General features: G+C 35.4%; 7 protein-coding genes and 1 long non-coding RNA gene across 36 annotated transcripts; 5 read left to right on the forward strand and 3 right to left on the reverse strand.

Annotated features, from left to right (window-relative positions):
• The first annotated feature begins 96,224 nt into the window (after positions 1 to 96,224).
• Positions 96,225 to 100,696, forward strand: LOC123560586 (uncharacterized). Of its 2 annotated transcripts, none has more exons than XR_008367395.1 (4): positions 96,225 to 96,650; positions 98,524 to 98,698; positions 98,864 to 99,049; positions 100,190 to 100,696. It is a non-coding gene; the product is annotated as an uncharacterized LOC123560586 (long non-coding RNA). The 2 variants fall into 2 exon arrangements; XR_008367396.1 differs by lacking the exon at positions 96,225 to 96,650 and adding an exon at positions 97,709 to 97,835 and having other exon boundaries at positions 100,190 to 100,687.
• A 6,923-nt stretch (positions 100,697 to 107,619) lies between these two features.
• On the reverse strand, positions 107,620 to 125,834 carry LOC123549016 (kelch-like protein diablo). Its single transcript, XM_045336778.2, has 9 exons — positions 125,696 to 125,834; positions 123,192 to 123,706; positions 122,413 to 122,571; positions 121,316 to 121,526; positions 120,489 to 120,672; positions 120,084 to 120,227; positions 117,649 to 117,782; positions 116,729 to 116,937; positions 107,620 to 113,298 (listed from the first exon to the last, which is right to left on the reverse strand). Exons 1-9 carry the CDS (start codon positions 125,712 to 125,714, stop codon positions 113,107 to 113,109), a joined length of 1,767 nt encoding a protein of 588 aa, XP_045192713.1. The 5' UTR covers positions 125,715 to 125,834; the 3' UTR covers positions 107,620 to 113,106.
• A 96-nt stretch (positions 125,835 to 125,930) lies between these two features.
• Positions 125,931 to 140,722, forward strand: LOC123549022 (ankyrin repeat domain-containing protein 45-like). Of its 2 annotated transcripts, XM_045336789.1 has the most exons (6): positions 125,931 to 126,287; positions 128,524 to 128,691; positions 129,510 to 129,604; positions 130,230 to 130,368; positions 131,991 to 132,001; positions 140,548 to 140,722. In XM_045336789.1, the coding sequence occupies exons 1-6, from the start codon at positions 125,999 to 126,001 to the stop codon at positions 140,575 to 140,577; spliced, it is 732 nt and encodes a 243-aa protein (XP_045192724.1). In that variant the 5' UTR covers positions 125,931 to 125,998; the 3' UTR covers positions 140,578 to 140,722. The 2 variants fall into 2 exon arrangements, with proteins under 2 accessions (XP_045192724.1, XP_045192732.1); XM_045336797.1 differs by lacking the exon at positions 131,991 to 132,001.
• A 6,019-nt stretch (positions 140,723 to 146,741) lies between these two features.
• LOC123549036 (uncharacterized) lies at positions 146,742 to 181,935 on the reverse strand. 20 transcript variants are annotated; one of them, XM_053524795.1, is made up of 19 exons: positions 181,799 to 181,935; positions 178,265 to 178,401; positions 176,560 to 176,711; positions 175,276 to 175,420; positions 174,880 to 174,964; positions 174,225 to 174,358; positions 173,623 to 173,722; positions 171,117 to 171,140; positions 168,285 to 168,323; positions 166,737 to 166,834; positions 164,829 to 164,912; positions 159,475 to 159,540; positions 159,154 to 159,287; positions 158,441 to 158,629; positions 156,417 to 156,560; positions 155,751 to 155,795; positions 151,422 to 151,570; positions 150,481 to 150,730; positions 146,742 to 150,093 (listed from the first exon to the last, which is right to left on the reverse strand). In XM_053524795.1, exons 3-19 carry the CDS (start codon positions 176,699 to 176,701, stop codon positions 148,772 to 148,774), a joined length of 3,150 nt encoding a protein of 1,049 aa, XP_053380770.1. In that variant the 5' UTR covers positions 176,702 to 176,711; positions 178,265 to 178,401; positions 181,799 to 181,935; the 3' UTR covers positions 146,742 to 148,771. The 20 variants fall into 20 exon arrangements, with proteins under 20 accessions (XP_053380770.1, XP_045192753.2, XP_053380772.1 ...); XM_045336818.2 differs by having other exon boundaries at positions 176,560 to 176,715; XM_053524797.1 differs by lacking the exons at positions 164,829 to 164,912; positions 178,265 to 178,401 and adding an exon at positions 162,283 to 162,345 and having other exon boundaries at positions 176,560 to 176,715.
• Positions 181,936 to 182,071: 136 nt separating this feature from the next.
• LOC123549118 (endophilin-B1-like) lies at positions 182,072 to 239,355 on the forward strand. 4 transcript variants are annotated; one of them, XM_053524799.1, is made up of 12 exons: positions 182,072 to 182,217; positions 190,131 to 190,272; positions 197,624 to 197,752; positions 212,985 to 213,118; positions 213,531 to 213,623; positions 214,894 to 214,935; positions 226,653 to 226,670; positions 231,887 to 231,976; positions 232,806 to 232,906; positions 233,939 to 234,007; positions 236,976 to 237,180; positions 238,564 to 239,355. In XM_053524799.1, exons 1-12 carry the CDS (start codon positions 182,140 to 182,142, stop codon positions 238,669 to 238,671), a joined length of 1,209 nt encoding a protein of 402 aa, XP_053380774.1. In that variant the 5' UTR covers positions 182,072 to 182,139; the 3' UTR covers positions 238,672 to 239,355. The 4 variants fall into 4 exon arrangements, with proteins under 4 accessions (XP_053380774.1, XP_053380775.1, XP_045192891.2 ...); XM_053524800.1 differs by lacking the exon at positions 233,939 to 234,007; XM_045336956.2 differs by lacking the exon at positions 214,894 to 214,935.
• LOC123529559 (uncharacterized) lies at positions 220,919 to 226,006 on the forward strand. The gene is made up of 3 exons (XM_053524801.1): positions 220,919 to 221,034; positions 222,726 to 222,974; positions 224,960 to 226,006. Exons 1-3 carry the CDS (start codon positions 220,946 to 220,948, stop codon positions 225,417 to 225,419), a joined length of 798 nt encoding a protein of 265 aa, XP_053380776.1. The 5' UTR covers positions 220,919 to 220,945; the 3' UTR covers positions 225,420 to 226,006.
• A 7,301-nt stretch (positions 239,356 to 246,656) lies between the features above and the next one.
• LOC123549135 (pseudouridylate synthase TRUB2, mitochondrial-like) lies at positions 246,657 to 266,170 on the reverse strand. Of its 3 annotated transcripts, none has more exons than XM_053524803.1 (9): positions 266,094 to 266,170; positions 262,980 to 263,159; positions 262,441 to 262,590; positions 260,779 to 260,859; positions 255,416 to 255,480; positions 254,934 to 255,015; positions 252,693 to 252,765; positions 250,216 to 250,355; positions 246,657 to 247,267 (listed from the first exon to the last, which is right to left on the reverse strand). In XM_053524803.1, the coding sequence occupies exons 2-9, from the start codon at positions 263,125 to 263,127 to the stop codon at positions 246,807 to 246,809; spliced, it is 1,200 nt and encodes a 399-aa protein (XP_053380778.1). In that variant the 5' UTR covers positions 263,128 to 263,159; positions 266,094 to 266,170; the 3' UTR covers positions 246,657 to 246,806. The 3 variants fall into 3 exon arrangements, with proteins under 3 accessions (XP_053380778.1, XP_053380779.1, XP_053380777.1); XM_053524804.1 differs by having other exon boundaries at positions 266,084 to 266,167; XM_053524802.1 differs by lacking the exon at positions 266,094 to 266,170 and adding an exon at positions 265,909 to 266,019.
• On the forward strand, positions 266,156 to 275,618 carry LOC123549151 (uncharacterized protein C1orf131 homolog). 3 transcript variants are annotated; one of them, XM_045337009.2, is made up of 8 exons: positions 266,156 to 266,285; positions 269,338 to 269,400; positions 270,040 to 270,264; positions 271,477 to 271,637; positions 271,962 to 272,120; positions 272,708 to 272,794; positions 273,887 to 273,936; positions 275,446 to 275,618. In XM_045337009.2, the coding sequence occupies exons 2-8, from the start codon at positions 269,352 to 269,354 to the stop codon at positions 275,561 to 275,563; spliced, it is 849 nt and encodes a 282-aa protein (XP_045192944.2). In that variant the 5' UTR covers positions 266,156 to 266,285; positions 269,338 to 269,351; the 3' UTR covers positions 275,564 to 275,618. The 3 variants fall into 3 exon arrangements, with proteins under 3 accessions (XP_045192944.2, XP_053380781.1, XP_053380782.1); XM_053524806.1 differs by having other exon boundaries at positions 266,163 to 266,201; positions 269,335 to 269,400; XM_053524807.1 differs by lacking the exon at positions 266,156 to 266,285 and adding an exon at positions 266,650 to 266,670.
• Positions 275,619 to 278,633: the final 3,015 nt, after the last annotated feature.

Here is a 278,633-nt window from a genome sequence, read left to right on the forward strand (position 1 = left end):
TTACTCAGGTGAGCGTTCCAGGGTCATTATGACCCTCTTGTTTTCTTTTGTTCATACTAGAATATACAATGCACCAAAAAATTCTTGAATTGTTTTGTGCGAAAACGACTTTGTCTTATCAAGTTGTTTTTTTGTTCAATGAGTCATTCTGCACTGCCATGATGATAGGAATTCATTAGCCTTGTTGTTCCAACAAATCATTTAATCATCCCAGTATTCTTCTTGTCTATAAATAAATGGAATTTTTCGGATGAACCAGTTCTCATTTTTGTGTCACCGGTTGTAAGAAAACGTTGTTAATATAATTGTTTACCCAACAATCCGATGTCATTGGGCAACCACTTCTCCGTATCGCCTTCTTGTCCAGTTCTTCTTGTTCTTATTTTTTTACCCAGGTACATGCATTCTTTGTAGATCATTTCAAAATTTATCATATTTTGATTATCTGCAAACATTGTTCTTTTTGCTCACCTAAGCACAAAATGCTCATGGTGAGCTATTGAGATCATGCTGTGTCCGGCGTCCGCCGTGTGTCCATCCATCAAGTCATCCGTCCGTCGTCAACAATTGTGTTTAAATGACGTCTCCTCCGAAATCACTGAATGGATTTTGATGAAACTTGGCCTGTATGTTACTTGGATGGTCCTCTACCAAAGGTGTTAAATTGGTTTTGCTTGGTTGCAAATAGGGGCTACCAGAGCTATAAATAAAAATTGTCCTTATGTCACCCTCTAGCAAGATTGTTCAAATTTTACTGATTCGTCAAAATACATGGCCGCCATTGGGCGTGGTCACTTTTACACAAGTGAGCGCTTTAGGGTCAATGTCTCTCTTGTTTTTAGCTCACCTGTCACAAAGTGACAAGGTCAGCTTTGTGATCACGTTGCGTCCGTCTTCCGTGCGTCCGTAAACATTTGCTTGTGACCACTATAGAGGTCAAATTTTTCATGGGATCTTTATGAAAGTTGGTCAGAATGTTCATCTTGATGATATCTAGGCCAAGTACGAAACTGGATTACGTGCGGTCCAAAACTAGGTCAGTAGGTCTAAAAATAGAAAAACCTTGTGACCTCGCTAGAGGCCATACTTTTCAATGGATCTTCATGAAAATTGGTCAGATTGTTCACCTTGACGATATCTAGGTCAAGTTCGAAACTATGTCACTTGCCAACAAAAACTAGGTCAGTAGGTCAAATAATAAAAAAAACCTTGTGACCTCTCTAGAGGCCATATTTTTCATGGGATCTGTATGAAAATTGGTCTGATTGTTCACCTTGATTATAACTAGGTCAGGTTCGAAACTGGGTCGACTGCGTTCAAAATTTAGGTCAGTAGGTCTAAAAATAGAAAAAACCTTGTGACCTCTCTAGAGGCCATTCTTTTGAATGAATCTTCATGAAAATTGGTCAGAATGTTCACCTTGATGATATCTAGGTCAGGTTGGAAACTGGGTTTCGTGCCGCCAAAAACTAGGTCAGTAGGTCAGATAGTAAAAAAACATTGTGACCTCTCTAGAGGCCATATTTTTCATGGGATCTGTATGAAAGTTGGTCAGAATGTTCATCTTGATGATTTCTAGGTCAGGTTCAAAACTAAGTCAACTGCGGTAAAAAAACGGGGTCCGTAGGTCTGAAAATAGAAAAACCTTTTGACCTCTCTAGAGGCCATATTTTTCAATGGATCTTCATGAAAATTGGTCTGAATGTTCACCTTATGATATCTAGTTAAAAATTAGAAACTGGGTCACATGAGCTCAAAAACTAAGTCACTATGTCACTGGGTCATGTGGGGACAGGTGAGCGATTTAGGACCATCATGGTCGTCTTGTTCTTTTGTTTACAGTAGAATTTACAATGCATCAAAAAAATCCTGCACTGTTTTGTGGAAACGACTTTTTCTGATCAGTTTTTTTGGGGGGTGGGGCGGGGGGCTCAATATGTCATCCGCCACTGTCATGATGATAGGATTTCAATTGCCTCACTGTTCCGACAAATCATTTAATCATCCCAGTAGTCTTCTTGTCTATAAATAAATAGAATTTTCGGATGAACCAGTTATTGTTTTTGTGTAACCGGTTGTAAGAAAACGTTGTTAATATAATTGTTTACCCAACACTCCAGTATCATTAGGCAACCACTTCTTCATATCACCATTCTGCCCATTTCTTCTTGGTCTTTTTTTACCCAGGTACAGGCATTCTTTATAGATAATTGCAAAATATATCTGCTTTTGATTATCTGCAAACATTGTCTTTTATGCCCACCTGAGCTAAAGGGTCAATGTGAACTTTTGTGACCGCTCCATGTCTGTCGTGCGTCGTGTGTCTTGCGTCCGTCAACACTTTGTAAAAAAATCTTCTTGAAAATCACTGGTGGTCCCCTTTCAAAATTGTTCAAAGAATTTAATTCCATGCAGAATTCTGGTTGCCATGGCAACCGAAAGGAAAAACTTTAAAAATTTTCTTGTCCAAAAGCGCATGGCGTAGAGCCTTGATATTTGGCATGTGGCATCATCTTATGGTCCCCTATCAAGATTGTTCAAATTTTGCCCCTGGGGCAAAAAAGAGGCCCCGCCCCGAGGGTCACAAGTTTTACATAGACGTAAATAGGAAAAAACTTTAAAAATCTTCTTGTCTAAAACCACAAGACCTAGGCCTTTGATATTTTGTATGTAGAATTGCCTTGTGGTCCTCTAACAAGTTTGTTCAAATTATGCCCCTTATGTGAAAAGAGGCCCCGCCCTGGGGGTCACTTGTTATAATTATGAGTTATATAGGAAAAATACTCAAAAATTATCAGATCATATTCCCTAGACTATTAAATTATAATTACCTGATGACCCCAAGCGGTTAGTGATCACTTGACTGTGACCTCTACCAAAAGTGTTCAAATTATGCCCCTTCGTCTACAAAATTTCTGATAAGGGTTTCCCGGTTTATAAAATAACCGGAATTCCCGTCAGCAAACATCACATGATTTTCAAAAGAGCGCACACGTATAGGTATTGCACACTATTGTGACTTTTTTAAATAAAACAATAACATAAAATGAAGTCAGTCCACTTTATACGTTAACGATGCAGCCAGTGATTTCTCGCAGACCTAGTGCGGTTACTGTATTCGTATTATACTTTTTCGTCGCCAGTTGGATTTTGTCTTCTTTTTTTTTTCTTAACTGCAATTCAGTGATTCAGAAGACAAAACGAGTAAGTAAATCAAGTTCTAACATATTCACTAAAATTATATGTCACGACATTGTGTCTGAAATCATTAGTCCTCCACCTCTGATTCATGTGGGGAAGTTGGCAGTTATTTGCGGAGAACAGGTTTGTACTGGTACAGAATCAAGGAACACTGGTTAGGTTAACTGCTCGCCGTTACATGACTGAAATACTGTTGAAAAACGGCGTTAAACCAAAAACAAACAAACACAACTGACACGTAATTATGTCTAAATACACTCCGTCTTTAATATGATCAAACGATGACGGTCAGGCTCCGCTCAGGGCACAACAAGCTCAATGCTCACATGTACAAGAAATACAGACTGGCATCATCGCCAACTTGTCTATGTGATGAAGAAGATCAGACTGCGGAGCATATACTTCAGAGATGTAAAAGGCATGACCAGGAGCGAGCTGCGAGAAATCACTGAATAAATCGTGTTTTGAATTGTTTTGTTTTCACTTCTAAACGCCATAATACTGTGCGCTACCTATAGTTCGGTTTTGTTGGCGAGCGATCTGTGTGTACTTTTAATAATGGAAACAGTCCGTTATTTAGGTAGTGTTATTTTGGGACGATTTAGTGGTTATCACCTAATAAGGCAAAGTAAATCATGCTGACTTCCTTAATCGGTAGACGAGTATATGAATTGACCAATCAAACTACATGCGCACTTTTGATTTGCTGCCCACGTGATGATAGCCTCTAAATATACTGTTGCGTCTCGTTCTATATTTATCAATCTTTACAAAATGAAGCGTTGTAACGGTTTATAAATTTTAAAGTACGTGAAAACAACTACAAAAAGTCGAATGTTCCCGTAATTCTGGAAACTATAAATTTGTCAACCATTACGTTTCATGTAAACATATGAAACAGTAGCGGTATTTTGCCTTTCGGTGATAAATTATTTTAAAAATTAGAATTCACAATGTGTGGGTTTGTGGCTTTAAGATACAGCCTTGAAATGTGGATGACATATACAGTTTTGCACACCTATCTTAAAACCGACTTTCAGTTACCACGAATGTGACCTTCTGACCTACCTTCTTGATATTTTAGCATCAGTTTGCCATTTTAAACATGTGGCCCATATTACTCAGGTGAGCGATCCATGGTCATCATGACCCTCTTGTTTCTTTTATTGACACTAAAATATACAATACACCAAAAAATTCGTGCACTGTTTTGTGCGAAAACGATGTTGTCTGATCAATTTTTTTTTTTTTTGTTCAATGTGTCATCCACCACTGTCATGGTGATAGGAATTCATTTTATTCGCCGTTCCAACAAATCCTTTAATCATCCCAGTATTCTTGTCTGTAAATAAATGGAATTTTCGGATGAACTAGTTCTCGCTTTTGTGTAACCGATTGTAAGAAAGCGTTGTTAATATAATTGTTATCCCCCGCCGATGAAATCGGGAGGGGGGTATTGAAATGGCGTTGTCCGTCCGTTACGTCCGTGCATGCGTGCGTCCGTCCGCAGCCATGTCTCAGTTACTAGCAGGTAGAATTTCATAAAACTTGAAATAAACATGAACCAACATACTGCGATGATGCCCGTCACGTTTTTTTTTTTGGATTGGTCAATTTCCCTTAGAGTTATTGCCCTTGATTTAATGAAAAATCCACGTCTGCAGCCATTTCTTAGTAACAAGCTGGTAGAATTTCATGAAACTTAAAATAAATATGAATCAACATACTTTGATGATTTCTGTCATTTTTTGTTTTCAATTGGTCAATTTTCCTTAGAGTTATTGCCCTTTAATTGTTTGAAAATCTACAGATTTGTACATAACAAACCAACCAATTGGTAGAATTTCATAAAACTTCTTTCATTCTTTTCCATGAACATTTATTATAAACATGTGAAGATGTGAAGTTGTGTATCCACACCTGGTCACCACCTTGCCGTTGTCACACCCCCTGCTCCCACCCCCCCCCCCCCCCCCAAAACAAAAAAAAAACAAAAAAAACCTTTCCTTTTTATTTTTTTTTCAAGCCTTCCATGAATATCTATCAACATGCAAAGCTGTACTGTTCCCCCTCCTGACCCCTCCACCCAGTCATCACCACCCCCCCCCCCCCCCCCCCCCCCTTTTTCATTTTTTATTTTCCATCCATATTTCAATATTTATAATCATCATCGATGATCAATGATAATAATCGATGTTTTGTACCCTCACCCAGTCACCCCCGCTACCTCCACCTCCCCCAACCAAAAAATAGCATTCATTTTCTGTTAAATTGATTTTGACAAATGAAATTATTTGCTTCTTATATATATATATAGTAACATCCTTAACTTTTTGCCGGATATATTTTTTTTGCCATTCCTGACTACAAACCCTTTCGGCGGGGATACCAATCCATCGAATTTGCTTGTTTACCCAGCAATCCAGTTTCATTGGGCAACCACAACTCCGTATCACCTTGTACAGTTCTTCTTGTTCTTTCTTCTTATCCGTGTACAGGCATCCTTTGTATATTATCACAAATTTATCTTCTTTTGATTATTTGCGGGCATTGTTTTTTAGCTCGACTATTCAAAGAATAAGTAGAGCTATCCTACTCACCACGGCGTCGGTGTCGGCGTCGGCGTCACACCCTGGTTAAGTTTTTCGTACCAGTCCACATTTTGACAAAGTCTTTTGAGATAAAGCTTTGAAACTTTCAACACTTGTTAACCATCACCATGTCCAGTTATAGGCCAGAGTACATAACTCTGTCAAGCATTTTGACTGAATTATGGCCCCTTTTGACTTAGAAATCTTGGTTAAGTTTTTCGTACCAGTTCATATTTTGACAAAGTCTTTTGAGATAAAGCTTTGAAACTTTCAACACTTGTTTACCATCACCATGTCCAGTTGTAGGCAAGAGTACATAACTCCATCAAGCATTTTGGTCGAATTATTGCCATTTTTGACTTAAAAATCTTGGTTAAGTTTTTCGTACCAGTCTACATTTTGACAAAGTCTGTTTAGATAAAGCTTTGAAATTTTCACCACTTGTTTACCAGCACCATGTCCACTTGTAGGCAAGAGTACATAACTCCATCAAGCATTTTGGCTGAATTATGGCCCCTTCTGACTTAGAAATCCTGGTTAAGTTTTTGGTACCAGTTTATATTTTGTGTAAAGTGTTTGACAAATGGCTTTGAAACTTTTATATCTTGTTCAGTATTGTAGTCCCTATCAATAGGCAAGAGTACATAACCCTGTCATTTTTTGGCTGAGTTATAGCCCTTTTTGAACTTGGAAATTGGTTCTGTTTTCGTATATGTCCATGTTTTGTTAAGACTATTTGACAGATGGCTTTTAAACTTTAAACACTTGTTTATCATTATGATTTCCAACTGTAGGCAAGAGTACATAACTCTGACGACTATTTTGGCTGAATTATGGCCCTTTTTGGACTTTGAAATTTTTGTCAAAACTATTTGAACTGTGGCTTTGAAACTTTTAACACTAGTATATCAACATGATTTCCATCTGTAGGCAAGTGTACATAACTCTGTCAACTATTTTGACTGAATTATGACTCTTTTTGGACTTGGAAATTAGTTAAATTTTTCATACAAGTCCATATTTTGCCTAACATATAACTTAATAACATATTTGCCATCATGGTCACACATTGCCATTTAGTGCAAGACTAATCGAAATCCACAGATCCAGGAACATTTTTTGCTTAATCCATTTTTAGCTCACCTGTCACTTTTGTGATCGCCGTCCGTGCGTCCGTAAACTTTTCCTTGTGACATCTCTAGAGGTCACATTTTTCATGGGATCTTTATGAAAATTGGTCAGAATGTTCATCTTGGTAAATTCTAGGTCAAGTTCGAAACTGGGTCACGTGCCATCAAAAACTAGGTCAGTAGGTCTAAAAATAGAAAAACCTTGTGACCTCTCTAGAGGCCATAATTTTCAATGGATCTTCATGAAAATTGGTCAGAATGTTCACCTTGATGATATCTAGGTCAAGTTCGAAACTGGGTCACGTGCCATCAAAACTAGGTCAGTAGGTATTAAAATAGAAAAACCTTGTGACCTCTCTAGAGGCCATATATTTCACAAAATCTTCATGAAAATTTGTCAGAATGTTCACCTTGATGATATCTAGGTAAAGTTCGAAACTGGGTCATGTGCCGTCAAAAACTAGGTCAGGAGGTCTAAAAACAGAAAAACCTTGTGACCTCTCTAGAGGCCATATATTTCACAAGATCTTCATGAAAATTAGTCAGAATTTCACCTTGATGATATCTAGGTCAAGTTTGAAACTGGGTCAACTGCGGTCAAAAACTAGGTCAGTAGGTCTAAAAACCTTGTGACCTTTCTAGAGGCCATACATTTCACAAGATCTTCATAAAAATTGGCCAGGACGTTCACCTTGATGATATCTAGGTCAAGTTCGAAACCTGGTCACGTGCCATCAAAAACTAGGTCAGTAGGTCAAATAATAGAAAAACCTTGTGACCTCTCTAAAGGCCATATTTTTCATGGGATCAGTATGAATATTGGTCTGAATGTTCATCTTGATGATATCTAGGTCAAGTTCGAAACTGGGCCACGTGCGGTCAAAAACTAGGTCAGTAGGTCTAAAAGTAGAAAAACCTTGTGACCTCTCTAGAGGCCATATATTTCACAAGATCTTCATGAAAATTGGCCAGAACGTTCACCTTGATGATATCTAGGTCAGGTTCGAAACTGCGTCACGTGCCATCAAAAACTAGGTCAGTAGGTCAAATAATAGAAAAACCTTGTAACCTCTCTAGAGGCCATATTTTCCATGGGATCTATATGAAAGTTGGTCTGAACGTTCATCTTGATGGTATCTAGGTCAAGGTCGAAAGTGGGTCACGTGCCGTCAAAAAGTAGGTTAGTAGGTCAAATAATAGAAAAACCTTGTGACCTCTCTAAGGCCATATTTTTCAATGGATCTCCATGAAAGTTGGTCTGAATGTTCATCTTGATGATATCTAGATCAAGATCTAAACAGGGTCATGTGCGGTCAAAAACAAGGTCAGTAGGTCTAAAAATTGAAAAACATTATGACCTCTCTAGAGGCCATACTTGTGAATGGATCTCCATAAAAATTGGGCAGAATGTTCATCTTGATGATATCTAGGTCAAGTTCGAAAGTGGGTCACGTGCCATCAAAAAGTAGGTCAGTAGGTCAAATAATGAAAAAACGTTGTGACCTCTCTAGAGGCCATATTTTTCATGGGATCTGTATGAAAGTTGGTCTGAATGTTTATCTTGATGATATCTAGGTCAAATTTGAAACTGGGTCAACTGCGATCAAAAACTAGGTCAGTAGGTCTTGAAATAGAACAACCTTGTGACCTCTCTAGAGGCCATACCCTTGAATGGATCTTCATGAAAATTGGTCAGAATGTTCACCTTGATGATATCTAGGTCAAGTTCAAAACTGGGTCACATGAGCTCAAAAACTAGGTCACTATGTCAAATAATAGAAAAAACGACGTCATACTCAAAACTGGATCATGTGGGAAGAGGTGAGCGATTCAGGACCATCATGGTCCTCTTGTTGACAATTTGTGACGTTGCAAAAACACATGAAGGTAACTTTCGTCAGAGAAAAGTGACTATCTGAACTTAATTGATCATAAAAAGATAGGTTTTTTAAAAAAAAAAACTTGGTTTAAAATGTCCCAGATGTGACCTGTATTTTCCTTGCCTGTCAACAAACTTGAAAAGACGGACTTGGTTTTAAAGCTTTACAATTGACCATATTGCTTGATATAATTAGCTCACCTGTCACAAAGTGACAAGGTGAGCTTTTGTGATCGCGCGGTGTCCGTCATCCATCCGTCCGTGCGTCCGTAAACTTTTGCTTGTGACCACTCTAGAGGTCACATTTTTCATGGGATCTTTATGAAAATTGGTCAGAATGTTCATCTTGATGATATCTAGGTCAAGTTCGAAACTGGGTCACGTGCCTTCAAAAACTACGTCAGTAGGTCTAAAAAATAGAAAAACCTTGTGACCTCTCTAGAGGCCACATATTTCAAAAGATCTTCATGGAAATTGGTCAGAATGTTCACCTTGATGATATCTAGGTCAAGTTCAAAACTGGGTCACTTGCCAGCAAAAACTAGGTCAGTAGGTCTAAAAATAGAAAAACCTTGTGACCTCTCTAGAGGCCATATTTTTCACAAGATCTTCATGAAAATTGGTCAGAACGTTCACCTTGATGATATCTAGGTCAGGTTCGAAACTGGGTTACGTGCCATTAAAAACTAGGTCAGTAGGTCAAATAACAGAAAAACCTTGTGACCTCTCTAGAGGCCACATTTTTCATGGGATCTGTATGAAAGTTGGTCTGAATGTTCATCTTGATGAAATCTAGGTCAAGTTCGAAACTGGGTCACGTGCGGTCAAAAACTAGGTCAGTAGGTCTAAAAATAGAAAAACCTTGTGACCTCTCTAAAGGCCATATTTTTCATGGGATCTGTATGAAAGTTGGTCTGAATGTTCATCTTGATGATATCTAGATCAAGTTTGAAACAGGGTCATGTGCGGTCAAAAACTAGGTCAGTAGGTCTAAAAATAGAAAAACCTTGTTACCTCTCTAGAGGCCATACTTATGAATGGATCTCCATAAAAATTGGTCGGAGAGTTCACTTTGATGATATCTAGGTCATATTTGAAACTGGGTCACGTGCCTTAAAAAACTAGGTCAGTAGGTCAAATAATAAAAAAACCTTGTGACCTCTCTAGAGGCCATACTTTTCATGGGATCTGTATGAAAGTTGGTCTGAATGTTCATCTTGGTGATATCTAGGTCAAATTTGAAACTGGATCAACTGCGGTCAAAAACTAGGTCAGTAGGTCTAAAATTATTAAAATCTTTTGACCTCTCTAGAGGCCATATTTTTCAATGGATCTTCATGAAAATTGATCTGAATGTTCACCTTGATGATATCTAGATCAGTTTCGAAACTGGGTCACGTATGGTCAAAAACTAGGCCAATAGGTATAAAAATAGAAAAACCTTGTGACCTCTCTAGAGGCCATATTTTTCATGAGATCTTCATGAAAATTAGTGAGAATGTTCACCTTGATGATATCTAGATAAAATTCAAAGCAGGGTCACGTACCTTCGAAAACTAGGTCAATAGATCAAATAATAGAAAAACCTTGTGACCTCTCAAAAGACCATATTTTTCATGGATCTTCTTGAAAATTGGTCAGAATTCTTATTTTGATAATATCTAGGTCAAGTTCAAAACTGGGTCACATGAGCTCAAAAACTACGTCACTATGTCAAATAATAGAAAAAACGACGTCATACTCAAAACTGGGTCATGTGGGAAGAGGTGAGCGATTCAGGACCATCATGGTCCTCTTGTATTATTATTTAATAGGTCTGCAGAATTGTACAAAAACAAGTGTAACGTGTTTGTATGATGTATGTCATAAAAGAGAAAAAATAAATTATAAAAAAAAAACTTAATTGTACATCGGAAAATCTTCAAAAACTTTCTAAAAATAAACCAGAAGGCCTAGAGCTTAGATATTTGACCTGTAGCATTAACTAGAGGACCTCTACAAAATTTGTTCAGACCATGACCCCCGGTGTCAAATTGGCCCCGTCCCAGGGGTTACTTGATTGTACATAGGAAAATCTTGCAAGAATGTCTAGAAATAAACTAGAAGGCCTAGAGCTTAAATATTTGGTGTGTAGCATTGCCTAGTGGATCTCTACCAAGTTTGTTCAAATCATGACCCCGGGGTCAGGCTTAAATGCAAATCTTCATAGCAACCATTTAACCAGGTGAGCGATATAGGGCCATCATGGCCCTCTTGTTTTTACCAAGAGACATATATTTCTTAAGAATAGATAAACTCCTGGGCCTCATACTTATTATTGCAGTTATAGTATTATCTCAGAATGTCCGTTCTTTTTAGCTCACCTGTCACAAAGTGACAAGGTGAGCTTTTGTGATCGCGTCGCGTCCGTGCGTCCGTCCGTCCGTAAACTTTTGCTTGTGACCACTCTAGAGGTCACATATTTCATGGGATCTTTATGAAAGTTGGTCAGAATATTCATCTTCATGATATCTAGGTCAAGTTCGAAACTGGGTCACGTGCGGTCCAAAACTAGGTCAGTAGGTCTAAAAATAGAAAAACCTTGTGACCTCTCTAGAGGCCATACCTTTCAATGGATCTTCATGAAAATCGGTCAGAATGTTTACCTTGATGATATCTAGGTCAAGTTTGAAAGTGGGTCACGTGCCATTAAAACCTAGGTCAGTAGGTCAGATAATAGAAAAACCTTGTGACCTCTCTAGAGGCCATATTTTTTATGGGATCTGTATGAAAGTTGGTTTGAATGTTCATCTTAATGATATCTAGGTCAAGATTGAAACTGGGTCAACTGCGGTCAAAAACTATGTCAGTAGGTCTAAAAATAGAAAAACCTTGTGACCTCTCTAGAGGCCGTACTTTTCAATGGTCTTCATGAGAATTGGTCAGAATGTTCACCTTGGTGATAGCTAGGTCAAGTTAAAAAAATGGGTCAAATGCCATCAAAAACTAGGTCAGTAGGTCAAATAATAGGAAAACCTTGTGACCTCTATAGAGGCCATATTTTTCATGAGATCTGTATGAAAGTTGGTCTGAGTGTTCATCTTGATGATATCTAGGTCAAGTTTTAAACTGGGTCAACTGCGGTCAAAAACTAGGTCAGTAGGTCTAAAAATAGAAAAAACCTTGTGGCCTCTCTTGAGACCATACTTTTCAATGGATCTTCATGAAAATTGGTCAGAATGTTCATCTTGATCATATCTAGGTCAAGTTCGAAAGTGGGTCACTTGCCGTCAAAAACTAGGTCAGTAGGTCAAATAATAGAAAAACCTTGTGACCTCTCTAGAGGCCATATTTTTCATGGGATCTGTATGAAAGTTGGTCAGAATGTTCATCTTGATGATATCTGATATCTAGGTCAGGTTCGAAACTAGGTCAACTGCGGTATAAAAACGGGGTCCGTAGGTCTGAAAATAGAAAAACCTTTTGACCTCCCTAGAGGCCATATTTTTCAATGGATCTTCGTGAAAATTGGTCTGAATGTTCACCTTATGATATCTAGTTAAAAATTAGAAACTGGGTCACATGAGCTCAAAAACTAAGTCACTATATCACTCGGTCATGTGGGGACAGGTGAGCGATTCAGGACCATCATGGTCGTCTTGTTCTTTTGTTGACAGACGAATTTACAATGCATCAAAAAAATCCTGCACTGTTTTGTGGAAACGACTTTTTCTGATAGGTTTTTTTTTGGGTGGGGGGCGGGGGGTTCAATATGTCATCCGCCACTGTCATGATGATAGGATTTCATTTGCCTCACTGTTCCAACAAATCATTTAATCATCCCAGTAGTCTTCTTGTCTATAAATAAATAGAATTTTCGGATGAACCAGTTCTTGTTTTTGTGTAACCGGTTGTAAGAAAACGTTGTTAATATAATTGTTTACCCAACACTCCAGTATTATTAGGCAACCACTTCTTCATATCACCATTCTGCCCATTTCTTCTTGGTCTTTTTTTAACCAGGTACAGGCATTCTTTATAGATAATTGCAAAATATATCTGCTTTTGATTATCTGCAAACATTGTCTTTTTTGCCCACCTGAACTAAAGGGTCAATGTGAACTTTTGTGACCGCTCCATGTCTGTCGTGCGTAGTGTGTCTTGCGTCCGTCAACACTCTTGAAAATCACTGGTGGTCCCCTTTCAAAATTGTTCAAAGAATTTAATTCCATGCAGAATTCTGGTTGCCATGGCAACCGAAAGGAAAAACTTTAAAAATCTTCTTGTCCAAAAGCGCATGGCGTAGAGCCTTGATATTTGGCATGTGGCATCATCTTATGGTCCTCTATCAAGATTGTTCAAATTTTGCCCCTGTGGCAAAAAAGAGGCCCCGCCACGAGGGTCACAAGTTTTACATAGACGTAAATAGGAAAAAACTTTAAAAATCTTCTTGTCTAAAACCACAAGACCTAGGCCTTTGATATTTTGTATGTAGAATTGCCTTGTGGTCCGCTGACAAGTTTGTTCAAATTATGCCCCTTATGTGAAAAGAGGCCCCGCCCTGGGGGTCACTTGTTATAATTATGAGTTATATAGGAAAAATACTCAAACATTATGAGATCATATTCCCTAGACTGTTAAATTATAATTACCTGATGACCCCAAGCGATTAGTGATCACTTGACTGTGACCTCTACCAAAAGTGTTCAAATTATGCCCCTTCGTCTACAAAATTTCTGATAAGGGTTTTCCGGTTTATAAAATAACCGGAATTCCCGTCAGCAAACATCACATGATTTTCAAAAGAGCGCACACGTATAGGTATCGCACACTATTGTGACTTTTTTTAAATAAAACAATAACATAAAATGAAGTCAGTCCACTTTATACGTTAACGATGCAGCCAGTGATTTCTCGCAGGCCTAGTGCGGTTACTGTATTCGTATGATACTTTATCGTAGCCAGTTGGATTTTGTCTTCTTTCTTTTTTTCTTAACTACAATTCAATGATTCAGGAGACAAAACGAGTAAGTAAATCTAGTTCTAACATATTCACTAAAATTATATGTCACGACATTGTGTCTGAAATCATTAGTCCTCCACCTCTGATTCATGTGGGGAAGTTGGCAGTTATTTGCGGAGAACAGATTTGTACTGGTACAGAATCAAGGAACACTGGTTAGGTTAACTGCCCGCCGTTACATGACTGAAATACTGTTGAAAAACGGTGTTAAACCAAAAACAAACACAACTGACACGTAATTATGTCTAAATACACTCCGTCTTTAATATGATCAAATGATGATGGTCAGGCTCCGCTCAGGGCACAACAAGCTCAATGCTCACATGTACAAGAAATACAGACTGGCATCATCGCCAACTTGTCTATGTGATGAAGAAGATCAGACTGCGGAGCATATACTTCAGAGATGTAAAAGGCATGACCAGGAGCGAGCTGCGAGAAATCACTGAATAAATCGTGTTTTGAATTGTTTTGTTTTCACTTCTAAACGCCATAATACTGTGCGCTACCTATAGTTCGGTTTTGTGGCGAGCGATCTGTGTGTACTTTTAATAATGGAACAGTCCGTTATTTAGGTAGTGTTATTTGGTACGATTTAGTGGTTCTCACCTAAATAAGGCAAAGTAAATCATGCTGACTTCCTTAATCGGTAGACGAGTATATGAATTGACCAATCAAACTACATGCGCACTTTTGATTTGCTGCCCACGTGATGATAGCCTCTAAATATACTGTTGCGTCTCGTTCTATATTTATCAATCTTTACAAAATGAAGCGTTGTAACGGTTTATAAATTTTAAAGTACGTGAAAACAACTACAAAAAGTCGAATGTTCCCGTAATTCTGCAAACTATAAACTTGTCAACCATTACGTTTCATGTAAACATATGAAACAGAAGCGGTATTTTGCCTTTCGGTGATAAATTATTTTAAAAATTAGAATTAACAGTGTGTGGGTTTGTGGCTTTAAGATACAGCCTTGAAATGTGGATGACATATACAGTTTTGCACACCTATCTTAAAACCGACTTTCAGTTACCACGAATGTGACCTTTTGACCTACCTTCTTGATATTTTAGCATCAGTTTGCCATTTTAAACATGTGGCCCATATTACTCAGGTGAGCGATCCATGGTCATCATGACCCTCTTGTTTCTTTTATTGACACTAAAATATACAATACACCAAAAAATTCGTGCACTGTTTTGTGCGAAAACGATGTTGTCTGATCAAGTTTTTTTTTTTTGTTCAATGTGTCATCCACCACTGTCATGGTGATAGGAATTCATTTGATTCGCCGTTCCAACAAATCCTTTAATCATCCCAGTATTCTTCTTGTCTGTAAATAAATGGAATTTTCGGATGAACTAGTTCTCGCTTTTGTGTAAGCGATTGTAAGAAAACGTTGTTAATATAATTGTTATCCCCCGCCGATGAAATCGGGAGGGGGTATTGGAATTGCGTTGTCCGTCCGTTACGTCCGTGCATCCGTGCGTGCGTGCGTCCGTCCGCAGTCATTTCTCAGTAACTAGCAGGTAGAATTTCATGAAACTTGAAATAAACATGAACCAACATACTGCGATGATGCCCGTCAAGTTTTTTTTTTGGATTGGTCAATTTCCCTTAGAGTTACTGCCCTTGATTTAATGAAAAATGCCCAAAAATGTCCGTCCGCAGCCATTTCTCAGCAACTAGCAGGTAGAATTTCATGAAACTTGAAATAAATATAACCAACATACTGCAATGATGCCCATGATATTTTTTTGGATTGGTCAATTTCCCTTAGAGTTATTGCCCTTGATTTAATGAAAAATCCACGTCTGCAGCCATTTCTCAGTAACAAGCTGGTAGAATTTCATGAAACTTAAAATAAATCTGAATCAGCATACTTTGATGATTTCTGTCATTTTTTGTTTTCAATTGGTCAATTTTCCTTAGAGTTATTGCCCTTTAATTGTTTGAAAATCTACAGATTTGTACATAACAAACCAACCAATTGGTAGAATTTCATTAAATCCATTTTTTTCATCATTTTTAATTTTCCATCAATATTTATAATCAACATGTGAAATGTTGTACCCTTACCTGGTGATCCACGCTGACCCCCCCCCCCCCCCCCCCCCCCCCCCCAAAAAAAAAAAAAAAAAAAAAAAAAACATTCATATTCTGTTAAAATGATTTTGACTAATGAAATTATTTGCTTCTTATTAACATCCTTAACTTCTTGCCGGATATATTTTTTGGCCATTCCTCACCACAAGCCCTTTCGGCGGGGGATACCAATTAATCGAATTTGCTTGTTTCTAATGTAATATACAGATAGATTCTTTTCTCTTTAGCAGTTCAATGGGTTCTTATATAGGCTTACATGAGAAGTACCAGTATTGTAGGAATCAGTAACAAATCAATCATATTTTTTCTTAAGTGAAAAACACTTATATAATTATTCACGAGTGCTTTTGCCCGCCCACCAATTACTTGTAGCAAAAAAAAAGAAAAACAATTGGCGAACTACTTGTATTACTTATGCAACAAAAACTACGTTTTAAAATATGAAGATTTCCCAATGATATATCCGGTTATACACTGCGCATATGCGTTGGAAGATTCCATTTTTACGGGTAATTTGTATCGTTTAAAGTGCGGCGGATCGTCATAAATATACGTACGTCCAGGAAGGAATGCTGGGTATACATGCTCGACCTCCGGCTTTATTCCAATAATGCCCTTCATCCTGCTCTAATGATTGGATGGGGGACATTTCTTTAGAACATTTTATCACCTTTTTTCTTATTTTGTTGACTCTAGAATATAAGAATACACAATGCACCAAAACATTTCTGTACTGTTTTGTGCGAAAACGACTTTGATCAAGTTTTTTAAGCTCGACTTTTCGAAGAAAAAGTAGAGCTATTGCACTCGCCTCGGCGTCAAAGCTATTGACTTGAAACTTAAAATAGTTATTTACTATCAAAGTCTACACCAGGAGAAACAATCCCCATAACTCTGATTTGAATTTTGACAGAATTATGCCCCTTTTTAACTTAGAATTTTTGGTTAAAGTATTTGATGAAGTCAGATATCTCTGTTACTATCAAAGCTTTTGACTTGAAACTTAAAATACTTATTTACCATCAAAGTCTACACCAGAAGAAACAATATCCATAACTCTGTTTGAATTTTACTATCAAAGCTTTTGACTTGAAACTCAAAATAGTTATTATACACCAGGAGACACAATTCCCATAACTCTTATTTGAATTTTGACAGAGTTATGTCCCTTTTTAACTTAGATTTTTTTTACTGGCAAAGCTCTAATTCAGAGGCAAGCACTGAGAAAAGTCGAGCGCGCTGTCTTATGGACAGCTCTTGTTATGGTTCAGTGTGATCCACCACTGTCATGATGATAGGAATTCATTTGTTTCAGTGTTCCAACAAATCCTTTAATCATCCCAGTATTCTTCTTGTCTATAAATAAATGGAATTTTCGGATGAACCAGTTCTCATTTTTAGCTCACCTGTCACAAAGTGACAAGGTGAGCTTTTGTGATCGCGCAGCGTCCGTCGTCCGTGCGTAAACTTTTGCTTGTGACATCTCTAGAGGTCACATTTTTCACGGGATCTTTATGAAAGTTGGTCAGAATGTTCATCTTGATGATATCTAGGTCAAGTTCGAAACTGGGTCACGTGCCATCAAAAACTAGGTCAGTAGGTCTAAAAATAGAAAACCTTGTGACCTCTCTAGAGGCCATATATTTCACAAGATCTTCATGAAAATTGGTCAGAATGTTCACCTTGATGATATCTAGGTCAAGTTCGAAACTGGGTCACGTGCCTTCAAAAACTAGGTCAGTAGGTCTAAAAATAGAAAAACCTTGTGACCTCTCTAGATGCCATATATTTCACAAGATCTTCATGAAAATTGGTCAGAACGTTCACCTTGATGATATCTAGGTCAGGTTCGAAACTGGGTCACGTGCCATCAAAAACTAGGTCAGTAGGTCTAAAAATAGAAAAAAAACCTTGTGACCTCTCTAGAGGCCATATATTTAATAAGATCTTCATGAAAACTGGTCAGAACGTTCACCTTGATGATATCTTGGTCAAGTTCAAAACTTGGTCACGTGCCATCAAAAACTAGGTCAGTAGGTCAAATAATAGAAAAACCTTGTGACCTCTCTAGAGGCCGGATTTTTCATGGGATCTGTATGAAAGTTGGTCTGAATGTTCATCTTGATGATATCTAGGTCAAGCTCGAAACTGGGTCACGTGCGGTCAAAAACTAGGTCAGTAGGTCTAAAAATTGAAAAACCTTGTGACCTCTCTAGAGGCTATATATTTCATGAGATCTTCATGAACATTGGTCAGAACGTTCACCTTGATGATATCTAGGTCAGGTTCGAAAGTGGGTCACGTGCCCTCAAAATCTAGGTCGGTAGGTCAAATAATAGAAAAACCTTGTGACCTCTCTAAAGGCCATATTTTTCATGGGATCTGTATGAAAATTGGTCTGAATGGTCATCTTGATGATATCTAGGTGAAGTTCGAAACAGGGTCACGTGCGGTCAAAAACTAGGTCAGTAGGTTTAAAAGTAGAAAAACCTTGTGACCTCTCTAGAGGCCATACTTGTGTATGGATCTCCATAAAAATTGGTCAGAATGTTCACCTTGATGATATCTAGGTCACGTTTGAAAGTGGGTCACGTGCCTTAAAAAACTAGGTCAATAGGTCAAATAATAGAAAAACCTTGTGTCCTCTCTAGAGACCATATTTTTCAATGGATCTTCATGAAAATTGGTCAGAATTTTTATCTTGATAATATCTAGGTCAAGTTCAAAACTGGGTCACATGAGTTCAAAAACTAGGTCACTATGTCAGATAATAGAAAAAACGACGTCATACTCAAAACTGGGTCATGTGGGAAGAGGTGAGCGATTCAGGACCATCATGGTCCTCTTGTTGTGTAACCGGTTGTAAGAAATTGGGCAACCACTTCTCCGTATCACCTTCTTGTCGAGTTCTTCTTAATATTACTTTTTACCTGGGTATGGGCATTCTTTATAGATAATTGCAAACTTTATCTTCTTCTGATTATCTGCAAACATTGGGGTTTTTTTCTAATATAATGTAAAGATAGATTCTAATTTCTTTAGCTGCTTAACTCATTAATACCTGCAGCCATATCGCCGCTTAATAACTGGTATCAATTTTCCGATACATTCCTGAGCCACTTATCAATTTATCTGCTTTGTATGCCTGTAGATTTTCACTGATAATCAATAATCGATAAGATCTAGGCATCCTTTGATCAAAATTAGGGACAAACATCTGTTTATAAAAGATGAATAAAACTGAAATTTTCACAACTGAAACTACAACTTATGATCTAATCAATAATTTAAAATTTACTATTATTTTGATTTGCAAAATTGTTTTACAGGCCAACTGAAGTAACATAAATATAGAAAACTGCAATATTCAAGAAAGACTGGACATAGAAAAACAGCCATTATTTATTTTATATTTATTCAAATATCATCTATTGCTATACTTTAAAGCAAATTACATAATGAAAGAACAAAATTACACTTTATTTAAAGATCCAATACTAAGGAAAGTGAACATTTTAATTTCTTTTAAAAAGCACAGAAACTATTTCATTTTATTGGAAAATGAAAGTTGGTATGTAGCAATTCGAAATAAATCGCAGTATATGTACAATTATTTTTCTATGAAGTATGAAGAAAGTTAAAAAGACCTGGGGGTCATTCTGTCGATTCATTGAAATTTCAACATAATACACACACATTTCTTTGAGTTCCAAAGACCTTCTGTAAATTTTGACCTGCCAATCTTCATTATTTAGTGTCTTGCAGAAGTCTATGCACTGGCTATGAAAAAAATTTCCAGCTCACTTTCCCTTAGTAATGGACCTTTAATAAAATTAAAAATACTGAATAAATGAGAAAGATTCTGCGGTATAATGGAATGAGAAGATAAAACAGGCAATACTTAGAAATAACTTTCTTATTCCGATATTTAGTGATGAGTATATTAAATAAAACATGCTTAAATAATAAATATTTTGATTGTTTCGATCGCTTCTGGGTTTTACAAATCTTTAGAGTAAAATATTTGCATTGGTTGACTTTGACAGCAGTCCATTCGTTGGTACTCTTGCAAACGTAAAATCACGTCACGCGGCATACAGTACTATCAGGCGGATAGCGCATTTATGCGATCCTCGGCATACACGCCTGTTATCTCTTGAAGGATAAATACGACCTGCAGTACTCGATTAGAGTTGAAATGAACGCATAAATGCGATCTGCATCCTTAATGAGTTAACGGGTCCTTATATAGTCTTCCATGAGGAGTACCAGTATTGTGGGAATCAGTAGTAAATAATTTTAAATTTTTTCTTTAGTAAGACACTTTCATAATTATTTAAGAGTGCTTTATGCTGCCAGCAAAGAAAAACAAAACAAAACAATAGAATTGGCCGACCACTTGTATTACTACGCGAGTTTATAATAAACATAAGATGAGAGATATAATATTTACAAGGACAATACTTGAGAAGACTTTGTATCCTGTTATGTAGACATAGTGCATTTCAGTAGAACAATTTATCCCCTTTTTAGGTCACCTGGCCCCAATTTCACGAAAAAAACTTAAGTAATTACTTAGTTAAGTCTGTTATTTTAAAATTGTGTTATTACTTAAGTAATTGTTATGTCTCCCACCACACAGTGGTGTAGGAGACATATTGATTTACTCCAGTCTCTGTGTGTGTCTGTTACAAAGCTTGTCCGCACTCTGTCGAACATTTCTCATCCGATTTTCACAAAACTTGAACAAAAAGTGTTTGACTATGAGACCTCGGACAGGTTCGATAACTAGCCAAATCGGTCCAGGCGTCTTGGAGTTATGGCCCTTGATTACCAAAAATCGGTCTTTTTACTCTTGTCCGCACTCTAATTCGAATATTTCTCATCCAATCTTCACCAAACTTGAACAAAATGTGTTTGACCATGAGACTTCGGCCAAGTTCGATAACTAGCCAAATCGGTCCAGGCATTTTGGAGTTACGGCCCTTGAATTATCGAAAAATTGGCCTTTTTACTCATGTCCGCACTCTTAATCAAACATTTCTCATCCGATCTTCACCAAACTTGAACAAAATGTGTTTGACCATGAGACCTCGGCCAAGTTTGATAACTAGCCAAATCGGTCCAGGCATTTTGGAGTTACGGCCCTTGAATTATCGAAAAATTGGCCTTTTTACTCATGTCCGCACTCTTAATCAAACATTTCTCATCCGATCTTCACCAAACTTGAACAAAATGTGTTTGACCATGAGACCTCGGCCAAGTTTGATAACTAGCCAAATCGGTCCAGGCATTTTAGAGTTACGGCCCTTGAATTACCAAAAAAAATCCGTCTGTTTTCTCTTGTCCGCTCTCTAAGTCGAACATTTCTCATCCGATCTTCACCAAACTTGAACAAAATGTGTTTGGCCATAAGACCTTACCAAGTTCGATAACTAACCAAATCCGCCCAGGCACTTCTGATTTATGGCCCTTGAATTACTGATTCGATCCACTCATCCAGACCATCTAATTGGATCCACTCGTCTAAAACATCTAGAGAAACTAACATTTTTCATAGGGGCAGTTGTGGGAGACATGCGCTTTTCTCAAAAGCATCTCTAGTTTAAAATTGATTTTTATGCTCCCGAAGGGAGGCATTTAGTTTTTGAACCGTCTGTCGGTCTGTCAGTCTGTCAGTCTGTCCGCAATTTTTGTGTCCGGTCCATATCTTTGTCATCGATGGATGTATTTTCAAATAACTTGGCATGAATGTGTACCACAGTAAGATGACGTGTCGCGCGCAAGACCCAGGTTCGTAGCTCAAAGGTCAAGGTCACAGTTAGACGTTAAAGGTCATTTTTCATGATAGTGCATTCGTGTCCGGTCCATATCTTTGTCATCACTGGATGGATTTTCAAATAACTTGGCATGAATGTGTACCACAGTAAGACGACGTGTCGCGCGCAAGACCCAGGTCCGTAGCTCAAAGGCCAAGGTCACACTTAGACGTTAAAGGTCATTTTTCATGATAGTGCATTCGTGTCCGGTCCATATCTTTGTCATCGATGGATGGATTTTCAAATAACTTGGCATTAATGTGTACCACAGGAGGACGACGTGTCGCGCGCAAGACCCAGGTCCGTAGCGCAAAGGTCAAGGTCACACTTAGACGTTAAATGTCATATTTCATGATAGTGCATTGATGGGCGTGTCCGGTCCATATCTTTGTCATTCATGCATGGATTTTAAAATTATTTGGCATGAATGTGTACCACAGTAAGACGACATGTCGCGCGCAAGACCCAGGTCCGTAGGTCAAAGGTCCTAAACACTAACATCGGCCATAACTATTCATTCAAAGTGCCATCGGGGGTATGTGTAATCCTATGGAGACAGCTCTTGTTTTCTATAACAATGTATTTATACCTAAAATACACTATGGATAGTAGAATTCAGGGTTTCAACGGTCAGGGAAAAGTCAGGGAAAAAAGTCTTTTTTTCAAGGTCAGCGAAAAGTCAGGGAATTTTGTAATTGGTCAGGGAAATTTGGAAATTTAGCAAAAGTCAGGGAAATTTGGAACCAGAAGTCAAAAGCAAGAGAATAAAGTTTTCAGAAAGTAGAAAGAATGAAAATAAAAGGCAAAGGCAGTTTCTTTTCTTTTGGCTAAACCAAACATTTTTTAAAAATACAGTCTGTTAAACAAAATTATTTTTAACTTTTAACAGAATTAAGACTGTATGAATGCTATGAACTGTGTTGTCCTGCATAGTTGCAAATTTATTTCATCATTTTACCATATAATAAAACTTTTCTGTTTTTTATGTTTGTATGGAAAACTTATTACATACCATTTTACATGTTTACCATTTTTTATTCATCTACTCTGCTGATGATGTGAAAACTTGCTATTTGATGCATTAAACATTTGCACTATTCTTTGTGTTTTTATTTTAATTTTAAAAACAAAGTCTTCTTGTCAAAAACTAAAGATTCTTTAACTATATAGAACTTAAAACTAAGATCAAAGTAGAAAAACAATCAATTGAAAAGCGGTAAATATATAAACAAAAAAGGAAATACAAAAGCACATACAAAGGGTGTAAGTTAAGTTTGCTACAGCTGGAAAGGTAAATCAGCATGATAAAAATGTGTAAAGTAAGATTTGCTAAGTCGTTTAATACTGATATGTTGAGGCATTAAGCTGAATACTATTTATTGTATTGAATTTTCAATTTTTTGAATATCAACAGGTATTTCTGCTTTTAATGATTTTATGTCAGTCTTTAATCATTATTCATAGAATGCAAACTCGAATACTGTAATGTAAAAAGAAACAAACAACTTCTAAATATATTGCAACATACATATGCTATTAAGTCTACAAGTAGACTACCCCTGTTAATTATGTGAAAAATGCAATTTTCTACAAAAAAAATGAATAAAGGCAAATTTTCATAGAATGTTGTACATTTGTCTGAACAAACACAGTAGAAAAATCCAAAACTTGATCAAAGGTAGTCTTTTATTGAAAGGTATGGACATTTCTTGTTGACTGCCAAAGGCTCACGGTGAGCTATTCTGATCACTTACCGTCCGGCGTCCGTAAACTTTTACTTTAAACAACATCTCCTCATAAACCGCTAGGCCAATTTCATCCAAACTTCACAGGAATGTTCCTTGGGTGAAGCTCTACAAATATTGTTCAAAGAATTGAATTCCATGCAGAACTCTGGTTGCCATGGCAACCGAAAGGAAAAACTTAAAAAATCTTCTTCTCAAAAACCAGAAGCCCTAGAGCTTAGATATTTGGTGTGTAGCATTGCCTAGTGGACCTCTACAAATTTGTTCAAATCATGACCCGGGTCAAAATTGACCCCGCCCCAGGGTCACTTGATTTTACACTATAGAAAATCTTAAAAAAACTAACTTTCAAACCAGAAGCCTAGAGCTTAGATATTTGACATGTAGCATTGCCTATGACCTCTACTAAAATTGTTCAAATCATGACCCCGGGTCAAATTGACCCACCCCAGAGGTCACTTGATTTTACATAGATTCTATAGAAAATCTTTAAAAAAAAATAAAAATAAACCAGATGGCATAGAGCTTAGATATTTGACATGTAGCATTGCCTAGTGGACCTCTACAAAATTTGTTCAAATCTTGATCCCCCAGGGTCAAATTGACCCAGGCCCAGGGGTTACTTGATTGTACATAGGGAAATCTTCATAAATTTGCTAAAAATAAACCAGAAGGCCTAGATCTTAGATATTTGATATGTTACATTGCCTAGTAGACTTCTACAAACTTTGTTCAAATCATGACCCCCGGGGTAAAATTGGCCCCGCTTCGTGTTACTTGATTATACATCGGAAAATCTTCCAAAAAAAATCTAAAAATCGTCAGTTTGACATTTGAAACATGTAGCTCATATTACTCAGGTGAGCGACCCATGGTCATCATGACCCTCTTGTCTGTAAAATTCTGAATTATTGTGTTTTGATATATGAAATAGACATCAACGGTTCTGTTATAGCTGAAAAAGTCAACATTGAAGACGCGTAAAAGACAAAAACAAGCATTTGAAATAACAGACTTAGCTAAGCAATTACTTAAGTTTTTTCGTGAAAATGGGGCCTGAGCAATGCAAACTGTGTCCCTCATCAATCGTACGTCCGTTCGTCCATCCATCATCAACAGTTGTGTTTAAAAGACATCTCCATAACTACTGAATGGATTTTGATGAAACTTGGCATGGATATTCTTTGCATGGTCCTCTACCAAAGTTGTTCAAACAGTTTGGCTTTGTTACACATAGGGGCCGCCAGAGCTAAAAATAGAAAAATCTTTAAACAACTTTTCCTAAACCAATGTTCCGATTTTGAAATAATTTCACACAAATGGTCCTTATGTCAACCTCTACTAAGATTGTTCAAACTATACAGATTCGTCAAAAAACATGGCCACCAGGGGGCGTCACGTCACTTTTTCCTATATGTATATAGTGGGAACTTTAAAAATCTTCTTGTGTGAAATTGCTTGCTCGATTTTAAAATAATTTTACACAAATGGGCCTTGTGTGATCCTCTGCCAAGAATGTTCAAATTATTATCTGTGCAAATACATGGCCGCCAGAGGGTGTGGTGACTATTCCCTATATGTGTAGTGTGGAAACTTTAAGAATCTTCTTTAGCCGCCGGATTTTGAAATAATTTTACACAAATGGTTTTTGTGTGACCTTCTACAAATATTGTTCAAATCTTTCTGATTCGTCAAAAGACATTGTCGCCAGAGGGCGTCATCACTTTTCACAATTTCTTTAAACAATATCTCCTCGAAAATCACATAATGGATTTTGATGAAACTTTACAAAAATGATCTCTTGGTAGCCCTCTTTTAAAGTTGTTCAAATGGTTCCGGTTCATTGAACATATGGGTCTTTTTGGTTAAAAATAGGTTTTTAGCTATCAGGCTTTAAAAATCTTTTTCTCTAGAGCTTTGATATTTGGCAATTTATATAAGGCTTTGACTCTCTATCATACCTGTCCAAATTATTACCCTATGGTTAAAAAATGGCCACACCCCTGTGTCTGACATGTACTTACTATAGGCTTTTATATAAGAAATTTTAAAAATCTTCTCTGAATCCAGCATGGCTAGGGTCTTTATATTTGGCATGTGGTATCAGATTTATAATTTCTACCGTAATTATTTAAATTATTGCCCTAGGTTCAAAAACGTGTGTGAAATGTATATAATATAAGCTAACAACTCTGAATTAATGCAAACACACTTGAAGCCTACGCACAGCTGAGCGCTTCAGGGTCAATTACCCTCTTGTTTTTTCTTTTGTTGACACTAGAATTTACATTGCACCAAAAAAATCCTGTACTGTTTTGTGGAAATGACTTTGTCTGATAAGATTTTGTGGGGGGGGGGATTAAATATGTCATCCGCCACTGTCATGATGATAGGAATTGATTTGCCGCATTGTTCCAACAAATCATTTAATCATCCCAGTATTCTTTTTGTCTATAAATAAACGGAATTTTTTGGATGAACCAGTTCTCGTTTTTGTGTAACCGGTTGTAAGAAAGCGTTGTTAATATAATTGTTTACCTAACAATTCAAAATCATTAGGCAACCACTACTTCATATGCCCCATGTGGTTCTGGGACGATCTGTGTATGAAAAGAATTGGAACCACTGTCTTACCCTTGCATGATCGTAAGAGGCGACTAATAGGGTCTTAATACTTGGTTTTGCTGTAACTCTGTGATTCCAGCAGGTATAAAGATTTTGATTCCATACCTCATGTTTTTATTTCGATGAAAATGAGATGTGAAACCACAATTTGTAGTCCTGTGTGGCGCCATATAACCTATAACTGTGTTGGTGCGCCGTAAAACCCAAATAAATAAATAAACACTACTTCATATCACCTTTTTGCCCGTTTCTCCTTGGTCTTCCTTTTTAACCAGGTACAGGCATTCTTTATAGATCATTGCAAAATTTATCTGCTTTTGATTATCTACAAACATTGTCTTTTTTGCTCACCTGAGCCAAAGGCTCAAGGTGAGCTATTGTGACCGCTCAATGTCAGTCGTGCGTCGTGTGTCTTGAGTCTGTCAACATTTTGTAAAAAAATCTTCTTCTTGAAAATCACTGATGGTCCCCTTTCAAAATTGTTCAACGAATTTAATTCCATGCAGAACTCTGTTTGCCATGGCAACCGAAAGGAAAAACTTTAAAAATCTTCTTGTCCAAAACCGCAAGGCGTTGAGCCTTGATATTTGACATGTGACATCATCTTATGGTCCTCTATGAAGATTGTTCAAATTTTGCCCCTGGGGTAAAAAAGAGGCCCCGCATCGGGGGTCACAAGTTTTACATAGAGTTATATAGGAAAAAACTTTAAAAATCTTCATGTCTAAAACCACAAGACCTAGGCCTTTGATATTTTGTATGTAGAATTGCCTTGTGGTTCTCTAACAAGTTTGTTTAAATTATGCCCCTTAGGTGAAAAAAGGCCCCGCCCTGGGGATCACTTGTTAAAATTATGGGTTATATAGGAAAAAATACCTCAAAAATTATCAGATGATATTTCCTAGGCTGTTAAAGCGATTAGAGATCACTTGACTGTGACCTTGACCTACTGACTTATTTTCTTGTTTTTTTAAGCGACTAAACCACACATCGTGGTGATTAAAAAAAATAATCAAACTTTTGCTTCATTCACCTATATGCTGCATATTCGAGGTTCTTACAATGTATTTTTCATTTAATTCTGTTGAAAATCTTTGTTTTCCTATACATTTGAAATAAAAACATTCGTCTACAAAATTTCTGATAAGGGTTTCCCGGTTTATAAAAAAAAAAACGGAATTCCCGTCAGCAAACATCATGTGATTTTCAAAAGAGCGCACACGTATAGGTATCGCACACTATTGTGACTTTTTGAAATGAAACAATAACATAAAATGAAGTCAGTCCACTTCATACGTTAACGATGCAGTCAGTGATTTCTGTATTCGTATTATACGTTTTCGTCGTCAGTTGGATTCCCAGTTAAATTTTGTCTTTATTTTTTTTCTTCACTAAAATTCAATGATTCAGAAGACAAGACGAGTAAGTAAATCTAGTTCTAACATATTCGCTAAAATTATATGTCACAACTGACACGTAATTTTGTCTAAATACACGCCGTCTTTAATATGATCTAATAAATTTGTTTTAGCTCACCTGAGCCAAAGGCTCATTGTGAGCTTTTGTGACCGCTCAATGTCAGTCGTGCGTCGTGCGTCATGTGTCTGTCAACATTTTCTAAAAAAATCTTCTTCTTGAAAACCACAGGGCAGAATAACACCAAACTTCACAGGAATGATCCTTGGGTGGTCCCCTTTCAAAATTGTTCAAAAAAAATTATTACATGCAGAACTCTGGTTGCCATGGCAACCGAAAGGAAAAATCTTCTTGTCCAAAACCGCAAGACATAGAGCCTTGATAATTGGCATGTTACATCATCTTATGGTCCTCTATCAAGATTGTTCAAATTGTACCCCTGGGATGTAATGAGGCCTCGCCCCGGGGGTCACAAGCTTTACATAGACTTGTAAAGGAAAAAACTTTAAAACTCTTCCTCTTCTTGTCTAAAACCTTAGGACCTAGACCTTTGATATTTGGTATGTAGCATTGCCTTGTGGTCCTCTACCAAAATTATTTAAATTATTACCCTGGGGTGAAAAGAGGCTTCACTTGTATAGGAAAAAACTTAAAAAATCTTCTTGTCTGAAACTACAAGACCTAGGCCTTTGATATTTTGTATGTGTCATTGCCTTGTGGTCCTCTTTAAGATTGTTCGGATTGTGCCCCAGGGGTGAAAAGAGGCCCCGCATAGGGGATCCCAAGTTTTACATAGACTTATATAGGGAAAAACTTTGAAAAATCTTCTTGTCAGAAACTGCAAAGCCTAGACTTTTGATATTTAGTGTGTTGCAATGCTTAGTGGTCCTCTACCAAAATTGTTCAAATTATTACCCTGGGGTGAAAAGAGGCCCTGTCCCCGGGGGCTCCCAAGTTTAACATAGACTTAAATAGGGGAAAAAATCCTTTTGTCTGAAAGTTCAAGGCCTAGGCCTTTGATATTTGGTATGTATCATTGCCTAGTGGACCTCTATCAAGATTATTCAAATTATGCCCCTGGGGTGAAAAGAGGCCCCACCTTGTTGGTCATTTGTTATATGATTTATATAGGAAAAAATACTTCAAAAGTTATCAGATATTTCCTAGACTGTTTAATTATATTTACCTGATGTACCCATGTGATTACATGTCACCTTACTGTGACCTTGACCTACTGACCTACTTTCTTGTTTTTTTTTAGATACAGCCTTGAAATTGGGATGACATGTACAGTTTTGCGTACCGATCTTAAAACTGACTTTCATTTACCATGAATGTGACCTACTGACCTACTTTCTGATATTTCAGCATCAGTTTGTCATTTGAAACATGTGGCTCATATTACTCAGGTGAGCGATTTAGGGTCATCATGACCCTCTAGTTAAGATTTTCTGTGATATTTTTAGACCTCTACCTGTAGTTTTATAACAATCTTACACTTCACTTTAATACAAGCATTGCCCGGCCATAATTTTAGGATTGATTGATTTATAGATACAGTTTTACACTAAAATAAGAAACACAACAACAGATTAGAAACCAGAGAAAAACAAAACTTACACCGAGTGTTATGCAAACTGAAAACAAAAATTGGGAATCCAACTCCCGACGAAATGTATAAAAGAAATGCTGTAACCCCTTGGCCAATGAGAAATCACTGACTAAATCGTGTTTTGAATTGTTTTGTTTCCACTTCTAAACGCCATAATACTGTGCGCTACCTATAGTTCGGTTTTGTGGCGAGCGATCTTTGTGTACTTTTAATAATGGAACAGTCCGTATTTAGGTAGTGTTATTTGGTACGATTTAGTGGTTCTTACCTAAATAAGACAAAGTAAATCATACTGACTTCCCTAATCGGTAGACGAGTATATAAGTTGACCCATCAAACTACATGCGCACTTTTGATTTGCTGCCCACGTGATGATAGCGTCTAAATATACTGTCGCGTCTCGTTCTATATTTATCAATGTTTACTAAATAAACCGTTGTTACGCTTTATAAATTTTAAAGTACATGACAAAAACCTGCAAAAATTCGAATGTTCCCGTAATTCTGGAAACTATAAACTTGTCAACCATTATGTTTCATGTAAACATATGAAACAGTGGCGGTATTTTGCTTTTCGGTGATAAATTATTTTAAAAATTACAATTCACAATGTGTGGGTTTGTCGCTTTAAGATACAGCCTTGAAATTTGGATGACATGTACAGTTTTGCACACCATTCTTAAAACCGACTTTCAGTTACCACGAATGTGACCCTCTGACCTACATTCTTAATATTTTAGCATCAGTTGAAACATGTGGCTCATTTTACTCAGGTGAGCAATCCCTCTTGTTTTAATACAATGTACAGATATATTCTGATCTCTTTAGCTGCTCAAAGGGTAGTTATATATAGGCTTACATGAGGAGTACCAGTTTTGTGCGAATCAGAAGCAAATTATATCATAATTTTTCTTAAGTAAAACACTTTTTAGCTCACCTGTCACAAAGTGACAAGGTGAGCTTTTGTGATCGTGTGGCGTCCGTCGTCTGTGCGTCCGTCCGTAAACTTTTGCTTCTGACCACTAGAGGTCACATTTTTCATGGGATCTTTATGAAAGTTGGTCAGAATGTTCATCTTGATGATATCTAGGTCAAGTTCGAAACTGGGTCAAGTGCGGTCCAAAACTAGGTCAGTAGGTCTAAAAATAGAAAATCATTGGGACCTCCCTAGAGGCCATATTTTTCAATGGATCTTCATGAAAATTGGTCAGAATGTTCACCTTAATGATATCTAGGTCAAGTTCGAAACTGGGTCACATGCGGCCAAAAACTAGGTCAGTAGGTCTAAAAATAGAAAAACCTTGTGACCTTTCTAGAGGCCATATTTTTCAATGGATCTTTATGAAAGTTGGTCAGAATGTTCACCTTGATGATATCTAGGTCAGGTTCGAAAGTGGGTCACTTGCGGTCAAAAACTAGGTCAGTACGTCTAAAAATAGAAAAACCTTGTGACCTCTCTAGAGGCCAAACTGTTCAGGAGATCTTCATGAAAATTAGTGAGAATATTAACCTTGATGATATCTAGGTCAGTTTCGAAACTGGGTCACGTGCGGTCAAAAACTAGGTCATTAGGTCAAAAAATAGAAAAACCTTGTGCCCTCCCTAGAGGCCATATTTTTCAATGGATCTTCATGAAAATTGGTCAGAATGTTCACCTTGACGATATCTAGGTCAAGTTCGAAACTGGGTCACGTGCGGTCAAAAACTAGGTCATTAGATCTAAAAATAGAAAATCCTTGTGACCTCCCTAGAGGCCATATTTTTCAATGGATCTTCGTGAAAATTGGTCAGAATGTTCACCTTAATGGTATCTAGGTCATTAGATCTAAAAATAGAAAATCCTTGTGACCTCCCTAGAGGCCATATTTTTCAATGGATCTTCATGAAAATTGGTCAGAATGTTCACCTTAATGATATCTAGGTCAAGTTCGAAACTGGGTCACGTGGAGCCAAAAACTAGGTCAGTAGGTCTAAAAATAGATAAACGTTGTGACCTGTCTAGAGGCCATATTTTTCAATGGATCTTCATGGAAGTTGGTCAGAATGTTAACGTTGATGATATCTAGGTCAAGTTCGAAAGTGGGTCATGTGCGATCAAAAACTTTGTCAGTAAGTCTAAAAATAGAAAAACCTTGTGACCTCTCTAGAGGCCATACTGTTCAGGAGATCTTCATGAAAATTGGTGAGAATGTTCACCTTGATGATATCTAGGTCAAGTTCGAACCTGGGTCACGTGCGGTCAAAATCAAGGTCATTAAGTCAAATAATAGAATAACCTTGTGACTGCTCTAGAGGCCTTACTTTTCATGAGATCTTCATGAAAATTGGTGAGAATTTTCACCTTGCTGATATCTAGGTCAAGTTCGAAACTGGGTCACGTGCCTTCAAAAACTAGGTCATTAGGTCAAATAATAGAGAAACCTGGTGACCTCCCTAGAGGCCATACTTTTCAATGGATCTTCATGAAAATTGGTCAGAATTTTTATCTCGATGTCTAGGTCAAGTTCAAAACTGGGTCACATGAGCTGTAAAACTAGGTCACTATGTCAAATAATAGTAAAAACGACGTCATACTCAGTTCAAAACTGGGTCATGTGGGGACAGGTGAGCAATTCAGGACCATCATGGTCCTCTTGTATAATTATTCACCAGTGCTTTTTTCTGCCAACCAATTACTTGTAGCAAAAGAAAACAACAATTGGCCGACCATTTGTATTACTACGCGCTCTTTAATATAGTAAAAATAAGATGAGAGATATAATATTTACAAGGACAAATTCTAGAGAAGTATCCTGTTATGTAGACACAGTGCATTTCTTTAGAACATTTTAATCACCTTTTTTTTTCTCTTTTATTGGCACTAAAATATACAATACATCAAAAAATTCTTGGACTGTTTTGTGCGAAAACGAAATTGTCTGATCAAGTTTTTTTTTTTTTTTTTTTTTTTTTTTTTTTTTTTTTTGTTCAGTGTGTTTTCCACCGCTGTCATGGTGATAGGAATTCATACGCCTCGCCGTTCCAACAAATCCTTTAATCATCCCAGTATTCTTCTTGTCTATAAATAAATGGAATTTTCGGAAGAACCAATTCTCGTTTTTGTGTAGCCGGTTGTAAGAAAACGTTGTTAATATAATTGTTTACCCAACAATCCAATATCATTGGGCAACCACTACTCCGTATCACCTTCTTGCACAGTTCTTCTTGTTCTTACTTTTTACCCGGGTATAGGCAGTCTTTATAGATCATTGAAAAAATTATCTTCTTTTGATTATATGCAAACATTTTTTATATAATGTACAGATAGATTCTGATCTCTTCAGCTGCTCAGCGGGTCCTTATATAGGCTTACATAAGGAGTACCAGTATTGTGGGAATCAGTAGCAAATAATTTTATATTTTTTCTAAAGTAAGACACTTCCAGATTTATTCAAGAGTGCTTTATGCTGCCAGCAAAAACAAAAACAAAACAAAAACAGAATTGGCCGACCACTTGTATTCCTACGTGATTTTATAGTAAACCTAAGATGAGAGATATAATATTTACAAGGACAAATACTTGAGAAGTATCCTGTTATGTAGACACAGTGTATTTCTGTAAAACATTTTATCACCTTTTTAGCTCACCTGAGTAATGCTTAGGGTGAGATTTTGTGATCACGCTGTGTCCGTCATGGATCCGTTCGTCTGCCAGTCGTCAACAATTGTGTTTAAAAGACATCTTCTCCAAAACCACTGAATGGATTTTGATCAAACTTGGCATGGGTGTTCCTTGCATGGTCCTCTACGAAAGCTGTTCAAACGGTTTGGCTTTGTTGCACATAGGGGCCACCAGAGCTAAAAATAGAAAAATCTTCAAACGACATCTACTCCTAAACCAATGTCCGATTTTGAAATAATTTCACACAAATGGTCCTTATGTCACCCTCTACCAAGATTGTTGAAATTATACCAATTCATCAAAAAACATGGCCACCAGGTGGGGGCGTGGTCACGTTTGCCAATATGTATATAGTGGAAATTTAAGGAGTGTTCTTGCGTGAAACTGCTTGGCCAATTTAAAAATTATTTTACACAAATGGTCCTTGTGTGACCCACTACAAAGATTGTTCAAATTATTATGATTCGTCAAAAACATGGCCGATAGAGTGCATGGTCTCTTTTCCCTATATGTATAGTGTGGAAACTTTAAGAATCTCTTCTGTAAAACTGCTAGCCCGATTTTGGAACAATTTTACACAAATGGTTCTTGTGTGACCTTCTACGAATGTTGTTCATTTTTTTCCGTCGTCGTCAACAATTTGACTGTTAACACTCTAGAGGTCACAATTTTGACCCAATCTTAATGAAACTTGGTCAGAATGTTACCCTCAATAAAATCTTGGACGAGTTTGATATTGGGTCATCCGGGATCAAGAACTAGGTCACGAGGTCAAATCAAAGGAAAAGCTTGTTAACACTTTAGAGGTCACAATTTTGGTCCAATCTTAATGAACTTGGTCAGAATGTACCCCTCAATAAAATCTTGGACGAGTTCGATATTCGGTCATCTGTGGTCAAAAACTAGGTCACCAGGTCAAATCAAAGGAAAAGCTTGTTAACACTGTAGAGGCCACATTTATAACAATATCTTAATGACACTTGGTCAGAATGTTAATCTTGATGATATATAGGTCAAGTTCAAATCTTTGTCAAATAGGGTCAAGAACGAGGTCACTAGGTCAAGTCAAAGGAAAAGCTTGTTAAAACTCTAGAGGCCACATTTATGACTGTGTCTTAATGAAACTTGGTCAGAATGTTAATCTTGATGATTTCAAGGTCCAGTTTGAATCGGGGTCATTTAGGGTCAAAAACTAGGTCACCAGGTCAAATCAGAGGAAAAGCTAGTTAACGCACTAGAGGCCACATTTATGCCCATATCTTAATGAAACTTGGTAAGAATGCTAATCTTGATGATATATAGTTTAAGTTCAAATCTTGGTCAGATGGGGTCAAAAACTAGGTCACAAGGTTAAATCAAAGGAAAAGCTTGTTAGCACTGTAGAGGCCACATTTATGACTGTATCTTCGTGAAATTTGGTCAGAATGTTAATCTTGATGATATATAGGTCAAGTTCAAATCTTTGTCAAATAGGGTCAAAAACTAGGTCACTAGGTCAAATCAAAGGAAAAGCGTGTTAACACTGTAGAGGCCACATTTATGACTATATCTTCATGAAATTTGGTCAGAATGTTAATCTTGATGATTTCAAGGTCCAGTTTGAATCTGTGTCATAAAGGGTCAAAAACAAGGTCACCAGGTCAAATCAAAGAAAAAGCTAGTTAACACTCCAGAGGCCACATGTATGACCATATCTTAATGTTATTTGGTTAGAATGTTAATCTTGATGATTCCTAGGTCAGGTGAGCTTGTTTCTTCTTTTGTTGACTCTAGAATATAAGAATACACAATGCACCAAAACATTCGTGCACTGTTTTGTGCGGAAACGACTTTGTCTGATCAAGTTTTTTATGCCCTTCATCCTGCTCTAATGATTGGATGGGGAACATTTCTTTAGAACATTTAATCACCTTTTTTCTTCTTTTGTTGACTCTAGAATATAAGAATACACAATGCACCAAAACATTCGTGCACTGTTTTGTGCGGAAACGACTTTTTTATGCCCTTCATCCTGCTCTAATGATTGGATGGGGAACATTTCTTTAGAACATTTAATCACCTTTTTTCTTCTTTTGTTGACTCTAGAATATAAGAATACACAATGCACCAAAACATTCATGGATGGTTTTGTGCGAAAACGAAATTGTCTGATCAAGTTTCTTTTATGGTTCAATGTGTCATCCACCACTGTCATGATGATAGTAATTCATTTGCCTCGTTGTTCCAACAAATCCTTTAATCATCCCAGTATTCTTTTTGTCTATAAATAAATAGAATTTTCGGATGAACCAGTTCTCATTTTTAACCGGTTGTAAGAAAACGTCAAAAATGCACATTGGCATTCTTCTTGAGAATCTTAGCGCTTATTTCAGAGTTATGGCCCTTGAAATAGCCAAAATAGTGGATATTTTGTGTTTGATGCTAATAGCTCAAAAAGTATATGGCTTAGAATAATTAATCCTTTTCATAAAATGTTTGTTTAGGCTATACTCCATTAAGACTGCAAACATTTGAATTATGTCCCCTTATTTGTGACAAATGTACCAGTGGGGGCACACCCTGTGTCCTACAGACACAATCTAGTTTGTTAAAAATTTTGATAAAGTCAAATATCTGTTACTATTGAAGCTTTTGACCTGAAACTTAAAATAATTATTTACTATCAAAGTCCACACTAGTAGAAACAGTTCCCATTGCTCTGATTTGAATTTTGACAAGAGTTATGTCCCTTTTTAATTTGGATTTTTTTACTGGCAAAACTCTAATTCAGAGTCAAGCCCTGAGAAGAGTCGAGCGCGCTGTCTACGAACACTTTATTGTTGTGACATGATAGTCACAATGCACAAAACCTGATGTTCTCTGTGAAAGACTTGTCCTGATTAGTTTTTTTCGGGGGGGGGGGTTAAATATGTCAAGTTTTTTGGGGAGGGAGGTTAATATGTCATCACACTGTCATGTGATAGGTTTCATTTGCCTCAGTTCAAAAATCATTAATCATCCAGTATTTTTTTGTCTTAAAAATAGAGAATTCATGAACCAGTTCTCGTTTTGTGTACCGGTTGTAAGAAAACGTTGTTAATAATTGTGTTAACCTACATCCAATGTCATTGAGCAACACTCTCGTATCCCTTGTTAGTTCTCTTGTCTTATTTTACCAGGTACATGCATTCTTTAAACATCAAAATATTTTTTTTGTTCATCTGCAAACATTGTTCTTTTGTACCTACTCAAATGCTCATGGTGAGCTATTGAGTCATGCGTGTCGCGTCGCCGTGTGTCACAAAGTTCCGTCGTCGTATCATGTTTAATGCTTGATCGAATCTGAGACAAGTGATGATGAAACTTGGCGTGTACTTGAGGCCTACAAAGTTTCAATAGGTTCGCTTGGTTGCAATAGAGCTACAAGCTATAATAGAAAATTCTTCAAGGACTCTCCCCTAAACCATTGGTCGATTTGGAGTTACTTACATAAATGGTCCTGTGTGTCCCTGTACCAGACTGTTCAATTTTTGATCATCAGAAAACTGGCCGTCAAGGAGCATGTAACTTTTACTATATGTATAGTGAACTTTAAAATATCTTTATGAAACTGTTGCCGATTTGAATATTTTCACAAATGGTTCTTGTGTGACTTGCTACAGACGCCCAAATTACTCGATTTTTAAAAAAGCATGGCTGCCTGGGGGCGTGGTCACTTTTCTTCTCTGAATCAATAATAGTTAGAGCCTTGATATTTGGCTTGTGCTATCAGGTTTTTTATAATGTCTACCATAATTTTTCATATTATTGTCCAAGGTTTTAAAGTGTGTGACATGTATATAATATAGGTTAACATAGAAGAAACCTAACTCTGTACTTAAACAAACACTCTTGAAGCCTTGTACACAGGTGAGCGCTATAGGGTCAATGACCCTTTTGTTTTCTCTTGTTAACTCTAGAATACACAATGCACCAAAATAATCCTGCACTGTTTTGTGCGAAAATAAATTGTCTGATCAAGTTTTTCTTTCTTTTTTTTTGTTCAATGTGTCTTCCACCTCTGTCATGATGATAGTAATTCATTTGTTTCACTGTTCTAACAAATCTTTTAATCATCTGAGTATTCTTTAAATAAATGGTATTTTCGGATGAACTACTTGTAAGAAAATGTTGTTAATATAATTGTTTACCCAACAATCCAGTATCATTAGAGGACCACTACTCTGTATCACCTTCTTGCCTGGTTCATCTTGTTCTTTCTTTTTGCCCGGGTATGAGCAATCTTTATTGATCATCGCAAAATTCATCTTCTTTTGATTATCTACTGACATTGTTATTTTTTTTTTCTAAAATAATGTACGGATAGATTCTGATCTCTTTAGCTGCTCAACAGGTCCTTATCTAGTCTTCCATGAGGAATACCAGTATTGTGGGGGGGAATCAGTAGCAAATTATTTCATAATTTTTATTTAGTAAGACACTTTCATAATATTTCATTAGTGCATTATGCCCCCACCAATTACTTGTAGTAAAAAAAAAACTCAAAAAAAACAACAACAATTGGCCAACCACTTTAATTTATAACTTTGCGATCTTATAGTAAACGTAAGATGAAAGATATAATATTTACAAGTACACATAATTGAGAAGTATCCTGTTATGTAGGCATAGTACTAGAGATCAGTCAATGACACAAATATTAATCCTTACCTGTTCGCCCGCATGACACAAGTAAATAGGGGCATAACGAAGTAAATGTATGGTTAACTCATTCATTTGCCCCAGATTGAGCATTAAACAAACTGGGAGCAAATCATTTTCCGCTTGAGTCAGATTGAGTCAGGCTTGAAAAAAATCTATGCCGCGAACGGAAACAGTTTCAAATATTTAGATAGTATATTTCTCGCCGATGTTTCTGTGAGTTTTGAAGCGGCAATCTCGACAATACAATGTATATTTTCCACCTTATTGTTTGTTTTAGATCCGCAATTACTGCAGGTCATCGACATGAAGTATTAATCCAGAATGATGGCTTCTCACTCCGGGACCAAAATAATATGAAACCGATTTTATGCAGAAATCACTCTTGTGAATTATCCCCCTTTTTGCTTAGAATTATACTTATGCTCTTTATCTCTCTTAAAACATAATACTTTTGACACAGGCTCGAGCTATTGTCCCATATCTTTATTCTTATTGGAGTCATTAAACATTCTAGTGACAGCTGCAGCTTCCTCAGATGTGCCCAGTTTCACTTTTACCATTTTATAAGGAAGATGGTATTGAAGACAATGCAATGCACAATACCAAAAAGTTAGAAACTTAGACTCTAGGTGTGAAACCCAAGGTTTAGTCAGGATTGGAGTAGAGTTTGAACAATTTCTAAACAATAGTGGGACATCAAAGACCATATCCTGAGTGTCGCTGGCATCTCCACGACAAGATGTGTCTAATCAGTGTGTAGAATCTGTTATGTCATGGAGCAGTGATGTTTGTACAACGAAAGTAGCCTCCATTAGTGTCAGCTAGCCTCTCACCAGAAGTGTCTAGTAGGGCATCAACAAACATATGCGATGTGTTGCTGGCATCTAGAAGTGTCAGTCTGTAGAGTCTTATATGTCATGGAGCACTGATGTTTGTACGACGAAAGTAGCCTTGTTTGGTGGTGATTTTGTTGACATGGTTGACAGGTGAATGGCAATTTCTGTTTCACGTGCCCTTACGGTACTCTTGTAGTGATATGACTACAGAGAACAACCTTATTATACAATAAGTCTATAAAGCTACAATTATTTTTAAGGCCCATGGGATATATGTGGGTTAGATAAAATAATAATATGTAACACTGTATATAGGTTATGGGGGGCAATAAAATGTAACAGTGTGCTCTGTCCAGATAGATATTTTATTCAGTTAATAATATTAGAATATAAACTGAAATAATAATCATGATAATGACTACAGAATAGAATAACTGTATCAAAGTACATTTTTGTTAGCTCACCTGTCACATAGTGACAAGGTGAGCTTTTGTGATCACCCTTCGTCCGTCGTCAGTCCGTCCGTGCGTCCGTCAACAATTTCTTGTCTGCACGATAGCGGTTTCATTTATGATTTTATTTTAACCAAACTAGCACACAACTTGTATCACCATAAGGTCACGGTTCCTTTCTTTAACTGGCCATATCTCCTTATGGGTTCAAGAGTTATGGCCCCTGAAAGGGCCAGAATTAGCTATTTTGACCTTGTCTGCCCAATAGAAACTTCATTTATGATTTGATTTTTACCAAACTGGCACACAACTTGTATCACCATAAGATCTCGATTCCTTTCTTGAACTGGCCAGATTCCATTATGGGTTCCAGAGTTATTGCCCCTGAAAAGGCCAGAATTAGCTATTTTGACCTTGTCTGCATAATAGCAGCTTCATTTATGATTTGGTTTTAACCAAACATGCCACAACTTGTATCACCATAAGATCTCGATTCCTTTTTATACGTCCGAAGAGACGTATTATGTTATCACCTTTGTGTCCATCTGTCTGTCTGTCTGTTGGTTAGCAATTTCCCTTCCGCTCTGTAACTGTTGAACCTCTTGAATGGTTGCAAAGAAACATGACACAAATGTTCACCTCATCGAAACGACATGCAGAGCGCATGTTTCGGATGGCTCAATTCAAGGTCAAGGTCACACTTAGGGGTAAAAGGTCATATGACTTTGTTTTGTGTGTATATTGCGCTGCATTTGCATTGCATTGCAGTGCTCTTGTTACCTCGACTATTCGAAGAATAATCTAGCTATTCTACTCACCCTGGCGTCGACGTCGGCGTCACACCTTGGTTAAGTTTTTGCATGCAAGTACATACAGCTATCATTTAAAGGCATATATCTTTGGAACTTATTTTTTCTTTTTCTAGGTCAATTCCCAACCTCACTGGGTCAAGTTCCATAACTCAGACATGTATTTTGAGTAAATTATTCCCCCTTTTGAACTTAGAAAATTCTGGTTAAAGTTTTACATGTAAGTTACTATCTCCAAAACTAATGCAGATATTGAATTGAAACTTCACGTGTCTTCGGGGTTATAAAACTAGTTGATAGCACCAAGTCCACAACTCTGACCTTCATTTTGGCCAAATTATGCTCCCTTTTGGACTTAGAAAATTCTGGTTAAAGTTTCACGTGCAAGTACATACAGCTATTACTAAAAGGCATATAGATTTGATACTTATTTTTTATTTTTTTGCCCCCGAAGGGAGGCATATTAGTTTTCAACTGTTCGTCCGTTAGTTCGTCACAACGTTAACTTTTTGCATGAAGGCACTTTACTCGCGAACTACTGCACCCAGGACCTTCAAACGTCACATGCTGATAGTACTTATTGAGTACACGACCCCTACTGACTTTGGGGTCACCAGGTCAAAGGTCATAATCAGCAGGTCAAAGGTTAAGGCGCTGCGGGGGCATTTGTCAACATTAGTGACAGCTCTTGTTCTAGATCAATTACCAACCTCACTGGGTCAGGTCCCATAACTCTGGCATGTAGTTTGGGCTAATTATGCCCCCTTTTGGACTTATTGCCCAAGGTTTTAAAGTGTGTGTGACATGTATATAATATAGGCTAACATAGAAGAAACCTAACTCTGTACTTAAACAAACACACTTGAAGCCTTGTATACAGGTGAGCGCTATAGGGTCAATGACCCGTTTGTTTTGTCTTGTTAACTCTAGAATACACAATGCACAAAAACATTCCTGTACAGTTTTGTGCGAAAACGAAATTGTCTGATCAAGTTTTTCTTTCTTTTGTTTTGTTCAATGTGTCATCCACCACTGTCACAATGATGATAGTAATTCATTTGTTTCACTGTTCTAACAAATCTTTTAATCATCTGAGTATTCTTCTTGTCTATAAATAAATTGTATTTTCAGATGAGCCAGTTGTAAGAAAACGTTGTTAATATAATTGTTTACCCAACAATCCAGTATCATTAGAGGACCACTACTCTGTATCACCTTCTTGCCTGGTTCATCTTGTTCATTCTTTTTACCCGGGTATGATCATTCTTTATTGATCATTGCAAAATTCATCTTCTTTTGATTATCTGCTGACATTGTTATTTTTTTTTCTAAAATAATGTACGGATAGATTCTGATCTCTTTAGCTTCTCAACAGGTCCTTATCTAGTTTTCCATGAGGAGTACCAGTATTGTGAGGGGTATCAGTAGCAAATTATTACATAATTTTTATTTAGTAAGACACTTTCATAATATTTCATTAGTGCATTATGCCCCCACCAATTACTTGAAGCAAAAAAAAACAACAACAATTGGCCAACCACTTTAATTTATAACTTTGCGATCTTATAGTAAACGTAAGATGAAAGATATAATATTTACAAGGACACATACGTAAGAAGTATCCTGTTATGTAGGCATAGTACTAGAGATCAGTCAATGACACAACTATTAATCCTTACCTGTTCGCCCGCATGACACAAGTAAATATGGGCATAACGAAGTAAATGTATGGTTAACTCATTCTGCCCGATGACATTATTTGCCCCAGATTGAGCATTAAACAAACTAGGAGCAAATAATTTTCCGCATTGAGTCAGATTGAGTCAGGCTTGAAAAAACATCTATGCCGCGAACGGAAACAGTTTCAAATATTTAGATAGTATATTTCTCGCCTATGTTTCTGTGAGTTTTGAAGCGGCAATCTCGACAATAAAATGTATATTTTCCACCTAATTGTTTGTTTTTAGATCCGCAATTACCGCAGGTCATCGACATGAAGTATTCATCCTGAATGATGGCTTCTCAATCTGGGACCAAAATAACATAAAACCGATTTGATGCAAAAATCACTTGTGAATTATCCCCCTTTTTGCTTAGAATTATACTTATTTAATGTTCTTTATCTCTTAAAACATAATACTTTTGACACAGACTCGAGCTATTGTCCCATAACTTTACTCTTATTGGAGTCATTAAACATTCTAGTGACAGCTCCAGCTTCCTCAGATGTGCCCAGTTTCACTTTTACCATTTTATTAGGAAGATAGTATTTAAGACAATGCAATGCACAATACCAAAAAGTAAGAACTTTAGGCTCCAGATGTGAAACCCAAGGTTTAGTCAGGATTGGAGTGGAGTTTGAACAAGTTCTAAACAATAGTGGGGCATCAAAGATCATATCCTGAGTGTCGGTGGCATCATCCACGTACAATGATAGTGTCTAGTCCTAGTCTGTTAGAAAACCTGGTTAATGTCTCATGGAGCTTAGCATGCGATGTTTGTACAACGAAAGTAGCCTCCATTAGTGTCAGCTAGCCTCTCAGCAGTAGTGTTTAGTGGGGCATCAACAAACATATTCGAAATGTTGCTGGCATCTAGAAGTGTCTAGTCAGTCTGTAGAGTCTTATATGTCATGGAGCAGTGATGTCTGTACGATGAAAGTAGCCCCGTTTGGTAGTGGTTGTTGACATAGTTGACAGGTGAATAGCAAGTTTTTTTTTCCGCGTGCCCTTACGGTACCTTGTAGTGATATGTCTACAGAGAACAACCTTATTTTACAATTATTAAGTCTATAAATCTACAATTAATTTTAAAGGCCCATGGGATATCTATGGATTAGGTAATATAATAATATGTAACACTTCATATAGATTATGGGGGCAATAAAAAGTAAAAGTGTGTTCTGTCTAGATAGAGATATTATTCAGTTAATAATATTAGAATATAAACTGAAATAATAATCATGACAATGACTACAGAATAGAATAACTTTATCCAAGTACATTTTTGTTTCTCTTTTTTCATCCTTGAAAGTGCTAATGAGTAAAAACCTGTTATTCCTCATGAAATAGAAATTTCAAAAACTGAGAAAGTTTTTTTTTCTACTTTCATATATACAATGTCTGCAGTGTTTCTAATACACAGACCTCTCACGGCCCTCGGCCAAGATATAGGCATTTTATTTTTATTTATTTATTTGTTTTGTTTTGTTATTTTATGATAATATTAATTCCAAAGTATGTGCCTTCGTAAGCACAAGAAGCAAATCACTAGATAAGACAGACAAAAAGTAACAGTTCAACTCAGAAAGGTTGTATTCATAAATTACTTAACCTTTAGCCTGCTGGTGGCAAGTAATTGTGTCTTTGCGACCAGTGCAGACCAAGATCAGCGTGCAGGCTGATTATGGTCTGCACTGTTCGCTGTTCAGTCAGTAATTTTCAGTGAATACCCCTTCAAATAATAAATTGTACTGCCCAAGTTGAATAATGGACTAGTCCATTTTAGAAATTTAGCAGGGTTAAAGTTAAGTGAACCATAGGTCTAGTTAGCAACTAGTGGTAGGTGATGTTCAGACTTCGCGTTTTTCCAAAGTAAGATCTTGCGTTTCACCTGTCTATTCTTGGGTCGGGTACTCTGGCAGATGCTTGCAGAAAGACAATGTTATGATCACTGATTCCAGGTAATAGTTCGATCTTTTCTGTGAGGGATGGTCTGCTTGTTGTAAAGACATCGAGGCCACCTTGTGTTGGGAAATCAACAACTTGTTCAGACCCAATGTCGCACAGAGTGTCCAAAAAGAGCTGATTTATAGTATCCATACATAGCAACTCTTATAACTCTGACATAATACATTAAACATAGCTTAAAATATTTGACATAGCATAAAATCTACACTAAATTGGTATTAAATACCATACACTAAAAGTAACATTAAAGATCATGTATAGCAAAACATCTGGACACTCTTTTTACACACACAACTATTTTGGCTGTATTTCACATTATTTTTATATATCTGTCCTCTACCACTTTAGCTAAGATTTCAGTCTGATTCTTATTTTCCTCCGTATCCAGTTTTACTCTCTTTGGCTCTGGTTCTCCCTTACTGCCAGGTGATTTGTGCTGCTGTAGGTTGAGGCCCTTTGTTAACATGACGATTGTACTGTTGGTTCCTTGTTAGGCTGCTCATTCGTAGGACTGTCAAGCCAGTCATCGTCAAAGTTGAATTTTGACCCAAAGTCATACATGTCTCCCAAAATATTAGGCATAAGGTTTTCTGTTGTGTTGCTCATTCGTGGAGTGCTCACTGTAGATTTCGACAGCCGTTGTTCTGTATTAGGACTTCTGGGGTGTATCTGGGCACGTTGGGTAAGTGATGGTTCAGACAAATTTGCAATCTGTGGTCTGGAGAACTGCATGTGGTTGACCAAATGACATGACAGTGGGATTCAATGATCAATTACTCGTAACAGATGAAGATACAAATGGCCATGATTTTAGCAGTGGTGGTGTCCTCGGTACAATGGGTGTTGGTGTGTAGGATGGCAACCACAACAGGGCTGTACAATGGAACTTCAGTTGACTTAGTAACATACGTCTCAGTACTTACTACCTGCTTCAATGATGAGTGGCACACATTGATTTGCAAGGGCTGATTCTTCAGAAAATGAAAAGCATCCCTGGTGTCAGCTGTACATTGATCATCCCGGATGCACTTTTGTTCACCTCTGGCAAAGAACTGACTACTGCACTGAGCTGACTGCTGGCACTGGCTCCTGGCAGAACTCTCCTTCCTGGTCAGACATGTGCTCTATGCTCTCCTGCATTGTTACGGAACAATTCGGAAGCTTCCATTGGAGATATCTCTCGATAGTCCCTACCATAAATGAACTCAACAGCCCAAGGATTCTCCAAAAGGTAATGTCTGTCATTGAATTCGTGGCTCCGGCTCCCAATTTCGCAGCAGCCAAACGATGCCTTCATTATTTCGTGACATGATTGCTCAGAGCAGACTTGGTTGTGCACCTCGTAAGACACAATGTACAATAGTATGGCGCCTTGTACAATGCTAGGTGATGCTTGTACACATGTACAATTTCCAAGGCAGTATTTCACACATTCTACCACTAATCAAATTGTTATTTAAATTCCTTCAGGGGTCTGGTAGTTGGCATGGATGTTTTCTGGGACTTTGTAAAGTCTCCCGGTGAATTTTCTACAATCTCTCGCCACTCCTTAAAGTAATTCAAAAAGCCACCTGTTAAATAGTTCAAGCTTCCATCATCCTGCGTTTGGTATGGTGCTAAATTTTGGTTTCTCTTCGACTGCAACTCCTTGACCGTTTCTAGTGTTCGTCAAATCAAAGAAGTTTTTCATATGCCGTATGAAAAGTAATTGTTTCTTTGACCTGATCCCCATACAGCATTTCCAACGCGTTTGCCACAGTAGAACTTAGTACTTTTGCAACCGGGTTTACTTTCATTTAGATGAATGCTGTTAAATCTGTGACTTTTTGTCAGTTTATTACAATATCTATAAAGTCCTGCATTATGGTATCTATACAAAATCAACTATGTTTAACTATGATATATCCCAATCATTTTTCCATAACTTTTTGTTTTCTTATGTGTATATGAGTTTGAGAAGTTATTACGTGTTATATTAATAAGATGAGGTGCATCTGAAATAAAATAAATGTATCTGAATTCATCAGCAAACTCATTTACTGCCCTGAAGACTAAGTTGTCACCTGCTAATTCTACATTACCATGCAACTTTATAAAGCAACAATCTGGGGAAGCGCTGTCATTATAAACAATACTGTAAGACCAACTTCAATCCCATAAACTTCGACTCATCCAAGGGAATTGTAAATAACTGATCCGAAATTACACCGTTTATAGCGAAAGGTGCAAGTGGAAAGTCTTGAAGATACCCCACGAACTATTACAACAAAAACATACTTAGCAAGTGGTTTTGTTTCATTCCTTAGGTAATCTTGAATATTTTGCAAATCATTACCAACACCGCTTATGTCCATAAAACCTGTTAACTCAACAGAGTATTTGTCATAAACAAGATCACTTCTGATCTTGACTTCATCTTGGAGGAATCCAATTATACGTTGATGTGGTTCCCTAAACTGACTGACTTCTACCTGTAGCTGTTGAACCACATCTTCATGAATACCAACTCCCTTTAAGAAAACATGAGAATAATCATGGAGCATTCTCTCTCTTGGTAAACTGATGAATCCATTTTTATGCAAGAAATCATAAGTCAATGTTGATCTGTTCTTAAGTAAAATGCACCATTTTATTATCATTGGGGCCAGCGCATACACTTTTTATTCATCAGCTTGTTGTATCGAGCCTGCTAGTCCAAAAAAATCTCTGTAATACTATACTGGTGCTGTCTGGATATGATTTTTTCATTTCAGAATGTGCATCCTGCATTAATTGTTCCATATCATAACTTTCCCATTCATTTAAAGCTAAGCCGTCTTTGAGTATGATGTTCTTCAGATGCCTTTGTAGTTTATCAACTTCATTTTCCAATGAGCTTGCATATCGTCTGAGTTACCTGATTTTTTCAACCTGCTGAGTTTCTGGCAGCCGGAAAGAAATTGGCACTCTTGACTTCAATATGTTCTTTTTGGGTGTCACCAAAACCTTACATGCAGTTGAGTGTATGGTAGGGATGCCAGTTGTATTGTCTTTGTAGCTTGCTTGATTCTGCTCACGTGCAACATCATCGTTTAGTACACCATTGTTTTCAAACTCTACACCTATAGCCCAATAATTATTATCAAAAGACCAAGTCTGGACATCCTCATCCGGTGGGGTAACGCCCAACACCTGACATAAATTGATAATGTCCTTATACGATAAATTGTCAAGATCAACAAAGTTACCTTTTTTAATATCCCCTCTATCATTGTTATTACTGTCACCGGAAACGCCACCGGAAGCGCCTACTGCGCATGACGATTTATTGCGAACCGGCACATCGGGTTTCCCCGATTTATTTTTAGGTTTACTTGGAATCTTTTTCAGAGGAACTTTTTGTTTTTGTATGGAGGATTTTTTCTTTTTAAACGACTTGAAAGCTGTTCCTTTCCCTTTATGAGGAATTTCCTCTGACGAAGAACCCGAGAAAGAGTTTTCTTCGTCTGAATAATCACCTAGTGAAAGGACATCGTCCTTTCGATGCCCGTCAACATTTTCCGACTCCGACTCAGACTGAGACAGTCAAAGAAAATATATGGTAAAAGTACGCAGACAAAAACCAAAAAGAAGCAATGAACCTGCGTGAAACAAGGCACAAGTAGAAACTAAAATAAAAAATAAATGAAAGAATATATTCTACATTTGGGTACAAGCTCTAACAGCTTTAGAACAAAAAACTGAAAATAGTAAAGTTCAAACAAATTCAAAAAACAGATTCAAAATATGAACACGTGGTTTCTTACCAAAAACGCCAGGTATTTGAAGTGTAGCTATCTCGACACGTCGCTAGAATAACTATGAATTGTGCATGGTATTTATACGAGTTGGTCACATGACTTATCTGGCTATTTTTAGCCTTTAAAGGTAGCGAATCTTGATACGGTTGATGAAATAACATGCTAACTATATATATTAGAGGCAAAGACCTAGTGAAAATAATGTTTCACAGAATTTCTGTTCTATTTAGCTGTTCAGGTGTAATTCTATTCTGAAGTAAAATAAAAATTCCTTCCACCAAACAGCAATAGTGTTGCAAATACTGATCTGGCAATATACCTTGCAAAATAACAACCATGCTCTCAAATCAGAAGCTTTCCAATATGATTCTGTGTATTAGGTATGTGTGTTTTATGGATTTCAGATGTTTGTTAACTTCTTTAACTAGGTGGCCTATAAATTATTCCTCTTGAAAATTGTTTCTCTCAAACCACTGACACATTAGTTTCTTGACCAAACCTTGAAATATTCCATGCATATAATCAATGCCTACATTAACGAAATACCAAAATTTGGTAAAAATGAAATAACACTTTGGCCAAAAAATCAAAGAACTGATGATTTAGTAGCAAGAGCTGACTCTGTATTTATGGCAACACTTTGAACTATTCTAAGAGAAGCTTGTGGTATAATCCAGAGGTATGTCCAACAACTTCCTTTTTCCACTTTTAACAAAATTTCCTCTTTGTTCACAAAACAAACAGCCAAAAGCACCATTATGTTGAGTCAAATTAAACAAATATGCTCTTGCGTGTAGATCATATAACTTGTGGGGTAGGGAGGGGGCGCATACAAACTTACAGGAATATGTAAAAATCAAGAATTGTGTCTTACCTACTTTCCCACCATGTTTTGCATCGCTTCGCCGGTGATTCTCAAACGGCACATTCGATGTGGCCCGGATTTAGCCGGCAGCTGAAACTTGACTTAATCAAGCAACTCGCCGGTACCGTAAGTTTAAATTGGTGTACACCAGCATACGCCACTTTGGCAAATAAACTTCTAGCAGTATAGTAAAGAACAACTTTTTAACAGAGCTTTACTTCAAAATCTTGTTGATAATCTATCTATTTGTCTTTATTTGAAGCTGGCTCATTTTAGATTTGTATTTAACTTGATTGAATATATAAATAGATTGTGATGAAGAGTTTAATTCATAATCTAATCTGCTGTAACAGATATTTATTTAAAAAAAAAAACACTTCCAGTCTTTTAGTGATAGTACAGTTTTACTGCGTTTAGCTACACAAGTATCAATGTGTACCAATTTAAACCTACGGTAATGTATATAATACTGTCAATACTTGTTAATTTTATGTTTACTTATATATTATGTAGTAATTTAATTCATATTTTCAAATGTTAAATTTGGGTCTAGTATACCTTTAATATAATTGCATTTAATTTCTATGATAGTTAAACTCTGTTCAACATGATTACAGTGATTGTTTTCTAGTTGAGGAACTTTTTATTCAAAGTTTTATGTACTTTGAAGCATTTTGTGCAACATTTTGGCGATTGACTAACACATTTCAGGATTGTATGCCAGATTTAATGTAACCATCTGTAATCCGAGAGAATAAAAAAAATAGCTGATGAATCTTGGTGCTTAAAAGCTTATTTTTCTTTACCTTTATTTGTCATTTTCTGAATATAACAGAATATGTATTTCATTTCACACATGTTAATTACAAAGAGGTATTGCATGTATGTCTTATTTTCATTTAAGTTTGTGAAATAGATTAGAGGTGTTTTGCTGTTTGCTGTATTATGTCTGATTGAACCATTTGTAAAGCAGCTCAGAGTATTATTTCAATGAACTGTTTATTAGAAGATAATTATATGGTGATAGTGAACATACTATGAAAAGTCAATTGATTTATATTGATAAAAAGCATATTAAAATTTTCCATAAGAATTGTGTGTTTGTTTTTGTAGTTGTTGATTATTTGTTTGATGGAGTTGATACTAGAGAAATATGCTCATAGGCCCTTCATTGCTGAGTGGGTAAGGCCTCCAACTTCAAATCACTTGACCCACACCAATATGGGTTTGAAACCTTTCATAGGGTGTAGAATTCTTCTTATGAAGAAGCTATCTAGCTGGCTTACAGAAGGTTAATGGTTCCACACAGGTGCTTGTCCATGACTTAACAATGCCTGGAGAGGCAGCTGGCGTATTCCTCCGCTACAGAAAGGTAGAAAACTCTCCATATGACATACATTGTGCCGATGTGACTCCGAGGACTGTTTACCCTGCTTTACATGTGGTTTAGTATAAAACATAGAATGTCTGCCTCTATGAAATCTAAATAATATGACATCTATATATAAATGTTCCTTTGATGACCCCGTATCAAGATTGTTCAGATTATTCCAGTATGTCGAAAACATAGCCACCAAAAGGGGCTGTCACTTTTTCACAGAAAATAATTTTTAAAAAATACTTCCAGATATTTTTCTTGCATGACTACTGAAATTGTTCAAGCAGTTTGTGAAATTCGTGAGCAGTCTATGGCGGCTATTTATACTTTGCGGACAGAAACGGAACGGAACAACCATTAGGGCACCACACAGGGCATACAATTTTATTTCATGCAGCTTGTTTAATACATGATTTATGTTGCTTAGTTTTTCCTTTTCGGAAATCTAACCACCATAGAATTTTATTTTTCAAGTGCATACGTACATATTCCAATAACTTCGCAAAATCGATATTTCTACACTATTCCGTTCCATTTCTCAAAGAATAACTATCCAACACGGTAATTATACTTTGAAAAACGAAATGGAACAAGAAAACAATAGTTAACTTTATTTATATTTAATTCAATAAAATTCAAAAATATGATTAACTGTTCGGGTTTCACCATTCGTTTAAATTAAACATGGAAGGATAATTTTCACATACGTTTCAATAAGAAAGGTTTGTAATAACAATCCGTATCTATTATACCAGCATTCGCACTTACGGCTTGTGAGTTTGATACGTTTACTTCATATCTTAGTGTAAATATCGTCAACCGACTATTTAGTAAAATGCATACACTATAATAAAATCATGATGGTTTAAGAAACATACGTGTACAGACATACTTCTCAAGAATGTAAAATGTTGTTTCTTTTCTTTCCGCAACGTATTGATCAATGGAAACACCCGTTTATAAACAAATTAAATTTGAGAAAATATGCCATTTACGCTTCAGTAAGTAAGAACAAATTGTCTATTATAACCGCTTTTACTACATTGAGTTTGATGCGCTTATTTTAATGTGAATATTGTTGCATACAGTACATAATGGTTTAAATATCGGTATTATAGTACACAAACTTTTACAGATCAAATATTCGAGATTAAAGAAAATTGTTCTCTGTTACGATATGCAAAGTATCAATATCCTCTAGGATAATGATACTTTGCGGAACGGAACGGAACAAGACTTTTTTCTTGTCAATGTGATTTCTTTTATCTTAATATATGGAAATATTATGGTAATAACGGCACGTTTTAAAACTACAAACTTGAGTAAATCTGTGTACTTAAATCAATTTTAGATATGGAGGTATGTCAATCCCAAGCGTTGCAGTACTGTAATATTCTAATTGTTAGTTTCATTTAATAACTGCACCTCCCCGGCATAAAAATATCCAGTATTCGAGCAACAACTGATTGTCCGTATTTGAAAAAATCATCAGTAATGCGTGAATTATTGTTAATATAGTAACCACGCCTGACTGTATAATGAATAATTCTGCGACAAGCTATGCAGAAGTAGTTATCTCGGAATACTTACTAGCTCTCGAAAAACTGCATTTCCTAACCGGGCATTAAAATTGTTCAATAAGAAGGAGAGGGTTTTACAAACTGCCTCACAGGTTCACATAGAAAAAAAATGTTTTACACAAAAAGTGCGTTTAATTTTAGTAGTTCCTTTGTCATCCATTAGATTATTTGGTAATTGGGTAGGAAGAGTAAAGAAATCATATAGTAAACCTTGTAATTGTTGGATTCTATTTTTTCTAGGATTTTGCAAGATTTTATACTGACTACAAATGTTTTTACCAGAGTTTGCATAAATTTTGTCGCAACATCTTTTCACGTGGGGTAAAATAGCAGTTCGACATGAAGTTATACGATTAAATAAATTAGTAATGGTACATTTATTACATTTATAAGAGGTTAAATTATCTATGCAACGAGCTTCATCAATCCTAATCATGTGTCACAATTGGTATGTTGCATTGCCTAGTGGTCCTCTACCAGGATAGTTCAAATTATGTCCCCGGGTTGAAAAGAGGTCCCAAGTTTTACATAGGAAAAAAACTTTAAAAATCTTGCCTAAAACTGCAAGGCCTAGTCTTTTGGTATTTGGTATGTAGCCTTGCTTTTTGGTCCTATACCAAAATTGTTCAAATGATGCCCCTGAGGTGAAAAGAGGCGCTGTCCTAGGGGTCCCAAGTTAAATTACATAGAAAAATCTTTACAAATCTTCTTGTTTGAAACTTCAAGACCTTTTATATTTGGTATGTAGCATTCTGTACTGGACTTCTAACAATAATGTTCAAATTATACCCCTGGGGTGAAAAGAGACCCCACCCCGGGGGTCAGTTGTTATATGAGTTATATAGGGAAAAATACTGAAAAGATTATCAGATCATAGTTAATTATAATTACCTGATGACCCCAAGTGATTAGGGGTCACCTAACTGTGATCTTGACCTACTGACCTTTCTTGTTTTTTAAGATACAACCTTGAAATTTGGATGTACAGTTTTGCACATTTATCTTAAAACTGACTCAGTGACCCACTTTCTTAATATTTTAGCATCAGTTTGACATTTGAAATATGTTCACACAACTGGGAAAATATTTCAGTGCTTACTTAAATTTGACTTTCTTACCTGATCTCTTACACTTGTCAGTGTAGCTCACATTACTCAGGTGAGCGATCCAGTATCATCATGACCCTCTTGTATTACGTTAACAGTCCATCAATGCCAACACAATTGTTTATGACTCGAAGCTGATATTGTCGGTGTGTAGAGCAATTGATGAAACACTGTTACTTTTTCAAGTTGTACACCATCATTAGTTTAATTTGCCTGACTTCACACGACACTACTGTATGAGAATTCCTTGGAATATTACTATTTTCATATTCAAAATGAAATATAATGATAATAATAATAATAATATATTTTTGAAAAATAAAGTTTATTATATAGTAAAATATAGTTCTGCAATAAACAACAATTTTTTTTGGAACTACCTTTTGTGCCAATTGATTAATACACATTATTGTATAATATGAAATAAGGCACTGTCTCAATCGGGAATCGTTACAGTCTATCATCTTGTCCAGAAATATGCGTTTGTATCAACTTAAAGGCAGATTTTAGAATAAAAGAACAATACTGCCCATATTTGTACGGATGTGCAAGGCGTTGCGGTTCAGACAAGTTATGTGGACGCTTATTACGCACAAGGAAAAAGCGTATTCTTCCAAAAAAAAATCCGAAGTAAGACGCTCTGTGCACGTGCCGGAAGGACACATTTTTGGTGGCTGCTAGCTGCCACCAGTGTCAAAAAGAATACTCCGTTTGAAAAATCTTGTCAGTTCTTAAGACCATCCTAACAACACAACCAAAAATAGTTCCAAGCTTTCTAAGTAAACAATTATATACACAACGTGCATAATTTGAAAAGCTACAATATATGCCTTAATACCATTTTTAATGTAAATTCGGCGACTAAAATCAATACAAACTGAGGTCAACGTTTTAATTAAAACAACAACGTGTATGAATACAAATATGCAAATTTATTGTCACGTGAATAAACGATGACCTCATGTCACCTGAACTGGAGCGATGATATTGATTAGCTATTGCATAGTACTGCCCCAGAGGTCACGTAGCTTATAACGTTGAAAAAGGTAGCTTATGTATATAGAAACCTAGCCTGGGAATCCAGACTGGCAATTCAAAAATGTTTCCTAACCGCAGTGTCACATGTATAACTTCCGAAATTTAAGGCTTTATTTGATAAAGAACAATGACTTCTGATAGCAATAATCCGCGGCTAAAAATAGAAACGGAATTTCAACGGAAAAGTTTCCAAACATTTCCGGTCCATAGACAATACCAGTTTGTACTGCCGATAGCTTTTCCAGCAAGTTGTAATACTTGTCAGAACAAACTTAAAATTCGTCATAGCTATCAAATTGTAAGATATTATATTAATGCAACCCTAGAGATCTAAGAATGTTACTGAATATTCGACTGCATTATCTCGTTTTCGTTTCAACTGGAACAACTGATACGTATTAGACCTTCCTGGTTTCAAGCACACAAAAATATGACCGCATGTTGATTAGGCTATTTATAGAAAATCGATAATCAGCAGTGATATGGATTTCCTCAGGCGTTGATACTGCCAATTAACACTAATTAGCGCAAATTTAGTGAGATGATTTCAGTTTATTGGCAAATCGGCAAATACATTTGCCTTTGGCCATCTAACAAATATCAAAGTGAATATGGCAGAGACATATATAACATATATAACACAATCGTAAATCATAAATGCGACAACTCAAAATATATACAAATACATATTAAGAAACAGTCAAATCTCTTAGGGTATCAGAACGCTTAACAAAAGCTTCTTTCAGATATTTAGAAACTCTCAACAAAGGACCTTTCTTATGTGTAGACATTAAATTAACAAATTTTTGCATATATGGCCAGGACACTGGCCCAAGATACATACGACGCAAGTCGGAATACAATGTACAGCACATGAGAAAATGATACTCTGATCCGATATTATTTTGATTGCAACATTTACATAATCGATTTTCTCTACTGATATTATTATATCTACCAGATTCAATTTCAGGTGTATGAGAACTTAACCTAAAGCATGTAAATTGTTTACGTAATGTATCATTTTTAAAACATCTAGATAAGTTTCGTAACAAAATTCAGTTTTGTATTTCACATAATAGTCAAGTTTTGGCTTACTAATTACAGATACATGCCAGTTTTATATGTACTGATCTCGTAAACGTCTTTTTAGACTATTAAAGTAATTAATATTTTCATCAAAATCAGCTAAAAGGTATGAATATCCTAAATTTTCTAACAAAGAGTTCATACAATATCCCCAACTTCTTCTATCCGTGTTGTTACATTGTTCAATGTACATAGTGTTAATAATTGTACCAGCATTCTTTTTTACTTTTAACCAGAATTTAATTGCTCTTTCCTTAGCTAAAACCGACAGTGGAAATCTACCAAGTTCACCGTAAACTGCTTCGTTTGGTGTTTGTTTTCGTACTCCTAATATTTGCTTACAGAATCTAATATGTAATTTATCTACTTCCTTATAACTGTATGGCCCCCAAACTTCTGCTCCGTATAATATAATTGGTACAACCATGCAGTCAAATAGGTACAATTTTGTTTTAATATCTAAAGGAACTCTATCGAACAACGCCAAAAGATTATGATACGCTTTTAAAGCTTGGTCTGACAATGCTGTTACAGTACTAGCCATGTTACCAGTATATGTAAATTTTACTCCCAAATATGTAAAGCTATCAACTTGTTCAATTTTTTCACCGTTTATACATATATCAATATTGCTTACCTGCTTTCGTTTCTCGAATACACAAAGTTTAGTCTTACTGATATTTATTTTCAGTCCCCATTTAACAGAATATTGATACAAATTATCTAACTGTTCTTGTAAACTAGAAGGATCCGTAGTAAATAGAACAATATCATCAGCATAAAGGATTACATACATAGAAAGTAGCCGGAGGTCATTCTCATTTAATGTGTCAAAATTAATGTGTTTTACAATATCATTGATGAAAAGGATAAATAACAAGGGAGATAACGGTTCTCCCTGTTTTACACCAAGAGTTACGTCAAAAAATTGTGACATAGACATATCTGCACCTATTTTTACACAAGATTTAACATTGCTATATATACTATATATGAACAGAACAGTACTTTATTGATATAACCTGAACATGTACAGTCCATCGTTATATCAAGAACAAAATATACTAAAACATGCTTACAATACGAGAGTGAACAAAAATAAAAGAACATTCAGTTAAAATTCATTCGATATTGTTTGCAATGTGACCTGCCGTGAGAATCAAAGACATGTATGTTTTCTAAATAATATTCCCTCACGGATAATCTTCCTTCAGCAAATGTACAATATAAGATACTATATGTATGCATAGATACACATGTATTCGGTATAATTTCGTCTGACAAAACACGAATTATCAACGTGGAAACCCACAGGTCGCCCAAGCTGAGAAGTGTTTCAAGCTCGCTTTGACTAAGTGGTGCTACTGTATCACGATTTCATCAACTTGTAAACCCGTGAAAGTGGGCGCAGCGATGATACTAATACTCGCCTTTTTGAAAAGGCAATCTGTCAGACTGCAAGTCGTCGGATAACAGATTTGATCAACTTAAAAATTGAATTGTTTCAAGACAGATTCTGCTCACTTCAGCTAAATTCATTCGAGTCGCACCATGAGAAAAACAACATAGTGCATTTGTGACCAGCATGGGCCCAAATCAAACTGCGGATCCATACACCACTCTGGTCAGGATCCTTGCTGTTAGCTAACGCACTATGCTGGTTTTCTCATGGTGCGTCTCAATATATCTGGATGAAATATATCTATAAAAAGTAAAACGGTTTCGTTTCGCCAGTTACATATTTTCGACATCTTCTCGGTCTGACTAAAGTTGTAAGTTTGTCTGACTTAATGTCCAGCATTTTTGCCAAGGAGTGATAATTAATGCACCTCTAAAATACACTAGCTGCAGAACTGACATTCTGAGGTGCATGTGTGGTGCATGTTTGTGTTGTTTTCTTTCACAAAAGTCTCATGAAAACCACACTATCTGATACGGACTAAATCAGTGTGTATAATAATTCATGATAGACACTGCCCAAAAGCTTTAAAAAGAAATCTTAAAAGCTGAATGATTTGGAGAAAAAGCTTATATTATTTATTCATAGTAAAACATTTTCGATGTAATTTATGTTGTCGTTTTCCTCACAAATAATCAAAACTATTCGTTAAAGACTGAATCAGTGTGTATGTAAACAATGACTGGCAGTGAAAAAGGATTAATTTTGAAACCAAAGCCGAATATTAAAAAAAATGCAAAAAAAGTTCTTATAGTTTAATATATTAACAATTCCTCAGTTGTCACTTTCTTTGTAATATTTTAAACATTGATTAGCAGCCACCATCAGCGCTTTGAGCACTTTGATTTAATTAGATAGTAGGGGAGACCGGGGATAGTTGTTACACGGGGTAAGTTGTTACAATGCAATTAGTGAAGTGATGACGCATCATATGAAGTCACAGATTATGTGTGCTTATTAGTTTTCAATGTCGCCATCTTTTACGGACGTATTGTTTACTTGAAAACAGTATTTGGAAAATAGACCAAAAAGCGTGATTTTCTGCCACAGGTGAATTTTTGAGATTTCCGTACATATTCGGTTCATGTGCACACTTTAGATATATATAAGAGTTTATAAAAATTGTTTGACTAAACAATGATTTGTGCTTAAAACCGTAAAATCTATAAACGTAACATGTTTTCCTTGAGTTGTCTATCTTAGATGTTGTCACGTGTGGTAGGGTCGGGGCATGTTGTTACATTGAGCACGGGGTACATCGATGCGGTGTAACAACTTGCCCCGTTTGCTTGTTTCACAAGTTCACGAAAGAAAATCGGCAGGTAATAATTTATTTACCAGGTATTTAATTTGTAAAAGTTAACACACTTTTGTTTCCGATGTCTCAACCCTATTCAGTAAAGTGTGACATTAAATACTGACCCAAATGAAAATAGACCCCATGGGTCCTTTCTCAACGTTGAAAATTAACCCCGTCACCATTATAACATTAATGTTTGATCAAAAAGTCCTTTTTCAACGTTGAAAATTGACCCAGTCAACATTTCAACATTAAATTTTGATCAATGGGGTCAATTTTCAACGGGGTCAATATTTAATGTTACACCGGCCCTACTTATTATGAATTTGGAAGCAAAATATAAATAAACCTAGTTAATATTTTGTAAAAAATATATATGTTTCAATTTTGAAAGATAATGGCATTGTGTTTTTTTTTATCATTTCACAACCTCTTTCGAACATATTGAATTAAATGTAGAAGCATAAGTTTCTGCCTGACCTTACCTAGAACCCCGTCCGAAAAAAATGAAAAAAATACAAAGAGTTGCAGGACGGACTATCAGATCTGTTGCTAAAGGCGTTAACAATAATCTAGACATTTGCAGATAATGTCAAACAGGCTATTTAGGTGACGAGAACCAATGACTTTAATATTGGATATAGATCATCCTTTCAAGTCTTTACGGCAGACCGTTTTGTAGAAATTACTACCAGTTCACCAAAGAGAGAAAACTCACAAGAATACAATCCTTACTGAGATGACATAATCAGCACACTGCTCTTACCATAGTAAATGCCAAATTGAACCGGGAGGTGTCAGATATTCTTGGGGATGGACATTGTCGGTCTTTTAAATGGCCGAAATGTAACTCGCGATGCTGAGCGCTATTTTAGATTACACTGACACTTCATAGCTTATTTTTTCAGCTCTACCATTATATACCATCCAAGTTTTTCTGGCGATACAAACGTCATTGCAATTTAAGTAGGGAGACCATTTTCAGAGAATTATTTTCCTTGTTCCGATTGGTGCGAATGGAAATGAACATTTCAGTGGCGTCAAGAAAATCATTTTGTTTGGTGTTAATCGCTGAAAGCAGACATGTATCCAGTGTCACTTGTGCGTCACTTGTGCAAAGAATGGCACGGATGTCCCAACAAACACTACTATATTTGTCTTAAATGTGAATCTAAAAGAAAAATTGAGATATTTTGACTATGTACTATTAGATTAAGTAAATAATATAGGATTATTATTACCCACCGAAGGTTTAGGGTGTGTAGATTTGTATTTGTCCGGCTGGCTATGTTAATATATATTAACTATAATCGCCAAACCCTAATTATTTATTAATTAGCACATCACCTTTTTTCAGATATAGTATTATCTCCCTTGTTCACGAAAAAAGCAGAGTCCACCCCCACCCTCCCACCTTAGATTTGGAAATAATTAGGGATTTTGACTATCTAGTAACTTATTGATAGATTGTAATGAAACTATCACTAAAAGGCAATGGTATATCGAGGGCTCAGAGCAAAACTAGTCTATCTGCTTCTATTTCTATATACACTTAGACTAGTTTCGCTCTGAGCCCTCGATATGCACTATCATTTTTGACAGGATCATTTCGTTAACTTGAGAATTATTGCCTTTTAATTGTTTTACAATCCCTAATTTTCCACATAGCAAAGTAATCCATTAATTGATCCTCATGAAATTTAATAGAAAAATATAGATCACTTCAAGGCGGTTGTGTTTAGTCATGATCACTCCTGTTGCTTCAGACTTATTGCCTTTTAATTGTTTTAAAATTCATAAAGTCCCCATTACTGTTAACAAAGTAACCCACTGATGGATATCGATTAAATTTAATACAAATATGACACAGCAGGGCAGTCGTACATATGCAACTTTTGTTAGGATATTCTTAAACAACTTTAGAGTTATTGCCTTATTTTCTATTACCTAAAGCAAAAAAAAAAAAAGAGAGAGAGAGAGAGAGGGATAATGATAATGATCCCAGTCAATAAACCGCAATGGCACAGTACAAATCTTCATATCTTGTGTTTACTAGTATCTGTAGTATTTGGAAGTTAAATGTCTTTCAAAGAGATCCAGTCCCCTCATTCATAAACGATATAAATTCACTAAATTTGTATGTTCAAGCAAGGTTTTGTTCTACTATAAACTCGGTGAAAAAATTCATTTATGTATTGAAAATGTGTGAGTTATACATGTTATAAACAATTTGAAAAGCATTTTATGTTTTATTGTTAACTGATATGTTGTAAAACTGTAAAAGTCCAAATAGTTTGTAAAACTGTAAATATGAATATTGTAACAATTTGCCTCAAACTCTGTAACAATTTACCCCAACGGTGGAGTAAGTTGTTACATTTCACCAACATGATAATGCTACCTTTATCGCATAGAAATATCATTTATTTCAGATTTAACTGTACGCGTACGAAAAGTGCAATGCTTGAGCTTTACAAAGATAATGAACTTTTCAAAATCGGCTACTTGATTCATCCGCTACACCATAAAATATGAAAAAATGTAACAACTATCCCCGATATCTCATTCGGTGTATTACGCATTTTACTGTAAAGGGATCAATCCCAATTTTCGTAGCTTCGCGATGAACATCGGTAGAATCAATTCCCAATAACATATGCCACTTTAGAATCGGGTGCTTTATTGATAAGTTTGAGCTTCATATAAAGTGTAAGAACAATCAGTTATTTCAAAAAGTATATATATATATATAAACAGATTGAAATGTTTGCCTTTAGGTAACATTGCTTGCTTCCATAGGATCTTTTAGATTTTATTATTGTCATGTTAGAATTTGCAGTTAGCTTTGTGAAATGTTTTGTTGGTTTTTGTTTTGTTTTGTTTTTTTTTTTTGTTTTTTTGGTGTTTTTTTTTTTTGGAACAAGTGAAAGTATATGGAGTCGGATGATACAAAACAACTAAAGCTGCTGTAGTGTCTCTGTTCTATTCAAATGTCTGTGATAAGCTTCTAAGAATAAAATATTTTAAATATTTACTGTTACTTTTTACCCAACCACCTCAGTTAGCCTAGTGGCAGAGCGCCTGCTTCGAGTGCAAGAGGTCATGGGTTTGCACCTTGGCTATGTCATACCAAAGACGTGAAAAATGGTACTAGTGACCGGTGCGAGTATGATGTGACTGAATGGGGTATCATATCAGGTGTCAACAGTATGATATTCTATTGAGGTAGCACAATAAAGTTGGGCATTCTGCTACAAGTTATGAAGTAGACACTTGCTTATGTGATGGGAAAATTGTTGAAAAAGACAGTAAGCACACACACACACTTGTTTTTTACCCATTTTTATCCAGGCTTCTGGTCCAGTTAAATATTTGTATAATCATATGCCTTTATTTATTTGAACTATTGTTGATATAAAACATCACATATCAATAAAATGTTGTATTAAATTATGCTAATTACTGGTTATTAAAAATGGTCCTTGGCATTGATTAATTGATATTTGGACAGAATCTCGCTCCACTTCCTTGCAATATTAAAACAAAGACGAATCTGATAAGGAATATTATATACGCTACCATTTGTATAGAAAAAACAACATCACAATATTATCAAAGAAGATGGTATTTCTATAAAACTGACAAAGACAGCGTTGGAAACTAATTGAGATCTGCCCAATCCTGTGCTCACAGACACTATGTATTAGTTTAGCAGTTCTGGTTCAGACTAAATCTCCCCCACCTTTCTCTTCTACTTTTTGTGACTGCTAGCCTACACTTAGTTTTAGCTTCACTATTCAAAAAATCAGGCGGTCTAGCTGACTCCCCAGCTGTCTTTGTTACACCTTGGCTGAAGTTTTGCCCGCAAGGTCATGTTTCTGTAACCATTGAATTTGTTGGACTGAAGTGTAACACACGGCATACTACTCATCAAACTTATTAAATTAACAAGAGTTAGATAAATCTTGGTTGAATTCAGTGAAAGTTTCGGCCCCTTTTCAGATGATTAATTTGAATAATGTTTTGTGTGCAATTAAATATCTAGCTATAGCTCAATAACACTTACATAATATTATTATGGACTGAAACTTCACGTAATGCTTCCTTGTATTCAGACTTCACACATAACCAAATACGGTGACTTGATTGACTGGCCTTAAAATTTTCGGTTAAGGTTATGAATGCAATTTACTGTCTAGCCAAATCTCAGCAACAACTGAACAAAGCAATGGACTGGAATTTCTGCAAGGCATCCTTCTTATCAATCATACTTACATAACCAAGGTAGAGAACTCTTGATTGAAAATATTTTAAACTTATTTTAAACTATGGCCCTTCTTGGATTTAGAAAATTTGGTTGAGAATTTGCACGCAAGTTGTTATCATTATCAAAATGAAATTTTTAATTGTAATGAAATAACTTGTTTACATAGGACTTGCCTGTCTATAGTGCACGGCTACTAAACGCTAGCGCCACCACCAAATTGTTGTGATAAGGAAAAGAGCTATTGACATTTCCGTGGTGCAGCTATCGCCCGTTTCTACTTGTAAACTTGCGAGTAAAATTTATATTATATTTTATATTTTTATTGATAAAACTTTTTTCGAAAATCGGAGAATGTAGTTCCGTGTAACAATACTTTTACTAGAGGTTGTCTGTAATTTCATTAAAATATTATGCAAATTGTGGTGCCAGGAGCTTTCACCCGAATTTGACAGTGGCATATTTTCATATCGGCTAGTATTCGAACACCATTCCGATGATAAGACACACTGTAAAAACATACCTGCGCATGCAAATCGTGTAGAACTGAATAACACGTATTCCCATACACCAAAGAATTACGAAAAACACAGTAAAAAGTTACAACACGACTATTTTTGAAAATGGTGGCGCTATCACCCAAGTGGCGCTATACAGTAGTGGTGGCGCTGTTGTATATGATTAGTGGCTGATATATTCAATTTTAAAATATGAAAATGTCTGACTGACTGCAAGCCACGGAAATTTCTACAATAATTGATGTTATCAACCTATCCGACACTACACCCAAATTACGTTACTCAACAAAATACATGTAGCAACCTGTACATGATCGCAAAATAATCTACATGTATATGGATTCAGATTGTGCATCTAAGCTGTATTGATTAATCATATTTAATCGATTGGAATTGAAAATGTACTGTACTTTTCAGAAAGAATTGTGAAAGTAGGGTCTTTTGTTTACAAAGCATGCAAACGACGTAAAAATACAAAGGCTAGTAACTTTCAGAAGCTTTATATAACAAATAAATTCTACACAAATCTGTTTGAAATAAAAGTATTGCTACTATTTTTCATGACCTGAATTTAAAGTACACTTACATTTGTATTTAGGTAGAATATTTAAAGGTTAGAAATAATTCTTCATTAACATTTTAAACAAAGGAAATTTACTTTGACTACAAGAGTCCCAAGGGTCTGTGAGTATTTTGTTCTTTTTTGTTCTTGGATAGAGAATGTTTCATAAAGGTAAATAAACTATGATCGTGTTTTTCTTTCTTTAATAACATGATTCCTTGCAGGAATATTATCAGTTAGAGAATGTTGGTGTTTGTTTTGTTCCGGATGCGTCAGCAGTTCGTATTACTGAATGCCGTAACAGCGCCACCACTACTGTATAGAGCCATCACTAGAGTTATAGCGCCACCACTTTTAAAAATCCTGGAATATTTCTTCTAACCCGAGATTCTATTATTCATGGTGTGTGCCTATATAGTTATTTATCATTTCTACACCATTTGCATGCGCAGGTATGTTCTTACAGTGTGTCCATTATTTGGAATGGTGTTCGAATACTGGCCGATATGAAAATGTGCCACTGTCAGATTCGGGAGAAAAGCTCCTGACACCACAATTTGCATATTATTTTAATGAAATCACAGCCAACCGCTAGTTAAAGTGTTGTTACACGGAACTACATTCTCCGATTTTTGAAAAAAGTTCTATCAATAAAAATATTAGATAAAATATAAATTTTACTCACGTGTTTACATTTTCAAACTGGCGATAGCTGCACCACGGAAATGTCGATAGCTCTTTTCCTTATCACCACAATTTGGTGGTGGCGCTAGCGTTTAGTAGCCGTGTAGTGAAGACTGCGGCTCTTATTTGACACAGTCAAGTCTTATGGGAAGCTGTTGTCGATGCCGCCAGAGCTAATAATAGAAAGACCTTGAAACATATACTTCTCATGAACTGCTTTTTGAATCTCCACTGAACTTGGTCTGTATCATCTTTTGATGTATTTCAACTTTGTTAATCCCCTGCCACGAGTATTAGGGGGTTATAGGAATGGTCTCCGTCCGTCCGTCCTTCTGTCCGTACGTCACGTTTTGTTTCGGCTCTGTAGGAATGGTCTCCGTCCTTCTGTAATGTCCACTCTGTATCCCCTAAACCCCTTAAAGGATTTTTATGAAACTTGAGTCAAATGATCATCTCATCAAAACGATGTGCAGAATTCATGAGTCAGCCATATCGGCTCAAGGTCAAGGTCAAAACTCAAGGTCAAAGGTGTTAGCCTTCCATTTCGTGTCCGCTCTGTATCTCCTAAACCCCTTGAAGGATTTTCATGAAACTTTGGTCAAATGATCACCTCATCAAGACAATATACAGAACTCATGAGTCTGCCATGTCGGCTCAGGGTCAAGGTCACAACTCAAGGTCAAAGATTTGGCCTTCCATTTTGTGTCGCTCCTATCTCTTAAATCCCCTAAGGATTGTCATGAAAACTTGGTCAAATATTCAACTTATTATCCCACAGAGAATGGGATTTAGGATGGTTCCGTCCGTCCATCCTTCTGTAACATTTAGTGTCCGCTCCGTATCTCCTAAAACCTTTGAAGGATTTTCATGAAACTTGAGTCAAATGATCATCTCACCAAGACGATTTGCAGAACTCATGAGTCAGCCATGTTGTCTGTGCTCAAGGTCAAGGTCAGAACTCAGGTCAAAGGTTTAGCCTTCCATTTTGTTCCGCTTTGTATCTTCCTAAACCCCTTAAGGATTTTTATGAACATTAGGTTGTCAATGATCATACTTTCAAGACGTATGTGTAGAACGCATAGTCAGTCATTCGTCAAGGTCAAGATTCACAACATCAAGATCATATGTTATTAGCCTTCCTTTTGTGTTGCTTTCAAGGGTTTTCATGAACACATTGAGTCAAATGTCATCTCTCAGACAATGTGCAGAAACTCATAGTCAGGCATCTTCGGCTCAAGGTAAAAGGGTCAGAACTAAAGGATCAAAAGGTTCAGCCTTCCATTTTGTGTTCGCTCTCCATTTTGGTCCCGCCCGTGATAAAATAATGCAAAGAGCACCTGGGGAAAAAACTAAATGAAATGTTGTAAATAGGACCAGCTTTTATCAATACAATTGTTTCTTTGTAAACAATATATGATTTAGAACGAAGTAAAATATCAAAGGTGTTACCATTGCCCGCTCCTGGGCGGTGCCAACAGTGTTCTTTTTGTCATCGCTGTCAGTTTGTATGCGTGTTTGTATGTGTGCGTCTGCGTTTCTATTTAAGGCGGGCCTATTTGGTGATGTGCGACTCTGGCTGTATTTGCTGTGCCTTATGCTTGCAAGGAATCTACCCTTGCCTTTTCCAAGATAATTACAGGAACAAATAATTTTATTTCAAAAACTAATTTGATAAACCTCATGCAGATGATATTGTTAACGGAAGAACTTGAAATAGCCGCCCAACTCCCTTTAGGTTTTATATTTTATTGCATTTTTTCACACTTTAAGCTTTTTCATTTTCCCGGTGTCGAATTTAATTGTACGCACAGGCGTATCGCCCCTGATTGCTTTGCTTAAGGAAGTAGCCCTTTGAAACGTGTCCTTTCCCCCGACATACTGTACTGTCCAGAGTGCTTGGACACCGGGATAACTTAACACACATTCCACGAAAAAGGTCTATCATTTTCATTCAGTATGGTAAAAATATGGTATAATATAATTTTTTTAATGCCTTTCAATCATACTAGCCATGTATTTCCACTCTTTCTGCGTAGAATTCACCGCGCAAAAACGTTTAAACCACCTGTGGTCAGTGTGGTTTGGGATCTCTGGCGACTATAAGAAAGACTTAAACACTACATATAGTGGGTATGACGTAATATGTCCGGCTTGCGAAAATACATGTACACTGTCGAATTTTACTTAGCACTAGTAGCAAATTTTAAACAGAGGCGATCGCTGAAGACAACCAGAGCACGTCACATAGTAAGTTTAATTTACATCATAAAATATAATTCTAATGAGCCACGTACGTAAAAATTGAGTAAGTATTTCTTAATTAGGACATATAGCTACTAATAAGGATTTAGTAACTACTAATTAGGACGTTAGTATTTTGAGTCTCCTAATTATACCCCCACAATCGAAATTTGAGGGGGTATCTATATAGAAGTGAGCTTGTCGGTCAGTCTGTCTGTCGGTCCGTTGGATTTTATGGTTTCCGGACAATAACTCGTGAAAGGCTTAAAGATTTAAATATGTTTTGGTACACAGGTGTATGATCATAAAATACAGGTCAAGTTCGACTTCGAAGTCAGTAGGTCAAAGGTCATGGTCACATTGATCCAGAACAGTTAAACGGTTTCCGAATAATAACTTGAGAACGCTTGGGCCAAGGATCATAAATTTTGGTACACAGCATTAGGCCCAAATTTTTCAGGTCAGTCTAGCAAAAAATCAAGCACACGACGCTGAAATTTTTAAGTATATTCTGAAGTTTCGAAAAAGAGTTTTATCAAATTATATACATTGCAGAAAAAAATCCATTCGAACGTGCAGAGCTACCTTAAATTAAACGGTGACGTCTTCGTGTATACCGGCAACAAGACCACCGACAACAACAATATTAATGAACACGATACGAACTTTAAATAATGACCTAAAAGCTCGACGAAATACCAACGACCGCAGCACCAGCAGCACCAGCAGCAGCGATGTTATAGGCGATTCGACTGAATATGTGTATAAAATGATGACGAATAAAAGGAACCAACGAGTCACCAAGATCAGAAGTTACTCAGTCCTAGTTAGGAGTTACTATGTCCTTGTTAGGAGTTACTAAGTCCTAGTTATGAGACACCTTTGCGTCGAAATGTTTACTTTGGAGAAGGCACTTCGAGTCAATCATATTAGAACAGAAATAGTTATTTGAGTTGTTTTCCAAATTATGAATTTCATTTGTCTTAATTAGGAGATACTTACTCCATTTTAGTTTAACCACGTGACACTAGGACGCTTCAATGGATTCCAGGCAAATTTTGGCTTCTTGTATCGAGTCGAGAATTCTGAATAAGCCCAATGTAGCAATATTATCAATAGAAAGACCAAAGTCGTACTTCTTTCTATGTTAAAAAGCTGAAACGATATACGCAAGTTGTGATCAAGGAGTTCATTCAATGTTCGTTTATACGAGGAGGGGAGCATTTTTATAACCTTTCAGGAACCGAGACTCGTCCAAACCGAGTCTGATATTACTTTGTTTGTACGCGTTCTATGCTTCTGTAACAGGGCTAACAAATTAGCAATAGCGGCGTAGGTTCGTTACTCTCTTTATTTTTCCGTAATTATAAAAGCCTAAAACGTAATAACAAAGAAATTAGCAATCATGATAAAATAAAAATAAGATAATACAAAATTGTACAAAACAATAATTCACGCAATGTGTAAAGAAATAAAAAATACAATATTTACGATATTTCTAAATATTCCTTAACACAGTGTCTGGCGAATTAATTGAAGTAAATGATTTGAATTGTTTTTCTCTGTCATACTTGTAAGAGTACAAAGACCATTCTGAGGGCCGAAGGAATTTGGCGGTGAAAAGTGCAAAGAGTTTAAAAAGACCAGACCAATGTATTTTTTTTCTCTCATTCTATCTCTCATTCATACATGTAAGACAAACAAGACGATTGGACATACATGACAAGTATTCACAAAGACTGCACGGACAAACACACGGATGAATTGCCTCAGGAACCTTCGTTAATATCCGTGAGAAAACGTACATTACCGAGGATCCCCGATTCAATTAAACAGCAGACGATACAAATGACGGACACTATCGGAAATTTGGCGCATGCGCGAGGGTTAAGTATTAATTTCCCGCTCTGGAAAAGACTTAATGCAAGTCTATAAAAATAACGACCCATGACACTTCCAAGGATCTTAATTCCGGACGATGCTCGAACCATGATTTTGGTGAGCTTTTATGAGAAAGCGTGTGCGACAGGAGAGGCGAATTACGATAGAAGAATCACGATAAAGATTCCGGTCTCAGAATGCAACATTGCTATTCGTACATTCAAACAATCAATCAGGATCTAAATGCACAGTTTCAAAATTGATCAATTTCATACGAAAGCATTTTGAGACTGGTCTCCAAATTCCCATTGAAAAATCTTGGACCGAGGTAACCAGGTCATTTACTATATATATTGTTATATTTCTATCCCGCCTCAAAAACAACAACAACAGCAAACAAAAAAAAACAACAATAAACAAACAAAAAAAAAACTTATCAGAAACTTCGTTAAAGTGAGTGTTAGATATCTTTTGAAATTATTTAATATCTTGATGTAAATACCACGATAATCGTTTTAATGTTGCTTTTTTTTGTGTTGACGTGAATGCACACTTTATTATGACCTTGATTACAAAATAACCAAAAAAGCCCAGAGGCAAAAATACATCCATTGAATGGTTCCCTTTTCTGCTTTTGTGATCACGCACGAGCTTTACGCGAGTCTTCGCTCACAAGTCAAGAAGTCGAACATTAGTTTGGCGGGTGGAAAACTAGCTGTATGACTGAAAACAATGCTAAAAATATTAGAAAACGATGCAGAAGAAATGCCGACGACAGCCTTGTAGCAGCATGTTTCATGAAAGCAGGTACGTTATAGCTTGATTACTTTAAAACTAGGTAAAGACTAGTTGTGATTCTAATATGTAGTCTTGTCGAACTGAATGACTGTGCAGGCTGAGCTTGAAATGCTTCTACAGACAAAGTTCGAACCCTCGGTTTCTGATTAGGAGAATATAGCGTTCAGTCAATAACTGTCTGTGCATGCAGTATTAAATATCATATTGCGTAGGGCGTCTTTACCCATGTATCATAAATATAAACAATAACATTTTGGATACATTATATATAACTTGTACCTAGCCATTCCCTTATTTAATAATATGTGCTTTTGTGACAACCCCTTGGGTAAATTTTCATTTTGGAAATTATACCTGACAGACCTGTAATATTTATAGCATATAAATTGGCCAAAGGAATTGTTAAAAAGAAGTAGTAAATACTTTCTACAATGATCGCCTTGTTCGGTAATATGTATTTTGTCTTACAACACATGTACTTCAACTGTTCACATTCTATTTTGTAGAAGATATCAAACTTCTTTTTCAAACATATTTTTTTCTCTAAATTTGTTTTTGTTGTGTGTCTATCATACTTATCTGGGTACTCCGGGAAAGGAAAAATAGTTAACGTTTATATTTTTTTAAACATTGCAGGTTTTTTTTTGTCATTTTGACAGCTCTACTTTCACTTTCATTTTGCACTTTTTGCATTTTATTGAAATATACATGGTTGATAACACTTTCAATTCCCGGAGTACCTGGAGAAATATGTTAGACACACAATAATCATAAAAGTAATGATAAAATACTTTTGAAAAAGCTGTTTGATATCTTCTACAAAATAGAACGTGAACAGTCAAAGTACATATGATGTAGGATAAAATGTGTTGTTCAATAGAAAATAACCTGTCTTGAAAGTATGAACAGCTTAGTGTATTCTTTATGATGAACCAAGGCTTATGTGGTATAAAAAAAAAATCAACAAAAATTCACCCAAGGGGAGGTTTCAAAAGGCTTTACAAAATCCTTAACCAGTCTACGCTTCAACCTACAGTCAAAGCCTTCAAACCTCCAGGGGAAAATGCTTTCAGAGGTCATCTGATTCTTTGAAAAAAAAATGATGAGTTACTGCCATCACTTGATCGGCGTCGGCGTCGGCGTTGCCTTGTTAAGTTTTATGTTTAGGTCAGCTTTTCTCCTAAACTATCAAAACTATTGCTTTGAAACTTGCAACATTTGTTCACCATCAATAGCTGACTCTGTACAGCAAGAAGCATAACTCCATCCTGCTTTTTGCAAGAATCATATCCCTTTTGGACTTAGAAAATCAGATTTCTTGGATAAGTTTTGTGTTTAGGTGAGCTCTTTTCCTAAACTGTGAAAGCTATTGCTTTAAAACTTGCAACTGTTGTTCACCATCTAAGGCTGACTCTGTATGTACAGCAAGAAACATAACTCCATCCTACTTTTTGCCAGAATTATAGCCTCTTTTGGACATAGAAAATCAGATTTCTTGGTTAAGATTTGTGTTTAGGTGGGCTTTTTTCCTGAACTGTCAAAGCTATTGCTTTAAAACTTGCAACTCTTGTTCACCATCAAAAGCTGACTCTGTATGTACAGCAAGAAACATAACTCCATCCTACTTTTTGTAAGAGTTATGGCCCATTTTGGACTTAGAAAATATCAGATTTCTCGGTTAACTTTTGCGTTTAGGTCAACTTTTCTCCTCAATGGTCAAAGCTATTGCTTTAAAACTTGGAGCAGTTATTCGCCATAAAAAGTTGACTCTGCATAGCAAGACCCGTAACACAACATTGCTTTTTGCAAGAATTATGGCCCCTTTGGACTTAGAAAATCATAGGTAAAATCATAGGTAGGACAATATTTCTGTTATACAGAGACAAAAAAAAACAGATGGGCGTCTGCACCCGCAAGGCAGTGCTCTTGTTTTTTTTTATAAATCATAGGTCCATAGTTTATGCTTTATGACCGGTTAATGTTCAGCACAATATCTTGTTGGGCTACATTCAAAATTTGAAAACTTTTGAATGTTAAGTTATCGAAATTCATTTCCTATGTCTTTTATCGACCATAGGGCAATAGATTTTACTATTGACCGGCAAGGCATTCCTATATTTGTATACTATGGTTCGTTGATTTATATAAAAGGTCATGTTATTTATGTAGACTAATTTGAACCTTTGACTTTCAGATGGCGTCACCAGTTTTAACCAGTATCGAGTAAGTGACAGATCGGGGAAGGAAAGGACTAGCAACGCGTACCAGTTCTGACTGAGTGGTGCAAGTACAACATGCGTTTAGAATGGCGGAGGTAAGTTAGGTTTAAACAGAATTTTACGACATAGCAATACCAAACACTACTCTTTGGCTACTTTAAAAATTCGCACTGAAATATGAATTATCGTGGTCGTAGTCAACTCCTGCCCGTGGCAAAATCCGGTCTCTAACCTCACGTTCCTAACCCAACACTGCATGTTAGAATATTACACGAAAATTGTTGTAAACATAAAATAAGAAATGTCTATAATTTATGAATCTTTGTTTCTGTTACCCTGGCTTTAGCTCGACTGTTCGAAAAATAATGAGTGCTATTCTACTCTTTGGTGCCACACCTTAGTTAAAGTTTTACGTGTAAGATCATTACCTGTATTCACAGTCATCGTGTATATTGTAATTATTATGTAAACTCACTCGGGCCTGAATTTAAAACCCTCTTTTGACTTAAAAGTATTTGATTAAAGTTTTGCGTGCAAATAACTATATTTAAAGCAGTACCTCAATGACAACTATATGCCATTGACTGATACTTCCTAGTATATTTGATGATCCCTGGTTGATTTTAATGTAAAAACAGTCTTTTTCAACTTAAAAGAACTGATTAAAGTTATGTGTGTAAATAAAAATCAACAATCACACATGTCATCAATTATTGTTTCCTCAGCTGTGTAAGCTCAAATCCCTGTTCATTTAACAATACTCATTCATTAATCAATATTTCTAAGTGAGAAAATGTATCTTTCATAGAGGTATTATTGTTGTTTCAGATCCTCTGATTTTTAAACAATATCTAGGTCTTGTCATTTGATCGTCGGCGTCGGTTAAGTTTTTTGCTTTATGCGCTTTATACTCTATTGGTCAACTATCAAATTAGATTGTAAAAGTAATTAATAATTTAGATTTTTTAAAGTTCTGTTTCACCAATTGAGGCACTTTCTTTTGTTATGAGCCGCGTCATGAGAAAATCAACATAGTCCGTGGGTTTGCGACCAGCATGGATCCAGACCAGCCTGCGCATCCGCGCAGTCTGGTCAGGATCCATGCTGTTTGCTTTTAAAGCTTATTGGAATAGAAGAAACTGTTAGCGAACAGCATGGATCCTGACCAGACTGCGCGGATGCGCAGGCTGGTCTGGATCCATGCTGGTCGCAAACCCACTATGTTGGTTTTCCCATGACACGGCTCTTATATTTTGCACATCAAAACATACATATTATGCAAAAAGTACTTTGTAATCTTTATGTTGAAACTCATTACATTACAACATGTAAATCTGCAAAGCTGTTTTTGTCCAGTTCTGTCTTTGATTAGAACTATTAACTGGAAACATTTTGTACTAAACTTCGATGAAAAAATTAAATGCAAACACAAGCAGTGCTCTGGATAGTTTGGTAACAGTTGCCTAAATTTTTAACAAATAGTCGTACGTAGGTGAGAGGTTGATTGATATTGCCGCTGTCAAATCAAGCCCCTTACAAAGTTCAAACCCTGGACCTTCGGGTTAGGAGTACAATTTACACTCTCCTAATGGACCTACAATAGAGTGGGTCTTAGTTTTGCGGAAGGGACATAATTAGAAGGGCGTAAGTTGAAAATTATAGTTTTCGGCAAAACAAAAAAAACTGTCTATTTCAGATACGCCCTTCTAATTCTATAGAAATAACAGAAGGGCGTAAGTGGACCTTTCTTGTACAACATTTAAGTGCAAATACGCCCTTTTATTACTATGATTCTGAGAAACTTTTTACTTACGCCTTTTTATTATTGGTGAATTTGGTCAACACAGCAGTTTGTAACAAAATCATTTTTAATAGGATTATGCCCCTTGGTATGTACTTTCAAAAAATGTATAATTCATAAAAGGGCGTAACTAACACTTACGCCCTTCTTATTCTGGGGCGATTATTTCTTATGGAATTCGAAAAGTAAATAAAAGTGGAAAATGTGCGAAGAACAATGATGATGATTATCGTAGAAGTATGTTATTTAATATTGCGGATCAGTTTGCAACGTTTGTCTTGTGTTATTGCAGACTGGCCCAACCAAAGTACCAGTCTACGCCTTCAAACATTGATAAAATCTGGTTGATAGATGAAAGTTCTAGTGAGGAAATGCCGATAAGATACTCGCATGTGCCGATGAGAGCATGTAACTGGAAATAGATTAAAGGCTCATAATGTTTTTGTTTATAATGAGGCTGTCACATTTTTGTACCCCGCGACAACAAAGTTGTAAGGAGGTATACTGGTTTCAGGATATCTGTCTGTCTGTCCGTCCGTCCGTTCGTCCGTCTGTCTGTCCGTGCCCGCGAAATGTTGGTTAAGTGACTGCATAACGGTACTTTCTCTTTGATGTCATTCATTCCGTTCTGTTTATGTGACCCTTTTCTTTTTATGTGACTGTTAGAACAATAGAGAGAACAATGGGGGTGTCACATAAGTACCGTTTCGTTAGAACGTCCGTCTGTCCGTCCGTAGACACAATCTTGTGCGCACCATCTCTCCTCATCCCCTTGACACAATTTAATGAAACTTCACACAAGTAATCAGTAACAACAGTAGTTGTGCATGGGGAATGTTAGGTTCTTTTAGGAAAAAAAATTGCAGAGTTACGGGACTTTGCTTTTTATTACTATACTATATACATAGACACAATCTTGTGCGCACCATCTCTCCTCATCCCCTTGACACAGTTTAATGAAACTTCACACAAGTGATCACTAAGAACAGTAGTTGTGCATGGGACATGTAAGGTTCTTTCAGAAAAAAATTTGCAAAGTTACGGGACTTTGTTTTTTGTTACGTAATAGTTATAGTATGTGTGAGAGTGTGTTACCAGGATATATCAGAGCTAGGGGTACATCGAGGGTATTTTTCTCTGCACATATCGTCGAGGCCGGTAGGCCGAGACAGATATGTGAAGAGAAAAATAACGAGATGTACCCCTAGCTCCGATATATCCTGGTAACACACGAGCACTACATATTATAACTGTTTTATCGCATAGTTTATCATTAAAATTTATATATCATTTTCATTTAAATTTGTTTATTATTATTTTTACTATTTTGATTCCCTTTCTGCGCCTCGCTGACTGAAACACTAAAACTTCTGTTTTAGAAAATGTGTTCCCCAGATAAAAGTACCCAACAAATTTCTGCATTGGTTTTAAATCTTTGCATTTCATTGGCCAGACATATTGTAAAACTTGTTGTTTTGTTTGTAAAAAAAAATCAAAGAAAAAGAAACATTTGAGAAATCTCAGAATTTCATATATTTCATGTATTTCTGAATTTGGCAATAACTATCAAGTTTTTGAAATATTCTAGTTTATTTATTCTTTTACTTTATAAATGTAGGTGTTTGTGACAATTCTTTCTCTGTGAACTGTAAATTGGAGCTAAAATCATCTTTTCTTTGAAAGGAAAAACTTATACTCCCTTGATAGGGCCTCAATAGAGAAAAAGTGTTCCGATATATATCGGAACAGTTTTACTGTGCTGATATATATCGGAACACTTTTTTTCTTATGAAACTCCATAGAGATTTCCGTGTTGATATATATCGCAACAGTTTTGTAAGATATCAGCACAGTTTTGTAGTAATAATGTGTGTTACTATGTATAACATGCTGCAAAGATCAAAGGGAAATTGCCGCACTATGCGATAATAGTCTATATACATACAGTCCAGATAATTATACAATCTTGTGTGCGTCAAATTGCAATGTACTGTGTCAGTGCATGCGGGGTGGGGGGGTACATTCATCACCTTTAGTGATAGCTCCAGTTGATTATGACCATAAAATATGTCTATTCCTTTTTAGGTCCGCTATTCGGAGAATAGAGGTGCTATTCTACTCGCCCCGGCGTCGGCGTCGGAGTGAGCTTTCTTGGTTAAAGTTTTTCGGCAACCTTTGTTTTTCTTTGTTACTATTGCTTGTAAATATCTAACTGTAACTTCACATTAACATTGTTCAGCATACAAACAAAGTATGTGCAGGGGCTGAGCTCATTATAACCAAGGTCAAGGTCACCAAAGTGTTATACTTAGGTTATTTTTAAAGGTTAAAGTTTTTTGGCAACCTTTGTTTTTCTGTCACTGCTTATATCTTAACGCAAGACTTGTAAGTTCACATAAGATAATAGGTAAGGGTAGATTTCTCGGAAGCACAGAGCACCAAAATCACAGTCCCAGAGCCACGCATTTGCCAACAACAAAAAGAAGCTGTATTGGAAAAATATTTCAGACGGGTAGCTTCAAACATCCAACAAGTACATATTAATTCATGCTAAATATTGATGGCGGGGAAGGAAATAGTAAAGGGCGAAATGGAAGGGCGGGGGGGTGGGGGGGAGGGAAGAACCCGAAGGGGAAAGTTGAACAAGGATGAATATACAAGGAAATGCCATGTTCTTAAGAAACAGTCGCACTACAACGTAAACCACAATTGCGCAGACACTCATGTACCAAAGATAAACATACAACTACGATCAACTTAATAACAGAAAAACAAACAAGCAACACATAAGAAAACAGTAGGGCACCGTTATAGACTCACAAGCATACAAACGCACCCACACAAGTAGGGAAAAAAACCAATCAAGTAACGTCTTAGGATTCGGCTGCCAAAACAAAGGGAAGCCACGAAAACTTACTAAAAGTAAAGGGGGAGGGGATGCAAAAAGTAGCGTAAATGCAAGGGAAAGGAGCGGACAATAAGGGTAGTGAGGCGGAGGAAAAACGCCTACAACAAACAAGAAAACGTGCGCAACAGGACAATACAAGACAGACAAAACAACCAGTTGCAAATAGGGGTACCGCCTTGGAACGGTCAGTAACCTATATAAAGGAAACTGGGGGTTTAAACGCATTTAGGGTATGCTAACCTCATAAACATTGTCCAGCATACAAAGTATGTGCAGGGGCTGGGCCTATTATACCCAAGGTCAAGGTCACCAAGGTGTTATACTTCAAAGAATAGTATAGCTATTGGACTCGCCCCTGCGTCGGCGTCCGCGTCTGCTTCCGCGTCGGCGTCGGCGTCCCGATTTGGTTAAGTTTGTGTATGTAAGCTGGTACCTCAGTAACCACTTGTGGGAATGGATTGAAACGTCACACACTTATTCACTGTGATAAACTGACTTACACTGCACAGGTTCCATAACTCTATTTTGCTTTTTTACAAAATTATGCCCCTTTTTCGACTTAGAAATTTTGGTTAAGGTTTTGTATGTAAGCTGGTATCTCAGTACTCACTAATGGGAATGGACTGAAACTTCACACACTTGTTCACTGTCATGGTCTGACATGACTAAGCAGGTCCAATAACTCTACTTATTTTTTTCTTCAAAATTATGCCCCTTTTTCCACTTAGCATTTTTTGGTTAAGTTTTTGTATGTAAGCTGGTATCTCAGTATCCTCTAATGGGAATGGATTGAAACTTCACATACTTGTTCACTGTCATGATCTGACATGTAATGCACAGATCCCATAACTCTACTTTGCAGTTTTACAAAATTATGCCCCTTTTTCGACTTAGAAATTTTTGGTTAAGGTTTTGTATGTAAGCTGGTATCTCAGTACTCACTAATGGGAATGGACTGAAACTTCACACACTTGTCCACTGCCATAAGCTGATGTGCACTGTGCAGGTTCCATAACCATGTTTTGCATTTTTACATTATTCCTCTTTTTCGACTTTTGTCTTCATTCAATTGTCAAGGCTGTTGAATAGTCGAGCGTTGCTGTCCTCCGATAGCTCTTGTTAAGTTTAAAGTTTTTCGGAAACCTTTGTTTTTCTGTCAGATCTTTGTTACTATTGCTTATATCTTATTGTTACCTTGCATAAACATTGTCAAGCATACAAACAAAGACACATACAGAGGCTTGGCCCATTATACCCAAGGTCAAGGTCATCAAGGTGTTGTACTTAGGTTATTTTTAAGGTTAAATTTGTTCGGCATCCTTTGCTTTTCTATCATATCTTTGTTACTATTGCACTTCACATAAACATTGTCCAGCATACAAACAAAGTATGTGCAGGGGCTGAGCCCATTATACCCAAGGTCAAGGTCACTAAGTTGTTATACTTCGAATGATTTTCATTTTAATTTTTTTCGAAAGCTTCGTTTATAGACATATCTTTGGTACTTTAAAAGATAATGACATAAATTCATTTTACTGTCAAATCGCCGAATAGTGAAGCCTTGGTAAATCTTATTTTTGATATTTGTTTTTATATATATATATATATAGATCTAGTATTGTGGAAAATATTAGTGAATCCATTGTTTATGATTACCTCCCTTTATTGCTTTAACTGAATAAGTTTATGTACTCTTGAAAGTAGTGATTTCCTATTCTGGTAAATATGCATTTCATCTACATGGACAGTTGCTTTATCTGTTTTTGAAATAAGATTAATTAAAAGTATTATGGAACTTTAAATACTAGGCTTTATCAAATGTTTGACGTTGCGGGAGTGAGGTAAAGCCATTACATAATTTTGGTGGTATACGTTGGTCGAATCGGCTTGATCTATAATAGGTAAAGAAAGAAGAAATTTTGATGTTTCAGCAGGAAAAGCTAACATGTGATAAAAAGGAAATGTATTTTTGCTTTCCATATTGAATCTGTTCGTCGAATGAAATTGATAAAATTCTCAACAGAGCCCAGCGTTATATCTTTTCTTCAACTTGTTTTTTATAATAAGTTCAGTATCAAAAGACACTCATGAAACTTTATATCAGCTCAGTGTGATTTACAAAGAATCCATAACATTTTACCATGTGCCATAAAATACAGGCCCTTGCATTATGGCAAACGGTCAAGAAAGTAGTTCTATGCGGAAATATCAGTCACCGTACGATTCATAACTAAACTTTACATCAAATCAAAACGTCTTTTGTTGCCATTGTCGTTTTGCAACAACATGCGTTTTGGACACTAGTGTGCAAAAATGAATTAAAAAATATATCAACCACTTAGTAATTTATATTGATACATAAAAAGCTAAGTGTTTTCTTTCTTCTTCTTTTCATATACATGTATAAAAATGTTGTGATAATAAAATAGATTTAGTGACATTTTAAGAATGGCTATGCAAAAAAAGAAAGAACGAAATCATAGAATATTATACACTTGCTAAGACGTAAAAAATGGTACTAGCAGCTTCCTCGCTTGGCGCTCAGCATTAAGACGATAGTGCTAGGACTGGATAGCCCGGTGTCAGTATCATGCCACGTGTATACAGCGTGATATTCCAGTGAGGCAGCACTATAAAGTTGAGCATTGTGCTCACTGCTACAAGTACACACCGTCGGTTATATTATGACTGAAAGACTGTTGAAAATGACGTAAAACCCGAACACACACATTATACACTTGCTGAGTGGTTTGACAGTCAATAGTCAAAACTGTTGTCCTATGTCCTTCTTTCTGACCTCGGGCAATATTTTTGACAATTGACCAGCAAGCCATTAATTAAGCTTTTTATTGCGTGATATCAGTAATCGGTTTTTATTTTTTTTAGCTCATTTGATTTTTTGAAAAAAAAATGATGAGTTATTGTCATCACTTGATCGGCGTCGGCGCCGGCGTTGGCGTTGCCAGGTTAAGTTTTATGTTTAGGTCAGCTTTTCTCATAAACTATCAAAGCTATTGCTTTGAAACTTGCAACACGTGTTCACCATCATAAGTGTCAGCTTTTCTCCTAAACTATCAAAGATATTGCTTTCAAACTTCCAACACTTGTTTACCATCAAAAGCTGACTTTGTACAGCAAGAAACATAACTCCATCCTGCTTTTTGTGGCACCGTTTAGACTTAGAAAGTATCAGATTTTTTGGTTAAGTTTTGCGTTTAGGTCATCTTTTCTTCTCATTGGTCAAAGCTATTGATTTAAAGCTTGGAGCAGTTATTTGCCATTCAAAGCTGACTCTGCACAGCAAGTACCGTAACTCTACATTGCTTTTTGCAAGAATTATGGCCCCTTTTGGACTTAGAAGATCATGGGTAGGACAATATTTCTATTACAGAGACAAAAATATCAGATGAGCGTCTGCACGCATGGCGGTGCCCTTGTTTCTCCAAGTTTTAACTTTAGCCCTGTAAAATTTAATGTTGAACAATAGACCCGTAAATAGTAGGCCTACAAACTATGGATCGGAGATTTATTTAAGGAGTCTTGTACTAATAACACTAGTTGATAAGGTAAGAGCACATGTGTTGGAAGCTCTATCAATGAAATATATGCGCAGGTTAGATCTCTTGAAGAGATCATACATCTCTGAAAGAGATCCACGTTGACAACTTCGCTTTTGTACGTACTTATATGTCTAGGACTCATTTCATGTATAGAATACACATTTTGCATATAAAGTACATAACATTTCTGGTATTCGGCCATTCCGTATCCAACTTCCGGTCAGTCGGAGAGAATGTATCGCTTAGCAACAAATTAATAATCTTTGCATCCCACAATATGTACGATCAAAAACAAGCAATTGTTCAAATCGTAAAAAATGGACACAGCGTCAACTCATGTACACTTAAGAAATAATTTATAGCAAAAGTGTTTTAACACTATTTATGCATGAATGGTGGTTATACGTCGGGCGTAATAATTTCACGAAGGCACGTCATTCTAGCGTTAAGTAGTGTTTTAACAGAGAATGGTTAGGACAAGGGGGGTGGCAGTGGGGGAGGGAGGGGGGGCAGGGGCCATCCCCCCCCCCAAGCTAGGAGAAACTATAGTTTGCCCCCTCCCCCCAATATTTTGGAAAAGAGATATAACTTGCAGTCTAATATAACATTTACTTTGCATCATATAATTCTTTTCAACCTGATTTCTGATTTGCATTTGGCCTTCCCTTATATTCTGACTTGTCTCTTTCCGTAGTGTGAGTACTGAAATCTGTACGCGCCACGCCAAGGATTGTTTGATTACATTTTATAAAAATAATAGATATATATCATTGAGCGCAGTCACTACAGTTCCGGTTTGAACGTCTGCAAAATATATGTACGAATAACTATTAAGCCTGTTTACGCATGAAAACGTTATGTATCTTTTGTTTTTCATTGTCCATTCAAGGGAAATGATATTTCCACAACTTTATATCACAATTAGACAAATGCAGCGCTAATTGATTGTATGTCCAGGGCTTCAACAGAAGAATGTAAAAGAAATGGCACACTTAATTAGAACAATGACTGATTGCTAAAACATAGAGGGGTGAGGGGTCCTATCATGGTCCATTTGGCCCCTGTACAAGGCTTTGAGGCTTTGTCATAAATAATGCACTGAGGATACCTTGCCGCTTTCACCCCCCCCCCCCCCCCCCCCCTTGAATGTCCGATTGCCGAAGTTAACACGAATGTGTTTTTTTACGAAATCGCCAATAACATAGTTATTTCCTAAGTCCATTTATCATATTTTATCGCAACTGTCAATGTCATTATAAACATGGCTGCAACTATTTCCATGTACTATGTATGTGACGTCAATTGTTAACTACGTCAGTAATGAAATGAAACCATTGAGGCCTGTCAAGTGTTTATTATTCAGTTTCGTGTATCCCATGAAAAAAAGTGATGTTCTGGAAGTTATCGTTACACAGACTGCTGGAATGCATGGAACTGAATCACTTCTTGGATAAGTTGAATTAATAAGAAATTAGTAAAAACATAATAATGCATTTTGTCGTAGCCTATATTTGAAGTAAAAGCATTGTTAAACATATTTATATCTTGAATAATGTTCATTCAAAATGTATAATTTTGCTAGACCTACACGCGCCTGTGAAATATGCACCAGATCTGCAATTTGCGACTTTTTTTTTTTTGTTATAGATTTATTTTCATTACATACAATACCATGCTTTTCACAGAAGGTGCACACTTTGCCCCTTTTTATGCACAGATTTCTTGCACTAATATGATCGAGCATATATACATGTACACTATAACAAAGAGCGAATCTTTTACCCTTTTGCTATGCAAACTGATCGATCACTTCAACAAAGTCGGTGGTCTTATTTTTAAATACATTTGTTGATAAAATAATGAAAACATTTGTCATAACTTCTAAAATTTAAACATCAAAGAGAAATCGAGGGGTTATATCGAAAATTTACTACTTAATAAACCGTATCATACCTCTTTCTAAAGGACTCTGATGTGGATGCTAATACATCGAATAGAATAGAATATAGTTTATTAAAGTGAATATAGTTCATTAAAGTGACATTGTGTTTTGCATATTCAAAATACATTGAATCATAATACATAGTTTAACACCCGACCCAATGGGCCTATAAGTCACCTATTGTGAACAACTATTATCATCACGTGATTTAATGTGCTGGTGATATCCGATAAATCTAAATCGTTGCGGTTGATTGATTCGCTTGGTCTACCCAACAATGTTATACATAAATATTTCAAAAGTATTTTAAATATATACTGTTCTGTAGTAGTTAGCTTTAGGGTGTGTGTAAATACGGGGATTACCGACCAAATTGATGAATCGAGTCAGAATTGTCGGATATCTACCTAACATGCATAGATACAAATAAAACGAAATGAATGGCCTTAGTATGAAAATTATAGAACTATAGTTCATGAATACATAGCGTTCCTTCTTATTGTCCAAGCTTTTACAAGGAACTTTGCACATTTACGAGGATAACTGGTTAACAGATGTTTAAATTTGATATCGTCACTCATTGAAATGTATTCTTGGTTTCTTAGTATCTCGCTAAAGCTTTCCAATCGCACATTATTAAACAAAGAACAATTTAAAACCATATGTCTTTCGTCTACTATCTGTTGAGAATTACAAAATTTACAAAGTCTTTTGTTCTGGCGTTTCTCCAACATGGCGTCCAGTCTCGATGCGAAGAGGCAATATACCGCATTTAAGTTGCGCTATTAGGGATCGTACATTTCTGTTAAGATTCAGTTTTACATATTGCTCTGTATTGAATGAATAATACTTTTAGAAAAGTAATCTGTTACCAATGATTTTGCCATATTAATGTCAACAATTTCTTTATTATTGAAATAATCAGTTAGTTGTAGTTTGGTCATAATATCTCTGACTTCACTCGACCAGTTATTAAGACACTGATTGTAGTCCCGTTCAAATACTGCGCGCGTTAACCCATTCGCATCTAACTGCAAAAGTCTATTCCAATAGCATAGCATACATATCCATCGTCTGTAGACGCTTGGTATCCATCCGATATCACCCGTAATAGCTAACACTGGGGTAAACCTATGGACGCCCAGAAAATAACGTATAGCTCGGTGCTGCACATTGTCAATACTGTTATACTGCTTGTAACCCCATATGCCCGCTCTGTAATCCATTACCGGGAGAACGCAAGTTTGGTACAGCTTATCATAAGTTTTAAAACTAAATTCTTTCAAACCATGTAACTTTGAAATAATTTGTCCTAAAGCTCGACCGGCTGATTTTGCAAGAATTTCACAGTTTACAGTAAAGTCACCTTTACAGTGAAAAGTGACATCCACATATTTATAACACTACAGTTTCAAGATAATTATTTCTAATTTTGAAGACATGTTGACTTTGGGGTATTCTATGCTTTCTAAAATGAATACATCTGGATTTATTGGTGTTAATCAAAACTCGCCATTTCTTACACCACTCATGCATTTTGTCAAGCATGCGCTGCAGGTTTTCTTCATTTTTTGCTACCAGTACTTCAGCGTGCCTATTTCAATCCCAATCAAGGGAGTTAACTTCATCAAGGACGGATTACACCAAACCGGAAGTGACTACTCAGTGTTACGTGTGAATTAGTCCAAAAAGTAGTTCCATGCTATGGATGAAATCTGGTATAATGAGAGACATGAGTAGGTGACAGTTAAATTTTTGGCTTATTTTTATTGCTTATTGTATTGAGAAAAGATCTAGACCATTTTCATTGTGAATTTCCTGGAATAAGTTTTATTCTTTGCAAAAAATGTCTACCTACGCGTAACCTATAAGTTGTGCAGGGGTAAAAATTGAAACTTGTTTAGATGTGGCTGTAAATAGGCTAGTTTGGCCAGATTAAGATAGAAAATGACAATTTCAGTGCAATTTAGCAGAGAAAAAGAAGAAAAACTAAAAATATTTCAATATCACTATTTTGGGTGTATTTCTTTTCCAAAAATGCATATTTATTGACTAAATATTGTTAAATTTTAGGTGTCAGGGGTGAGTTTGGGTATATTTTACAGTAACAGTGTGTGATTTGAGTGCAGTTTATGGTAAAACTTGATAAAATATGGCAAAAATAAGCCCAAGCAAGGAAAAGTGGTCATAAATGATGTCGCGACAGCTATTTTCAAGGAAATTTGGCGCGCTAGCATACGTTACTGAAAAAGCCATAAAACCTTGAAAATTGATTGTATCAAACTGAAACTGGTATTTTTTCCATGCATTTAGGTTACTGGTAGAATTTAATTGAAAATAACACATTTTGATTATGGAAAATTTTCCTTTAACCAAATCGTTAAGGTTACTGCAGTAATTCAGTCAAAAATCTGCTTCCGTGGTGTATCGAAAGAAGTCCCTAATAAATAGATCCTAATTTTTCCATTTTTCGCGCATTTGCGCATAATTCGGGGACCAAATGGGCATTATTTCACTCGTGGAATGAATTTTATATAAAATAGGACACTTTTCATGCTAATATTCGCATCTTTTTCGAGTTGTTTACTTGAAAACGAAAGTAGGGTGTTTATTTTGCGGACCGCTTTCTGAAATGCGGCAATATGAGGGTACTTGACTTCAGTTGACTTGCATTTCACTGCATACTATTCAACACCCCTTTTTCTTTTCAAGCAAGTGTATGGATATCTTGTGGAAAATAGGTCTCCGACGGAGTGAAAATCTAGAAACTGTAACAAAATTGTTCTGAAGTAGCTGAATTTTATATGAAACAAAGAACAATTTCTTTTATTGGTATATAGCCTTAACGAAGACGGAGAAAATTGTCGGCGACAAGTTATCCCCCGGCTTCATGCCGCTGCGACAATTGAACCACTCTGTATATCTGTTATTTAAGCGTACGCACGAGACTGTGCTATGTAAATGCTTTTGACCGAATTATAAAACTTGCCATCAACTTTATTTAGTAGCAATTTATAAAGCATTATGTCCCTGTCAATAAAATCAAAGCATTTACGAAGATCTATAAATGCTGCAAAAACGTTCTGCCTATTTTTGATGATACTATTGAGTGAGAATATATGTTCCTCGCATGAGCGGTTAGATCTAAATCCATTCTGTTCATCTGCTAAGATATTGTTTTGCTCCAAGTATTTGTCAATCGCTTATTTAATAGTAAACTATATAGTTTACTAACGCAGGACAATAGGCTAAGACCTCAATAGTTCATTGGTATTCGGGGATCAGTATTACAGTCTTTCAAAATAGGACAAATAACGGCTTTTCTCCATGTTGTAGGGATGATACTTGTTTCAAATATGAGCTGAAATAAATTTTGCAGCACTGCCATAACTTGCATGTATGATTGTTTCCCAGCCCTCTTTTTATGGGAATAGATGACTAGTAGACGCTATGAACACTTACCTGTACATATTTTGAGCTTCAAAGGTACTTGGTCACAGAAATCCAGTATATTCAATCTAATTTTATGAGTTTTATCTTATATTTTTTCAAGATCATACTTCCACCTTCGAGAATCTTTTGAAAGATGTACGTTTTGATTAAGGCCAATGTTTTCGCAAAGTATAGCACGAACTTTGAATCTCGGTAACGATATAAGATATTTAAACAATAGGTGTGGTTTGGAAATGGTACTTTTTCGCAATTTCCTAACTATTGGTTGGGGCATAGGGTGACTGAAACCAACCAATATAATTTCTTTCGTTTGAGCAGACGAATTAGAAAGAAATTATTTTCCTTTCAATCGTATGTAGTCTCCGCCAGGTGGCGTTCTATTGCACGAAGTTTTCGTGCGTAACGGTAATTAATGTAGTTGTCAGTTCAGCTTTGGGACACTGACCATTCTACACGTTAAATTTTTTGTAAAATGGAAAATGACGACGTGGATTCGGAACAAGTAAATACACATGGCGGTTTATCTCAGCGTGACGCCAGACAAGGGGCTAGCCAGACTTCTATAGTCGAGAGTCAGCTACAGCGGGTTTTGGAAGAATTACGTTCCCAGCGGGAAGAAGTTCAGTCGTTGAAACAGGAAATCCAGGGTAACTCGCTCAACGTCACTTGTGAAGTAAAAAAGTTGAGGAGGGAAAAAAGAAGTTGTCTGGAAATTCCAAGGTAACCGAATTCAATTTCAATTCAATACAGAACTTGAAGAGATAGCCAAGCAAATTTTTTGGGCTCACGAACATTCGAAATTTGAATACTCAAAAGAACTTTTAGCTGAGTTGATAGAAAAGCTGAGGAAACGCAACAAATTAATTCGAATTGCCGACGGCAGTCCCGGCGGCTGGGATACAGTCAAATCTTACGGGACAAACCCTATAGCAAGCGACTCGGATGATGAAGCAAAAATCAACAAGGCGGAGAATCGTGCGCTTAAACGGAACGTCGAGCTCAGGGGCGGCAAAGGACGCAAATCGTACGAACTTCTTGTTCTGGTATATTTTATTGATAAAGCCATGGTAATACCTTCAGACGGACAAAATTGTCGCGAGCAGTTATTCCCGAGCGTCATACCGCGCGACAAAACACTTCTGTATCAATTTACACGCACCGCTGCTATGAATGCTTTCTGACCGTGTTGAAAACTTCCCATCACTTGTACGTGATTGATCAAAGCATTTTGCCCGGTCAATAAACATCAAGAACGACAGACAAATGATTCAAAAACCCGTCTGCTTTTTGAGAACAGATGAGTATATTCTCGCATAGGTAGATCTAATATTTTTCATCTGCTGATATTTTGAGTACAACATAGTCAAAAGCATTAATAGTTAAGTTTTAACGCGACAATACAGACCTCAATTCTGGCGTTGTATTGGGATCGATATCGCTTCATATATTTTCTCATGTGTAGGATGTTTGTTTAAAAATGAGCTATAAATTTCCATTTATTCTTTGATTTCCCAGCTCTTTTTATGAATAAGACTAGAACCTATGAACTTTCAGTTTGTTATTTTGAGCTTCAAGATTTACGAACCGTATTTATCTAATTAAAGTTTGCTTATTTCAGATCACTTCCCATGTTGAATCTTTAACAGTCGCAATTAAATTTTCGCAAGATACAAGCGATTTGAAGACTGTAAATATTAAAAAATATTGGTTGGAACAGTACTTTTCATTTCCTAAATTTGGGGGAGGGACTAAAAACCATTATGTTCCTTTCTGAAAGAAAGATATTTCCTCATGATATCGAATTTCATATTGCACAGTGGCGTAACAAATTTATGTAGTTTCATCGCACACATACTATTATTTTTTTTGTAATGAAAATGGTGGATTGAAAAGAAAACACATGTCGTTATTTGCCCCAAGGCTCCTTCTATGTCGAGTCCCCGGTTTGAAGAAAGCCGCGGAGACATCTTATAACAAAAGGTACTAGCCACGTGCTTAAAAAAAGTTGGGCGAAAGAGGAAAGTTCATTGACTTAATTTCCTCGATGATGGTTTTTGGGTGCTCAAATTTACTCAAAAAACTTTAGCGAGTTGAAGCACCAAACAAGAAAGCAATTAAATCATTTGTCGACGGGTCGGCTTCATCAATCGTTGGGAAAACCTATAGAAGGATCGATGATGAAGCAAAAATCAACAAGGCGGAGAATCGTCGCTTAAAGGAACGCCTGACTCCAGAGGCGAAAAGAACGCAAACGTAGAATCCTTTCTTTCTGTTTCTTCATTTGTTAAAATGGGATCCTCCCTTTCAGTCATGCAGTTACATTTCTCGGAGGTGCGTCACTACGCGTGGTAAAACATTTCGGTTCAAATTCCGCACGCCGGATGCTCTCGTGTAATACAGTGAGGGCCAAACTAGGCAATAATGACAGCGATCGACGATCAAATGTTAAATGAGACATTTTGAATGTATAATCGATTCAATTATGTGAATTTGTAGTACGAACAAGGTCACAGGATATGTAAGGGTTTAGACAAAATATTCAATCTTGCGTTTATTGGAACGAATCCATAATATTTTGGATGTGTAGAAATGTTATGAATTCATCATTTTTTTTCTCCAGAACTTTTGAACATAACAGTCTGCACTTCCGATTTTCAGTTTGGTTCTAGAGGCAATTCAAGATTTATTAGACCGGTTATTCATTGAAAAGTAGCAGATCCACTTACATTGTTAATCCTTTAAACAAGTCTGCAAATAATTCAACAGCAAGAAAAGGCTTTTTTAAGACTGTAAATATCTATTTGAAGCAATAAATAATCATATTTGGAACATCCGTCAATCCTTAGGACTTAAGAAAGCATTGTCTTATCTGAGAAAGTTTTACATGAAAATTCGATATACTAGTGGTATAATTTCAATAAGATTTAATCCCCACATACTGATATTTGGGTTTTTGTGGAGGATAAGAAAACATGTTGTCATTTAACACAGTCCTATCTCCATTTGTATTTAGATCTGGTGCTCATTTTCAAAGGTATACTTAGCACTGGTTAAAAAATGGCGCGTCAAGATGATATGTTCTCGTGATGGTTGTTGTGTGCCTCACGTTTCAATAACTTTTGCAGTTAGGCACTAAATCAGAAAGATTTACTTTTGTCGGTGTTTCATTCGAACTGGAAAGTCCCTATTTGGGTTCCTGTTCGATCCTCAATTTTTGGAGCTTATTCTAAATTCCCTGAAGGAACCTGTCATTCCCAGAAGGAATAAAAAAACTTTTGACTATTTCTACACATTTTAAAAGGCATAGAAAAGTCGTTTTGGTAATACAGACCTGAAATTCCGAATGTTGGCTTTGAAACTAAATTTTCAATGCAAGGGAGACTAGTCAATTTAGTAACAAACTTAAATAAAATGGATTTACCTCCCTTGAGCACAAAGTTATATTATGTGTTTTTTAAATTATTCATTTTTATATTACTAATGGTTAGATTTATGAGAGATGTACAGGCTAGTTTAACCTTAGAATGATTTAATGCAAAGTTGTAAGGTATATGTTTGCTTAAGAGCCGGTTGGATGTAAATTTGCTTCAGCAGTATTGCTTACGATATTTATAATAAGGTAGATGGCGTGCGAGACGTCATCGTGGCTCCTTTGCCATGGATGGTGTTGAAGGCAACCTTGCCATGAAATGTTATGAAGGCAGTTTTGCCATGAAATGTTATGAAGACAGCATTGTCATGAAATTTTATGAAGGCAGCTTTGCCATGATATGTTATGAAGGCAGTTTTGCCATGAAATGTTATGAAGGCAGCTTTGCCACGAAGTTTTATGAAGGCAGATTTGCCATGAAAAGTGTCATGAACAGTACTGAAGGCAGCTTTGCCATGATATGTTATGAAGGCAGTTTTGCCATGAAATGTTATGAAGGCAGCTTTGCCACGAAGTTTTATGAAGGCAGATTTGCCATGAAAAGTGTCATGAACAGTATTGAAGGCAGCTTTGCTATGAAATGTTTTGAAGGCAGATTTGCCATGAAAAGAATCATGATAAGTTTTGAAGGCAGTTATCAGGGCAGCTTTGTCTCAGAAGTTCAGAAATGATAGAAAATAGTCAGTATAATTCTGTCGTGTAAATGCGATACTATTCTGCCAGGTGTCTGTTTCACCTCCTAATAACATGTATGTGACCTGTAAGATTTGTTTCCGTTTTCGCTGTTGATTATTGACATGATAATTTAAATTTTATTTTTGCAGTGTCATAAAAAGGAAATTGAAGAGCTTCCGGAAGTGTTGGCGGACAAGGTGGACCTACTCCCTGGCGTTTTACGTAGATCAAGAGCAGATAATACGTGTAAAAAGTATGAGAACGCATTCTTTCGTTGGAAAAAGTGGGCTTTGTGTAGGGGGCTTGGGAGTGGGGACATCTTGCCCGCCAAGGCTTTGCCTGTGGCCATATATCTTACATCTTTAATTCAAACTGCGAACACACCAAGTCCGATAATTACAGCTTTTTATGCATTAAAGTGGTATCATGACATTTGTGATTTTAAGTCTCCAACAGATTCAAAGACAGTTACCAATGTTCTCGAAGCAACCAAGAGAATTTTGGCAAAACCTACGAATAAAAAGCTACCTATGACCGTTGATTTATTATTAGCTATGTACAATAGATTGTTCGAAGCTGGTAACTTAAAAAGCCAAAGAATTATTTGTGCATCATTGTTAGCTTTTGCAGGTTTTATGCGCAGTTCTGAATTACTGAATATAAGGTTATCAGATTTAATTTTTGAAAATACATATTTAGCTATTTTTGTTGAGGGAAGTAAAACAGATAAATATAGAGATGGTTCATGGATAATGATTGCCAAGACTGGCACTTGTTTATGTCCTGTGTACAACACAAAGTTATATATTCAATGGGCAGGATTAATCGATGATGATTTTCTTTTTTGTAATATAACTGGTACCGATAAAGGTTACAAAGTCAGGAAAAAACATAAAGTTATGTCTTATACAACCTTACGTGATCAGTTTAAAGCGGCTTTCTTACCACATGTCAGTGATATTTCACAATATTGTTTGCATTCATTTAGATCTGGTGGGGCGTCTGCAGCTGCAAATAACGGGGTAAAAGATAGGATGTTCAAGCGCCATGGGCGTTGGGTTAGTGAAAGTGCCAAGGATGGCTATATCAAAGATAATCTAGAAGAAAGATTGTCTGTTTCTAGTGCTTTAGGTTTGTGAAGGTTTTTATTGATTAGGAGTTTGCTGCTTTTGTTTATCTTATTTTAGAGCAACCGCCATGTTTGTTTCGCCAATTTATTTATTTAGGCATTTGATTATCTGCCGTTTCCCGTTCTTTTAATTTTTCAGTATGCGACCCAAGTGCTTTCCGCAATTTCAATATGAATTTTTGAAATGATAGTGAGTTTTGTTGTTCTTTTCTCAGTATTCCAAGGAGACGGTATAAGGTTTAAGGGAAATATAATTTCTTTCGTTTGAGCAGACGAATTAGAAAGAAATTATTTTCCTTTCAATCGTATGTAGTCTCCGCCAGGTGGCGTTCTATCGCACGAAGTTTTCGTGCGTAACGGTAATTAATGTAGTTGTCAGTTCAGCTTTGGGACACTGACCATTCTACGCGTTAAATTTTTGTATATATATATTTTTTTTAGAATTAAAAGAACTAAAATTGGCGAAACAAATCTTGTGACAAGTAATGTTTATGGTATACATCATTATCGTCATAGCGTATGATTATTTTTACGAATATGATAATTTCACTATGAACATGTGTTTAAGGTATATTAGTTATAGCATGCTTTGTTGCTCTGATTTCTATATGATAGATTAAGCTATAACTCCAGAATGTAGTGTGTGTATTTTAAAGATATACGGAAACACAATAATTTGTGTAGACTGTAATTTGTGTTTTAGTGAAATGTGATTCCTTAAATGAGTTATAGGAAATGTGAATTAAATCTTTCAAGTTCATGAGCAAGATATTGTGAAAACTGAAGTGTTTATGAACATTATGATAAACATAAATGGAAGTGTTTATGAACATTAAGATAAACACAAATGGAAGTGTTTATGAACATTATGATAAACACAAATGGAAGTGTTCATGAACATTATGATAAACATAAATGGAAGTGTTTATGAACATTATGATAAACACAAACGGAAATGTTTATGAACATTAAGATAAACATGGTACTTAAGTTTACTGAGTTTATGATGTTGATGCTGTATTTATGATTTGATGATGATATGTTATATATATATACATGTAGTTTGGTCAGTATGCGACCCAAGTGCTTTACGCAATTTCAATATGAATTTTTGAAATGATAGTGAGTTTTGTTGTTCTTTTCTCAGTATTCCAAGGAGACGGTATAAGGTTTAAGGGAAATAACATTCAATGTTAATCTATACCGTTTAGACAAACATTTTCGTTAGACGTATATGTTGATAAGATTTACATATAATTAAACCAACAAAGTATGACTTGTATTGAAAATTTAGAGATCAAACATTAAGCATTGTAATTTACTAAATACACTCTTACATTTAATATAACAGCAATGAATACGGCAAAATTGAAACTGATACAGAGATCTACTAAAATGCTAGGTTTCCGTCGTCGCTCATCTCGATAAAATCACAGGTGCCCGTCCAGTCTTGGTGCCCATATGGGTGCCGCCCCCTCGAAAAAAAAGTTAAAAACCACTGTTTTAATCCTAAAATGAAAAAAAAAAACAAATTGAAAAGTTTTTTTTCTTATATAAAACACTTAGATGGAAAAGGTGCTTGTTCAAAGACGCCAAGAACGGCATATGTTTTCTACTTTCGATTTGCAACAAAATGGCCGATCGTCACTGTTATTTTGCAAGTGTCTAGACAAGTTGGCTTGTTTGGATTTAAATGTAAGTTATTATCCCCCGCCAATGAAATCGGGAGTGGGTATTGAAATGGCATTGTCCGTCCGTCACGTCCGTGCGTCAATGCATCCGTGCGTCCGTCCGCAGCCTTATCTCAGTAACTAGCAGGTAGAATTTCATGAAACTTGAAATAAACATGAACCAACATACTGCGATGATGCCCGTCAAGCTTTTTTTGATTGGTCAATTTTCCTTAAGAGTTTTTGCCCTTGATTTAATCAAAAATGCACAAAAATGTCCGTCCGCAACCATTTCTCAGTAACTATCATGTAGAATGTCATAAAACTTGATTTTTTTTTTTGATTGGACAATTTCCCTTAGAGTTGTTGCCCTTGATTTAATGAAAAATCTACATCTGCAGCAATTTCTCAGTAACAAGCTGGTAGAATTTCATGAAACTTTAAGTAAATATGAACCATCATACTTCGATGATGCCTGTCATTTTTGTTTTAATTGGTTAATTTTTCTTAGTGTTATTGCCCTTTAATTGTTTAAAAATCTACAGATTTGTACATAACAAACCCACCAATTGGTAGAATGTCATTAAACGTCTTTCATTCTTTTCTATGAACATTTATTATAAACACGTGAAGTTGTGTACCCACACCTAGTCACCATCTTGCCTTGGTCACACCCCCCCCCCCCCCCCCCCCCCCCCCCCCACCCAAAAAAGGGGTAATTTTTCATGCCGTTATATTTTTTTTCAAACCTTCCATGAATATTTATCAACATGCAAAGTTGCACCATTCCCCGACCTCACTCCTCCACCCAGTCATGCCCCCTCCCCCACACCCCCGCCACCCCATTTGTTTCTCATTTTTAATTAAGGGCGGTCGTGGCCAAGCGGTTAGGGAAGCTGACTTTGAATTACTGTTAACATTATCACCTGGCTTTGATTTAGAATTTATTTGAGGAAGTCAACTGTCGATATGCTGGAGTTACTTTAAACATCTGTAATCAAATATGCAAAGCTTTTCATGATAGCGGAGTAACATGGATAGCTTTTTTGTAATATTCGGGCAGGAAAATATCAACATAGGGCTGTTTTCATTCCCTCCTTTTCTTAATATTTTTCCTATCACTTATTTTCAACTTCATCGTTATATCAAATATTCCTCATTATCAGTTATCTGAATGTTACAAATAAAAGTTATATAATTTTCATTTTAGGCCTAATATAATCTCAGCTGCGAAGGGCCAACCATCTATTGTTGTTAAAACTTGCAGCCCGATCCTACAAGTTGCTTTTGGATATAATTTTTTACCCATGCATTTATGAACTTGTAAGATTTTGTTCACCTTTGCATTTACGTCTTATGAGTTGTTTTGTCATTTGGAGAAAGAAATAAAATGTGATTAAAGTGAAAAAGCCATCCATCTTGCTAGTTGATAGTCGGCGGCTCTATGCGGGTTTTATCGCTCGTGCCTGAAATAAAGATCAGAGGGGCATCTGGCCATGAACTAGAAATTTAACATGAGCATGCGTGACGGCAAAACCGACAAAAAATCGTTCAGTGTGTTGAGCTGACATGGAATGCACATATTCCATAGCAAATATACTATGACAGCGCGTTCCGCTGCATTCATAAGATACCACGTGACGATGAGAAATTCACATGACACTGTAGAATGGCGGAGACGCCAAAAAAACAAATTCCGGCAGCCTATTACATTTATCAAACGTCCAGTAGATATTTTTTTACAAAAATCACTTAAATTTGTTATTTGAACAATTATGTGCGCGAATATTACCATCTAGATGCGAATTATGCAATTTAAAAAATCTGGTTAAACAACTCATGATTGCAGTGATGAAATGTGCCGTAAGGGGAAGTAATCGCTGCGGGGAGTTTTGTAGACTCTTCCACGCGTTAGATACTACATATTACAGATCAGTGTAACAGACTAGGAGTTTTGATCCCTTTTTAGTTTCATGTTTCGTATTTGGCCCGGGTACGTGTTCGAGATAAAGCAGATAGATGTATTTTAAAGTCGTTTATATTCAATTGGTTATTTATGATGCTTTTTAAACTAAAGATATTCACGAATGAGTAATTGTTGCATAAAATAAATAAATGCTCGAATTGAATCTTCTAGCTCCTTGGAGACGGTTGTGTCTAAAACTTACCTGAGGTATCGGAAGTGAGTTAAAAACAGAAACGGTCATGCATCTGTCTAGACTCACCTCAAATTTGAGAAAAACTAAATTGTTATGAGACACGTATGCTGCCACTATAATATACAATATGTTTTAGGTCATTACGGCAGAGGTTTCACTAGGCGTGCAATTAAGCATTTTTCGCCACATAATTTTGTGTCCTGAAACCAATATTTTACTTGAAGATGACATTGGTAAAAATTGAAATCTGGCCAGATGATGGTGAAAATGGGCTACTTTTATTAGAATTTGATAGGAAATGACAAATTTATTGCTGTTTTGTTGAAAATGAGGATAAAACCCCAAAATATCACATTTTCACTGTTTTGAGTGTAGTTTTTTCAAAAACTGCGTATTTATAGCTCATTGCTTATTTATGGCCATCAGAGGTGAAAGGGAACATATTTAACAGTTTAAATGTGTAATTTGTATGCAGATCAGAAAATGTCAAAACAGGGCAAAACAAGGCTGCATTTAGGGTAACTGCTTCAATATTATGTCACGACAGCTATGTTTGACAAAATCTGACGCTTGACATCTGGTACTGAAAATGCCATAAAACCTTAGAAACTGTTGATATCATTTAAAATGGGTCCTGATGTGTGCTGCGGCCATTGGAAATAGGTCAGTTTTATATAGAATAAAGAACAACAACTATTTAGTGTGTTATAACCTGAAACGACCTATTGGCAGGCTGAGAATGCCATATGATGAAGGTCTAAGTATATGAAGTACATTCGCTTTGCACTCCAATAACATTTCTCAAAATTGTATTTGTATGAGCTTTTTCACTCGTATCAACACATTTTTTTCAAAATCTGCTATCCCTTGCCCGGTAAAAAAGCTTTTTCTTAATATGTAATGCACTTGTTTACTGTTGTAATCTGACACATAATGTACATTTCCATAGCTCTGTCAATGCTTGCATTGTTTTACGAAGTTATGCTGTTGTTTTGGCCTTTGGTATTCATTTCTTAAGCTGTAATACACTAGTGGCAGTGCTTTTGACTAGTCGAGCTTTACTGTCCTCTTGTTACATATAGATTGTTTCTTGATTGGTCAATTTTTAAAACGTTTTCGTTAAAGTACTACTTCAAGTTCAAAGTATTTAAAATTTTCATATTTCGTGTGTTGCCCCATACAAATCCATATTGAAACAAAACTGACTGACTTTTTTGTTTTTTGTTTCCTTCATTTAAGTAGTACAACAAACTTCAGTATCATGAATCTGATATCTATTTCAGGAGAAACAACCAGTATCCCTCTCCTGAGCAAGCTCCACCCACCAGCTGTAAGTCAACCAGTCACAACACTTCCTCCAGCATGGCTCCTCCAACATCCTGGGGATCAACCAATCACAGCACAGCAGTGGACAACAGTGTACATGTGTCATATGAAATTACAAGACAAACTACTCAAAGTGCGAATAGATCTGACCATAAGTGCTGATGGGCTTTCAGTCGAGAACGACACGTCACACAGAAATTGAATGTACTGTGCAGGAGTTGGAAAGGCTTACCGGGTACGCGTGCGCGTTGTTTTCGAACTTATTCATTTATTCTTGTTTGTTTCCCCTATACAATACTTATATGTTTTCCAATGTGTGTTGCCCCATACCATACTTAAAATTTTTCATTTTTATGTGCGTTATCCCATAAAAAACTTAAAATTTTTCATTTTTGTGTGTGTTGTCCCATATAAAACATAAAATTTTTCATTTTTATGTTTGTTGTCTCATATAAAACTTAAATTTTTCATTTTTTTATGTGTTCTGTCCCTTATAAAACTTAAACAGTTTCATCCTACGTGTGCGCGTTGTTTTCAAACTTCCTCATTTATTCTTGTGTGTTTCCCCTGTACAATACTTATGAGTTTTCCAATGTGTGTTGCCCCATACAATAAAGTTTTTCATTTTTATGTGTATTGTCCCATAAAAAGCTTAAATTTTTTCATTTTTATGTGTGTTATCCCATATAAAACTTAAAGTTTTTCATTTTTATGTGAGTTGTTCCATATAAAACATAAAAATTTTCATTTTCATGTGTGTTGTCCCATATAAAACTAAAACTTTTTCATTTTTAGCACCAAACAATAAGATTAAGTATGAACTCAAACATCTCAAATAAGGTGGAGGCAGGGGTTGGAAAGGAGGGTACGCGCGCAGCGCATTTTTTTTTCAAACCTTTTCATTTTTTCGTGTGATGCCCCATTCAATACTTAAAGTTTTTCATTTTTGTGTGTTCTCCCATATAAAACTTAAATTTTTTCATTTTTATGAGTTGACCCATTCAATACTTAAAATTTTTTCATTGTTTTATGTGTTGTCCCATATAAAACTTAAAATTGTTCATTTTTATGTGTGTTGACCCATATAAAACATAAAAATTTTCATTTTTGTGTGTGTTGTCCCATATAAAACATAAAATTTTTCATTTTTATGTTTGTTGTCTCATATAAAACTAAAACTTTTTTCATTTTTATGTGTATTGTCCCATATAAAATTTTAATTTTTTCATTTTTATGTGTGTTCTCCCATATAAAACTTAAAATTTTTCATTTTTTATGTGAGTTGACCCATATAAAACATAATTTTTTTCATTTTTATGTGTGTTGTCCCATATAAAACTTAAGGTTTTGATTTTTATGTGAGTTGTCCCATATAAAACATACAATTTTTCATTTTCATGTTTGTTGTCCCATATAAAACTAAAACTTTTTCATTTTTAGCACCAAACTATAAGATTAAGTATGAACTCAAACATCTCAAATAAGGTGGAGGCAGGGGTTGGAAAGGAGGGTACGCGCGCAGCGCATTTTTTTTCAAACCTTTTCATTTTTTCGTGTGATGCCCCATTCAAAACTTAAATTTTTTCATTTTTATGAGTTGACCCATTCAATACTTAAAATTTTTTCATTGTTTTATATGTGTTGTCCCATATAAAACTTAAAATTGTTCATTTTTATGTGTGTTGACCCATATAAAACATAAAAATTTTCATTTTTATGTGTGTTGTCTCATATAAAAGTAAAACTTTTTCATTTTTATGTGTATTGTCCCATATAAAATTTAAAATTTTTCATTTTTATGTGTGTTGTCCCATATATAAAACTTAAAATTTTTCATTTTTATGTGAGTTGACCCATATAAAACATAAAATTTTTCATATTTAAGTGTGTTCTCCCATATAAAACTTAAAATCTTTCATTTTTATGTGTGTTCTCCCATATAAAACATAAAAATTTTCATATTTAAGTGTGTTCTCCCATATAAAACTTAAAATCTTTCATTTTTATCTGTGTTCTCCCATATAATACTTAAGACAGGCCGCGAAGTCTGGTGTGGATCCACGCTGGTCGCAAACCCGCTGTGTTGGTTTTCTCACGGCGGGGCTCATCTCTTTATGTTGGTTGTCTCGTGGCACGGCTCATTCCTTAAGCCATTTTAAGAAATGAGCCGTGCCACGAGAAAACCAGCATAAGGAAATGAGCCCCGCCATGAGAAAACCAACATAGTGGGTTTGCGACCAGCGTGGATCCAGACCAGCCTGCGCATCCTGCTCAAGTTCTTTATGTAGACTAATTTGAACCTTTCAGATGCTGTCAGCGAATAGGACTTGCATCGCCGTAAAATGGACTGGCTGGCCTGCTGACCGAGGGAGAAGACGGACTGGCTGGCCTGCTGACCGAGGGAGAAGACGGACTGGCTGGCCTGCTGACCGAGGGAGAAGACGGACTGGCTGGCCTGCTGACCGAGGGAGAAGACGGACTGGCTGGCCTGCTGACCGAGGGAGAAGACGGACTGGCTGGCCTGCTGACCGACTGGTGGAGGAGATAATAATAGCACCCTGCTGGCACACTGATGGTAAGAACAACAATAATAATATCCTGCTCATTTCTTAAGTAATTCTCTTAAATTGATAGTCATAACATTAGTCGCGTTTTCATTAAATATTGTTATCAGAGACAGGCCGCGAAGTCTGGTGTGCATCCGCGCTGGTCGCAAACCCACTGTGTTGGTTTTCTCACGGCGGGGCTCATCTCTTTATGTTGGTTTTCTCGTGAACCCACTATGTTGGTTTTCTCATGGCGGGGCTCATCTCTTTATGTTGGTTTTCTCGTGGCACGGCTCATTTCTTAAGCCATTTTAAGAAATGAGCTTGCCACGAGAAAACCAGCATAAGAAATGAGCCCGCCTTGAGAAAACCAAGTAGTGGGTTGCGACCAGCGGGATCCAGACCAGCCTGCGCATCCTGCCCGTTTCTGAAATATTTCTCTTAAGTTAATAGTCATCACATTAGTAGAGTTTTCATTAAATATTGTTATTAGAGACCGGCCGCGAAGTCTGGTGTGGATCCACGCTGGTCGCAAACCCACTATGTTGGTTTTCGCATGGCGGGGCTCATTCCTTTATGTTGGTTTTCTCGTGGCAAGGCTCATTTCTTAAGCCATTTTAAGAAATGAGCCGTGCCATGAGAAAACCAGCATAAAGAGATGAGCCCCGCCATGAGAAAACCAACGTAGTGGGTTTGCGACCAGCGTGGATCCAGACCAGCCTGCGCATCCTGCACGTTTCTGAAATAATTCTCTTAAGTTAATAGTCATAACATTAGTAGAGTTTTCATTAAATATTGTTATTAGAGACCGGCTGCGAAGTCTGGTGTGGATCCACGCTGGTCGCAAACCCACTATGTTGGTTTTCCCTATGTGCCGTAGCACGGCTCATTCTTCATTTTTAGAATATGGCCTCCAAGCAATATAAGAAATGAGCCGATGCCACGGTGAACCAGCGTGGTCCACCGCCTCGACCTGGCTCAAGTACACTTTATCTGTTGACTTTTGAAACTTTAATATCAAAGGGGAGATGGACGTTTCAACCACTGTAGGACCTTAGCCATCCGTTTAAAAGGGACAAAATTAGGAACTTCAACCGAGGGAAAGGACCGACTGGCTGACGGACTGGTGGAGCTGACGGACTGAGCTGGACTGGTGGAGCTGACAGACTGGTGGAGGAGATAATAATAACATGACACCTGCTGACCCACTGATGGTAAGAACAATAATGATAATATCCTGCTCATTTCTGAAATAATTCTCTTAAATTAATAGTCATAACGTAAGTAGAGTTTTCATTGAATATTGTTATTAGAGACAGGCCGCGAAGTCTGGTGTGCATCCACGCTGGTCGCAAACCCACTATGTTGGTTTTCTCATGGCGGGGTTCATCTCTTTATGTTGGTTTTCTCGTGGCACGGCTCATTTCTTAAGCCATTTTAAGAAATGAGCCGTGCCGCGAGAAAACCAGCGTAAAGAAATGAGCCCCCGCCATGAGAAAACCAACATAGTGGGTTTGCGACCAGCGTGGATCCAGACCAGCCTTCGCATCCTGCTCGTTTCTGAAATAATTCTCTTAAGTTAATAGTCATAACATTAGTAGAGTTTTCATTAAATATTGTTATTAGAGACCGGCTGCGAAGTCTGGTGTGGATCTACGCTGGTTGCAAACCCACTGTGTTGGTTTTCTCATGGCGGGGCTCATCTCTTTATGTTGGTTTTCTCGTGGCAAGGCTCATTTCTTAAGCCATTTTAAGAAATGAGCCGTGCCACGAGAAAACCAGCATAAAGAAATGAGCCCCGCCATGAGAAAACCAACATAGTGGGTTTGCAACCAGCGTGGATCTAGACCAGCCCGCGCATCCTGCTCAAGTCCTTTATGTAGACTAATTTGAAACTTTTAGATGGCGTCAGCGAGTAGGACTTTCATCGCCGTAAAAAGGACTTAGGACTTCAACCGAGGGAAAGGACCGACTGGCTGACGGACTGGTGGAGAGACTGGTGGAGCTGACGGACTGGTGGAGCTGACAGACTGGTGGAGGAGATAATAATAACATGACACCTGCTGACCCACTGATGGTAAGAACAATAATGATAATATCCTGCTCATTTCTGAAATAATTCTCTTAAATTAATAGTCATAACATAAGTAATGTTTTCATTAAATATTGTTATTAGAGACAGGCCGCGAAGTCTTATAAGTACCAAAAAAAATCAATATCATGAATCTGCTATCTATTTCAGGACAAACAACAAGTATCCCTGCTCCCATCAGATCACTTCCTCCAGATGCCTCCTCCAACATCCTGGGAATCAACCAATCACAGCACAGCAAGCAGTGGGCAACAAGTGTACATGTGTCATATGAAATATTACAAGATAAACTACACAAAGTGCGAATAGATCGGGCCATAAGTGAAGGTGTACCGGGTACGCGTGCGTGTTGTTTTCGAACTAATTCATTTATTGTTGTTTGTTTCCCCTATACAATACTTATTTGTTTTCCAATGTGTGTTGCCCCATACCATACTTAAAGTTTTTCATTTTTATGTGCGTTATCCCATAAAAAACTTAAAATTTTTCATTTTTATGTGTATTGTCCCATATAAAACTTAAACATTTTCATCGTACACATGCGCGTTGTTTTCAAACTTTTTCATTTATTCTTGTGTGTTTCCCCTATACAATACTTAGTTGTTTTCCAATGTGTGTTGCCCCATACAATAAAGTTTTTCATTTTTATGTGAGTTGTCCCATATAAAACATAAAAATTTTCATTTTCATGTGTGTTATCCCATATAAAACTAAAACTTTTTCATTTTTAGCACCAAACTATAAGATTAAGTATGAACTCAAACATCTCAAACTAGGTGGCGGCAGGGGTTGGAAAGGAGGGTACACGCGCGGCGCATTTTTTTTCAAACCTTTTCATTTTTTCGTGTGATGCCCCATTCAATACTTAAAATTTTTCATTTTTGTGTGTGTTTTCCCATATAAAACTTAAATTTTTTCATTTTTATGAGTTGACCCATTCAATACTTAAAATTTTTCATTTTTTATGTGTGTTCTCCCATGTATAAAACTTAAAATTTTTTATTTCTATGCGAGTTGACCCATATAAAACATAAAAATTTTCATATTTAAGTGTGTTCTCCCATATAAAACATAAAATTTTTCATATTTAAGTGTGTTCTCCCATATAAAACTTAAAATCTTTCATTTTTATGTGTGTTCTCCCATATAATACTTAAAAATTTTCATTTTTATGTGAGTTGACCCAAATAAAACATAAAATTTTTCATTTTTATGTGTATTGTCCCATATAGAACTTAAACATTTTCATCGTACACATGCGCGTTGTTTTCAAACATTTTCTTTCTTTGTGTGTTTCCCCTAAACAATACTTATGAGTTTTCCAGTGTTTGTAGTCCCATTCAATACTTAGAAGTTTTCATTTTTGTGTGTTACCCCATACAAATCCATATTGAAACAAAACTGACTGACTTTTTTGTTTCCTTCATTTAAGTAGTACAAAAAAAATCAATATCATGAATCTGCTATCTATTTCAGGACAAACAACAAGTATCCCTGCTCCCATCAGAACACTTCCTCCAGATGCCTCCTCCAACATCCTGGGGATCAACCAATCACAGCACAGCAAGCAGTGGGCAACAAGTGTACATGTGTCATATGAAATATTACAAGATAAACTACACAAAGTGTGGATAGATCGGGCCAGAAGTGAAGGTGTACCGGGTACGCGTGCGCATTGTTTTCGAACTTATTCATTTATTTGAAATTACTTGAAATAAAAATAAACACACATTGCCTCCTCTATATGTTTAATAATTACCTTGCAAACAATTCTATCATAACAACAAATGTAACAAAATAAAGTGATCATAAGTTAAATAATTAATAACTTTTTATGTCAAAAATAAGTAACCTCCTCAACGGGACCGGGTACGCCTGAGACTCCTGCCCAGCTGATGAAGGTTAATGAACTTAACTGCCTTGCCAACAATTCTGAACATACCCAACAACAAAAATTAAATATGACAAAAATAAAGTTATCCGTTAAGTAATTAAAACCTAATTCAATCTTAAATACGCAGTAACATTTTCAACGAGACAGGGTAGGCGCAGAAGCTCCTGTCAAGTTGGTTTGAAGGTTCAATTCCATTTACATATTATTATAACAAGATGGGATAATATTATAATAAGATGGGTTGTAACTGCCGCTCTAATTAAACTTGATAGGGTAAGCGCGAGGGCTCCGACCAAGTTGATGAAAAATTCACTAGACGGGAAGGAGACCAAGCGTGACATGCCAGTCAGTCCGAATAATCAAAAATCATACCTTAACGGAAAATATGTAACTGCAACGCAATGCAACAACTTAAACAAACTAAGGTTAAATACCAATTGCGGTTCACGTTTGCGTCTATTATGACAACGCGCGAGCTAGATCAATCGGGCTTACAATAATGTTAAGTCAAGAAACGTTTAAACTGATACCGATTAACGAATCTAACGCCCGGTCACCTTCCAGTCGATAGAATTTTCCCGCCACAATAAATTTTCAGAAATTTATCCCCCAAAATTCTTATCGATTCGAAGCCATGTTCTTAGAAATATAATCTTTTAAACACAGTTGCCAAATGCGATAGCCCAGCCCTGCAGCAAAGATTGTATTTACCTTATGATGTCTTTTAGCACACACAATCTTTCTTTCTTTATTTTTATTTATTTATTTACTTACTAATTCATTTATTAATAGATTCTATATTTATTTTAATTATTTTTGTTTTGTTTTCTAATAATATAAGATGTTATTTTCTGTTCAAAGTTCCAAGCCAGAATGCTGTCTTCTAATGTTGTAGTTGTTTATTAGCAAAATTATCCACAAAGACCCGCGGTTCTCTTCATGACTTACAAAACATCTAAGTGGCAACTGTTGTGGCAATGAACTGTCAATACGCTACTTTTAGGATGATAACAGTAAATCTAATGTTTATTTTAAAACGACATATTTATTCTGTACGTACACGGCCGATATATAGGTCACGCACACACCTACACGCCTCGTTGAATATGCCATGTTGATAAAGTAGAATGCTTGACATGTAACCGTTTACTCTATGGTTTTAAATTGCTGCCACTTATTCATCATTAAATATTTTTCTTTACTGTTTTTTTGTGTTTTCCGGCCAAAAGTTTGAATTATGTGCATAAAGTGTTTTACATGTATTTACTATAAAAACTAAGTAGTTATTTATGATCGCGCCATATAAAATTTCACATGTAATCCTGTATAAAATCAGCTGTTTTTATGTAATTTTGTTGAACTTTCTGTCAATGATTTATCAAAAATGCTATAGAATTCCAGCTATATTTATTCTCTAGCGGTGCTGTAAGTTTGAGGCCATAATATTAAATAATGAATTTTACACGCATGGTTTTTATGTACGTGACGCCCAAATTTCGCGTGAGCCGTTTAAATAACTAATTACTAGTTTCTTTACTGTTTATTTACTTATACATCTTCACTACTACATTTTTCTAATATTCACTGCTAAATTTTCCCATGATGACTACCTCTTTCATACCCAGTTGTCCCGGACCGTGCACCAACCAGTATGTACTTTTGCCGTCCGATAGTAAACCCGTTCATCCTAGATTTTGAACTAACCTTACCATAAAACTAGGTCAATGTAATGATTCAGTTTCTACGGGACGATACTAATAGGCGATACAAATGGGCCCGCAACCCTTCCTGCTTCATCTTCCTTATTTCTTTCTGTATTATACAAGAATTCAGTGCAACCGAGCAAAGATTTTTTGAATTCGAAGCAATCGAGAATAGGAAACTCCTGGTTAAAACCACCCATCTACTTTACCATTATCACGTGCATATCGTTTCAAAGCGTTTATATTAGCTGGTGATTTGGCTGAGTTAATTATCCGAACTGAAAAACTCATCTTTTTGACCGCGATGTTTGAAGGAATTTACTTGCAAAAAGAGGATTTTTATACCATTATGCCGCCACACCCACTTTCAGAATTATTATTAGCACATGGAATATTGCTACTTATACAGTTATTAGAAAGAACTACATCAGAATTTGAAAGAATTTGTTCAAAGTCAATAACAATTGACCCACCAGAATAATCCTGTAGTAGTCTGTTTCCTCTATCGTCAATGTCACCAGTGTTGACTGTTCGACCTTCAGGTGCCACAAGTTCGCCAGCAGGCCTGCTTTCAAGGTTACACTCGTCGGCTTTTCATTTACGACGGACCTCTCGTATTACGCCTGTTCTCTTCATTGTCGGTTGTTGTCAGACCAGCCCGCTTCTCTTATTACAACCTCTCGGCAAGCGTAGAGAATTAAATTCTTTATAAAATTGTCAACTCAAAATTGTCAACTTTACATGTACTCGCTCAGCCAACGTACAAAAACAGACAGAGAGCTGCACGAGAATTCTCAGCTTTTTATGCAAGTTTGACAGACTGTTTACCGATATCAAATTTAACTAGCTACAGGCTTGTATAAACTCGGGTACCAATTTATAACGATAAGAGCGAGGGCGTATCGGTTCCATAGCAACGGACGTGACATTTGATTTCTCTAAAAATAAATCAAATTATTTCAAAAGAAAAATAATTTTTATTATTCTTGTTTGTTTCCCCTATACAATACTTATATGTTTTCCAATGTGTGTTGCCCCATACCATACTTAAAAGTTTTTCATTTTTATGTGCGTTATCCCATAAAAAACTTAAAAATTTTCATTTTTATGTGTATTGTCTCATATAAAACTTAAACATTTTCATCGTACGTATGCGCGTTGTTTTCAAACTTTTTCATTTATTGTGTGTTTCCCCTATACAATACGTAGGAGTTTTCCAATGTGTTGCCCCATACAATAAAGTTTTTCATTTAGTGTGCTCCTAATTAACTTTTTTCATTTTTGTTGTTTCAACAACACAGTTTCTTTTTAGTACTTCGCAATAGAGAATTAAATTTCTTTTAATGTGTTGTCATAAACTAAAATTTTTCATTTAGCACCAACTTTACATGATTAAGTAGCAACTCAAAATCAGACTAGGGCGGCAGTGAAGAAGTCTCGCGCGATTTTTTGCAACTTTACATGTTTTACGTGTATCACATTCAATAGCTTACAAGTTTATAAATGGGTTCTCCATTTAAAAACGTTTAAATGTTCGATGGGGTTCGTTCCATATAACACTTACATTTATCATTTTAATAATAAATCAAATATTAAAAGAATTTATTTTTTATATTTGTTTGTTCCCTATACAATTTAAAATTTTTTCATGTGTGTTGCCCCATACCAAACTTAAATTTTTTCATTTTTGATGTGGTTTCCCATAAAAAACTTAAAATTTTTCATTTTTATGGATTGCTCATTAAAACTTAAAACTCATTTTCTATGTAGTATGCCCATTGTTTTAAATTTTTTCATTTTTGTGTGTTCCCCTATACAAAACTTAAATGTTTCATTTATGTGTTTTGCCCTCATACAATAAGTTTTTCATTTTTATGTGTGTTGTCCCATAAAAACTGAAAATGTTTCATTTTTATGTGTTGACCCATATAAACATTTTTTTTTTAATTTTGATGTGTGTTGTCTCATACAAAACTTAAACATTTTTCATTTTTATGTGTATTGTCCCATATAAAATAAAATTTTCATTTTTAGCATCAACTATAGATAGATGACTACAACTCTCAAACTAGGTGGCGGCAGGGCGTCGGGAACGGAGTTATCACGCGACGTCGCTATTTTTTACTTTGAAACTTTTCATTTTTTCGTGGTCCATTCCAATACTTCAAGTTATACTTACATTTTTTGAGGATTTCCCCATTTAACTTAAAATTTGTTAAAGTTTTCATGCATAGTTCTATCTCCAAATATAATATTAATAAAACTTCATTCATTCGTTATAAACTAGTTGAGCACCATTCCAACTGACCTTTAAATATGCCTTTTTTTGGACTAAATGGTAAGTTTGCTCCCATATACTAAAGAATAATTGAAACATTTTTCTTTTTAGTCATTACTACTCACCATCATAAGATGTATTGCAAATTATCCTTTTGACTTAAATTTGGTAAGTTTGGTGAACATCCATTCTAAACTATAGATAACTTTTTTTTTTTTTCTGATTTACCTCCATTTAAGATAATTTAAATTTTCTTATCTTTTGACTTGTTTGTTCTTTGCGCATAAAAAACTAAAAGATGTTTCATTTTTTGTTTCTGATTTATACCCGTTCAATAACTTTAAAGTATTTTACAATTTATGCCTTTGACCTTACAAACTGTAAAGTTTCATGTTTTAATATGCGTATGACATAAATAACATTTTTTGGTTATATTTGATAGTGTCTGTTGTCCCATGAAAACTTAAACATTTTTATTTTAATTTGGGTATTGTCCACTATTAAATTTTAAATAATTTCTATGTTTGTATGTGTGTTGTCCCATATAAAACTTAATTTTTTTTCATTTTTATGTGTGTTCTCCCATATAAAACTTAATTTTTTTTATTTTTATGTGAGTTGACCCATATAAAACATAAAAATTTTCATGTCATGATAAAGTTTTGAATATAATTTTAAATTTATACATTAATTAAAAGGGCAGAAAAAAGGTTTTATGTGCCATCAAAAGATGCTTTATAGACACTAAACCAATGCCATTGTTTGATAAAAAGTAAAAAATAGCCTATATATACCAAACGTGTTTTCTTTATAACTATAACTTAGAAGTAAGTGGAACGTGGACATCATATTATAAATATTGCGACAACTGTATTCTTATTGCAACTGATGCTGTATTTTCGCACTTACTTATACATTTTATCTGCCAGTATTATTATTTCACAATGTGGCAGTACAGTGGATTTGTTTGTTTTGTTTGTTTTGGGTTTAACGCCGTTTTTCAACAGTATTTCAGTTATGTAACGGCAGGCAGTTAACCTAACCAGTGTTCCTGGATTCTGTACCAGTACAGACCTGTTCTCCGCAAGTAACTGCCAACTTCCCCACATGAATATCAGAGGTGGAGGACGAATGATTTCAGACACAATGTCTTTTATCAAATCGTCACGGAGAACATATGCCCCGCCCGGGAATCGAACTCGCGACCCCGTGATCCGTAGACCAACGCTCTCCCTACTGAGCTAAGCGGGCGGGCTGGCAGTACAGTGGAATCCCTCTTAAACGAACACTTTAAATTAGATTGATCACATTTTAACATTTCTATAACTCTTCAGTGTAGGGATTCAAATATTAGCATAGGAATATTCCACGACAAGATGATGTGTCGCAGTCAAATGCAGAACATAATTTCAAGGTCAGTTTCACAACTGGAGGTCAATGGTCTATAACACTACCATCCATCAATGGATTGTAATATTACATGACACAAGTGTTCCCCATACAATACTAGTAGTTGTTATGTCGATATATGCGTTCATAACGTCTTATCTTGTCCACTCCATAGCTGTGATATCTGTGAAAGGATTTTGATATCAATTGGCACGCTTTCCCCCATAACGAGACATAGAAGAAGACTTTCCACAATAATGAGACTTAGATTTTCGAGAAAAACTTAAGACAAGAGCTCTAAAAACAATGACATCTTTAGAGATAAAATATTCAAAGTAATATACATGTATTATGTTTCTTGTCTATAACTTGCCACCAGCCGAGAGACATAAATATTACTTGAAACATTTTTTTCTAAAAAAAATATATATTTGAGACATGTTGCAGGAAAAATTCAAGGTCAGTAACTCTAATGTCAAGGTCGAACGTTGGGGGCAAATGTTTTCAGAGTCTCCTTCGTAATATTCTTTTGTTATCCCCCGCCAAAGGCGGAGGTATATAGTTTTGGCGTTGTCCGTCCGTCTGGAGTCATATCTAGGAAGTGGTTGGGAATATTTAAATGACACTTCATATACATGTTCATCACAGTAGGGAAATATGGCCTGTCAAGTTTCAGTCAGATTGCCCAAGTAACACCAGAGTTATGGCCGTTAGAAGTTTCTAGCGTTAACTACATAGGGTACTATAAATACGGCAATTTCTGACAAACATCCTGACTAATTCTCATTAGTTTCAAACTTAAATTGTGGTCTCTAGTGTTAACAAGATTCTCCTGATATGGTCTAATGACCTAGTTTTTGACCCCACATGACCCAGTTTCTAACTTGACCTAGAGATCATCAAGCCAAACATTCTGACCAAGATTCATAGAGATTAAATCACAATTGTGGCCTCTACAGTGTTCGCAAGATTTTACTTTGATTTGACCTTGTGACCTAGTTTTTGACCACATATGACCCGGTTTTTAACTTGACCCTGACCTAAAGATCATCAAGACAAACATTTTGACAAAGTTTCATAAAGATTAAGTCACAACTGTGGCCGCTAAAGGCTTTCTTCTCTGCTCTTTGATTTCTTTCCTGTCTTATGAAACTAATTCAGTTTTTAAAAATTAATTGCCATTTTGCGAAAGTATACATTATCTTGAGCTTTCAAAAGCAGAGTGTACTATATACAGAGAAAAATGGGCATTTCCAAATACAATAATCTCTGTAGAAAGTCTCCAGTGTCGTTATATTTTCTAGTCCTTTGTGATCATGTGAATCCATTAAACATATGTGTAATAGAGTTCAGCTTTAGCCGGTGCTAGTGGGGCATGAGAGGTATTACACATTTAAATACCTCTCATGAACAGCCTCAATCAAACCGAGTCTGCTATTATTCTTCTTGGTTGCATTCTTTGCTCCCAAAGGATCTTTTTATGGATTTTATTCACCAAATTATTCTCCATGAAAGTTTTACAAAAGGTGAAAAATTTCATTAAAATCTCTTGAACTGTTTCATAAGTTACAGCCAAGACTTGTCAAGACTACTATGATATACTTGGATTCCTTTCGGGATGATGAAAAATCCCAAAGCAGTATAAGGTTAGAAATATTTTAATCTGAAAAATGCATACATATTTATATGCACATATATTTTTCTAAACATACAGGACACAGAAATATCACAAAAATGTCAGAGCCTTTTAATACAAATGTTGATGGTTTGTTCGACAAGTACTTTTAACACTACAATCAAAACACTGGATTCAAAGTCTATGTACTGTACTGGTACCGATGACAAACCCCAAGAGAAAATTAGGTTTTTTACCTGTAACTTTTTTATTTGAACAAATTGTTATAAATAAAGCTTAACATTTGCTGAATAAAGCAGTCTGAAAGACAGCAATATCCACTGCTGCTGTTATTGACAGTGGCTCAAACCTTTGACCTTGAGTTGTGACCTTGACCTCAAGCCGACATGACTGACTCATGGGTTCTGCACATCGTCTTGATGAGGTGATCACTTGACCAAAGTTTCATGATTATCCTTCAAGGGGTTTAGGAGATACAGAGCAGACATGAAATGGAAGACTCAAACCTCTGACCTCGAGTTGTGACCTTGACCTTGAGCCGACATGACTGACTCATTGGTTCTGAACATCATCCTGATGAGGTGATCATTTGACCCAAGTTTCATGAAAATCCTTCACGGGGATTAGGAGATACAGAGCAGACACAAAATGTTACAGACAAACGGAAGGACGGACGGAGACCATGCCTATAACTCCCCATCACTTGTGGCAGGGGAATAAAAATTGACATAATTTAAATTTACTAAGCAAAGTCACACAAACTGAGGCCCTGAAAGGGGTATGTAAAATGGGGACTGTACAAACGTTGACTGATGATAAATTCAGCCACTGTCATTTACAAAATTTTCTCCATAGTGTTATATTGAAACTTTCCCAAAAATGCTGCAACAGTAATTCCGGATCAAGTAATGAAAAGTGATCCAATGTCAGGCCTTCATGTGTTGACAGTGAGCATGTGCAAAAAACATTCTCTTCCCATAAATATTTTTCTAAACAGATAAATGTAAGTCATTTATTTATACAGAATATTTACCAATTTTGTTTTTGTTTACACCAGTTGGAGTTGTAAGTGGTTGCTATTAGACGGCGTGTTCAATTATATAAATAACCCAATTGAATAGTTTGAAGGTGGTCGACTTTATCGTCAGTACCAGTACAGGCTATATGGCACAAAAACATTTGGTTCTACATCTCATTTACATTGAAATAAAAATACATCAAAGATATTAAAATCTAGTGAAATAATACAAATTTCACCACAAATAAGAACGGAGTAGCTTTGAAAAAAAAAGGTGTAAACATTTATAACCGTAATCTTACACCATAATTCTAGACAAAGTACATTCAACCAAATGTTTCAAGGAAATAAAAATCACACATACACAAGAAAAACATTTTAAATGGTGAAACTATTGCACATTAATAAACATCATGAAAGGAAGCAAGGCATTTATATACATGGAATATACAGGTCAGAGACATATGGCAGTAAACAATACATCAATATGACTTTTTAGACCAGTTGCACAACTCAAGCATCTAATTGGTTGATTCTAAGCACAAATTTGAAATTGACCAATGGCAAGGCTGCATTCCGAGTCTTCAAACTTTGGTTTCATAACCTTGACCTATACCAGACCAATATTCCACAGTCCGTATTAAGTAGTGTTCCAAGCAGTTAACATTTGGACATAACAACTCTAGAATATTAAATAATACAGTCAAACCGTGGGGAAATGGGTGGGGCATCTTGGTGAAACACCTAATTTTCACTTTCCATAAGCCAGCTGGATAGCTTCCTTATCTTCTACGCCACAAACAAGGCTCAAACTCAAATTGGTGAGGGTGAGGGACAAGTTATTTGAAGTCGGCAACCTTAACCACTTGGCCATGGGGCCTCTAGATTAAGATACACTTCAAATGGAAACTAGCAGCCTTTCAGGAGTCCTCTGAGTACAGAACCTAGTGGTTTTTAGCAAAGGTATGGCTGTAAAGTGATTAATCCAAATGCTGAAGCTTCCCATAAATCTCTTAACTTTCAACTTTCAGAAGCAAAGAAATTGTGTTTTGGAAAGTTAAAACTAATCAAAATATTTATGGGCCAATATTCATCAACGTCTAAAGTCTGAAATCTAGACTTGGACTTTAAGTCTCTAAAAAAATACAAATCCCTGTTTCTTTCACCAACATGGAAATAAACTACTGACATTTTGCAAGGGTATATTTTGCTGTATTTGCGTAAAATTTCATTAAAGTCCGTAAAAATGAGCCAAAAGTAATTGTAGCAATTTAAAGTTCCATACTTTAAAGTCTGATGAATAAAGGCCCAGGGGTCTTTAGTTTCAAACTTGGCCCTGAGTTTCTCAATAGCACTACAAAAATTCCAAGTATTTAACAACTTCCTATAACTTAAAATTAAACGTTAAAAACAAATAAACCCTTGCCTACTTTTAATACATTTTAAACTATATCAAGTTAAGGACACAAAGATACCTAAGGCTGTATGAAAACTGATTCAATTTTTAAGCATGAGATAAGCCAATAACTCATAAGAATTTCGTTCTTTTTCTGGAATTACAAAATGAAATTAAACTATACACCCCCTTATAAAAAGAAAATTCTTGCTTTTCATCCCCAACATAAAAAAAATGTTTAAATGCAGGATGAATTCAAGTGATTGTTTAAATGTTTGCTCTTTAAATGTCTTGCCTGCATGTATATAGGTACATGTGGTGAATAATTAAAACTGGCAAACTGTTACAACTGTCATAAGGACCCCAATATATTTTCTATGTATGTGTATAAAAAAAGACCAAACAGGAAGTACATACACAGAAATTGTATGATCAATTTTAGGCCCATTTAATTTAAATCGGAAAATATTTAATTTTAGAAGCAGAATTAACCTGTGAAATAAGATTTAAAGAAGATCTATGTAGAGGTTCATGAAAAAAGCGCTTTAAATATTTTTATTTAGCTCTGGCTGCCCCTAATTGCATATATTTCCTATGTAAATGGGGAAAAAATAGTATACTGTAGAGTTCTGCTTGGGTCTAGACTGAAACTTTTTACCCAAAGATCAAACATGGAATATGATGAACTACTGGCCAAAAGGCAAACTTTAAAGACAAGAGGACCATGATGGTCCTGAATCACTCACCTCTTCCCACATGACCCAGTTTTGAGTATGACGTCATTTTTTCTATTATTTGACATAGTGACCTAGTTTTTGAGCTCATGTGACCCAGTTTTGAACTTGACCTAGATATTATCAAGATAAAAATTCTGACCAATATTCATGAAGATCCATTGAAAAATATGGTCTCTAGAGAGGTCACAAGGTTTTTTCTATTATTTGACCTACTGACCTAGTTTTTGAAGGTATGTGACCCTGTTTTGAACTTTACCTAGATATCATCAAGGTGATCATTCTCACGAATTTTCATGAAGATCTCATGAAAAATATGGCCTCTAGAGAGGTCACAAGGTTTTTCTATTTTTATACCTACTGGCCTAGTTTTTGACCGCACATGACCCAGTTTTGAAACTGACCTAGATATCATCAAGGTGAACATTCAGATCAATTTTCATGAAGATTCATTGAAAAATATGGCCTCTAGAGAGGTCAAAAGATTTTAATAATTTTAGACCTATGACCTAGTTTTTGATGGCAGTTGACCCAGTTTCGAACTTGACCTAGATATCATCAAGATGAACATTCAGACCAACTTTCATACAGATCCTATGAAAAGTATGGCATCTAGAGAGGTCACAAGGTTTTTTTATTATTTGACCTACTGACCTAGTTTTTTAAGGCACGTGACCCAGTTTCAAACTTGACCTAGATATCATAAAGGTGAACATTCTGACCAATTTTTATGGAGATCCATTCACAAGTATGGCCTCTAGAGAGGTCACAAGGTTTGTCTATTTTTAGACCTACTGACCTAGTTTTTGACCGCACATGACCCTGTTTCGAACTTGACCTAGATATCATCAACATGAACATTCAGACCATGTTTCATACAGATCCCATGAAAAATATGGCCTCTAGAGAGGTCACAAGGTTTTTCTATTATTTGACCTACTGACCTAGTTTTTGACCGCACATGACCCACTTTCGAACTTGACCTAGATATCATCAAGTTGAACATTCAGACAAATTTTCATGAAGATCTCATGAAATATATGGCCTCTAGAGAGGTTAGAAGGTTTTTCTATTTTTAGACCTACTGACCTAGTTTTTGACCGCACGTGACCCAGTTTCGAACTTGACCTAGATATCATCAAGATGAACATTCAGACCAACTTTCATACAGATCCAATGAAAAATATGGCCTTTAGAGAGGTCACAAGGTTTTTCTATTATTTGACCTACTGACCTAGTTTTTGACGGCACGTGACCCAGTTTCAAACTTGACCTAGATATCATCAAGGTGAACATTCTGACTAATTTTCATGAAGATCTTGTAAAATATATGGCCTCTAGAGAGGTCACAAGGTTTTCTATTTTTAGACCTACTGACCTAGTTTTTGAAGGCAGGTGACCCAGTTTCGAACTTGACCTAGATATCATCAAGATGAACATTCTGACCAACTTTCATAAAGATCCCATGAAAAATGTGACCTCTAGAGTGGTCACAAGCAAAAGTTTACGGACGCACGCATGCACGGACGGACGACGGACACCGCGCGATCACAAAAGCTCACCTTGTCACTTTGTGACAGGTGAGCTAAAAAAACAACAAAAAAAACAAAAACAACACATTACTAGATACCTCCTTACTGTTGTAGCATACTGTTGGTTTTAGGAAGAGTCTTGAGTATTATCTTCTGTATATATAACACAAAGATAAATCGAAACGAAAGTCAAAACTTTCATGTATGCATGGACCTAAAGAAGCAGAAAACACTAAGTACATGTATTCTATAGATTTATCATACTTCTACTTCTTTTACTACCTAATACCATATCTGATACTGTCAGCCTTAAATTTGAATTCAACATAACGCTTAACCCTTTGCATGCTGGACACAATTGATTCTGCCTTTGCTACCAGTGTAGATCATGATCAGCCTGCACATCTGTGCAGTCTGATCATGATCTGCACTGTTCGCTATTCAGTCAGTATCTATTTGATAAGTACCCCTTTTAACAGTTAATGCAGACCAAAACACCTGTTCAGTTTGAAGGATGTTCCTTTTTTTCACGGTTTCAAGTTAACACTGGGTCAGCTGTAGTTATAAAACGCTTAAGATTCATTAAAAAAATTCTTCGACTGTAAACGATTTCCAGCTGTATCGTCAAATGCTTCCATGGCAAGAAAATGAGTACGCTTTATATTTTGACATGAATATTTGATATTCTAATCCAAAATACATATATCACTGCTTCTACTTCTGCTAACAAAGACCCACAATTCCACATCTATCTCTCCTATAACGAGAAACAGATTTCGCCTGGCAAATAGAATATCACAAGTGTATCATTTTTCACCAAAGATGAGTTTCATGCTGAGGCATCCGTACCACCCCAACTCCACCACCGAGACGTCTATAGTTCATTCCACCACACAATTTCCAGCAATTATTTTCTGGATCATACTGTTCTATTGTTTTAAGGTAAGTGGTGCCATCAAAGCCACCTATTGCCATTAATTGTCCATTTACTACAGCTAATCCAACCTGAAAATAAATTGTTCATAAAACATAAGTATATACATACAGAATTTCACTGCAATTTCAGAACTTTTTAAAGTGCATAAAATATTGAGAATAAATTCTTAATAGTTTTATAAGCAATATACATTGTATATGCAAATAAATATATATCCAAAGCAAATTTCTTAAAATACAATTAAAGTGGCTGCTTAATGGAGGTGGTTCATAAAAGTGGTCAATTGAAGGGATTGTCAATGTATGTACACCCACAAGTGTGCATGTAATTTAAGCAAACAAATGAATTAAGAAGGAATTAACAGTATATACAGAGACAAAAAAATCCACATACCCCCACCAGCAGGAGGGGGACATTGCCTCCCGCACCTACTCCCATACTGCTATAGGTATGTCCCTGAATTTTTTATAAGTATCGGGAACCCCACCCAACCCCTGGAAAAAATTCCTGGATCCGCCACTGCATACCATTCTGTCAAGAGTTATAGCAGTTTGAAAAAGATTAACCAATGTTTAAAAGTGTTGACAGACAAACGGATATTGACAAACCATAAGCCTAGATTTTTACAATCTGGCTAAAAATAAGCAAAAGTGAATAAAATTATTAAAATATTCAATTCATATAGACACGGAGAAAGAAATAAAATTAGAAAATTTATTTTATGGTAAGAGAGTTTGTAAAATACATAATCAAATGATAAAAACGTACACCAATCAGTCGATACTCGGATAGCAAGCACAGATTAAACAAGAATCCTGTAAACGTTCTCTGCCAAAGAACAGATTTTCAATGCCTCGCAATGAATTCTTTAGATCATACACCGATTCTTTTATGCCGTATACAATCAATAATACAAGGTAATTATTGCTTACTCACTACAAACCTGTTTACAAACTTTTCACACAAGAGTCTCAGTCTGTTGATATTGATTTTTTCTGATGCAGGGAATGACGTATTTTGATTAGGTGATGAGAAGAATGGGCAGAGCTTACTTTACAGCTAATTGAGAAACCCACATGGAGGTTATCATAGTGCGAACTGGACGATTAATCTTGTGAAAACAAACAAATTATAGATGTAGATTATACGGCCACTCTGTGTGACCGCCTAACAGGACAAAGGATTAACGACTAATTGGGACGTAAATTACTGGCCACTGGATGCGGAAGTCAGGTGATCGCTTATTAAAGACTTATTAAGAATGAAAATTCATGGGAGGACTTGAAAGTGACCATTTAACTAAGGTGACTGCTGATAAGAGGTCACCGTTTGTACAGTTTAGACTGTACATCATTCTGGCACTACTTAAACAAGAGGACCATGATGGTCCTGAATCGCTCACCTTCTCCACGTGACCCAATTTTCATGAAGATCCATTGAAAAATATGGCTTCTAGGGAAGTCACAAGGTTTTTCTATTATTTGACCTAATGACCTGGTTTTTGAAGGCATATGACCCAGTTTTGAACCTGACCTAGATATTATCAAGGTGAACATTCTCACCAATTTTCATGAAGATCTCATGAAGAGTATGGCCTCTAGAGAGGTCACAAGGTTTTTCTATTTTTATACCAACTGACCTAGTTTTGACCACGCGTGACCCAGTTTCAAATTTTATCTAGATATCATCAAGGTGAACATTCAGACAAATTTTCATGAAGATCCATTGAAAAATATGGCCTCTAAAGTGGTCACAAGGTTTTTCTATTTTTAGACCTACTGACCTAGTTTTTGACCGCAGTTGACCCAGTTTCGAACTTGACCTACATATCATCAAGATGAATATTCAGACCAACTTTCATACAGATCCCATGAAAAATATGGCCTCTAGAGAGGTCACAAGGTTTTTTCATTATTTGACCTACTGACCTAGTTTTTGATTACACATGACCCAGTTTCGAACTTGACCTAGATATCATCAAGGTGAACGTTCTGACCAATTTTCATGAAGATCCATTGAAAAATATGGCCTCTAGAGAGGTCACAAGGTTTTTCTATTTTTAGACCTGCTGACCTAGTTTTTGACTGCAGTTGACCCAGTTTCGAACTTGACCTAGATATCATCAAGGTGAACATTCTGACCAATTTTCATGAAGATCTTGTGAAATATATGGCCTCTAGAGAGGTCACAAGGTTTTTTTATTTTTAGACCTACTGACCTAGTTTTTGAAGGCACGTGACCCAGTTTCGAACTTGACCTAGATATCATCAAGGTGAACATTCTGACCAATTTCCATGAACATCCATTGAAAAGTACGGCCTCTAGAGAGGTCACAAGGTTTTTCTATTTTTAGACCTACTGACCTAGTTTTTGACCGCAGTTGACCCAGTTTCGAACTTGACCTAGAAATCATCAAGATGAACATTCAAACCAACTTTCATACAGATCCCATGAAAAATATGGCCTCTAGAGAGGTCACAAGGTTTTTCTTTTATTTGACCTACTGACCTAGTTTTTGACGGCACGTGACCCAGTTTCAAACTTGACCTAGATATCATCAAGGTGAACATTCTGACCAATTTTCATGAATATTCATTGAAAAGTATAGCCTCTAGAGAGGTCACAAGGTTTGTCTATTTTTAGACCTACTGACCTAGTTTTTGACCGCACATGACCCTGTTTCGAACTTGACCTAGATATCATCAAGATGAACATTCAGACCAACTTTCATACAGATCCCATGAAAAATATGGCCTCCAGAGAGGTCACAAGGTTTTTCTATTATTTGACCTACTGACCTATTTTTGAACGGCACTTGACCCAGTTTCAAACTTGACCTAGATATCATCAAGGTGAACATTCTGACTAATTTTTATGAAGATCCATTGAAAAGTACGGCCTCTAGAGAGGTCACAAGGTTTTTCTATTTTTAGACCTACTGACCTAGTTTTTGACAGCACGTGACCCACTTTCGAACTTGACCTAGATATCATCAAGATGAACGTTCTTACCAATTTTCATGAAGATCTTGTGAAATATATGGCCTCTGGAGAGGTCACAAGGTTTTTCTATTTTTAGACCTACTGACCTATTTTTTGACGGCACGTGACCCAGTTTCGAACTTGACTTAGATATCATCAAGGTGAACATTCTGACAAATTTTCATGAAGATCTTGTGAAATATATGGCCTCTAGGGAGGTCACAAGGTTTTTCTATCTTTAGACCTACTGACCTAGTTTTTGGCCGCACGTGACCCAGTTTCGAACTTGACCTAGATATCATCAAGGTGAACATTCTGACCAACTTTCATAAAGATCCCATGAAAACTGTGACCTCTAGAGATGTCACAAGGAAAAGTTTACGGACGCACGGACGGACGACGGACGCTGCGCGATCACAAAAGCTCACCTTGTCACTTCATGACAGGTGAGCTAAAAACTTAACTTAGACAAAACAAATTGCAACTATCATCTGTAATGTGTAATTGTTAAGCTTACCCCGCTTCTCCTGGAAGTCATCGCTACAACAGGCTGCCAGCTGTTGGTTTGAGGATTGTATCTTTCAGCACTGCTTAATTCCGTTGTATCATCTCTACCTCCTACTGCATAAATCATATTGTTGTATACTGCAACACCTAGGTGTTTTCTACGTGTACCCATTGGAGAAACTGGCGTCCATCTGTTGGTTCTTGGATCATATCTTTCAACTGAGAAAAAAAAAGAAAGATGTGTACAACATTTTACGTCTGTCAAGTCACATTGATACAATGTAGATTATGTGATGATAGTAAAGCTTCTATGGTGAACGTAGACAACTGGTGAACTTTAACCTTTAGCCTGCTGGTGGCAAGTGAATTTGCTTTTGCGACCAGTCAGTGCAGACCAAGATCAGCCTGCACTACATGCAGGCTGATCATGGTCTGCACTGTTTGCTAATCAGTCAGTAAATTTTCAGAGAACATCCCTTCAAATAAGAAATGATACTGCCCAAATTGAATGACAAACCAATCCATTTCGGAAATATAGCAGGGTGAGGGTTGAGACATTATGCTGAAGGAAGATCATAGGAACACCTCCAGACATCATAGTAAAGGAGGACCCCAGGTGCACCCTATGATAATATGGTGAAGGAAGACCACGTTAAATTTGTGCATACTTTATTTCACCATTTTGCTATCATTTGTCCCATTTTTCATTTATTTGTGAAATATTGAGGTTGCAACATTTTGAAAAGTTAAACAGGAAATGTATTCAGATATACAACATATCAATTTAAAGAATGCTGTACCAATACAAACAAAATTGTTTTCGCAAACAATTTGTTATTTAAATTTGTGGGGGGAAAACATCCAAATGTAAGTGAAAATAAAATTTGAACAAATTTATAGTGTTATACAGTAAGCTGTTACAAGTCTTACCAGTATTGAGAGGTGAGGTACCATCACTGCCCCCTACAGCATACAGGTATCCTCCAAGTACAGCCACACCCACTCCTAGTCTACGTGTACTCATTGATGCTACTTTTGTCCATTTATTCAGCTGTGGGTCATATCTAACAGAACAGAAAAATACTCATTACTAATATGCTATTATGGCAAAGGTGTAAACATAAAGTGTTAAGACTTGTGACATAAAGCACACATGCACGTTTGTTTAGTTTTATGTTACATCATCACAAAAAAAAATATTTAGGTAATTTGGAAACTTGCCAGCTTTATTGATGGAGGAAGACCCTAGGTGCCCTTCCTTATATTACTTCATACACAGGCAGGCAGCAGAGGCCTGGATGAACCAACAACCATCTGGAAGTCAGCTGGATGGCATCCACACATTACAATTTAAGTAGGGCAAACAATCACTTATAACATAGATGTGAAAGCAAGTGACTATAAATCGACAACCTTGGCCACCCAGGCCCCATATATGTACATCGTGAATAACATGTATTTTAGGCAGTTCAACAAATCTCTATATTAAAACAAGCAAATTCGATGAATTGGTATCCCCCGCCGAAAGGGTTTGTGGTGAGGAATGGCAAAAAAATATATCCGGCAAAAAGTTAAGGATGTTACTGAGATGCAAATAATTTCATTAGTCAAAATAAATTTAACAGAACATGAATGCTATTTTTTGGTGGTGGTGGGGGGGGGGGGGCAGCGGGGGTGACCGGGTGAGGGTACAAAACATCACATGTTGATTAAAAATATTGATGGAAAATTAAAAAAAAAAAAAAAAATGGGTGGTGGTGGTGGTGTGTGTGTGTGTGGTGGGGGGTGCATGATGGGGTGGTGGGCATGACTGGGTGGAGGAGTGAGGTGGAGGGAACGGTACAACTTTGCATGTTGATAAATATTCATGGAAGGTTTGAAAAAAAAATAATAAAAAGGAATGAAAAATTATTTTTTTTTGTGTGTGTGTGTGGGGGGGGGAGGGGGGTGATGATGGGGTGGTGGGCATGACTGGGTGGAGGAGTGAGGTGGGGGGAACAGTACAACTTTGCATGTTGATAAATATTCATGGAAGGTTTGAAAAAAAATAAATAAAAAGGAATGAAAAATTAAAATTTTTTTTTGGGGGGGAGGGGGTTAGGGGGGTGACCAAGGCAAGGTGGTGACCAGGTGTGGGTACACAACTTCACATGTTTATAATAAATGTTCATGGAAAAGAATGAAAGAAGTTTAATGAAATTCTACCAATTGGTTGGTTTGTTATGTACAAATCTGTAGATTTTTAAACAATTAAAGGGCAATAACTCTAAGGAAAATTTACCAATTAAAAAAAAATGACAGGCATCATCGAAGTATGTTGGTTCATATTTATTTCAAGTTTAATGAAATTCTACCAGCTTGTTACTGAGAAATGGCTGCAGACGCGGATTTTTCATTAAATCAAGGGCAATAACTCTAAGGAAAATTGACCAATCAACAAAAAAAAACTTGACGCGCATCATCGCAGTATGTTGGTGTATGTTTATTTCAAGTTTTATGAAATTCTACCTGCTAGTTACTGAGAAATGGCTGCGGACGGACATTTTTGGGCAATTTTCATTAAATCAAGGGCAATAACTCTAAGGGAAATTGACCAATCCAAAAAAAACTTGACAGGCATCATCGCAGTATGTTTGGTTCATGTTTATTTCAAGTTTCATGAAATTTTACCTGTTAGTTACTGAGAAATGGCTGTGGACGGACATTTTTGGGCAATTTTCATAAAATCAAGGGCAATAACTCCAAGGGAAATTGACTAATCCAAAAAAAACTTGACAGGCATCCTCGCAGTATGTTGGTTCATGTTTATTTCAAGTTTCATGAAATTCTACCTGTTAGTTACTGAGAAATGGCTGTGGACGGACATTTTTCATTAAATCAAGGGCAATAACTCTAAGGGAAATTGACCAATCCAAAAAAAAACTTGACGGGCAACATCGCAGTATGTTGGTTTATGTTTATTTCAAGTTTCATGAAATTCTACCAGCTAGTTACTGAGAAAGGCAGGGGATAACAAGGTGCCTATAAGCCTATGGTTTATGTAAAATTTAATAAAATATATTTCAAAACATCTGCTAGGTAAATTCAAAGACTGAATGGTAATTTGGTAAATGACAATGTTGGTAGATGCATGATGATTAAACCAAATAAATATTGTCAAATTGTCACAAATATTATCAGAAGAGTATATATTCACAATTCAAGGTCCTTCATTCATCAGACAGCTAGGTTAAACTCATTTTACTGAATCAAATGATCAACAAACACTATCACAGGACCAAATAACCCCCTAAAATTCAAGGTCTTTTTTCACTAGACAGCCAGACTGAGCTCATTATGTTAAACCAGTAATTCTATCACCATACCTTTCTACAAAATTTAAACAAGAGACACCATCTTGACCTCCGACTGCATACATGTAGTTGTCAAGTACTGCTACCCCAACACTGGTACGACAAGAACTTGTTGGGGCAACATCACTACTCCACTGATTTGTCTGGGGATCAAACCTGCATAACAATTATAATTTTGTGAGAAAAAAAACAACAAGATATTGAGTTTAAAATTTTGAAAGTAGGTATTCAATGTTTAATTTCTGACCAAAAAGACCAAAGCAGCATCACGCAAATCATGAATTGTGAAACACTCATTCATTTTCTAAGATATGAACAAAAAGTTTACAAATGTTCTTTTCTTTTTGTCAATAGCTTAACATCATTCTATTACAAAATTTTGGCTGAGCCAGAAAGAAATAAAAGCAACACTCTAACCTTTCTATGCTGTTGAGATATGATTGTCCATCATGGCCACCCACTGCATACAAGAGGTCATTGAGTACTGCGACACCAACACCACAGCGCCGCTTACACATCGGTGCAACCATACGCCACTCGCCTGTCTGAGGATCATACCGTTCTACACTAGATATTGCATCACCACTACACCATCCACCAACTGCAGGTAAAATGTTACAAAGCTTAAAATATTTTGCACATGTATTAGAAGATCGCTAGAAGGGTCAGAAGAGCGGCATAAAATCACCTCAGCACCAAATGCAGATAAGCACTTTGACATAAAGAAGTACTTAGTAGTAATACCCACTTTTTGGGCCAGATATATGTAACATATCTTAAACCAGCTTTCTTTTGCATTTTGGGTAGATGACCACAGTGTTAGACGTATAAATTTTTCTGATCAAGTCAGGCCTAATGATAACTTGTCAAATAGCCCTGGAAAGTGTTATAAAACTGATTTTAATATTTTTTTTAAATGCCTATGGGAGGTGCTTAGATCCTGTCAGGTGCAGGCAAAGTTGAGAGAGAGTTTCAGATACAAGAAGACTGGCAGCGATAACCTAGCCCTTTGCAAATAAACCCACTGGTTCTTAAATATTCTCAGAGAAAAGCTATTACATACATGTATATATGCAAAGCCCTCATTCCTAGGTAATACTGGTACTGACCTCTTAGCTGGATAGAAAACACCAAAATTTCCAGAAATCAGATCATCATTTTGTAGAATAGTTAAAATTTTCACAGGTCTGGTTTCCATATTATATATCTGCTTCAAACATTGAAGAGTTTGTGTCCAAACTCACCTGCAAACAGCACTTCACCACATCTTATTGGTTTTCTGGCCCTAGTTCTAGGCCCCTGCATCAGGGGTCTTTCTTGTGGTAAGAGGAGGTAGTTTTTGGCCTCATCAACAAGGTCCCTGCAAGCATCATCACTCTTGATCAACAAGTCTGAGCCTACAGTACCCACCAGAAACTTCGGACTCATCAATGGAAGACGAACATGCTGTAAAACCTGTAAAAAAAATTAGAAATAAAAATCTTTCTGAAGTTTGATTGTTACTAAGCTGAATTTGACCACAACACCCATGACTAAGTGGTGTTGTTTTCATAATTCTGTATAATCTTAATCAATTTCACATGCTTGTAATTAAAAACAGCAACTCCGTCATTGGTATGTATATACAACACTAAATGTTGACGCCTCATAATCATAATTTGTTGACAACAAAAATCTGTTAACGATCATGTACTATTTATTTATGATTCACTGATGCCATGATATATTGGCATATCCCTACTAAACTTACTGATGATAAATCAGCATCATATCCCTTATAAACTTACTGATGATAAATCAGCATCATAGCCCAACTTAACTTACTGATGATAAATCAGCACCACTGCCCTACTAAACTTACTGATGTTAAATCAGCATCACTGCCCAACTAAACTTACTGATGATAAATCAGCATCGTACTATGCCCAACTAAACTTACTGATGATAAATCAGCATCATATCCCTTATAAACTTACTGATGATAAATCAGCATCACTGCCCTACTAAACTTACTGATGATAAATCAGCATCCCTTATAAACTTACTGATGATAAATCAGCATCACTGCCCTACTAAACTTACTGATGATAAATCAGCATCACTGCCCTACTAAACTTACTGATGATAAATCAGCATCACTGCCCAACTAAATTTACTGATGATAAATCAGCATCACTGCCCAACTAAATTTACTGATGATAAATCAGCATCATAGCCCAACTAAACTTACTGATGATAAATCAACATCACTGCCCAACTAAACTTACTGATGAAAAATCAGCATCGTAGCCAAACTAAACTTACTGATGATAAAGCAGCATCGTAGCCCAACTAAACTTACTGATGATAAATGATCCCTTCTTTCCTGTATGTTATATTTTACCCAGCCCATCACTGCATTAAATACTTGTTCTTCTGTCCGTACATTCAGCTCATCACTGGAGATAATGTCTACGAGTTGGTTGATAGGTAATAACATAAACTCTTCACTTTCCATCACCTAGAAATATATCAACTTGACTGTGTGATATGGGTTTAACATAGATCTTCAATGTTCCATGTTTCAATTAAAATGAAATCGTTATATTTCATGGGCATGGAATTTTGTGGTTCTAGCAAAAACTTCTTTTTTTGTGTAGATGTTCCGATAATGAAATAAATCAGAATTTTATTTTTTTGTTTAAACTTAAGTTTTCTGAAGTGACGCCAACATCAAAATCGATGAAAATTAGGCCCCCATGAATATAAATGTTTTCACAAGACAGTCAAATCAGAAATATTTTTTGTGGATTTAACCCCAAAATAAAAGACTTTATGAACAAATGAATTACCATAAATTACCATGAATGTGAGTTTTATCTTTCAAATATGAAGTCTATAAATTTGTGCCCCAAGGCACAAACCACAAAATTTAATGTCAATGAAATTTAATGATTTCAAGGTATATTATGTCAAAGCAAAATTGTATAATACATGTAGTCTCAAGAAGTTAAGACTTAAGTATAGTCAGACAGACTAACAGTTAAAAATTTAGTAACATATCTCTTGCTAATATGTTTCTGTCTAATATTATCAAAGGTGCTGTCAAATGACAGAGAATATTTTATCATTACGCCTTACCTCTTGGAAATTGTGTTGTGTAAACTTGTCTGCAATTCGTAACAAATCCCTACATGCATGTGTATCTGCAAATGCCCGTATTCCTAGACAATTTGATGGATCTAACTGTCTTTTAAGAAATTCGCAACAAACGTCTTGTATTTCAGCTAACTGCAGCAAACATGCAGCCGGCAATAATGTCTGAACATTGCTCTCCTCTACTGTGATATTTGACATGTAACAAAAATCTATTAATAGTTCCATAGCATTTTCATCAATGTCTCTAATTGTGACTTCAGTCTGTCGGCTCTCTGCAAGTTCTCCAGTAAACATAGCATGGAAATATGGACTGCATGCTGACAAGATCACCCTGTGAGCAAAGATTTTTCGTTGTCCGACAATCAACACTACGTCACATAATTCTCTGTGTTTTCTAAGTACATTAATAGCTTCAAGTGTGTGCTTTGGGTGTTTATCTGATGTGTAAGCCAGCCTTGCAGGGGACGATGGCCTTTCAACACCAGTCTGAGTGAGATCTGAAATTAAACAATAAGTTAGACAGACAGAATAGTAGTATTTGAAAACATTAAACATAATTGTGTATGCCTTTAGAATCTTTGTCATCTGACACTTGATATGAAGAAACAGTAACTTTGGTTGGTAATATCTTCTGAACCAATGGATGTCAGAAAAATCCTGACAAACTGGGTTTTGAACTCACTACCTTTGAATAGGTTTAAGACCTTTCACAATAATGATATTCTTCCTCCTTATAACTTCAATGAAATAAGAGCAGCAATTTGAGCCACACTTTGGTGAATATGCAATCCTAGCCTAATAATATAGCCTGTGACAGGAGAAAATGTGAATAGTAAATGTGAAGCTAGATTTCAAGTCACAAGTGAAGTACTCAAGAATACAAATTAAAATTGGTGATCTTATCTAAAACCAAACTTCTACTATTCAACTAACTCTGAATACTTATTAATAAGGTAACATGTCACAGATATAATCTGAGGTAGCTGTTGTAAATGTTTAGGTATAGCAAGACTTACAGTGACATTGTGGTGCTGTGCTAAGTTCAAAGTTAAAATTCATACATGCCTGAGCTAAGTGACACAACATCACAAATATTTATTTTTTTGTGTACTTGCCTGCTATCCAGACAAAACAGAAAAAAATATAATGTACCCAGCAACCAGACACTATGGCTACATTCTACTTGCCTGGAATCCAGTAATTAAGAAAAATATATGGATTTACATATTATTTAAACTTACTGTTGGTGTCATTTCTTGAAAATGAAAACTGGAGTGAACTAAGACTGACAAAATCTTTAAATAATGCAGAATTTTTAATTCTTTGTAAGTAAAACTATGCATCTGATTATGACATTACAGGGTTCAAGTAAAAGCCTGCATTCTTTGAAAAGCATGTGAAAAACTCAAATTGCAAGACGAGATTTTATGTTAACCGGCATTCTTCAGTGCATAAAAGTTGCTGGCCAAATGATCAGCAAGTTTTACATGCAAGCTCTATCAATGTTCCTTCTTTGGCAAATCATTGTCTTCTCCTTAAATTTTGTTAGTTTTGGAATGCAGGATGTCAATATTTATAGGAAGCTAAGACAGGTTCATGTCTCCAGTGCCTGTTCAATGGCTGACAAGTACCAGAAACAAAATCAATGATGTTCTAGGATTCTGGTAATTTATAATTATAAACTATTTAAATGACTTAAAGCAAATTAATTATTATTAATACAAGTCCCTTGAGTCTTTCTCACTGCATGCATCATTTTAAGGGTGTCTTAGAATTGCTAAATTACACATTGCAGATCGAAAATGCAATTTTTTTTCTTTCTATGACTGAGTAAGACTGAGTGAGTAGAAAAAATACTTAATTTGCAAAACAGGCAAGGTGGAAAATCAGGCAAAATTCAAACAAAGTAGGCTTTAAATATGTATCATTGAACAAAAACAGTTACAATACATTAAACTGCTGTACTCTCCAAGACTGCTATATAGGCAACCACCTTATCTTTATTGTAAACCTGAAGAAGAAAATACCAGAGTCCCTATAGGGGTTTTAACCAGAGTCTTGTGACCTATAAGCGGATACTTTAACCATGTTGCTACAGGAAAACCCAACATTCTAACCAAATTTATTTTTCTAAAAAACATAGAAGACTGTTACTGTGCTATTATGCAACAAAATCATTGTTGTATGTCATAAATATTGCGTTATAGCTTCAAACATCATAATGGCACGCTGGAAAGGAAAACCGCACAACACAGGCAATTATTTTGTGGATGACTTCAAAGATACAGATAATAGTCCTTAACAAGAGCATACATAGCATACATTTACAGCGTCATTTCTCATCTAAAAAGACCCACACCTAATTTCCATGGCATGACATTTTCAAAGTACCCCACCCACATTTTTAAACAGAGCAACTCATGTTTGCCCCAGATTGATGAGCAGTTTACATATCAAATATCAATATTCTTTGCAATATATCTTACCAACGGCTCCTTTAAGCATTTTACTTCAGGATTAGATATATCAAATATTGAAAAACTTATAGAAATGATGCTAAAATTCCATTTTTGGGGAAATATTAGAAAAATATTTTGACAGGGCACTTGCTGTCTTCCATTAAGAATTTTATAAGTTATGGTTTGATTGGTTAATAATCTGGGAAATGCCAAGAAATTGACCAATGACAATTCGTTTAACATTTCCATAATTTCCGGTAAAATGACGTCATTTGTTTTGGAGTAACGGGAATTCCGTGTTTTTACAGTTTTTAACAAAAACTATCAAAAATGACTTTGCAGGAAGGAGAAAACCGAGAGGACAGCCAGGAAGAAATTGAAATTTTGCTTCCAAATACGACCATAGTTACACATTGCATTTTGAAAGATGATATTCCACGATTGACAAAATCATTTGAAGATGACAGTGATCCATTCAAAGAAACAATTGCAGAGTTATTAAATCAGAGAGACAGTGACGGCAAGTCCCCGTTAGATATTGCTTCAACTCTTGGAAGGACTGACATGGTCAGAGAATTGTTGCAAAGGGGAGCAGATGTTAATTTAGTCACTTCTAAAGGTCTATATTGTGTTATATTTATTATGGGAAGTGGATATTAGTATGGTCCCACTATTCGTAGGGCTGTTCTGTTCAAATAGTGAAATAACCTACAGGTGGATATTTGTACAGCAATTTTGTATTACAATGTACTGAAGACATTCAACTGAAATATTTTCAACCGATTTCTTTTTTTTTTCAGTCGCACGGGAGAGCTGTATTCATTATTAATATTTCAGATTTGTACAAAAAGATGCATTATGCAAAAAAAAGAAGAAAAAATGAAAAAGTGGAAAAAAAATCAGTAACTTATGTATTATCTTACTTCATTATTCATACGGAGACAGCGACAGTCAAAAGTTATCATGCTGTCCAGAAACGTCTCTTTATTTGGACTTCATACGGGAAAGCTGTATTCAGTATTAATATTTCATTACGGTATATCTGGATATTTTGTATCTTATGTATTATCTTACTTTTACACAGGCTTTACATGACCTTGTTCCTATGATCTTCCTTCAGCATAATGTCTCTACCCTCACCCTGCTATATTTCCGAAATGGATTGGTTTGTCAGAGTTGAGTACTGTTACTCAACTATAATGGAACGGTTAAAAATATATCAGTTGAATGCCTTCAGTACAATGTAATACAAAACTGCTGTATGAATAGCTACCAGTGGGTTATTTCACTATTCGTACGGGACTATACGCATAGCCACTTCCTATTTATTAATAGATCAGAATTATCCTGAAATATTTAGCTACAATGGTGAAAAGTCTAAATTATGAAGATGAAAAGTAAAAAACAACAAAAAAGCAATGTTGAAAATTTAAAATGATGAACCAATGTTGGTGAAAACTCAAAAGTACAATGATGGTGGTACAAAATAATTTTGACTTTTCACCATTGTAGTTTCGTTGTTTCTCTTTTTCTCTCTTAAATTCTCTCTCTTCTCTTTGCATTGTCGAGCTGTGCCCATAGTAGGGTATTGAGGCACCAGGTAAAATTGAGCAAGATTGTTGTGAAAGTTGAACCAAAACATGCAGATTTATACCAGACAATAATGTGTTTGAGCATCAAGTTTCTGGTGGACTAAAAACTAGCCTTGAAAGTTTCCAAGGTCTGGGCAGTAATTTGACTGTTGTGCAGCTGTTTTCAATTTTTCAGCATCATGTTTGTGTGTTTACATCATCACAGTTTTGACTTTTCACCACTGAGGTGTTGATTTTTCAACAACATAGTATCATACATTAGCTGTTTCAAACTCACAATTATCAATATATAAGGCAATGGCCCTAAGGGACCACCATCATATTAGGCTGTGTAACTGACAGGTTTTGCGTAATGATCAGTAACTGATGTTTCATAGTACTATTTGAATGTTTGGCATTTTGATTTGTTTCTTGTTGATTACACAAAAATTATTTATCAATGGGCATTATCACACAATAATATGATAATGGACAAAACAGCTAGCCTGTCATTTGCTGTTTTACTAGAAGTACCTTCTTAAAATATTACATTTAGAGTAGCATATTGTTAATACCAATTATTTTGTAAAAATATTGACTCCCACAAATATAAAATTTCATTTTACAACCACGCCCCATTTTAAAAGGTCACAAAAATTCACATAAAAGTTTTATTTTTAGGAAACAAGTGAATACCATCTTATCAAATGACAGAGATGTACTAAGATTTTGGTTTTCTTGGTCAAATATCATACAAGTATTCATTGCTATTTTAAGGCTGCATTTTGTCATGACATTGTCATTTTCTTCCTTCATAACATTTTTGGCTAGTTTGATAATTCTAGACAATTTTAGTGTATTTTTGTGACCTTTCGTAAATGCACATTGAAGCCATTAAATTACTAAATTTATATGATAGCATGTTTCGATTTTGTTGAAATTTTAAAGCTTTATCAACTGTGAGTATAGTGTCCTGAGCATGCTCTAATTTTTTTTTTAAAAAGTACCATCATTAAATTGATATTAACGAATCATGAATGTCATATTTAATAATTAACTGTTTTGTTCAGTATACATAATGTGTGTATTATTCATATCAGTGAATGTATGGATAAATTATTATCAGCTGTCTTTGTTATTGACTGTTTATTTGAGTTCAAATGTGTCCTGTGAAAGGTTTTATAAAACCGGATCTGTTACAACTGACATGGAATTTGTTAACAAATGTTGCAGTATTTAGTAATTCCTCCATTGTGTCACTTATTTTCATCAGTTTTATTGCAGGATTCTGTGCATTACATCATGCTGCAGCCTGGGGTAAACTAGACGTCATCAAAGTTCTTGTAGAATTTCATTGTAACCTTCAGCAGAGAAATGTGCATGGTGAACGAGCACGTGAGACAGCTGTAAGATATACCCATACTGAATGTGTTGATTATCTCGACTGGGCTGGTATGATATTTCCTAAGCTAGAAATTATTAAAATGCAGAATAAATATATGAGCCGTGCCATGAGAAAACCAACATAGTGGCTTTGCGACCAGCATGGATCCAGACCAGCCTGCGCATCCGCACAGTCTGGTCAGGATCCATGCTGTTCGCTTTCAAAGTCTATTTGAATTAGAGAAACTGTTAGTGAACAGCGGATGCACAGGCTGGTCTGGATCCATGCTGGTCGCAAAGCCACTATGTTGGTTTTCTCATGGTGCGGCTCATATTGGTAAAGTACCCTTTTTTGTTACTTGAGAGGTAATATTTAAATTTCTTTGATGTTTTGAGCTTAAGTGTTACTTGTGAATTTGGCTAAGATTTTCCATTTTCATCAAAGAATAATGTGCTCAATGATAGCTACCAGGAAGATTTTAACAGGGGGCAATTAAATATAAGTCTTTCGCTCATAATGTTTGAAAAATTTATTTCTGCTAATATTTGCAAATTTCATCCCTCAAGAAATCCAAAAATTTCAGAGAATGACAAATTTGTATTTTGGTATACATTCAGTCATGTAACATACGGGTATATCACAATACATCTTCATAACCTCACAGTATATTACTGTTTATCATTTATTATTGATTTGTCAACCTGTTTATCATAAAAAATACTTTTGTACATGACAGAGTTCTTTTTAGGCAGTGTTAAACAAGCAAATCAGAATATTTCATGAGATATAAATGTAAACTGTACATTGCTGTTAAGCAATTGAATTTATACAAAAAGCTTACACATTTTATAACAGAATACATCTGTCATCTTTACGGCCATTTCAGAAGCCAAAGTTGCTCTGTTGGATTTAGCAAAGCAGACACAAGAAACAGTACAAGATCCTGAGAAGGTCCAGGGCAGACTTACTAAAGAAGACAAGGTATTAGTGGTAATACCAAGAGTTACCATATAATCCAATCTCATTATTCTTTACCCAGCTTAATTTCTAAAATGAACTGATCCATCACTCAATTTGGGCAGTAACATTCATTATTGAATATTTGAAGGGATGTTCACTGAAAATTTACTGACTGAATAGCAAACAGTGCAGACCAAGATCAGCCTGCACAGACATCTTGGTCTGCACTGGTCGCAAAGGCTGAATCACTTGCCTGCAGACTAAAGGCTAATATTCACTAGGCCTCGACATTTGGATGGGTTTTTAGGGGGCATCAATTCACAAAATTAAATCATGACAAAAGACAACATTGTTTTAATTTTATCTTTAAAATTTTAAATTCACAAAACTTAAGTTCCTGTGTGTGCTTTTTGTTGAATCCCAAATGTTTCCTGCCTACAAAATTAAAGCATTTTCTCTTTGTTTCATTTTTTATTTCCTTATTTTATTCTTTACTTGAAAAGTGTACTAAATTTGATGTAAAGTTTAACTACTTTCTACAACATAGAAAATAATATGAAAACCTTTTGCTATAGATCTGTAAGTGTAGACGAGTTACTGCATACGGAATTATGGAATTCTAAACATGATTTTGTTATATTTGCAGACCATTTCTTTGAGTAGTTGTAAAGAGAAAGTAGAATGGGTTGAGAGCAATCCAGGGGCCACAACTCAAGAGTTTATTGAACAAAAAGAACTGCTTGAGGAAATCCTTGGACCAATCATGTTGAAACTTAGTGAGCCTCGTAAGTACCTGCCATCTTTTTCAGTTTCTTTCCTTTTTATACATTTTTAAATGCTTCATTTATATAGAAAAAAACCCATATATTTTTATCATCATATTAAAATGGATGGACTTACAGTCTGGCCTATAGTTGAGCAAGATCAGCTAAAGTTACATAGTCATGTAAAGCTTTCATACATTCTTCTAATATTTTGCCATATTTTTACTTTTGAATACAGGCAGAATATACAAGAGAAAAATTACATACATGTACATATACTTTCTTGAAAATAAAATGTTTTGCTCTGTACTGCAAAACCTGAAATAAAAAAGAGAATTTATCTTCTGGACCTTTATATTCAGCAGGGCCATAATAGTTATTTAAGATACAGTTATCTACAGATATTATGTATATACATACTTTTTTATTAATTTTATTATATTTACTTTTAACAGTTATATTAAAGCTTTTACTTGAAGCTTTGCTAGTCATTTAAATATTTTCTTTTCTTTGCTTCATCTTTAAGGATATAAGTTTTTGAAAGTCAGTTATTTTCTGCAGAAGTGCAGCAACTGAATGTCATTTAAAATCAGTTTTGAATCATTTTTGTATGGATCAATAATTTATGATATGTTTATCGTTTGATACTGGTAAGTAAATGAGGTATTGCCTGTCTTCGGTACATTGTTAATACTGTGTTCAGGCCCCGTGTTCACAAAACATTTTTCGGTCTCAGCTGAGTTTGAATTTGAAATTTTAATATCAATTTTATTAGAACTTCAAGGTAAATTCCAACTGAGACTGACCATCAATACTGAATAGCCACTTAAAAATAGTTATTAACTTGAAATTTTGTTTAAATATGCTATTTAAATATAAATGACAAATAATGTTTTATTATCAAACTCAGCTGAGACTGAAAATGTTTTGTGAACACAGGACCAGTTGAATCTACCTTAACTGCTACCTATATAATATTAAGAAGTCACCTGCCTGAAGTATACAGTCAACCAACTTTCTTAATTGACTTTTTGTCCTAAGCAGCCACCTGCCTTGAGCAGCTACATGGTATCACTGTCTTAGCTGGCTACATTATACAGACTTTGAGTGAAACTGTTTGTCAGAAAAGGAAGATCAATTCTAAAAAATACAGGAGGGGCCTCATTGGCCAAGTGGTTAAGGTCACTGACTTAAAATCACTTGTCCCTCACTGATGTTGGTTCAAGCCTCTCTTGGGGTGTTGAGATATTATGCAGAGAAGGATTCCTGGGGATCTTCCTCCTCCATCAAAAGCTGGAAAGTTACCATATGACCTTTGTGTTGGTTAGATGTTAAACCAGAAAAATAAATAAAAAATACAGGAGTGGTTGCAATTTCAAACTTTTCAAGCGAATGTGTACATTGTAGAAGGAAATATTTTAGTATCTTGAATTTTTACATGTAACATGCTTATTGAAATAAAGAATCAAATCTAATGCACTGGAGTTTTAAAATATATTTGAAATTGCAAACTCTCTGCTAACTAGATTTAACTGGATATAGTAACACTGTGCCAATATCAAGATTAAATTGAAAAGCAGAATTGACTGTCAGGTTTATTGAGATGACGATTTTGTTCTTTGTTTATTGCTACCTTACTGTAGGAGAAGATGTAGTGAGTATTAATGTTTATTATGTAGTGTGACTTGCATGATGCTATGTATAGATCGTTGTCATTTTATACGCTGTTTGTAATTCTTTTGTTTGCGCATGATGTAGAGTTGCTATGAATTTGCTTTTGTTATATTCCATCAGCATTTAAACTACTTGTAATTATGATGTTCACAACATGTATTACCTAGTTACAAGACTCTGCATGCAAAAACACATTTTGTCAGTCTTTTTTTAACAATTTTACTACCATCATAAAATTTGAAATTTAACAATTTAATACTGGGATTCCCCATATAACCAAAAACTGAAGTATGAAAATTATAGTCATGTGACTACTCATTAAATAGAGGTTTACCGTCTTTGATCACACACACATAGATTCGAAAAGGTCTTCCAGTAGAAAAACAGACTTGTACAATTTATTTTAAATTATTGGTCACTTATGTCACAGATATTTTAATCCATTACCATTATTCATATTTCACTACACTACTGTTCACAGATTTTGTAGACTTAATATTTTAAATAAATGCCAGAGAAATGTCACATGATCAGCAGTCCCCTTACTACATCAGACTTCAGGTGTGTTTCAATAATAAATTGTACATATGAGCCACGCCATAAGAAAACCAACATAGTGCGTTTGCGACCAGCATGGATCCAGACCAGCCTGCGCATCCGTGCAGTCTGGTCAGGATCCATGCTGTTCGCTTTTAAAGCCTATTGCAATTAAAGAAACTGTTAGCTAATAGACTGTGCGAATGCGCAGGCTGGTCTGGATCCACGCTGGTCGCAAACGCACTATGTTGGTTATCTCATGGTGTGGCTCATATCTGCATTTATTGCAAAAGTCTTTGCCACCTCAAAATGCATTCAATTATTAATTTGCTTTCGACAATATTTGCTTTCAAAAGTATTTTCTTTCTACAATATTATAGATAAATCATTCATAAATTCTAAATTTCTTGTGTTATATTTTGCTAAAATTGCAGATCATTGAACACAGATTTCATGGTTTTTGTATATGGTTTTATTTCTGTTCTTGGAAAAGTACACTGTAGTTAAAACTTGGACCAAAGAGTGGAAAAGACTAGTACAATATTTGTGTATGTGCACGATCATTGACATGCACCTGTATAGCTGTATTCACCATTGAGGAACCCTGGAGTGCTGTGGTTAGAGGAGTTGCATGTCATTGTGTACCAGTCCACTTCTGATGCTCGTTATAAAACTGAGAACCAGACAAGAACAATGTTCTACTGACACAATTTTAAAAAGATTCTAGAATTTGTTTTACAAATAAAAAGATGAACACACCATTAAATTTTACTGTCAAAATAAACTGCATATGGAAAGCTTATTCAAATTCTACTAGAATGTTCCTAAACAAAATTACATGGAAAAATGTAATTTCATGTCAAAGGTATTAATACCCGCTTTTGAATTGTACCAGGTTTATGCAGTCAGGAAAAGCCCATCGTCATGATTTTTCAGTATATATTAGAGACAAAGTCATGAACCCTCTTCTTGAGTCTTCTCTAATAACTCACTTTTCGCTATTGATTTTCCTACACAAAAATGATTTGCTCACTAAATGAATGTTTGGGTATATGGAGCTAAATTGGAAACAAAACATTTTCAATTGTACAAAGGAAATGTTGGAACTCTGATATTGATAATGAAAAAATTGAACGAGACTTACCTTAGTAAGGTGAAGTTTAGTTGTTATTTCATCAACTGCATTCTCCTTAAGGGGTCACATAGAGTATAGGTGCAGCAAGTGGTCTAGGCTTATCAGTCTTTAGAGATGAGGTCACCATGCTGTCATCCAATTATAAAGGATGTGCATGGTGACCTTGTTATGAAGAATCAGAAATTTTGGGATGGGAGGGAGGGTATGTGACCCCTTAAGGAGAATGCAGTTGATGAAATAACAACTAAACTTCACCTTACTAAGGTAAGTCTCGTTCAATTTTTTCATTTCATCAACTGCATTCCCTTAATGGGGCCCCATAGAGATTTTAGAGATTTTCTGATATCTTCATAATGGGAATTCATTAGTTTTAAACTAAAATGAAAAACAGCATTTATTCCAGAATAAATTTTATGTCTCATTATTATTATTATTAAAGTAAGATATAATTATTTACAGTACATATAAAAATTTTAATCAATGCTAAATGCAATGACATTCTAGTGCATTATTTTCTATCTTTTCTGCATAAGTATCCAAGGACTGCATCCTGTATGCCTGGAGTATCTGTTTTGATTGGTTTATTGTAAAACTGTTCATTGTTTTAGCGTTAGACCAACCAGCGCAGTTTCGATAATGACATCTTACGGAATACCAGTCATCTTAGCTTTTGAAACTGATTTGAAGTTGAAGCTGCTCTATTACTGTGCATGAGCACCAAATTGCCTCCCATCCCGGCCTTAACAAGCACAAGTTTGACCCATCTTGAGACTGTGCTTTTTGAAACAGGATTATGGGGGCTGATAATACTTACCAGGAGCCTCTGACTTGTCTGAAGAGGTTCAGTTCTGTCTTAATAGGTCCGCAGTGTTTTGACAATACAAACATTGCAATCTTGAGAATATTCTTTTCATGTTATTGATTGTGGTTGATAGCCAGGACATGATTGTTTCAACAGTTTTCTTGGTAAAATTTTTACATTTCCATTACAAAACTGAATGTTATCAATATCTAATAAATGTATTGTTTGGCACATCTGTGCAGATAATAGCAAAAATAGCATGCATAATTTGGCTGCAAAAGTAACAGCATTGTCTTCAAGTTTGACAGTGTCTTCACATATTACATCCCACACATGTGTGTATCTTGGACAAGGTGGCTATTTATTAAATGCCCCTTTCATTGGGCGATTAACTTCAGCTGACTGTGAAATTTCTGTCCCGCCACAGATTGATAAAAAGGAATTCAGACCTGATCTGGCAACACCCAGAGATCTATACTGGAGGCCATCATTGAATAATTTCCACAGAAATGCAAGAATTAGATTCAAAGAAGGGTTGAATGGGTTAAATTTGACTCCCACAGAATCTGAGCCACTTTTCAATGTAAACATTGTATTGTTTTTTAGTCCCGTCTAGCCATGAGTGGAGTATAAGGTCTTGAGCTCCCTCAGGGACACCTTTTTGCTCATGGGCTGTCTGGATATACCAAAAAGCCCTAGATACATCTTTTTTAGTGGATGCCTTCTTTCTGGATGATGAAGAAGATACAGAATTTTCTGGGGGTCTTGAAGGAGATAACAATTTTTGCAAATCAGCTGAAGTAGGCTTGGCCACCAGCTTTGCGATGGCAAAAGTGGCGCAATTAACACAGCCTTTGTGTGATCCTCCTCGATTTCCAGTAGTACATTTGCTAGAAGGCTGAAAGGTGGAAAAATATAGTACAAATCTCTTGACCAAGTTAATTAAAAGGCATTTACAGCAAAAGCCTCAGGTTCAGGTCTGCAAGAGACAAATTGTTTTAAATTGTTATTAAGCTTTGAAGCGAACAGATCTGTTGACATGCCCTCATACAACTGTCTGATAGTTTGAAATAATTTAGGGCATAATGACCGCACATTATCTTCATTAAATGACCGTGATTCATCATCGGCTTCTGCTAGGAATATATGTGCCGCAGACAAATGTAAGTTTCAATTTATACACCAGAACCAAAGTTCCGGAGCCAGCTCATCTAGATCTGGTTTTTCTGCCCCCAAACTTAATATACACACAACTAGTTGTGACATGTAAGTTTCTTGCATCCTTGCAAAAGGACATTAGGGCTAATTGGCAGGCTTTTAAATCTAATACATTTATATGAAAACTTTGCTCTTTTGTGGACCGCGTGAGACCCCTTCTGTTCGTGCTCCATTTGTCTTATTGTATGACACCCAAGTCCATGTTAGATGTGTCTGAATATATGCTTATAGCTGGAGGCCCCTGGAATATCGCTTTGTAGGCACCCTCTAGATTTTGGATCCACCACTGCAACGCTGGACGTATTGTAAAATGGATGTACAAAAAACTATTGTTATTGCCCTTGTGCTTCCTAATTAAGCTCAGACTCTTTGATCTTTTCCAGTGGTTTGTAATAAAGTGGAGCATACTCTACTCCAGGCTCTGCAGCTACAATTTACCTATTAACCTAGCAAATTTTCTAATTTCTGTTCTTTTTTGACTTAAAATAGTTTTACATAATCAAATGATCTCATGGGCTCTTTCTGAAGTTAGCCTAACTGTCATAGTTACTGAGCACAATATAAACCTTAGAATAGTATTATTCAACATGGGATCAGAACAGATTTTTTGGTATTAACAGCGAGACCTAGTGAATCCATTTGATGAACTGTGTCTCTTATATTGCATAAACATGATTCAAATGTTTGACCTTGAAGGCAAGAGTCATCTATATAGGCAGTGATTTCGTGCCCAAGGGATCTTAGTTTCACAAAGACTGGTTTCAAGACTTTAGTACCATAAAAACCCATAACCAAGACTTAAACTGGTTTTTTGTGTCATTGTGCTAGAAGCGGAAGTATTTCCTATCTGCTTTATCTATTGGAATAGAGTAAAATTTAAATGCCTCAGATATGTCAACTGAGCCAATGAAACAGTTTTTTCTCATGTTATTGATAGCATTTTGTAAAGTTTCCATCTTAAGATCAAATGGCATGTACTTATTATTGAAGAATTTCAAGTTAAGAATAATTCTAACTCTGCCATCTTTTTTAGGCCTAATAAAGATGTTTGAAACATACTCATTGGCATCAATTAACTTGTTAACAGGTTCTATAATGTTACACGATAGAAATCTCTGTATCTCTAAATGAATCTTTTCTTGCTCCGACCTTGAAAATAAATTAGGTGTAAACTGTTATTTAGGTTCACAAGTAAGTCCAATTTTATATCCACTAGTTGTCTTGATTATCCATTTGTCATTAGCGATATCAAGCCAATTGTCTCTCATTATAGTGGGGTCAGGGCCAGCATGTATTATCTGCTTCGAACTTTCTATAGGAGAAAGTCTGTTGCCTTTATGTGCGGTTTTTAACTGCCTCCAAATCGCCTCCTCAATGGCAGGGATTTGAAGATTTTCAACATTTTGTGGCGGCTTATGTTTATCTTTAAATTCTTTCAGTTTTTCAGCATCCTTCTTTCCTTTTCCTCTAAGGCCCTTATCGGCTAAGTCAGCTAGCTGCTCATCCACTCCTTCCCCAGTGTCAGTTTGTTTTGCAAAAAGCTCCTCAAGTTCTGGTATAAATGATGTGTCATCTCCCTCCTGTTGCATCTGTTCTGTCAAATAGCGTTCAAGATCTACTTCATCATCAGAATTGTCACCCTGACTTAATACTTAACTCATTTTCTGACCAATTGTCTTTCTCCTTCATTTGTGACCTTTTCAATTTTAAGGGCGGCTCATCTTCAGTTTTTCTTTTCTTCAACTCACAAATGTCCTTTCTCATAAATGACACTGCTTCAGCTAAAGTTTTAATATTTTTGTTCGATTGTTCAAGCCAGTTCATAGTTTCCATTATCTTATCCATATTATGCTTCCCATTGGTGCCTTTTCGCATCTGGACATCTGATCCATTTTGGTCCTGGGAGTTGCAATCTCTATAACACTTGACATTACTTATTTGTAAAATTGAATGGGATATACAAGTGGAGATGTTTACCACATACAGTGCCTAATTGGCTCAAGATAAACAGGGCAAATGAAATGTTTACCCAAGTGCTTATCATGTTTAATGTTTATGTCTGATAAATAAACACTCCAGCACTGTCCAAGATTTAATAGGTATACATTTCATGCTGAAATTGCTTGGTTTGTGCATCATGGGAAACACTAACATTTTCTTGACTGCTTAATAAAAATGAAACAAGTTCCAAGATAATCTTAACTGTTTCAAACAAAAATTTTCAGTTTTCAGAGAAAACACCTCAGCTGAAAGTAAGCTTGGCGTCATTTACAAATTACATACTGCCTCAGCCGAAAATCAGCTTAGATCATTTATGATAACTCCTCAGCTGAAAGTTAGCTAGAATCATTTATGATAACTCCTCAGCTGAAACTGTTAGCTGGGATCATTTACAAATTAAATAACACATCGGCTGAAAATTAGCTCTCATGTGGTGTTTTGCAGTCAAAAAAAAAAAAAAAAAAAAAAAAAATACAGCTGAAAGCTAGCCAGTTTCATTTATGATAACTTCTCAGCTGAAAATTAGCTGGGATCATTTATGATAACTCCTCAGCTGAAATCTAGCTGGGATCATTTATGATAACTCCTCAGCTGAAAGTTAGCTGGGATCATTTATGATATCTCCTCAGCTGAAAATAAGCTTGGATCATTTATGAAAGTTAGCTGGGATCATTTATGATATCTCCTCAGCTGAAAATAAGCTGGGATCATTTATGACAATTCCTCAGCTGAAAGTTAGCTGGAATCGTTTATGATAACTCCTCAGCTGAAAGTTAGCTGGGATCATTTATGATATCTCCTCAGCTGAAAATAAACTTGGATCATTTATGATAACTCCTCAGCTGAAAGTTAGCTGGGATCATTTATGATATCTCCTCAGCTGAAATAAGCTTGGATCATTTATGATAACTCCTCAGCTGAAAGTTAGCTGGGATCATTTATGAATTAAATAACACCTCAACTGAAAATTAGTTGTCATGGGTGTTTTTCCGTGGAAAATTACAGCTAAAAACTAGCTGAAATCATTTAGGATTACATAATTATTACCTCAGCTGAAAGTTAGCTGGGATCATTTTTGATCTCTCCTCAGCTGCCAGTTAGCTGGGATCATTTCATGAAATAAAGAACACCTCGGCTGAATGTTAGCTGTCATGGGTATGTTTTGCAGTCGAAAATAACTGTAACTGCATTTAAAGTTCACCTGTCCTTGATATGTTTAACAGTAGCATAATTATGAGCAAATCATAGCCATAAAATTTTTGAAACAAAGCAATCAAAAAAATACCTTTGCTGGTAATATAGGTTTTTATTGTGTAAATCTCAAAACTTACCATATTGCATGAAATATCCTTATAATCCAATCTAAAATATATATTCCTTATGCACTATGGAATTAAATGTATAAAACTTATTATATTATCTTTATCTCTATTTTTGACTGATTCACCCAAGCCACAGCTTCATTCTGATAAGCCTAGACCACTTGCTGCACCTATACTCTATGGGGCCCCATTAAGGGAATGCAGTTGATGAAATGACAGCCATTGGAGGACAGTAGTTCCCAAGAATTCAAAAGCATTGTCACAAAAAATGGTTAATGAAATACAATTATGTAATACTGTAACATAAACATGGAGAAAAGGAGCATTTCATTTGCTTTAACGTAATAAGCATTATGGAACAGTCCTCTCTCATGATGCTGAATGAGATATAAGCTTACATACAGAAACTTAACCAAAAACTGCCAAGTCGAGAAAGGTGCTTAACTTCATAAAAAAAAATGGAGTTATGGAACCTATGCAGTGCATGTAAAGTCATCACAGTAAACAAAGGTGTGAAATTCAGGGAAAAGTGCATAAAACCTTTGGGTATTTAGTGAGTATCCTTCAAAAAGTGATGTTGCATGAAGCATTTTATTATTATTTGATAGAATTTCATCTGACACCTGTGACATGACCTAAAAATAAATGCTTGACATTTTTGGAATATATTTGATTTAACACAAGATAGGAGCCTACCTAGCGGGGAAAGTATACATTTGTCTGAGCACACGCCAGGGATAGATATTCCTGTCTTTCCCCAGGGAAAAACCTCGTCTAAAATAGCGTGCACTTCGGTGACGTCACATAGTACTGGCACTGTTATGACGTCATAAACTATAAAAATAATGCAAGGAAATTCCCAAATCTATTTGTCACCACGATCTATTTTGAGCGTGATAAGCAAGAAAAATGATCTTACATGTCTGCCTGTTTAAGACAGTTGTTTTCCCAACCCTCAGGACAGTTTGGATAAAAACCCTCGCTAACGCTCGGTTTTTCATTCCACACTGTCCCTCAGGTAGGGAAAACCCGGTCTTACACAGGCAGACATGTAAGATCTTTATAATCTTTCACAGTGTGAAAGACAGATGCAGTATCTTCACTAGCTGCCAAAAGATAACTAGATATTATACGTGAAACAAACAATCTTAATTTTCATTCTGTTTTATGTTATTTCAATGGTTTTAACCAAGTATCACCAATGCTAGATGTACAACATGATGTCACAATGTTTTTTATGTTGAAAGAAGCTAAATTTTTTGTGAAATTTACAAATTTCTTCAGCTTTTTAGGGCATTATACCGTAGTATTTCATGACCTTGTAAGAAATTATTAACATTATTTTAATATGATAATTTATTCTCAAGTGTAGTCTCAAGTGTAATCTCTTACCAGTAAAGTTACTATTTGATAGTGTAGCTGTGAAACAATACAGTCATGTAGTTATATTTCAGATATTCACCGATAACATGTAATAAACCTGTATTTATTATGCTCTTTTTCTATTTCAGCCCCAGAAAAACCAGAAAAAAAATAAGTGAAGAAAGATAATGAACAATTCAGAAGTTGAACTGTCTGTGATAACAATAAAATGTATAGTATTTGGACACTTTAAAACATATTATCTATACATATTTTGTGTCTCACCTCACCTAAATTTTGTTAGAAATAAAGATTTAAAAAATGTCTCTAAGTCAGAGTTATCTGTCAGTCTCTTGCACATCCAGTGAGACAGTTTTACACTAAACTGAAAACTTCTTTTTTAAGGCAATTCATGAAAATATGATTGTATCCTAGATATTGTTGCCATCCTAAATAAGTCTCATATTCAGCTGTTTTTGTGACTCCGTCCATCAGTCTGTACGCCCATTCCAGTCATGTTCAGTCAGAAATTTTACCATCCATATATTATTTTATGGATTTTAAGGTATTAGACCCCTAATAGTAATGTTTAAAAAATGGCATTTGCTTGGTATATTCTTACAGCTGACTGTGCTTCGCACTGTGTTGCAATTTTTAAACAACTTTTACCATGGAAGGTTTGAAAAGAAATAATAATAAAAAGGAATTATTTTTTTTTTTTTTGGAAGGGGGGTTGGGGGGGGGGGGTGACCAAGGCAAGGTGGTGACCAGGTGTGGGTACAGAACTTCACATGTTTATTAACCAGGTTTTCAACGAAAACCTGAGTTATGAGATTGGGGTAGATGTTGGTCGGGCAGGCGGGCGGCGGCGGCGGCGGCGGCGTCAAACTGGTGTTTCTGGTCAATAACTTTTGTTTCGGTAAAGATATTTGAATAAAAGTTTGTGTGTATGTAGCTTATATCAAGACAAAGGCTGGGATTGATTTTGGGGTTTCTGGGGTCAAGGTCAAGGTCACTGTTACTTAAAATAGAAGAAGGGTTTCCGGTCAATAACTTAACTTAGGAATGAGCTATCATGATGAAACTTGGTGTATAGAAAACTTATATAAAGTTGTAGCTTGGGATTGATTTTGGGGTTTCTGGGATCAAGGTCAAGGTCATTGTTACTAAAAATAGGGTTAGGGTTAGGGTTAGCATATCTTCTACATGCATGGAGGGATTTTGATGAAAGTTGGCACAATTGTTCACCATCATGAGACGGAGTGTCGTGGGCAAGAATCAGGTCCCTAGGTCTAAGGTCAAGGTCACACTTAGAGGTCAAAGGATACAATAATGAAAACTTTGTCTGGAGCACATCTTCTTCATGCATAGAGGGATTTTGATGTAACTTGGCACAATTATACACCATCATGAGACGAAGTGTCTTGCGCAGTTCCCTTCTTTAGAATTAGTTCCCTTTGTTGTTACTATAAATAGCTTATACTGTAACTTTCTCATTACTAGACGTAGGGAAAAATCGAGACCACTTTTCTGTAGTACAACATGCATTTTACATCCAATTTTGAGGTGTATTTTGACAAATCTCTACCTGGTAAGGATTTCTGTGTGGACTTACAATTTTTTTTTTTGTGTTTTTTTTTTGTTTTTTTTTTTTTTTTAAGATTAACTTCCCTTAGTTGTTACTATAAATAACTTATATTGTAACTTTTTTATAATTGACCGTAGGGAAAAACCAAGACCACTTTTCTGTGGTACAACATAGTTGTTACTTTCTAATTTTAGGTGTATTTTAAGGTATCTCTACCTGGTAAGGAGTTTTTTTGTGGACTTAGAAAAACAAAAGAATTACAATGATTACTAAACAACCACAAAATTAAAATTACATCTGCAAATACAGGTGCTAGAGTAAAGAAATGTGACGGGCGTATATTGTGACATTCTGGCACTCTTGTTTATTCTTATGAAAAGTGTTGAAAACCTGGTTTCGTGGCATTGCCGCGTTTCTTGTAATAAATTTTCATGAAAAAGAATGAAAGAAGTTTAATGAAATCCTACCAATTGGTTGGTTTGTTATGTACAAATCTGTAGATTTTTAAATAATTAAAGGGCAATAAACTCTAAGGAAAATTGACCAATTGAAAAAAATGACACGCATCATCGAAGTATGTTGGTTCATATTTATTTTAAGTTTCATGAAATTCTACCAGCTTATTACTGAGAAATGGCTTCAGACGTGGATTTTTCATTAAATCAAGGGCAATAACTCTAGGGGAAATTAACCAATCCAAAAAAAAAACAAACGGGCTTCATCGCAGTATGTTGGTGCATGTTTATTTCAAGTTTTATGAAATTCTACCTGATAGTTACTGAGAAATGGCTGCGGACAGACATTTTTGGGCATTTTTTATTAAATCAAGGGCAATAACCCTAAGGGAAATTGACCAGTCAAAAAAAAAAAAAATTAACGGGCATCATCGCAGTATGTTGGTTCATGTTTATTTCAAGTTTCATGAAATTCTACCTGCTAGTTACTGAGAAATGGCTGCGGACAGACGCATGGAAACGCCATTTCAATACCCCACTCCTGATTTCATTGGCGGGTGATAATAACCTTGGGGCAGAAGTTAAACCTACCTACATTTCTTCCAAAATATGTAATCTAAAGAATGAAGGCAAAATAGAGAACTTTTATCGCATGGAACTCGGTATTTTCAAAGATGTCTAACTCTTCCCCGTCTGTTTCAGAGCTAAATTCACTTTGAACAGCAAGAAATTGCTTATCAAATGAAATTTTTCCACTTTTGTACAATAGATCAATAATAAGTCTTGAAACAAGTAAAAACTTACAAGAAACAAGAGGGCCATGGTGGCCCTATATTGCTCACCAGAGTTGATCTGGCCTACTGACCCAGTTATGAATTTAACCTAGAGATCATCAAGACAAACACTCTGACCAAGTGTCAATAAGATTGAGTCACAACTGTTGCCTTTAGAGTGTTTACAAACTTTTCCTTTGATTAGACCATGTGGCATATTTTTTGACCCCAAATGACCCAGATTAAAACTTAACCTAGAGATCATTAAGAGAAACATTCTGACCAAATTTCATAAAGATTGAGTCAAAACTGTGGCCTCTAGGGTGTTCACAAGCTATTCCTTTGATCTGGCCTACTGACCTAGTTTTTGACCCCACATGACCCAGTTTCAAAACTGACCTAGAACTCATTTAGACAAACATTCTGACCAAATTTCATAAAGAATGGGTCACAACTGTGGCCAAAAGAGTGTTCCCAAGCTTTTCCTTTGATTTGACCGGGTGAGCTAGTTTTTGACCCTACATGACACGGATTAGAACTTGACCTAGAAATCATCAAGACAAATATTCTGACTAAGTTCCATAAATATTGGGCCACAACTGTTGTCTTTAGAGTGTTTACAAGCTTTTCCTTTGATTAGACCATGTGACATATTTTTTGACCCCAAATGACCCAGATTAAAATTTGACCTAAAGATCATCAAGACAAACATTCTGACAAAGTTTCATAAAGATTGAGTCACATCTGTGGCCTCTAGGGTGTTCACAAGCTTTTCCTTTGATCTGGCCTTATGACCTAGTTTTTGACCCCACATGACCCAGTTTCAAAACTGACCTAGAGATCATCAAGGCAAACATTCTGACAAAGTTTCATAAATATTAGATCAAAACTGTGGCCTTAGAGTGTTCACAAGCTTTTCCTTTGATCTGGCCTACTGACCTAGTTTTTGACCCCACATGACCCAGTTTCAAAACTGACCTAGAACTCATTTAGACAAACATTCTGACCAAATTTCATAAAGATTGGGTCACAACTGTGGCCTGAAGAGTGTTCACAAGCTTTTCCTTTGATTTGACCGGGTGAGCTAGTTTTTGACCTTACATGACCCAGATTAGAACTTGACCTAGAAATCATCAAGACAAATATTCTGACTAAGTTCCATAAATATTGGGCTACAACTGTGGCTTCTAGAGTGTTCACAAGCTTTTCCTTTGATCTGGCCTACTGACCTAGTTTTTGACCGAACATGACCCAGTTTCAAACTTGACCTAGAGAACATCAAGACTAACATTCTGACCAAGTTTCATTAAGATTGGGTCACAAATGTGGCCTCTAGAGTGTTCACAAGCTTTTCCATTGATCTGGCCTACTGACCTAGTTTTTGACCCCACATGATCCATTTTCGAACTTGACCTAGAAATAATCAACACTAACATTCTGACCAAGTTTCATAAAGATTGGGTCACAAATTAGGCCTCTTGTGTTCACAAGGCAAATGTTGACACACAACGCGTGATGGACGCCTGACAATGACCTGTCACAATAGCTCACCTTGAGCACTTTGCGCTCTGGTGAGTAAAAAAGGAAAATAAGGAAAAAAAACTTTGGTCCCAGTGGGGCTTGAACCTACACCCCCTGAAAATTGCAGTCAAAGTAGGTTTATGGTAGGAATTGAATACTCTTCAAAAAGGAGGTACTCTGTTATGGGCCTAATACCTTAAAGTAATTTGGAAAAAAATTATAACAAGACATAATGTCATATGCACATATCAGATCCCTGGCTCAAAGGCGAAGGTTATATATAGGGGATAAAGATTTTAATATGTCTTTCTTTCTTGTCTAATATGTAACATTTTTATGGATGGATGTGTACTTGAATGACTGCACAAATTTTTTTCATAAAGGTGATGGTTGCACATAGAAGTCAGAGATTAACAAGTTATTTATCTTGTCTAGTATGTACCTAATATTGCATGAATTGCTGATGTGAGAGGTCCATGTATGAATGCATAAGGCAAAGTTTGGTGAAGATCCATCAAGTGGTTTATGAGAAGTTGTCAACAACAAAAAAACTCGAGACATGTCCATGCAAGGATGTGATCACCAAAACAATATGGATCACCTACTGACCACAGACAATTATTGGAAGTTTGACTGTTACGAGACCAAGCAGTCTCTAGTTATTGGGCAGAACCTATTTTCAGTCTCATCTTCACTTTGACCTACTGACCTCCATTTCAAAAAAGTACAGGGATCTTACTGGGAATGAGGTAAGTGTATACCTGGGAATAAGGCAACGTCTGTGCGTTCTGATTGGTCAGTCATGTAAACAAACCCAGGAAGTGATTATTTTTTCAAAATTGATATTTTTTCACTGCATTTACAGTATTTTATTATATATTTTGACAAAATTTGCTACATTTTATGTGTATTTAAAAAAGTTTTATCAAACGAATTTCTCCTGCCATGTCAATGATGTAAACAGGGGGTCATCTCATTCACACTAAAATTACTTAAATAATCACTATTCATGTTTTTCGTCAGATATTTTGGTAGAACTAAGATAGTTCTTGAAAAACTTGTAATTAGATATATATGTTTCTGGCTGTACACGCCATATATAATGTTACAATGTAAATCTATGGGAAAACAATTGGTGGTCTCTAACCTATACTGACCACAGGTTGTCAACCTAAGAATTTTGACCTTTATCAGACCAAACATTCTCTAGGTAATGATCAGAAACCAAATGGTCTACTGCCCAATAGGCCAGCCGGCGAGCAAAACAATTTACCCTCTTGTCCTAAGTGTGGCATAATTATTATATAAAAACTGAAAACAACTTCAAGCAGTACAGCAGATGAATATGTCTAATTTATTGAAAGTTTAAATACCAATTCATGAGGTGTATGTAAAAAGTTAGCATTACAGAAATGTGCCGATTGTCAATAATTGATATTCGCCTTTTGTTGTTTGAGAGAAAAAGGTTGATCCACTCTGTAATGTGATTGTTAGGACTGGAGGCACGATTCATGAGCTTGAAATATCAGTCCTCAAGAGATCAGAGATAAAACAATATGTATTTATATAGGGTTTAGCTTGGACCGGACATGAAGTTCAAGCTGTTGTGGTTATTTCAGCAATACGAGTTTGGGCAAATGAAGTTGGGCCGTGTTGATATGCTACACCTGACCACAAACATTCTATGAAGGCTTCATAAGATTAGTTTGAGAAATCAGTTCTCTAACTTTTTAACTTGAAATATGGGAATGTTGACTTATTTAAGGGCCACAACTCTTGTTACTACAGGAACTTTGCCTATTATCAACCATGACCGAGATCTTGTGGCCATATACATTTCATATACAGCTTTCATCTGGACGGCTCAAGAAGTGAGGTCTCTAATTTGCTAACAGTAAAACTGTTTACAGTCAGGAAAACAGATGAATGGTTATCACAACAGCTCACCCTCGATAAATTAATGAGCCAATAAAGGTTTAAATTAATATAAGAAATATGACAAAACATAATAAGTCGCATGCATTTTATTAATATAGTACAAAAACATGTACAACTGTATTACAATTTTCATGACAATAATCTTTGTAGCAAGGTAAGACAGACAATTGTGATTAAAACATATCATTTCTTGTTTCAAGAAAGAATCAACAATTTTTTGCAGTGTTTTTACTGTTCCTTGGGCAATTCTGTTATGGTTAAATTTCTGCTAACGCCTGCAAATGGAGCAACATGCAAATTCACAACATTCAAGAATACTTGGCTGCATTGTCTACAAAAACATAACCAAGTATGAAGCATTAGTTCATAACTGCACGTCTATGTCTATTGTGTAAGAAATTGTGGAATTATAGCAAGAATTACCCAATATACATTCACTGTACAATACTATTCGATAAAATGTAGAATTCCTTTAAAAATATTGTAATGTATGTTAATATTACAAGAAGACAATCTTACATGGAAATCTAGAGCCTGGACACACGAAAATAATTTTCCAAGTAATATGTATGACATAATATTTTGTGCACGCTACGTAATTTTTATCATTTCATGCAAACAACCTGCATCTCAAGCCCATGACATAATTAACCAATGGTTACTCTTCAAAAAACATTATGAACTAGAGTGCCCAGGATATAAATGTCCTACATACAACTCAGTTTCACAGGATGCCGTTAAGAATAGAAAATGTATAGCTTCATATAATTTTCAAGATAAATATTTGTACAAATCTCAGTTTTCCAATTTTAAACTACAATGTATCTGTGAATGCATTTTCTAACAACAAAAAAAAGACGGAATCCACTCACAACAATATAACAAAACACATAAACAGTAGATTGTTAAGTATGGTATAAATAACACAAGTCAGTCTTGATTGCACATATAAATGAATTCTAAGAATAATGTGTACATTAATAAAACAATTCTACTATCTATGAACTCTAAATAAATTATATAACCTCAGAAACATGTTTCAGTGACTGTACTTTAGAAATGAATTGTTGTTTTATAGTTTTCGTAACAGAATGGAATTTCATCAGAGATACAGCAAAATCAAGTGGGCACCTCTTACGATCATGCAAGGTTAATACAGAGGTTCCAACTCTTTTCATAAAACAAGTTATCCTAGAACCGGAGATTGGACAAACTGGTATAATGTGATGTGTAAATGCACAGGAGAAGTCAATAGAGATTTATAACCTAAGAAATGCTCTAACCTGTAATATAGTTAAACAGTTGAAAGTTTCTCAGTACAGACAGGTACTGTAAGATCAGAAATTTTCACTTCAGCTTTATTTTCACTATATTTGCTGACTGTTTCCATGAATTTCAAAATAAATACTTGCAAAAGTGTTATCATTGTTATAAGCAGCCTTGCATGTCTCATAGCACAGACATTCTAGTAGTGTACCATGCTGATTGATTCCAATTTAATATTTAGCAAAACTAAAATCTGATTTTATAGTGTTTTCTCTAAGAAAAAATATCAGTTTGAAATGAAACATTTTGTGCAAATAGAATCTACTGAAAGGAGCTACATATCACTAGACCCCAGAAGATTCCATTATACACACTTCTGTGGTTTCTGTGCAAAACAACAAAATACAAAAAATGTGAACAAACATTCAGTGGCATTGTGTAAAATGTGATAAATCTGTACATCAATAGGTTTTCATTTTCTAACAAAAGATCACAAAACTTGTATGATACAAATAATATGTACATGCACTGTTATATAAATGCTTCTGGTAAAAAGTACAGAAAAATACTTTTTGTATCATTAAGAAATATATTATCACAGACATGATCTTTCATAAACTTAACAAAAAAGTAACATCTGTACAATTTATATTCTAATAACAAAAAAATTGATTCCATATGAAAATAAAAACACTTTTTACAAGCACTTTGTATAAACCCTTTTGTCAGCTTCTACAAAACATATCTAAACAACAGGTAACGTGAAAGAATCTTATTTAAAATATACTTGAAAATCAATATTAAATTTTTTCAGTACTGGAATATAATTGTTTTAACTTTTTTCAGTGCTGTCTTTGGAAGAGTCTATTTCTTGCTTAATTTTCTCAAACTCTTGTCTCAAATCTTCCTTAAAACCTTCATGATCACCGCCATCTTCAGTCATATCCGGTTTATCTGAACTCAACATTGCCTGAGTGTTTTGACCATCAGATGACCCAATTACCATTCCAGACCAGTCACCAAACAGTTCAGAATTTTCTCGCTTTTCTGAGAAATCTTCAGACAGAGCAGGGCCCTGAGAGGCTTGAGATATAGCTGGTTCAATAAACGAACTAGAAACCTCTGAATGGGCTTGCTCAGATATAGTACGGTTGGCAAGAGTGCTCTGAACTGAAAGGGCATAGGTCCGCGCTGATTTGGCGTCATCTTCTGCAGGTTCTGGTTCCTCAACAATAGTGTCTGTTGTTGGTTCCTGAACATGTGGATGAACATAATCAAGGTCAAACTCGGCAGGTATATCAATGTTCTGGAATGTATCAATCTGACGGTTGTGAGATTTTTGCCCGCCTTTAATCATGGGCCCTTTTGGAGAAATCTGCATTACTGTCATTGATACTTCATTATCAGGTGCATTAGCAGTTTCTTCCTCTTCTACTAGAGTAGTCATTGTACTGTTTGGTTTATTTATGATTATCTGGCTGTCTTCCTTTGCCTCTGGTGAAGGTGGTGGTGGTGCTGGCGACTCGGCTTTACGTGATTCTTCCATCATCTTTTTCACAACAGCTGACTGGTCCTCAGTTTTATTCACATACTCACTATCTTTTTCTTTCTTTTCACTGGGCTCAGTTTTTTCTTCTTCAACAACTACTTCCTGTGCATTTTTAGACTGGTTTTCATTTTCAGATTTTGTTTCTGATTCCAATGGCTCTAAAGTTTGAGGAGTTTCTCGGGGAGTCTCGTGTAATGTCGTCTCAGGAGAAGGAACAGGGGCTTCCTCAAAGTCTGCATCTTGTACCTGGGGCCAGGGCTCCGGTGATGATATAAGAGAAATTTCCCTTACTGGACCAGTATAAGACCTTATGAATGAATTTTCAGCCTGCAAGGTTGAAGTGTTAACAGTGGTTGCTGTTGTTCTGATTGTTACACCAGATGGTGGCTTGTTTGAGCTTGTTGAAGGTGTTTCCTGTGGAATATTAGTATTTACAGTTACAGCATTCCTGCTTGCCTCTTTCTGACCATCTTCCGATAACTGTGGTGAGGAAGGAGGTGGAGGTATTTCTGGGATCTCAAACCTCACACTTCTGCCTCGAGACACGGGATGTGCAAGATCATCTCCTTCATTGACAGTTCCAGATTCATGGATGGTGTGAAGACCTGGAATTAAACAACAAATTATTGGCTACAACAAAAAAATGAAATGATAACTATTTTTATATCTCCAAAGACAAAAACACACAACATAAAGTTAATATAGGTAGCACAAAAGCATAAAATCATACTGTGAATTCATTTAATTTTGCCAAGGCAGGTACTACAAAAAATGTATATCAAATCTGTTAATTTTTTGGTGTTAAAATCCTGCAGTTAAAAGGTTAAAAGTTAAAAAGTAAACTAGACCCAAATTTCATCTTTGAAAACATGAACAAATAATATATATAGTTCATGTAAACATGAAATTAACAAGTTTATACTGTTAATATAAAATATTTTAGATAAAGATATCAATTGGATGTCTTTAAAAAGGATGAAAATTGACTGAACCTGATGCTTCTTGTGCCAGACTGCCTGGTGTATTGACAGGTGCTCTGAGTATCTGTAAAGGCGAGTTCAACTTGTCTCTCGGTGGCCACTCTTGTGGTGTATTAGCCATGGTGGATCCCGTCATGTCCCGCAGCAGAGGAGCAGACTTGGTAGGTGACATTGGGAATGTTGCCGGTGTGCCAGCCGGTGCATTAGGAACTCTGGTTGAGTATGTAGGGGAAACAGCATGTAATGGATGAACTGGGCTGCCCTATAAAAGAATAGAAGAATACTATAAAACATATAAAAATCCAAGATTTAACCAGACTTTTAAGACAGAAGCAATTGTTAAGAGGTTCCCCACTATAAGGTTTCACATTTCACTAGCATCAGCATCACTCCTTCTCATATGAAACCAGTGCCTATTAACTAACTTTAGCCTGATTTGAACCTTTACAACTGGGCAAAAATAAAATAGGGCATTAATCATGAAACTTTTGTATGATATTCTTTATTTGAATAACCTGCAAGTAGGAATCAACAAAATTAAATCTGCAGGGAGATGGATAATTATGTAAAGATCTTATTACTAAATTTTGTTACATATAGAAGCTATCAATAGATCCGAGTTGTCAGGTTTAAAATTTCATTATTTTTGGGTCAAAGTAAAGCTCCATTCCCCCAGACAAGGAATCCTCCTACTGCTGTTAAGATCTCCCTCTCAGTTGACAGATCTCAATTCTAGATGTTTAATAACAGAACAAACCATTTAATTATTCATAAATTCACTAGACTGAATATGAATTTTGATTAAGCTATCCCTAGACTTTGATAACAAATTTTTAATCGACAAAAAATTGTCTTAAAAATTACAAGTCCTTAGCCCCGTTTGACGGTTAATTGTTTTACGACATTTGCCAAGAACAGAAGTTTGACATCTATAATACAGAAAAAAGAAGTACCCTAGTTGGACTTTCCCTTCTTTTTTCCCCTTTTTCACTGCCACTGCGAGCTGAGGCTTGTGATGGAACATTCACCCGAATTGTTGTACCATGGTCTGAGCCGGGAGTCTCCGTGCTTCTAACACTGGTAGGTGGAGTAGGTACTGGCCCTGAAAAGAGCATAGTTAAAATTACCAAACTTTTCAACAGCCGAACAATAAAACCATAAAAAGAGTTATGCAAAAGTGACATGCACAGAAGTGTGTTAGCTTAGCTGGATTTAGAGCTGTTTTTCAACAGTATTTCAGTAATACAAATGTGTATATATGGCAGTCAGTTTACCTTACCAGTATTGTTAGATTCTATACCAATATCAACCTGTTCCCCATAAGCAACTTTCAGGATTAGATAAATTCAAAGTTGTTCCACTTAAAAGAACCTTTTCATGACTTAACTAAACACAACATACAGAATCTGCCAACAAATGCCTGGTTCAATTCCTAATTTTCATATGACTGTAGACTAATGGAACCTGTTTACATTATAAAAAAAATGTACGTATAAATCCCTAATACAGCATTCTATATTTTTAGCTATGTTTGGTCTATGTCAAGGGAAACTCTCTGATTGTGTATTATCTGCATTTCATTTCTCATTTCTTATACTGTGAAATCATTAATATTTGTGGGGGACTAATTTTCGTGGTTGAGTCAATCCTCGAAATTTTATTCCAACAAAAAAGTAAAACTCCCATTCATTTTATGTTCAAAAGTTGAAATCCACGAATTCATATCCCCAAGAAATTGCCTTTTTGACCAAAACCACGAAAATTCATGCCCACAAAATTAAATGATTTTACAGTATACAGTCCAACTTCTTTTTCTGAAACATAATACAGCTTGACAATTTTAGCTAAAGACTGATTGTCAATATGAAGACAAGTTTTCACGTTTAAGTGGAAAACAGTTCTATATGCTACAATAACTCTTCTCAACCAGTGATAAACCTTGAGAGTCTGAGCGGTCTATGTTTGAACAATACGAGGTAGAACAATATGTATTATTACCTGCGGCCTGGAGGCCGCAGGTATATTGGAATGCAACAAGTATTAAAGCACATGGAGACTGGGCGATTTCACGTGATATTTTACCGGTTTGCGATTGGCTTAATCGCATTTATGGAACGCCGTTATTGCAATGAAGCTGGCACTCTGTATGATATATATAGAGAAAGTCTTGTGACCTGAATTCCTTATTTATTATTTTATATAACTTATTCAAACTTTCAGCGGTGATCAATATTGATACCTAGTTGTGGATAAGGGATTTTTAAGATTCCTCTTTGTTTAATTTCATGGATTATGGTCTTGAGTTTTTTGTTGTTGTTGTTGTTGTGTTTTTTTTTTGCTCTATATGTCAATTAAGTCCAAGTGAAGGCATGAATCACATTTGTAATAGTTGTAGTAAAGTATTTCAATAGTCAAGGAATGTGGCCTGTTGAGCTAAAAGTTATGCCATACATGAAAGGGAAATATAGTTACTTTTTGCTCAGAAAAATAACTTTCAGAATTAAGAAATATATATTTCATAGGTCTACTTGTACAACATGTAGAATGGAATTATTTTTCCTATGTAAAGCGTAATGGTATGATAAAAAAACAAGTACGATATTCACTCATAAGTTACTTTTTAGCCTGGTATAACTTCTGACCGCAGGAAATCTTTCGACTTGTATAGTGATTCTGTTGCAACAAGACAATAAGTTGTAGCATGTTCAGAGATGGTAGATAAAGTAAAAGTATGGTGGTCTCAAACATTTGATGGGAATGGTTTTGTTAGTATTACAAACAAAAGTAAACAAGAGGACCATGATGGTCCTGAATCGCTCACCTATCCCCGAATGACCCAGTGCTGAAATGAGTATGACCTAGTTATTTCTATTATTTGACACAGTGACCTAGTTTTTGAGCACATGTGACCTAGATATCATCAAGATAAAAAATTCTGACCAATTTTCATGAAGATCCATTGAAAAATATGACCTCTAGAAAGGTCACAAGGTTTTTCTATTATTTGACCTAATGACCTAGTTTTTGAAGGCATGTGACCCACCTTTAAACTTGACCTAGATATCATCAAGGTGAACATTCTCACCAATATTCATGAAGATCTCGTGAAAAATATGGCCTCTAGAGAGGTCACAAGGTTTTTCTATTTTTCGACCTACTGACCTAGTTTTTGACCGCACATGACCCAGTTACGAACTTGACCTAGATATCATCAAGCTGAACATTCTCACTAATTTTCATGAAGATCACTTGAGAAATATGGCCTCTAGAGACATCACAAGATTTTTCTATTTTTAGACCTACTGACCTAGTTTTTGACCGCACGTAACCCAGTTTCGATCTTGACCTAGATATCATCAAGGTCAACATTCTGACCAATTTTCATGAAGATCTCTTGAAAAATATGGCCTCTAAAGAGGTCACAAGGTTTTATTTTTAGATCTACTGACCTAGTTATTGACTGTACGTGACCCAGTTTCAAACTTGACCTAGATATCATCAAGGTGAACATTCTGACCATTTTTCATGAAGATCCATTGAGAAATATGGCCTCTACAGAGGTCACAAGGTTTTTCTATTTTTAGACCTACTGACCTAGTTTTTGACCCCACGTGAGCCAGTTTCGAACTTGACCTAGGTATCATCAAGGTGAACATTCTGACCAATATTCATGAAGATCTCATGAAAAATATGGTCTCTAGAGAGGTCACAAGGTTTTTCTATTTTTAGACCTACTGACCTAGTTTTTGACCCCACGTGACCCAGTTTCAAACTTGACCTAGGTATCATCAAGGTGAACATTCTGACCAATATTCATGAAGATCTCATGAAAAGTATGGCCTTTAGAGAGGTCACAAGGTTTTTCTATTTTTAGACCTACTGACCTAGTTTTTGAACCCACGTGACCCAGTTTCGAACTTGACCTAGATATCATCAAGGTGAACATTCTGACCAATTTTCATGAAGATCTCATGAAAAATATGGCCTCTAGAGAGGTCAAAAGGTTTTTCTATTTTTAGATCTACTGACCTAGTTTTTGACCGCACATGACCCAGTTTCGAACTTGACCTAGATATCATCAAGATGAACATTCTGACCAACTTTCATAAAGATCCCATGAAAAATGTGACCTCTAGAGTGGTCACAAGCAAAAGTTTACGGACGGACGGACGGACGGACGCACGGACGACGGACGACGGACGCCACGCGATCACAAAAGCTCACCTTGTCACTTCGTGACAGGTGAGCTAAAAATCCACACATCCCTGAAAAAAATACTAGTCTATTGTATTACTGAAGACAGGATAGTATGTGCTATTGTTTAACTTTCCTTTATTTCTTGAACAAGGTGACAAAATACCAATATTTTTCTCAGTTGTGCACACGAGATATATTTTCCTTAGAAGCCTGGAGTGCCATAAAAATCATGTGAGACATAATTATATCTTTAAATAACATAGTTATATCTTTAAATCAGTGCAAAAGACGTGGTTCAATGCAGTGAAATAAAAAGGAAAGTAACTACTATTTGACAATATATTTTACAGTCAAATCTAACTTTGTTAAGTTACAACAGAAACTCAAAAATCAATATTTTTCAAGTTTCATATCTGGTTTGTGATGTCATATGATGTTGTGAGTTATCACATTAAAAAACCTTACCCCATCTAAAGAACAAATGAAGTAAAGCACTGATCGCTAAAAGCTGAAAGGAGCTTGAGTGAGTCAGATGATTTAGCCATTGATGCTGAGGCAAGAGAAGTGTTACTGTTTATCATTTGTAAGTTAAAACAAGTATGTATCATCAAATATAAACTCATTCTTCAGTAGTTTAAAACTGCATTCCTTTATTTGTCAATATTTTTGCTTCAAAACTCATGCATATTTCTCAATACAAAGCTAATAATCAGTAAATGTTACAACCAAACAGAGTAAATTTTGTCAACTCCAGGCTTCCTTACTTATGTTTGACCAAGGATTCACAGAAAGTGCTTCACAGAATAAAACACCTGTTTCCACTAGTTATGGTCTCAGGAATGAGAACAAAATCACAGTACACCATCAAACATATCTGTCCAGATCCAGTTGCAACAAATATTCAACAATATGGTAATGTATTTTAATATTTGTTTTCAAGAGATCACAATTGTAGACAATGTCACATACATGTACAGATACTAATTAGATAGTGCCATCAATTAAACAACAGGATCTAGACAGATGTGCATAATAAAACTAGATCATAATCCTCAGGACCCATCAACTATAATGTGTTTGTAAACCTTTTGATGATGTTGGTGTCTTACACGGAGAGCCGGCTGAACTGTCTGTACATGTAATAAGTATATACATACAAATATAAAAACTGTGACATTTAAACTTTTTGACGAAAAAGCTGTTAATGAGTCGTGTTCATGGAAAAGATAAAAACACTACAAGTTATAAGCACATTGAAAATATACAATTTACAGCAGGTCTTACACAAAATCATGTCAAACATATAACATATATTTAAATAAAATAAAAGTATAAATTGGAATTATTTAAATTTGAATTTTAAAAGTTTGATATTAAATAGAGCTTAATCTGTCAATTGAAAATAACATAGTAGACATTTTTTCTACATGTGGGTGTTGTCTTTTTTTATGTAAGTGCAGCCTACAACTAAATGGATCAATCTGTTTTCCTTTTCTTATACAATGACAAACAAAATTAATGGAAGTACTTTTTTTATAGTTTGATGAAAAAGTGCATAAACCTACAGGCTTACCCCTTTAAGACCTGGATCAATTTCATTTAAAATATGGTTTGTTCCAGAAAAAAACCCAACTAAACATGTAACAAAAACAAAGTTGATTGTGTAGTCACACATGTACCCTGCTCTAGCGTATCGATGAAGTTATGTAGTAAAACAATACTTCATATCTGAGAAATGTAAAAGGTCATACCTAAAGTAAAGTCTAGGTCAGCCTTCTTTGAGTATGTGAAAGCTTTAGTTTGTCTAATGCCACTTGGTAGCTCAGGGAGTCCCAGTGATATTGATGGAATCTTGGTGGATAACATGTCACCAGCTGATACAGCTCGCCCTCCAGCTATAAAACACACATTGTAACATAAAAACATTCAATTTCCAACTACAAATGGTCAAAATAATGTATAAAACACACATTCTAAAATAACCCTTAACAAGATCCAATATAAAAAAATTATATAATGAAACTGGTAACCATTTGTTATGGAAAGCTTCTATGCTTAACAATTTTTTTTAGCCAGTAACTGCAATATATAAACTGAATTACATATTGTAATTAAAACCAAGGCCCGAGGTAATAAACCTGACTTTGCCCTTACAGAAGCAAGCCTCTGTGGCGTACATGCTGCGTATTTGCTGTGTATATGCCGCGAACACAGTAGTACGCCAGAGGAGTACATTTTACATACACCGCATGCCGCGTACATGCCGCGTACTATTTCGACGAGTACACAGCATGTACGCAGGAGGTCACTAGTACACTTCAAGTACACAGCACAGACTCTGAAAATTTAAGGAGTACACTGCATGTACGCAGGAGGGACTTGTACAAGAAAATAGTACACTGCATGTACACCGCAGATACTTCGAAATTTATAACACTTATATTTAGTTGCATTAAAGTTGTTTCCCCTTGATGCAGTTACGCCATTTTCTTCAGATGTTTACCAAATTACATGCTACAAAAACTGATTTATTTCATTGAAAAGTGGATGAAGAAAAGCATACTAATTTATTTGATAACATCAATCTACATTATTTGGTAAGGGTAAATACTTATTGATGCATGTCACTTATCTTTTTTCTGTTTTTTTCTGTCCAAATGATCAGCATTTGCATAAGAAAGTTGGTGGGATAAGGAATTTACATGATCACAGCAGTTTCGCCACAAGAGTACACAGCATGTACGCCGCAGGACTCGGGCCAGGAGTACACAGAATGTACGCCACAGGAGTACACAGCATGTACGCCGCAGGAGTACACAGCATGTACGCCGCAGGGGTAGTACAACGCAGGTTCATTTGCATGTGAAAAGTGTATGTGCCGCGTACATGCTGCGTACTATTTCCCGCATACTAAATTCCTCCAGCGTACATCCTGTGTACTGTGTAGTCCACAGCATGTACGCAGCAAATAGTACGCGGCAGAGCTCATTTGCATGTCAAAAGTGTACTACAAACGTACTATCGGTGTATGTGCGGTGTATATCCTGCGTACTATTTAAAGCCCTTGATTTCAGTACACATCATGTACGCATCATATACGCTGTATGTACACAGCAAGAGTACGCAGCAGGCCTTTTTCTTCTGTAAGGGTGGAGAACAGTCTTAAATCTCCAGCATCTGATTGGTTGACTCTGAACACAAGTTTTGAAATTGACCAACAGTAAAATTGCATTCTGAGACTGTTCTCCAAACTAACTTCTTTTTAACCTTGGAACACACACTGAGAGATATATCTGCTCCTCAGTCTTTTGCACCAACTTGACAACACATTTTGATGTCATTTAGCTTTAAAAAATATAACGTTTTTGAGGAAAACACAAAGATGCTGTCTAGGTGCTAGAAACTTAAGAAAGTTATAACCAATTATGAAAGTCTAGCTTATTTTTGTATATCAATGCCATTCTCTTGATGTTTTTCTTGGTTGGATTTTAAGTGACACCATCATAATTTAGGCCATACTGTGACTACAGCTTACATGGAGTAGGAAGACCTTACTTACACCTCCTAATTTAATTTCAGCCATGAGCTGGCACCTTGATAGAACAGCCACCCTTCTGCAAGCCAATTGGATAGCTTTCTAACATAACTACCAAAGCAGCTCAATTCCACACAGTTAAGGGTCAAATGATTTGAAGTCAGTAACCTTAACCACTCCCTAAAGAGATCTTATGAAAATGAGTTTTACATGTTTGCAAAAAACTGCATGAGCAGTTACCTGAAATTGCAGGCAATGGTTTTTTGTATTTGTTGAAATCCCGAGACAAGTAAAGTTCTTTCAACGACCCGTATGGACTGGTGCTCCGTTGTATGTCCTCATCTATCTCATCATCATCAATTAAATCATCATCAAGGTGAAATACTGGCTTTGTTTCCATCAGATGAGACTCGCGCACATTCTTATTACCTGTAATGTACAGTATCAGTGCAAGAAAAATATACAACACATGTATCTTGATTTGTTTATCAACAAAACATGACATTCCATCCCATCAATACGGTACTGATTTAATGTCATGTGCTAATGGATCCAAAAGACGGATCCAAAACTGTCAATCATTAATGTTTACATAAAACAGACTGTCCAATTGGGACTGTCAAATACTATTGACCTAGTTTACACAACAGACCATGTGCGTTTTGTTTGTGATACCGCTTGTGAGCACTTGACCTTGGTATGAATAAAATAACAACAGAGGGTGGAGTTAGATGAAATTTATCGACAAAAACTCGGAACTGTCCATTCATTATTCACATCAAAATTAAATATGAGTTTTTACATTATATACAAGTTTTTACAAGCATGTAAATAATTATAAATTTCGTTCCGGTACGTAATCAAACATTCCAACAGCATGCAATACACCAAAGCAAATGACATTTTGAATTACTTGTACATGATACGCTTCTATAAATAAATCACAATTTTACCTTCATGTAAGTTAAGCTTTTTCTGCTGTAATAAATCCTGACTAGCCAATGAAATATTAGTGTTTCCTCGTTCAAGTGACGGTGGCATAAATCTTCGAATAACCTCCCGAATTTTCTCACGAGACATCAAATCACTAAAACAGAAAACTAGAATTTAAATTGTGACTTATATATTAAGTGATATTTTACAAACACTGTGAAAATATGACAATGTACTGACTTCTATCAAAGAAGGTAAAAATTTTAATTGCCTATAAAAATTTGACATACTCTGTAAGTTTTGTAGCAGAACAATTGAAACATGATCGAAAGCACACGTACCTTTGTCGAGTGTTTTCAAGCACCTGTACCAAGACATCTCGTGGCAAATCCAGCAATTCACTGATACTAAAAATAACAAAACATATAAGCTACAGTGGTATATACACAGGTTAAAAAAACAACAACAAGCTGAAAATATGTTCAGAAAAGTACATAGACAGTCTTTTTGTTCTTTAATCTCCAATGTTCTGCTGTGCAGCCATTTATTTTCTAAAAACTATGTAATCCATGACAATAATTTTTTTTCATTTTTCATTTCCTGCAGTTTAAAACCTAAAATAACTTTTTCTATACAAATATGCAGAAACTATGAATCATGACAACGTGAACATCACTGTAAAAATACATAATGTCATTCTTATATCATATGATGATGAGAAGGCAAAAGAAAAGCAACAGTGATACAATGCATTAAATACAAATGTTAAAGAATAGAGACCACTTCTTGTGACTATGAACAGATAATTTTATATAATGTGTTAAACTGTACGGAAATAGTAATCTGACATAACTTAGTATGTCAGAATACATGTATTCCATTTTGCTAGAAGTTGGGTAGAAGGAAAGCAGACTAGAAGACAATTTCATAACTATGTTCTAACTTTCTGTATATATAAATATAATTATATGTACTAAATTTCAACAAAACTCCTTTAATATTCCCTTACAGAAGCAAGCCTCTGTGGCGTACTATGCATGTGCGTTTTGATCCTTGTGTTATAGCCGCGAACACGTAGTACGCCAAGGAGTACATTTTACATACACCGCATGCCGCGTACATGCCGCGTACTATTTCGACGAGTTAACAGCATGTACGCAGGAGGTCACTAGTACACTTCAAGTACACAGCACAGACTCTGAAAATTTAAGGAGTACACTGCATGTACGCAGGAGGGACTTGTACAAAAAATAGTACACTGCATGTAAACCGCAGATACTTCGAAATTATAAACACTTACTTTTAGTTTGCATAAGTTGTTTCCCCTTGATGCAGTTACGCCATTTTCTTCAGATGTTTACCAAATTACATGCTACAAAAACATGATTTATTTCATTGAAAAGTGGTAAAGGGAAAAGCATACTAATTTATTTGATAACATCAATCTACATTATTTGGTAAGGGTAAATACTTATTGATGCATGTCACTTATCATTTTTTTGTTTTTTTTCTGTCAAATGATCAGCATTGCATAAGAAAGTGGGTGAGGGTAAGGAATTTACATGATCACAGCAGTTTCGCCACAAGAGTAAAGCATTACGCGCAGATCGGCCAGGAGTACACAGATGTACCCGCAGGAGTACACAGCATGTACGCCGCAGGGTAGTACAACGCAGGTTCATTTGCATGTGAAAAGTTATGTGCCGCGTACATGCTGCGTACTATTTCCGCATACTAAATTCCTCCAGGTACATCCTGTGTAATTTGTGTAGTCCACAGCATGTACGCAGCAAATAGTACGCGCAGGCTCATTTGCATGTCAAAGTGTACTAAAAACGTACTATCGTGTATGTGCGTGTATATCCTGCGTACTATTTAAAGCCCTTGATTTCAGTACACATCATGTACGCATCATATACGCTGTATGTACACAGCAAGAGTACGCAGCAGGCCTTTTTCTTCTGTAAGGGTTAAGCCCTTAATGGGAAGGCTGTGATTTCAGGTCTGTACATGATTTTTTTTCTTTATTTCAATAAGCACCTGAAGTGTCAAAATTCAGAACATTGGAACTTATTCAGTTTAGTAGTAAACATTCATAATATACTTTGAAAACTTACTTGTAACAACAACTTCATTAAATGTACTAATCATTTAAGAAAATAAGACAGTTGAGCGGATAAACATGTTTATTTTTATTTTTACAACTGATACAGATAAAAATGTCTATAGTTCCCATAATGATCTGTCAGATGTTAATGTTTTCTTGATAAATATCTAGTTAACTCATATTAAATAACAAACATGTTTATATCAAACTTCTCAACTGCCATGTGTTTTTAATGACTAGTATCAAAACCACTACAACTTTATTTTCACAGAAACAGCAATTTTTTATATTGAACAATCCTTCTTACTGTGAAATCATTTAAATTTGCTGGCATGAAATTTCGCGCAAGTGTGAAGAAGGACTGTTTCGCGCGGGCTTTAATTCGTGCATTTTCAATTTTAGAAAGGAAACAATATAATAAAAAATAATAATAGCGCGGTCTTAAATTTGCGCATCGGTCCTAGCGCGAAATACGCAAAAATTCATCCTACGTGAATAAAAATGATTTCACAGTAATAGTCTTTCAGTGAATTACTGAAATAATTGAGTGAAATATATCCTATAATTTCAAAGTGAAAAACCTATAATTTCAAAGTGAAAAATATCAAATATATTTTTCACTCAGTGAAAAATAAAATAGATAAACAACATTTTATAAAAACCATTGATAAATATGAACTAAAAAGAAATCTTTTACATGTAAGATCAAGTACCTTTCACTGTGAACACAAGATCTTACATTTTCACCACAGATTCTAGTGTAATTCACTTAGTGAAAAATATTTCTATCTTACATGGAAAAAAAAACAAAACCATTCGCTGTTGCATTCTTTTAGTTATTTAGGCATTATTATTCATAATAAATAAATACATATATAATTTTAAATTATTATTTTGAAGAAGATATATATCAGAAAGGAAACAGATCTGAATTTTTTAAATGATCACTGCGAAAAATGATATCTAAACATTTCAAGAAAACAACAAAACCAAAAAGTTGAACAAATCCAACAGAATCATGAATAACTTCCTAAAATCGTACAAATACAAAATGTTCTCCTCAAGTATTTGGTTGTTTTCAGACTGCAGCTCGACAGACAGACAACTACAACAGAAGTGAAATACAGTAAAACATACATAGATCAAAGCTGTAAGGTGCTGAGCAACATGTGGAGTTGTCTAGGATTCTGAGCTATACAAACACAAAATAAAAGGAAAATGACCAGGGGCCAAAGGAACTGTACGAGTCAGCCCTGGTTCCAGAGCAATTGATGCATGCTTCAGTCCTGGTTGCTGAGCCATTGATGCATGAGTCAGTCTTCGTTCCCAAGTCTGACAACCATTGATGCATGAGTCAGCCCTGGTTCCCGAGCCATTGATGCTTAAGTGAAGAGTTTTTTTCACTGCAGTTTTTATCTTGTAAAAAGTAAATAAGCAATGCTATCCAGTTGGAAAACTGGAAATAAAATTTAAAAGGGGAACTACAAAAATCATGAGTCATAATAACATATTGCGTACGAATGTTCTAACCATCTACAGGTACATACTGAATAGATATGGGAGCTTTAGAAATAAAGTTTCATTCACACATTTATGACAGACTGTCCTTTCTTTAATTGAGAGAGAAAAAAATACCTGACAAACACTTAATAATGACTGTTTTCAATAAACTTGACTTTGAGAGATATCTAACTTATATGACAGGTCAAAGCTTGAATTGCTTACAGACTAAGTTGACAAAAAATCTGACCAATACTGTCAGATAAAATGTTGCCTTAATACTGCAATTTTAATACCATGAATTATGTTTATTCTTAATAATACAGAGAGATGTCACATCAATCTACCTGTAGGAACCAAGAAATAGTGCTAACATAAAATATTGTCTTTTTTTTGTTTATACTGACTGATATATATTATTTCTTAAATATAAAAAATGTGATCAACAGAACAATGAAACTGCATCTGGACTGTCTGCAATAATTTATTATAAGGTCATACCATAGCACATACAACTTTATAATTCTTGATGGTTGCTCTTTCCTTTTTTTTGACTATTTCAAAGCAATATGTCATAAAAGTTGTGAATGAAACAATTATAGGGATGTTTGCAATTTCATACCTGTATGTGCATATGTACAATTTTAGCTTTTATTTAAGCAAGCATCTGCATACTGCATATCATTCACATGTAGTGGGTAACTAGATTCATCTTATCAGACAAAATTTTGCAAATGCTTATATTATTATATTTAAAGATTAGCTGTATGAAATTGCAACCACTTTATTTAAACAACTTTACCTTGAATACAAAGTTATCTGATGTCTAGAAATTAACAAAGACAAAAAAAGCTTATTATATCTATTAAGCCACTTTTACTACCTATTTTACACAATCATGCTTTATATACCGATATAACATCTTTTAACCATAATAATGATTATCATTATAATAAACATCATCAGCAGCACCACTATCATCCTAATCTTCATCATTATTATCATCAGCAGTAAATTATCAATTTCTTCCATAAAATACTTTGCCCTATATACTATACATTTTGCTTTCTTCTATAGAAAACAGAGGGTACAATCAAAACATGATATTTTTTTCAGTTAGTAAATATATTAAAGAAGCATGCTTAAATGCTGCATGTGTTATCAAGCAAGTAAAGCCAACACTACTGAATGCTTGTATGTCTCTCAGATGGTTATTTATATAACCAAAGGTTTATTGAAAATTAAACTACGATCATTTTTTTCCTTTTTTCAAATTGTTATAAACCTGAAGAAGGTCTTTATAAGACCAAAACAGGTCGTTTAACTAAATAAATTGTTCAAATTCCCCAGTGTGTTATGTGTCATCTCGTCTTCCATCGGTTCTGTTTTTTCAAATTGGTAAGATTTTTTTATCACAAAACTATTTCACCTGGATACATGATTTGAGCACACAAAGTATAAAGAGAGAAGAATATGTGTTTAATAAGAATGTAGGTCAAAATATATTCCCCAAACACCACCACATTGGACAAAATCCCATCTGCTCAATTTGACAAAGGTGGACAAAATCCTCTCTTTGATTTTGTTGAAATTTTTTTAACAATTAATGATCAAGTCAGTAGGTCAACCATACCAGGAACAGACCTGACTATTCAATATCATTTCAGCAAAAAACTGGCAACCATTATAGCGACAGGAATGTGTGTTTCATAAAATACAATAAATTCAGAAGTAAGCAATAATAGTCAGCCATGAATATATATAATAGTACCATAACAGTGACAAGAATACTGTTTCAATAATAACTTCAGCAGTAAACTGCTGGTGTGAGTAAGTGCTTAAACCTTCAAAAACTTTGCTTCTTCCCTTATACTTTATATATCTCCCAAGTGTGAAGAACATTTAAAAGAAAGCTATAAACATGTGATTGCAACATAACTGTACATAGACAAGGCAATGGCGTAATGTATCATATTTAATAAAGCATTTCACCTCAGCCTTGATAAATTTACATATTATAATAATGTAGCATTGCACTTCATGTCTCAGGTACGTTAAGCAACATGTGATTCAGGCTGCAGTTTTTACCTCAGGAACACCATATTACCAGGGGTGCGCCATCCGCTCACCCTTGATGGTATAGGCACACTTATCTGACCTGATCTACGGTAACTAAATATAGAAATATTCAATCAGGATAAAACTACATGATAAGGTTAAAGTGCCATCAATTATTGTCACACAGATGGAAGAAAAAACTTTTTTTTCTTCAATATATATCACATGTGGCAAATTTTGTCATAATGTATCATCATATTCTGTGCGCAGAGGGAAAAATGTCTAATGTTGAAATAAAATTGCTTCTTGCATGTGTTTACATTACTCATCAATAAGTACGAACTAAATGCCTAATGTAACCTTATTCACAAGTTATACAGGTTCAGCTCATTTCCAGTAAATTCCCTGTACTTTTTGATATGGCGGTCTATGACCGAAAGCCTACTATTTCTTTCTTCTAATTGTAAATGATCCATTTTGTGCAATACCAGCTTATTTCGCAGCTTCTTTCTGTCTCATCAAACAGAAGTTATCTTTCAACTTCTAACTAAAACTGTGGGTGAATATTGATATTTCATAAAATATTCTAATACTGTTTCATAATTATATACCATGTATCTTAACAATGAGACTAAACACAGAACTTTCTAGCTTAATCTTTTTTTTTAATCTATGTAATTGTAGCAACATTTTATATCAGAATTTTTGATCATGCAACATGCTAAGTTAACATTACTGTTGTATTAAGAGATATTTTAGCTGCATTACAACTTAATATGCTATTGTTCATGCAATTCTATTTATAGTTCTGGTCATCTTAATAATTATCTCTTTCAATTGTTCCTTTCACTGAATAATGTATCAATTAACAAGAAATTATTCCAAAAGCAGATTATTCCATACTGTGAAATCATTTAAATTCATTAGCATTAAATTTTGTGGTTCTAGCAAAAGTGGCCATTTTGTTGGGACAGAAAACTGTGGATTTAAAATGTTAAAGAAAAAGGAGTTTTATTTGTTCCTTTGGATTAAATTTCATGTACCTATGCAATCTTGAATGCCATGAATATAAGCTCCAATGAAAAATAATGAATTCACAGTAATCTCCCTTTTCTTAAATGATAAAATTCTAGCAGTGCAACCTCCACACTATTGGGTTTTTTAAAAATTATTTTATCATTGAAAATTTGTTTTGTTGTTTTGTAGAAATTTATAAATGTATATTTACATTTTCCTTACAATATTCAGTGAGATTTGAACAAATAATATTACAGTTTTTGGACATGCATCATGCATATTATCATTCATTAACAATGACTATGTCAATGAATGTATCTTTACCCAGGATGGTAACAGTCATCAGAATAACTATTTGTAGTACATGTTGACCTAAATGTTTGAGAAAGCTCCCTAAAATTAAAACAAAACATGCGTATCATAATTATAGTAACATGTTTATTTTATGTTTTTCCCTCCTGAAAATGTACTGATGTACTGTACTTACATAGCTGTGCATAGAACTGGAACTTTTTTTAAAAATCATAATTATTTAACATTGTGAAACACCCTGAAAATAATTCAAAAATGAATCTTTCTTACTGACACAATAACAGTAATTGAGATATAGGTAATAAGTAAACTTCGCTAAATAAGTTTTGCCAGAAAAATATCATAGCTTTTTTTTTTGTTTAGTGCCTTTTTCAGACTTGGGCAGACATTTTTTACTTAATAATTATTTACATTTTAACAGACTTATACTGATGCAAAATTCAATAAAGCAGTCATAATTTTTATATAATACACTTAAATTTTGAAATTTCCAGGAGTATGTACAAAGTAAGTCTATATTTCCTATAAAATTATTGGCAACTATACCTAAATGTAATCAAATTTTACCCAAAATTTCTTACATAATTTAGAATTTCATATAATACCTACCCTTCATGGTCAAACTCCATTTTTGAGGAGCCTTGAGTGGTTCGTGGAGACATCGAGTATTGAGGCATTATGGGTGATCTGGCTGATGCTCGCTTTTTCTGGAATAATGTCGAAACATGATATTACCATTCAAAATATTTTAAAAAGACATTCCTTTTTAGGTATTTCACTTCTTTTAAACTTTTTTTTCATGAAAATGTATAGTTTTGACATTAATCAAAGGTAAATAATAGCATACACATATTGTTATTCAAACAAATTCAGAAAAATTTATGTACTAAATACATTATCTATGTTATATTAATTTTGTCTATCTGAATTAATCATTTAGTCACCATTGTAAAGTACCATCACCATAGTCATGTCAGTACAAAAGAGATAATTAACTAACATAACACTGACTGGTTGGTGAACTAAAAATCTTATATTTTCTTAAATAGAACAGTCAAACTACTACATTGTGCACTGATTTGTGGTATAAAGAAAAATATCATCAGGTAACCTATAAAAAGTTCTTTCACTTTATAACAATACTAACTTAGCCTTAGTTTATAAGTTTAAATGACAACTCCTCAACATGATTTTTTCACGTTTTTCCTTTCACTGCATTATAAGTCAAACAGACAGTTCAGTTCTGTGTATCTTATGGTTCAATGGCGGATGGAGATATCATGTGCCCTCTCCTAGCATTATTTCAAGCATAGAAAAGCACCAAGGTAGAACCAACTTTCCAGAAGCCAGCCGGGCGGCTTCCTCACATGACAACCCAGACAGGACTTGGACCAGAATAGGTCAGTGGTAAGTGATTTGAATTCAGCAACCATAAGCACTTGGCCATGAAGGTTCCCTTCTCATGAATCAGAGGGGTTGGTTGAACACTCCAAAAGTATTGACTTCCATCAAATTGTAAAATGATAGCATTGGCCTTGCAGAACAACAAAATTCTCAACTTCTGGACTAGCAGTGTGGTACTCTCAATAACAAGCAAATCAAGCTGGCTCTTTCAGCATTAGCACTGTAAATTTGGTAATTTTTGCATCATTTTTCACTTAATGTTTTCATAGACAACAGCCATATTTGCCATGTCAAGAATTTGTGATTTGTAGATGACTATATTGTTGGAGATAATACTGTTAAATATTTAGTAGTAATTTGAATTTGCATGTCACTCTGTTTATGAATACTATCGGATATTTCACCATCGGGAATATTACAAAATTTACAAAACTCTCGAAGTATGGCCATATTAATACTATTAAGATGACAAACTGGTTTCAAATTCTAACAAAGCACAACAACCTTCTATTTATAGAAGTAACAAAATAAATAGCACAAGTGGCGATCTGCTGTAAATTCTAACAGTATTCACAGACATGAACAAACCACAAATAACTGAAATGCTTAAACTGAAAAAAATGCAGTATATTCATACAATACATAAAACAGATAAACTGTTACAAACTGACAATGCAAATTAAACTTCAACCAAAGGAGGCAGACTAACGAGGAAAATAAACTAGAGCTTAAAAACAACAATCAGCAATTTACCCGAGTGTACTGTCCATATTTATGCTTCTCATTCAGTGGCTAGTGTGCAATAATCAAAAACAAAAATAAATTTATAAAGTGCAATGTGGACATATTGCCATGCTTCAAGTGTAAGATATAAATGATAAGAAGACAAAAATATTCCAAATCACTCACATTTGCACTATTCAAGTGTAAACGAAAATGGGCTTAAAAATTATTCTCTTTTTAGCATATACAGCTGTTTAATAGAGAGTAACTTCAAGTGATAAATGTTCCTTTTTATATCTGACCAAGTGACATAACTTTTTTTATCAAGAAAGCTGGTTATTAGAAGTTTTATCAGCATCTTTCATAAAAGGCACGAGGGTCTCATATTACACCCTCTTATTAGTCTAGCAGGATAAAGAGTATTTAGTCTTTAACTCTATCTTACGTTAACTTAGATTGTAGACAATCATATTGCAGAAATTCTTCTCAAACTTGTTACTGTGGAGAAAGCAATAACAAGACTTCATTTTATGTACCAAGTAACCAGTTTGAAAAAAATCATCTTCTTTTTGTGTAAACAGTACAAGGGTTACAATATAAAATGTGAGCCCCTGGCTCAGGTGAGCAAACAATATATCAATATCACCATGCAAGTTTGGTGCTTTGTCCATACCTTCCACACATAAAACTCCTAGAGTTAAAAACATTCAATTATGATATTTATTAAATTTTCTTCTTTTTATTCTGTTTATAGGATATCCTATCTATTTCTATAAGCAAAATGTAAAGGCTTCTATACAGCTTAGAATATAAAGAGAAAATCAGAACATGATAAGAAAACTGGTTCTAAGTATAGTGAAATCATTTCTTTTATTTGTGGCAGCTAATATCATGGAGTTCAAAGTTATGCAATGAGATCTCAAATTTAAAAAACTGTTAATTCAAGTCCTTTTTCAGGCATGCAACGAGTTAGAAGAACAGAACCCCAGGCTCAAACATGAATTTGACTAGCATATTATTTTTCGTGTAAAATTTCTGCAAATGTCATCAAATGAATCAAAGTTTAGGTAAAAAATAGAAAACAACATTTTGAGTGCATGCTCCAACCCCCACCTCCAACCCCTCCCTAACTACAGCAGGCATCAATCAATATTAGTGTTATTACATGCTTGCTTTTGCACAAGCCATGAAATTTTATGCCATGGAAAAAAAAAAGATTTCACAGTACTTGTAGATTTAGAGATAAACAAATATACAATGAATAATATATACATTATTACACTAAGAAATACTATTCACATAGTAAATATGTTGTTAGAGTGGAGTTACTCTATTTCAGACCAAACATGTATGTGTTCTGAAAATTAGCCAAATTGTTTATGTTATACTTACAGTGATTATGTTACAAATAACATTATTTAACTTTTTACAAGCGTTCTTGCTACCTTTGTCCATGATCATCTTAAAATATTTATGATAGGCATTGCCAGAGCCAAAGAAGTATAAAATACACAGAATGGCAACAGGAGATACATGTATTCTCGCGTAAGCTCGTTTCAGCGCGTTATCTTGTTGAAGCGTTTGCCGACTTAAACAATCGTGATCAAATCGACAGACGCTTATTAAATTATTACACTGGTGATACGGCCGGCACGTAATAAACCAAACTGTGTCCAATTTTCAAACGACAACTGTTGATTTCTCAGACTTCCAATTATAAATTCATTCCTTCCCCATGTAAAAAATACTAATAACATTAAAAAAAAACACCATTATCATTATAAACAAACGATCTGATAGAAAGTTTTTCACAACACAAATTTTTATCCTTCTGCTGTCTGTTTCATACACCGGTAAAAAGAGATCTCATTCAGTTCCCATGTGATGTTGGCGAGATTTGCTCTATATGCCTTTCAAGTTGCCAATCTATTTATTTTCATAACTCTTTGCCAGATCTTAAAAATCTCATGTGCAAAAGGAGTCAAACCCTTTGACCTGAACATTCAATGGATTTTGGCAGAATTTTTGCTACCTGTCTACCAATTTTTGTTCATTCAAACTTAAGCTTTCATTAACCATGTGGATAATGTGTGTATTTGAGGCATTATGCCTATAGATGTAAAAGAAATTTCTGATTTATGGTATTTCAAACACACAGAGATTATTTGGTCTTAGTTAAAACTGTGCATTTAAAAGCCACTATATACCAGATTTTTGAAAATTAGAAAAATATATATACAGCATGAGATATACATAGAAGATTATAGATACATTACACAAGTAATAAGAAAAATATATATAGTTGAAAAGAAAAAGAAATTAGAACAATGAAAACTTCCACAGTAAACCAGTCAAAGTCATATAAATGTTAAATTAACAGTTGAAATATTTAATCATCAGTACTGACAATATTGCAAATACACCCAGGTCTCCCTAGAACCAAAAGTTATAAACCTCAGTTCAAAAAAAGCCTCAAAACTGAAACATCTGATTTTTTTAACTCACCAATGAGATGGCTGCACTTTAAGACTGATGTTTAAACTTAACCCTTAGCCTGCTAAATTTCTAAAATGGACTGGTCTTTCATTCAATTTGGGCAATACCATTTATCATTTGAAGGGGTGTTCACTGAAAATTTACTGACTGAATAGCGAACAGTGCAGACCATGATCAGACTGCACGGATGTGCAGGCTGATCTTGGTCTGCACTGGTCGCAAAGGCAGAATCACTTGCCGCCAGCAGGCTAAGGGTTAAAGAAATAACTTTGAACACTGCCTTCAGTGCTTGATAATCTTTTTTTTTTTTTACATAGGCTCTGTGAAAGTTTGCTAGAATAGTTTAAGACGAACATGTATCAATACCTTCAATACAGGCCATTCTTCAAACTGCAATTAGTGTATGCAAAAATTTGAAACAGACATTTTAACAGCAAAATTAATGTAAAACAGCAGCTGGATTTCTTATACAGAAAAAGTATACACATATATGGATCTTTTAACTTTCATACTGTCATTGGTTGTTTTTTATATTCATTTATCATACAACATTTTCCTTCAAAATAACATGCATAAAGTCTTAAAAGATTTTTTTCACTATTTTTTTTCAGAAACAGGCAGTTTTCAACAACTCATTAGTCTGTCAATAGAACAATAAAATCAATCTGTATTTAAGGAAATGAGTCTGTATATAAAACATTAAAAAATACAATTGTTATTTTAAAACAATTCCTTCTTCTGCCATTAGTGAAAACAGAAAAAAAATATACTATACTGAAGAATTTTTATGACTTAAGAACTACACAATCAAGATTTATATTCCAAATGAACAAGACAATGTCCTAATAAATAGAGCAGTAAACGTACACTTGTGCACAGCAGTACCCTTACAAAAGCAAACCTCTGTGGCGTACATGCTGCGTATTTGCTGTGTATATGCCGCGAACACAGTAGTACGCCAGAGGAGTACATTTTACATACACCGCATGCCGCGTACATGCCGCGTACTGTTTCGACGAGTACACAGCATGTACGCAGGAGGTCACTAGTACACTTCAAGTACGCAGCACAGACTCTGAAAATTTAAGGAGTACACTGCATGTACGCAGGAGGGACTTGTACAAGAAAATAGTACACTGCATGTACACCGCAGATACTTTGAAATTTGTGCAGTACACTTCATATATGCGGGAAAGACTTGTACAATTTCTTTTGGCATTTATACTCAGTTTTTTTTTATAAGTTAAAGTCTGAAGTAAACTTCATATACGCCGGAGGGACTTGTTCATTTTCTTTTGGTGTTTATACTTTGAATTTTTTTAGGTAAAAGTCTGCATCTTAGTGATTTCTGAGCTGCACCTTGCATGCAGTGTAAAAATATATTCTTTTTCATTTTGAATTAATCCTGGAGCTTTCTAACTTGGATAATTGAAAAGCCTTATTTGAACTTCGTTGCATTACATTTTGTAATACATGAAATAATTACCAAGATAATGCCTCAACAGCGCCCGAATGAGAAGAATTAATAGCTCTCACTGTTATTTGAATACTCTTAAGCAAAACACCATTCTATCATGTTTTATAAAGGCTTTAATGCTCATTATGTTAACTCATTAAGGCCTCACCAGATTAAAAAGTTGTTCATCGGATTTGCCGCTCGTATATTTTCAGAACGTTTTTGGCTAATTGCGCTTGCCCCATTGGAAAAAATCAATCCAAAAATTTTTGGCGCGCTACTTTTTACGGACGTAAAAGTGTATAAATGCTTATATAATTCCAGTCCTAGATTGTTCTCGGATGGATTTTAATCAAAATAAATACATACTACGCACACATCGTCTATAATAAATCATAACACTTATATTTAGTTGCATTAAAGTTGTTTCCCCTTGATGCAGTTACGCCATTTTCTTCAAATGTTTACCAAATTACATGCTACAAAAATTGATTTATTTCATTGAAAAGTGGATGAAGAAAAGCATACTAATTTATTTGATAACATCAATCTACATTATTTTGGTAAGGGTAAATACTTATTGATGCATGTCACTTATCTTTTTTCTGTTTTTTTTTCTGTCCAAATGATCAGCATTTGCATACAAAAGTTGGTGGGGTAGGGAATTTACATTATCACAGCAGTTTCGCCACAAGAGTACACAGCATGTATGCAGCAGGAGTACACAGCATGTACGCCGCAGGACTCGGGCCAGGAGTACACAGCATGTACGCTGCAGGAGTACACAGCATGTACGCCGCAGGGGTAGTACACCGCAGGCTCATTTGCATGTGAAAAGTGTATGTGCCGCGTACATGCTGCGTACTATTTCCCGCATACTAAATTCCTCCAGCGTACATCCTGTGTACTATGTAGTCCACAGCATGTACGCAGCAAGTAGTACGCGGCAGAGCTCATTTGCATGTCAAAAGTGTACTACAAACGTATTATCGGTGTATGTGCGGTGTATATCCTGCGTACTATTTAAAGCCCTTGATTTCAATACACATCATGTACGCATCATATACGCTGTATGTACACAGCAAGAGTACGCAGCAGGCCTTTTTCTTCTGTAAGGGTAATGTAAAACTAAAACACAATCTTTTTAACCCAGATTTTAAAGAATGAAAGCTGAATGTCATATATTTAACATCCTGCATCTCCTAAAAACAAATTAGTGGTGCATATGAGCTGAGTATTTTGTCAGATGTCAAAAAAGCAGAAATAAACAAAAAGCTTAAGAAAAGCATCACTTTGTGAACTGCTGCATATATTCTTGACTCACTGGTGCAGTAAGGTTTGTGAATAATCTGATTTTTCAACACATAGCTTTGCAAAATATTTACACAGTATTTTATGCAGAATTAAGCCACCTACCCTAGCTGTAATTCGGCTGTTTTCTATTTCTTTAGGAACCATATCTTCTGTCATGTCCTTGAACTTTACCGATCCCTTACCTTTCAGCTTTGTCATAGGGCTACAAAATGTATAAATATGCTTGAAGTTATTAAAATGATTAAAAGTATTATCTTCCTCTACTGTGTGTCTATTACAATAATAGACTTTATCATTTATTAAGAGGAAAAATATGTGTAAGTGGCCCAAAAGCTATATCAACAGATATTCCGTACAGCAGCCTGAGACTGCTTGTTCTGGCCATAGTAAGGATTCAATTTCTACCATTTTTGGCTCAAAATTGTATTTGAATGAAATTAAACATGAAGTAAACATTTATCTTAATGTGGAAAAAAAAAATCTAAAGTCAGCCAAGAGTCCACCTAAAGAAATTACTTAATTCTTGCTATTTTTGCCTTTTTTATTGATTCGCAAAACTGAGTTCTGGAACTCAGATTTTAATTACTTTTCTGCCCGGTAGAATTGAAAATTTACACAAAGACGGAGCTTTGCATTATTAAGCAATTTTCTATTAAGTGGATATTTGGTTATGCAAGAATATTTGGTAATGGTAGAGTAGTTACCTCTCCTCCTGATTCTTTGCCATTTTCCGTCGCCTTTTTTTCTTCATGTTAGGCACCCAAACATAGTATGACTTTGGTATAAATGTATCATCCCATGTTCTGCTTAGATCCTCTGGGTCAAACACCTCTTGCACCTTTAAGATGAAAGGCAAGTCATTTTATTTTACTTAAAAAATATCTTAACAAAAATATTAAAACACTTTTATGATAATAAATGAAAGCCTATTAGATACTGAATTAAACATTTCTACTAGTCTACTGACTATGAAAATAGTTTGTTTGCTATAGGAAAAGTTAATTGTTTACATGTGCAAACGTATTCACTACTTAGATGAGCATACGAAAATGACACATAAAAAGTTTCTTATATGTTCTTTTAATAAGATGCTTTAGCAAATAATTTTACCTGCTGGGCACAATGGTTGCAAAATCAAAAATTTGTTTAGCAGTAACAGGATGTATCTATACACTAAAATGTTTTTGGTTTGGACATTATACAGTTGTTTGAAAAGAAAAGTGGCTTAGTACAGGTGGTCGCATGTTTTTTATTCTGTGTACTGTAGACTGCTAATAAATGATAAAACTGTACAATGCTGGCTATATATAATTCAACAACAATAAAAATACTTTTCTGCTAAATGAAATAGGCACTGACCTCAACAACTTTGAATTTAGATACAGGAGGCTCTGAGTTGGTTCCTGATTTAGGTGAAGTCTGTGGAGCCCTGGTTACTTTAATACTGCAATAAGATACAGGTAAATATTATAAAAATTGTAAATATGTACCGGTACTAGGAAGAAAAAATATCAACAGATTTAATTACTGTCACACAGTGTTCCTACTGCAAATTATGAAAGCAAAACCCCAAAACAAGTAAGGGAAAATCGTCAAAATACAGAAGAACTGGCTTGCTCCAAATTCAACAGACAGTTTCATAAATTCAGGGAAAAAATCATACTAAAAGAGCCATGGAAACCATAGGTTTATGTGTGATGTACGGAACTAGTCTCGCTACAAAATAAACAGTGTACAAAAAAACCATTAGCCTACCTCTGTGTTCTGACTGGTTTTTCAAATGTTGAATACAGCTCATTCCTATCATGGGCAGGCTTTCCTCCATACCTTGATGGAAACAAATCTCTCTTGTCCTCACCGTAGTCATCTAACATATTACATACCTTCAATGTGGGCAAATCTGGACAAATATAAACAATACAGTAGTTGCAAGAGTAATAAATGTTGCAAGTAAATGGTATATATTTCAACTTGGGTTTAAATCAGCAATGAAGCCTGACATGCCCTACAGTAAAAATGACCAAGTTAAGACAAAAACAGATTAAATCTGCCTCAAAAAGTTTACTATTTTCTATTACTCTTCACTGACATACAGAACATACTAGGGTTGATCCAAAAGTAATGTCACTGGAGTCATAAAAATATGTATAATGAAAAGCAAAAATTCCTACCCAAGTACCTTAATCTGTTTAAAACAGTTTTAGAAAATATCATAAAAAATTGTTGCTTACTTATCGAAATATCGACACGCACAGAAAACATGGTAACAAAGATCTCCGCATGTCGGTGACATTACTGATGTTGAAATTGATATCTGTGTCGATAAGTAACAACAATTCTTAGCACTTCATAATGAACTTAATCTCCAAGGATGCCACCATAGATGAATTTATAGTGCCATTGGTTGCTAAGCTGTTTAACCAATTCACTGCTAAAAGGTGTAACTACACTTCATTATAATTTCAAGAGTAGGTGTGTTGCTTTGGTGTCAATTGGTGATAGTCTTTGTTTGTTTGTTTTATGTTGTTTATGAAAACAACACACTATTTATGCTGTGGCAAAATGTTGTCTCAGGGGTGAAATTTGAAGTTCTTTATATTCAAAACAAAACAACCAAAGAAAATAATATTTATCCATGTAATCAAAATTGAATTAGGCTTAGCTTACACCTTTATCTAATTTCTATAATGATACAACCATGAATAAATGTGCAATGGATGAAGTGACATTATTTCTGGATCAACCCCATATTTACCTAATATAGTCAACCACCTGATAACAAACACAATCCTTTTCATTTTCTATGAGTGGTTTTTATAGGCAGGCTTGCATGTGCCACAAGTGCAATTTATTTTGAAGAAGAAGAAGGCAAAAATACTTACTTAAGTACTGTTTAAAAACTGGACTTTTAATTTTAAACACAACACAATTTCTTGTACTTGCAAATGAATTCAATGCTGTCCACATGACACTGATTGCTGACATTCTATTGAAGTAAAATTATTGTAGACTTGATGCAAATAAAAAGAGGGTTCTTACCAAGTTCTATATCTGGTGGTGTTCGTGGTCTCGCCCTCAGCTTTGGAAAGCCTTTTTCTTGCCTTACGTTTGACTGCCAGCATGATGGATGTTGGCACAAGGGGCCACAGTTTGTCTCATCTACTTGCAACTTAAGAGCCATGTTGATCTATCTGACTGAAAAATAAATCATATTGACAGACAACTACCATTTATCAAATTCAAATAAAATACAGAACTTATTTCTAAGCACAACTAAAATGAATTATAAGTCAGGAAATTGCCTATTTTGCTTTTCTTTTGCTTAATGACTTAACTTCTGCCCCATTAAATTTAGCTTGAATGCTTTTGTACATATGACAACTGCTTTTTTAAGAAAAACAATTGCACCACTGTCATAACACATTCGCTACCATCCATAAGCGAGGCCAAATACCCAAGTAGCATATTAGTTTGAACTAACTGCATTCACTTTCTCCATCCACACAATACAATTTTTTTATGAAAGTGAAAATTGTATCAAAGACTGGTTTACAATATTTAAGGTATAGGTCCATGCTTTGGAGAAAAAAGTTCAAACGTCATCAAATCATAGAAAGAAAGCATTGTTTTACATGAAAATATAACAGCATATAAAACATTTATATTATTGTACAAAACCATTGTCAACTTATTCATATATGTATTGAATTCCGGAAAGGGACTACCTGAAGGGGCCACACTTCTGGACAGTCCAGCGCCTTTAAAAACTCACCATTTTTAAAAAGCTGTTACATGTCTTCGTTTTGATGCATTTGCAACATCGTGCGAGTGTTTAAACTTTACATAACTAGGTAAAACATCGTTTTGACAATTATTTACATTTATTTCTTTACAAATGGCATTCTTATTTAAAGGGGGACAACTCATTTAGAATATTTTAAGTATCCAACTCCGTGGGACAGAACAGTAAAACATGTATTGGACAGATAAGTTGTGTGGCAAGCTGCTGTTCATTCGCTAAAAAAATCTGTTGTTTTGTGATATACTGCTAAACCTTAATGAAAAATGCCCTAAATGACCAACTTGAATTATGGAATATTTCACTATACATGGATAATAGCAGTCAGCATGATGGAAATGTTTCCAAAAGAGCCAGTCTATGAGCACAATAATGTATTCAACTTATAGAATGTGTAGATTTTTACTTTGTGATATATGAATCATTGATTGGTGAGTAAAATAATACTTCTTTGCTTTTCTGTATGCTAATAATTTTATTATATTCTTTAATTAATTGTTTTTCTGCATATATTTTTGTGTATTTACGCAAATATGCATCTAGTCCAACTAATTTGACGTGATCCTAGGAAATATTGAGATATTTTTTTCGTATATGCAATATCCCCACTCGCATCGAACACTCGAAAGACCAAAATAGCTGAAGCAATTTCCGATAAAATTTTCATTGCTGCCGATGCTTATTTCACAAATTGGCCATAAATTCAAATAAAATAGAAAAGTAGAAACTTCACAGGTCGCTCAACACGACAAAAACGAAAATGTTGCAGGCTCGGTTTGATTGAGCCTGTTCATGGACGGAGTGGAAATGCATGCTACCGTCCTAAAACTTACATGTATCGAAAGGGGATTCAATTCCTCATTGATTTATGTAAAAATTTCCAAATAATATCCAAAATTACGAATTTTCTGATTTAAACCTATGAATGTACTGTACACGATTTACCTTTACCGTGCAGGGTTTTTTTTTATTCTTTAGCAGCAGCCGAATATCGGTCTCGTCCCCCAGCCGAGGATTTCCCCCACAGCCAAGGATTTCCCCTACCGCAGTCCGAAATTCTCCTACGTCTGAAATTCCCCCCTCTGAAATCGTAAACAAAGCAAGGGAGATTTTTGATAGTTAAAATCAGAACAGGCTGAATGGAAACTAACATGACTATAAATTAATTAATCTTTTCTACTTAGTTATTTGCTATTTAATTTTGCAAAGATTGCGTAAGTATGCACTGGATGAAAGCGGGAAAACCCACAGGTGCCTGCTCATGAATATTGCTGAACTATTCGTCAGTGCTCGTCACGTGGTGAGACTGATTAAAAATTAGATGCACTAAGATCATACGCAATTCACTAACTTGGGAAACCAACAACCATATGACGTCAGCATACAAAAATAACGTAGTTTAACTGTTCGAATACACATGTATAAAGTAATGGTAGGCCCGTAATGGTAACGGTTTGTTTATGTTTTTATTTGACAATTAATTTCGGGTTATTATTTTATATTTTGAAGTTCATTTTCTTGTTCAGTTTGAGAGAAGTAGCTGGCGGTACATCCTTCAGTAGCTGGCGAAATCGCCGGCCGCCGGGGCTTGTGGACAGCTCTGTCATCATCGGTTCCGATACCAAGCGTAAAAAAACTAAAATACTAAAAATTCGGAGTCATTTTCGGGGGTAAACATGGAATGTTAAAAAAGACTTCTTTTTTCATCGGCAAAAGACGTAAGTATATGTCTCATATTACGACACACTTTGTAAGTGTGTACAGTTGCTAAAAGTTGCAGGAATATGTAATAAAAACATAGTTTAAAGTGTTTATTAATCCCTTACAGAAGAAAAAGGCCTGCTGCGTACTCTTGCTGTGTACATACAGCGTATATGATGCGTACATGATGTGTACTGAAATCAAGGGCTTTAGATAGTACGCAGGATATACACCGCACATACACCGATAGTACGTTTGTAGTACACTTTTGACATGCAAATGAGCTCTGCCGCGTACTACTTGCTGCGTACATGCTGTGGACTACATAGTACACAGGATGTACGCTGGAGGAATTTAGTATGCGGGAAATAGTACACAGCATGTACGCGGCACATACACTTTTCACATGCAAATGAGCCTGCGGTGTACTACCCCTGCGGCGTACATGCTGTGTACTCCTGCGGCGTACATGCTGTGTACTCCTGACTCGAGTCCTGTGGCGTACATGCTGTGTACTCCTGTGCTAATGTAAATTCCTTACCCCACCAACTTTTGTATGCAAATGCTGATCATTTGGACAGAAAAAAACAGAAAAAAGATAAGTGACATGCATCAATAAGTATTTACCCTTACCAAAATAATGTAGATTGATGTTATCAAATAAATTAGTATGCTTTTCTTCATCCACTTTTCAATGAAATAAATCAAATTTTTGTAGCATGTAATTTAGTAAACATTTGAAGAAAATGGCGTAACTGCATCAAGGGGAAACAACTTTAATGCAACTAAATATAAGTGTTATGATTTATTATAGACGATATGTGCGTAGTATGTATCTATTTTGATTAAAATCCATCTGAGAACAATCTAGGACTGGAATTATATAAGCATTTATACACTTTTACGTCCGTAAAAAGTAGCGCGCCAAAAAATTTTGGATTGATTTTTTCCAATGGGGCGAGCGCAATTAGCCAAAAACGTTCTGAAAATATATGAGCGGTAAATCCAATGAACAACTTTTTAATCCGGTGAGGCCTTAATGAGTTAACATAATGAGCATTAAAGCCTTTATAAAACATGATAGAATGGTGTTTTGCTTAAGAGTATTCAAATAACAGTGAGAGCTATTAATTCTTCTCATTCGGGCGCTGTTGAGGCATTATCTTGGTAATTATTTCATGTATTACAAAATGTAATGCAACGAAGTTCAAATAAGGCTTTTCAATTATCCAAGTTAGAAAGCTCCAGGATTAATTCAAAATGAAAAAGAATATATTTTTACACTGCATGCAAGGTGCAGCTCAGAAATCACTAAGATGTAAGCTTCACAAATGAACATTGCAAATAGTAAATGGCAAATTTTCATTGTTCAGAATACCGGTAATCTGAACTATTCTATGCTATTAAGATAAAAGTTACTCGGAAATCAAGTTCTTGCTTCCAAAAAAAAAAAAAAAAAAATGTACAATTCCTTCCTGCATGAAGTGTACTTCAGACTTTTACCTAAAAAAATTCAAAGTATAAACACCAAAAGAAAATGAACAAGTCCCTCCCGCTTATATGAAGTTTACTCCAGACTTTAACTTATAAAAAAAAACTGAGTATAATGCCAAAAGAAATTGTACAAGTCTTTCCCGTGTATATGAAGTGTACTGCAAAAATTTCAAAGTATCTGCGGTGTACATGCAGTGTACTATTTTCTTGTACAAGTCCCTCCTGCGTACATGCTGTGTACTCCTTAAACTTTCAGAGTCTGTGCTGCGTACTTGAAGTGTACTAGTGACCTCCTGTGTACATGCTGTGTACTCGTCGAAATAGTACACGGCATGTACGCGGCATGCGGTGTATGTAAAATGTACTCCTCTGGCGTACTACTGTGTTCGCGGCATATACACAGCAAATACGCAGCATGTACGCCACAGAGGCTTGTTTCTGTAAGGGATATGCATAATTGTAAATTCCCCACCCCCCCTCCCCGAGTGAAAAAATTCCCCCAAAATTGCTCGTCGCGCGCTATTTTCTTCCCCCAATGACAGGCTGGGGCCCCTTTCCCCAGTCGTAAAAAAAAAACCCTGCCATGTCTACATGCCAATATGCGCAAGCGATAAAACCAATAACTTTACATGACTGTGTACTGTGATTTATCCTCCATTATTTTGGTCTTTTAAAGTTTTGACATTTAGATTGTCCGTCACAAATATAAAACAAACTGAACGTCGCATTATTTTGACTAATATGCATCTTGTCTGGAGCTCTGGGGATTTATACCTTTCCTGTGTAAAAATGCAAATGTAACCATACGGGTCAGACCAGACCAACTTAGTAACAGGCCCATATCCCTTACATGTGTACTTTGTCAGTTAAGTTATGGTATCCAGAACTAAATATCCCTACTCTTTCTTTTATGCTTCATTCTTTTCTCTCTTTGACAGTTGACGCACGTCAAAGTCTGTGTCCTTGTGAGGGGTTAGTCAAAATAATTCGAAAGTCAGATTGTTATATATTTGTGATGGGCAATCTAACCGTCAAAACTTCGAAGGACCAAAATAATGGCGGATAAATCACAGTACAGTCATGTAAAGTTATTGGTTTTATCACTTGCGCATATTGGCATGTAAACACGGTAAACGCTAATCATGTACAGCAAAAGGGGGACATATTCTAAACCAAATGGGGGGTGTTTTGACTAGGTGGTGTTTTGACTAGGGGACGTTTTGTATTTTGACTTGTTACCATAAAAATCATGCATTACTGAAATAACCAAGAATACAAACCAACCTTAGTTTGTTTCTTTTTTAACTCAATTTTACTTTGCATGTGTTTAAATTTTCTAAAACTTCATGAGATTGACGTATTAATCTTCTTTTTTCATGTAGGAAATTTCAATAACACTCTGTCGGCCATTTTGAAACAAAATCTTGGCAACTTGTAGTACTGCAGTAAATAATTCATGTATAAATTTACAACTAGAAGAGATTGTAATCTTTTTGGGATATCATTTAAAAACATGATATGTTATTATCGCAATTTCTTCTCGTTTTAAATTTTATTAAAACTTGTAACACATTATAATCATTTACTCCGTAGCAATGCGGAAGTGAATTGCAAATCAACACAAAATGGATGCAAATAATTTCGGTGGAAAATTAAAGCGGTTTGCTGGTACAGCAGGGACAGTTTTTAACAGAGCTGTTCAGGTATTGTTGGAAATAATATTCGTTGTAAAATTAAGAAAAAGCTAAGCATGACATATTTGAATGACTTGGAAAATTTATTTTAATTCATGACCTAATCAGAAAAATATTTTTCATTGATTTCTTTGGCATGTTGAATTCTATATTTCCATTAACATTATGCTTAATGAAAAGGCACTTTCTAGGGTCTGGTAATGGGTACTCCAAACACACAGTCCGTAGGTCCCGTCCAGTAACATATATTAAACTACACTTAAAATAAAATCTGAATGATTCAATTCTTCTAATTATTAATTTTCCTGTATTTCTTGCATAAAAAGTGCACCTTTCACAGGGTATTTGGGTATTGTAATAATGGGAGAAAAATTATATATTAACAAGGCATTGCACATTTTTGAAAATGCTGTCAAAACAGAATATTTTATTGTTGCACGTATAACTCTCTTTTGAATTTAAGCCCGCCCGCAAGGAGAGTGCAGAATTCAACCTGCCCACAGCAGGGGTTCCATTTGACCCGGGACCCCGGGTCCGGACCCGGGAGATTTTCAAAAGACCCTCAAAGGACCCGGCATGATACTTGCCTGTGCGTCCTTCGGGACCGGGAGGCATTTTCCTTTGATAATCCTTTCTCTTATCATTCATTTCCTTCAGTAAAACTATTTCCACGATAGACATGTGTATTCCAAAATAAATGCTCGCGGTCATGCCCTCCTGCCTTTGATCTTCTGCTAAATCCCGCCCTTTCTCCTGTAGACATGCCTCGCTGATTTTTTTTATCAGCAAGTTACGTCACGGCGAGTGCACATAGGTAACAAGAATCAGTGAAGTGTTGAAATTAATTGATGAAGCGTATTGATCCTGTGGACAGTCAAAAAAGGCGCCAATTATTAAATTATCGTAAGCAGCTGATTACCGAGCATGTGAAAAGTGCCCTGCAAGATTTTTTCACGCAAACCTTAAATTAGACCATTGCTTAGTGATCGTAATTTCAACAAGAAACTTCACAAATTTTGATGAATTTTGAAAGCAAAAATAAGATTAGAATGTCCGTTAGTCTAATTACACCCGATGTCATATGCATATTTCCAAAATTCCTTGAAAAAAACTGACTTTCATTGCAGTTTTTAATGATAAGTAACATAATTATTTGAGGAACTATCTCTGATTCAGCTTAGTTTGCCAAGTAAACTGAGCAAAAACTACTTTCCGGTGACATTCCGAAAGTGTACCAGTATCCGGATAGTACATTTTGGATACATTTTTATAGAGTGTTATAGCACTGTTCTGTTATTAAAAATTAAATGAAACATAGAAGAAAAACCTAATCAAAATAACATGAATTTTGATAAATATTAGTTTACAATATATGACCTGAAACTGACATTTTTATTATGCTGTAACATGATCTTGGGTTTATTGTTTTTCTTAGGTAAAGATCTATGTATTACTAAAAAAAATATAGTCAATTATATGGACGTGTTGGGACAGGACTCCTGTATTTTGGAAAAGGACCCTTCAAAATTTGGGCCCAAGGGTCCTGGGACTCTTGGGTTTTCAGGTCTAGTGGAACCCCTGGCCCACAGGGAGAGTGCAGATCTGCGGATCGTGTGGTCATGAGTTTGATCCCCAGGCTGGGTGTATGTTCTCTATGACAATTTGATAAAAGACATTGTGTCTGATACCATTCGTCCTGACATTGTGTCTGATACCATTCATCCTCCACCTCTGGGGAAGTTGGCAGTATTAAAGTTGCATAGAACAGGTTTATACTGGTACAGAATCCAGGAACACTAATTAGGTTAACTGCCTGCCTTTACATAACTGAAATACTGAACATTGAAAAATGGCGTTAAAATTAAAATAAACAAATCTTTTGAATTTTTCGGTAACTTTGAATGTATTGAATTGCATGTAAATTATGCAATAATTTATTTTTAGGAATCATATCATTAATTTTGGGGAGTATCAAATACAGTCTCTCCTGCAGACATTCATACACACAAAAACAACGTGTATCCTGATATAAATACATCAAATATTTATACAAGTGCATCCAGAGAAAAGAAATGTAATGAAATTCATTTGATACAAAAAATGATTGTTTCAAGTAAGCAGTAGTCTGAAAACAAAAAATGATTGTTTCATGTAAGCAGTAGTCTGAAAATGTGTGCTTTGACACATTCAGTTTACACCCAACTGACACACACAATATAAATATGATTTTGTTAAACTTTAAAACAATACAGAGAGATGAAAATTCTCTGAATAGTTCCTTGTCATTGAAGGATAAAGCAATTGTTTTATCCTTCAGTGACAAGGAAACAACAGTGATATCATGTTGTTTCCACATGATTCATTCCAAATTGGAACAGGTTTCAAGGCTGCATTTGACAAAGTTCCACATAAAAGACTATTAAAGAAAATCTGGAGTATCAGAATAAGGGGTAACATTTACAAATGGATCGAGGACTTCTTGAGCAATAGGCTACAGAGGGTCAAAATCAATAGTGTAACTTCCTCATGGCAAAATGTTACCAGTGGTGTCCCACAAGGTAGTGTATTAGGACAAGTTCTTTCATACGGAAATGAAAAAATCCGAAATGACTGATACTATGCCTGATGCAACTGGAGAAGAGCATAAGCTGACAAGAGATAACTCGGGAGTATTGTTTACTAGTAAACTGAACTTCGAGCAACATGTAAGTAGTTTAGTGAATAAAGGGAATAAAATACTTGGTCTTATGAAAAGGAAATTTACGTACATGGATGAATCAATGTTTTTGACATTGTATAAGGCATTAGTTCGCTCCCATATTGATTATGGTAACCTAGTGTATTATCCAGTTACGAAAAATGTAAACAGCTGGTTGAAAATCTACAAAGACGGGCAACAGCACTAGTTCCTGAAATTAGACATCTTTCTTATTGTGAGAGGTTAAAGGAGTTAAATCTTCCTTCTTTAGACTATCATAGAAATAGATTTGATATGATCCAGGTATTTAAAATAATACACAAGATAGATGATGTAAACATGAACACTTTCTTCAGTTTTGCTGGAAATAAAGGTACAAGAGGTCATAATTTGAAACTCTACAAACCAAACGCCAAAAAATCATTACGGTTAACTCCTTTGGACATCGCACTATAACAGTATGGAATAACTTACCAAAGGAATTAGTCAACAGTGACACTATAACTTCATTCAAATCAAAACGGGATAAGTACTGGATATCTAAACAATAGGATGTTTCTCAAGTATATAAGGTTTAGACTAGAACGGAGGTGGAGAACAGTTTTATGACATATTTCAAGGGGGCTTATTTTAGCTAAAGGGCTATGGAGTGTCCCCAGAAGACAAAAGGTAGGTAGGACCTGTCATGTTCCTAATCTTCATCAATGACTTACCAGATGCTCTAAATTGTGCACTAAAACTCTTCGCAGATGACATTAAGTTATACTCTGTCGTAAAAGGTCACGAAGATGAAGAAAAACTGCAGGATAATGTTTTTGATGCCTGCGAGTGGGCAAGTAAGTGGCAAATGATCTTTGACATCAACACATGCAAAATGATGCACATAGATTAGGAAATAAACCTAGTACAGAATATTGCAATACATTAAATGTACTGAAAACAGAATAAACAAGATCATGCAAATAACTGAAGAAAAAAACCTAGGGGTAATATTGGATGATAAACTGACCTTTAGCAAACATATAAGTACTATTTAAAGTTAATATTGCAAATAGGAATCTTGGACTGATAATTAAAAATTTACGTACATGAACTACTGTTATTTCTAGAGCTCAAAAAGGGCAGGGTGCTGTCTAAAAGAGGCAGGGTGCTGTTTTAAAAGGAAGTGGTTGCATTTTCGACGTATATTTTATGTCTTTTATTCCATATATACATTGTACTGCATACTTCTCACAAAACAGTGGAAAATGATTTTTTACCAAAACCAAAATTATTCATAATAGATAAGAAAAACTGGAGGGCCCTTCCATCTGTTACCTGTGTGCATGCGCCATGATGTAATCTACTGGGCCAAAATCGCAAGGCATGTCCGACTCGACAGGATTTCATTTCATAGATATATGACAGGTAAAGAGGCAGGACTTAGTAGTAGAACAAAGGCAAAAGGGAACATTTTAGGGGCAGCGTGGCGGCAGTCTAAAAGGGCAGGGAGAGGTGCCCCACTGCGTCGCTTTAGAAATAACACTACATGAACAAAGAAATGTTTTTACAATTATACAAGTCACTTGTACATCCACATTTGGAATATGCATCTGTTATATGGACCCCAAAATACAAGAAAGATGCAGTCGCCATCGAAAATTTGCAGAGGAGAGCCACAAGGATGCTTCATGAACTTCAAGAACTGGAGTACAGCAACAGGTTAATCCGACTTGGTTTGCCAACGTTAGAATATAGGAGAACTAGAGCATTATGTCATTGAAGTATACAAACTTAGGCATGGACTTGATAAAACTTCCACTTACCTGCTCACTGTCAGAACTAATACTAGTACAACGGGGAACACACAAAAACTATTCAAGCCTAGAGCCAAAGTAAACACAAGAAAAAATGCATTCAGTCATAGGGTTGTTGACACATGGAATACACTCCCTACAAGTATAATTGAAGCACCAACACTCAACAGTTCCAAATCTAGGCTGAATACACACAGGTCAGGCCAGTTAAAATTCATAGCAAGGTGATATAGCCCCTACCAGTAAATTGCAGTAAATATGACACTATAGAGTGAGAAGACTGTGCTAAAGAATTGTGTTCCTTTTTAGCTCATCTGATTTTTTGAAAAAAAATGATGTTATTGTCATCACTTGATCGGCGTCTGCGTCAGCGTTGTCTGGTTAAGTTTTATGTTTAGGTCAGTTTTTCTCCTAAACTATTAATGCTATTGCTTTGAAACTTGGAACACTTGTTCACCATCATAAGCTGACCCTGTACAGCAAGAAACATAACTCCATCCTGCTTTTTGCAAGATTTATGGGCCCCTTTTGTACTTAGAAAATATCAGATTTCTTGGTTAAGTTTTATGTTTAGGTAAACTTTTCTCCTAAACTATCAAAGCTATTGCTTTAAAACTTGCAACACTTGTTCACCATCATAAGCTGACCCTGTACAGCAAGAAACATAACTCCATCCTGCTTTTTTGCAAAATTTATGGCCCCTTTTGGACTTAGAAAATATCAGATTTCTTGGTTAAGTTTTATGTTTGGGTCAACTTTTTCTCTTAAACTATCAAAGCTATTGCTTTGAAACTTGCAAAACTTGTTCACCATCATAAGCTGACCCTGTTCAGCAAGAAACATAATATCCTGCTTTTTGCAATAATTATTGCCCCTTTTGGACTTAGAAAATCAGTTTTTTTGGTTGAGTATTATGTTTAAGTCAACTTTTTCTCATAAACTATCAAAGCTATTGCTTTAAAACTGGCAACAGTTTTTCACCATCATAAGCGGACGCTGTACATCAAGAAACATAACTCTACCCTGCTTTTATGATGCTAGGGAATTATGTTTTTAAATTTTTACAAATTTGGTATTTTTAAATGTAAATAATGATAATATAAAATTAATATCTGTCAGAATGTACATACCAATATTTTGTCAAAATGGAATAGAATTACTGTAAGGATATGCCAAAAATCTTATAAAAACAATAACTGATAAATGCCAAATGGGAAAATAGATTACAAAAAAAAAAATGGGCCGATGAAGCGACAATGCTTAGCATCTAAGGATGCTCGAGCTTCTATTCTACATGAAACTGTATTAGTCAGTGCATGTATCTTACTATTATAAATAAAGAATTGAAGTACTGTTTATTCAACAGGAAAACTGATAATGTACAGTAATCTTAGTCATTTCTCTGCAAATGCTTATTTCAATTGTTTTCTTTCAAGAGTCATTCCATTACTTTTATTTTAATTCAAATCACCAAACCTCCCATAATGACTAATTAGCACATGACCTTTGCTCAGTTACTTCATTATCCCCTGCAGAGTTTTCCCCTTGATTTTGGTAAAATATAGGGATTTTTGACTGTATCTAAGTAACCTGTGAATGGATCTTCATGAAACTTTACACAAATGTAGATCACTGTAGGGTGTTAATGCATGCACAGTTTCGCTAGGATCACTTAATTAACTAGAGTTACTGCCTTTTGATTATTTTACAATCCATAGATTCCCACATAAAGTAACCCAGTGATGGATCTTCATGAAACGTAATACAAATATAGATCAATATAGGGCAGAACTTTTCCCCTTGAGTTTGTAAAAAATGAACCAACAAACAGTTGCACAGTCCTTTTGTACATAACCTGTGTATATCTTGAAACTAAATATCTTCTGAAATATAGTCCCCTCATTCACAAAACATTTTATTTGGTGTGAGAATGAGATAAGAATTCACAGAATTTGCTTGTTTTACAAGTTTTACTGGTAGACATTCAAACGATTCATGATTATGAATATACAGGTAGAAAAAGATCTGTTGGTTAAAAATGTTCATATGTTGAAAAGTATTTAATATGTACATGTACATAGAAACATTAACTATAGATTATATATGGATTTCCTGTATGATTAAGATTTTTCAAGGAACATATCCTTCTAAACCACCAAACCAATTTCAATTTGACTTCAAAGGAATGTTTTTTTGATGGCTCCCTTTCATATTCCTTCAAGCTTGTGTCATCAGTGTGAAATTCTGGTTCCTATTGCAACCAGAAGGAAAATCTTTACAAATATTCTCCACAGAAACCCCTTGTCTGATTTTGAAATTATTTTACAAAAAAATTATGTTCGTTGGCAGCAGTTCTGTTTGGGCCTTACACTAAAACAAAATTTTTGTCAAGTTATCAGATGAATGAAAATGCTCCAGAATGGGTCCTTTACATATACATTCTTGACAGCAGATGCTTTAGGTAAGTGCTGGATATCTTTTAAACAGAAAAGAGACATGTCATGTACCGTATAACCCAATCAAGCTGTTATGACAGAAAAGTGCAAAGTTTCCAATATCTGTTTTGTGTAGGACGAAGTTAAACAACCCTTACCCTGCTGAATTTCTAAAATGAACTTATCCATCTTTCAATTTGGACAATACCAGTAACTGTTAAAAGGCATGCTAACCGAAAAGATACTGACAGAATGGCAAACAGTGCAGATCATAGTCAGACTGCACGGATGTGCAGGCTGATCATGATATACACTGGTAGCAAAGGCAGAATCGTGTCCAGCGTGATAAGGGTTAATGCTACTATTTATAAGTTTGATGAGAAAATTTGATAAGAATATTTCAGTTGTAGTTCAGCTTTCACTTGCTGAAAAAAAATATGATATGACTTTTTGAAAAATGCAGACTTCAAAAATTCATATTTAATGCCAATTTGTATTTGTAGCTTCTTTCTAGAAAGACGTTTTCACTCTGTAGGCTCACGGAACTATATATCAGACCCAGATAATGTGCCCACCCTGTTTAGTTTAACCCTTATCATGCTGGCACGATTGATTCTGCCTTTCCTACCAGTGTAGATCATGATCAGCCTGCACATCCATGCAGTCTGATCAAGATCTGCGCTGTTTGCCATTCAGTCTGTATTTTTTTGGTAAGCACCCCTTTTAACAGTTATTGGTTCTGTCCAAATTAAAATATGGGCAAGTTCATTATAGAAATTTAGCAGGGTAAATGTAAATTGAATGGGTCATTACAGCCAGCTACCTGTATCCAAATCAACTCTGTCAGAAATTGTCATTTCACAAAATTGCAATTTGGATAGGTAGGTGAATGCCAAGAACTGTAGGTAGGGTTTAGCTTCCTTTTAACACAGTTTCTAAAGCATGCTGAAAAAACAGAGAGTTTTTATGTCATTTTGCCTACTTGTATTTCAGTTCACAGAAGAGAAGCTTGGTTCAGCAGAGAAGACAGAACTGGATGCACATTTTGAGAATCTTCTCAATCGATCAGAAAAGACCCGAATATGGACAGACAGGACTCTAAAACAGACAGAGGCACTGCTACAGCCAAATCCAAGTAGGGGTTTTATCCAGTCTGACTAAAGTACTTGATCTTCTAAACAAAGATCTGAGGATGACCCATTCACATTCGTCTTCTGTATATTTTCAATATTGCTATTTTTAGCTCACCTGTCACAAAGTGACAAGGTGAGCTTTTGTGATCGCGCGGTGTCCGTCGTCCGTCGTCCGTCCGTGCCTCCGGCCGTGCGTGCGTGCGTGCGTCCGTAAACTTTTGCTTGTGACCACTCTAGAGGTCACATTTTTCATGGGATCTTTATGAAAGTTGGTCAGAATGTTCACCTTCATGATATCTAGGTCAAGTTCGAAACTGGGTCACGTGCCATCAAAAACTAGGTCAGTAGGTCTAAAAATAGAAAAACCTTGTGACCTCTCTAGAGGCCATATATTTCACAAGATCTTCATGAAAATTGGTCAGAATGTTCACCTTCATGATATCTAGGTCAAGTTCGAAACTGGGTCACGTGCCGTCAAAACTAGGCCAGTAGGTCTAAAAATAGAAAAACCTTGTGACCTCTCTAGAGGCCATATATTTCACAAGATCTTCATGAAAATTGGTCAGAACGTTCACCTTGATGATATCTAGGTCAAGTTCGAAACTGGGTCACGTGCCATCAAAAACTAGGTCAATAGGTCAAATAATAGAAAAACCTTGTGACCTCTCTAAAGGCCATATTTTTCATGGGATCTGTATGAAAGTTGGTCAGAATGTTCATCTTGATGATATCTAGGTCAAGTTCGTAACTGGGTCAAGTGCCATCAAAAACTAGGTCAGTAGGTCTAAAAATAGAAAAACCTTGTGACCTCTCTAGAGGCCATATATTTCACAAGATCTTCATGAAAATTGGTCAGAACGTTCACCTTGATGATATCTAGGTCAAGTTCGAAACTGGGTCACGTGCCATCAAAAACTAGGTCAGTAGGTCAAATAATAGAAAAACCTTGTGACCTCTCTAGAGGCCATATTTTTCATGGGATCTGTATGAAAGTTGGTCTGAATGTTCATCTTGGTGATATCTAGGTCAAGTTCAAAAGTGGGTCACATGCCATCAAAAACTAGGTCAGTAGGTCAAATAATAGAAAAACCTTGTGACCTCTCTAGAGGCCATATTTTTCATGGGATCTGTATGAAAATTGGTCTGAATGTTCATCTTGATGATATCTAGGTCAAGTTCGAAACAGGGTCATGTGCGGTCAAAAACTAGGTCAGTAGGTCTAAAAATAGAAAAACCTTGTGACCTCTCTAGAGGCCATCCTTGTGAATGGATCTCCATGAAAATTGGTCAGAATGTACACCTTGATGATATCTAGGTCAAGTTTGAAACTGGGTCACGTGCCTTAAAAAACTAGGTCAGTAGGTCAAAAAATAAAAAAACCTTGTGACCTCTCTAGAGGCCATACTTTTCATGGGATCTGTATGAAAGTTGGTCTGAATGTTCATCTTGATGATATCTAGGTCAAGTTTGAAACTGGGTCAACTGTGGTCAAAAACTAGGTCAGTAGGTCTAAAATTATTAAAATCTTTTGACCTCTCTAGAGACCATATTTTTCAATGGATCTTCATGAAAATTGACCTGAATGTTCACCTTGATCATATCTAGGTCAGTTTCAAAAGTGGGTCACATGCGGTCAAAAACTAGGCCAGTATGTATAAAAATAGAAAAACGTTGTGACCTCGCTAGAGGCCATATTTTTCATGAGATCTTCATGAAAATTAGTGAGAATGTTCACCTTGATGATATCTAGGTAAAGTTCAAAACAGGGTCACATACCTTCGAAAACTAGGTCAATAGGTCAAATAATAGAAAAACCTTGTGACCTCTCTAGAGACCATATTTTTCAGTGGATCTTCATGAAAATTGGTCAGAATTGTTATCTTGATAATATCTAGGTCAAGTTCAAAACTGGGTCACATGAGCTCAAAAACTAGGTCACTATGTCAGATAATAGAAAAAACGATGTCATACTCAAAACTGGGTCATGTGGGAAGAGGTGAGCGATTCAGGACCATCATGGTCCTCTTGTTATTATCCCCCGCCGATGAAATCGGGAGGGGGGTATTGAAATGGCGTTGTCTGTCCGTCCGTCCGCAGCCATTTCTCAGTAACTACTTGGTAGAATTTCATGAAACTTGAAGTAAACATGAACCAACATACTGCGATGATGCCCGTCAAGTTTTTTTTTTGATTGGTCAATTTCCCTCAGAGTTATTGCCCTTGATTTAATAAAAAATGTCCGTCTGCAGCCATTTCTCAGTAACTAACAGGTAGAATTTCATCAAATTTGAAAAAGACATGAACCAAGATACTAAGCTGATGCCCGTCAAGTTTTTTTTTTGAAAGGTCAATTTCCGTCAGAGTTATTGCCCTTGATTTAATGAAAAATGTCCGTCTGCAGCCATTTCTCAGTAACTAGCAGGTAGAATTTCATCAAACTTGAAACAGACATGAACCAAGATACTGCGACGTGCCCTTCAAGTTTTTTTTTCGATTGGTCAATTTTCCATATAGTTATTGCCCTTTAATTGTTTAAAAATCCACAGATCTGTACATAACAAACCAACCAATTGGAAGAATTTCATTAAACTTCTTTCATTCTTTTCCATGAACATTTATTATAAACATGTGATGTTGTGTACATACACCTGGCCACCACCTTACCTTGTGTCTGAAATCATTAGTCGTCCACCTCTGATTCATGTGGGGAAGTTGGCAGTTACTTGCGGAGAACAGGTTTGTACTGGTACAGAATCCAGGAACACTGGTTAGGTTAACTGCCCGCCGTTACATGACTGAAATACTGTTGAAAAACGGCGTTAAACCCAAAACAAACAAACAAAACACAAAACCAGGTTCACCAACTTTAACTTCCATTTTAAATTTACAACAGTATGCCCCTGAAGGGAGGTGTTTAGTAAATTTTGCATTGGCTGTTGTCCATCTGAAATATATTCTTTTTAATATCTTTAGATATTTAAATGGATTCCAGTGAACTGTTTCTGTGATTGCAGCAGGCATCAAAGTTAAATTCCTTGCTTTATATATATTTTTATTTTGATGAAAATGAGATGTGAAAACAAAACTTTTAGACCTCTTTTGTATCATATACTATGGGTGGCAGTTACCGCCAAAATTAGTAAATATATCCATTCATAAACAGTCAGTGCAGTGCATTTCAACGCCATCTAGTCTAAAATTCCATCCCGTCCAATATATTTGCATTCAACACATTGCATTTTGAGACCATTTAATACAAAACTTCATTCCATCCATTTAAACATGGAACGATGCATTGAAAAACTTGTTGCGATGCACCGTAATATGAAATCACCCTACAAAACATGATACCATGCAGCTCAATGTGAAGCATTCTTAACTTACTCTTTTAATGAATATATATTCAACCCTATATTAAACAGCCAGCAAAGACAGCAACACTTTGCAGTTTCTTGAGACAGGTGGTTTAAATTACAATAGAAAGTTCAGTTTTGGAATTTAGCTGACTGGCTGCTTTAGGCAGATGGCTTCTTAATGCTGGTAGCCACTAAGACAGATTCAACACTGTACTTAGAATGTTTTGGTAAAGTTTTATATGTAAAGTTGTAAACTAGTATTTTGTTTTGATAATATTTTTTAATACAGTCAGAGCTGACTGCAGAGACCACCCTTTCAGGCGTCAAAAAGTGGTCATTATTGAAGGTGATCTGTTTTTACTTATTAAGATATACAGTGCAAATTTTGATATCAGGCATGAAATTAACAATCTTTGGAGTCAGATGGTCTCACTAGCACGGGTTTGACTGTGGTGGTGACAGCTCAAGAATCTGTTCAAAAGATTTTTATATGCTGTTATGGGATGGACACAACCATCAACATTAATGACAAGGGATGTAATGGTAAAACATACAATAAAAAGACTGATTAATGTCTTTCAACATGTTCAACTGCATTGAATATGGACTTAGAAACCAATTATTGGACTATGGTTACAAGTAGTTCTTGAGAATATTTAATGTATCGGCCATCTGTTACCTGTTCATTTGGTGCATAATTAAACATACACCTTACTGGTAAATATAATTCTTACCAGCATTAAGGAAATATCAAGCATATAAATTTGCCAACAAAGAAGAAATATGAGAAAAGACATGGAAAAGGGTTATTACTAGTTTAGTAATTACCTGTACATATAGTTCAGCCTGCGTGGGTAGCACAATAGATGGAGCCCAAGACTGCCAATCAGTAGCTTGGCTGGGCAATAGAGGGGTTGTGATTTTATATGCATATAGGTAAATGTAGGATTTCTTTTTTCATTTCAGTAAGAGACTAAGGTGTCAGAATTTTGAACATTATAATTTTCACACAATAGCTACACAGTCATGTTCAAAATGTACTTGTAAAAATCCACATTTGAAGTCTCAAACATGTAGTTTATTTAACTTATCTAAGTTATTAAGTTAAGTTAGACACTCATATAGATTCATCTGACATATTTAAGCAGATTCCTCTTATATAAATTATTACCTGACTCTTGTCATTGACTATAATTGTTATTGCCAGTCCGTAGTTTCTGTTTTTGACCAGTCAATTGTTCAACCTGATGTCAAAACTTGGATAAATGAAATCTGTGATGTCATATTGTAACACTTCGAACCTTGGGCACTATTTTAATTTTTATGCCCCCGGCATCTACTGATGCGGGAGGCATATAGTGATCGTCCTGTCCGTCCGTCCGTACAAGGTTAACCAAATGGGACCATTTCGTCTAGCATCAATACCCCTTACTAGAATGACTTGATACTAATGCAGATGTAACCTGTGACCATTCCTCATCTTCAGACATCACCTGACCTCAGTTTGACCTTGACCTTGACCTCATTTCGGACTTAGGTTGCTTTATATGGGCCATCTCCTGGTTAACCAAATGGGACCATTTCGTCTAGCATCAATACCGCTTACAAGAATGAATTGATACTAATACAGATGTAACCTGTGACCATTCTTCATCTTCAAACATCACCTGACCTCATTTTGACCTTGACCTTGACCTCATTTTCGACTTAGGTTGCTTTATATGGGCCATCTCTTGGTTAACCAAATGGGACCGTTTCGTCTAGCATTAATACCACTTACAAGAATGAATTGATACTAATACAGATGTAACCTGTGACCATTCCTCATCTTCAAACATCACCTGACCTCAGTTTAACCTTGACCTCGTTTTGGACTTATGTTACTTTGTATCGACAAGGATGCCACCGGGGGCATCAAGCGTTTATTGAACGCAGCTCCTTGTTTTATTATATTTAGTAAAGACTTCTGGTAATAGTAATGGTAAGTTAGAAAGAAATTTTGAAGTGACTCATTAAACTGCATTGTTAGTCAATAAAATATGTGGAAAACTCGTGAAAACGTTAGTCACACTATTGAAATTTGATATGAAATAGAATGACTTTATCTGTACTTTGTAACAGACATATTAAGATGTACCTTATAAACAATGGTGGTTTTCTATAATCTTATATCAAGAGCTATCTTTTTAAAGAAATAAAATTGATGTTGATCTGAAAGTAAGTCCCTTTAAATTGCATCCTCTTTACAGTTTATCTCCAAGTGTGACCTTGAACTTGAGCTAGTGATCTAGGTCTTGCCTGCACAAATCAATTTGTTATGGTGACTGTTTGTACTTAGTTTCTTAAATATCCAACCTTGCAAGGTAAAGTTATTGACCAGCCTAATAAATGAATTATTATCTTTGACCTCTAAAAATGACCTTGACCTTTGTGACAGGGACCTGAATCTTGCATGTGACAGGTCATTATAGGAAACATTTGTGCCAAATGATTTTGAAATCCCTTGATTAATGGCACTGTTATGTGTGACCAGGGGTCTGGGTCTTATGCATGACACATCATCTCATTATGGGTGACATTCGTGCCGAGAAATTTCCAAATCCCTTGATTAATAGCAGAGTTTTGGACCAGACACGCAACAGATAATATGCCAATTATAAAACATTCTGACTATGTTTAATGGACATTGGATAAGAAGTACTCAAGTTGTTGAGCGGACAGTGTCATCTTTTGCAAGTTTAAGTAACTCAAGCCATAACTCAAGAGTGACTGAGACTATCAGTCTGGTTATGGAACTGAGATGAGATTTTATGCACATAAATAGTGTGACCAATTTTGGTGAACATTGGAATAGAACTGTTCTAGTCAGAGAGCGAACACCGTCCACATAATTTTAAGTAATGCAGGGGCCATAACAGACAATCCAGGTAAACTTTCTGGTTCTGCTCTTATGTGGGTTGATTAATCCCACAGGCATAATTGCCATGAGATGTTATGTGTCATGATCACAAGATTATATGTTGTGGCCATGGGATAATATGTTGTTGCCACAAGATAATATGTTGTGGGAAATAGATGATAATTATGTCTTCTTTTTACTTTTCTTTTTTTTTGTGCACAAACAATTGTTTGGTTTAGCGATTTTTTTTAAATCCCCGACACAAGTGGTGGGGCTTATAGGAATGGACTCGTGTCCTTTCTGTATCTCCTAAACCCCTTGAAGGATTTTCATGAAACTTGGGTAAAATGACCACCTCATCAAGACGATGTGCAGAACTCGTGTCAGCCATGTCGGCTCAAGGTCAAGGTCACAACTCAAGGTCAAGGGTTTGAGCCTTCCGTTTTGTGTCCACTCTGTATCTCCTAAACCCCTTAAAGGGCTTTCATGAAACTTGGGTCAAATGATCACCTCATCAAGACAATGTGCAGAACTCATGAGTCAGCTAGGTCAGCTTAAGGTCAAAGGTTTGAACTCTGTATCTCCTATACCCCTTGAAGGATTTACATGAAACTTGGGTCAAATGATAACCTCATCAAGACGATGTGAAGAACTCAGAGTTAGCCATGTTTGCGCAAGGTCAAGGTCAGAACTCAAAGTCAAAGGTTGGAGCCTTCCATTTTGTGTCCGTTCTATATTTCCTAAACCCCTTAAAGGGTTTTCAAATTAATGATGTTGTCATATTACATGGACTACAATATACTCATCAACATCAATGCTTCCACCCAATACCAACAACCCTTTCATTATCCATAACAGCGGCGAGGAATATAGCTGTCTTTCAGACTTATTCAGTTTTTTTGGGTTTTTTTAATGTTGTATGTACATTTTTTTGGTAATCGCACGTCAACCTTGTGTCACCAAACAGAAAAGAAAATGTTAAAATGTGTTTGTGCTTTGGCTTGATATCAATTTACCTTTCCATTTAAATGAAATTGTATGGGGAGAAATGTGCTTTTACTAAAAGTAATCTCTTGTTTTGTGTGTTTCTCTTTTCAGATATACGTATGGAAGAGATGTTTTATGAAAAACTTGACAAGCGAAAGCGGGATCGTAACAATGTCTACGAGTCACTAGGGGGAGTTATGGTGGATGCTGGGAATGAGTTTGGTCCAGGAACAGCTTATGGTGAGTTTGAAAATGTTTGCTTTTCAAGCTAGTCTGATATGATCCAGTGAATGTCAAAACATTCATAACTCATATATTAGCACATTTTTGAATACTACTTGTTATATTACTGCTGTAACAGACATTGACAACAATTAGTGCTTTTATGGTATTTCCCATTGAAATCTTTGAAAGTGTGCTGATTTTAACAATTTTCACTGTCCCAGTATTGAAAACAAAACTTTGTACAAGTAGGAAGTTGTTTTTGTGTAACAAAATTTATTTATTCACTTAATATCCTAGAAATTAGATATACATTGTCCTATATGTTTTCCTTTTATGCTTTGGATGATGGACTTTGGGCACCATATTCTTCCTTAAGCTTTGGTGTCATGTAGTGTTAAAACATTAACATATTAACAAAGCAAGAAACTAATAACTGAGATATTTGTTGTCTATTTCATATATATATGTTATTGTTTGTTGTAGTTTTTGTGCTAGTATGCTGTTTAAAATTTGCAGGCAGTTTTAGAAAATGTGTGAGCAGACACATATACTGTGTGGGAGTACTTTATTTCATTGAAGAGCAATATTTCTTATTTCTGGACTGTCTCTCTGAAGCAAAATTTCCTTTTATGTTTAAAATGTGCAAGAAAAGCATTTGCAATAAATCATGGAGAAAAAATGTTGCAGCAGACGCATATATTTTGGGTGGGGATGTTTATATCTTCCTGTCTATATGTATAGATATACTATAGATATACATGCATACTTATGTATTAGCGTCTGCACTATCTTTAACATTGCCAGTCACCCCGACGATGCATGTAGGTAACGTTTTCCTATTCAGCCCATGAATATAAATAAAGATTTCACACTGCTTTTGTATATATTGATTAGCCGTAATAATGTCTCAAGGGGCTTGTAATAGCTGGCTTATATTTGTGTTTCATTCATGAGAAATCCCCAAGCTTTCGGTATTGTCTAAGATATATTGGTAATGATAGTCCGCTAGAATAAATATTATGCTGCTTCCCATAATTTCTAAGAAAATGTCGATACATGATGTCTGTTGCAATATCAGTATTACTGCAAAATCATTAACTTTTGCAGGGAACTTATTTTTGTGGATTTCAAGCTTGCATCAACCTTAGAAAATTAAATCCCAAGGACCAAGTTCCAATTCCTTTATTTTGATAAGCAGAAATCTACGGATTCATATGCTAAGGAAATAGCCGTTTTAGGCAAAACCACAAAAAATGTTTACCCGGGAAGTTAAATGATTTTACACTATATATAAATTTTCTTTGTTATATTCTGCCATTATACATGTTTATTTTACCATTTTGCCCAAGATGTGAAACTAAGGTGTACAATCTAGGGCAATCAATGCCCTCTTGCATTATGTTATTTTCTGTCTGAAATTTTAGTACTTTACAGTTATAATTTTAGAAATCTATATGTTTTTTGTTAGGCCGAGGGAAAAAATATGAGTCTCATCTCAATGAAGAACTTTACTTTAAAGCCCTGCTCAGTGGCTATTCAAATTCTATTGTGTGTATGCAACCCATGATTACAATAGGTAACAGTTCATAGTCAGGATTTTCATGCTTTTTCTGTGACAATTTAAGGTTAAAAGGTAGGACTGGAGGCCAAGCAGGTCTTTAAGCGTTACATACTTACTATCTACACATTACATTGCAAAAATTACAAAACACTAGAAATATAAATACAAATGTATTTGAAAATATTTTAATTAAGCGCACAGTCTTTGTAAGCTGCATGGCACTTGAATTTAATGTTTCAGTTCATATTCATACAAATGTCTGTTGGTATTGACAGTCAGCGGGGTGTAGTTATGTACATCTGTATGTAATTGAACAGTGCCATACAAAATTGAGCTGAATTTAAAAGTAGAGAATATAATATTATGGCAAACCAAAATTGTAACAACAATGTTGATAACATAAGCATGTAGCACAGCTTAAGACTTTTATGTATAATCATGTATATTGAGTGGTGCTTCCTTCATCCTGGTTTACATTCACTTTCACTGAGAATTATAAGGAAGAATTATACTGCATACATGAGAAGATCCTTTATCCAATATTTTCACTTATAAGTCAGTTTAAATGATAATTTTCATTGACATCTGTTACTGCTGTCATGCTATAGGTGCAAAGATTCCATGTGATACAAAGCATGTTGCTTTATAAAATGCATTTTGACCTCCCCATGCCAGCACTGCCACTTGACACTGTTACAATTTTACATCTTCTGTTAAAAATTATTGTTGCACAACTCTGTGTTAAGTGACTTGGTTCCCATTTTCCATTTAAAGGTCCATTACTAAGGGAAAGTGAGTAGGCAATTTTTTTTCATAGCCAGTGCATAGACTTCTGCAAGACACTAAATAATGAAGATTGGCAGGTCAAAATTTACAGAAGGTCTTTGGAACTCAAAGAAATGTATGTGTATTATGTTGAAATTTCAATGAATCGACAGAATGACCCCCCAGGTCTTTTTAACTTTCTTCATACTTCATAGAAAAATAATTGTACATATACTGTGATTTATTTCGAATTTCTACATACCAACTTTCATTTTCCAATAAAATGAAATAGTTTCTGTGCTTTTTAAAAGAAATTAAAATGTTCACTTTCCTTAGTATTGGACCTTTAAGTGGGGATGTGTATAGAGTATTTTCTCTAGAAATGGCCATTAGAAGTATTATTGTGTACTGGAAAAGAAAGTTTTGTCAGTAAAAATGCATTGGAAATCCCCTAGAGTGAATTTAAATCTGTATGTTTGCTTGGCTGCATTGTAGACTGAAATTGAAATCTGATCTGTAACCAACAGAATTGGTAATTAAATCAATAAAACTAACTTTCATTCTGATGATATACCTAATCCTAGTGTTTAGGGAGGTAATTTACTGTCTTCAAAACTTAAAAGATGGAATGCGGGTGCATTGATGTTATGTTGTGATTTTTTTTACCAGATTTTCATAATTGTGGTGTCATGTACCATTTACACAGTTTCAGTTATTTTACAAGAAAATAGTTCTTTTGTTTGACAAAAAAAGTAGTTTGAGATAAAGGAGCAGTACTTTTTCAGCAAGATTGTAGATTGAATCGGAAAAAAAACTTATATACAAGCTTTGGCAAATATAGTTAAATCAATAAACATTGAAATTTTATTTTTGTATTATAGTTATTAACCTGTAATTATATTGATTCTCAATGCCAGCAACACAGTCTGGTTGCTTAAGGCAGATGGCTACTTAAGGCAAGCTGAACATGGAACAAAAAGACAATTTTGGAAGTTATCTTCAGGGTTGAAACACATTTTGAAGAGACCTTGTTGACCCAGTGATTAAGGTCTCTTAACTTCAAATTAATAGCCCCACACCAATGTGGGCTCTTACCTTACTTTGGGTGTAAAATTTTTAATGTGAGATTAAAGCTGTATTAGGACAGGTTGATGGTTTTATCCAGGTGCTAGGCCATACCAGATACAGTGCCTGGAGGGTCATCTGGGGTCTTTCTCCACCATAAAAAGCTAGAAAAGTCACCTATATGACCTAAGTTATGACACTAATTCTGAATGTATCATTGATGACACATTTCAGAGATCTGAATTTTCATACCTTAGTAAGCACTGGTTGTAGCACCTGAACGTGGACTGCAGCTGAAGTCAAATTTATATTAGATTCATTTCATGGTCTGTATATATTGTAAACTGGTCTGTACTACTTCACTATGTAGACTAACAATCTGTTTCACTTCAAGATCACTCCATATGGTAAACCATTGGCTGTGTTAGTGTATTAACACTTATTTACATTGATTTCTCTCCTCCATTTTAGACAACAAATAATAACTATAAAAATGAACCCCTAAAATTGAAAAGGACTCGTAAAGCTAAACATGAAGGGGTCATGTTGTCCCCCTTCAAAAAAATTTCAGGAAAATCTTTGTGTTTTGGTTGACTGCTTAAAGCAAGTAGCTCAGCTTAAGGCAAAAAGGCAAGTGTCCTCTAAGGCAGGTTTGACTGTATATGTATCAGAAATATATTGTATGTGAATATAAAACCCAGCAAAACGTATAATCAGACAATGGCCCATATATGAACATTGAAGTAATGTGAATTAGCGGGTTATGGTTTATAGGATGATGGCGATATTGATTTAGTTTTTTGAGTCATTGGTGATTTTCTCATAACAGATCATTCCATCACATTGGTTATTTATTACAATGATTGTTGGTTATTGATTGCTCTGAGAAAAAGAAAGATAAAATGTGTCTTTTTTTTTCTAATCGGTAATCGAAGAAGAGTTATTTGATTTACAACAGATGAAGATGAAATTTCGTCTTAATTTTTTTTGTTTTGATCCGTTAATAGGAAATGCAAAATTGAATTTGTTAAAACAAAAATTGTAATTTTCATCTTAAGTCTTAAAGATAAACAAAGTTTGCCGTACTATATAATGAGGAGTTTCGTTTTCATTTTGTTTAAACATAGAGCTCGTAGTTTTCCAAAGAACAAAAATAATTTATGACATTTAAATTTTAGACCATATCTGATACACATTTACTTCGTAAAAATTAAATTAGTTATACTTTACCTCGATATTCATAATTGAGGAGCTAACATCCATATAATGTATTATTATCTTTCAAGCCAGAAACATTGAACATGAAAGTGAAACATATGAACTTTCAGTCATTTTGCTCTATAGATTCATGCTTTGACAGTTTAATTTTGTTTTGCTTCACCTATTGACAGTATCATTTTCTCTGATTTTAGAATACAGATTGGTTGTCTCTCCCTTGTGCTTGATAAACTATAGATAGATAATGTTTCAGACAGTAATGATATTTGCAGCAGACATATTTATTTGCAGTAGACAGATGTTGCATGGCATCTAATTGTCAGACATTGTATTGATAGTTATATACTGGATTGTCAAGTCCACTGAGCTCATGCCAGATAACGAGGTCCGAATTTACAGAAGTGAGTTTACAAACCAGTCTCAGATTTCAGCCTTGCCATTGGTCAATTGCAAGACTGACTGTAGAATCTGAACCAATCAGTTGCTAGAGTTCATGGACTGGTCTTCAGTCTAAGTTCAAACTAAGTTTTATTGTGTCACACAACAGGTCAGGATCCAGTTAATATATATCATCTGTCTTTCAGTTTCTTACCATATTGCCTTTTCAAAGGTTTGACCCATGTGGCTTCTTGCATGCTGCCTGAAATAATGTCCAAAGTTGGCACTAGGTGTCTTCCGGAACATGATTTAAGCTAAAACATACCTAGTTGCGTAAATTTTGTTATTGTGGCTTAAAACATACACTGCTGGTAGCTTGAAACACGTAGATACATGTCATTCTGATATATTAGTAAGAACAAAGGAAAAGTTTCCAGACAGACTGATATCCTCATAGGACTGAAAAGATTATTATGTGTGCATAAAAAATGTATACAGTATACATTAATATTTCCTTTTATCCTGCAGTGATTGTAATTGTTTATTGAAGAAAAGTTGCAACTGTAACAGGTTGTCTTATACATTATGACTCAATCATACATACGTTTAATTTTTCGTGTAGAACCTTTATTAGAGACAAATTCCATATTTGCTCTAGAGTATTATGTACAATACATCATCTTACTCACTCTACTTGAAGAACTTAAATGTGGTTGTTTAAGCAAGTTTGTTGCCTTGAAGAGGTTGATGTGCTGGTCAGAAGGAAACGGTATCTCGAATTCCAAGAGATCACGCATTTTACTTCGAGGCTTAAAAAAATATTATCAGGAGACTTGAAAATGTCTTTGAGATTACCAGAATTTTTAGATATGCTAGTTAGAGGCAGGGGTTCCATTTGATCCGGGACCCCGGGTCCGGACCCAGGAGATTTTCAAAAGACGCTCAAAGGACCCGGCAGAATACTTGCCTGTGCGTCCTTCGGACCCGGGGGCATTTTCCTTTGATAATCCTTTCGCTTATCATTAATTTCCTTCAGTAAAACTATTTCCATGATAGACACATGTATTCAAAATAAACACTCGCGGTCATGCTCTCCTGCCTTTGATCTCTGCTAAATCCCGCCCTTTCTCCTGTAGACATGCCTCGCTGATTTTTTATCAGCAAGTTACGTCACGGCGAGTGCACATAGGTAATAAGAAATCAATGAAGTGTTGAAATTAATTGATAAAGCGAATCCTGTGTACTGTCAAAAAAGGCGCCAATTATTAAATTATCGTAAGCAGCTGATTACCGAGCATGTGAAAAGTGCCCTGCAAGATTTTTTCATGCCAACTTTAAATTAGACCATTGTTTAGTGATCATATCGTAATTTCAACAAGAAACTTTACAAATTTTGATAAATTTCGAAAGCAAAAATAAGTTTAGAATGTCCGTTCACGGGTCTAATTACACCCGATGTCATGCATATTTCCAAAATTCCTAAAAAAAACCTGACTTTCAGTGCGGTTTTTTATGATAAGTAGCATCATTATTTGAGGAACTATCGCTGATTTACCTTAGTTTGCCAAATAAACTGAGCAAAAACTACTTTCCGATGACATTTTGAAAGTGTAACAGTATTCGGATAGTACATTTTGGATACACTTTTCTAGAGTGTTATAGCACTGTTCTGTTATTAAAAATGAAATGAAATATTGAAGAAAAACCTAATTAAAATAACATGAATTTTGATAAATATTAGTTTACAATATGAGACTATATGACCTGAGGGGTCTTCCTCCACCATTAAAGCTGGAAAGTCGCCATATGACCTAAAATTGTGTCGGTGCGACGTTAAACCCAACAAAATAAAAATAAATAAATATGACCTGAGACTGACATTTTTATTATGCTTTAACATGATCTTAGGTAAAGATCTACGTATTACTGAATAAAAAAATATAGTAAATTATATTGACGTGTTGGGACAGGACTCCTGTATTTTGGAAAAGGACCCTTCAAAATTTGGGCCCAAGGGTCCTGGGACTCTTGGGTTTTCGGGTCTAGTGGAACCCCTGTTAGAGGTATCGAGTTTCAACTGTATCTGTCTTTAAAAGACATTTTCATTCATCAGAAACTCAAGACGAACCTCTGATTTATTTATTTTGTTTATTCGGCTAGCATGCACACTCGAAATTACTACCGAGATTGGTTTCAGCCAATCAGTGTTTGTCTATATTCGGTCTGCCAGATTGAAACTGCATGCAGAATACTTGCTAACAATAAAGTGAGACCGAACTGCATGACTGATTAAAGATGTATACCTCTGATTGGATATTTAAAATTTTACCTTGAGAAATAATAACATTCCTTGTATAAATTCAATGTTGATATCAAAAAGGATGCAGTCAGTCACGCAGTTCATGAACAATTTTGATTGCCTCGCGAGGATCTGTCACGAAGAGTGGCAGATCGGCTGAAACATTTTACCTGTAATGCAACCAAACTAAAAACGTCAGTGAAGTGTGCCAGAGGTTAAACTAGGGAACCTCTTGAACCTTGGGTTTGTGAGAATGTTGAAGGGAGACATTTGCTATTTGTCATAAGCAAATTATTACTGTACTGGAAAGTGATTTGCATTTAGCAAAATTACAGAGCACAAAAAAACAGCCCTTTCATTGTGGAAATGATTGAATGTCAAGATCTCGTAAGTTTGTGAAAATAGGACCGATTGTAGCTAGAACCCAGACTAATTAATCTCATTATACAGAAAATACAAGATTGACTACTTTATTTGTGAAGTACATTTTATACCAGTATAGGAAAGTTCATGTAGTGAGAGAGTGTGGGAGTGCAGTCCAAGAGCAAGACTTGTGCTTCTTTTATTCGGAAATACTCTGTATTGTAGATGTTGTATTGATGATGTTTGTTTTACTGGAAATCCACTTTACTGTAATCAAAGATGGGACAGTAGTTTTGCTCGTGTAATGGAAAAAACTCAGTGGGAAGCAATTTCCGTGCTGTCTCTCAAGTACCGGGGAGTGAACATGTCTTAGTTGTTTATAGATCAGTTTGTAACCTCAAAATTTGTAGAATATGTCAAATTTAAACAAGAGGAAATTACATGTTGGTTTTGTTGAGTTCTAAGTCACACAATTTTGGTGTAGTTTAATTCATATAGCTGCTTTAAGTTTTTATAGTAGAGAAAGACCCCCAGTGACTTTTCTGACATATGTGGGCACATGTGCAGAACCATCTACTTTCCATCCTAAAACTACAGTGCCACTTTTTTACCTCTCGCCATTTTTGAGGAGAGGGGCACTTAGAGTTGCCCTTGTCTGTCCATTGGTCCAAATTTTTGTCATGCATATCTAAAAAAGTATTTCACCCAAAGTCTTCGAACCTCGCAGGATTCTCATTCAGGATGGGAAGTTGTGCACCTGGGATCTCACTCAAAAATATGTTTAAAAAGGCTTAAAAGTTTGTGTCGCAAGTATCAAAAAAGTATCTGACCTAGGAATATGAAACATTGTAGGAATATGAATTATGCACTTATGGTTTGTGATTTCACTCAGCCATACCAGAGTTATTATGTCTCCCACACCACTGTGGTGGGAGACATATTGAGACATATTGATTTACTCCTGTCTGTCAGACTGTCCATGTGTCCATCTGTCACAAATCTTGTCCGCACTCTTAAAGTCAGACATTTTTCATGCAGTCTTCACCAAACTTAACAAAATGTGTTTGACCATAAGTCCTCGGCCAAGTTCGATTAATAGCCAAATCGGCCCAGGCACTTTGGAATTATGGCCTTTGAATTACTGATCCGAACCACTCATCCAAGTCCACTTTGAATCACTAAACCAAAACTTACTAAACCACTCATCCAAGTCCACTTTTAATCACTAAACCAAAACTTACTGAACCAATTGGCCCTTTGAATTATTGAAACAAAACTTACTCCTGATGTGTACTTTTCTGAACCAAAACTTTCTCCTGAAGTGACTTAGACAAAAATATGCACAAAAGGTTGTAAAAGTTTGTGTGGCATGTATCTCAAAAAGTGTCTGACCTAGGAATATGAAACATTATAGGAATGCTATTTAGCATGTGAAGTTGTGGCCACTTGCGGTTTGTGATTTCACTCAGCCATACCAGAGTTATTGCCCTTGACTTAGACAAAAATATGCATAAAAGGGCGTAAAAGTTAGTGTCACACGTATCATAAAATGTATTTGACCTAGAATCATGAAACATCATAAAAATATTATTCAGCATGTGAAGTTGCGCATGTGATGTTTTGTTTAGGATTTCTTTTGTCAGGCAAGAGTTATGGCCCTTCATTTAGTCAAAATCTGCATTTAAGGGCATAAAAGTTTGTATGCCATGTATCTGAAAAAGTATATGATATAGTGTCATAAAACATTAACTGTTTGTTATATAGCATGTCAAGTTGTGCACCTGGCGTTCAGTTTGGGATTTCACTCAGCCAGACCAGAGTTACGGTCCTTAACTTTGTGAAAAGTGAACATACAGTGCTTAAAAGTTTGTGTTGTATATATCTTCATTGATATATAGTCATGAATTTATGTAGGAATAGAATTTAGCATATAAGTTTGCCCTGCCATTACATAACTGAAATACTATTGAAAAACAGCGTAAAACCCAAAACAAAAAACAAAATGAGTTCGTGCACCTGAGCTTTGTTTTGGACTTTATTTTGAAGGATCAGAGTTATGGCCCTTAGACTTAGTCAAAAACATGCATAAAGTTTGTGCTGTTTATCTCTAAAAGTATTTGACCTAGAGTCATAAAACATTAGAGGATTGTTACATATCGTGTGAAGTTGTGCATCAGGTGTTCTGTTTGTGATTTCACTCAGACAGACCAGAGTTATTTTCCTTGACTTTGTGAAAAAATACACATCTATATTAAAAACTGTTTCTCCCATATAGTGACAGGAGCGGGTAGGGGGGTGCACCTGTGCCCTGTGGACATACATCTAGTTCATAAATGTTTGAGAAGAAATGCAGGAAACAATTATTCTAGTATTATATTATTATCAAGATGTTCTGTTATCAATACATTTAAACCAATTAAACTTCTCACCACAGTCTTCCTTGTTAAGTATAACTAAATGTAGATTATAACTTAAAGTTTAATTGGCTTGAGAAGGAAATTTAAAGGAAACAATTCACTGTTTCCTTTTTAATAGATCAAATTCAGAGTCAGTTTTAGTTTTTGTGTTCTTATAATGAAACAGTTGTAAGGGACCTATTGGTTTTCAAAATTGCAGGAAAGAGACAAATAGATTTTCAGTATTCTGGGGAGCAGCCTTTAGGTTTTCAGAATGTTAGGAGGGGCAAACATAATGCTAGAATGGTTGGGAGTGGCCTGTTAATTATCATGTTGGTAGGAAGGGTCATGAAGATTGTCCAATTTGTGAAAAGGGGCATACAGATCATAAAAATGTTAGAAAGGGGCATATATATTTTTAAAATGGTGTTAAGTGGAATAAAGATTGTCAGAACAGAAGGGAAGTGGCTTAAAAGACTGTCAGAATGAAAGGAAGGGCAATAAAGGTTGTCAGAATGGTGGGAAGTGGTATGCAGATTGTCAGTATGGTGGGAAGGGGCATATTGATACTCAAAATGGTGTGAAAGGGGTATTCAGGTTGTCAAAATAGGAGGAATGGGCTTAAAAAACTGTCAGAATGAAAGGAAGGGCAATATAGGTTGTCAGAATGGTGGGAAGTGGTATGCAGATTGTCAGTATGGTGGGGAGGGGCATAATTAGATACTCAAAATGGTGGGAAAGGGGTATTCAGGTTGTCAAAATAGGAGGAAGGGGTTTAATGGGCAATATAGGTTAGGGTATGCAGATTGTCAGAATGTGGAAAGGGGCATTTAGATATGATGAGGAATTGGTATTCAGATTGTCAGAATGGTCAGGAGGGGCTTATAATGTTCAAAATGGTGGGAAGGGGTATTCAGATTGTCAGAATGGTGGAGGAGGGGCTTATTGTGTTCAAAATGGTAGGGGAAAGGGTATTCAGATTGTCAGAATGGTGGGGAGGGGCTTATAATGTTCAAAATGATGGGGAAGGGATATTCAGATGTCAGAATGGTGGGGAGGGGCTTACAATGTTCAAAATGGTGGGGAATGGGTATTCAGATTGTCAAAATGGTGGGGAAGGGGTATACAAATTGTTGAAATGGTGGGAATAGGCATACAGAGTGTCAAAATGTTGGGAAGAGCATGTAGATTGGCAGAATGGTGGGAAAGGCAAAATTTTAGGATTGTCAAGATGGTGGGAAGGGGCATATAGCTTTGCGTTTAAATATCTTTTTTACCAAAATGACAATAAAGGGGTCTTAATGACTGCCTTTTGTTAATCTGTAACAGCCATGCTGTACACATTCATTGTTCTGTTTCAAGTTATTATGTCTCCCATCACACAGTGTTGTTGGAGACATATTGATTTACTCCTGTCTGTGTGTGAGTCCGTGTGTCTGTCACAAATCTTGTCCACGCTGTAAGTCAGAACATTTCTCATCTGATCTTCACCAAACTTGAACACAATGTGTTTGCTAATAAGTCCTCAGCCAAGTTCAATAACTAGCCAAATTGGCCGATGCACTTCGAAATTATGGCCCTTGAATAACGAAATATACTGATGCCAGTGATACATGTCTTGGTGCATGGTTGACTCAGATACTTAATGGAGAAGAAATGCCAATCTAGATGATTAGGCAGTTGTGGGAGACACGTGCTTTTCTCAAAAGCAGCTCTAGTTGGTAGGCTGTAATGAGGTTTTCTGTTAAGTTAAATTTCCAGCATCTGTCAAAACACCAGGTTCCATTTATACCTTAAAAATTGAGAAAAAAAATTCATGCAAGTCCTATAATACTGAAGTTTAAAAATGGAGCAATTTTATTTTCCCTTAATATTTTGATAAAATGCAGAAGGTTTAATGTGAAAATGTAATTACAGTGATGCAAGCCTACTCTCAAGGGAGTTTCATTATTGAACAAAGCTGCCTAATGCATATCCACCACTTTAGATTTAAGATAGCCTGGAGATAATGTTGAATTGTTTTCAGACTGAGAAAAAAAAAGAAATTGGTAAAAATACAATATGCCTTGTGTTAGGGTTATTAGTCCCCTACTGGTTGAAAACCAGTTTTGGGGACTATAGGAATGCTCTTTTCCGTCATTCCGTCATTCCGTCTTTCCGTCATTCCGTCATTCCGTCCGTCCGCAATTTCGTGTCCGGTCCATAACTCTGTCATCCATGAAGGGATTTTAATATTACTTGGCACAAATGTTCCCCATGATGAGACGACGTGTCATGCGCAAAACCCGGACTCGTAGCTCAAAGGTCAAGGTCACAATAGGAGGTCAAAGGTCAACAGGGCTTTTTTCCTGTCCGGTCCACAACTCTCCCATCTTTGAAGGAACTTTAGTATTACTTGGCACAAATGTTCCCCATGATGAGATGATGTGTCATGCACAAATCCCGGACCCCTAGCTCAAAGGTCAAGGTCACAATTGGAGGTCAAAGGTCAACAGGGCTTTTTTCCTGTCCGGTCCATAACTCTCCCATCCATGAAGAGATTTTAATATTACTTGGCACAAATGTTCCCCATGAGGAGACGACGTGTCATGCGCAAAACCTGGACCCCTAACTTAAAGGTCAAGGTCACAATTGGAGGTCAAAGGTCAACAAGGCTTTTTTCCTGTCCGGTCCATAACTCTTCCATCTATGAAGGGATTTTAATATTACTTGGCACAAATGTACCTCATAATAAGACGATGTGTCATGCACAACTTTCAGACCCCTAGCTCAAAGGTCAAGGTCACACTTAGCAGTCAAATGTTAACATAGCATGAACAGGGTCTGTTTCGTGTCCGGTCCATAACTCTGACATTCATTAAGGGATTTTAATATCACTTAGCACAAGTGTTCCCCATGATGAGACGACGTGTCATGCGCAAATCCCGGACCCCTAGCTCAAAGGTCAAGGTCACAATTGGGTGTCAAAGGTCAACAGAGTTTTTTTCCTGTCCCGTCCATAACTCTGCCATCCATGAAGGGATTTTAATATTACTTGGCACACAAATGTTTCCCATGATGAGACGATGTGTCATGCGCAAACCCAGTACCCTAGCTTAAAGGTCAAGGTCACACTTTGAGATCAAAGGTCAAGAGGATTTTTTTCCTGTCCGGTCTATAACTTTGTCATGCAAAGCAGGATTTAGATATCAGTTGGCACAAATATTCCCCTGGATGAGACAACATGTCATGCGCAAGAACCAGGTCCCTAGCTCTAAGGTCAAGGTCATATTTAGAGGTCAAAGGTCAAATTCAAGAATGACTTTGTACGGACATTTCTTCTTCATGCATGGAGGGATTTTGATGTAACTTGGACCAAATGTTCAACACCATGAGGCACCCTTGTTTTTAGAATTACATCCCTTTGTTGTTACTATAAATAGATTTTATTGTAACTTTTTTATTACTGGCGGTAGAGAAAAATCGAGACCACTTTTCTGTGGTACAGCATGCATGTTACATCCAATTTTTAGGTGTATTTTGACCTATCTCTACCTGGTAAAGAGTTTCTTGTGGACTTATGTTATTATTATTATTATTTTTTTTTTTTTTTTTTTTTTTAAAGATTAATTTCCCTTTGTTGTTACTATAAATAACTTACATGATAACATTTTTATAATCAGCCCAAAAAATTCAATATGAAAACAACTGTGGGTTTTTATATATGCACATTTTAATCCAAGTGTGTTGTTATAATGTTATAACATATTGTATATGTAGTACAAAATTGTTTATACATCATTGACAGATATCAGTTCATCATGTTATACTGCAGTAGAAAAAATTAGGTGCCTTCCAGTAGGGGACTTTGTATTGCATGGCAATACTTCATTCACTTGTTAAACTTAATATTATGTTAACCCTTATCATTGATTCTGCCTTTGCTACTAGTGTACATCATGATCAGCCTGCACATCTGTTATTCGCTTTTCAGTCAGTATCTTTTTGTTAAGCAACCCTTTTAACAGTTAATGGTACTGTCCAAACTAAAAGACAGACAAGTTCATTATAGAAATTTAGCAGGATAAGGCTTAATATTATGTTAAGATTCAATTAACCTAAGGAGGCAGCATCCACAAAAGTTGTTTATTGTCTAACTTTAGCAGATCTTATCCAATATTCACAAAACATTTTCGCAATGTTTTTGTGGCATAATTTCTTGGCCACGTTAGATAATTAGCTGAATCCTGGAAGTCTTTCTGGAGTTATGGCCCTTGAATTACACAGAATTAAAAAAAAGTTGACAATGTCTGATGTCAAATGTTCTGTCTGAATATAGGGTGCATCAAATGTTCTGTCTGAATATAGGGTGCATCAAATGTCCTGTCTTGATATAGGGTGCATCAAATGTTCTGTCTTGATATAGGGTGCATCAAATGTTCTGTCTTGATATAGATTGTATCAAGATATAGGGTGCATCAGATGTTCTGTCTTGATATAGGGTGCATCAGATGTTCTGTCTTGATATAGGATGCATCAGATGTTCTGTCTTGATATAGGATGCATCAGATGTTCTGTCTTGATATAGGGTGCATCAGATGATCTGTCATGATATAGGGTGCATCAGATGTTCTGTCTTGATATAGGGTGCATCAGATGTTCTGTCTTGATATAGGATGCATCAGATGTTCTGTCTTGATATAGGATGCATCAAATGTTCTGTCTTGATATAGGGTGCATCAAATGTTCTGTCTTGATATAGGGTGCATCAGATGTTCTGTCTTGATATAGGGTGCATCAAATGTTCTGTCTTGATATAGGGTGCATCAAATGTTCTGTCTTGATATAGGGTGCATCAAATGTTCTGTCTTGATATAGGGTGCATCAAATGTTCTGTCTTAATATAGGATGCATCAGATAATCTGTCTTGATATAGGATGCATCAAATGTTCTGTCTTGATATAGGATGCATCAGATGTTCTGTCTTGACATAGGGTGCATTAGATGATCTGTCATGATAAAGGGTGCATCAGATGTTCTGTCTTGATATAGGGTGCATCAAATGTTCTGTCTGGAAATGTCAGATTTGATCTGTGAGCAAGACAAATTTTCTGCAATTAACAGAAGACATTTTTTCTCATAATAGAAGATAATCATCAACAAAGAATATTAAAACAAAATTATACAAAGAAAACCCATAGTTCCATTATTTGTATTTTCCAGGAAATGCTCTAGTCAAGTGCGGACAGACACAGATTCTGATGGGGAGTGCATACCGAGAGTTTATTCAGTCATCAGCCAATAATTTTCTTCAGCCATTACAGAACTTCCTGGAAGGAGACATGAAAACAATCATGGTAAATACGTGCCACAATAAGATATTAATGAAAACAGAGTTTTGGTGAAATATAGTTTTGTACTGGTGTGATGGGTAGTTTCAAGTCTGTTAAACTTACCAGTGTGCTGTGTTGTTGCTCTAAGGGGAATATGAATATCTTGAGAGCCATAGAATTTTGATATTTACATAACTGTCTGTCTGCAAATGTTTTTTATGCCCCTGAAAGAAGGCATATGATAAACGTTCCACTGTCCTGCTGTAGGTTAGCTCACTTATTTATAATTTTAAACACTTTGTGGGATTCTGATGAAACTTTTCACAAATACTTAGCATGATTCATTGTGTCAAACCATTGATTTGCTGATAAAAGATTGAGGGAATGAGATTTTATTAATGTGTAGGTCATTGTTTTCAATTTTCATAATTTTCAGAAAGAGAAGAAAATTCTTGAGACCAAACGATTAGACTTAGACTCGTGTAAAAGTCGACTGAGGAAAGCGAAACAGGTTGCATCACAAACTCAGGTAGGGAAATATGCGGGCTTTGTATGTTATGTAATTGAACTGTAAATCCTAGTACAAGTCTGTATATTCTGTGACTTTTCAACCCATATTTACTAACCTGTCAGTAAAAACATAAATTCTTTGACTTTTCAACCCACATTTATAATCCTATAAGCTCTAGCCGTTTCTTATGTGTAGAATAAGAAAAGTGAAAAATAATTGATGAATTGTTTTGTTGAAATGCATAAGTCTACGTAAGTGTGTATTTATCACTTGGCTTTCTTGGGGAAAGTCTGCTGTTCTGTTAAGGTGCTCGTCTAAATCAAAAAATGTACTGAGGCCCTGTAGCTTGGTTCTTCCTTCTCCATTAAAGCTTGAAAACTATTTCTATCAGACTTAAAATGAAAAAAAAATTATAAAAACATCCAAAAAATAAAAATGAAAGAAAATTATAAACATTACAACATAATTTATGTGTTTATGTTATAATCTAGATGAGGCCGTAGATCAACCTTTGGATAGCGATAAAAGTAAAGACACTATCCCAACTTTCATAGTTTAGTATAAAGAAAAGTTATTTTCAAAAAGGTTAAGAACAATAGCTTTTTTCCATCATTGTTAAATAAAATACTAGCCTTACTTTAAGTAAGTTATATAGTAATGCTACTTTGAGAATATCACTCAAAGGCTGTGTGCCTTGCAGTCTGGTTCTACTAAAGGCTACTTTGAAGTAATTCTATCAAGGTCCAGTTGACTTGCTGCGATCTACAAAAGCCATTTTACTTGAAGAAATTCTATCAAAGGCCACTTCTTTGATTTTACCAAGGTCATTTTATTTTCAAAAATTCTATGAAAGGACAGTTAACTAGCTGTAATTCTGTCAAAGGCCATTTATTTCCATTAATTCTATTGCAAGCAATTTTTAATAGTCTTTCTACCATTGCTTTTATTACTATAGGCTAATCTCCGTTATTTGAGTAAAATTATAAAAAAGAATCTTACTAATGCTGCATCCCGTGCTTCTCATTTTAATATGATTTTTAGATTGATAGAATGGAGGAAATGTTGATCTGCTTGACAGAATGGATTATAAATATGATATTTTCACCTGAGTGCAAAAAGTGATTAACTGCACCATAATATCAGTACAGTTAACCTCATTTGGCACTGAGGTGACGGAGTGTTTTATTACTGAAACTATATTAGTTGTTATTTATTTGTAAAGAGATAATTATTGTTGATTTTTTTGTTTTGACTAAAACAATGTTTTATCTCTCTCTTTAACCCCAAGAACGTCCAAATGCCCGCTAATAACCCATATGCCAAGATGGAGGTGGGTGCTGTAGTCTGCAAGCATGTGTTGCTATGGCAACAGTTTTTTATATTATAAATATATGTGCTCATTCCTTTTCAGTGTTTTCTTGCTTATCTGTTGCTACTTACATTGTACAGTCAAACTCTGAGATAAATCTGTTTCTTTGGAGTTGGAACAGCTTTCAAGATACAACCCTATCAAATTTGGGTGGAAAGAAATCCATAAAGAGCAAACCAATGTTTTGGGACATTAAATTATTGTTGTTGAGCTGTGATTTCTTAATTTTGTCTGCCAGAGAATTCCTTAAAATAATTATGTCCTTCAAAATTTGAAGCTCAGATTGCTAAAGTACAAGATTATGAATGGAGAGATTGCAAGTTGAATTCAGAGCATGGCATAATTATGTTCTCTGAGATAGCGCAACAGAAGACATTGAGCCTTTTAAGTTATTTGTCCTCAACCTGTGATTCAAAAGAGGATATTGTCCGGTACTGATAGAGAACAAGTCAATACTAGAGCAGAATCCAAAAGCACTGGTTAATCTTACAGACAACAATGACATATAAACAGAAGGAAACCATTTGAAACAAACCAAGAAGCTGTAGACTTGGTTTGCCAAACACAATTCCGTCAAACCTTTATGAAAGAACATCTCAATAAAAATCGCTTCAGGTTTCAGACTACCTCTGAATAAAGACCACCTCAATAAAACAGGAAAAGTGGAAGAAGACCACTTATTCAAAACAGTTTAGCTAGGCTAAAGTTAAAACTTTACAAAATCTTTGTGAAAGTAATATTTCTCTTCAAAGTAACACAGAAGACTTCCTTTTTTGAGAGAGAGAGAGACTCCTGTTAAAAAAACTTTCTCGTTTTTTAAGATAGGTCTTCATAAACAGATTGACTGTATTTGAGAGCAAACAATGAGGAGCAGTGGACCTGAGTTTGACTGTACAATATCTAGAAAAATTTTAAATGTAATTTATGTAGAGGTTTGTGTTTAACTTTCCATCTTACATTTAAATGTTACAAACTTTTCCATATATGCTGCGATACTGTTTTGTTCTTCTGACATATCATGATAATAACAATCATACTTAATATTATTATTTTTTATTGTTTGATAACCATGAACTAGGTAATTTATTCTGAAGAAAAGTTTGACCATTTATAAGCAAGTTTTATGTGAAAACATGAACAGAATGGTTTTAGCGTGACATCTCCATGTTTGGTACAATTGTGTTTTTTATTGATTCTGTAATTTTTGCAGGGTTATAACTGAAAGCAAGAAAAATGATTTTAATTGCTTTAGATTTTAAAAAGTTAATTGAAATAACCATGTATTATATTTGAAAAATTTATTGTTTGAAATATTGGGGTTATAGTAATATAATTTTGTTTGTTTGACATATAAGATCGAATATCTTTCACTTATAAACACCAGAATTTACTGTAAAAACACTATTTTGCTGGGTCAAAATTTCGCGAATTTGAAATTTTGTGTATGTTACGTGAGGATTAACTTTTACGAGATGTAGAGCCTCGCGAATATAACGAAAATTAAACCCTTGCAAAAATCTCTGCTTTTACAGTACATTTCCAGCTATGTCACTAGAAACAAACAAATATCCTGAACTTGTGGCTTGCATAAGGCATACTTATCAGAATATGTTATTACCTCAAACATTGTAAAACATAATAAAGCTGAGTTTGCCTGCTGATTCTAAAACATATGAAAGCATTATTTGTTGTGTTATGGCATTGTGCAGTTAATTTTCATTGTTGGGGTTTTGATGGAAGGCTCTGTTTATGTGTACAATTAACGTGAATTTGCAGCTTGTATTGATATAATGAGCTTGTAGTTTAGACTTGCAACGTGCATAATTAATATGTTGCTTTATAGACTGTGTGATATAACCATGTTTTCGACATTTTAAAGTGTAAGCTCCCTTCCTGTAACCCTTACCCTGCTAAATTTCTATAATGAACTTGTCCATCTTTTAATTTGGACAGTACCATTAACTATTAAAAGGGGTGCTTACCAAGAAGATACTGACAGAATAGCAAACAGTGCAGATCATGAACAGACTGCACAGATGTGCAGGCTATCGTGATCTACACTGGTTGCAAAGACAGAGTCAATCCTGTCCAGCATGATAAGGGTTATAGGGATGTGGGGTATTACCGATATACCAGTATATTATGAATCTGCTGTAAAAAGATATGTATCGTGGTATAAAATTTTCAAATTACAATGATGTTCCCATTCAGGTACATAAATGATTTAAGATGTGTTGGTTATTGTTCCGATATAGAAGATATAGCAACTTGAAACACATACATCTGTACTTTCGGAGTTAAGTAAAAGAAAATGAAATATTATGTTACTTATCGTAGTACGACGTTGCCGTTTATAATATCCTCAATACGAAATTTTTGAAAATGCCTATCCCTACACTTGTATAGTCTGATTCAAAATGTTCCAACAAAGGTTATGCATTATTCAGATGCTTCTTATACATTATGTCTCAATTTTTGTGACAATTAATAGCTATTTATCATCATTAGTGTGAAATAATTGATTTTCATGAGAAGTTGATAGCGCAGTCCATAAGATTATGATTAAAATTCCAATTTATTTTAGATAGGTAGATTTATGTCCTCATGAAATAGCTATTGATTTATGTTCCCATGAAGCTGTTGATTTGTGTCCCCATGAAATAGCCATTAATTTATATCCCCATTAAATAGCTATTTTTGCCAACAAAATTGTAACAGTTTCACAGTATATAAGGATAATTGACTGCTTGTTCCAGTATGTGTATTACCTTTGTCGATGAAGACATTTTGAAACAGACTTTACAGATAGACATATATTTTTGCTTGACAACAAGGAACAGTGCTGGCCATGTGGAAAGATATTATTTTGTTAGATTCAACAGCAGGGCTTTTTGCATACTAAAATGTTGAATAAGTGTTCTAGTCAAACAATATAGGGAGCAGTCTTTATCTTTGACACCTATTGAATTTTAGTGACTGTCTTTTAGTTACTTCTGGATTTTTGTAGAGAACTTTTCTCCCACAAAGTAATCAACTGATTTCTAATTCTCATTCAGTTCTTACTCACTTAGTTATCATTATTAAGAATTAGAGGTGACCTGCACTGTTGAATGCTTCGGGTCTTTGACTGAATCCCTTGCCCCTCACTGCAGTGGGTTCAAACCCTCACTTGTGGTGTAGAACTCTTTCATTTGAGAAAGCTATCCAACTATCTTAGGGAAGGTCAGTGGTTCTACCCAGGTGGCTGCCCATTCCTGCAATAATTTTGGGAGGAGCAGATGTGGTCTTCCTCCTCCATCAAAAGCAGAAAAGTCGTCATAATGACCTATAATTCTGTCAGCGTGATGTTAAACAGTCAGAATTAGACCAGTTCTTCCAATAATTATTTGGAAATTTCTGGTTGCCCTAATTGTTATTCAGAATGGGTCAGGTTCTTCTAGTTATTATTCACAATGTGACTGTTTATCCTTACTTTACTCCAAAATGATCCCTCTTGGATATGATTATTATGAGTGTTTATATGTGCAAATTATACAAAGAAAGGAAGGTACTAGTTCCTTGATTTGTCTTGATGGGAGGGGTAAAATACAGTTTCCAGTGTGCTAGGTCGTTCTTCTTGATGTGTGAAGACATTCAGGGACTAACTTTGTGCCTGTGCAATTTTGTTGTTTTGAAGTAAAACTGTCTTTCTCTTAGAATACCCAGCAACCGCCTCCTGTACTACCAGCAGACAACCCGTATGCTGCGTTAGAGGTCTGGCTTCGTGTTGTACTGTCGTATGTTCACAGTCATTGAAATTTTCTTTTGCAGAATACCTGACTCTTGGGAACTGTAACTGAATTAAAATAACTGGAGAAAAAGCAATTTAATTAGCAGGCAATTTCTTAAGAGTACAGGTTCCAAAAAATGCACTTGAATGTCTTGAAAGAATATATTATTCTTTTAACATGAATAGCAATTCACTTGCAAGATATTTTACAGACATGTAGAACAAAATCTTTGATACGCCCATTTTTTTCTATATGGTTTTAGCAGGTAAGAATTTTGATGACTGTGATCGGCTAACTCTCTCCTTTCCTCCTGAGTTTTTATCCCACCATGGTTAGATAGAGCTTTGTTATGTAACTTTATAGATTTTGTATTTGTTTCAACTCACAACACTTTAAATTTCTTTCCTATTTATGTCTTATAGTTTCTATTCAATTCAATTCAATTCAATTCAATGATTTGATAATGACGTATTTAGTTCCTTTGAAACAATTTTTCTTTAAAAGAATGTTATTAACCATGTATTGTTGTTATTAATGGGAAAATATAACTGATATTGTATACAGTAGAAAGTAAATATGTTGAAATGCGTAATGAAATAAAATCATGAAACTTGAAATTTCCCATTCTTATAAATAATTAACTACTGTCACATTCATTTGCCCACAATATATGTTTATTTTATTTACAAAGCAAATTGATTTTAATAGGTTAATACAACACACATTTTCTTTTGTTCTTTAGTTTTGCTATAATATTTACAAAAGTATTCACATTCACAAAACTTTTGAGCCGCACCATGACAAAACCAACATAGTGCATTTGTGACAAGCAGTCTGGTCAGGATCCATGCTTTTCGCTTTAAAAGCCTATTGCAGTTTAGAGACTGCGTGGATGCGCAGGCTGGTCTGGATCCATGCTGGTCGCAAATGCACAATGTTGGTTTTCTCATGGTGCGGCTCATTTTATGGATTATAATTCATTTCTTCTGTATGATTTAGAAGTATAGATAGCCGTAAAGATAATGGGATTTCTTTTAAATAACCTCATTGATTATAGCCAATACTGAGATAGATTCAGTAACAAAACAGAAGCAAACAAAACAAACACATAAGTTATAGATTTGCACACACAAAAAAAAATAGAAAAACTGTCAAAAAAACAACAACAAAGTTATGGACTCTTTTGTGACAACAACCAGAGTTATGGACACTGATGTCATGGAAAACAACAAAAACTACATAAACATGGACTTTTGTCTCAGAATTAAAAAAAAAAAAGAACCAAACAGTTGTGGACTCTTTATTATTTCATGCTTTTCAGTGGTTTACTGAAATATAATGGTAGATTATATCCTGGTAAACCCACAGTGAAATTTATCAAAATATAATTTTCACTGTGCCGGACTACTTTCTTCCCCCAATTGGACACCTCTCTATGTACATGTATATACATGAGGTGACAGGTTGGTTGTAGTAGCTTCCCTTTGTTTACATGTTTGTAACAACAACAACAACAACACCTGTCAAATCTGACGTCTGCTTTAGTATACAATCAAGATGTCTGTAGAAGAACTGGATCCAGAGGTCTTGAATGACATTTTCACAAATTTCTTTGACCAGGAGGAATATGGAGACTTTCAGGTTGCAGACAGGAACTTTAGACAAGTAGATGCTGACCAGTTTCTTAAAGAAAATGAAAATAAAAATACCCAAAAGAAGACAGAGAGTGACATGAAGTTATTCTTCTCTTTTCTGATGTCAAAAAATGAAATGAGAAAACCAGAATACATTCCCCCATATCAGCTTAATTCATTACTGTGTGAATTTATCTTGGGTGTTACCAAGAAAGATGGCAGGGAATATGAGCCTACAACTTTGCGGGGCTTTATAAGCTCTGTTGACAGATATCTAAAAGCAAGTGACAGCAATGTTGCCATATTCAAGGACAGAGAATTTTCCAAAACACGAGCTGTCCTTTCAAGAAAACAGCAACAGCTGAAAGGCCAGGGACTTGGCAATAAGCCGAGAGCTGCAGAAACCATGACAGAGTCTATCATTGACCAGATGCATGAAGCCAGGACACTAGGTGACTACACTCCAAGGTCTTTGTTACACTCCATGTGGTTTGTATGCACAAACCATTTTGGAATGCGGACAGGCAAAGAATGCGTGATCTCTGCTGGGGAGATATTCATCTTAGAATGGACGAAACTTCTGGTGAGGAGTATCTTATATATGACCAAGAGAGACAAACCAAAACCAGATCTGGTTCAAATCCTCGGGACATTAGGTACGTTTCAATTGCATTTTTATTTAATGGCTTTATTACACTCCCGCAACGTCGAACATGTGATAAATAGCGGATATTACATGAGTGTCTTTTCATATTGAATTTATTAAACTCGTTGAATAAAATGATAAAATGCGAGGCTCTGCCGAGCATTTTATCAATTTTATTCAACGAGTTTAATAAATTAAATGTCGAAAGACACAAATGTAATATTCTTTTCATCACATGTTAGCTATTCATGTCGAAACATCAAAATTCAACTTTCTTTTACTATACAAATAAGTCAATTTGTCCAGCGTCTCCTATACTGTAAACGACGTCGACGTCAAAGCGTTATTACACTAGTGTATTATCATTTTTATTTAATGGCTTTATTACACTCCCGCAAAGTCGAACATGTGATAAAGTAATTTAATTCATATACAGTAGATCTACCATAATTTTTGTGTTGTTTTTTTTCAGTGTCACTGAATGAGCACTAAAATTAGTAATTTCAAAATTTGTGTCACAAATTGAAATATCTCATTCTTCCACTGATATTTCTTTTCGGTTTATTTCATGCACAAAATGCTTTAAATATTTTGTATTTTTGATACCATCTTAAAATATCTTTAAAATTGCACAAGCTTTCCTTGTGAAAATGTGAAATCTGTGAAATAAAAAAAAAAATATATGTGAAATCTGATATTACAGGAGTGTCTTTTCATATTGAATTTATTAAACAAGTTGAATAAAATAATAAAATGCGAGGCTCTGCAGAGCATTTTATCAATTTTACTCATCGAGTTTAAAGGCACTGACCTCCAGATTTGGATAAATAATATTTTTTCTTTCAAATTGAACTTTGGTCATATTACGAACATTAGAATATGAGTTTTTGTTTCTAAAATAATTTAAAAATCCTATTCAAGAAAAAAAGATGACCGTCTCGGCAATCGAACCCCGGACAACCACGGCAATAAAGACATTTTCCCGTCTTCGTAACCAATAAAGCTATTGAGGAATTAGTGAGTTATGATTTCAAAATACAGATTTTTATAATTGAGACAGTTTACCTGGAGTAATGCGTTACAAACGCATTTCGATTTTCATCGTAAAAAGTAGAAAAAACAGCAAATTCTAATGTGTTTCCGTAACATGATATAGTTTGTCAGTAATTAAGTTTTAACCCTTCTTAAGAAATATAGCATTTATTTCCAGATATCTAAAAAATCTTTTAGTAGACTAGTAGAATGATCTGGAGGCCAGTCCCTTTAATAAACTCAATGTGGAAAGTCACAAATGTCATATTCTTTTTTCCCCACATGATAACCTTCCCTGGCGAAACATCAAAAATTCTACTTTCTTTTACTAGATTATATGAATAAGTCAATTTGACTAACGTCTCCTATACTATAAACAACGTCCACGCGTTTACTGAAATATAATGGTAGATTATTTGTAATGATAACGATAAACAACAAAACAGCTATCCAAACTGGGATTCGAACCCAGGCCTACTGCTACTTAGTAACAGCCGTCCTTCCGCTAGACTATTTGGATGCACAACTGTTGTATGTTGCTACAATCACCATTACGATTTAGAGTTTTAGACTTGCATTTTTTCTGTAAAATGTCTGTCAAAAGGTTAGAGACTGTAATAAAGATAAATGTTTTAATGATGTATAACAGTGTAAATTTCATTACTTCAGAGGTACAAAACCCAAAGCCTATGCCACTGCTGACGCCCAGAGAGATCCTGTACATCTGTACAAGCTGTACAGCCAGAAACGACCGGACGAAATGTGCAAACCTGACAGCCCATTCTTCCTTACACCAAATGATAAACCACAGAGATGCTGGTTCAAAAAAACCCCACTTGGAATAAATAAACTTTACAACATTATGAGAGACATGAAGGCTGAAGCAGGAATTGAAAATCCCAGAATAACGCCTTACAGGTGTGCATATTATACATCTATATTCTTATTTTATGCTTTTCCATGGTTTATCTAGATATAATAAATGAACAGCTGAAAATATCCTGATATAGCAACGTTTTATAAGCCTGATTTTATAGCCGATATTGTTCTGAGTTCCAAACTGAAATTTTTCCCCCCATTTTTCTGCAAACATTTTCAATTCAGAGCTTTAAAACGACAGTTTTTACTGGAATGTCAAGTACGTAAATTATAAGCCGTCATATGGATACTAAAACTTTTTCCGACAATCAAAAAAATTCAAATCTGACATCTATTGATCTTTTCTTTCCTTTTCAAATTCATTTCTGAAAAAAAGAAACACCCTAAAACTGTAAAATATCTACTTTTGAAATACCCTTACCAAAGTCATACCTGCATAAATTCAGTATATTTAAAGTAGTTTGATAACAAGAATCTTCAAGTACTTATCAGACTGTAAGCCCAGGCCTCCAGATAATTTTTCATGCAATTAGTGTTTCAATTCTTTGTTTTTTCACAACCAAATTCAATCAGTATTAGTTTTGCATCGCAAACATTTAATCTTTCTTAGTTAGTTTTTTTTTTTTTTTTTGCTGGAGGGAGTGCATCTATCATTTTTTGTCCGTTTTCAATGACTTTAGTAATTTTTCTGTTACGTTTTAGTATTTCGCTATTCATCATGGGCTATTTCCAACCAGAATCAATGACATTTGTTATGATGTCCGGTACAATTCCACCTGCGATTTCTTCATTAAGATTTTTTCCGTTCTTGTCATAAAATTAACCATAGAAGGACATGCACTGTCAGTTTGATGCTTTGCTCATCCTCGCTTTCTTACTGCCGACGTCATATTCGCAATTTCTTAGAAGGTGATATCATTCTAGCAAGCTAATAAATGGCACGATTAAGATTTTATCGCTGACTTGAATTAGCCGTGAAATTAAGAAAATTTTAGTAATAAGTTCCCAAACATGGTTTATCGTAGAATAACCGTGTTTTCTGTGTTCTTATGCGTACATGTAAGAATGTATCAAGAAGGCCGTATTATTTTAAATACTGTTTCGCATAAGAACGAAAAACTCGTGTTATTCTACGATAAATCACACTTGGGAACTTGTTATTTCGATTCTAACACTACATACTAGTATCAACAGTGTAAGAAAAAAACTACTTTTTACAACCGTGCTATGCACCTGGATCGGTAACGTCACTGCACGCGAGTGGTTTATTTAAGAAATAATATATCTCATCGGTGATTTGTCGCTGAATAAATCACTGTTTGGAGTTCAGATGCGAAGGAATTATATCACGAGGGCGGAGCCCGAGTTGTATAATACTACGCAGCTGAACGACAAACACTGATTTATTCAAGAGCAAATCACTAAATGAGATGTATTATTTTGATTCTAACACGTTACCAAGGACGGGACACCTGCACTTTACCAGTACGCACATTAAATAAACACTCCCCATTTATTCTTATGGGGGCTACTGCCCCCACACCCCCGTTTTTCTGTTTTCTTTAATGAATAGATTATTGTTACAATTTATTTAAATGATTGTAACGAGCACATCCTACCTTTTACAATCCTAGCAAAAAGTGCGTACCAGTAAAGCGCATTCTAGCCCCAAGGACTTTAAAGTACATCTTTGCCGGCATTCATTAATTATTTGCCGTTTTCAATCGGTTTCTTTCTAGCGCGCTGCTACGCCGTTTGACGCAATAATTGTGACGTCAGAACAGTGAATTGTTGTTTGATAATTCACTGATTCCAGCCTTCTTTGTTTAATAGTAAAATGAATCGGATCGTGTTAGAATGCAGAATGAGAATAACCCGAGAGCCCTCCCATGTCAGCCAACTTAGAAAAACGAACTTATGCCTGCATACTTATTCTAAGAAAATGCACTTGTACAAAATAATTTATGCCTTCAAATAATTTCATAGGTCAATGATATGAAAATTCCATTCATTTTTTTTTTCAGCTCCAGAAAACATCTGGTTCAAACTCTAAACGATGCTGGGGTCCCTGCCAACCAAATCATGCAAATTTCTGGTCACAAGAATGTGAATTCTATAAACAACTACAGTAAAATCAACAACGACCAGTCGAGAAATATTTCTAAAATACTGTCGAATCAGAGAAATGAAACCAACCTTCAAACTCAAGGAAGTGGTGCTGCCAGTGCTCCGGAGCCATGGACTGGGCCTTTCGGATCCAATCGCTCTCGCAGTCTTTTTGCAAGCAGCACTTTCCACGGACCTGTGACTTTCAATTTCCACAGTACATCTGTATCGGAAACACTGTCACAAATGTCCACAGTTAACGTAGGCCGAAGTAATGCAACTGCTGAAGAGTCCGTTTCCAACATGCTCGATTCGCCAGTTGCCACTGCCAGACCATTCAAACGAATAAGAATGATTCCAGAAAGTGACAGTGACTAACTGTAACACTCACGACACGAGAGTTTACATATAAGTCCATTTAAAATCCCACTGTTACACTGTTCGTATTGTTTCTCCCGTTATTTGTTCTAACTGTTTACCGATTGACTGAAGTAAAACAAAATGGCGGACTCGAATTTTGACAAGCGCAAGTGCGCGTATCTGCGCGTATGAATTTCACACATTGTTTGTTTAAATATATCTGAAGTTACATGAATAAAATTTTTGAAGTACCAAATATATTATTTATATCCCTTACAAATAAATTAATCTCCTTTCTTCTGTTAGACAAAACACAACCTGGACCAAATTTGTAGAACTATTTGGGACGCATAACACAGCGCTGACAGTCGTAAACAGTGGGGCTCCCTGCGGGGGAATTTTTAAAAAGTAAAACGATTTTATAAAAGAAACCACTGAATAAGCATGAAATAAACAGAAAATTTGTTTGTTTCGGTGAAAGATCGAAATTTATTTCATCTCGTGAACATCACATGTTAATATTTTCACTCGTGGCTTCGCCACTCGTGAAAATATTCATGTGATGTTCACTCGATGAAATAAATTTTCGATCTTACACCGAAACAAACAAATATCCTCTATTTATCTCAGATATACCAAAAACCGTTTAGAGTTATGGACTTCATTTTCTCAGATAAACCAAAAGCAACTATGGACACTTTGTGTCATAAAAAAAATACAATAGCCAAATAGTTATGGACTCTGTTATCACAGAGAATCCAAAAACAACAAAAAACACAGTTACTGACTGTTTTTGCAAGAAAATCAAAACAAAAATAAAAAAAATCACTGTTGAGTGTCTCAAAAAACGACAAACAAACCAGCAAAGATGCAGAGATAAATGGGCTCTGTTGTTGCAAAATAATTAAAATCAGCATAAAGTTGTAGACTCTGTTTTGCAAAAAAGAAAAAAAAAAACGAGAAAAAATACAAAAAGCAGACAGTTATTCCCAATGCTTAAGTTCTAAAATGTGTTTATTGAATGACCATCTTAAACTGACGATACAAAAATGTAAATATTACACCATGTATGCATTGTCATTGAAAATTACGACAGTTTTTATTGTTTTTGATATCTTATGCTCTATTATTTAAAATTTTAAAAGATCAGTATTTAATTAATAATTAGCGGCAACTGTTAATGTGTTGTATGTAAAAGATTTTAGTGCTTGTTTCTAAAATGGTGTTTCAATTTTTCTTTACCGCTGTCAGGATGATGTTATTGCAAAAGTAAGTGTTCCTTGTTGTGGTAATTTTGTGGGTTCAAATAGTCTTGTTACATAAAATATGCATGTATTATTAGCTTATGTGAACCAGAGGTTCAGGATGAGCTATTAGTATAGGCAGATGGTATGGTGTCAGTCGTCCAGCTTCCATTGTCTGTTTTCAGTATCTAAACTTAAACATCTTCTCTTCTGAAACTATTGGTCAGCGTTACACCAAACAAGGTCCTCTGTCCAATGAGGACACTTTTAAAGGCCACAGGAGTTATTAGAAAAAAACTTTTGAAAAACTTCATCATCAAACTTGGTCTGCTTATAACTTATAAGGTCCGCTACTAATTTTTATTAGCTCACGTGAGCTTTTGTGATCGCCCTGTGTCCGTCGTCCATCGGCGATGTCGTCAACAATTTGACTGTTAACACTCTAGAGGTCACAATTGTGGCCCAATCTTAATGAAACTTGGTCAGATTGTTACCCTAAATAAAATCTTGGACAAGTTCGATATTGGGTCATCTGGGGTCAAAAACTAGGTCACCAGGTCAAATCAAAGGAAAAGCTTGTTAACACTCTAGAGGTCACAAATTTGGCCAAATCTTAATGAAACTTGGTCAGAATGTTACCCTCAATAAAATCTTGGACAAGTTTTATATCGGGTCATCTGGGATCAAAAACTAGGTCACCAGGTCAAATCAAAGGAAAAGCTTGTTTACACTTTAGAGATCACATATTTGGCCCAATCTTAATGAACTTGGTCAGAATGTTACCCTCAATAAAATCTTGGATGAATTTGATATTGGGTCATCTGGGGTCAAAAGCTAGGTCACCAGGTCAAATCAAAGGAAAAGCTTGTTAACACTGTAGAGGCCACATTTATGACTGTACCTTCATGAAACTTGGTCAGAATGTTAATCTTGATTATCTATAGGTCAGGTTCAAATCTGGGTCAAGTGGGTTCAGAAACTAGGTCATTTCAAAGGAAAAGCTTGTTAACACTTTAGAGGCCACATTTATAACTGTATCTTCATGAAACTTAGTCAGAATGTTAATCTTGATGATCTTTAGGTCAAGTTCAAATCTGGGTTATGTGTGGTAAAAAAAACTAGGTCACAGGGTCAAATCAAAGGAAAAGCTAGTTTACACTGTAGAGGCCACATTTATAACCATATCTAAATGAAACTTGGTCAGAACGTTAAGCTTGATTATCTATAGGTCAAGTTCAAATCTGGGTCAGGTGGCATCAAAAACTAGGTCACTAGGTCAGTTCAAAGGAAAAGCTTGTTAACACTCTAGAGGCCACATTTGTGACTGTATCTTCATGAAACTTAGTCAGAATGTTAATCTTGGTGATCTTTAGGTCAAGTTCGAATCTGGGTCATGTGGGGTCAAAAACTAGGTCACAGGGTCAAATCAAAGGAATAGCTATTTAACACTTTAGAGGCCACATTTATGACCATATCTTAATGAAACTTGGTCAGAATGTTAATCTTGATGATCTTTAGGTCAATAGGTCAGGTGAGCGATACAGGGCCTTCATGGCCTTCTTGTTGAAAATGGAGGCACTTTGCCATTTTTAGGGGCCAGTAAGGGTAAAAATAGAAAAAAACAACTTCTTCTCGGGTTTTCATTGATGGGTCTTTATCAGACTTGGACTGTAATAATTATAATGTTATAACGTCCTCTCCCAGTTTTATTCCAAGACAGGCAGTTGGTGAGTTTAGTTAAAAATAGAAATATCTTCTCATTAGCTGCATGATGGATCTTCATCAAACTTGGTTTTGTCTCTTTTTGGGGCCATTACAGCTGAAAGTAAAAATACCTTTGAACAAAGTCTTCTGATAAAGAGCTTGATGGATTTTCATTAAACATTGTCTGAAGCAAGTCTTTTGATAAAGTGCTTGATCGATTTTCATTACACTTTGTCTGAAGCATTCTTATAAACTTCTCTTTTAAATTTCTTCAGATGGGAGCACTTGGCTAGAGCCAAAAATAGAAATGTCCCAGTTGAATTTTTGCCTTGAACAACTTGGCAAATCTTCATTAAACTTGGTCAGAAGTATCCTTGTAAGGTCCTCTGCGTTATTTGTTCAAATGTGGACACTGGGCTTGTTTCATATTTTTTGGTCAAACACACACTTTTTACAAGTCATGATTCAGTGTGTCATACATATATTCAAGGTCAGATAGTCAATGTCAGGTGAGGGACATCAGGCCATTATGGTCCTTTTGTTTTTGTGATTCAGGCTTATCTTTATCAAATACAAACTATGCATGATAATAAAACCCTTTGGTGTTATAATGTATGAGAGTCATATATATATGGTAACCACTTGTAACTTTTTCAATTTTTGGTTGATTTTTCCTCCTATTTTCTCCCTTTTACAGATCCAATTTGAATATATATATTATATTCCCAGGTAAAAGACTCCCCACAAATAAATGCTGACATGGTGGACATTAGAAAGTCACACTTTTGTCAATTTATTCCAAAATCAAAATGAGCTTGTTATCCCTCGCCAAAGGCGGAGGGATATAGTTTTGGCATTGTCCATCCATCCTTCCATCCTTCCAAAACCATATCTATGGTATGGTGTGGAGTATTTAAGTAAAACTTGGTAGAAATGTTAACTGTTTTAGGGAAATGCCACCCTACAAGTTTTTTATCAGGACAAGATTTATGGCCCTTTGTACAGTCATGTATTAATATATTACATTATATAGTGTTTTATACCATATTCTGTCCATCCGGAGTGTCATATCTCAGACATGGTTGGAAGGATTTCAATAAAACTTAGTAGAAATATTAACTGCTATAGAGCAATGTGGCCCTGCAAGTTTCATTTAGATTTGTTGAGGAAGATAAGATTTATGGCCCTTTGCAATAATATATATATATATTGCAAATTTAATGTCATTTTCTGGTCCATTTTTGCTGTAGGATATTATGACCAAGTTTAGAACATAATACAGCTTTCTTGGAAACTAATGGACGGTATGCTTTCTGGTCACTGGGGTCAGTATTAGGGTCACTGTTACTAAAAATAGAAAATTGTTTCTGATCAATAACTCCAGTAAGGAATAGAGTATTCCGTCCAAACTTGAAATTTAGAAAGCTTGCATGGAGGCCATGGTTTTAGATGTGTTTTCGGGTGCTAAGGTAAAGGTCAAGATTATCGTTACTGAAAATAGAAAAGTGATTTTCTCACGACAACTTCAATTAGGAATAATGTAAGCAGACCAAACCTGGTAAATAGGTAGCTTTCATAGAGACCAATTTTTTTGTTTCATTTTAGGTAGCTTTGGTCAAGGTCATTGTTACTAATTTAGAAAATGGTTTTTAATCAATTATTTGGAATGAGCAGCTTTCAAAAAGACTGAAATTCAGTAGTATAGTGCTTTTTGTAGGCAGAGAATACTTCTTCAAGGATGAAACCTCTATCCTGTTCCGCAGGGGATACCTGAGTTCACTGAATTTGCATGTTTTAAGACAAGATCTTTCCAACAACAGAAAATCAAAGTAAATTTAAACTAACTGTACTCATTCAGCTAATAGACATCTTGTGATCAGGCATGTGGTGTGGTGACAACTGAAAGCATTAAATTTAGAACCCACTATATTTAACTTTAAAATTTTCTTAGTTATTATTTGCTTAAACAGTGCTGTTAATTTGGATGATGTAAAAAATAAATCTTACGGGGATTATAATTAACTTTCTCTTCAGTTTAGTAGATTACTGGCAATTTCAAGTAAATCATTCTTAATTCCGCATGATGCTTTTACTACCTAATTACTACCTAATTACAACCTAATTACTACTTACTTGTGCATTAATTAATGCAAATTTCTTGTACTTTATGGTCTTCAGTTAGACATTTTATGTAGCATAATCTCTTTAAGGAAAAATGAAGCATTTTTACTAATCTGATTGCTAGTTACATCTTTGTGCACCCAGTACTTTCCTGGTTTCTGTTGTATGCATTTCTTGGACTACTGTGAAATTATTACTTTTGTCATGAACTAATTTTCATCGATATCAAGGTTGTCGGTCCAAAAAAATTAGATCCCATTCTGACATATTTTTCTCTTTACATTTGGGAATCAACATAAAATGAAGTCCCCAGAAAATGTCTGTTTCAGATAAAAACACAAAATTTGATTCCAAATTAGATAGTTACCTTTCTGAGGCTTAAGTTTATCTTTGTGACAAGACTTTCGACTCTATCTCGGAGTCCTCTTCAGGGCTGTGATGTCACACAAAGATGTGGTCATGTGAAACAACCTTCTGATAGACTGGCGGAAGGTTGTAACCTGTATTTTCATTCAAATCGAGATGGAGTTGAAAGTCTCGACAAAAAGATAAATTTAAGCCTCAGAAAGGTAACTACTGTAACTTTGGAATCAGCATGGCTGAGGCAGGAATCAACCTCTTTTCTACAAAATTTGATGTCAACAAAACTAAATAATTTCACAGTATTTCAAATTTAGAGATAGGGTTCTTTTCTGTTTACTCAACTCTGCTCCTTTATATGAGTGAGACATACGATGAACAAAAATATACAAGAGTCTAGATTTGCCTTATTCTGAGAAATTTGTTTTTCATCTCTAGCTACTTGAATGAATATAGGCATGTATCAATTCAGGCTGAGACTGTCACATCTGATAAATAATTGCCAAGAAATCTGAATTATTCTGACTTTAAAAAAATTATATCTACCAAATTGTTTTATTTGGAAAAAAAACAACATTAAAATGAATTGTTGCGATTTTACCATACCTGTTAATATATGACTATTCTTTTATCCTGTAGTTATTTTTCTAGATTGAAAATATAAGCAGTCTGGAAACAGTTCAGCATGAAGGACAGTGCATTATAATGAGATATTCTTTTATCCTGGAGTCGCACATGCCTTTAAACGTGTCAGACCTCTAAATCAAGCCCAGACAAATAAATGTCTCTTTTTAAAATTGATGATCATTTTGGTACCAGCTGACTGGGGTATAAGACCTCATACAAACCCCTGATGTACATCAGTACATAGAAAAGCGGACTAGATTTTCTGCGTTTATAGTGTCTGTTGGTTTTTTTTTTTTTCAAGTTTTTTAGTGATATATCTTAAAATTCTGTTTTTACAGAGTGAACTAACTGACTTAGAGTGGTCGAGTCAGAAATTTTTGTATTCTAATGCAAGAGTGATCAGGACAGTGAAATCATATTCTTTTACAGGCTGAAGCAGACTTGCGCCAAGCCCAGTCCGAGTTTGACAGACAGGCAGAAATTACCAAACTTCTACTGGAAGGAATTACAAGCACACATGTAAGTCAGCTAAACTTTACCCTGCTAAATTTCTAAAATGGACTGGTCCATCAGTGAATTTGGCCAGTATCACTTCTTATTTAAAGGGGTGTTCACTGAAAGTTTACTGACTGAATAGCGACCAGTGCAGACCTGTGATCTTCGTCTGCACTGGTCTCAAAGGCAAAAGAACTTGCCGCCAGCAGGCTGAAGGTTAAAGGAGCACCAGTTTAAATAAAAGATTTCAGAGTTAAGGAAATACTTTTTATTAGTAATTGTGAACAGAAAGTAAGAACTAGGTGCTTCATGAAGTTTTTAATACTTTATATTGCTATCCATTTTAAAAATTTGGAAAGTTTTCATCAGGTGGGGAGACCTGTTAAGGCTTTACAGTATGAGTATGTAAGTCCATTTTAAGTAGAGAGGTATCATGAAGTTTGACCTTCTGACTGTAGGTTAGGGCATTGCCTTACTTGAGAATCCTACAAAGGAATGTTGTATTAGAAAGAATTGATGTAACCTTTAGCTTGCTGGTGGCAAGTGATTCTGCCTTTGCGACCAGTGCAGTCCAAGATCAGCCTTCACATCCGTGATGGTCTGCACTGTTTGTTATTCATGCAGTAAATTTTCAGTGAACACACCTTCTAATAATAAATGGTATTACCCAAATTGAATGATGGACCAGTCCATTTTAGAAATTTAGCAGGATAAAGGTTAAACATTTTAAAAGTAAACTCTCCTGTTATGTTTTAGAACTTTTAAGTTAATTCCAAAAACTTTGTATTATGGTGGTGGAAAGCAAAAGAATCTTGTTTCAGTCACATGTAAAACACAATCCCTATGATTTCAGGCTCACCATCTCCGATGTCTGAACGACTTTATTGAAGCTCAGAGGACATTCCACGCTCAGAGTCAGCAATACATGGCAGATCTACAAAAACAACTTGGCAGGTATGTACAGTCTCTATAGTGGTTGGATACCTCTCCCAGTCATAAGTCTGTTTTAAAATTTATAAATTTTTATTGATTTCAAAGAAAAAAGTGAAAGCTGACTTTCCTCACTAAAGTGCCATTGTTACTAAATGAGTAGTTTGGAGAAGTATTTTGGTAACAAACTTCAGCTGGTACTAATGCCTACACTACGGGATCTTTCTTTTGAGCATTATCTGGTTACTAGTCAACTCTTCAAGGGGAAAAGCTTCAGTTGTGGCAGAAAGGTTAGAATGGTTAGAAAAATAGTGTTTTCTTGAACACATAATAGGATATAAGACTTATGACTGGGTAAAATAATTAGGGCTTATGACTTATGACTGGGCAAATGTGTTATTCTTCAGTGGCTTAAATCTAAAGCTTTTCAAATGCAGTTCATACTTTCAAGCTTTGTAATAGTGTTGGTTTGCTTATGCAGTTCTGTAATTTCGTAATGGTTGAAAGAGCTTTTACTGATACTGATTAAGAAACTGAGCTGTTTTTTTTTTTTTAAAAACTTGCAGTGTTTAAGTATTTAAAAAGACTAAACTGAAGACCTTTGTGTGAAATATTTATCCCATATTTTAAATAACTGTTAGTTTATGTCATTGGTTTTTATCCATCTTGGAGTCAGTAAGAGGGGATATCTATTTAAGATCATTACTCAATTTGGTCAGGTTGGGACTGGTGACATTGTGTCAAATGTTAATCATTCTGTAAATGATGTAGGCAGATAATGAATTTAATGAAACTGTTTGAAAATGATTTTAAACTCAAAAATTAAATGAAAGGCCCGAAACATCTCAGGTATAGACCAAATGTAGTAGTTTTGAATTTTTGCTTTTTAATTACAAAATGAATGCATCATGTACAGTATTTAGTCTTAGCTTTTAAGATTGCCAGACCTGATTTTACAATGTTTATTGAGAAAAACGTGTATTATAACATAAAGTTGATGAGTAATGTATTTTAGAAGTAACATATTTTTCAGGTAACGTATTTTATTACTTTCAGTGGGGAGGAATCTAGTCCGACTTTTGTAGAAGCTTTTTCTGAACTCCTCCAAACTAAGGAAACTTCAGAGTATTGAATTTTTGGCTTCTAACAATTTATGATTTTGTGGGAAAAATAGAGTCAATGAAAGGGTCTCTGTTTATAATCAAATAGGATTGTTTCAATTCTTAACAAATTATTATTGAAATAGTACTGTATAGTTAATTAACTGATGCAGGGGACTAGTTTTCAGGGATTTTGTTGTTGAGTCAATCCACGAAAGTTAATGCTAATGGGCAGCTAAAATATCTATTCATTTTATATTCAAATGTTGAAATCCACAAAATTTAATGTATATACCTAGGAAATACCATATATACCCTTGTATTATGCACACCCGTGTATGATACGCACCCTGATTTTGGCCCAAAATCCTGGGCAAAAAACATCAGTTGAGTCAGTCCACATAATTTAATTGGAATGAGCAAGTAAAATTCACATTAATTCTATGTTCAAAAGTTGAAATCCATGAAATTATATCCCCACAAATTAACCATGGATTTCATGCACATGAAATTAACTGATTTCAAAGTATATTATACTTAAGAAGTGTCTGTACTGACAGTGTAAGAAAAATGAAAAGGCCTTTTAAATTTGCTTGTATTTTCCTTGAAAAAAATATCAGAGAACCTTTCATTGACTTCTATTAATGTTTCTTAATTTTCATTTCTAGAATTTTATAGTACTGGTTAAATACAGTAAAACAATCTCATTGCCGACTGAAAATCTGTATATTGTGTTAATCATATTTGAATATATGAAATATTATTGGAAGTTTTGTACATAAGTCAATATTCTTCTGATTTGGTATGAAAATTTTATCACTACTTGCATTTATATTTAATTAATACTTGAGAAATGGGAGTTGATAACTAAATTAATCAGCCAGGGGACACTGATCAGAAAGTTCAAGGCATTGTGTTTGTAGAATTTGAACGAAATCAGGAATAATTTAGCGAGGAACAAAAAATCCTGTGCTGACTTTACATCCTAATGAATTCTGTAAAATCCTTTTAAAGTTGGAATTTCATCTCCTGTGCAGTTATTGTAATATGTTTGTTGTAAATGTGTTTTACTGTATTTGATAAAACATTGGCTTTCTCTCAGTTTTGGGTGTTGATGGAAATTATGCATGTTTTATCCATTGCTTTATATTTACAGGGACAGTTGACAATGTTGTACGTACTTTTGAAATATGGCAAAAACCTCAAAACTTACCTGCTAGTTACCTTTTTTATACAGTTTAAACTCTGCAGGTTGCCTTGGAAACTACAAGGGCACCATTACTGGCACAGATACACTAACAAACCAGAAGAAAATATTTTTATGATAGAAATGATTTGGGGAGAAGCTTTTTATACTCCAATTAAAGGAATCTTAATTCATAGGATTATTATTGGGGCATGGGATGTGTAACAAAACTGACACATAGATGCAAAGAAAGGGAATTTGGCTTTTAAGTTATAAGCTGTGATAGTTGATTTCTGATCTTTCTCAATTCACATTGGTAATTCTGATATTTGTAATAAAATGAAACAATAATTTGACAAATGGCACATATAATTTTATGTGCATTAATTTTATCTGTAGCATTTTGTCTCCCAGTCAAAATGTTTGTACTATTGGGGGATTTGAAACTGAACAAAAATGTTAAGCATTATGAGAAGGTGTGTCACATACAGGAGGTCAGGTCCATACTTCCAAGGTCAAGGTCACTTACAGTTCATATGTTATAGTATTGATATAGGGTTTTCAATACTCCACAGACTTTTCTCAAGGTGAACCCCTTTAACATGCAAAGGTCAAGGTTGTTAGTCATAAAAATAATTTCTAGCTTTTACTTAATATTTCTAGCTTTTACTTAATATTCATTAAATATTCCCTGTGTCAGGTGTGCCATTTCAGGGTTATGTGTGTTTTTGAAAATGCAGCTGTTTGTGGGGGAGTGTGTATTTTGTAATTTCTTTGAAATTTTATGACTGTATTCTGTTTTCCTTCAAATACAAAGCTTCTCTGAAGTAAATATGGAGACCCAGACTAATAATGGAAATCAGTTCAGCAATCCTGTAACCAGTCCAAATAATTATAGCTTTGAGACTACTGGTAATTATGGCAACCAGTCTAATTATGGGAACCAGTATTGAAGAATTGGTAATTTTTGTACATTGTTGTGATGAATGTCTAGAACTGCTGATTATTGTTCACATATATTGTGTCCTAAGTTAGATTTTTGATGGTTTTAATCTTATTGTGAGCAAGTTTGTATATTAAAGCCATTTATGTAATGGCTATATATTCATATTATATTGGTATCAAGGATGGAGGGGATGGGTAATGCAATCTGCTAGACTTTCTGGGCATTATAGATTAGATTGTCTTGTATGGTTTGAGTATGAGAACTCGGGTTTTAGGTCTGCACATGTTTGCTTCTGGAAAACAAGTTCCTCGGTATCGAAAGAAAAATATTTTAAAGGTTGCAATTCATTCATATAAATCACAGTAGTAGATTTTTCACATTATGGAAGGTTCCTTGTTAGATATGGAGCGTTTTGGCGGCACAGGGTATTACTGGCATGTATCTAGGGTGGACAGGAATTTTTTTGTTGTGAATATACCATGGTGTAGTGTTACTTGAAAATTGTATGCAGATTTTTTTTTTCCTTTTGATCCCCCTTCCAAATTCTGAGATTTCATTAATTAAGCTTTTTTTGTGTTAACATGTTTAATGTTTCGGTTTATAGGACATTTTTACCGAAGTCTCAAATTTGAACTGTCACAGACTATTTGTCGTCTTTCTGGTGAATAAATATGAATATTAACGATGGAATCGTAATGAATGTAATCATACAGCTTCCGTTGCACTACATATTGGTTTTATATGTCACATTAGTTGTATCAGCCTGCATATATTACATATTTTATAATCGGGTTTATATAGATATAAATTATTCTCCTTAGTTTTTGCATGACATTTTCCGGTTCCTTTCTGTCCTTTCAGTTTCACAGCAGTGCCGGGTTCAGGGGCCGGTTCCACTCCCAATAACCTTGGTTTGAGCTCTGGCAATAACTCCACTCTGACTCCCTCTGCCCCTCCCGCAATACAAGTCACGGCTTCCACACCTGCCACAGAAAAAAAGCAAGCACGAGTCCTATATGATTATGACGCTGCAGATCCTTCTGAATTATCTTTATTAGCGGATGAGGTACTTCATGAATATTCATATTAATAGAACATTAATATTCATAACCAAAGTGTGACAGTGTTAGTTGGTTTTAACCAATCAAAATGCATAGTTTCACCATTAATAATGTAATGCATAAATATTCATTACAAAGTATGATGTCATTGGTTAGTTTTGACCAATTAAAATGCTTGATTAGATAATTTAAAAAAAGTTAAATATGCATGATGTGAGCTAGTAGCTTTGTGTCTAATATAGATAGAACTTTATTTGAAGAAAAGTTCATCCATCATTTGTTCAACAATTTAGACAGAAGTTAGCTAAAAGAATGGTTTTATTTTGGAAATCATTATTCAGCTTCCAAACAAAAGGTTTTAAATGAAAACTATCACACTGGCAGTCCAGGGGCCATATCTTTTATCAGCTGACAGACCAGATTAAGGATTCATTTTCTAAATATTATTAGTCAGCCACCATGGTTATTTTTTCCTTACAGCAAGATAGTGTTAATCAAAAGGGTTATAAACTGAGTTTAAAGACAAGGCTAAACAAACACATTTGATTGGTTGATATAAAGCTCATTCTTTCAAATCGACCAATGCCATGTCAGAATTCTGAGACTGGCTGCATTTAGGTTCAATGATGGAAATGTTTAAATTGAAAGATATTGATGAAAATTGGCATGCAACCAATCAGAATGAAAGTAATAATGGCTGCATTGTTTAAAATTTTTAATACTTTAATAAGATACTTTTTGGTTCCATCATAAACACTGTAGTAATTGCAAACATCACGTTTTTTTTTTCAAGTTCACATGAAAGGGGTTTATATATGGTGGCTTTGGTTTAAAACAAATAGTTCTGTTCATTTTATATTTTGATTTTTTTTTCTAAGTGCTAGTTTGCAATGCTGTAGCTAACAGAAGCAACAATTTTAAAGTGCAACATTTAATGCTTGTGCAAATGGTATTGGTAAAATTTCAAGGAGAAAATTTATTTTTAAATTTCAAAAATCACATTTCAGACTAGCACACATCTTTTTAAATATTTTGCATTCTTTCACTTAAGTTCATGTTTTTATTACATTATAAGAACTGTGTAATTGTAAAGCTATTTTCAATAGAAGCATGTCAGTTTTCTTTTTAAAAAATGGATTCCTTTAGACACATGTAAGACTCTTGAAGCAAGTATTTTGAAAATAAAAATGTAAATGTTGGTTTTCAAAACATTGCTTTATACTAAGCTTTAATAATGGCTGCATGTAATCCTTTTTCCCATATAATTATCATATTTTAAATAAATGCTTCATAATAATTTCCAAAATGTAAACTTCCATCATATTTAGCTGTTTGTAAATTGGGTGTTTCTTCTATTTTTGATTGACAGCTGTCTCTTTTGATTTCAGCTAATCACAGTATACAGACTGCCCAATATGGAACCTGATTGGCTGATGGCAGAAAGGGGTTCACAAAAGGGAAAAGTTCCTACCACATATTTAGAAGTATTAGAATGAGGGTAGCTTTATTAGGGATTTTAGTCATTTTTGTAAATAATGAAATAATGAATTTTATGTGACAATGTCAAAATGGTGCATGTGTTAAACTGTTAAGGACAAGTTACAACATTTTATATGTATACAGACTGCTTATAAGACAGGGTCCCAAGTTTGCACTGAACAGTATCTTGCTAAAACTCATATAGGATAGCTTACATAATTTTCCAAATTTTATTTTGACAGTGCTTATATTTTTGAAGCGGAATATTTAAAGTGGAGACATTTTAAGTGTGTACAATTTAGCATACATTTTTAAGTGCTCAGATATAAGAGTAATGGCAGATTATCATAAAAAATAATAATATTGGGTGATATATTCTGCAGCTGTATTTAAAATTGAATATCATACTTGCAGTAGAAAAGAAGATAGAAGTTTCATTGTCCTAAAATTCTACAAAAATATTTTGGGTATCTTAGTGTTGAAGGTTTGTGTCGATTGTTACAGAATATTATATTAAAATGGGCAAGACTTATGCTGGATTTTTGCTGCGGAGATTGCAGTGTATCACTCAGTGTAAAACAACCAGGGGGTACTCCATGACACAAAAGCTAATAAATTGTGTATTACACATGCTGTTGCACTGACTGATATGTAAATGCTGTGTCATGTTGCAGTTGTATGGCTATTTGTTACTTTGAAAACCAGCCTTTTTTCAAGGCATATGTTTAAGTCCTTGTATCTGTCAATGGGTCTGTATGATATGTTATCATAGTCGCTTTTTGTTGGTATATTTTGTCATATGATGATTTTTGCAAGATATTGATGAATATAGTAGGCTCAGTGAATGAAAAGGTGATTGGACAAGTTGACTGCCATTGTTTCGTTGTAGAGAAAAAAAACAACCCCTTGAATGTACTAGCAAATTTATTTCAAATGGCTTTGCTTGCCTGCATAATGCTTTGGTATACCAGGCTATACCTTGACTTTGTCACCATATTTAAAAGATACGGAAAGAGGTGGAAAACTGATGAAAAAGTTCTGAAAATGGCTGCAAAAATTGTCTTGAAATTGATATATGTGTAAACAAACAGTTGGCTCTAGCACTAGTTAATGGGGAAATGGCAAAATAAATCATATCTTAAGCTTTTCAAGAATTTCTGTGCAATAGGCCAAACATATTCTGGTAACATTATACTATATGTGCTATTCTGTGTAACAACAGTTTGTAGAATTAGCTTATTTTGGTGAATATGTTAAATAATGGTTTGTGAACAATGGCTTAATAGATTGAAATAATATGTTAACAGTTGCTGCTAAATTTTGAAATACATGTAGTTATTAATGCAATAGCTTAATGCTAATATTTCTCCTAATATGTTGTTTTTTTCTGCAGAGTGCACATATGTAGTTCTACAAAGTTACACATATGTATAGACATTAGTGAGATACAGAATATTAGAATGTGTAAGATGTCCACATGTGTGTTAATATTGTTACGAATTATCACATTTTATTAAGTATTGTATATAATGTTATGGTTTATTGAGATTATTCTTTATATATAAAATTATATATGTATATGTCTTACACATTTCCACACATAAAGAAAAGACAGTGATATGTTACTATTTGTGTTACATAAATGTTTATGTGTGTGTTTTAAATATGTGAGTCACCATATTAAGAAGAGCCATTTATGTAAATCTTTATGGAAAATTAAAAGTTTACTATTGTGTTATATATTATTCATTCAAAAATGTGTATGTCTGTGTTTAAATGGAGAGTTCTTCAGCAGAAATGACTTTAAAATTCTATAACAGCATGAAGTGGTCAGTTAAAGACATTTTGAATCATTCCTGAGCAAAAGGCCAATTTGAAAAAATTAGTCCTGTTTGATATGATGAATTACAACTTCTGTTCATTCAAATTCATATTTTCATTGCCAAGTCAGATTATGGCCAATGTCAGCCACTCCTATTTCTAAAAGATTCATTCTAGTTTTAACATAGATATGCCCTTGGCTGTAAATTTAACTATTGAAGTCTGAAGCCTTCTTGTTGTTTAATTCAGCTTCTTTTTCTCTGTACCAGAACAACAGAAGGTCAGTTGTTGTGTTTGAATTAATTATTTCTCTCTAAGAATATGGGGGAGGGGATTAAATGTACTTATATGGCAACAGATGTAGGTCTTTAAGATGCAAACAACTGGGATTACATAGTCCTATAACAGGGTTTATTATTATATTGTATCAGTAGTTAATATATTATTTACAACAAAATGGAATGAAATAGCTGTAAACTTATGTAATTTCTAAATGAACATACCTAAATTTACATAAATATTGAGCTCTACTTTTTCGACCAACCCACTATTGATTCTACATTATTTAACAAAATGAAATCATTCGATTTTTAAATGGCAAAAAGTCTAAGTAATTGAAAAGTGACACAAATAAAAAGTCTTAAATGTTTTTTAATAAGATTGCATGTTTTTTAAAAGTTTAAAATGAACTTTAAACAGTGCAAACTTGCTTAGCATGTCTTTTTAAAGATCAGCTTAAAGACGTTGCTTTAGCTGTATTCATGTCCTGATTTAACATTTACTTTAATAATCTTCGGAAGTAAAATACCACATTGACACGAGACTTTAAAGCTCTGACATCACATTCTATACTATATCCTTTAAGAACCCAACAGATTTTTTCCTATAGTAAATGTCTACCTAGCTATGCTTTTCTGCTGACAGTTAATTTAAATGTATGTCAAGCGATGTCTTTAACAAGATCATTTCTGGGTGATACAGTATTTTTTTTTAAGAGTAATAGTGCTAGCATTCAAATGCAACTTTTGCATCCTTTATAACTCGTTCTGTTATTTGTTATAGTAGAAATAGATTATTTGAAATTGAAACAAGAGTTCTGTTTCACCATTTTGTTCTGACTGAAGTGTAGCAGAGGTGGGGGATTTACTTTTCCTTGATGAATACGGTTCAAGTGTTATAAAACGAGGTAGCAGACCAGTCTGTCAGTGCAGACCTACCATTGGTCAGTTTCAATACTGACCTTGGAATCAACCAGTCAGTTCTAAAATTTTGAGACTAGTCTCATGGCTCAGTTTTACAACCTTAGGTCGAGTGGTAAAGAGTTTTTCCTGCAGTGCTGACAAAAACACTTAAAAGTCAAATCTGACATTGATTGCATGTTCAAATAAACAAATTATTTGAGAAAAAACTTTGATTGTTAATTTATTTGAATAATAAGTAGTGTTTATTATATTTATTTTCAAGAAATACAGTTAAACCTGTATTAAGCAGCCAGCCAAGGAAGCAGCACAATCTGCCATCTTAAGTCAGGCTGCTGCTTAAGACATGTTAAAATTAGAGCAAGAAATAAAATGTACAAGAAGATCCTTTGGAAGCATAGAATACCACCAAGCAAAATTATAGCAGACTCTGTTTGATCAAGTCTGTACACGAGAGGTCAATTTGGGAAGTTAGTTGACTGGCTGGTTAAGGCAAGTAGCTGATTATCACAGGCGGCTGCTAAGACAAGGTCAGCTGTATTTATTATAATAGGGAAAAGTAGATCCTTTGATGTTTGTATAAATGTTAAATGTTTTAGTGCTTAAATAAAGTTGTATTGTGCAATAGTGTCATTAATAGTGAAAATTCTGAACTAGACCTGTTATTTAAAACTGTATGCATACATGTAGCATTTTATAACAAGATACGCATAAATATATGCAATAGCTAGTGAAAATTTTATGTCGTAAAAGTCTTCCCATACAGACAACTTTTGATCTTTCAGTCTTTATTAAACAATCATCTACAGGAGATCAGCAAGTGTTATGCATTTATAACAGAAAACCTACGAATAAACATCATGGCTGCACAAAGATTTGTCATATTTTAGGAAAATAAAACTATAAATATTAGGATTGGCTTTTTATGCTTTATTATTTTGCAGTAGTAATATGGACAGGCGAGCTTGCAGTGTTATAATTTGTATTTGTGTAAAGTGATAAAACATTCCCATCTAACGAAGTGACACAATTTTCATTCCACTTATAATAAAGGTATTTTCACATATAAATGTAGGGGCCTCTGTCGCAAAGTGATTAAATTTGCTAACCTTCCAAGGTTCAGAGCCCTGCTAAGACCATCGTGTGCGGAAGTCATCATCGTGGCTTGCAGGTCATTTGTTCTACCCAGCCTATGCCTAGCGATGCTAATGGGTTCTTCCCCTAATTAATAAAACATAAGATCCCAACAACAAAAAAAAAAAAAACACGCTGTTTACCAGTATTTATGCTTAAGAGGGAAAAAACGTGAAATATTATGAAATCATTCGTCTTTTAGGGTGACAGGCATTCATGGATTGCCAATTTGTGATACTTTTTGAAGTAAAGTTGCAAAGAAACTATAAAATTTAATATAATAATCTTTAAATATTTAAACCCCTGAAATCATGTCTCCACTGAATTGAATTACCAGAATTGTCTCAACTTAATAGCTGTTTCTACTGAAAACACGAACTGTTAACATTAAATGAGCCGTGTCATGAGAAAACCAACATAGTGGCTTTGCGACCAGCATGGATCCAGACCAGCCTGCGCATCCACGCAGTCTGGTCAGGATCCATGCTCTTCGCTAACAGTTTCTCTAATTGCAATAGACTTTGAAAGCGAACAGCATGGATCCTGACCAGACTGCGCAGATGCGCAGGCTGGTCTGGATCCATGCTGGTCGCAAAGCCACTATGTTGGTTTTCTCATGGCACGGCTCAAATGACTTCACAGTTCTTCATTTTTTTATTGCCTGGTTAGTGTACTTCTTAAAGTGACAAAAATGAAGCGGGTACATGGAAAATATTGCTTTGTCTGTAGGCATTTGTACTTTAATTATTCCATCAAGTTATATGTGGAATTACTATGCAAAGGTGTTATTCATTAGTAATTGGTTGTTGTTTAACTTCCAGTGTCGTATGCCATTTTCACAGTAGTATACTATATAACAAAGTTCTGTAAACAAAATCCAGAAATGTCTAATATCTTCTCTCTGATACATGGAAACTCTTCTGATACATGGGCAGGAGGTTAAAAAATTAGTTTGGAGCCAAGTCTTGATATTATTGGCTGATTTGAATTCAGTTTTGGTCAGATTTACCACTTTGGACCATGGAATTATTTTCAATGATTTATCAAAAAGATATTTGAGCCGTGCCATGAGAAAACCAACATAGTGGGTATGCGACCAGCATGGATCCAGACCAGCCTGCTCATCCGCGCAGTCTGGTCAGGCTCCATGCTGTTCGCTTTTAAAGCCTATTGGAATTGGAGAAACTGTTAGCGAACAGCATGGATCCTGACCAGACTGCGCAGATGCGCAGTCTGGTCTGGATCCATGCTGGTCGCACACCCACTATGTTGGTTTTCCCATGGCGCGGCTCATTTATGTACTTTGGTGTATTTTGAAAGAAAGCATAGAACAGTATAAGCTTACAATCTTGGAAAGTAATTAATTTGTCAGTATGCGAAAAACTTTTGAACAATCAAAAAATCTGTGATTTTAACTTTTTCATTTATGTACAGTATTCAAATGTCAATGTTTGATGAAATAAATGTTTCAAAATTCAGAAAAAGAAAAACAAAATTATGTCAGAAATTGTATTTTATGTATAAAACGTGGCTGTAAAATGAAAATAATACTTTTTGGAATTTTTATGATACAGAATATTATTTCCTTAGTAAATATAAACATTTTTTTTATATTCTTTTACATGCTGTGTTTGTAATTCAGTTTCAGTGGAAGTAAAAGAGGCATAGAATAAATTGAAAGATAAAAAATCATTTTCTACCTGTTACATTAGATCATATATTTACACTTGTGTTTGAACATTTGTAAAATTGTAAAAATTGTTAGTCTGTAAAAAGAATGATGATATAGTTTGCAGTTTTTCAACAAACCAATGAAATATTCTATATCACATACTGTTCAACTTATTTCATTGCATTTGTTTCACAATTTCAATAAACTATATATGTCAAATCAGCAAATTTGTATTTTGTTTTCTTTTTAACCTTTAACCTGCTGGCGGCAAGTGATTCTGCCCTTGCGACCAGTGCAGATCAAGATCTATGCAGGCTGATCATGATCTGCACTGTTAGCTATTCAGTCATTACTGTAGTCTTTTAATTTAGTGGGCATGGTCAAAACGGCATTTTTTTGGGGATATGAATTCGTAGAATTTAACTTTTTGAATATAAAATTAATGGGAATTTTACTTGTTCTTTGGGATTGAATTTTGTGGATTGACTCAACCACAAACTCCACGAAAATTAGTCCACCACGAATATTAATGATTTTAATGATTTCATTTTAATTTTTCAGTGAACACCCCTTCAAATAATAAATGGTATTGCTCATATTGAATGATGGACCAGTCCATTTTAGAAGTTTAGCAGGGTATATGAGCATCCAAAATTATATAACTTCAGTTTAGAAACCAGTCTCAAAGTTTACCTTACCATCAATCAATTTCAGGAGTGAGTTTAAAATAAAGCAGTCAGAGACGGATTTTTAGACTGATTCTAAAACTTCTGTTTCATAATTTTGGACCAAGATCTGTTAAAGACGCTAACTGAAGGCCAACAGCAAGCCTGTGCATGATGGACATAAAAATTAACTAAAAGTAATCTGTCCATGATTCTCTTGGTCAGCTCTATAAGAAGGGAAGGAGATATGTGTGGTCAGTTGTTCATTCAGATTGCTGACCTTTACTTCACTACTAGGATCAAAACCCATTTGATGTGTAGAATTCTATATTGCAAGAGAGCCATAGAGCTTGCAGAAGGTCCTGCCTAACAAGTTGAAAAAAATGTAATTATGACCTAGATTCTGTAAGTATGACAACAAAACAAGACAGTAAGCACAAGGTCAGAAGGATGTAGGGTTAAATCCTGGGTATGGTGTATAGTCTCTGTAATGACTGATACAATACATTGGCATTCGTTCTCCTTCACCTTGGACTCATGTTGTGAAGTTACCAATTATTTCTGTAGAACAGGGTATTGCTGGTATGGAATCCATGAACATGTAGGGTAACTATGACATGTAACTGAAAACCTAGTAATAGGTCCAATATGTCCAACACGCACGACTGAAATACTGTTGAAAACCAAGTAATAGGCTCAGTATGTCCACGTCCCACTCGTAACTGAAATACTGTTGAAAACCAAGAAATAGGCCCAGTATGTACACGTAACAGAAATACTGTTAAAAACCAAGTAATAGACCCAGTATGTTCATGTCTGTCACATGTAATTGAAATACTGTTGAAAACCAAGTAATGGCCCCAGTATGTTCATGTCTGTCACATGCAAGTGATGTACTGTTGAAAACCAAGAAATAGACCCAGTATGTTCATGTCTGTCACATGCAAGTGATGTACTGTTGAAAACCAAGTAATGGCCCCAGTATGTTCATGTCTGTCACATGCAAGTGATGTACTGTTGAAAACCAGGTAATGGCCCCAGTATGTTCATGTCTATCACATGCAAGTGATGTACTGTTGAAAACCAGGTAATGGCCCCAGTATGTTCATGTCTATCACATGCAAGTGATGTACTGTTGAAAACCAGGTAATGGCCCCAGTATGTTCATGTCTGTCACATGCAAGTGATGTACTGTTGAAAACCAAGTAATGGCCCCAGTATGTTCATGTCTGTCACATGCAAGTGATGTACTGTTGAAAATCAAGTAATGGCCCTGTATGTTCATGTCTGTCACATGCAAGTGATGTACTGTTGAAAACCAAGTAATGGCCCCAGTATGTTCATGTCTGTCACATGCAAGTGATATGGTACTGTTGAAAACCAAGTAATGGGCCAAGTATGTTCAAAATACTAAGATGGACAGACAAATGTTAAACTGATGCACCAAGAAAACAATCTGCTAAACAATCTGTCAAAGCAAACTATAGTGATGTAATAAAACAGATATGATATAAAAAGAAACAGGTTTTTATTATTTCAACAAGGCAAATACATGTCTATCACACAAGATAAAGAAATCTGTTCAAAAATCAGCTTTAAAATACTTCTTTCAATGTACCAAGCAACTTTATATCTGTGAGTTGAATATGACTAACTTTTTTTTAACTATCACCTTGTTCATTTACTTTTCCCTGTAATTTATGTAAATTTGACAATTTGCTATTAGTTTTATCACTGAATGACTTGTGCCCACTTCTAACGAATTGTTCACGTAATTCATCCAACTCCTGCATTGCTCTATCTTTAAGAATATCGTCTTTTGATGGTCCTTCTCCATTTTGTACACTTTCACTGAGCAGATCCAGTTGTTGTTCATTATTGCCAGTAGTAAGCTGTATGTTTGTAAGTAAATTTTCTGGAGTTAATAATGCCCGACAAGTTGTAATGTTTTTCGCAATTTCTTGAATGTTCCATTCTTTTTTGAGAAGTGTGAGATCCAGATTGAATATGCCATATCTGTTTCTATGTATATGGGTACAAACTGCAGTAGATTTCAACTGGAGGCCAATATCGTGGACAAGTTGAGCGAGGTAGTCGCTATCTTCATTTATTGCATGAACCTCTGTAAAAAAACAACAGAGAGTAATAATTACAAATTCTCAACATTAGGATGGAGGGCATCAGTATTTTTCTATATGGAGGTGCGAATTTCATATCAGATGTGTGGCGTCATTTTAGTGTGTGTAATCACATAACAAACTTCATTTACATGAAAATTTTCAATTTTGCTTAATATAAACAAATGAACATCAGATGTTTATGAAATAAAAAATTGTAACTTCTGCATCAAGAATATGGTTTTGTCTTTTTGAGTTTAATATTTAGAATCAATTTAACACCAGACTTCACATTTCAAGTACTTTACTAAAATGTAGTGCTTTAAGACTGTCCTTGTTTGTAATATCAACACATTTAAAGTTTTATACCGTTAAGTTAAACTATTTTACATTTCAAACCTCCTAAAGGTCATAAAACTGAGGTTACAGACAAGTCTCCAAATTGCACAGTTTTAAAACTGAGTTCAAAACGAGCCAATCAGATGTGGGTGTTTTGAGATTGGTCTCTGATCTCAAAATCTTGGATTCTACTCTTCCTTTGGCACAGGTTATAGAACTAAACAATAATTCATCAACATACCAATAGAACAGCCTTCTTAAGAAATGATCCATTTATTACATATCTGTACAATAAATCGTCTAAACAAAATAATTAAATATCTTTAAAAATACAAAAAAAAAGCTCTTTATAAAATTCATGTGTAACCCTATAATGTCCTTTCAGAGGTAATGGGTATGCAAGGCATCTTTTGACCACAGTCATTTTTATGCAGCCCTCCAAAGAAGTTGGGGTATATTGCTTTGCATCTGCCAGATGCGTAGGTCGGTCAGTCTATCGGTAGAGTGAACAGTTTCAACAAAATAACATGAGAACCACTTGACCAACAACATTTCAATTTGAAAACTCATCAGCCTAGAACCTTCAAACTTGACAGTATGACTGGGCTTATCAAGCAGAAGAAACCTATGGTTTTTTGGGTCAGTAAGTAAAGGTCAAGGTCACAGGAGCCTGAACTTTGATAACAGTTTCTGTTCAGTAACTTGAGAACCACTTGACCCAGTATCTTCAAACTTGATAGCTTGATTGGGCTTATGAAGTTGATGACCACTATTGTTTTGGGAGGTTACAGGTCAAAGTCAAGGTCATTGCAATCAAGGGTCTGAAGATGGGAAACTCCATCAGGAGGAGGGTACAAACATGTTTTACAAACATCTCTTGTCTTGATGCTGTAGGTCCAAGTATTCTCTAGATATTGACAGGAAACCACAGGCCATTTCAACATTCAACCCTAAAAACAACATGTGTCATTTACTGACAACAAGCAGTTCGACGCCTCAGAATTAGAAGTGCGTAAGTGGAAAATCATAGTTTTCGGCAAAACAAAAAAAACTGTCTATGACAGATACGCCCTTCTAATTCTAAGGGCAAGTGGACTTTTCTGTTACAACAATAAAGTGCAGATACGCCCTTCTTTTACTGGGATTCTGAAAAACTTTTCACTTACGCCCTTTTATTATTGGTGAATTTGGTCAACACAGCAGTTTGTGACAAACAATTTTTTTTACAGAATTATGCCCCTTGGTGTATAGTTTCAAAAAATGTATGATTCATAAAAGGGCGTAACTAACACTTACGCCCTTCTTATTCTGAGGCGTCGAGTTATCCTAGGAAGTTTGAAAGATGTAGAACCAAGTATTCTTCAGGTATTGATTGGAAAGCATTTTCATTCACAAGGTTACTGTGACTTTGACCTTTGATGTACTGACCTCAAAATTAATAGGGGTAATCTAAGGATAAAGATCCTACAAAGTTTGCCAATTGTAAACCAAAGCTGTTTCGTACTGAAAGAAATCCTACTTTAGTCTCAAGGTCACTAACATACTGACCTCCACAACATTAAAGGTCATCATCTAACCACTTGCAATCAACTTAATGTGTGAAGGCCCAGGCTCTCTCCTGTTAAATCTTCAGCCAAAAGGCCAACTGGAGCTTGACCTACTGACCCCCAAAACAACTGGGTGCATTTACTAACTACAGAAAATATTGTATGAAGTTTAACAGTCCGAAGTCAAAGCATTCTCATGTGTCTGAAACCATTTTCAGTAGTGAGATCAATGCTGACCATGACCTTTGACCTACTGCCCCCAAAACAATAAAGGTCATCTGAAACTGACTAAAAAGTCTAAGTGTTCACAAGTTATTGGTTGAAACTACTTTCTGTCTTGAGGTCAATGAGACATTGATCTTTGACCTCCTTTAACTATAAGGGCAATCTACTGACCAAAGTTAATCATCACATTAAGTCTTAATAATATCTGTCATGTATTTACGAATTGGATAGAAATATCCGTCCCGAGGGCACCTGTGCATTGGGTGGTAATGAGGCTTGCCGAATTACCGCCCATGCGCAGGTGGCCGAGGGACGGATATTTCCATCCGATTCGTAAACACATGACTGATATTTTTTCTTGCATATCGTAAACATGTTAGCATTTTATTCTGGCAGACTTTTTTCTTGCATACCGTATTTTACAAAAGGTAGAAACAGTTTCTTTTTAGCACTCTTTCTTACAGTGGAGAATGAACACAAAGCGCAGGAAATTAATGTCAGTAAGCAGAAGTGACGTCATGATGTTTTGCGTTACGTATGATAACAAAGTTCCACTTTAGTTTTGTTGTTTGTAGGGTAACGTTATGTTTTTGTGGTAAACTAACGTATTTTGAATCGAGAAATATACTATAAGGAACAGAGAGAAACTATCAAGGTACCTGCTTTTTTCGTATTTTACATAAACAATATTTATTAGTGCATGAACCAGTAGTTGTCATTAACAGCACGAGAGTCATCTGGCATGGGGGGTGCCAGATGGGGTTTGCCGGCATGGGTAAAATCACCGGAAACGCCAGTCCGGTATGCAAGAAAAATATTTCCTTTTCAAATTTATATTTTACCTAGAGTGAAATCTGGAGGTGTGAACTCAATACATTTTATTCCATACAATATAGGTGTGGTGTTATCATCAGCAGGCCTGACAAGCCCCTGGCTGGCCAGCTCATAAGCCTCCTGGCTGTGGGGATTCACACCTGCACACCTGTAAAAAAAATATATATGTAATCATCCAAAAAGTCATAAATATTCATCAATATTCATTCAAATAGGATAAAAACAGTTTGATGTATTCTTTGACAACTTGTGTATAAAAAGAACTGGAATCACCATCTTGCAGGATTGTGGCAGGCAATCTGTAGGGTCAGAACACTTGCTTTTGTGGTATCTTTTTGATTCCAGCAGGTACAAAACCATATATTTTAATTTCTTATGTAAAAAAGATGTGAAACCAAAACTTTTGGTCCTATTTGGTACAATATAACTTGTATGGTGTTGGAGCACTGCAAAACTCAAATCAACATAGTGACAGGATTAAACCATTTGTAAGAATGTAAAAAACATGTTGGTATTTTAGAAACAATCTTCTATCTGATCTATCACCTATAGGAAAACTGTAAATCGCTGATCTGACTGTAACAATATAGCTTATAAATATAGAATTTTAGAATACTTCCACCTAAAAAGTAATTTTTTATTCCTTTTCAATATCAGCTTTACACTGAAATTCATTTCAATGTAGAGAGACCAAGACTGATGAATTTAATCACAGCAAAGCAAAGTCATCAAGCAAATCAAACGTGTACTTAACCCTTAGCATGCTGGACATGACTAATTCTGCCTCCACGACCAGTATAGATCTTGATCAGCCTGCACATCCATGCAGTCTGATCAAGATCTGCACTCTTCGTCATTCAGTCTGTATATTTTTGGTAAGCACCCCTTTTAACAGCTAATGGTACTGTCCAAACTGACAGATGGACAAGTTCATTATAGAAATTAAGCAGTGTAAGGGTTAACATTGAATCAAATGTATTTGCTCAGGATTAATTTCGAACATTTCCTCGTCCTTCATTTTCTCACAAGAATCATTATATGGCATATGCATAAGTCAAAACTTTCACTTAAAAATTTAACCAACAATTTTGAAAACTACGGCAAACAGATCTTTTAGCACCCATGTTCATAAAAACTAGATGCCCACGGGCAACATGTTGAGCCTGCCCTTTGACCCATAACTGTGACCTTGACCTTTGAGACAGAGTCAGTCTCAGGTTGAGTTAAACATTCATGCAAAATATAAAGAAGATTCCTCAATGCATGTCAGTTATGGGCCGGATAAGATCTGACATGAACTTTGACCTCTAACTGTGACCTTGACCTTTGAGATAGGAACCTGGGGTCCGTCTCACTGAGGTTAACATTCAGGCCAAATATAAACAAGATTCTTCAGTGCATGTCAAAGTTATGGGCCGGACAAGATCTGACATGACCTTTGACATCGAACTGTGACCTTGACCTTTGAGATAGGAACCTTGGGTTTGCGCAAGACACTCCGTCTCAGAGGTTAACATTCACGCCAAACATAATTAAGATTGCTCCATGCCAAAGTTATGGTCCGGACAAACAAATCCAGACAGACGCACGCACGCACATACACTGAACAGCCATTTGGACAACTATGTCTTTGCATCCGCAAGTACAGTTTTCTCATCTGGCATTTACATGTGTTGTAATAGAGAACAGGTTCCCAAGAACAAGAATAAATAATCTGACCAGGAACAATAACAAGAGCTGTCAGAGGACAGCAACACTAGACTATCAACAGCCTTGTCAATTGAATGAATATTAAAGTCCAAAAAGGGGCATAATTTCGTAAAATTGCAAAACTGGGTTATGGAACATGTACAATGCATATCAGCTCATGACAATGGACAACTGTGTGAAGTTTTGATCCATTCCCATTAGAGGGTACTGGGATACCAGCTTACATACAAAACCTTAACCAAAAACTGCTAAGTCAAAAATGGGGCATAATTTTTTAAAAATGCAAAGTAGAGTTATGGAAACTATGCAATGCATGTCAGATCATTACAGTGAACAAGTGTGTGAAGTTTCAATCCATTCCCATTAGTGGTTACTGAGATAACAGCTTACATATAAAATCTTAACCAAAAATTTCTATGTCGAAAAAGGGCCACAATTTTGCAAAAAAACAAAACAAAATAGAGCTATAGAACCTGTGCAATGTATGTCAGTTTATCACAGTGATAAAGTGTGTTAAGTTTCAATCCATTCCCACAAGTGGTTACTGAGATACAATGTACCAGCTTACATACAAAAACTTAACCAAATCGCGATGCCGATGCAGACGCCGGCGCATGGGTTAGTCCAATAGCTCTACCTATTCTTTGAATAGTTGAGCTTAAAATGCAGACAGCAAGGAATATAGTTATTTTAGAGTCTGACTGATTACTCAACAATGTATTCAATACGTCTCAAAATATCTGAATTTCAGTAAGTAATAGAAACTAGCCCTTACACAAACATCAGTCTCTGATGAGCCGACTGTGCTGCACTACACACTCTGTCCAGCTTGCCTTTGTTTATATGAGCTTAAAACAAATAAACACAGATATAAACATACGTCAATACCTCTTTACAAATAAAGCTTTAGTTAACATAATACTAGTTTATGTTATTTAAATTTTGAAGAAGGCTCAAAGTTCCTTTGAACAACTCTAATCTCCCTCGGAAGTAAAATCAGGAATTTTCAAAGATTTATTTCACAACATCACAACATTGTATAAAAAATATTCCCCCTGAATACATACAGGCATTATCAAAACTGCTTTCATGTTATCATAATCAGCACTACTGTTACTTTGGTGCCTTTCCTTTTGTAGTTTAAAAATGAACATCCTAATTTCAAACAGGAAGAATGTAAATACAGTAAAATGATTCGTTGCAACTATACATATGGGTGCACGACATTTCGTCGAAACACGTTTGGTCGAACAGACAAATGGACGAAAAGACATTATGCCGAATGGACATTATGCAGAATGCGACAATTAGTCGATAAAATAAACAGACCACGACACTTGGTCAAAAATAAATTATTATCATTGATAATTACTCAGATTAAACGATCAGTAAACGCCTAAAGGTGTTGCTTGTTGTTGATTCCCTAAAGTCCTTTTGATTAGAAAGAATATTAGACGAATTATGTTCACAAACGAGAAATCATAATCTGGCCTACCGACAACAATAGTTATAGACTAACTGAACAATCTCTTTTCATGATTTATATTATATATCATTATGTATTTCATTATTATATTATATAAGAGCGATAAATATAGAAATATCTGTGAGTGACCTACAATTTACCGTTAAATAAAAAAGAATCTTGTACATTGTCAAGGTATATCATGGAAAAAAACCCAACCTTTTTTATCAGTTCTAGAGGTGGAAGGAAACTTTCCTTCGAAGGATTTTCCTACAGTAAGGATAAGAGCGATCCCAAGAGTGGGAAAATCTATTGGAGGTGCGAGAATCGTTCCTGTAAAGGTAAATGATTTAGTTATATTCTTAGAAAAGTTAAATTGTAGCCTTGACATAAAATCGCGAGAATCGTTCATGTAAAGGAAAATGATTTAGTTATATTCTTAGAAAAGTTAAATTGTAGCTATATTTCGGCTTTGAATATTTTTCAGGACGATTAGTCACTGGCGCCGACGATCGGATTTTGAAAGAGAAACCGCATGATGTCTACGGTCCTGATGTGCCAGCCACTGAGGTCGCTCGAAGCAAAAAAAAGACATCGAGTCAGTAAACATGCAATAAAAACGATTTTTTTACAATTGATTTCAGGGTTCAGCGTTTGTGTTACATGTCTTAGAGTGGATTTTGAAGATGCTTGCATCAAAGCTTTTACGTGTTTGCGGATTGACTTTATGGTGTATCTGGACAATGTTATTTAGATGGAATATAGTATACTATGTATTGTTCGATTAGAGTATGATGAATAAATATTTGATGATGAATCAAGTTGAGTCTACTTTAATCGGGTTGAAAGCTGAAAACTGTAAACATATCGGAAAAGTGGGTAAGTTAAATTCGGCTAAATTCGACCAAATTCCACGAAAATTCTGTTAAATATACATTTGACATAAAGTCCTATGAGACCAATTGTACACTCGACTAATTGTCCTTTCTCTCTAATGTCTTTTCGACCAAATGTCTTTCGACGAATTGTCATGGAAGCTATACATATATGTACCTGCAAGTAGTCAATACTTACTAATAAAACATGCTTTGTCAAGGTGGGATAAACTATTTCAAACTAAAAGTTTCCTTGATTGATAATTACTCTGATTATTAGTATAACTGTAACATCCATTATTCTGTAACAGTTAATTCCAAATATGCAGAAATGACAATGCATTTATTATGTAATAATATATATATAATAATAATAAACAGATTCATAAAAATATTGTTTCCAATTTCAGTGTCGCATTTGGCTTAAACTTTTGTGTTTTTAATTCTATGCAAATTTCCAATTTACAAAAAATCGCAAACATTTTCAAGCTGCAAAACTGATCACTAAATTATAGTATTGTCAAACTGACAGGCAGTGCCATGTAACCCACAACTTTCACTTTCTACAACAAATACTTAATTCACTGTTTTACTTTACCACTTAATACTTCACAAACTTTCAGACCTGTTCTAAATATGGACCTTTTTTTTATGTCAGGGAATATATTAAGCTTACCATATGTGGTCCGTTCTATAAAGTTACCATCGGTGTAGAAATTATCAGTAGCATAACCAAACCTTCCTTTCACATGATAGACCTACAATACATACCATACATAATTTACAACAAGAGCACCACAATGCAGAGCAATATACACCCGAAAGGTATGACCTTTGACCCCTAAATGTGACCTTGAGACGAGCCATCCGAAACATGTGCTCTGCACGTCGTCTCGATGTGGTGAACATTTGTGTGAAGTTTCTTCGAAATCCTTCAAGATGTTCAAGTGTTACAGAGGGGACATAAAATTGCTACTGGATGGATGGAATTATGGACGGACACCGGCATCATAACATAATGTCCCTTCGGGCATATAATAAATGGACATGTCTGAATATGGAAAATTTATTGAATGCTTTATGTTGGCTATTATCCAATACTTTAGCAAGTTTTAGTTGAGGAAATACAGTAGTCATATAAACAACAAATACACATACCCTCAGATATTTTGCCATCTTAATCATCTCCAAATATTTCCTGCCTTCTTTCCCAAGACCACATACTGCAATAGACAGTATTTTCATCAATGCAGTTGAAAAACATGAAAACATTGTACAGAGAAGCCGATGAAGATGCATATCTTAAAATATTTAACGCTCTATACAGATGCTGCAGGTTTATATCTTACATCTTCATACAGTGTATACAGATGCTGCTGCAGGTGCATATCTTACATCATCATACAGTGTATACAGATGCTGCTGCAGGTGCATATCTTACATCATCATACAGTGTATACAGATGCTGCTGCAGGTGCATATCTTACATCATCATACAGTGTATACAGATGCTGCTGCAGGCGCATATCTTACATCATCATACAATGTATACAGATGGTGCTGCAGGTGCATATCTTACATCATCATACAATGTATACAGATGCTGCTGCAGGCGCATATCTTACATCATCATACAATGTATACAGATGCTGCTGCAGGTGCATATCTTACATCATCATACAGTGTATACAGATGCTGCTGCAGGCGCATATCTTACATCATCATACAATGTATACAGATGGTGCTGCAGGTGCATATCTTACATCATCATACAGTGTATACAGATGCTGCTGCAGGTGCATATCTTACATCATCATACAATGTATACAGATGCTGCTGCAGGCGCATATCTTACATCTTCATACAGTGTATACAGATGCTGCTGCAGGCGCATATCTTACATCATCATACAGTGTATACAGATGCTGCTGCAGGTGCATATCTTACATCTTCATACAGTGTATACAGATGCTGCTGCAGGCGCATATCTTACATCATCATACAATGTATACAGATGCTGCTGCAGGCGCATATCTTACATCTTCATACAGTGTATACAGATGCTGCTGCAGGCGCATATCTTACATCATCATACAATGTATACAGATGCTGCTGCAGGCGCATATCTTACATCATCATACAATGTATACAGATGCTGCTGCAGGCGCATATCTTACATCATCATACAATGTATACAGATGCATACCTTACATCATCATACAATGTATACAGATGCTGCTGCAGGTGCATATCTTACATCTTCATACAATGTATACAGATGCTGCTGCAGGTGCATATCTTACATCATCATACAATGTATACAGATGCATACCTTACATCATCATACAATGTATACAGATGCATATCTTACATCTTCATACAATGTATACAGATGCTGCTGCAGGTGCATATGTTACATCATCATACAATGTATACAGATGGTGCTGCAGGTGCATATCTTACATCATCATACAATGTATACAGATGCTGCTGCAGGTGCATATCTTACATCATCATACAGTGTATACAGATGCTGATGCAGGCGCATATCTTACACCATCATACAATGTATACAGATGCTGCTGCAGGCGCATATCTTACATCATCATACAATGTATACAGATGCTGCTGCAGGCGCATATCTTACATCTTCATACAATGTATACAGATGCTGCTGCAGGCGCATATGTTACATCATCATACAATGTATACAGATGCTGCTGCAGGCGCATATCTTACATCATCATACAATGTATACAGATGCATACCTTACATCATCATACAATGTATACAGATGCATATCTTACATCATCATACAATGTATACAGATGCTGATGCAGGCGCATATCTTACATCATCATACAATGTATACAGATGCTGCTGCAGGCGCATATCTTACATCATCATACAATGTATACAGATGCTGCTGCAGGCGCATATGTTACATCTTCATACAATGTATACAGATGCTGCTGCAGGCGCATATGTTACATCATCATACAGTGTATACAGATGCTGCTGCAGGTGCATATCTTACATCATCATACAGTGTATACAGATGCTGCTGCAGGTGCATATCTTACATCATCATACAGTGTATACAGATGCTGCTGCAGGTGCATATCTTACATCATCATACAATGTATACAGATGCTGATGCAGGCGCATATCTTACATCATCATACAGTGTATACAGATGCTGCTGCAGGCGCATATCTTACATCTTCATACAGTGTATACAGATGCTGCTGCAGGCGCATATCTTACATCATCATACAGTGTATACAGATGCTGCTGCAGGTGCATATCTTACATCATCATACAATGTATACAGATGCATACCTTACATCATCATACAATGTATACAGATGCTGCTGCAGGTGCATATCTTACATCTTCATACAATGTATACAGATGCTGCTGCAGGTGCATATCTTACATCATCATACAATGTATACAGATGCATACTTACATCATCATACAATGTATACAGATGCTACTTACATCATCATACAATGTATACAGATGCATATCTTACATCTTCATACAATGTATACAGATGCTGCTGCAGGTGCATATGTTACATCATCATACAATGTATACAGATGGTGCTGCAGGTGCATATCTTACATCATCATACAGTGTATACAGATGCTGCTGCAGGTGCATATGTTACATCATCATACAGTGTATACAGATGCTGATGCAGGCGCATATCTTACATCATCATACAATGTATACAGATGCTGCTGCAGGCGCATATCTTACATCTTCATACAATGTATACAGATGCTGCTGCAGGCGCATATCTTACATCTTCATACAATGTATACAGATGCTGCTGCAGGCGCATATGTTACATCATCATACAATGTATACAGATGCTGCTGCAGGCGCATATCTTACATCATCATACAATGTATACAGATGCATACCTTACATCATCATACAATGTATACAGATGCATATCTTACATCATCATACAATGTATACAGATGCTGCTGCAGGCGCATATCTTACATCTTCATACAATGTATACAGATGCTGCTGCAGGCGCATATGTTACATCATCATACAATGTATACAGCTGCCTGTGCAGCGGCATATCTTACATCATCATACAATGTATACAGATGCTGCTGCAGGCGCATATCTTACATCATCATACAATGTATACAGATGCTGCTGCAGGCGCATATCTTACATCATCATACAATGTATACAGATGCATACCTTACATCATCATACAATGTATACAGATGCATATCTTACATCTTCATACAGTGTATACAGATGCTGCTGCAGGTGCATATCTTACATCATCATACAGTGTATACAGATGCTGCTGCAGGTGCATATCTTACATCATCATACAGTGTATACAGATGCTGCTGCAGGTGCATATCTTACATCATCATACAATGTATACAGATGCTGATGCAGGCGCATATCTTACATCATCATACAGTGTATACAGATGCTGCTGCAGGCGCATATCTTACATCTTCATACAGTGTATACAGATGCTGCTGCAGGCGCATATCTTACATCATCATACAGTGTATACAGATGCTGCTGCAGGTGCATATCTTACATCATCATACAATGTATACAGATGCTGCTGCAGGTGCATATCTTACATCATCATACAATGTATACAGATGCATACCTTACATCATCATACAATGTATACAGATGCTGCTGCAGGTGCATATCTTACATCTTCATACAATGTATACAGATGCTGCTGCAGGTGCATATCTTACATCATCATACAATGTATACAGATGCATACCTTACATCATCATACAATGTATACAGATGCATATCTTACATCTTCATACAATGTATACAGATGCTGCTGCAGGTGCATATGTTACATCATCATACAATGTATACAGATGGTGCTGCAGGTGCATATCTTACATCATCATACAGTGTATACAGATGCTGCTGCAGGTGCATATCTTACATCATCATACAGTGTATACAGATGCTGATGCAGGCGCATATCTTACATCATCATACAATGTATACAGATGCTGCTGCAGGCGCATATCTTACATCTTCATACAATGTATACAGATGCTGCTGCAGGCGCATATGTTACATCATCATACAATGTATACAGATGCTGCTGCAGGCGCATATCTTACATCATCATACAATGTATACAGATGCATACCTTACATCATCATACAATGTATACAGATGCATATCTTACATCTTCATACAATGTATACAGATGCTGCTGCAGGTGCATATGTTATATCATCATACAATGTATACAGATGGTGCTGCAGGTGCATATCTTACATCATCATACAATGTATACAGATGCTGCTGCAGGTGCATATCTTACATCATCATACAGCGTGTACAGATGCTGATGCAGGTGCATATCTTACATCATCATACAGTGTATACAGATGCTGCTGCAGGTGCATATCTTACATCATCATACAATGTATACAGATGCTGCTGCAGGTGCATATCTTACATCATCATACAGCGTGTACAGATGCTGCTGCAGGTGCATATCTTACATCTTCATACAATGCATACAGATGCTGCTGCAGGTGCATATGTTACATCATCATACAATGTATACAGATGCTGCTGCAGGTGCATATGTTACATCATCATACATTCTATACAGATGTTGCTGCAGGTGCATATCTTACATCATCATACATTCTATACAGATGTTGCTGCAGGTGCACATTTTATATCATCATACAGTGTATACAGATGCTGCTGCAGGTGCACATTTTAAATCTTCATACAAGCTATTGTTGTATACAAGTCCTGCTTTATAAAAGTATATTAAAAGCCACTTATCCATAGCAAGGGGTTATACTTTAATTTACAGCAAGAGCTGTCCGTAAGACAGCAAATGCTTGACTATTTGATTATTGTCTTAGAAGGGGGATATTACCCTATATGTTAAAATATATAGAGAGTTTCACTCCAGTATCTGCATTAGTTTTGGAAAGGACCATAAAATGATGCTACAGACCATGCTGAAGATCCATCAAGCAGTTCATGAGAAATTGTTTAAAGGTATTTTCATGTTAAGCCCTAGGCCATGTGCCCATATTTGAACAAAATAAAGAGAAGATTTAAAAAAAAATGCTACGGACCAAATCTGATGAAGATCAATCAAGCCATTCATGAGAAAAAAGGTTTTTCTATTTTTAGCTCTTGCAGTACCTAAAAGGGGTTAAAATAAACCATTTGAACAAACTCGATAGAAGTCCATGCCAGGATGCTACTGACCAAATTTGGTGTAATTCTGACCAGTAGTGTCAGAAGATGTCAAAAAATGTTAACGCAGCACAATGGACGATGGACACCGAACCATTCACCTAATTACTAATAGCTCACCCTGAACAAAATTCAGGTGAGCTAACAAACTTCAGTTGTCTTTTAAAACAAAGTGAAGCAAAAATTACCAAACCTACCTGTATATAAAATGTAACTATTCAAAATCATCAAAAGACAACAAAAGTATTTTGTACCTACTACCCCAGAACTGTATCTGTTTATTCCATGTAAGAAATTTAGATATATGTCATCTGTTAGAAACATCTCACCAAGTACTGAAAACAGAATATGGTAACACAACAGTCAATATATCATTAAAAGTAACTTAACCTTTAGCCTGCTAAATTTCTAAAATGGACTGGTCCATCCTTTAATGTGGGCAGTACCCTTTATTATTCGAAGGGGTTTTCACTGAAAATTTACTGACTGAATAGCGAACAGTACCCTACCAATCCCGCCAAAGTCAGGACCATATCACTTTACAAAGGTGACAATAGTGACAGTAAGCACCTATTTTTATCTTTACTATATATGTCTTACTGAAACGCCCATTTTGTTTTGTCAAGAGCATCACACCTACTGGTCTGTAGAAACAGGTAAGAATACAAAACGACACAACGCATGAACTGTAAACTTAAGATTTGGTCAATATGGAGTTTTGTTGAAGAAATTTTCACAGAGGACATAGTCGGCCATTATTTCTTACAGGCAAGTCAATGAAACTACTTATCAACCTCCGCAGAAGTCTGTAATAGTATAATGTAACATCTTTACTATCAATAGGCCCCCTTTACATTTTTTAATTAAACGAACATTCATTTATTGGATTTTTTTTTTTTGTCTCATTCTGCCTTGTCCAACATAGCCTTTCATTTCTCAAGACATGCAATTTTTTTACAATCTCTACTAATGAATGCAAACATAAGGCATTTTTAATGAATTACTGTTTTGTAATGTTTTATTTTAATACAAGTAATAATAAACTGTCAATAAATATAAATTATGTTTATACAATGACCTGGCAACAGATCCAAGATATCTGTCATATTCAGGTGGGGTTTTTTACTAAGAGGGGGTAAGGGCCCAAAGCCTGTGATTTGGGGGAAAACCAGCTCAGTATTATGGATATGGGGAAAAAACCTGATGTAAAATCAATTTGTTTGGGGAAAACTGTATGACTTTAAAAAACAAGGAGCTGCGTTCAATAAACGCTTGATGCCCCCGGTGGCATCCTTGTCGATACAAAGCAACCTAAGTCCAAAACGAGGTCAAGTTCAAGGTCAAACTGAGGTCAGGTGATGTCTGAAGATGAGGAATGGTCACAGGTTACATCTGCATTAGTATCAAGTCATTCTAGTAAGGGGTATTGATGCTAGACAAAATGGTCCCATTTGGTTAACCTCGTACGGATGGACGGACAGGACAATCACTATATGCCTCCCGCATCAGTAGATGCCGGGGGAATAAAAATTCAGGAGAAAAGGCTTGTAAACAGCTCCACAATGAAACTTGAAAGAAAAAAAAAAGCTCCAATATTGGCCAGATTTTTTAAAACAACCAAATGACAGATCTTTTATTACGAGGCCACTATGAAAACACAAGTTTATCAAAATAATGTAAATGTAGTAATAACTAAAGTTCAAATAAAAAGTGATTTATAATGCCAAAGAGAAATATTTATCACCCACTGAAAGTTCCTCCAGAACAACACTGTCTTTTTCAGCAAACATTCATTTTCCAGCAATATAATTTTAACACTTACAACATGTAGAAATAATGACTTCTACAATGAAATAAATTTCTCTGACCTTCCAGAAAAGGGGGGAAAAGTGTGTAGTTTAATATCAAAATCTTACCTAGCTTGTGTTTAGAATAATCTTGGACAGTGTCTGGTACACTAGAAGTGGTCATGGGAACACTCGACCAATCTTGAACTTGTTTTAACGTATCCTTTTCCTTGTAGTATTTTGCAATTTCATGATCATAGGCTGGTAAGCTATTCAAACCTAGAATAAAAAATCAATCTCATCTAAATATATTTTTTCAAACTGGGGTAAGGGTACACTTAATATGCAGCTAAGCAAAGTTACTTTTCATTTCCATTATAAACTTGAAATGTGTGTTTATACTGTAATGTCAGATATAGCATGTGAGGCCATATAATATTTTCAAACTTACTATTTTTTCAATTTTTGCAATTTTTCGCCTTGCAGCTTTTCCCCTTTAAACATCTCTACCAAGAAATCTGTCCCAGTGATCAGAGTTTAGACAGTTCCTATACCCCTTGAAATGTATGAAGATCAGTAATACAATTACTTTGTCTCCTTGGTACTCCAATTTCAATCTTAGCGGGATTTCACAGAAATAACAATGAACATACTATCCCTAATTTTACCTTTCAGAATTCTGTCTTTCAGATTAAAGATGGCTTTCTCTGTTGATACGCCTGTGTGTTTGTAAATACAGAAAACTCCATTCAGATGGTTAAAGTATGTGTCCATTGCCAGTTTAACTGAACCTAAATATAACCTTGTCAGCCTCATCCTGGACTAAACTGGTTTTGTGTGAAGAAATACTGAAAAAAAGCATTGGGCATTAATGAGACAATAATGCATGCAATTCTATGGTGAAATAATTCTGTCAACAACATGTCCACTTGTTCATGTAGATACTTTTTCTCAAAGACTGTCACATATATCCAGTTATTATCTGGCAAGCACAAGATTTTTGTGCTATCCTGATAATTATCTTAACAGAACTAAACCTTCTGTTTAGGGCCCACTTCAGCCATCCACATATTCACATAAGGAAGTGAATATTAGGAAAAAGTGTCCTGATAGCCAAATGATCCACATAACTGTAATAATTGACTATCATAGATACAGACTAATAGAAAACAAAATCAAGAGATCTAGTTAACATAAGTGAATATGCGGGTGGCAGTAGTTAAGAAATGAAATGTATTTTTTTCGGTGTCCATGCGAAATGAACGACAGAATAGGATCAGTAAATCCATGAATCAGCGATTCATGTTTAATTTGCCGATCCTATTCTGTCTTTCATTTCGCATGAACACTGAAAAAATACATTTCATTTCTTATATAATTATACATTATATTGCCTTTCCATTTGTAAACAAGATTATATTATAAACTGCACACATTTTGTTGCATTTTACATTAAAATCTGCTTCCCAGCCATTCTGTTCACCATATGGAACAACTGCGACGTCGTCTAAGGAACGTTCTCCCTAACTATACGCAGATGTCGTCAAAACAGCGACCTGTTATCACTAAGCAGCGCTGACGTAACTTTCGCGCCTTTTGCTTTGCTGTTCATACGAAATGAACATTAAATTTTTCAATGGAAAAGAATAGGGCAAATGTAAATATCGTGTAATGACAGGCAACTTTGTCCTGATACAATATTTATGCAGATAACACGAAACTTTCCTACTTGGTCAGATAATGCCTGAATCAGTGACAGGTTAAACATTTTTTTTGACTTAAGTAAGAGGATATGTTAGGTTGGCAGAAATATGCCAAAATACAATACAGATGGATCATTCATTCATTTAGTTCCCCTAGTGCAATATCAAATTTCATATTTGCTGAATTCATTTCAGTGATATTTAGCTCAAATATATGAAATTTTTCAACAGTTGAGCTTTGGTTGTCACCTTTGCATTAGTGTGGCTGTCAGCTTCCTCATCACAAAAGCTTTGCATGTAAGCTGATTTCTTAGTAACCACTACATTTACACAGAATATTTACAACTTCACACCTCATAGGACAAGTTACATAATTCTAGCTTACATTTTTTAGCATCATGAGATGTCCTCATAGTCTAGCTTACATCTTTTAGCATCATGAGATGTCCTCATAGGACAAGTTACATTTTATAGCACCATAAGATGTCCTCATAGGACAAGTTACATAATTCTAGCTTACATCTTTAGCATCATGAAATGTCCTCATAGGACAACTTCCATAATTCTAGCTTACATTATTTAGCATCATGAGATGTCCTTATAGGACAAGTTACATTTTATAGCATCATAAGATGTCCTCATTGAACAAGTTACATAATTCTAGCTTTCATTTTTTAGCATCATGAGATATCCTCATAGTCTAGCTTACATTTTTAGCATCATGAGATATCCTCATAGTCTCACTTACATTTATTAGCATCATGAGATGTCCTCATAGGACAAGTTACATTTTATAGCACCATGATATGTCCCCATAGAAGAAGTTACATAATTCTATTATTAAACTTACATTTTTTAGCACCATGTGATGTCCTCATAGGACAAGTTACATAATTCTAGCTTACATTATTTAGCATCATGAGATGTCCTTATACGACAAGTTACATAATTCTAGCTTATATATTTTAGCATCATGAGATGTCCTCAAAGAGCAAGTTACATAATTCTAGCTTATATTATTTAGCATTATGAGATGTCCTCGTAGGACAAGTTTCATAATTCTAGCTTACATTATTTAGCATCGTAGGACAAGTTACATAATAAATTGCTATAAGTTTTCCTTCTATGTGTATATAACCTGCGACTCAAATCGTGTCGCTAACTTTGGAGGCTTCAAATACATATTTAAACCCACTTTTTCACACTATAAATTACATACATCTGGAAAGCTCATTCCAAATAAAATCAATATATGTCCTAACATATGAGAAAACCTCCTGTGAACGCCAAGAAAAAGAAGAGAAAACCTCTGTTTTGTAGGCAGAACACTTTTAAACTCAATGTATGTCACTTTGTCAGTGTGTATTCCGCTTACACCAATAAATTTCTACCTCAGTAATATAAAGCTTTCAAGAATGTGTATCGATCGGTTTCTTTTAAAACCCTGTTATACGTTCACCGCAGTTTATTGGTTACATGTTTATACATTTCAAATTTTGAATATGTATACAGAAGGTGTCATAGTAGGTTTAACATGCTATTTTTTAACTTTTGTTTATAATTTGGCGTTTTTTAACTTTTGTATATATTTTGGCGTTTTTATCAATCATTATTTATGTTTTCCTAGTGAAAAATAACTACACTACTGAAAAATGAGTATGTAAAGCAATAAATCATTAAGTTTAAATAGCCTCAATTTCCACCACAGTTTTAATCCTAACTACTTGAGACGTAGAGAATGTCAGTCTGTGAACTGCCAACTGGTCTTGCAGTCGAAAACATTTCAAAACTGAGACTAGTCTATTCTTAGCATAAACTACACTTATTTGACAAAAACACCGGGCGCTAAACATGGCTTAATTTATCATATTTTCAAAAAGGGGGACGAAATTACCAATTTGAAATCGCCGAGGGGGCGAAATGACCAAATCGGAGACGAATTGACTGGGGGATGAGTTGACTGTAGGATGATTCTGGTTGAAACATAACATGATGAAACAGATTTTCTTTAAAAGACAGAATTTTGCATATATGCGCTAGAAGGAAAATTTTGGTAAGCTAAATCTTACGTTTTTATACCTAAATATTTTTCTGTAGAACGTGTTTTTGTTTTTATTTTGGATTTCGTTAGAGTTATCTTCCTTGCACTTACCGGTGTAATAATAAACGGTGCAGACAGACAATCTGCAGATAGTTCATACATTTCTTTTTAATATCTTCTTGTTTCCGAATTAGGGGTTAAAAGGCCATATTATAGACGTTCATTAAATGGTAATACATGTACTTTAACATTTAATTTGTCTATTGATGATGATTCTTAGCATAGTCCTTGACGAAATCTGCACGTGCATAGATTTTACTCGTGAAATTAATCCTAGGATAAAATTCAGAATTAGTCGTTCAGACTCTCAGGGTATGATGTCGTATTCATTTAAATTTTACCAATTACTGAAACTGTATATCTCAATATTTTAATATTGATTACTGTTTTAAGTCAGTAAATGACTGCCATGTTATTTTCATGGCAGTATGGTTTACTGTTTAGTAACCAGACCCCTAGACAATGAGTATAGGGCTGTCTAGAGGTCTGGTAATTAATTTGAATACTTAAATGGTATTTGCAGAGATGAAACCTTTGTTTATCAAGCAAAAACAGGTGATGATTTCAAATATTTGCTCTCATTTTTTTTCGTGGTTTTAAATACATTGCATGTGGAGGGGAAACAAAGTATTTATCCTTTAAGTTTAACCACGAGAAAAAAATGATTGTGAATTTGATAAATCTTACATCACATGTATTACATAGATCTGATTATTGGCCTTCAACAACAACAGTTTGGGTTCATTTTTGAAGGAAAGATGTAGTCCACATGACTGTTTTTCTGTCTATGCCTAATTTAAATAGTTTTCAGACCAATGTGTGCTAGGCAATAACAACAACTTTATGACAGTTAATTACAGCTTTTCCCTGGCAGTTATCATGTACACTGGTAACACAATAGATAACAGTACAAGTGTATGTGATTTTAAATTTTTATGATAAATTTCATGAAAATCGATTAATTATTGAACTGCACTTTTTTCACCTCTCCAAATCAAGTAGAGCGTCCTTCGTGTTATTGTTTCTGATTGGCAATGGTTTAAATTCATTTTAAATCTATTGATGTTTTTTTTTTCATAATTGATAATAGGCTTATTTCTGTATATAATATTATATTTTTGTTTAGTCAGTTTTCTTCATTCCGTATTTTTTCTTGGTTAGATCACGTCAGAAAAGATTTTTGAAAAAAAGACTGCAGGTCTAGAGGTCCGGTTACCGGACCCCTAGCCACTTCCTGTTTTCATTCCTTTCACACTTCGTCTTTGGGAAGTGTCTTGGAGTATGAATCTGCCTGTAAGGGATTGGGTAGGTGTACAGACTTCCTTATTCAACTACATCTACAGTGTACTGTATGACTAGGGAAAAACTGTTAAAAGATGAGCAAGCTCATAAGATGCAAAATTTAGAATACCTACAGTTACTTAAGATTAAAAACAAAGAATAATTAGAAGGTTACAGTTGCCAACCTCAAAGTGAACAGAATCAAAATGGGGCTGAAAAAGCCAGGTTGTAACACAAGCAGGTTAATAAACATAAGCAGATAAGACATATGATGTTAAATTCTTTTTATATTTCAGCTTTATAATAACACTCTTTCTGTATGCAGAGCCTCTACAAATCCTGCTCATACCAGCTGTGCATAATGTGATCTTAGAATAAAGATCTAAGTCTTTTTGTTAGAATTGTCTGACACTCTTTTCAAACACAGTGTAACATTTGTATTGTATACTCTGGTAAATATTTAAAAAGATACTGTTAGTGTGGCAACTTGCTTGATACATGTATTATTTAACCCCATGTATTATATTTGAATATTTACTAAATGAAAACTTGGTGTAATAGTTCACTAAGTGACAGCTGAGTGGCTCATATTCGTTCAACCACTTTGCAATCATTGTAATATTTAATATAACTACTGTAAATTTTCCAGGGTAGCCTACTGCCGAACGAATACTGTAAAATCATTTAACTTCGTGGGCACGAAATTTCGTGGTTTTGGTCAAAACAGCAATTTCGTGGGGATACGAATTTGTGGTTTTCAAGTTTTGAACATAAAATGAATGGGAATTTTACTTGTTCGTTGGGATTAAATTTTGTGGATTGACTCGAAATACACGAAAATTAATCTCCCACGAATATTAATGATTTCACAGTACACCACAACCAATGTACCTATCTAGAAAACTTTTCCACTGAATGCAAAATCCTTAATCTACCACTAATTTCCAGTAGTCAAAAGCACATACAGTTGAATATCGTTACCTCGATATCGGTTAGCTCGATACTCCGGTTAGCACGATGTGTTTTAGTCGGTCCCGATTTTTCCCTATATATTTTAATGTAATTATTTATCATTACCTCGATATGATTTGCTCGATATTTTGTTTAGCTCGATGAGATTTTTCAGTCCCGTCAACTTACCTGTATTGTTTTTACACCTGGTTTCGTCGATATCACAGCTTGTCAAAAAATATCCATGTTATTTGTAAGGTGTGAAAATCAACCTACTGTTGTTCGGGGATGTATTAATAATAATCAAGCTAGTTTGTGTGTTTGTGTTGTTTGTTATTAAGTCTTTAATCCAATTTAAATGCCAGGAAGTTTGCATTTAATTCCCAATAATTAGTCTTATAAAACAGCGCGCAAGCGAGTAAGCTGTTTTCCAATATAACAACTAACTTGGATGATTACTTTTCTGTTTGATGGAGTAAAAATCTGCCATTTAGGATTGAGTAACAATATGCGTATTTAACTGACAAATTTTCGTTATCGAAGCACAGTCAAAATGACTACTCAGCTAGGAACATTACCGCTGCATTCAGACTTCTTTAGGGAAGGAATAAAAATGCTAATGTTTTCAGGTATATTTTGAAAAATTAAAAAAGTTGTATGTATGTACATGTATTTACTATTTAATTAAGCTGTTTTATTTGTCAATAAAATTAAAATCGTATTTACGTTTTATATTATTTCTTTCCCCTTTCAAACCCCCTGGAATACGCATTGGATATAATTACAATATAGACGTCCGACACTAGTACAAAGTAGTCCCAGACAGTCGATATCGTTACGTCGAACTTCGGATACGTCGATGCAATTTTTACAGTCCCTTGAATATCGAGGTAACGGTATTCGACTGTATTTATCAAAATAATGGTTCATGCTATTAAAGTATGATTAAGCAAAATTCCCTACTAGACTTAGAAATTCTTTCTTTTTCAGGTTGGTAGTTAAGAATGGCTGACTCAATGAACAACTTGATTTTACAAAAACTGGAAGAATATGGTAGGAATATTTTATGAAAAGCTCATAATATTTTCCTTTATTTAGTTTGTTAGCAATGAGTAGGACAATAAAGGCTTGTACCCTTGTCAGAAAGTTCATACAACTTGCTTGAAGCATTAAAGAATAGACTCTACATTTTTAGTTCACCTGAGCACAAAGTGATCGGGATGAGCTATTGTGATCACTTATCATCCAGCGTCTGTCTATCCTCTTCCACAAATTTGTTGAAAGGTTCTGCTTGTTTGCACATAGGGGCCCCGCTAGTGCTAAAAAAGAAAAATCTTATACGACATCTCCTAAACTGTTTGGCCGGTTTTGAAATAAATTCAGACAATGGCCCTTATGTAATCCTCTACCTAGATTGTTTAAATTATTCTGATTCATCAAAAAAACATGGCCACCAGTGGGCATGGTCACTTTTCCCAATATGTATAAAGTGGAAACTTTAAAAATCTTGCATGAAACTGCTGGCCTGATTTTAAAATGATTTCACACAAATGGTCCTTGTTTGACCCTGTATCGAGGTTATTCAGATTATTCTCAGTTTTCAGAAAACATGGCCGCCAGAAGGCATTGTCACTTTTCCCTATATTGGAGCAAAATTCCAGTTAAAAACATGCATGCATTATGTCTTTATAGGAGATTCAGTCATTGAAGGGAAGAGTAAGAAGAAAAAGAATAAAGATAAAAAGAGAGATACTTGGAGTGTAGATGACCACACCACAGTCTCAAAGTCAGCTCTGACATCAAATGTGTCATGTAGTGAAAGACAGAAGAAAAGAAGAAAAAAGAAAAGGAAGGAAGATAAAGAAGATGAGAATGAAATAAAAGAAGTTGAAAGTGACAATGAGCCTCATTTGTCAGGTAATGCTGGTTGTCAAGCAGTGCTGGTTACTCCCATGAAGTTTATATTCTTAGTAATGTAACTCAGCTAAAGGAAGGCTAACATACAGTACTTATTATATTGTTTTCTTATCGGCCTTTATTGTAATTGAAGGGCCACAGTAGTTGAGTGGTTAAGGCCACTGACTTAGAATTACTCTCTACCCACCCCCAAACCCCTCCATTTTAACTCATTTGGATCTGTTCAAGCGCTATTTGTGTCATTATATGAGCCGTGCCATGAGAAAACCAACATAGTGGGTTTGTGACCAGCATGGATCCAGACCAGCCTGCACATCTGCGCAGTCTGGTCAGGATCCATGCTGTTCGCTTTTAAAGCCTATTGGAATTGGAGAAACTGTTAGCGAACAGCATGGATCCTGACCAGACTGCACGGATGTGCAGGCTGGTCTGGATCCATGCTGGTCGCAAACCCACTATGTTGGTTTTCTCATGGCACGGCTCATATATAAATGTCCTGTGAAAGGTTTGAGGCTCTACCTAAGTGCTTGCCTGTGTTAGAAATAGTGCCAGCAGTGGACCTTCGGTGTTATAAAACTTTTAGGATATCTTAAATTAGCATAAAAGTTACTTTTCCATATAATTATGAATTGCAATTTTGACCAATTTTTACTTAGGGAGAAAATATTTTGGCTATAAAACTGACATTATTAAAAGACATTTTGAATATTAAAAAAGAGGCTAGTATCATTCCCCGAGACTTTTAGAATGATGTGTAGTTTATATCTGGATCTGGCAAAATAAAGCTTCAATTCAGGAAAAACCCCTGTTACAGATTTACTGGATCAAACAGTTATGAAAATCTGATTGAAGTGTATGTTGGGCCAGTATTTTATGACAGATAGAGACTATCAAATAAGAGAATGTATTAGTGCCTGGGCCATTGGAAAAAATGTGTTTATGATCATTTTTACTTGTTTTGATTTGGAAAATTTTCATGTGACCTTTATTTTGCCATTTTCGACTTGTCCAGACATATTCACGATACAGAGAATTTGCAGTTATGCACAATTCTTGTTAAAAAATATGAATATTTAATATACACAAAAGTTTCGAATGAAACAAATGAAGGAGATATCAGATAGTGTGAACAAATAAAATTGAAGTTTTCATATATTTTCCAATTTACCTGTCAATATATTAACTATATAAAACCTAATACTTTCTCACCAGGTCATGAGAGGAGGCTTCGGGAAATGAGTGAACAGTTAGGCTTGGCCGAGTTCAAATTAGAGATGGAAAGAAAACAGAACAAAAAGGAAGAAGAAGAGACAAAGAAGACAAATCAACCAGAAGTTGTTGTGTTCACATCTCATAAGTCCAAGAAGTCTAAGGTTTTGAACTTTGATCTTTATACTACATTATGTGGGTTGTTGGAGAAGTTGTCAGATAATAATGAATAGTGTTCATTTTAAAGCAACCTGCTCATAGGTTGACTTCAGATTTTCTGCTCGTAGGTCGACTTCAAATTTTCATTCCCTCTATGCCGAAGGAAAGGGCATAACGATAATTAACATGAAATTCGAGACAATATACCATTGACGTTGACGTTGATAGTTTAAAAGAAAGTTCCATTTCAACTGGATGAAAACTTTCAATTATTTTGTTGCTTTCATTGAACTTCCTTGGTGAAACAATACTTGTATTTTTCCATGTAGAAGGCTGAAGAAAAGAAAGAGAGAATGGGATCTTCACATGGGCCAGAGTTTGATATGAGGCAGGCAAGGTTTGATGTACAAAAGTTTGGTATAAAAGGTTTCCAGGGCAACCAGAAAGAAGAGGCAATGACTGCTCTTCTTATAAAGTTAGGAGCCAAGGTTAGTAGCAGTGTAAAAATGTATTTTACATTTAGACTTAAGTAAACAGCTTGTAAGAGATGACCTGGAATTCAGAAAATAAGCTATGATTTCTCTTACCGGTAATTACACAGGGCTTGACTTTAACTCTGTTAAGCACTTGCCCATAGGGCAACTTCAACTATATTTTTATTTGCCCGAACCCAATTTTTGGTTGCCCAAATGTAACATGGTAATGTGATGAGATATTGCAATGTAGTATAGCAAAAAAAAAAACAGTATTAAATTACTCTCTGTGAAGTATTTCTTAGGATCTTTTATATATTCCACTTGCCCGAGGGGCAACTGAGTATAAATATTTGCCTGGCCACACTCCACTTTTACCTGTCGTGGGCAGTGGGGCAGTCCTTTAGGTTGAGCCCTAATACAAAAGTTCCTGTTCCATTACATTTCCTTTAGGCTTTAGAAGGATTTTACAGAAAAAGGCATTGAAAGCTTGATTTTTTTTAAATTTTAGGTCTCATTTTTGGTGTAAAAATGTCCAAATAAGTCAGTTTTGATACCTCTTATTGCTTTCGTTTTATGATAGATGTAACTTGATATTTCAGCCACCTAAAAACAAGTATGTAAACTACAAGGAATATCAAGATAACAAGAAACAACAAAAGTTGGAAGAAAAACAGAAAAAGGAAATGGTTAGTACAAGATTTTATGTACATACTGATAGGTACAAAGTGAGATAGATTTGATATTCTGAAGAATGTTGTCAGGCTGAAACCTGGATAAGAGATTTGCTTTTGCCATAAATTTGAATACTTAGCGAGTATTGAGATATCGACAAAAATACTGAAAGCTCGCAGCACATTACTGATGTAACTGACATCAGACTTTTGACATTTATGTCTCTAAGCAGTTACTAGCTTTAGCACTACTCAGCGAACTTAAACCTGCAGTTACATCACAAGACGGCAGAAAGACATCACTTCACATCATTATGTCACATGATTTTGATACTGACTGATGATTGCCTTTGTTTCTTTCTGTCTATGAAACTAACATCATTTTCGAAAGCATGTTTTAAATTTCTATGTAATAAAATGAAACGACATCTGAATAATCACACCTTTTGATATAATTTTTACAATAATTCAATGATAAACAATGGCACCACAAATGCAGTGACATTAGTTCTGGATCAACACTTGTAAATAGCAATGCATGTTTCACAAGACGGCTAAATATTGCAAATATCCTACCTTGTCAACCAACTCTAATTTTGAAAATGGCCATCTTTAAGCCTCAGATTTCTTGAATTTGCCATCATTTAGGGGTATTTCTTGAGTTTGCCATGGATTAGAGGTATTCTTGAGTTTGCCATAGCTGAGAGGTATTCTTGAGTTTGCCATAGCTTAGAGGTATTTCTTGAGTTTGCCATAGCTTAGAGTTTGCCATAGCTTACAGGTACATGTATTCTTGAGTTTGCCATAGCTTAGAGGTATTTCTTGAGTTTGCCATAGCTGAGGTATTCTTGAGTTTGCCATAGCTTAGAGGTATTACTTGAGTTTGCCATTGTTTTGAGAGGTAATGTCTTCAGTTTACCACGGTTCAAAACTTAAGAGGTATTTCATGAGTTTGCCATTGTTTTGAGAGGTAATGTCTTCAGTTTACCACAGTTCAGAACTTAAGAGGTATTTCATGAGTTTGCCATTGTTTTGAGAGGTAATGTCTTCAGTTTACCACAGTTCAGAACTTAAGAGGTATTTCATGAGAATGCCATTTTATTTCAGGATAGAAAACTTGGATACAAGATTCCCAAAGCTAACAGAGGAAAGAAGAGGTAAGAACAAATACTTTGATATCATTTGATTTTGTTAACACAAAATGGCTTTAACCAAATTAGTTATTTCAATGGACTCTCAGGTAAAATGGAAAGTTTTATTTTCAGCTCATGGATATTTTATTTGTTTGTTTATTTAATCATATTGTATTGCTCTTTCACATCTAATTATTACAATAACAATTTCAGCTTAAGAAATCAAAGGGCAAACTGGTTCGACAACAAATTCTGCTAAAATTAGAGACTGTCTCTTCTGTTGATTTACTAGTATTTGAAAGCACAAGAAAATTAATCCCTTGTGCATTGTTATGGTGTTTCAGTAACCAGAATATCTTTGCAAGTTTTGTGCCCCACAAAATTCTTTTTGTCTGTCTGAATTTGTGTCATGCATATGACCTAGAGTCACCAAACCTTAAAGGATTGTTAATCTACACTAGGGGTTTTGTTTTGGACTCACTCAGCCGGACCAGAGTTATTGCCCTTGACAGTCATTTGCATAAAAGGGCCTAAGTATATGTTGCATGTTTTTCAAAAACTATTTTATGTAGGGTAATGAAACACAGGAATGTTATTCAGCATGTAAAGTTGTGCACCTGGTGTTTTGTTTGGAATTTCATTTAGTAGGACCAGAATTTTGGCCCTTGACTTACTGGTAGTCAAAAATATGCGTAAGGGGCATAAAGTTTGTGTTGTATTCGTCTCAAAAATTATTTTGCTTAGAGTCATTAAACCTTCTAGGAATATTATTCAGCATTTGAAGTTGTGCACCTGGGATTTTGTTTGGGATTTCACTCTGCAAGCCGAGAGTTACGGCCTTTGACTTAGTAGAAAATATATTTAAAGGGCCTAAAAGTTTGTTTGACATAATCCTGAAATATAAGAGGATTGTTATATAGCATGTAAAGTTGTACACCTGATGTTCTTTTTGATGGTCGCTGTGCCAGACCAGAATTATGATCCTTGACAGATCCAAAATAGATAAATAATACTAAGTTTCGGTTTCTTTTATCTTGTATCTCTTGATGTTTTGTAGTGTCCATACCCCCACTCCCACCCACCACTCTGCTGACTCATATGTCCAAGGTAATATAAATGTTTACTTAGTCTTGCATTGTTGGCAAGTAAACCATTGTCCTATGGAATGACATGCAGCTTCTATACTTTCTTTGATGTATATAGAAGGCAGTATGTAGAATATGTATATCTTTTCTGTCCGTTTGTCTGTCTGTCCTGTCCTGTCCTGTCACAAAAGATACATGTAGATCCTGTATAAACTTTAAATGCCACATGCATTTGAGTATGTAAGCAGATATTAAGAACTCTGGGAAAATAATGTCAAACTGTGTTTATATTTCTCCAGTTCAAAATATTGGCTAACACACTCAAATGCTTATGATATTTATCAGTAACTACAGAAATTCTACTCATGATTTGTAATGGAATTGCTATTTATAGTCTGACCAGACCGTTACCTGGAATGTAAACAATGCTTTCGATTTGGTATTTCAGGACACGTGACAAGAACGATATAGGACCTCTTGATGGTCAAGTTGGAATGTGGAAATCTGGTGTACAAATTGTGAAGAAGGATGATCTGAAAGGGTTTAAAAAGGCAAAATTAAAATGATAAACATAATGTTGTCTTTATACTTGAATAAATTGGATTGTTATCACAAACTGAAGAGCTGTGTCTGAGTTATTATTCTCTCTTCTTTGAATACTATAGAGGAAGTACCTAATTATTTGATATTTTTATATAAACAACAATAGTGTGATCCAGGAAACGTTACTCTTCTTGGAAACATCAAAAGAACAATATATTGGATATTTTGTATATAAGTCTATTTAACTTAACACTTTTCAGTGATCTTGGTTACTGAACAATGGTTCAATATACAGTTCAATTACAATATAAATAGCAGTACAGTCCAATACCCGTCAAATACATGCTATAACAACCTGCATGTATTTCAGCCCTGACTGAAACTTGAACCAAAGTGCATCCTAATACTCTACTCAATTATATTACATGAACTCGGAACAGTTTTGTTACAATGACATGTTCAGAGTACTGCATACTAGTAGTGTATTGACTTGTTAGCAAACAACAATTTTCATGTCAACAAAAAAATATCATCTAGTTTTTTCCAACAGTATTCAGCAGTTAAAACTGCCCAAATTTCTCTTATTTTCTGCAGTATGAACGTATTAATGAACCAGTGAAATATTGCATGCACAGAATCTTTTATATTTGTCGTTTCAGCAGCAGACATACAGGAAAGACGGCAAGCTTTGTCCAAATTCAACAATGATTTTACAAGTTTTGATAGGATTTCAGTCTATAGGAAATTACAATTGCAACCCTAGTACCTTCGTGCAACACAAATTCATCAGCATTTAATGTATCAATCAGTATTGAGTAAGATCGACTGTCATTCATAGATATAGAGTATATTGCTTATATTTACTCATTTCCTGTTTACATATAAATATTATTCCATAACAAAAATCAAAGTATGCGAAGAAATCTTTAGCACAGACACTGTATTCATGTTGGCTTCTCCATCAGCAGACAACTTGTTTCTAGATAACTTCGAGATAAATTGGACCTTCTACTGTCTAACGAAGTAAAGGGATTGCCAGTGCAGCAGATTACCCTAATTCTTTTTTGGGTTATTAGGTCAAAGTGACCTTGATAAATGAATGCAGGATACGTAGGACTATAAAATGTTAGGCAGTTGTTGAGTTTGATTCATTTATAATCATAAGTGGCAATTCCATTGATGCGGTATCATGTTTTCATTATATTTGAACACACTCCTGAAAGATACCATTTTCAAGAAAATCAGATGCACTAAAGGTAAGTTCCAGATCCTTTACAATGGCCTGGACCTTGATGATATGTTCCAGACTCTTTACACTGTCCTTGACCTTGATGATATGTTCCAGATCCTTATCACTGTCCTTGACCTTGATATGTTCCAGATCTTTTACCATGTTCTTGACCTTGGTGATATGTTCCAGATCTAGATATGATCCAGATCCTTATCACTGTCCTTGTTTTTTGTTTGTTTTGGTTTTAACGCCGTTTTTCAACAGTATTTCAGTCATGTAACGGCAGGCAGTTAACCTAACCAGTGTTCCTGGATTCTGTACCAGTACAAACCTGTTCTCCGCAAATAACTGCCAACTTCCCCACATGAATTATCAGAGGTGGAGGACTAATGATTTCAGACACAATGTCGTTTATCAAATAGTCACGGAGAACATACGCCCTGCCCGAGGATCGAACTCGTGACCCCGCGATCTGTAGACCAACGCTCTTACCTACTGAGCTAAGCGGGCGGGCTTATCACTGTCCTTGACCTTTATGATATGTTCCAGATCCTTTACACTGTCCTTGACCTTGATGATATGTTCCAGATCTAGATATGGTCCAGATCTTTTACACTGTTCTTGACCTTGATGATATGTTCAAAATCTAGATATGGTCCAGATCCTTATCACTGTCCTTGACCTTGATGATATGTTCCAGATCTAAATATGGTCCAGATCTTTTACACTGTTCTTGACCCTGATGATATGTTCGAGATCTAGATATAGTCCAGACTCTTTACACTGTCTTTGACCTTGATGATATGGTCCAGATCCTCAGCACTGTCCTTGACCTTGATGATATGGTCCAGATCTAGATATGGTCCAGATCATTTACACTGTGCTTGACCGTGATGATATGTTCCAGATCCTTTACACTGTCCTTGACCTTGATGATATGTTCCAGATCCTTTGCACTGTCCTTGACCTTGATGATATGGTCCAGATCTTTTACACTGTGCTTGACCTTGATGATATGTTCCAGATCTAGATATGGTCCAGACCCTTTACTCTGTCCTTGACCTTGATGATATATTCCAGATCTAGATATGGTCCAGATCCTTATCACTGTCCTTGACCTTGATGATATGTTCCAGATCTAGATATGGTCCAGATCTTTTACACAGTTCTTGACCTTGATATGTTCCAGATCTAGATATGGTCCAGATCTTTTACACAGTTCTTGACTTTGATATGTTCCAGATCCTTTACACTGTCCTTGACCTTGATGATTTGATAACAGATATTTCCAGATTCTTTACACTGGCCTTGACCTTGATGATATGTTCCAGATCTAGATATGGTTCAGATCTTTTACACAGTCCTTGACCTTCATGATATGTTCCAGCTCCTTTACACTGTCCTTGACCTACCGGTAGATGATATGTTCCAGCTCCTTTACACAGTCCTTGACCTTCATGATATGTTCCAGCTCCTTTACACTGTCCTTGACCTACCGTTAGATGATATGTTCCAGATCCTTTACACTGTCCTTGACCTTGATGATATGATAACAGATATTTCCAGATCCTTTACACTGTCCTTGACCTATTTGCTCAGGTGTTACATTTTTTGGGTTGACAGTATCAATAACCCCCTCACTGCCATGTGTTATCAGGGCTCCAGATAATTTTTTTGGCCTATGAGTATTTACTCATCATAATTTTTGTGAAGGAGTAAAATGGTAAAATCTGAAATTGACTAGGAGTAATTTTACACCTGAGAATTTGTGAATGTGAAAAACCAGAAATCAGTTTTATAACATGTTTATTGGGTGTAACCCCCATGAATCTGTTTGCATTTCACTACGGTTTCAATACTCA

This window comes from Mercenaria mercenaria, chromosome 15 (genome assembly GCF_021730395.1).
Source record: "Mercenaria mercenaria strain notata chromosome 15, MADL_Memer_1, whole genome shotgun sequence".
NCBI classification, from domain to species: Eukaryota; Metazoa; Mollusca; class Bivalvia; order Venerida; family Veneridae; genus Mercenaria; species Mercenaria mercenaria.

What these genes read in the sequence shown, in the direction of transcription:
- LOC123549135 (XM_053524803.1), bottom strand. Translation starts at nt 263,127, where the DNA reads ATGAGGCTGACAAGGTTATATTTAGGTTCAGTTAAACTGGCAATGGAC. An exon ending in GAAAGACAGAATTCTGAAAG is followed by an intron (nt 262,591 to 262,979) that starts GTAAAATTAGGG and finishes TTTTTATTCTAG; the next exon opens with GTTTGAATAGCTTACCAGCC. An exon ending in ACCTCCAGATTTCACTCTAG is followed by an intron (nt 247,268 to 250,215) that starts GTAAAATATAAA and finishes GTTTTTTTACAG; the next exon opens with AGGTTCATGCAATAAATGAA.
- LOC123549016 (XM_045336778.2), bottom strand. An exon ending in GAAGGGATCATTTATCATCA is followed by an intron (nt 121,527 to 122,412) that starts GTAAGTTTAGTT and finishes TTTTTTTTACAG; the next exon opens with GTTTTACAGCATGTTCGTCT. An exon ending in TGGTGAAGTGCTGTTTGCAG is followed by an intron (nt 120,673 to 121,315) that starts GTGAGTTTGGAC and finishes TTTTACCTGCAG; the next exon opens with TTGGTGGATGGTGTAGTGGT.
- LOC123549022 (XM_045336789.1), top strand. Translation starts at nt 125,999, where the DNA reads ATGACTTTGCAGGAAGGAGAAAACCGAGAGGACAGCCAGGAAGAAATT. An exon ending in TGATTATCTCGACTGGGCTG is followed by an intron (nt 128,692 to 129,509) that starts GTATGATATTTC and finishes CGGCCATTTCAG; the next exon opens with AAGCCAAAGTTGCTCTGTTG. An exon ending in GACTTACTAAAGAAGACAAG is followed by an intron (nt 129,605 to 130,229) that starts GTATTAGTGGTA and finishes TTATATTTGCAG; the next exon opens with ACCATTTCTTTGAGTAGTTG.
- LOC123549151 (XM_045337009.2), top strand. Translation starts at nt 269,352, where the DNA reads ATGGCTGACTCAATGAACAACTTGATTTTACAAAAACTGGAAGAATAT. An exon ending in TTATAAAGTTAGGAGCCAAG is followed by an intron (nt 272,121 to 272,707) that starts GTTAGTAGCAGT and finishes TTGATATTTCAG; the next exon opens with CCACCTAAAAACAAGTATGT. An exon ending in AAAAACAGAAAAAGGAAATG is followed by an intron (nt 272,795 to 273,886) that starts GTTAGTACAAGA and finishes ATTTTATTTCAG; the next exon opens with GATAGAAAACTTGGATACAA.
- LOC123549036 (XM_045336810.2), bottom strand. Translation starts at nt 176,701, where the DNA reads ATGGCTCTTAAGTTGCAAGTAGATGAGACAAACTGTGGCCCCTTGTGC. An exon ending in TGACCTAGACTTTACTTTAG is followed by an intron (nt 155,796 to 156,416) that starts GTATGACCTTTT and finishes TTACATGTACAG; the next exon opens with ACAGTTCAGCCGGCTCTCCG. An exon ending in GAAGGGAAAGTCCAACTAGG is followed by an intron (nt 150,731 to 151,421) that starts GTACTTCTTTTT and finishes ATTCTTTTATAG; the next exon opens with GGCAGCCCAGTTCATCCATT.
- LOC123529559 (XM_053524801.1), top strand. Translation starts at nt 220,946, where the DNA reads ATGGACGAAACTTCTGGTGAGGAGTATCTTATATATGACCAAGAGAGA. An exon ending in TCAAATCCTCGGGACATTAG is followed by an intron (nt 221,035 to 222,725) that starts GTACGTTTCAAT and finishes TCATTACTTCAG; the next exon opens with AGGTACAAAACCCAAAGCCT. An exon ending in CCCAGAATAACGCCTTACAG is followed by an intron (nt 222,975 to 224,959) that starts GTGTGCATATTA and finishes TTTTTTTTTCAG; the next exon opens with CTCCAGAAAACATCTGGTTC.
- LOC123549118 (XM_053524799.1), top strand. Translation starts at nt 182,140, where the DNA reads ATGGATGCAAATAATTTCGGTGGAAAATTAAAGCGGTTTGCTGGTACA. An exon ending in AGGTTGCATCACAAACTCAG is followed by an intron (nt 213,624 to 214,893) that starts GTAGGGAAATAT and finishes TTTAACCCCAAG; the next exon opens with AACGTCCAAATGCCCGCTAA. An exon ending in CTACAAAAACAACTTGGCAG is followed by an intron (nt 232,907 to 233,938) that starts GTATGTACAGTC and finishes TATTACTTTCAG; the next exon opens with TGGGGAGGAATCTAGTCCGA.